Here is a 263,796-nt window from a genome sequence, read left to right as displayed (position 1 = left end):
GTATAAGCATGCATATGTACTCAGTACTTGGTTTGGGCCCCTTTTGCAGCAATTACTGCCTCAATGCGGCGTGGCATGGAAGCTATCAGCCTGTGGCACTGCTGAGGTGTTATGGAAGACCAGGATGCTTCAATAGCGGCCTTTAGCTCTTCTGAATTGTTCAGTCTCATGTCTCTCATCTTTCTCTTGGCAATGCCCCATAGATTCCCTATGGGGTTCAGGTCAGGCGAGTTTGCTGGCCAATCAAGTACAGTAATCCCACGGTCATTGAACCAGGTTTTGGTGCTTTTGGCAGTGTGGGCAGGTGCCAAGTCCTGCTGGAAAATGAAGTCAGCATCCCCATAAAGCTTGTCTGCGGAAGGAAGCATGAAGTGCTCCAAAATCTCCTGGTAGATAGCTGCGTTGGCCCTGGACTTAATGAAGCACAGTGGGCCAACACCAGCAGATGACATGGCTCCACAAATCAACACAGACTGTGGAAACTTCACACTGGACTTCAAGCATCTTACAGTGTGTGACTCTCCATTCTTCCTCCATACTCTGGGTCCTTGGTTTCCAAATGAGATGCAAAAGTTGCTCTCATCAGAAAAGAGGACTTTGGACCACTGAGCAACAGACAAGGTCTGTTTTTCTTTAGCCCATGTAAGTCGCTTCTGACGTTGTTTGTTGTTCAGGAGCGGCTTGACAAGAGGAATATGACATTTGAAGCCCATGTTCAGGATCCATCTGTGTGTGGTGGCTCTTGATGCACTGACTCCAGCCTCAGTCCACTCCTTGTGAAAGTCCCCAACACTTTTGAAAGGCTTTTTCCTGACAATCCTCTCCAGGCTGCGGTCATCCCTGCTGCTAGTGCACCTTTTTCTTCCACACATTTCCCTTCCACATAATTTTCTATTAATGTGCTTAGATACAGCACTTTGGGAACATCCAACTTCTTTTGCAATTACCTTTTGAGGCTTTCCCTCCTTATGGAGGGTGTCAATGATGGTTTTCTGCACAACTGTCAGGTCAGCAGTCTTTCCCATGATTGTGATTCCTACTGAACCAGACTGAGAGACCATTTAAAGGCTCAGGATCCCTTTGCAGGTGTTATAGCTTAATTAGCTGATTAGAGTGGGACACTTTGAGCCTAGAATATTGCACCTTTTCACAATATTCTAATTTTCTGAGATTGTGGATTTGGGGTTTTCATGAGCTGTAAGCCATAATCATCACAATTATGACAAATCATGGCTTGAACTATCTTGCTTTGCATGTAATGAGTCTATCTCATATATTAGTTTCACCTTTTAAGTTGCATTACTGAAATAAATGCACTTTTGCACGATATTCTAATTTTTTGAGTTTCACCTGTAGATCAGACCAAAATTAGGGACAAATGAGAAGGGACTCTGACCCCAAATTAGGGACAGTCCCTCGAATCTGGGACAGTTGGGAGCTATGGATTTTGGGATCATTGGATAGGCTGGGTAACTATCATCTCATGTCTGTTGGAAACTTCTCATCACTTTATGTTTCAATGACAGTGTTTACCAGAATGAATAAAGAGCATACATCTCCACAGTAGGGACACAGCAATAAAAAAAAAGCCTATCAAAGTTTAAACCGTTCTCTGCACTATCCAAAAACTAAAAAAATATATTTTGTTAAAGTAGATGTAAAGCCTAACTAAATTATATTTTGTATGCTAAAGCACCGTGTATCATATGCAGTTGCATATTTTTAAATTAAAATAGTGTTATGTTTTACCTTCCTTTACTGCATTTCAGCATTGCCTCTTGCAAACATTTTGTAGCCACTTCCTGTCTACATGCATGCAATCTTGTGATGGTTGCATGGTAGCTCTCAGGGTAGGTATCCTGATGGTAACAACCCTACAGTTAAAAACCCACTTGTAGTATCTATCAGAAGCAAGCAAAATTGGGAGAAAGGAACAAAGCATGGGGCAGTAACTGAACAAGGACCTTCATGGCAAGATCACCAGCCATTATTTTAACCTCTTGCCGACCAGCATGTTACACCCCCATGCAAGCCATTTTTCAGTTAGATCTTTCTTTTTGTGAAATTTTTTACTATATAAAAGGAAAAAAAACCCCTAAAATTTGTAGAAAAAACCTCCAAAAAACAAATAGACTTTCCCTTATCTGCGAATATAATACAAACAATTAAAAATGCCAGGACAGTGCAAAACCCTCCGAAATTACAACTTTTTCAGAAAATAGATGCCTCACAGTGACATATATTGTAGAGGGATAAATTACACTATTTCATGTACTAAATGCACTGGTATTAAAATATACTAGTACCGGTTGTGATCCGGAAGCTTTCTTTCCTCTCACACACCAATGAATGTGTGACAATTAAGTGAAAGCTGGCAGCAACCATTGTTTACTTTGTATGATGCTGTGATTAGTCACAGTGATTGAATGGTGCAGAGCCAATTTTTGGGGCTTTGTAGCTTCTGGGTTAGTGCTACACAGTATACTCCACTGGCCACATTAGGGAGCACGCAAAAGCATTTTTAAACAATAATTTTAAAATGTTGTCCCACCCTCAGGAGTGCACTTTCTGTCCATTTACTTCTAACGGTGGAGTAGTTAAAAAAGGCTGCAAAGTTTAAATTATTGAAAATTAATTTTGAAGTTACATTACCATGGTAAAGTGGACCTAGACATAGTGTTCTGTATATTGTATATCATCGTTGTGTTGAGTAGGGAGTCATCTATTGGGCATTCACTGCAATTGCATTCTATTTTCTGAAACAGGAAATGGGAAGGTTTACTCACACATCAGCCCAGTTCCAGGTTAGCTTCCAGAAGAACACACAAGTGAAGTATTTTCTCCTCTCTTGGTACACATATGCCTGTAAGTTCTTCCACTGTGTTTGTCAAAGTCACATACATAGCTAGATCACATTTAAATGTATTCAATGTGATTTGCGAGTAGCTGTTTGCAAGAAATGTATTTTTTGTACGCATTTGTGAGAGTCGTGTACAGACATATTGTAATTTCAGTTTTTGTGATTGTATTGCAGTTTTACAGAACTATTCGCATAAGTAAATACAGTTGTGGAATGAAACACAACGCTGCTTCTGTCAGTTTTGTTAGCTAGCTGTGTGCTAACTGTTAATAGGAATGCAAAGTAAAAAGGCATCTCTGTACCGACAAAGATAGAGAAGCTTCACAGTAAAAAAGTATACAGGCGAAGATAAGAAGCTTCAGTAAAAGAATCCACATGAAAACTGTACTTGGGACTGTACTGCACTTTAATTCCTACATGCATCCAGATATGAGTATGGACATTCCACATCAAACTTCAGAAACCAAGTCTCACATGTTTGGCTCCAGATATTTAGTGTATTCCAGCAGATCATCAGCCAGTTCTGCAGGCCTCAGAGCAAGAGCAAAGGTAGCTGACTTGAAGAGGCAGAAAGCAAAGTAAGAAGCCAAGTCCTTGAGGCAGAAAATCGAGTTAGAAGCCACCTCCTTGAGGCAGAAAATGGAATTAGAAGCCACCTTCTTGAGGCAGAAAGCAGAGGTTGTAGCTAGTATGCGTGGGCTGCCGTCTCAAAGGGCAGCAGCATCGGCAGAAGCTGTGGTACACAAACTACGAGTGGTTTGGAAGGAGATCTACTCCAAGATCTTGAGGAAATAGCAATTCACAATTCTGTGCAAAGGACTCAGGAATATGTACAAAACTATGCTTCAGACCAAGTTACAACAGAGTATGCTGTTTTCAAGCCTATCTCCAACACATTCCCGCAGTTTCCTGACTTGATATATCAACAGCCCTCTCCAGATATGCCTTTACTGTATCCAGCTTTCCACATTAACTCTGAAACTGTCCCAGCACAAAGGGTACACGTTCAAGAGAGCAAAGACGATGTTTACCCTCAGCATCCATCACGCAACGTGGGTTATCATATTTCCTCCTTTGGAAACTTTAGGATCCTCAGGGACAACTGATCTAGCAAAGCGCCTAATTCGGTGAGAAATAATGAGCACAAGGCTATTAACATTCGATGATCACCCTAAGCATTATTGGGCATGGGAGATATCTTTCCAAGGCGCATGGAAGACATCTTTCCAAGGCATCATCAGAGATCTCAGTCTTATGGCTAGAGAGGTGCTAGGTCTGCTAACAAAGTGGCTTGGACCAGAGTAATCTCGAAAGGCCAAGAAAATCAGGCCTGTACACATTCATGATTAAAATGCTATGACAGAGATTAGAGGATTGTTATAGCAGCCCTGAAGCTATTGAGAACTCTTTGTTGAAGAAACAAAGACTGCCCTAAAATCTCTAACGAAGACTGTAGCAAGCATACACACAGAGATGGACGGGGTTCAACCATTTTGCTCCAGCCCTCCATTTTGTTAAGCATTCCCCATGTTGTCCCATCATCCCCTCTCCCTCTCTGTTCATTTACAGTGACATGTGGCCTGAGTGATGAGAAGTGTCACAGGAGGCCAGAGCACAGCAGGGAGCTCCGAGCTATAAAACCCCCAAGGGAGCTGGGGCCTCCCTGTCTAAGAACCTGTGCAATCTGGCACCTCGTAAAAGGATAACCCAAGCCTTCCCCTGAGTTCAAAGACATTCCAGAGGAGTAAGAAACTAGATAACACTTTTAAATCCATGTTTCCCCTATGTCTCATATTTTGAAATATGAGAGACTTATATAAAAACCAGGCACATCTCCAGATTGGCCACGAGAAGACAAACAGTTTTATATATCACTCTCCTTGGCTGGAATATATAGGAAAGCAGAAAATTACATCTCTTGAACCATTCAAGTCTGCATTTTATATTTCATATCTAACCGTTCCGCAGATGCATCTGCATATTAATATACCCGCGGGTGGAATGTTACTTTTGCCTAGAAAAAGTTTATAAGCCAAAATATAAGCTAAAAAGGATTTTGGTTCTAGCTTGGGTCTCTGCCCAGACAACCCCTCCCCAAATGAGGCATTGGTCCTTGGCTTCAGAGACACCCCCTGCTGGGGGACTCAAAATACGCTGTCAGGCCTAAGAGTGCAAGTTGAAGAATTCTCCCTTTTAACATCAGAACCAACTTGGGAGACGGTACCCTTTTGGCTCACGAGACTTGAAGCTGCTTAACCCAAGGCTTTTTGGCAAGTACTTATCTACCTAAACTTGTTTCTGTTTATCTTTTTGCTGTGTTATTGCTCTGTGTGTGTATATATATATATATATATATATATTTATATATTGGTTACATCTTTTTTCTGTAAATATTTTTATTGCACCCTTTTGATCTTTTAGTAATAAATCTTTTCATGCTGAAAGTGTTGAACTGTTTCTAAAGCTCCTTAATGCAACTTACGAATTCCTGCCGCTGAAGAGCGCTACTATCTGTGTTTAACCCTCTGTATAACCTGTCTGCGGTGACAGTGGTATACAGACAATTATCTAATCATCCTAGTGTTATTGCTGATATTGCCGAGTTTCCTCTTTCTCTGTACAAAAAGGAGGTGGTGGCAGTGTGAAGGGTTAATTGCGTAATTAACCTGACCCAGTAACAATTGCGCTCAGGCTGCCGGTACATCGATTTGAGGTCCAGTGAGCTGGAAAATCGTTGTGCAGGGTGCAGCTAGGTGTGGCATTGTTACGCACGTGACATCGCGGTTTTAGATTGGCTAGTTCTTCGGTCACAAGTTTGGTGAGAAGGTTGGGGGTCTGACGCCGTGATCGTCACAAAGACAACCTAAAATTCAGAGAACCGAAGGCCACTTACCAGGACTGGGATACCTATACACAGCATGCGCGTTTAAACCAGTAATTGAAAAGCTCCCACACAATTTGCAAGATAAGTGGATTTCTCAAGGCCCTAATTACAAGAAAGATCATTATGTTTCCTTCCCACCATTCAATTTCTTCACCAAGTTTATCATCAACCAAGCAAATATTAGAAATTACCCAATCTTCATATTCTCGACATACAGTAACCGTATGTCAGCAAACACAGAGAAGATAGGAGCAAAGCATGGCAACAGACCATCAGCATCAGTCAGAAAGACAGAGTTGTCAGCCACTGATGCAACTTTACACCTTAACAAATCTGAAAAGAAGTCCATGGACCCCGACAGTTCATGCCCAATCCATAAAAAACCACACCCACTGTCGAAGTGTTGTGGATTCAGAAGCAAGCACATTGATGAACGTAAAGCTTACTTGTAGGAAAACGCTATCTGCTTCAGATGTTGTGCATCCACCAAACACATTGCGAAAGACTGCAAGTTCAATATAAGATGCAGAGAGTGCAGTAGTGACCAGCATACCCCAGTACTGCATCCAGGTCCAGCCCCCTGGGCAACAGAGACCCCGTTAACCAACAAAGAGCAAGGCGGGGAGGAGAATGAATCTACTCTGTCAACTGTTGTATCCAAGTGTACAGAGGTATGTGCAGAAGGGACGAGGCCCAGATCATGTTCCAAGATTTGTTTATTGACTGTATACCCATCTAAGAAACCTGATTGTTCTATGAAAATGTATGCAGTGTTAGATGATCAAAGTAATCGCTCATTAGCCAAGTCAGAGTTCTTTAATCTGCTTAACATTAGTAGTGAAACATTTTCTTGCACACTAAAAAAATGCTCAGGTACTATGATAAAAACATGGCATAGGGCATCTAACTTCACTGTTCAGTCTAATAATGAAAAAACACATAAAACTTCCCACTCTCATTGAATGCAACATGCCGGATGACAGGTCAGAAATACCTTCCCGAGATTACACAGCATTTCCCTCATTTGAATTCCTTTACAGATAAGATTCTTGACCCTAATGCCCAAATGCTCCTCTTGCTAGGGAGAGATATTCCCAGGGTGTATGGACCCCAAAATGCTCCTTATACCCAACATTTAGATTTAGGTTGGGTCATAGCTGGAGAAGTATGCTTAGGTGGGACTCACACACCAGCAGATGTGAACTAATTTAAGACAAGCATGCTACCTAACGGGCACCATTCTCTATTCAGCCCATGCACCAGCTACTGTATATGCTAGTAAAAAAGACCTTTAATGCTTGTGAACTACAGCCATGCACTCCTTCATTATGCCATTAAAGGACCACAGCTTGTAGTGTGGACTGTTTAGGTGACAACATGTTAAGTAGAATTTCAAATAATGGAAGAACTGCTATGTCCATCAAAGATCACATGCTCCTTGTTATAGTTGTAAAGGAGATGTACTGTATGTGGATAAAACAAACCATTGGCACCCATACCATTTGGCTTACCATGCCCTAGATTACCAAACAACAGGGAGCAAGCACAGAAGAGACTCCTTGTTCTACAGAGCTCCTTTGCAAGAAGACTTGAAATGAAAGAACATTTTGTTAACTATATGCAAAAGATCTTTGACCATGACCAAGCAGACCACCACCACTGAAACTGGGTGAAGAGGGTTAGTACTACTAATCTTTGGCATCTATCACCCTCAAAAACCATGGCAGATAAGAGTAGTTTTTGATTCTATCGCTCAGTATGCCGGCATCTCCTTGATTGATGTACTTCTTAGAGGCCCTGATGTGAATGATACACTACTAGGTGTCCTTATATGTTTCCGCAAAGAGCAAGTTGCAGTTACTACTGATGTGCAGCAAATGTTTTACTGTTTTGTGGTTAGAGTAAATCATCGCAACTACCTGAGGTTCCTTTTGGTTTCCAGATGACCTCAACAAAGAAATTACAGAGTTCAGGATGAAAGTACATGTCTTTGGAAATAATTCTTTGCTTTCCTCAGCCATTTATAGTCCAAGACAAATAGCTAAGCAGGAAGTGAGTGAGTATGGAGAAGATGCAAAACAGTTCATCTTATTATTATTATTATTATTATACAGTATTTATAAAGCGCCAATAGTTCGCTCAGCGCTGTACATTACAAAGGGAGACAGAACATGTGACAGAACAATACCAATACAATGCAAAACATGAGGGGATCAAGGGCCCTGCTCTTTCGAGCTTACAATCTAGGAGGGAGGGGGTGGTGGCACAGGAGGAGATAGCTGTGGGGGATGGAGTGGTAGGAAGAGTGGAGGAGGGAGGCAAGTTAGCAGGGGGTGGGGTAGGCTTCCCTGAAGAGATGGGTTTTCAGGGTGCGCCTAAAGGAGAGGAGAGTAGGTGATAATCTGATGGGTTGGGGCAGGGAGTTCCAGAGGATGGGTGACACCCTGGAGAAGTCCTGGAGGCGGGCATGGGAGGAGGAGACCAGGGAACTAGAGAGAAGGAGGTCTTGTGAGGAGCGGAGTGTGCGTGCTGGGCGGTACTTGGATATTAGGTCAGTGATGTAGTTCGGGGCAGTATGGTGGACAGCTTTGTACGTCAGCGTTAGGATTTTGAATTTGATCCGTTGCGCAATCGGAAGCCATCTTAAGAAATTTCTACATAGATAACGGACTTACATCTGTGCCTACTAAAGCCAAAGCAGTCAGTCTCCTGCAGAAAGCTAGGTAGATGCTTTCAGGATCTAAGCTTAAGCTACATAAGGTGGCATCCAATAGAAGCTCAGTAACAGAAGCATTTTCTGCAGATGACAGAGCTAAAGACCTTGTTCTAGGTGTCAATCCTCTGCCCCTTCAACGGAGTTTAGGAGTAAGTTGGAATCTCCAGACCGACAGTTTTGCCTTTCAAGTGTCCACAGAGGTGAAGCCATACACACGAAGAGGTATCCTAGCCACAGTAAACCGTCTTTACAACCCACTTGGGTTTGAAGCCCCAACCACTATGCAAGGCAAAGCCTTAGTTAGAGAGCTCTCAATAGATCAATGTGACTGGTACTCCCCACTCTCGTCAGAAAGAGAAAATCAGTGGAGAACATGGATAAAAGACTTGATTCATCTTGAAGATCTCAGTATTCCGAGAGCCTATGTGCCAGTGTCACTTACATCAACAGTGCAAACAGAAGTATGTGTCTTTTCTGATGCTTCTACTGTGGCAGTAGCAGCTGTAGCGTATCTCAAAGTCATAAATGGTAATGTTCCATGTCATGTAGGTTTTATTATGGGCAAATCTAAACTAATCCACTAATCCAGATCAGTGGCATTATATCTCCAGTAGTCAGAACCCAGCAGATCACGGTAACAGACTAATTCAAACAGCTCACCTGAAACATAGCAAATGGTTCTCAGTCCCAGATTTCTTACGCCATGCAGATATGAGCAAGGCACTGAAAGCCAAAGTATATGACCCAAATTCTGACAGTGACCTGAAATTCTTACACCAGCAATGCTCTTCTCTCAGAAGGCTTCTGCAGTATTGGCATTACCTGGTGAGTTCACTTTAAATTATTTTACAAGTGCCCATGGAAGCAGGTTCAGAACCTTGCTGATACCTTTTGGAAATGCTTGAAGCAAGATTATTTGTCATCCCTCCAAACAAGAAGAAAGTTGAAAGAGGAGAAACCAAATGTTCAAGTAAGAGACCTTGGTTTGTTGAAAGACCCTCAAGCAAAGCGCAGTATATGGGAAATGGGTCTCATTATGAAAACCATTCCCAGTGGTGATGGTAAAATTTGCAAATTATAGGTTAAAATCATCAATCAGGTGACTGCTAAAGCATACTTTCAACCTGTCTCAGATATAGTAGTCCTTCTCTAGGATAAAGAGTTACCTAGTTAAATGTTACAGTAAATCAAAAACATATATAGTAGTGGTATATATTTATACCAGGCGGGCAGTGTTCTGTATATTGCATATCATCATTATGTTGAGTAGGGAGAGATCTATTGGGCATTCACTGCAATTTCAGTCCATTTTCTGAAACAGGAAGGAAGTTTCACTCACACATCAGTCCATTTCCAGCTTAGCTTCCAGAAAAGCACACCAGTGAAGGCTTCCCTCCACCCTTGATACACATATGCCTGTAAGTTCTTCCATTGTGTTTGTCAAAGTCACATAACTAGATGACATTTAAATGTATTAAATGTGATTTGTAGTTTGCAGTTTTACAGAACTATTCGCAGAAGTAAATTCAGTTGTGGAATAAAACACAATGCTGCTTCTGTCAGTTTTGTTAGCTAGCTGTTGCCTAATTGTTAGTAGGACAGCATACATAGACAACTGTGTTGTTTAAATAGCGTGAGACAAGTCAGTTGTGAGTGACATAGTACTCTGCATTTTGCCAGTGTCTACTTTTGTCATCTACTGTATACTGCAGTGTCTGTGTGGAACAGCTCTTCCTTTTTATAGTCTTCATCCCCTGATGACACCTTCCATGTATTCTAGTAATCAGAAGTAGGAGTGAGTGAAATATGCTTATCAAACTCCTGAGAGGCAAATGCAACTTATCGCCTAGGCTCAGTCACAAGGGTGGAAATGCTCTGCTTCTTTTAAATAGATAAAATATTCTAAAAGAATGTTTTTATATAGATTTGCTTTGTCACTTTAACTATGCAAATGCATGCCTTTTAGAAAGGAAAACATTAGTAACTTAGATTTTGGTGATTTTTTTTTAACTGTAGTTTTGTGAACCAACACTTACACGAGTGAAAAGAGGTTTAGGCACCACTAGTCAGTAGCATGTTTAACTAATTTTCTAAATGTACAGTTAACACAGCCCTTGCATTGATTAAACTGAAAAAAGAACTGCAGTCAAATTATAAAATCACATATGTGATATGTGATGTAGGCTGCCCCAGGGGCGGACTGACCATTCGGAATCTTGGGCACTGCCCAAGGGCCCGGGGTCAGTAAGGGGCCCCATGAGATGCCCCTGGTACCTTTCATAGACTTTTTTGGATGTGGTTTGAGTGTGGGTGAGAATACAGGGGCCCCATGATTCCCTTTTGCCCGGGGGCCCCATGAGTTGTCAGTCCGCCCCTGGGCTGCCCATACCAGTACTAATGGGTGCTCAGTTTTTGTTGATCATACCATCATTAGATAGGTACTTTGTTTGAGAGGGTGTCAACTTTATTCCTTCTATGGTGAAATCACAGCAGCATTGTTACCTCTGCTGCACTAGTACCGTTATAGCCCACTGCCTTCTCTGCAGGAGGATAAAGGATAAGTTCACTTAGAAAAAAAAAAAAAATTATATATATATATATATATATATATATATACACACACACACACACACACACGTGAAACTCGAAAAATTAGAATATCGTGCAAAAGTTAATTTATTTCAGTAATGCAACTTAAAAGGTGAAACTAATATATGAGATAGACTCATTACATGCAAAGCAAGATAGTTCAAGCCGTGATTTGTCATAATTGTGATGATTATGGCTTACAGCTCATGAACACCCCAAATCCACAATCTCAGAAAATTAGAATATTACATGCAATCAATAAAGCAAGGATTGTACATAGAACAATATCGGACCTCTGAAAAGTATAAGCATGCATATGTACTCAGTACTTGGTTTGGGTCCCTTTTGCAGCAATTACTGCCTCAAGGCGGCGTGGCATGGAAGTTATCAGCCTGTGGCACTGCTGAGGTGTTATGGAAGACCAGGATGCTTCAATAGTGGCCTTCAGCTCTTCTGCATTGTTCGGTCTCATGTCTCTCATCTTTCTCTTGACAATGCCCCATAGATTCTCTGTGGGGCTCAGGTCAGGCGAGTTTGCTGGCCAATCAAGCACAGTAATCCCACAGTCATTGAACCAGGTTTTGGTGCTTTTGGCAGTGTGGGCAGGTGCCACGTCCTGCTGGAAAATGAAGTCAGCATCCCCATAAGAATGGAGTGCTCCAAAATCTCCTGCTAGATGGCTGCATTGACCCTGGACTTAATGAAGCACAGTGGACCAACACCAGCAGATGACATGGCACCCCAAATCAACACAGATTGTGGAAACTTCACACTAGACTTCAAGCACCTTGCAGTGTGTGCCTCTCCATTCTTTCTCCATACTCTGGGTCCTTGGTTTCCAAATGAGATGCAAAGGTTGCTCTCATCAGAAAAGAGGACTTTGGACAACTGAGCAACAGACCAGGTCTGTTTTTCTTTAGCGCAAGTAAGGCGCTTCTGACGTTGTTTGTTTTTCAGGAGCGGCTTGACAAGAGGAATTCGACATTTGAAGCCCATGTCCAGGATCCGTCTGTGTGTGGTGGCTCTTGATGCACTGACTCCAGCCTCAGTCCACTCCTTGTGAAAGTCCCCAACACTTTTGAATGGCCTTTTCCTTACAATCCTCTCCAGGCTGCGGTCATCCCTGCTGCTTGTGCACCTTTTTCTTCCACACTTTTCCCTTCCATGTAACTTTCTATTAATGTGCTTTGATACAATACTTTGGGAACATCCAACTTCTTTTGCAATTACCTTTTGAGGCTTTCCCTCCTTATGGAGGGTGTCAATGATGGTTTTTTGCACAACTATCAGGTCAGCAGTCTTTCCAATGATTGTGATTCCTACTGAACCAGACTGAGAGACCATTTAAAGGCTCAGGAACCCTTTGCAGGTGTTATGGCTTAATTAGCTGATTAGAGTGGGACACTTTGAACCTAGAATATTGCACCTTTTCACAATATTCTAATTTTCTGAGATTGTGGATTTGGGGTTTTCATGAGCTGCAAGCCATAATCATCACAATTATGACAAATCACGGCTTGAACTATCTTGCTTTGCATGTAATGAGTCTATCTCATATAGTTTCACCTTTTAAGTTGCATTACTGAAATAAATTAACTTTTGCACGATATTCTAATTTTTTGAGTTTCACCTGTGTATATATATTTATATATATATATATATATATATATTTATAAAAGCACATTTTTGCAGGTAGAAGAATGTGCATTTATTATTTTTTTTTCTTGGCAGCCTGCAAATCATTGCACCTGGGATCTGTAGATCGCAATGTCAGGCTCTTGCAGACTGTTAGTACACTCCGATACAGGCATGCAGTTACTGCAGTCCAGGAAGCTCAAAGGACTATGAGAGTACTCACCAGCACCCTCGCAATACATTGAGAACTACAAGCTGCCAGCTGCAAACACTGATGGTTCCTGTATTCATTAATTCACAGAACACTGAATAAATGAAATGGCCGTGAGGGCAGAGCTGCCTATGGGACAGGAAGTGAAGGTAAATCTCCCCAATGGCAAAATAAACATTACTGGGGATATAACCCTCCCTTACTCTATCCAAAATAAAAAGAAAAGACTTACCTTTTCCAATAGGCTCCCAGCCTTCCCAGCTGGTTCGCCTGCCTTCTGCTACACTTCTGGGTACTCAAGTGCCCAGATGACCTTGACAAAACTGATGCTTCTCCTCTTGGGTCCTCATTGGCAACAGGCACCTGTAATTCAAGCAGAGTGTGTGAGTCTTGATTTAAACTTACTAACACTTGTTATGTCTTTGCCTTTGCCATCTTTCAACTGACCCACTGCCTGTTTATCAACCATGTTTCTGCTTGCCGTCTGGATTGACTCTTACCTCTCTAGATTTCCTTCTGGATATACTCCTGCCAAGGTACTGTCTCTGCCATCCTCTGCAGACATTTAGAACTCCCTGTACCACAGAGACTCTTTGTCTGACCTTTGCTCTACCACCAGTGCGACCTGGCCAATGAACACAGCAGCATGTAATATGTCCTGGGGCAACCAAGTACCAGTAGGTCTGCTTCCTTAAGGGAATAGGGGTTTCTATAGGTGAAGCAACATTTGTCATGTATATTTCCTGACTACTTGAACCAGAGCAAGCATTACAAAAACTACAATCATTATATAAATTTTAACCATGACCATTTTATGCACATTCTATACTACAATGACTATTATTTTGCTGAATATAACAGAGAAGGGAAACAAAAACAAAATGTGGCATCTGCAAAAGTTTCCATACCCTCTCATTCTCTCCTATAGAAATTCCAGCTTCCAAATAATTCTTGTAACCTGCTAACAATCTTCAGTTCTTGCTTTAGCAATTTTTCTCACTCTTTCTTGCAGAACACTTGTAGAGAAAAAAAATATTCTTAGGTCACCTTGCACTGCATGTTTAAAACCTATAAACAGATTTTCATTAACATTCAGGTCTGGGGACTTGAATCAAATATGTATAAATAAATAAATATGATGGGCTATGCTTCTGTTACATTACAAAAGCAGTGCCAATTGGACTTAGTAGATACTATTGTATATCAATGGATTCTGCTAGACCCCACAGTAGTGGTCAAATCTGCAAACTGTGAAAAATACATCTAACAATACAGTGATTTAGAGAAATTTAATAGCAGAGTTGAACGGCAAGGGGCTAGAAAATAACACTAAAATGACACATTAGTAACATTTTATAAACAGGACATGGTTCTGAGAAAACCCATCAGAAAAAAAGACGGGAAAGGCATGTGGTTTTTTTACGTATAAATCACATCCTGCTTATAGTGATTGTAAAAGTTATTTTTTAAAATAACAAACATGTTATATGTTATACTTACCTGCTCTGTACATTGGTTTTGCAAAGAGCAGCCCCAATCTTCCTCTTCCAGGGTCCTCCGCTGGCAATCCTGTCTCCTCCTGCCTTCCAAGTACCCCCATAGGAAGTTACTTGCTATGGGGCACTTGTTCAGACTCGATCCTGAACTGGGCTGTGTGCATTTATTGACAGTGCAACTCGGCTCTGCCCTCTCAAACTCCCTCATCACTGGATTTCATTGACAGCAGGAGAGAGAGTAAGAGAGCAATGACACTGCTCTCGGGCAAAGTGCTGGATCAAGATGCATTAAGGTAAAAAAAAAACGTAAGCCTTTACAACCACTTTATATGACATACATATATACCCATACTCAAAATTTAGAGAGAATTTCTAAGAACAGTGCTGTTGAGCTGTAACCAATGTTGTTTTGCATACTACTCTTTTGGAATCTTGTTGAACTATGCAGAGAGTTGCTGCTGGTTAATTAAAACTGCACATGTGCTTAGACTATAGATTATTTACACATTCCTAAAGCTGACCTAACTGTATCTGAGCACCAAAAACTGCAAACACTAATATTCAACGCAATCTCACCCTTAAATCCATGTCTCCATTCTTTATTTTGTTGAGAAATCATCCCCCCACCAGCATTCCTAACTACAGCGATCTTGAGTAAGAGCAGATAATTCATGTAACAATTACTTCCTGAAATTCATTTGCCCTTAGCTCAGGCATGGAGACAGGAGGGTGTCCTTAGCTGAGAAAGCTGCTTCTTCCCTTCTCCAGATGAGAAAAAAATGCCCTTGAAGACTCCTGAAATGTATGACATCATTTGGCCTAGACCAGAAACCAGGAAGCAACTGAAGTAAAAAAAAAAAAGTTTAAAGACAAGTAAACATAAAGGTTAAAGTAGGGAAAAAAATAGGCAACTTTTTTTTTTAAATTTAGAATAGAATAAGGGAGAGTTATAAACCCGTCGCTTTATTATTTGCCTTCTGTGTTCCATGGAGGAGATTTAGCTTCACTTCCTGTCCCATAGCCGAAACAGGAAGTGAGAAGATCTCTGCAAATTAAGGGAATTCCTTGGGGATCCCCAGGTCACCAGAACTAGTGTCCCCATTGGAAGATTTCCCCTCTATTCTGGAGACAACTCAAAATTTGGGTTTTCTTTTACTTTCACTTTCAATGATAATGGTAAACAGGACAAATAGAGGGGGGGATCTCCCTAACAGGGGCACAGATAGCAATAAAAACTGACAGAGGTGCTAATCCCTTCCCACTCTATCCAAAACAAAAAAAGTTTTGCCTTTACGTATACTTTAAAGTTGATTGAGAGAGTAAAGTTCCTCTTTAAGAGCTTTAAAACAAGCCACCACTGACCTCTCTTGGTGATAATAATTTGAAGTACTTCATTTTCAAAGAACCTTGAAGATCCGAACAAAGACTCTAGAGTCTGGATTCAATCAATCAATGGTTTCTACAAGCTTACACCCTGTGCACAACTGAGCAATTTGAAGCGTGATTTGCAGCTTCAAACACTTCAACACTCAGCACTCATATTTCCCTTATATATAGTGGTGCCTGTTCACAAATGAGCGTAGTGTCACTCAAAAAAGTATGTAAAGAGGAGTCACTTGTTTTTAATGAGACCACAACAAAAAAAAATAAAAAATGTAATACTCATTTTCTTGCCTAGTAAGTAGCTTGCCTATGGCAAAAAAAAAAAGAATTCAAGCCTGAAACACATGTAAAAACGCCTGTACAATCGCTAAATAAAAACCTGAAAAGCAACTAAAGACCCTCAACTCAAGTGTGAATGGGGCCAAATCACCTGCTGTATCTTTACATTAGAGGGCTGGCAGCCTGCCAAGATAAGGATAGTAATAGTAAAGTAATAGGGAAAGATCTATGATTTTATTATTTAAAGCCTCACTCTACATAAAATGCAGGGTCTTGCTGGCAGAAAGATGCTGCTCTGTAAAGTGGATTTAAACGCTGTAGTTTTTTTCATCTTCATGCATTCTATGCCTGAAGGTAAAAAAAATCAATTTTGCAGCTCCCCCTCAGCTCCCCCCTCCCAATACTCACCTGAGCCCGATCCAGCGCTGTGCATGAGAGTAGAAGCTCTCCTGGGTCTCTCTCTCCTCATTAGCTGAGACCCAGCAGCAGGAGCCATAAGCTCCCATTGCTTTCAATCACAGCTAGCGAGGGGGGGGGGGGGGGCACGCTCCTTGTGTATCATAAACACACAGAGGCGAGCACACACGACTGCCCCCAAAGCAAGCAGCTTGCTCTGGGGGCGCTCAGCGGAGGGGGGGATCGACAAGAAGAGGACGATTAGGGCTGCTCTGTGCAAAATCATTGCACAGAGCAAGTAAGTATGACATGTTCGTTATTAAAAAAAATTGGAACCTTAACTATCACTTTAACTGTCTTTACGCATGTAACTATGTATGCATAATGTTTATATGCATCCAGCAGTACAGCCTACAGCCGCTGGCCAACACTGTCAACAATATGTAGTTACTAATTCTACAATATTGATAGGCCCCATCGCCTAGCATCATTGGTTGCTAGGAAACAGGCATCCAATAGGTTGCATTATACACTGTATGCATGTAAATGTTGCACAGATCTTTAAAGCTGAACTAAACCCATCGATGGAAGGCCGGCCATACATGGGTCGAAAATCGACCGATTTTTCATCTGAAAATCGGAGCTAAGAATAATCGACCGATTTTCGCTCTGTTAGTGGGTCAATGGCACCGGCCGATTTTCGTGGTTCTTCCCCTTTTCGGTGAACGGGCATGTTGGAAAATTTGTGAAAATTTACTGATTTTCAACAATCGTTTTTCCGAAAAGGATATACGCATGAGCCGTGACATGGAAGGAACAGAAGTTCTGCATGTTATATGGGGTGAACTTTTTGACTTGGTCGGCCGATTTTCAAAATCAATTATGGCACCATCGGATTACTGAGCGAACAACGTTTCCGATTTTTGGATGAAAAATCGTTCGGAATTCGAACCATGTATGGCATCCGAAAATCGGAGCTAAGAATAATCGATCAATTTTCGCTCTGTTAGTGGGTCAATGGCACTGGACGATTTTCGTAGTCCCTCCCCTTTACGGTGACCGGGCATGTTGGAAAATTTGTGAAAAAGTACCGATTTTCGACTCAATGATGGTCACATCATTCGAACCATGTTTGGCCTGCATTACAGTTTAAAAAACAGTTCCATTCCTGGCATGCCTGGAACGCCAACTGTCACCTTTGCTTGTGCTCTCAACCAAACTGTCAAAACATCAAATGGCTGGTGTCATAATGGATCACATGTGTAGCACCATGTCAGTTGCAGATCAAACAAAAGCTAAGATGGCAGCTTCCTTGGCTGAAAAGAATAGGAGGGTTTAGTTCCACTTTAACTATAATGTGTCCTATTTTGTTTACGTAGCTAAACACATTGCCACATCATGGCCCTGGACAGAACCTTAAACTGCTCTTTTTGCCTAAGGGATGATGAATAAGCCAATAACTGACCTTTTTCCTGGCTCCCTCCTCTTCACTCAACCAGGTCCCCCCCCCCAAAGGCTGCCCCTTTTGCTGTCTGACAGCTGCCAGTTCTCTGATCGCATTCTGTACAATCCGGGACCAGCAGTCCTGCATTGTACGGGAGGACAATCAAGGCCTGTCCACAGCCCAGTGCATTGGATAGCAGAGGAGCGAGGAATACAGTAAGTATATCACCTTATTTATCACCCCCTGGGAAAACCTTTGCTCTGGGGATTGGACAAGGCTAAATGGTTTTCAGCCCTGGAGTTCAGGTTTCAAAAACAGACATAATGAATCTATTTATGGTTTTGTGTTGTGAATTTAGTGCACGTTAGCTTCATAAAAGCAGGGTTGTTTTGCAGACAGTGCCGATGTGATTTACTAGCATGGCTCTGATACCGAGGCATGTATCCACTTTCCCCTCCAACACATGTAGTAACTCTTTTTTAGAGCATTTTATTTTCCTTTTCACTACAGAGATTGCTTTGTTCTTCTGGCTGTTAAATGATGCATAGTACAGAGCGGTTAGCTTGTGCAGGTGTCTGTTGTTGTTTCTGCTGCTGTGGCTGGGAGGAAAAAGTGTTGTGTAACATTCTCAGACTGCCTAGAAAATGACATGTTATCTGCTACTTTTTTTTTGGAAAGGACAGCTAGAAGTTGCAAACAATGAAGTAGTGCTTTAAGGAACAAAGACCAAATCAGTTCAAAAGCAGAGCGTAAACCTTGGCTGTAATCTGATACGGGTGCCATCCCTTTAGCTGGTATCTTCATTCTTCACCTCTGTGTAACCTCCATATGTAGGAGGTGGGATGTACTTCAACACCATTGTGTAATATTCTGGAGCTTCAATCTCCTCCATCCAAAGTAAAATATTTAACTTGAGGAATATAAATTTTACCAGCTACAAGGAAGGTAACCTTCCAAACAAAAAAAAAAAGAAAGATCTACCCCCCCCCCGTGCACGCTGCAAACGCTCATCACTTCTAGATTGTACAGTAAGGCTGCTAGATTTTATTTGTAAATTATATTTAGGCCCCTTTCACACGGGTGTTCCGTATGTCTGTTTTTCATCTGTTCCTTTATGGATGAAAAACGGACACCCATGTATTTCTATGGACTATCGGATGTAAACGGATGATCATCTGTTTAAATCCATTAAGCTCTTAGATTGTAAGCTCCAAGGAGCAGGGCCCTCCTAACCCTCTTGTATTGAACTGTATTGTTGCTGTATTGTCTCCCGTTATATTGTAAAGTGCTGAGCAAACTGTTGGCGCTATATAAATCCTGTATAATAATAATAATTAATGTCCGCATCCACTAACATCCATTTTTTTGAAGGGAAGAAACCCCTATTTTTCTTCCATTAAAGTAACGGACGAAAAACGGATGTAAATGGACACAAAATGGATGTAAACAGATGAAAAACGGGTGTAAATGGACAAAAACAGATGTAAACGGATGAAAACCAGATGTAAAACGGATAAAGCTGTATGTAAACGGACAAAAACGGATGAAAAACAGATGTAAACCTATGCAAACTGAAGAAAAACTGATGTGAACTGTTTTTTCTTGGAAGAAATGTGACGGAAATGATAAAAAAAACAGATTGCCCGTGTGAAAACATTTAAAAACTTCGGCATGGTTTTACAGAATATGCAAAAAAACTGTGTTTCAATCTGCATAAACCTTACAAAGTATTGCATTTCAGAGCACTGTCCTGTAAAGAAGTTTCTTAATTGTACATCACGGGACACAGAGCAGGCTATTCATGACTATGTGGGATATAGGCCTCCTATAGGTGTATAGACACTTGCTGACCAATCAGAGAGGAGGTCCTCTCCTATACAGGAAAAAACATTTTTTTGCCAGAGTCTGTAAGGTGGATGGTCAGTCCAGAGCGATTCAATTAGAGAATCAGGGACTTTAATTGGATCCATTCCCAAGGCTATGAGCTAAAATGGATAAGGAGAAGAATCCTTGAGGTTTTGCCTGTAATGCAGCCTTACAGCGCTGGACCCCACGCAGATGGAACCCTGTGCAGTTGTAAATCTGACCATGGCACTTCCAGCGGGGTGCTATACGGGTCCAAGGCAGTAGACCGTCAGCATGGGGACTGAGTCCTTGAAGGTCTGTATGACAATGCCCACCATGATGGGTGAAGGTTGGTGCCTGAAGGAAGTCAGGGATCTGCAGAGGGACTAGTACAGATCTCTCTGTAAGGAGAAACAAACAAAAGCTCTAATTTGGAGGGAAAAGGAGAGGTGTTGTGACTGTGAGCTTCCACCAAGGGGAGTGCTCATTGATGTTTCTGAGATGTGCTTGCTTTGTTTTCAGCCACTAGAGTGCGGCCGGAAACGGAAGTCGGACATGTTTTGTTCATATGGACACCTGGCTGTGTCCTGACACACGTGGGCAGCTGAGGAATCTCCTGTGGCTAGGACACAGAGCGGGCTATTTTAGTAGGGGCACGTGAGTACTCCCCTGAGGGTGGAGAGTGAACCAGTCAGTCAGGAGCCGCCCTAGGTGGCTCATAAGACAGCATTTACATTGAGTGTTTTTTCAGCACACTACTTGTGTTCCTAATGGAGGTGCACAGGTTTGCGCTATCTGAAGTAATGTCTTCTAGAAAGCAGATTGGGGGAGGTGCAACAAGAAAAAGCACTAATGTACCACACCGGATCCTGAGGAACCTAGCCGAAGGTCCGCTGTAATATCCTCTCCTGACAGGCCAGAAGCAACTGGGCAGTCTGAGCCGCTGCGCCTATCTGGCATTGTGGCTGCTACTGGGGCTTCTGCCTCAGCATATGTAACCAAGGATTAACTTGCTTCAGCCTTAGTGGGTTTAGAAGATAAGATAGCTGAGAAGATTGCATCGGTTTCTCAGGGGACTAAGAAGTGGGATAGATCCCCATCACTAGAACCATCAATCCTGGAGCAGGAGTGCCTGGAGCTTGAGAATGAGGAAGAGCTGAAGGAAGGTCAGGCAGTAGAATTTCTGTCTGGGGAGTTGCAGCCTGAGGAGAAGAAGGTGCTCTCTGCTTCCCAGTCTCAGAGATTTTTAGTCCAAGACCTCACTGATATGGTATGGTCTGGATTCAGGCTACCTCCGATAGAAATCTCTGAGGTTACATATTCTTCCCTGGGCTCTTTGAAGCCTTCACAGAGTACTCAGGCCTTTCAGGTGCATCCTCTTCTGGAGCAAATTATGTATTCTGACTGGGATCACCCAGACAAGGTTTTTGTTCCACCAAAAAGATTTTCTGTTTTGTACACCATGGAACAAAAGGTTGTTAAGAAATGGGGGTTGCCTATAGTGGATGCAACTGTTTTATTCCTAAATAATCTTTAACATGTCCTGTGGAGAATGTACAGGTACAGAGGCTGGAGTCTCTCTTTAAGGCCTCCTTCTCCCTGGCAGGTTCTGCCGCACAGCCGGCTGTGACAGCTATTGGCATTGTCAGAGTCTTTCTGACCATGTCATACAGCGGATAGGAAGACCATCAGGGCAGGGGGAATGCTCGGCCAAGGATATGGAGGATGTTCCGCGTACTTTGTGTTTCTCGGTTGATGCTCTTATGGATTCAATTGCTTGCTCCTCTTATCAGTTAACCTCTTAACAGGGTTTTGTGGCTGAAGAGTTGGTCAGGAGAACTGCGATCCAAAAAATTGTCGGCAGGTTTTCCTTTTCATGGGGAACGACTGTTTGGGGCAGATTTGGACAAATATATCCAAAAGATTTCAGGGAGTAAAATACTCTTCTACCCTCTAATAGGAAATCCAAATGCCCCTCTTTTAAGGTGTCAGGGGCTTCGGTTGCTGGGCCCTCATCTACCATCCAGTCATTTCACCATACACAGGTCCCAGCCTCCAGGGGTAGATCTCAGAATCAAAACCCAAGGAGGCCCTGGGCGCAAAAGTCATCTAAGACAGATCCAAAGTCTCCTTATGAAGGGGTGCCCCCACTTGTTCGAGTGGGGGGAAGGCTTTTGAATTATGTGGCCACATGGTGGCTCTAATCCAAGACAAATGGGTCATTTCCACTATACAGACTAGAATTTTAGGTATTTCCCTCTTCCCGGTTTCTAAGATCAAATGTACCAACGAATCCAGAGAAAAGAAGAGCTTTATTTCAGGCACTCGATTGCCTATTGGCACAATAAATAATCACGGAGGTTCCAGTGGGCGAAAGGTTGAAGGGGTTTTACTCAAACCTGTTTACAGTCCCAAAACCAAATGGGAATGTAAGAACTATTTTGGACCTTAAGGAGCTAAATCAGTTTCTAAATGTCCGATCCTCTTATATGGAATCGGTTTGATCAGTAGTGGCCTCCCTACAGGAGGGAGATATTTTTAGCGTCCATAGACACCAGGGATGCATACCTACATGTACCAATATTCATTCCTCTCCAAATATTTCCGCGGTTTGCAGTAGGGTCTCAGCATTTCCAGTTTATACCACTACCGTTTGGACTGGCCACGGCTCCCAGAGTTTTCACAAAAATTCTTTCTCCAGTGTTGGGGCTTTTCAGAACCTGGGGAGCATCGGTCACTGGTTATCTAGACAATCTCTTGCTCAGAAATCGGTCAGTGTCAGATCTGAAGCAGGATGTGTTCCTTACAATGCAGATCCTGGAAAAGCTGGGATGGGTGCGCAACCTCAAGACGTCACCCTGGAACCAGTGCAGAGCCTGGAGTATTTAGGGATGGTCCTAGACACAGTTCAGGCAAAGCTATTTCTTCCTCCAGGGAAACATTGCACCCTGAGGAACGAGGTGTGCAGTTTGAAGGCTAAGAGGTATCCTTCAATTTGCCTCTGTATGAGCTTGCTGAGGAAGATGGTGTTCTCGTTTGAAGCTATTCCCTATGCTCAATTCCACTCCAGACCGCTGTAAAGGTACATTCTGACCTAGGCAGAGAGATATGTTCCAAGTCTGTCAGCAGTGTACATTCCAAGTACGGAAAATTGGCAGGCGGATTATCTCAATCACTGGCAGTTGATTCCAGGGGAATGGGCTTTGCATCCCACTGTTTTCAAGGAAATCTGCCAGCGATGGGTTTCCCCAGATGTAGGTTTATTGGCATTCAGGTTCAATAACAAGGTCAGTCTTTTTGTGTCCAGGGTAAGGGATCCTCGTGCAGCAGGGGTAGACAGCTTGGTGATTCCTTGGAACCAGTTCTCATAGATTTATGCCTTTCCTGCGATCCAGCTACTGCCGCACCTTTTACGCAGGTTTTAGGAGGAGTCTATTCCAGTGGTACTGATTGCTACGGCCTGGCCCAGGAGGGCCTGGTACACGGACATAGTGAAGATGGCAGTAGACAGGCCATGGGCCCTGCCGTATCGGCATGACCTGTTGTCCCAAGGTCATATATTACACCCAGCTTTATGGTCGCTAAATATGACGGCATGGCTATTGAAACCCAGGTCCTGAAGGATAGGGGAGTGTCAGATTCTGTCATCTCCATCATGTTGGGTGTTAGGAAGTTTCTAGGAACATTTATTACAGAACCTGGAAGGCTTACATTACCTGGTATGAGGTTCACAAATGGCACCCACGAAAGTGCTATTTTTTTTTATTTTTAGCTATTTTTTTCCAGAGGCCCATTGTGTCTCACTCTTTGGTCCGCACTTTTTTTTTTTACAAGGAGTGATGCGTATGGCTCCTTCTGTCAGGTTGCCTTTGGGTTCTTGGGACCTGAACTTGGTTTTGGAGGTTTTGCAAAAGCCATCGTTTGAGCCTATTTAAGAGATTCCACTGGTCTTGTTGACTCGTAAGATGTTGTTTCTAGTGGTAATCAGTTCTGTGAGAAGGGTGTCGGAGCTGGCAGCTCTATCTGGCAGAGAACCATTTCTGGCTTTGCATCATGATAAGGTGGTGTTGTGTCCTCATCCATGCTTTTTTACCAAAGGTGGTGTGACGGAGGTGTAGGCGGAACAGGACACATGCGGAGAGCAGTGGGCACACAAGGTTTTTATTGAGGGATTTGGGACACTTGATCGGGGCAACAAGGGTTAAGTCCAGGGCACACAATAGAGGGACAGTTCAGGCAGGTAATGGGTAATCTGGGCACACAGCAGAGGGGCAGTTGAGGCAAAGTGAGTCCGGGCACAGCAGAGAGCAGTTCAGACAGGCAAGGGGTAATCCGGGCACACAGCAGAGAGGCAGTTGAGGCATAGAGAGACCGGGCACACAGCAGAGGGGAAGTTGAGGAAAAGATAATCCGGGCACAGCAGAGGGCAGTTCAGGCAGGCAAGGGGTAATCTGGGCACAGCAGAGGGGCAGGCTGGCAGGCAGAGATAATCCGAGTACAGCAGAGGGGCAGTTCAGGCGGGCAATGGGTAATCCGGGCACACAGCAGAAGGGCAGTTCAGCAGAGGGCAGGCTTGCAGGGGCACTCAGCAGCAGGCAGGCTGGTAGGGTCACTCAGCAACAGGCAGGGTCTTGGCTGTAGGGTCTGGCCACAACTCAGACCTCTCACAGCACTCTGTCACATGGGCAGGGAACGATCAGGGCACACAGCAGAAGGCAGCTCTGGCAGGCAGGAGGTCCGGGCAATCTGCAGAGGGCAGTTCACAGGGTAGCGATCCAGGGACTCACCAGCCAGCAGTGGCCTCAGCAGAGGAAGTCTAGGCACATAGGCACCAACTCCTCATGGGTTTTCAGAGGGCTGTGTGTCTTGGCTGCAGCTTCAAGACTACACTGGCAATATAGGACCACAAGTCCAAGCAGTGCACAAAGCAAAGCACAGTTCAATGCATCTCCTAGTTAGGTTTCAGCCATGAACGGCTCTGACCATCCTGGCTCAAGCTCTCCCATTCTAAGAGTCTTTCTTCCCACATTGGACAGTATATGGCCCTCTCAACTGACCAAGCCCCAAGCTCCTGGTGCCGACTCATCTGGCCTTTCATAGCCATCATACACCATGCTGTCTGCGCTCCCTACTGGGATAACTCTCACCTCCCACCCCCTGCGGGGCATAGGAACTGCAAATTCTAAACTAAGCAGACAAGCTGACTGTTGGCCATGTTAAAAAAACAACACAAAAATAAAAGAATATTTCTGCTGTCCATCACAGGTGGTTTCTGGTTTTCATCTCAATCAGGATACAGTTCTGCCTTCATTCTTTCCTAGGCCTCACTCAGTAAGAGAGAGATCTCTGTATACCTTGGATGTGGTTCGTGCTGTAAGGGTCTTCTTGAAGGCGGGCGACAGCACAGGTCAGGAGGTCAGATGCTCTATTTGTGCTGCCAGAGGGGCCTAGGAAGGGGTAGGCAGCATCCAAGGTGACTATTTCTCATTGGATCCGCCAATTAATCATTCAAGCCTATGGTTTTAAAGTCCAACCCATTCGGGTGAAGGCACATACCACAAGGAGTGTGGGGGCATCTTGGACAATCTGCCATCAGGCGTCAGTGGCTCAGGTTTGCAAGGCCACTACATGGTCTTCAGATCACACATTCACAAGGTTCTACCAGGTGGAGATCAAAGCTGCAGGGGATTCTGCCTTTGGCCGCATTGTTTTGACAGCTGAGTAAGTCCTGAGTGATTACTGATGGTGGCCATCATGGTGTCACCCTCCCCTCAAAATTCTTATTGCTTTGGGACATCCCACATAATCATGAATAGCCTGCTCTGTGTCCCGTGATGTACGATAAAGTAAATGGGAGTTTTTCTACATACTATACTATACATTCTACATACTATAACTATGGTACCATTCCTCTGTTCATATTAACTTATTATATATTAGACCTTATTATGTATCTTGTACTTTCCACTGACGTGTAAACATTTATTCTTATCTTTCCGATTACTCCAGTATTGACTCCCCATTTTCTTTTCTACTGTTGTTACAATGCAGTACTGTTCACATTAAAGTGGTAGTAAACTTGAAACTAAAAAAAAAAAAAAAACTTTTCCCTAGCAATGTTATAATGTGCTAGTATGTATAACATACTAGCACATTATGTGAAACTTATCTTAAAAGGAAGCCCTCCAGCAGCATATTTTCACTGATAACAGAACTTCCATCTTTACCTGGCCTTCCTTTCGGGTTCACAGGCTCCAGTCCTTTGAATGGCCAAGCCACGATGTTTAGTCTAGTCACTGTTAATGGCACAGGGCTCTGAAAGGAACGGCATGGGTATGACATCACTGCCACCTGCACAAGTAAATATCTTCTAAACGGTGCATATTTAGGAGACATTTATTGTACCTACAGTCAAGCCTTATTATAGGCTTACCTCTAGTTAAAACTTAAATATATGGCTTTACTACCACTTTAAAGGCACATCGGGGTTGATTTACCCAAGGCAAATAGACTTTGCACTTTGCAAAGTGCAGTTGCACGCTGCAAGAGCAATTGCTCCAGAGTTTAGTGAATTAGCTGAAGCAATGCTGAGTTCCATCATCCAATCATGTGCAAGCAAAACGCTGTTTTTTTATTTTCATTGCACGTGATTGATTATTCTTTGCAAAGTGCAGCTTTACCTAATTTACGAAGCTCTTGAGCAACTGCATTTCCAGAGCCTTTAGTAAACCAACCCCATGGCATGCTAAATTCTAAGAGGAGCTTTTGCTCCATAAAACCTTGTTATTTTCTCTGGATCCTTCTGTATATATTTCTATATGTTTGGATATGCATCTTTGAACTGGACCTGCTTTTTTTTCTGGTATATTTGTTGAAAATGTCAGTAAAAATACAGTCATAAAAATAAAAAAGAAATGTGTTCGCTTGAGAAAAAATGTTTGTCCTGCTCCTTTGAACTATCTCATCACTGCAGTTGAAAACAAACGTTGATCTGACCCCAATAGTGGTTCGAAAAATGAATGAACAGTCTTAAAATGAAAAATTTCAACACAATTCTTCTAATATAATACTCAGAAAATACAGTGCACACAGCAAGATTCAATTCATGCATAACCCCCTCACTACATGTAAATAAAATATACACCAAATCAATAAACTAATACATACATATCATAGTGATAACACCACAAGTTAATTCAAATTAAGTTTATTGGCCACTGAGGTAACTTGTGGATTTATCACTATGATATAAGTATTGTTTTATTGATTTGTTATGTATTTTATTTTATTTACATGCAATGAGGGGGTTATGCATTAATTGAATCTGTGTTATATGTTTTAGTCCAAATAGGATGCTTACACAACTGCTTGTTTGAGGAGGGGATTGTTGATTAGGAAACACCAAACTTTGGAGTGTGTTTGAAATTCTGCTAGTGTATGGCCAGCTTGATAGGCATTATTGCTTAACTTACACAGCCACTCCTGCACTTTCCTATCATCTCTGAAGCACCGATCTATGGCTGGTCCCTCAGGGTCATCATGTAGAATGCAGGGCTGCTAACCCTGTGGTGTACATTGATGAGGCAAGAGTGCAACCGCAGCCATGAGTATATTATGGAGGAAGCTGCAAAGGATTGCTTACTCCAGCGGGGGCCTGCTGGAGTGTGGAGTAAGGTAAGTATATCTTCCTATTCTGACACCCCTAGACATAATGAGTATTTAAAGCTGAGTACCAGGTGTGCATTTTTTTTCATAGTTGATCAAGCTTTGACAAATGTATGTATATATGCATATGTATATAGATATGTCATATCTGTGGGACCACTGTAGAAGTAGAGAATCACTGTAGAAGTCACTACCACCACAGTAATCATCACTGTCTTCTGTGTCCTGTGCTGCAGAGTGATCACAGGGGGTCATGCATTCAGCATTGGGTACCATTCACAGAACTCCTTTAATTTTACTCAATGAATAGAAAGCATTCTTTGATTGGATGAAATGGAAATCATGGTCTCTCTGCCTCTCCATCTTGTCCAATCAGAGAATGCCTTGCATTCACTGAGAAAAATGCAAGGTGATGCATCCATGCCAAGTGAGCAACTCCCTGTGATGAGAAACAAGTGATACTTTAATGACACCTAAACTGTAAAGAGCCTTCTGACTTCTCTCAACATCATCTGCACTCCTTCCCTCAATAGTTATCCTGCTGATTTTTTATTTATTTATTTTTATAATCAATCTTTATTGACATTTTCAGATTATACAAAAGTGTCATCAAATATGTTCACATTGGCCAGGCAAACAGACAAACAAAATAAGGCATCAGATATAAACCAGAACTTTTGACTGTAGACCGTACATAAGCTGGGTACCAATGTTACCCAGGAACTCCATTCCTCCAAAAAAAAAAAAAAGAGAAAAGAAAAGGTAGGGGATAGGGGGAATAAGGCAAAGTAAAACAAAGCCCCTGCACAAAAAACAATAAACAACACCCAAGTGGGTATAAACAACAACGTAGGGGTATACTATGTATCGAATTTACAGAAAACTATTCAGTCATCTGATATCTCAGAGGAATAGGACATCCATCCCTGCCATACAGCTTTAAATTTCTCCCCTTGATTCCTAACCATGTGTAGCTATTGCTCAGCTTCCATAATTGCATCTACTTCCCTCTTCCAGTCAGAAAGTGTTGGGCAAGCAGATTGTTTCCAAAACCTAGGAATTAAGGATTTAGCTGCGTTCAGTAGATGGGGAGTGATGCTTTTTTTTATACAACTTCATAGAAGATGAGGTCACGTGAAAGAGGAGGCAGAGGGGAGATCTCTCTATATCAGGGGTGGGCAAACGTTTTGACTTGAGGGCCGCAATGGGTTCATATATTGGACCCGGGGGCCGGACTAGCTGCTGGCCGGCCCAGCCACTAGCATGCCATCCATAGTAAGTATAGTAATAATCCCCCATAGTAAGCATAGTAATTAATCCCCCATATAGTAATTCATCCCCCATAGTAATTCATCCCCCATAGTAATTCATCCCCCATATAGTAATTCATCCCCCATAGTAATTCATCCCCCATATAGTAATTCATCCCCCATAGTAATTCATCCCCCATATATAGTAATTCATCCCCCATAGTAATTCATCCCCCATATAGTAATTCATCCCCCCTATAGTAATTCATCCCCCATATAGTAATTCATCCCCCATAGTAATTCATCCCCCATATAGTAATTCATCCCCCATAGTAATTCATCCCCCATAGTAATTCATCCCCCATTTAGTAATTCATCCCCCATAGTAATTCATCCCCCATAGTAATTCATCCCCCATATAGTAATTCATCCCCCCTATAGTAATTAATCCCCCATATAGTAATTCATCCCCCATAGTAATTCATTCCCCATATAGTAATTCATCCCCCCTATAGTAATTCATCCCCCATATAGTAATTCATCCCCCATAGTAATTCATCCCCCATAGTAATTCATTCCCCATATAGTAATTCATCCCCCATAGTAATTAATCCCCCATATAGTAATTCATCCCCCATATAGTAATTCATCCCCCATATAGTAATTCATCCCCCCTATAGTAATTCATCCCCCCTATAGTAATTCATTCCCCATATTGTGTCAATTCACTTACCTTTGCTCTGCGCGTTCCTCTCGCTGTGTTCCCGCACCGTTCCGGTCTTCAGGGCGGACTGTGAGAGGAGAGGAGTTCGTCACGCTGCCCCGCCTACATCCTGACAGCCAATGTTTGCCCCGCTCCGCGGGCCGGATTAAAAGGTCCGCTGGGCCGTAGTTTGCCCATTGCTGCTCTATATGGTTTAATGTCAGTTTCTGGATCCAAGGAGTGATTGCTTCCCAACAGGCTGCAATTTGGGACAGGTCCACCAAAGGTGAAGAAATGTACCACGTTGATCACAGCCTCTCCAGCAACGAGTATTGGCAGTAGGGATTATCTGAGCTAAATGGGACGGGGTTTTATACCATCGAGTGAGAAATTTATAAGAAGATTCCTGGATACGGGAACTGATGGAGGATGTATGCGTCAATGTAATAATCCTATGTATCTGAGGAGGGGTAAGTTCCAAGTCCAGTTCCTTCTCTGATTCTCTTATGTATTATGTAACCGATGTTGAATGCATGCTAAACACTAGTTTATCTAGTTTATACATTTGGGATAATAAATATCTAGAGTTTGGGAGTCTAGTGCACATAAATTTGGATGGTGTAAGGGCATATCAGGCTTAGGGTTCAACCCGGTTAAGAAATTTGTTGACGGTGCCTCCAATCCGCAAGTGGGAAAGTCCCATACGTAGATTGTAAGACATGGATAGGCAGGGGGGTACCCTGAGGGGCAAATTTGGTACAGAAAAAATCTCCATCCACTCCCCAGCAGCGAAAGAATCCAAAGGGTAACCCCCCAGTGGAGCTAATGGGGATGTCCCAGGAGCATATAATCCGGACCCATTCAGTCTATCCCAAACTGCCAATGTGGTACGAGTCAGGGGTGAAGCCCATTCAGAAAGTCCTCTGTAAGCAATCGGGATCCAAGGGGCATCCGCTAGATTCCTTTCCGCCATTGTTTTCTCTAATGAAACCCACAGTTTAGTCTGGACATCAATATCCCACCGTCCTTTATCAGACCTCCAGCTGTTTTGGATTACTACATGCGCATTAAGATTGCGCTTCTGGTTAGTGGACAATCTTATCACTTTCTCACTGGATACCGCACTGGAATTTATTACAGAACTGTCACATCAGCACTCCTTACTATTATTATCATTGAGGGGCCCGTCAACTCATGACTACATTCAACACATGAATTTCTATCATATTGGTTTTTATTTGCATTTTATTGCAGCACTATATTGCTTTTATTTTGATAGCATGAGTGTCCTTCACCCGTCCAGTCTGTGTTGTCAAGCAATAAACATGACGTAAGGCCTGCTGTTTTTTTAATTGTCTAGCCAGGAAGCGACCACATTTGTTCCCATGTTCATAGGAGTGGTGGGCATAGAACCTAAGTTTGTCCCTGGCTCTATGGTCCAAGCACTGAGAGAGTGTGGTGCGTAAGGTTCCTAGTGACTGAGCATCCGAAGGGTCAAAGCGTGTTTTATGTTTAATTTCTATGGCATGAATTTTATCCAACAATCCCACAATCTCCCTCTGGTTTTCCTTTTTAATCTGAGAACCATGGGCTATCAGTTCACCCCTGATCACAGTTTTATGACCTTCCCAAATCACCTGTGTGGACACATCTTTAGAGGAATCCTGCTGAATTTAACCACAAATACCCAACATTACTCTATTTGACACAGCAGTTGATCTCACCAGGGTAGTTGACGGCACTGTAATGAGCACTACTGTTAATGGGTGACAATGGAAAGAGAAGATTCCCCCACCCCATTTGTAGGGCTACGGTGGCTGTCTTTGTCTTTACCCCCAGAGTTCTAGGCTCACCCAGTAATTGGCAGAACTATTCAGATGGCACCAAAGACTCTTCCATCAACTGAGAGTTTGTCCTGAGTCTGATTAACCAAAACCTTTCTCGACTACATACAGAAGGCAAATTCTGGCTCCTTGACTTTTTAAATTGGGCTATATGGCTCAACCAACTAGAATTCAGCTTCATGCTTAACCCTCCATTAGAGCTTTGAAGACCTTTGTTAACACTTAACCCCCTACAAGGCTCCATGCAGGTCTAATGCCCCCTACCAGCACACTCTTTCAAGGATCTATTATATCCTAACCACCCCAGATACGAAGTAGAACTTCCACTCCAACCCACCCCCAATTCCAGAGGCCTGCTGGCGTTGTAAAGCTGCATTTAGTTCAATGTCACATATCTTTTGATACTCTTTTAAATTGGAACCATTCTGGAATACGGTAACAGATATAGCCAAGTAGATGACCAGGGTAGATCTGACTCAGAACCCAGCTACTTGTCTACTTCATTTGACCAAACATACTTCCTACTAATTATAAGTCCTTAAGTCTTTAACATTCCATCCATTGCCTGCAGCAAGAGCTTGCATCCTTCTTTTGTGAAAGCAGAATTTCCCACTCACCTAAAAAATGCGGTATTCAAAAGTCAATAACATCCTCCAAATGGAAGAATTAACCTCTACATTACACAATGCAGATGAAGAATTCAGAATAATAGAGACTCTTGGAATGTTCCACAGACCCCAATCTGCAGACAATAGCACAAACTCCCTCCTCCTCCTGAGGGCACAGCTTGAGGACTGAATTGTAATAGTTTGCACCATATCATGGAGCCTGGTGCTTCTGGAGATGGTGTCCCCTTTGTCAGGCTTCCCTCCAGGAAGCAGTACCCTCTCGGCCCCTCCTCACCAGCCCCCATTCCCCAAAATACTTAAATGCACTATTTTTTTTTTTCCTTTCAGTACATTTTTATTGAATAGTTTAGAATTTTAGAATATGCAAATGCAACCACTATTTTGTGTACAAGCAAAGGTTTTACAATTGAGAGTAACATTCAAAAGCAGTTGTGCACAAACAAAAACATACCTGTAAATGGTGACACTGGAAATGACATGTCAAAAAGAAGAGAACAGAAATATCAACCATATCGAGTCGATGAATCAGCGTGGGGAATGGATGAAGGACTATACACTCATTGCCCAACATCCGATAGTATCGAAAAAGATAATAACATTTGAGATACATAAAGTACATAGTTGAACCAAGAAATACATGGAACATTTAAAAAAAATCAATGTGGAAGAGGCAATGGAATAAAATAAAAAAGAGATAAAGGGAGGGGGATGGGGGGGAGACAAGAAAGGATCAGAAGGAGAATGTCAAAAGTGCCAGAGCTTGGGTTATGGGACCTCCACAATTATAGCGAAATGAGACTATCTATTGGTTTAGCAGGATGGGCATGTTGGATCCATGGAGTCAATGCTTTAAGGAATCTCGTGGGTATCGGAAAGAATGCTGGAGTTTTTCCATTTACCAAGAAGAAATCTAGGTGGCGATAAACTTCCATAAAGGATGTGAACTGTTGTTTCCAGGCTTTTGCTATGTAAGTAATATGTACAGTATGTAGCCAACTTGAATTGGTATTTTGAGAAGCCCGGGGGTTTCACATGGAGAAGGACATACCATGGATCTCTTGGGATAGGGCAACTTAATAATGAATGCAGGCATTTAAGGACCTTTGACCAGAACCGAGATAGCATAGGGCATGTCCACCAATAGTGTAGGAAGTCCCCCGTGGTAGTGCAGTCTTGAAAACAGGTACCAGGAGCAGAAGGATGAAGGTGCGCTAGATGGGACGTGACCAAATACCACCTTGTAACAGTTTTGTAGGCCAATTCCATTGTAAGAATATTGATAGAGCATGAGGTCAGGGGTTTTTTCATATCTGTGACCAACTGCCCATATATTTGGTGCTATTAAGGTCTCTTTCCCACCTGGAAATGTAAGTGTGGTTGTGGGGATGCTGAAAATTAGTCAACTGTAAGTAAATAATAGAGATAAGTTTGGGGGAGAGGGGCGTCTGATGGCCAATATGTTCAAATAGGGACAATTGAGTTGTAGGGTCTTTGTCAGTGAGGACAGAAGTCACTCAATGTTTGATTTTTAAAAATCAAAAAAGTTTGGTATGAGGGGCCTGATATTCATCCCTTATTTCTGCCCAGGTGTAAACAGAACAGCCAGTGAGGAACGAGTGGACGTACTGAAATATGTGGGAGACACACCAATGGAATGTACTGGGGGACTCGAGGCCAGGAGGAAATAAAGGGTTGAACAAACACAAAACACATAAAAAATGCACTACATGTTTTTCTGCAGCATCTCCATTGAAGTCTATAGAACCTAAAGCGCAACATTTTGTGTTTTAAAAAAATCCCTGACCCTTTCCAAAAAATGCATCAGGTGAAAACGCGGAGATGTGAACCTGTCCCATAAGAAATTATGTTAAACGAACTGTATTGCGTTCTGCAAAATGCAGCGGAAAACGCATAGGTGTGAACCTAGACTAAGGTCTGGTTCACATCTATGTTTTTTAGTGCATTTTGCAGAAACGCACTATGGTCCATTTAGCAATGTTTCCTATGGGACACGCTTACATCTATGTGTTTTTCAGCCACTGCATTTTTGGAAAGGGTCATGGACTTTTTTAAATGCAAAACAGTGCTTTTTTGGTTAAATAGCCAGTAACAGAACTACATGTAGGTTGTTTTCTATGCGTTTTGTGATTTTTTTTTTGCAAATGAGAAAGTATTGACTTTGATGCCATTTTGATGTGACTTTGGATAGGTGCAACCTTGATGCAACATTTTTTTGTTTGCGAATAGGAAAGTATGATAGTTCTGTTCTTGTAGTGCAACTTTGATGCAACTTTACACTCTCTGGCACTCAAATAGCATCCAAGTCACATCCATGTTGCACCCATCCAAAGTAGCATCCAAGTCATGCCCATCCAAGTCATATCAAAGTCGCACCCATCAAAAGTTACACCAAAGTTGCACCCATCCAAAGTCTCATCAAAGTCAATACTTTTCTATTGGCAAAAATAAAATAAAAAACACTTAAAAAACGCATGTTCAAAAATGCAAAACAAACCGCAAACTGCGCTGAAAAAACGCATCAATTGCAACACGTAGAAGTGTGAACCTAGCCTTAGGCCGGCCATACATGGGTCAAAATTCGACCGATTTTTTGTCCAAAAATCGGACCTAAGAATAATCTGCCGATTTTCGCTCTGTTAGTGGGTCAATAGCACCGGCCGATTTTCATGGTCCTTCCCCTTTTCGGTGATCGAGCATGTTGGAAAATTTGTGAAAAACGACCAATTTTCGACTCTAGGAACTGATTTCCTAAAACTGGAGAGTGCAAAATCTGGTGCAGCTCTGCAAAGAAACCAAAGGCTAAGGCCTGGTTCACAGCAATGCTTTTTTATTGCTTTTTACATAAACATACTACAGTCAATTTAACATGGTTTCCTATGGGACGTGTTCACATCTATGCATTCAGGGACTTTTTTAAACCAAAAAGCAACATTTTTGCTACAATAGAGTTCAGTGGAGACATTGCGTTTCAGCATGTAGTGCATTTTTCGTTTGGGTTTTGATTCTGCCCAGCAACAAAAACATTTCCCCTTTAACAAAAAAATGCTGAAAAAAGTGCAAAATGCAGTAAAAATGTGTCAAAAATGCGTGTGTAAAAAACGCAAAGCACAATGCAAAAAGCATTGGAAAAACAGATCAAAAGCAAACTGTATCAATGTGAACCAGGCCTCCCTGAACAAGCTGAAGTTAGAAGCTGATTGGCTCCCGTGCACAGCTGCATCAGATTTTGCACTCTCCAGTTTTAGGAAATCTCCCCCAGTGTGTCATTTAGGGGCCCATTTACTTGCATTTTTAACGCATATTCTGACATTTGCACATTCCCCAAAAACGGTAGTGTCTTCCCATCTCAGTGCTGAGCAAACACTGATGTGATCTATAACATTGCTTACCATATAACCTACTTTCGAAACGCATGTAGTGTGAACTGGCCCTTATTGTGTACTATGTGCTGTTTTACTAAGCAGTCCTGCTGCTTTCTATCTCTATGCTGTGCAGTGATAAAAAGTAGCACGTTCATGCTGACAGGAGAGAGATCCGTGTTGTTTACATACAGATTTCTCCTCTCTCAACTTCACTGGCGATCACCGAGTCGCGGCCAGGATCTGGTGATTGACATCCTCAGGAGCCAATAGCAGTGTGGGTAGGGTGTTGTGTGCCCCCTACCCGGAAATGCAAAATCACATACAGGGGCGGACTGACAACTCATGGGGCCCCTGTGTCCTTGCCCACACTCAAAAAAGCCTATAAAAAGGTACCAGGGGCATTTCATGGGGCCCCCTACTGACCCCGGGCCCTCGGGCTGTGCCCGAGTTCTCGAATGGTCAGCCTGCCCCTGATCACATATATTTAGGTGATTTTGCCCAGCAAAGCAGCCCTGTAGCAGTACATCTGCTATGGGGCAGCGGGCAAGTGGTTAAAAAGAGCAAACCTGAAAAATGTATGATGGCTTATGTTTTTACTAGACTCAACTAGTATGAGCACCAAGTAGGAATATTTTTGATAGCCCCGCAAGTGAATGCATTCAAAAGTATTGTTTCAACTAATTGCTAATGCATCCAGTTTAAATAGATGCATTGATTTTGCGGTGTTTCTACCAAGGAAAAATTTGAATGTTAAAGCTTTTACAAAAACAATGAAAGGCAATACTAAAATGGTTCTGCAGCTAATGTCCACCTAGTTACAATAAAAATGTTTAATCAGATAATGGCACGCTTTAGATTTATGTTGATATGGCAAATTCAATTTTCATCTCTCTCATCTCTTTCCTACAGTTCCAGCAGTTCTGCCAGGCTTCACAATGCCCCTGCATTTCATTCTATGGTGTATTTGATAACAACAATTGTTTGTAACAGAATAGTCTTCTCCTACCTTGCTAGAGAATGCAACTTCTTACTGATTAACAGATGGAGCCTGCTTCCTGGTGGTTTCCCTTGCGGCGGTCTTTCTTCTTGACAATGTCTTCCCTCTGCTGGGTAAGTCAGTAAATAGCAATGTGCACCTATCAGCAAGAAAAAAAAAAACTCCATATACATACAGTATATTCCTAGCTTTGTACGTTTTGTGTGTGGGCTCGTGTACACTGCAGCTGATAAACTCAAGTTCAAGAGCTATTCTGCGTTTTTTTCAGCAGCCCCTGAACTCTCTCTAATGTTTTCCTGTGTGTCCATGTACACATAGTCGTTTACAGGCAGTTGAGTTTACAGTTGCTTTTTGAATGCACCAAACTTGCATTCAGGAGTAGAGTTTATCAGCGTTTCAAATGCTTGTAAACGCTTGTAAATGCGGCTAACCGTGTTTATAAGCGCTTGCATTTATAAGCGTTTATAAGCGTTTTTTAACTGTTCCATATCCAGATGCTGTCCATCTTTTTTATCATCAGAAATGCATGCAAAGCATTTTCCATGTATTCAAATGGACCCGGTACACCAGCGCAGTCATTTCCAGGTTTTGCGTGAAGGAAAAAATGGTAGAACGTGCTGCATTATGCTCAGGATGGGATCCATAGTGAATACAACCAGAAAAGACAGGTCATCTCAACACATACTCTCTGTGTCTGCTCTCTCTATTCCTCTCAAAATGTCTGAAATAGTTAATTTTTTACTGTTTTTCAGTGCATTCTGAGGTTATCATAAAAAAAAGTTTCTAAACGCAAACGCACATAAACGCAGTATGCAAACGCAGCTAAACTGACGGTTTTTTAACCTACATTTTCCAGCAGTCAGTTTCCATCATTCAGAAGAGTTTTCCAAACACCCCGTGTACATGAAACCTAAGTCTATCAGCCTTTAAAATTGTAGTTACATCATTTATTCATATGCAAATTTAAATTTAAAATGGTACTGCACTGCATCTGAGCACCACAAATCAAAAATGCTATTGTGTTAATATTCAAAACAAACTCACTCATCCATCCATGTCTCAGTGTTTTATTTTGCAGAGAAATCATTTTGAAAAACACCCCTTGGCATTTCTGGTCATGGCCATCTTGAGAAAGGGCAGATGATCCATTTACCATTTAGTTCCTGGAATCCATCTACCCTTAGCTCAGGCATTGGCTGAGCTGAGAACCCTTCCTCCCCTACTGAAGACTGCTGGGATATATGACATCATTTGCCTAGCAATGGAAACCAGGAAATAACTGTAGAAATGTAAAAAAGAAAAAAAAAAATGAAAACAAATAAATATGATATACTTTTTTATCTACTTACTAATGCTAGCAGCATAAGGATTAAAAATGTACCATGTTGATTGAAAGAGTGAAGTTCCACTTTAACCACTTGCCCTCCAGAGGATTTACCCCCCTTCCTGACCAGGCCATTTTTTGCGATACGGCACTGCGTTACTTTAACTGATAATTGCTCAGTCATGCAACGCTGCATCCAAATGGAATTTACGTCCTTTTTTCCCACAAATAGAGCTTTCTTTCGGTGGTATTTGATCACCTGTACATTTTTTATTTTTTTGCGCTATAAGCAAAAATTAAAAAAAACAAACTATATTTTTGACTTTTTGCTATTAAACATGTCCTAGTAATAAAATTTTAAAAATCAAATTTCATCATAAATTTAGGCCAAAATGTATTCTGCTGCATGTTTTTGCTAAAATAAAAATCCAAATACGTGTAAATGAATTGGTTTACGTTAAAGTTATAGCATTTACAAATGGCGGTATATATACTGGAATATTTTGCCAATTTTTTTTTTACTAGTAATGGCGATGATCAGTGACTTATAGTGGGACTGCGGCGGGCATTCTGACACTGGGGGGGAAATGACTGTCACTGACATCCCCAGTGACACCAATACAGTGATCAGTGCTAATAAAAAGCACTGACACTGTACTAATGACACTGGGCAGGAAGGGGTTAACATCTGTGGGCAATCAAAAGGGTTAACTGTGTGCTGTGTATGTGTTTTACACTGTAAGCACACTGCTTTGTATGGCTCTGCAATGCAGATAAGAGTGTGGTGTGCACAGGCTCCAGGAGATATGGGGCCCACTGCGCCCTCAAACATTGCAAAACAAATGTTGGGCCCTGGCATCCCCGATGTAGCTCTGCAGATACTGTGATGTACATTCCCTATGCAATACTGTCTCATTCTATACAATACAAGTCATTTCCAACCCTGTTTAACCACACATAGTATTCAGTGCAATGAGAAAGATGCCCAATTTTGCTGTGGAGCGCATCATCATTCAATGCCCAGAGGGCCCAATTTATATATTAACTGTCTTCATAAAATGCCCCTGGTCCCAACCCCTGTTTGTTTCTTATCCCTGCACTGTGTGCATTATGTACTTCTTGCCCCTGCTCTTTGTTACAAACCTCTGCCCCTGCACGCTGCACACGCCTGACTCCAACGATTTGTGTGCTACTCCTGACCCTTACACTCTGTATTTCACATACTTCTTACCTCTGCACTCTGTGCGTTACATACTCCTGACCCCTGTACTATATACATTACACACTCCTGACTATAGTGATTATAGTATCAAAAGTTGCCGGGTGCTAATTTTTTTAAATGAAGTTCTTCTTTAAGCTAAGCTCACACAAAAAGTCAGTTCTGTCTATTTTCCATGTGCCTAAAAGCTTATCTAATAGTTTACATGAAAATGGTCAAAATGGTACTTTATGATTAGATTTAAGAACAGAATATCTGCAGAACTCTTACTTGTGGCACAATAATTGATGGATATTTTGTTGGTACAATTACTGTGGCGCATATGTGATTACATTGCATATATGTGGCATTCAGTGAGTAGGCTTATGTTTTATTTAACCATTCCCTTTGTTAGCACAATTTGGCATCACCAGCTACACACCCCACATCATTGCTCTTCTCAGCTTGCATCAGGTCCTTCACAATCCTAACAACACCCCTGATAATGGGAATATTTAACATTTTAAAATCTGTAAACCTGCATCTAAATTTTTTTTCCACACAACTGACTCTTCAAAGTTAACTTGTGAAAAAGTCTTGGCAAGAAAATCAGAGTATTTGTACAAACACACAACATGTCCGTAACATTTCCTAGACAAACTGACAACATCTCCATGGTAGGCCTCACTACCCATTTTTAGATTTCTGGAATAATTACCAAGAGTACACCACCCCACATACTAGCAGCATTACACGCAAGTTTTAGGATATTTGTCTAGTGTTTTGACAAAGTGCCATAAAAGTGTTCAGAACAGGTGCATGAAGCAATCACAAAACTTTTCAACAATGCCTCTTTTAGCTTTATTTCCTGCTTCAAAGTGGTTCCAACAGACAGCATGATCTCTTAACACCTATGACCTGGGTACTTCCTCTCCCCTTTACTGTCACCCTGAATAATTAAACTTGCAAAATATATTAAAGTGTTACTAAACCCACAACAGTAAAATCAGCCTGTATAGGCAGTAAAGAATGCTTGTGAATGCTCCACTCCCTGTGGAACCTAAGGGGTTTGATCCATTCTTCTTTGTTCCTCCCCTTTTTCAAGGGACCACCTCTTATCTCCTGATAAGACATACTGAACCATAGGCATTTGCACATTGCTCAGTTTGGTCTGTATTGCTAGAGAGTTTATTTTTCTTGGGAGAGTGCATGTGATCAGCACAGGGCCAATCAGCACTGTCAAGACAGAGGGTCAGGGGTTTTGTATCCTCATAGAGCAGAAATAAATCTCCTCGTACATGCTTTAGCTAGTGCTCTGCTGGACACTGATAGAAACCACAAAAATGTATTTAGCCGTTTATATTTACTAAATTAATTGTATTTCCATATTCTGTGTGTTGTGGGAAACCAGATATAGTGAATGCCGGGTCCTGGGTTTATTAACACTTTAAACAACAGAAAGGGGAGCAAAAACAATTAATGAGAGAACAGAGAAAATCCCCTCAAAAAGACAAAGTGATTATAAAGCCTAAACATTTGAGAGCGCTTGCGTGGGAGGCCGGAGCGGATGCTTCCTTGAACACTCTGCACATTCCTGGCACTTTTGGGCATTCTTCAGCGGCTTCCAACCACACCTCTCTCTGCCGCTTACCTGGGCCCACTACTGAGAGGGTGGAAGATCTCCTCATGCCCACCCAACCGGCCAGAAAATCCGCAGGACGATCCCGTGCTGCTGCAAAAGGAACGGGAGGGGAAGAGAAGATGGCGTCCGGCACTGGCTCCCGGGTCTTCTCAGCTGCAAAGGGAGCACAACCACAGCCACAGAAGGCCAAGCCCTCCTCCTCCAGTCCTGGGACTCAAAGTGATGGCTCCTCCAGCTCCCTGGCTCACATGAGTGACCACCCTGCACCTTCTGGATCTCTCTCTAGCTCTGCCAGGTCTCATTCACAGGCCACGACCCTGTCACTAGGCCATGACTCACAGGCTTCTTTCCTGCTGGATAGGGAAATGGCTGATATATTTATTAGCCAAGCCAGCAGCCATGATCCAGCACATGATTGTCCAGTGGACTCTCCTGCTTTCCCACCTGTGCCCCCGCACTAATATGGGGATTCCATACTTATCCCTTGTTTTTCTGATTTACTACAGAGGGAACTAGATAAAGCTACCACTAAGTTGGCCTCTGACCTGAAACAGGATTTCAGGGAGCTGGGAATTCGCCTAGAGAATATTGAATCTAAAGTTAATAATACAGTTCACAGAGTGTCTCAAAATTCTGACCTGCAAGATCGCCTAGAGGAAGCTTACAATAAAATAGATGACCTTGAGAATCACACTCGGCGGTACATATTAGAGGTCTTCCTGAAACGTTAAAAGATATCACCTCCATCACCCACTCTGTTATGCAATCTGCTGTTCCGGCTACTGACGAAATCCATATGGAAATAGATCGTATCCACAGGGCTTTAGTCCCTTTAAAGCCGAATGGACCTACTTGGGATGTAATTGTGAAGCCCCACTTCTTCAGGTTTAAGGAGACGGTGATGCGATATGCTTGAGAACATCTGGATTTGGAAGTTGATGGTTACAAGATCCAAATCTTTGCAGACATTTCTCAAGCAACTGTTCAAAAAAGGAGGGCTTTCAAACCTCTGCTCTTGCCCCTAGTCCAGAGGAATATCCGCTATAGATGGAACTATCCGTTTCATCTACACTTTACCTATAATGGCAAATCCTACTCCTTTTCCACATCCCTCGAAGGAGAGAAAATTTTGCTGAACTTGGGCTTTATTTCCCTTAGCCCCTCCTCATGGAACCAGTCCAAAGATAATGAACCGCCTCCTCCACTCTCGCCTCTTTGGTCCTCCTCCTCTAGGAAGAAACCTGCAACCTCACACCGGGTTCCCTGAGGACCCTGTTTACTGCTAGTTGATGTTTCATTTAGCAGAGGCCTCTCAGTGGTACCAACACAGGGCATTGGCTTCTGCCCATGTTTTTGAAATGTTGTTTTGTTTTTGTTTTTTTTAAATACCTTGTTCCCTAGCAGGGCAGTCCTTTAACTCTCTAATGTTTTAGACTGTTTATATTTTTGTACAATAATTTTGTGGCTTCGGGAACCTCTTATATATGTTTCATGTGGACCCCATGGTCCCGGGAAGAGTCTATGCGCTCTCCCTAATCGAAAAACTCTCCCCATTGCTTGGCTCTGTTGGAGACTCTTCCCTTCCTTGACCTTGCATCCAGGATATTTGTTTATTTTATTGCCTTACATTGTATATTACCATTTTGCCATTTAGTTGGATGCTGGCCATTCCTGGGCCTTGGCATCTCTTGTTTCTTTTTTTCTGTTTCCTTTATTTTCTTAACCTTTTTTTACTATCTCTATTTGAGGGTCATCCTGGGACTCCAAAGAAGATCTTGGATACTTGATATCCTGCATCGGTGGGTGAATTTATTTATTTATAACTATATCACTTACTTTCCATGTCTACCTTAAGACACAATAGTGATACTGTCTGATTGCTTTCCCATAATGTTCAAGGGCTGGGCTTCCCTTCTAAGCACCTCCAGGTTTTTTCCCACTATAAGTCCCTGGGAGCTGATATTGTTGCTCTACAGGAAACCAATTATGCTCCTTCTTTTACACTTAGGTATATCCATAGGGTTTTTCCTGTCTGTTTTTTTGCTAATGCCTCTGAAAAAAAGTGAGGGGCAGCGTTTTGTCTTTCCAGGTGGCTTTAGTTCACCGAAACTAAAGTGATAAGAGACAAGGAAGAGCGATTCCTTTTAGTTACGGGCCATTTAGGAGGCAATCTAGTAACTTTTCTTATTTTCTATGCCCCTAATATGAATCAGGTGGCCTTTCTTCAATCCCTATTTAAACTTTTATCTGCTGAACTGGAAGGCGATGTTATTTTGGTGGGGGATTCAAATTTAGCCTTAGATCATACGCTTGATAAATCTCATGCAGTCAGACTTAAATCCCCTTCCAAACAAAGTCGTGACTTTGCACAACTGTTGTATCACTAGAACTTAATCGATGCTTGGAGAGAAGCCAATCCCACCTCTAAAGATTATTCCCATTTTTCTAGAGCATATTATCATTACTCTTGTATAGACCACATTTGTCTCCCTTCGGAAATGCTATCTAAATTACACTCAGCCAAAGTTGTATCGACGCCCTGGTCGGACCACAACCCTGTGATGCTGACACTTTCTAAATTGACAATCAACACTGGCCAAGCCACAATGGTGATTAAACGAGTCCCAACTTCATAACGAATCCTATTGTTTGGAAGTAGTGGAACACTTGAAGTCTTACTTTACAATTAATAAAGAAGATGCGACCCCTGCTATTAATTGGGCAGCTCACAAAGCCTCAGTTAGATGCCTCTATATCCAACTGTCCTCCAGAATTAAAAGATCTTGCAAAGAGTTGATCTCTGCCAAATTATTATTATTATTATACAGGATTTATATGGCGCTGACAGTTTGCTCAGCGCTTTACAATATAACGGGAGACAATACAGCAACAATACAGTTCAATACAAGAGGGTTAGGAGGGCCCTGCTCCTTGGAGCTTACAATCTAAGAGGGAGGGGCTAGTGGTACAAAAGGTAGTAACTGTGGTGGATGGACTGGTAGGAGTAGAATATTCCATTATTAGCTGAGGGCAGGATAGGCTTCCCTGAAGAGATAGGTTTTCAGAGATCGCCTAAAAGTGAGCAGAGTAGGCGATAGTCTGATAAATTGGGGTAGAGAGTTTCAGAGGATGGGGGAAGCTCTGGAGAAGTCCTGGAGATGAGTATGGGAGGAGGAGACAAGGGAGCTAGAGAGCAGGAGGTCGTGCAAGGAGCGGAAAGTATGGTTTGGGTGATATTTGGAGACAAGATTGGTGATGTTATTTGGGGCAGAGTTATAAATGGCTTTATATGTTATTGGAAATGTTTTGAATTTTATCCGTTGGGCAATGGGAAATCAGTGGAGGGATTGGCAGAGAGGGGTGGCAGATATGGAAAAGTTAGTAAGGTGGATGAGTCTGGCAGCAGCATTCATGATAGACTTAAGAGGGGATAGCCTGCGATGAGGTAGGCCAATGAGGAGGAAGTTACAATAGTCAAGACGAGAGATAACAAGGGAGTGAATAAGTTGCTTAGTAGTTTCCAAGGTTAAGAATGGGCGTATCTTGGAGATGTTGCGGAGGTGAAGTCTACAAGGTTTGGACAATAATTGGATTTGGGGTTGAAAGGATAGATGGGGGTCTAGGATTACACCTAGCAGCCTGGCATGAGGGGAGGGACTGATGGTTGTGTTATTGATCTTGATGTAGTCAGGGGAGGGGGCACGGGCTGGAGGGAATACTAAGAGCTCAGTTTTGGAAAGATTGAGTTTGAGGTAGTGGAGTGTCATCCATGCCGATATGTCACTTAGTAGGTTAGTAATGCGAGAGGAGACTGAAGGGGTGAGGTGAGGAGTAGAAAGATAGATTTGTGTGTTATCAGCATAGAGTTGGTACTTCAAGCCATGGGAGTTTATCAAGTGACCAAGGGAGGAGGTGTAGATGGAGAAGAATAGGGGTCCAAGGACAGAACCTTGAGGGACCCCTACATAAAGAGTGAAGAGGAGAAGCCAGAGTTATAGATAATGCTGAAGGAGTGCTGTGGTAGGTAGGAGGAGAACCAGGAGAGAGCAGAGTCTCGGAGGCCAAGAGAGTGGAGTTGTTTGAGGAGGAGGGGATGGTCAACAGTATCAGAAGCCAAAGAGAGGTCAAGTAGTAAGAGTACGGAGTAGTGGCCATTGGTTTTAGCAGTTAGTAGATCATTAGTGAGTTTTAGTAGGGCAGTTTCAGTGGAGTGGAGTGAGCGAAAGCGTCAAGAAAAGGTCAAGAAAGTTGTTGTCAGTGAGGTAGGAGCTCAGGCGATTATAGACTAAGCGTTCTAAGAGTTTAGAGGTAAACGGGAGCAGGGAGATGGGTTTTAAGTTGTGCAGGTTGGTGGGGTCCAGCGAGGGCTTTTTAAGTATTGGAGTGATGTGTGCATGCTTTAGAGGGGTGGGGAAGGGAGTATAGGATAGAAGAAGAGGGTGACCGTAGTAGTTGTGAGGGGACAGGATCCAGGGGGCAGGTAGTTAGACGGGCTTCTGAGAAAACCTTAGTGACCTCTTCAGTAGTAGCAAGGTCAAAAGAGGAAAGTGTTGAGGGAGGTTTAGTATATGTATGCTAATTGGGATGGATGTCTATGCAGTGGAGATGCCCCTACGAATTGCATCAATCTTGTTTTTGAAATGATTTGCAATCTCGTAAGGAGTGAGGTACTGGGTGAAGGTGGAGAAAGTAGAGTGTTAAAAGTAGAGCAGAGCAGACAAGGACTGGATGACAAGCTATTGATGAAAGTGACAAAGTAGGCTTGTTTGGCAGCATGGAGGGAGGAATTGTATGTTAAGAAAGCAGATTTATATAGGGTGAAAGCTTGGTATGATTTGGTTTTACGCCACATTCCCTCCAGCGCATGACTATGTCGCTTAAGATTTCTGGTGTCGTCAGTCTGCCAAGGTAGTAATGGTTTGGGCCTGATGCTTCGTGCGGTTAGAGGAGCAAGTGAGTCTAATGTGGATGAAAGTGAACTGTTGTAGACAGCAGTGGCCAGGTCAGGGCGCGACAGGGGAGCAATTCTGTCATAGAGGCGGTCAGTTGCAGAGTAGAAAAGAGAAGGGTTAAAGTTGTGAAGGTTTCTGCGGGTAATTGTTTGCTGCTTGGAGGGATAGGTGTTTGAAGACAAGGACACTGTGAAGGTGATGAGATTGTGATCAGAGAGAGGAAAGGGGTTGTTTGTGAGGTTGTAGGGAGTGTAACAATGGGAGAAAACAAGGTCTAATGTATTCCCATCAGAGTGAGTGGAGGGCTGTGTCCATTGTGTTAAATCTAAAGAATATGAGGCCTTAGTTGCCCAGCATAAAACTGCCCCAAATTCTGACCTGCTACTTAAGTTAGAGGAAGCTCGTTTAGAACTTAACCTCTGTCTCACAACAAAAGCAAAAAAGCAACTGCATTGGATGAACCATATATTTTTCACATGGCAGGACAATCCAGGTTCCCTTTTAGCAGATAAACTTACCCATAAACATACTCACTCTGTGCTTCCCAAAAACGTATGATTTCAGGGGGTCATATCTCACAAGATCCTCAGAAGATCCTTCGGGAATTTCATGACTTTTATTCTACCCTATATAGGCAACCCCAGCCTGCTGAGTCTTTTTCAATTCAAAACTTTCTGGGGACTTTGCCTCTTCCATCCCACACCGAAAGCTCGGAGAACAGCCTATTACTAGTGCATAGCTTAGCAAAGTCATTAAAATGCTATTTTTGCATAAATACCCAGGCCCTAACGGTCTCCCAAATAATTATTATAAAACCTTTTCCAAATACCTTCTCCCCCATATGACTCTTTATTTCAATTCTTTAAGAGATGAGGGTGTGGTTCCTTTAGATGAGAACAAAGCATATATCAGTGTCATTCCCAAACCTCACAAAGACTCCACTGACGTTCTCAATTATCACCCCATTTCGTTAATTAATTATGACCTGAAAATTCTAACGAAACTCTTGGCTTTGCATCTTAATTCCTTTTTGGCACAGCATGTTTATAAGGCCCAGTTGGGCTTCATATCTGGTCACCAAACATTGGATCAGATTCATCGATCTATCACTCTGATATTAGCTGTCCGCTCTATATGGGATGCTCCCTTCTCAAGGGAACTTTTGCTTCTCTCTTTGGACCTTCATAAGGCTTTTGATAGCTTAATTTGGGAATATTTGCTTACTACTTTACAGGCCTTCAGATTTGGTCTTACGTTTCTTGCTTTATTGCATTTGCTATACAATACTTCCTCGGCTCAAGTTTCCACTAGAGGTTATAGATCCTCTGTGTTCCCAATTTGAAGTAGCACTAGACAGGGTTGTCCACTTTCCCGATTACTTTTCACATTGGCGATCGAACCCTTAGCTATGGCGATCTGTTCCCATCCCAAAATCCATGGTGTCCGTTGTGGACAACAGGAAAATAAATGTGCCCTATGCGTCTCCTTTGATCATCTTACCTAATGTACTTTCTTTTTTACACCAGTTTTTTGACCCTTCTGGGCTTTCCTTAACCACTTCCCCTCCAGAGGATTTACCCTCCTTCCTGACCAGGCCATTTTTTTGCGTTACGGCACTGCATTTCTTTAACGGACAATTGCACGGTCATGCAACGTTGCACCCAAATGAAATTTACGTCCTTTTTTCCCACAAGTTGAGCTTTCTTTCGGTGGTATTTGATCGCCTGTGCGATTTTTTTTGCGCTATAAAAAAAAAATACCGACAATTTTGAGGAAAAAAAACAATATTTTTTACTTTTTGCTATTAAACATGTCCAGTAAAGAAATTTAGAAAATCAAATTTCATCATAAATTTAGGCCAAAATGTATTGAGCTACATGTCTTTGCTAAAAAAATCCCAATACGTGTAAATTAATTGGTTTACGTGAAAGTTATAGTGTCTACGAATGGCAGTATATGTACTGGGATTTTTCTTTTAATTTTTCTTATTTTTACTAGTATTGGTGGTGATCAGCGACTTATAGTGGGACAGCCCTTAACATTTCATTACCCTCTTCTGTAGAATAGCAGCCCAGAACTACTTAGAACTTTCAATGGGCAAGAAACTCTTTGTCCTATTTAGGAAACTGCTTCAGTCGAGACCCTCTATCAAGCTAACTACCCCCCCCCCCCTTTAAAAAGCATGATCTTCACCGTTGGGCTGACTACTCCCTGTCCTGGTTTGGTAGAATCAACTTGATTAAAATGATGTTTTTTCCCCAATTGCTACATTATTTTAGAACCTTACCGATACCAATTCCGAGATGGGAGTTGTAGCATTTACAAGTCGAGGTTCTCTGCTGTGTTTGGAATAACAGAAGACCTCGGATGAACCATAAGACATTATATGCCTCCAAACCGAGAGGTGGGATTGGCCTTCCTAATCTTCAAGCATATTTCCAAGCCCCTCAAATTGCCCAACTAGACTACAACACTGCTAAGGGACCTACCCCCCTCTGGGTTTCTATTGACTCTTTCTCCTGCCACCCCTTAGCAGTCGGCTTCTTACTTTGGCTTCCTAACCGATCGCGACCTCCTATACTATGCCCCACTCTGTCATATTCTTTGACATTCTGGGACAGAGTGAGACATCGCAAATCATCAGCATCTCCACACACGCCCTTGGCTCCTGTTTTTTGTAACCTGGTTTAGTACCTGCCCCATTTCAATGGTGGATCAATAAAGGACTGTTGCAGATAGGAGACTACCTTAAGGGTGATTGAATGCACTCGTTGCAACATTTTAAAGATAAGTTGCAAATGCCCTCTATCGAAATCTTTAGATAGAATCAGATTGTCTCCTTTATCTGCTCGAAGCTTACTTTATTGATTAAACCACCTATACTTACCAATTTTAAACTTTCCTCTCAGAATAGGGAGTTCCCCAGAGGCCATGTCTCCACAGTGTATGCTCTCCTCACTAATCCAAATTGTAAACTTTCCTATATGGATCAATAGGAACGGGACCTGAATGTCAATTATGACCTGATTGGCAAGATATTGCCCTTGCATTATCTAAAGTTTCCATCAACACTAATCTAATTGAAGCAAACTATAAAATGTTATTAAGATGGTACTTGGTCCCTACTCAGACTGCAAGGATGCATCCATCTGCTTCACTAATGTGCTTTCGGCATTGTGGCCAGGTGGGTTCTATGTATCACATCTGGTGGCAATGTCCGATAGCAACCAGATTTTGGATCTGCATGTTTAATTTCATCTATTCGGGGTGAATATTTGCAGATCCCCAGAGGCGGCCCTCTTTCATAAGTTCCCGGATAATGTTCCCAAAAAGTCCCCTAAATTGATTGCCTATATGCGGTTGGCAGCTAGAATCACTACAGCTAGACATTGGAAGCAATCAGTCATTTGGCTTGACTATGTTAAGAATAAACTGAATTTGATGATTAATGACAGACTCACCTGTATTCTACACAACAATACTAGAAAATTTGACGAAACATGGGACTCGTGGATTGACTATATTTCCGTGCCTTAATGTCCCCCAACTTGACCCTCTTTCTTTTTCTATTTCCTTTTCTTTATCATTCTCTTTTTCTGTTTTCTGGGGTGGGTTAGGCCTAATCCCTATATGTTCTACAACTTTTGTGATGCCTCAAAACGACACTTACTCGATGTGTAATCTCAGGCCAGAGCAGTGGCTCTTCCCCTTCCCCTCCCACTATGTCCCCTAACTCTCCCCCTTCCAGCTCCCTTCCTGATTTCCCTCCTTCTTCCCTTCCTCCACCACTGTGTCTGTACCCTATATATGGCTAGATAAATGATGTGAACCTTTGTTTGGATTATCCAATAGCTACTCTGCAGAGTCCGTGATCTCTTGTTGCATGTCTTATGTCCGATAAACCATGTTCTTTGCATTGTGTTGAAATTTACTCATTGTGACATGACTATTGTTCATTTGTTCTGTTATTTGAAAACTGTTCAACAAAAACTATTGTAATATAAAGCCTAAACATTTTTGTACCTTAATACATTCCTTTGCATTAAGGTAAAAAATGTTTAGGCATCAGTATTTCCCCTCACCCCTCCTTATACTTACCTGAGCCCTCATTTGATCCAGCGCTGGGTGCGTCTGCAGCTCTTCTTTCCCCTCACTTCCTGTCTCACTGGCTTTGCAGAGACAGTCAATCAAAGCCATTGACAAGGGAGCTGAAAGCAGGGCCGAGAGGAGCAAGCCTGCACAATTGTCTCCATAGAACATTACTCTCTATGAGGGAACTTGGTGGAGGAGAGGAGCCAGGAGTGCCGGCGGGGGACCTGAGAAGAGGAGTTTCGATACCGCTCTGTGCAATTCCATTGCACAGAGCAGGCAAGTATAAACCTGTTTGTTATTAAAAAAACAAACAAAAATAAAAAAAACTAAGCATTTAAAATCACTTTAAGAACACAAGTAGAAACAGCAGGTACAGCCCTAAATCTAAGTCACACCACAAAGGCTGAAAAATATCTTAGGTGATTGATATTACACATTCAGTGATGAGCCCAGTACTTTACTTGCAAAGAAATTGGCACAGATGAAGCAGACTATGGCTCTCTCAAACTTACACCTTAGTATTGGCTCAATCACTCCAAATCCACAGCTAATTTTACATGAATTTTTCCCTAAATAAAGAGAAGATCAATTCTTTTATGATCTCCCACTACCTCATCTTACAAGAGAACATAAAGACTTATTAGAAGGCGACTTTACGAAGGGGGGAGTTAAAGCAGGCAAATTTAGAATTTTATACCAAAATTAGAGATTTATACCATGCTGAATACTACAATGACAAAATTATTGTATATAAATGGTAACACGATAAGGATGAAGAAACTGATATAAATTACTGGCATACACTGGCTCAGTCTACATCTACGTAAGTTGTCAATACTTTGGTTATTGAAGCAAACTGTAAAGTGATGCTTCATCGGTATATGGTTCCATTGAGGCTGGCTTGCTTCAGGGGGTGTGGAAGGAGGGTACAGCTTACCATGTTTGGTGGATGTGCCCGAAAGTCAAAATGTTCTGGATTTGCATATATAATTGGATATACTCCTTGACCCAGATTAACCTAAAAAAAATCCTCCCTGCAGGCATTACTGAACTAATCAATAGAGGAGACAACGAGAAAGCTGATCTCATTTTAGTTATAGCAGCAAGAATTACATTAGTCAGATCTTGGACATTGCCAAACATACTATTCGGCCTGATGAAAGCCAAAATGACGTGTGTAACAACCTCCTAGGTAGGTTGCTAGCATGTACATTGTCTAGTTTAGTATAGTGTGGTCTCCTGCTTAACAGGACACCGATAGGCAAAACAGCAGCTTTTCTGCTTAACAGAAAGCTACCATTGTTTAGTGAGGATAACCTGTGTGGCTCACAGTGCTGCTGCTGTTATAGGCTCCTCTATATCCAGGTGACTTTGGAAGGTTCTGGGTGAACAGGAGTGACCCATGCAGATCAGCAGCATGAATATAGATGCAGTTCCAGCCAATTACAGGTAGTGGTGCCCCTGAGAATGCTGGGTACTGGCATGCTGAGTACTGGTATTTATTGTATATTCAGTGAGCACATGGGAACTTCTTCCTTTTCCTTGGAGATGGGAGTTCCAGCCAGGGAGGCGGCTGCCTCCCCTGGCTCATGCTGCCAGGAGGCCTCCGGAGGGCGACCTGAGGGCAAGAAAGCTGAAACCCAGGGTGCTTCTGAGAGCTGACTGAGGGGGGTGTCTACAGATCCTGTCTGGTATTATGGATTAAGGTGACCTGCAGTAAGGGCCTTGTGAGTACAGACTGTTCTACATGGATGCCAAGCTGTAACGAGTAGGGCCCTTGGTTTCCTCTTGTAAAGCACTGCGCAAACTGTTGGCGCTATATAAATTCTGTATAATAATAATGCTGGGACTTGTGCTGTTTAGTCCTTTGGGACCTACATAGTCAGCTACTGGGTGTAAGCTAGAGGGGACACTGGCTGTTGTCCAGAAGAGCAACTGTCCACTAAGTTCTGCATTTCTACAGTGGGACTTTGCTCTGTTTTTTTGTGCAGTTTGCTACACATATCTACTTACAGAAAGCTTTCTTCAATTGTGCATAATTCAGTTCGGAGTATCCCACTATTTCCCTTCCCTATCCCAGTTCTAAAACAAAATAAAAACAACAAAAACTAAAACCCCTAGACTGATCACTGGAGTAATGAGGGGAAGTTGTGTGCACCTAGTTATAGTAAATGCTGTGTGCTTGGCTGCAGGAGAAGATCTAGGGGAAAGCCTGTGCAAGAAACAAGCGGCTCCTACGGGGGTAGCGCTACACATGAATAATGACAAATGAAAACTTTCTGCTATTCTGAATGATAAAGTTAAGTTGTTTAAGAAAACCTTGGCTTACTTACATACTTTATCTGGAGAAAAACAAAGTTATCTGTTTTGACCCAAGGGACAGACTGGTTGATATTTTTCTCAGTAGGTTTCTTTCCTCATCTCACTCCTTTTTCTTTCTTTTCTCACCTTTCTCTTTACTTTCATTTACAATATTCACAATTGTATAATGAGCATTTGTATATTTTTATTAAAGGGGTGCTCATGATCACACAATGTGTTCCCACAGGACAACTGCTATAGTATACTTCAGCTTATCTCTTCTGTTTTTCTCCCATGGGGAGGCCCTTCTCACACCATGGTGATCCACCATACTTACTGAATAATATAAGACAGATAAGATGGATATGGTTAGGATATATCAGTTAACTTTACCTACTTGAAGCCTCGGCTTCTTAGAACTCCATATAAATCTTGTGAAGGCAGATTGTAAGGTCTTAAAGAAAGTCCAGGGGACGGCTATTGCCAGAGTTTGAAATAGGTAAAGGAAACACGGTGTAATATCCATTTTCAGGATATTAATCCTGTTGAACCAAGAATATGGGGAGAGATCATATGTCTTTAAGTCCTGCACGTTATGCTGAAAGAGGGGGGTAAAGTTTTCTGAATATAGTGAGGACAGGTCAGAAGGAATCTTGATATCTAAATACTTAAGAGAGCCAGTACAAAACTTAAAAGAGAAGTAGTAGTGCTTTGAAATTACTGAATTTGCTGTACTGCTGAAATTCCCGCAGGATAGATGGTGAGGACATGTGTGGATTTGTTACATGGAGCAACAAGTCATCAGTGAATAACGCCAATTTCACTTCCTCAGAGCCTGTGGGGACTCCTGTGAAGCTGGAGTTCTTACGGAGGGTGACGGCTAAATGTTCCATAATCAGAACATAGAAAAGTAGGGATAATGGAACCCTGCATGGTCACATTGGCAATATAGAAACTAGGCATCAGGGAGCCATTAAGTCTTAATCCTGGTGCTCGGCCTCAGGGGCGGACTGACAACTCATGGGGCCCCTGGGCAATAGAGGATCATGGGGCCACTGTGTCCTTGCCCAAACTCAAAAAAGCCTATGAAAAAGGTACCAGGGGCATCTCATGGGGCCCCCTACTGACCCTGGGCCCTCGGGCAGTGCCCGAGTTTCCAAATGGTCAGTCTGCCCCTGCTCAGCCTAGTATATGCCAGAATTTTTTGCTGCAGGGTGGGGCCTAATTCTATCTGTGACAACGTCTGGGCCAAAAACAACCACCCAATCCTGTCAAATGCCTTCTTGGTGCCAACATAAAATGTGCCCATCAGCATGCCCCTTATTTAAAGTTAGGGGGCACTCTGATGAGCACATTTTATGTTAAGGGGCACTCTAATGGGCACATTTATATTAAGGGGCACTCTGATGGATACATTTTATGTTAAGGGGCATTCTGATGAGAACATTTTATATTAAGGGGGCACAAATGAGCACATACAGTGGAAAGGGGCACTCTGATGGGGAATATGATGTAAAGGGGCACTCTGATGGGGAAATATGATAGAAAGAGGTACTTTGGGTGTAAGGGGGCACTCTGACGAGAATACCTAATGTAAAGGGGCACTCTGATGGGGACAACTGATGTAAAGTTGCACTCTGATGGCGACACCTAATGTAAGGGGGCACACCCTATTCAGACCTCAGCCAGAAGAAAATTTTAGTGACCAGACCTCCTTGAATTTTAATTCAATACCCCTGCTTAGAGTATGATGCCAGAGGCTGGTCTATAGAACAACTTTTTTTTCATTAATATTGAAATGAAACAAATAATGAGCAGAAAAGAAATGAAAGCTTTGGAAATTGAAGTGTTCCTACGCATTGGTTGTCAGAAAAGTTATCATTTACATTGGTGGTCAGGATGAATCCTCCCTTACAATTTGTGGTTGGGGGGAAGAATGCTGCCTCTCCTACAGATATAGCAGCTAAAAAGATAATTGGTGTCAGTGGTTACTTATCTGAGAGTTAGAAAGTGCTCACTGCTCAAGGAATCCTTAAAAAGTTCTGGACAAACCTTAGGGTTTTATGGAACCCTGGTTAAGCAAGGCTGCTGTAGGTTTTCAAATTCTCAGAAAGCTTAAGTAGAGTGTAGGCACCTGGATGTCTCTGCTGTGCACTCACACAGATATATAGATATAACAGATACACTTTAATGCTGATCCAAATCATATATACCATATAGTCCTTAATTTGAAAACAAGTCACAGGCATTTTAGAGGGCTACCATGATTTCATTATGTGGCATTTACCGCCACCTCGTGGTCAAATATAAAACTACATCTGGCTTTTCATAGCCAGAACAACAATTAGCCCATTTATGAAATCTTTACAATAATTAACCTATTCATAAGAATATTATAATTTGTTATTCTAATTCATTGTATAAGTTTCATCATATTAATCTCAGTCCTACAATAGGGAAAAACAATCTAATTAGGACCTTGAGTCTAAGATAAGGAGCACTGAGATCACTACCCATGTAAAGTCACAGCTTGTGGAAAAGTTTGAACATTTTAATCAGAACCCTAGGATATTGAAAAAAAAACCTAATTAGGAGTCTTGAGACTGAGCTAAGGAGTGCTGATGTCACCTTGAGGTCAGGAAAACAGACACATGAATGGAGCTTTGAATATCTGAGACTGTAGAAGAATTACATATTCATTTATATGTAGACTATTCCCTATGTTTAGGTTATAAATACACAAATAAAAAGAAGATGCAGGTAGCCTGAGCTGGAGAGTAAAATGCATTTTGTAAATTGGCACAGTAGACCTTTATCTATATTATTGTTATAAAAGTTATTTACTTTTGGGTGGCTACTGTTTTTTTTTTTTTGCTTGTACTGACAACCGCATCCATTTATGGGCAGGAAGTAACATTCTACCAAAAACTGATGACATTTAGTTTTCTGTGCCCCACTAATTGAGATTTGTCAGATGCAGCAGGCTTTGTATTTGCATTACATGATACATTAAATGAGTCCTAGCATAGCTATACCTAAATACAAACACACATTAGCTGGATATTAGAGATGTACATGGAAAAATGTGTTTCTGATTCGTTCGTTAATAATTTAATTTCAGTTCTATTATTCGTTCTATTATACTCTGTTTTATTCTAATCTATTATTTTTTATTCTATTCTTTTATATTATTTTCTATTCTGTTTTATTTAATTTTTTCTATTTTATTTTATTCTTTTTCTATTCTATTTTCTTCTCTTGTATTCTTTTCTATCGTATTATGTTCTATTCTATTCTTTTTATTTTCTATTCTATTTCACTTTTATACCTCACTGTATTTATTGCAATATGTTTCCATTTTGAGTTCTAATTCATTTTCGCATTCGAATTTGAATGCATTTTCAAATTACAATTCAAATAATTTGTTATTTTGTTTTGTTATAATTTCAGATTTGTTGAAATTTGTTACCATTGTAAAATTCGGACCAAATTTTGTCCGAATTTTGATTTGGAATGATACAAATCACACATGTCTACTAGATATGCCCAAGTATATTTTATAAAGTATGGCATCAATGGTTGGATACATCTAGATTACTTTATAAAATATTTTGCCAAAACCCTTCCATATGTAAACCAATGTTTCTCAACTGGGATGCGGTTTGTGATCCCCAGGGGTGGTGCAAGCACAGGACCCAGTATGCCCTGGATTACCATCTTGAGTTGGCAAGATGCAGACAGGCTGGCTGCCAGCACCATAACAACCAATTACAGTATGGGCAGGTTGCGCAGCATCATTCATTTCTATGGTGTTAGCAGCTAACCCATCTGCACCATAGCCACAACAGGAAGTAAGAGGAAATCCTACCAAAGTGAGTAAATCCTGGGTTGGAGAAGAACCCCTATTAGATATTTGCTGTTGAGAAAACTTTTCCTCCCTTCTTTTTGGGTCACCATGACATGCAGCGATTTGTTCCTAATAAGCACAAGACACGATAAAGCAACAACAAAACAGATTGTTTTCAAAAGTTTTCTACTCTTAGAATGGGTTTGAGAAGGCCTCATGTGTCACAAGTTATGCAATTGTCTTTCCTTCCACCACAAGTCATGGATTTCCAGGGACCTCCTTAGCACCCCTAGTAACAGGACATTAACATCGGTAGCCATTGTTACTAAAGAACTGTTCAGACCTGTGTGAGCAAGTTTGTTTGTGCATCCCCCTGGTAGGTCAGCCAACCTTTTTAATGGGCTGCCCTACCCACTAGAAATGCAGGAAAAGTAGTTGTGACCCTTTTTTTAAAAAAAATTGCCCAGCAGTGAATCGCATGGTGCTGCAGCACTGCATAATTTAAATCACGCCGTGGTTGCCAATGCTTGTGGGTGCCATTAAGAATTATTGGCACCCATGCTAAAGTGCAGCGTGTTATCCACCCACAGAGGTGTGAGCTTAAGCCCAGTAAACACTGCAGGTTTTCTTTTCATCCAATCCATTGGATTGAACTAAAAAAAAAAAAAAACAACTGACAGATTTCCATACCAACAGAAGTGATATTGGTGTGGTGATCTTTTCTGCTGTGCTATTGTTGTCTGACAAGGGGACCCTCCTCCCCCGCTGCTCCCCCAGAATACACTGATCAGTTCTGGCAGCCATTGGCTTTGAGCACTGATCGAATGCTGGATTTTTAGCATGTCCCTTTGACAAAAGTTGGTCATGAGACCAGCTTCTGCCGGACAGACTGCTGTACACACTGACCAAAAGTCGGACAAATCCTGCTGAACTAGCCAATTTTTGGACAGTGTGTACCCAGCATTAGCCTAAAACTTATGACAATTACATCACTGAGCCACCAAGAAATGTATACAGCAAATGTGTCAAGCACAAGGCCCATGGCCTTAATTTGACCCATCAGGCAATTTCACGTGCCCCTCACACCACTCCTGTAGCTGTGGTATCCCCCTAGTCTCTGCCCCCACCTTGTCTCAGCAGTCTGCAGCAGAGAGAACAAAACTCCTCCTACAGATCCTACGTCTGTGAAGCCGCAGCTCCCCTGATCTCTCTTGTCTCTGCCTCCACTGATCTCAGCATTCAGCAGACTCCGGAAGCTGACTCAAGCCTTCCTCTGGTCCTCCTCCAGACCCTACACTTTCTGCTTCCCAGCTCTGCCCCCTGCTACTTCCTGGCAATAGTACAAGGTCAGGAGGGGTGCACTGTGATGTAAGGAAGGGTGGGAGGGGGACTCCTGAGTTCTGATGGTGTGTGTGTGTGTGTGTGTGTGGGGAGGTGCAGTTTTGACATCTGAGATGGGGGTTGGGGTGCTCTGGACATCTGCTTAGAATTGTTATGAGTATAATACACTTTTATGACAGTTGAAAGAAAGGGTCGCACAGCTCTGGTATCATCCACAAGAAACGTTATTGGAGACTGCCCATACAGAGTACCATGGCAGAATCATTTTCTGTCTGAGCCGTCTCCAATCAAGTTTCTTGTGGATGATATCAGCGGTGTGCGGCCCTCCTTTTCAGACTTGCATCATTTGCTACAGAAGTGTGAATAGGCTCCATGCCGGTCTGCATCTGCCCTTCACAGTTTAAGTCCTAAGTTATTACTAAAACCAGTAAAAATCAAATTCAGAGGCAATTATTTAATATGAAGATTAGATACATTGCTATAGTATTACAGGGCAGCCATAATGCTGATGAGGGCCACAATGAAATTGAGTTTGACACCACTGGTATACAGGATGGAATTAAGCTAGCCTCATTCCATGACAGTGGCTAAGTGGGTAGCACTTCTGCCTGGCAGTACTAGGGTTGTTGGTTCAAATCCCAACCATGGCACCACCTGCCTGGAGTTTGCATGTTCTCCATGTGCCTGCGTGGGTTTACTCCATGTATTCCATTTTCCTCCCATATTTCAAAGACATGCTGGAGGTTAATTGGCTTCTGTCTAAATTGGCCCTAGTATGTGAATGTAAGTCAGAGACCTTAAATTGTATGCTCCTTGAGAGTTAGGGACTGATGTGAATGTACAATATACTGCATCTGTAAAGCGCTGTGTAATTTGACGGTACTATATAAGTACCTGTAAACAACAACAAAAAAAGTATGCAATGCCTTTTAATGCTGGGCTGGAGTGATTGGAGGGATAGCAAAAGTGGATAACTACTGAATAGAGAAAGGGCAAGTTTTGCTTTTTACAAAGCTTTTGTAGACCAGATGTACTGCTCTGAGACTTTTTTTTTTAACTTCGGGGGGGCATTTAAAAAAAAAAAAAATTAGATGAATGTGACCAACATTTACCAATCCTTGACCAAATTTCGACCATATTTTGGTTAATACAGTGTTTTCCTAGCATTGTCAGCTCCATCTAGTGGCCATATTGTGACTTTTTTTTAAAAAAATAAGGTACTGTATATCAGAAACAAATTCTCATTATGGCCACTAGATGGCTCTGACGATCATAGGAAATCACTGTATTAAGGGCAGAACAGTCAAAATTATTCAAGGATGGAATGCTCATCACAATCACCCAACATATATTTTCTAAATAGACCCATCTATGTCTATGCTCTGTATGTTTATAGATTTTTTATTACAGATGTGTTTATCATATCACATATGCAGTATTTTGCTTTTAGCTTAGTTTTTTTTAATGCTGTATGTACAGTACTCATACTTTTAACCTTCAAGTGAGCTAACATTGTATATTGTTTGAAGACAATGATTAGATTTACAGCAGGTTTCCAAAAGTGGTCATACCGTCCATTAGTTCTAAGGCCAAAGGGTCAAATGTAGACCATAAGCCCTGGTTCACACTGGATCCACTTGAAGTTGAACGATTTTAAAGTGGCATATCAGTGTGACTTCAGGTGCGACTTGTCAGACATCTGTGCGACTTCATGCACAGATGTCTATGCAAGTCGCACCTGAAATCGCAAAAAATAGTGTAGGAACTTCTTTCAAAATGGAGTCGGAGTTGCACCGATTTGAACGGTTCCATTGTCAACAATAGGGTGCGACTTTTCCATCCAGAGAAGGGGTATAGGGAGTATTCCACAAAGAAGGAAAGAGTTGGTGGGTGGCTGTTATAGGGATTTAGGGTGATAGGGAGTAGAATCCCTATAACATCTGCAGGATCTTAATCTCTTCAATAATGCAGAGATCTTCAGCATGGACAACAGTGTGCATTCAAAGCCATTAAAGACTGACTCTTACAATATTCATCCTTTTAGCTACAGTGCTCCAAGTCCTTAGGAAGAAAGTTAAAAGGAGAAGTATGGGGTTTGTAAAAAAATAAACATCCATGCTCACCTCTATGCTGCAGCATCAGTGGGAAGCTGCAGCTGTCCCATGTTAGTTCTAAGCCCAAGAACTGAGCGATCCACATTACCGGGACTCCTCAGTTCTCTGTCTGCTCAGGGTGGAGAGCAGTGACTGTCAGTCACCGTTCTCCACGGTGGGATGAGTTGCATCCCAAGAACGCCATCCCTACTGTGAAGCATGGGGGTGGTAACATCATGCTTTGGGGGTGCTTTTCTGCGAAGGGGACAGGACGACTGCACTGTATTAAGGAGAGGATGAATGGGGCCATTTATTGTGAGATTTTGAGCAACAACCTCCTTCCCTCAGTCAGAGCACTGAAGATGGGTCGTAGCTGGGTCTTCCAACATGACAACGACCCGAAGCACACAGCCAGGATAACCAAGGAGTGGCTCCGTAAGAAGCATATCAAGGTTCTGGAATGGCCTAGCCAGTCTCCAGACCTAAATCCAATAGAATATCTTTGGAGGGAGCTGAAACTCTGTGTTGCTCAGCGACAGCCCCGAAACCTGACAGATCTAGAGGAGATCTGTGTGGAGGAGTGGGCCAAAATCTCTGTTGCAGTGTATGCAAACCTGGTCAAGAACTACAGGAAACGTTCAACCTCTGTAATTGCAAACAAAGGCTTCTGTACCAAATATTAACACTGATTTTCTCAGGTGTTCAAATACTTATGTTCAGCAGTGCAAGACAAATAAATTCTTTAAAAATCATACAATGTGGTTTCCTGAATTTTTTTTAAATTCTGTCTCTCAGAGTGGGAATGCACCTACAATGTGAATTTCAGACCCCTCCATGATTTCTAAGTGGGAGAACTTTCAAAATCGCAGGGTGTTCAAATACTTCTGTTCCTCACTGTAAGACAGATCCAGAAAACAGAACAGAAGGTTAACAGATTTCCCTGCTGGAATGTATGGGATAGCCAGTAGGTAATTCAACCTATTGGCATTTATACAATGCCTGATTGTCGTCGACCAATCCATTAATTTAGGTTCTGACTAATGAAATCATTGACAGCCACCCTGTCAAGCTATGTCATTCGTCATGGCCTGTCTATAAATTAATGGCTTTATACTATTATTTCTCTGCTAGAATAAATGCAGTTAATTTCCCTCAAATTACAATGACTAATGAATGCCCTGTCTCCCTTTGTTAATTAAATTGGAAACATTGTTACTAACAATTCAGCTTGCTAATGAAATAAAAAAGGTATTTAAGCTGATAAATAGAAACTATTAGCACATGCAGATGACCCACTAATAACTTTATCTAATCCCCTAAAATCTCTCAAGCAGCAATGAACATTATTGGTAAATCTAGACACTACTTAAAATTAAAAAAAAAACTGGACATTTTAACAATTAAAATGAATAGCATTCATCGGTTTACGTCAGTCTTTCATAATTTCATATCAGTTTTTCATCAGTTCACATCAGATTACATCCATTTTTCATCCATTTTTGTCCAAAAAATAGGGTTTTCTTCCATTAAAAAAAAAGGATGTTAACAGATGCAGACATTAACGGATGTAAACAGATGATCATCTGTCTACATCCGCTAGTCCACAGAAATACACGGGTGTCCGTTTTTCATCCGTAAACGGACAGATAAAAAACGGACATACGGAATGCCTGTGTGAAAGAGGCCTCAGACACAAAATGTGTTATTTAAATTTTAACCTGTGCTCTACTCTCTCCAGGATTTGTGCTGGAACAAATGGTACAGGTGATAGATGCTGGTTAGTTGAAGCAATCTACCTTTTTCTTGCTTATTTTACTATTTTTTACATGGGGAGACGATTGGTCCAACAGCAAGCAATAGATTTAATTTACTAAAAAAACAAATATACTAAACTAGGCTGACCCTTTTGCATGGGATATTTTCCTTAGCTTAGTAAATGTGGTGCAAATTCACTTTTAATATTTTACTTGCAAATCCTTGGATGATGGATGTCAGCAGAGCTTCACCTCATGCACTAAGTGAAAATTCCCTTGCAAAGTGAAAAGCCTATTTGGCTTTAGTAAATCAACCTCTATATGTTAACATTGTAGGAACTAGTATAGATCCTACATAAACATCTAGTGGGTGCGATCCCCCCCCCACACAAAAAAAGTAATGTTTTGGCCCCTTTCACAAGAGTGGTCCGATACAGTCCCCCTGTCAGTTTTTCGGCGGATCAGACCGGACTTTCCATTCTCCTCTATGGGCTGTTGGATGTAAACGGACTTGTGTGTTTACACAGGCTACCTCCGATCCAGAAAAAACAAAACCAAAGGGGACGCATTTCCCTCCCTCTGGCCGGGTCAGAGGGCAGTTGGGTGCTATCCAGCTGCTCCCCTTAGCTCAGCAGGGTAACAGCGGACAGATCCCCTGCTGAGAAAAATTAATCCAACCATGTCAATGCCTCAGGATGCCTCTAAATGTATGTATTACCTTTTCAATATTTGTTATCCATTGTGTAAAATAAAATAAAAAAAACCCAAACCCCTGAGTAAGCAAGCAGTAAATCAGTAAATAGGGAACCAATGAAAAGATTTAAAAAAAAAAATTATATATGAAATACTTTATTATAAACAAAGGTAATGCATTTAACAAATCATGTTTACTGGCATTGTAAAGTATACAAAGAAACCATACATTTTATATATCACATTTTAAAAATAATCTTCAATTTTATTTTTGCGTAGAAATAGGACACAGAACATAAAAACAGAACCAGGGTTCAAATACATTCATTGTAAATGGCACCCCATTTCCTGATAATAACATATGCAATAAATAAAACACACTAGGCTGGAGTAAAAACCAAACTAACTGACCGAATACGTTTTTGAAATAAAATTCTAGGAAGAATAATTCTTTTTGTAAGTAACCAAAATAGGAGGTTGAGTGACATTTTAAAAACACTGTGGTAAGGGTAATGAGATCTCTAAGAGCAGACCTGTCATTCAGTGAGTGTCTATTTAAAATAATGTACAGCCATGCAAAATCTAAATCCCTGTACTCAAGCATGCTCAATTACATTTCAGGCAAGCTTGTATTAAGCACTGAAATTCAATATACATATAAAGTGATCTCATAAACCATACCCATAATATTAATGTAATTTTATTTTTTCTGATGGATGAATTCTTTTGTTGTTTTCCCTTCTCTACGCAGGACAAAGGCTTGATACATGAATATGGAGTATGTTAGTCGTTCATTGCCTTTAAAGCTGAACTCCCTTGCACACTGGTAAATACAAACTATTGTTTTCCTTAACAAAACATTTAGAATTCTGTTCAGTCACTTTTGTGATCCAGGTACTGCTGTCAGACAGTATACCCAAGTTGTAGACATAGTCCTCCAGTGCAATGGTGGCACAGCTTAGTCCAAAATTAAACCAGCCTGCTGATTCGCCAGTGAATGTGCAAAATGAACACTGACTGGGCTACAGCTCTGCTCTCTACTAAGCATGTCCCTGTCTGGCCATCCCTATACCAGTCTGAGACTCTCTTGGCAGAGGATTACAAGATTATTTATTTCAGGTACTTATATAGCGCCATCAATTTATGCAGCACTTTACATATATATTGTATATTCACATCAGTCCTTAACCCTCAAGGGGCGTACAATCCAAGATACTAACTTACATTCATACATACACATACTAGGGCCAATTTAGACAGGATCTAATTAACCTACCAGCGTGTTGGAGAAAACTGGAGTACCTGGAGGAAACCAACGCAGGCACAGGGAGAACATGCAAACTCCAGGCAGGTATTGCCATGGTTTGGATTCAAATCAATGACCCTAGTACTGCCAGGCAGAAGTGCTAATCATTTAGCCACTGTGCTGCCCACATACAAGATGCAAATTGAGGTACTTTTACATGTTGCATTTAACTTATATTTAATTTTTTTCCACTAAACGCATAGGTCCATCTATACGTCTGACGTTCTACTCTGAGGTCAGATATAAGAACTAGTTCTGTATTAAAATTCCAGGAATACTCAACATAGAGAAAGTAGTTTAAAAATCTATATAGAGCTACAGTATATTGGCTCATATTGCCCCTGTGTATTTGTCTATGCATTAGGCAGGCACCACAGAAGACAGCATTGCTAGTCACACATATGGTGGGGAACACTGGACCATATGTGTGTGCAGTTTTATTAATGTAGATGCAAAATAAAATCAATGTTTTCAATCACCCTAAATCACACGATTGCATTCAGTTCCAGTGCTTTAAAAAAAAAAAAAAAAAAAAAGTACAGCAGCATGCATTGCACCAAAATGCATGTAAATGAACCAGAACACATATAAACATGAAGAGGATCCTTACCATTTTGATTTTTCAATTGTAGAAAAAATGCACTGAAATGCATTACAAATGCGTTAAAAACCATATATAAATGCACACCGAACACAAGGATTGTGGTGTGAACCAGCCTTCAAAATGACGTCTGGATAATTACAAAACAGGCTTTGGGTGAATTGAAAATCATATTTTCCAATCCTGGCTGAAAAAAGATGGCGCCTAAGCAAGAAGGCTTGCAGAGTGAGACAAAGCGGTTGATTTACTAAAACGAATGAGTGCAGAATCTGGTGCAGCTGTGTGTGGCAGCCATCTTCTAACTTCAGCTTGTTCATTTAAGCTCTGACAAAAAAACCTGGAAGCCGATTGGTTTCTATGCAGAGCTGCACCAGATTTTGCACTCCCCAGTTTTAGTAAATAACCCCAAAGTGTGCAAGTTGCAGGGTTAGATATGCTGCACAGGGGGGCCCCTGTAATTTATATCTACCAATTTTAGAAGAAACTACAGTTTATACTTAAAACTCAACCAAGCAAAGTGGAAAAAATTAATGCAGTTAAAATTTTGATTAAAATTAAACCTTGGGAAAAGTAAAAGTCCTTCCTTGCAGTGGGTCTGCTCCAACACGGCAATGAATAAATGCTTTTGTCTGTCTAAGGGTACCAGGTATAGCAGTTTTACTGATCTGATTCTTTATGCTGCTGGACCAGTTTCGGGATCCTCCTCTCCCCTATGTTCTCATGGTCTAAGACATTCTGATATCACCAAGACCAATGCAGGGCCCAGTAGACGTGAGGACTCCGAGGGACAGTCCACTTCCGGAGCATAGGGGAACACCACATGTCAGAGGATCGGGTAAGTAAAAGTGCTTTTCCTATGCCCTAGAAACAAGCAGTTAACAAAGGACTTTACATATTTCTGGAGTTGGGCTTTAAAATAATGTTTTAAATGCAACTACCATAACTGTAGGAAATTGACTTGGCGTCTTTTTGAAATCCTCTATACAAAAGAACTCAGGCCGAGAGGAGGGGCAAAGGCATGAACCTTTTAGTCTCTTGTAGATCATTTACTGACTAAACACAGGCTGGGACAAGGAGGTGATGGAGCTGCATTCCATCAGTGCAGAAGAAAAAACTCACATCACCAACCTAGCTTTGTTGTCTGACTGACTGGGCAGTGTAAATCATAGGTCTGGATAGACAGAAATACAAAGCTCTTTGCAGGTAAAATAGCTCCTATGTATGTATTTAGCGGTTTTCTCCTAAATATTAGACATATTAAATGTCTCCTAAATATTAGACATTATTAAATGAACGCAGCATTTTCCCATTCCCCTAACAAGTATGTTTTCCTGTGTACTATATTACCATACTAAATAATAAAATCAAGAGATCATTCTTTGGACCAAAGAGCTGTTTTCTGAAGTTCTGACAACACAGAGTTGCTAGGATGATAGTTTGCTACACATCACCATCTGATTCCTTTGTACTTCTGTTGATCTACATTTAATCACAAACAAGCAACGATTACAACATAAGCCCTCATGCACACTTGACGTTTTTACAGCTGTTGTTTTTGGCGTTTGACGTTTCTTTTTCTACAGTCAATAAATTCCCCATCATGTTATCCTATGTGTCCATGCACACATAGGCTGTAATCAACGTTTTTTGGCTGGGACTTTTTTTTGACAGAAAAAAAAACCTCCCAAACTAGTGGGTTTCTAAAGGAGTTTTTTAGCTGTAAAAACACTAACGCTGAAAAAAGCGGCAAAACGCCAAAAACACAAAAAAAAAGCTGAAAAACGCACGTTTTTAACGTGACTTTACACAGCTGACGTTACCAGCATTATCAAAACGTCCCGTGTGTGTGAGGACTAAGTGTATTACAAATTCAGATGTGACTCATAGCAGGTATAGACGTACAGCCACAACAGCCTTATGAAACCCAAAAGGTGGAGAGTATCTGATACAGGGACCCCTAAGCTGCTTTTGGTTTACTTACTGTCTGAATGACTAATAAAACAAGCAGAGTCTGGGCCAAAGGCTCAAATTCTGGTCCATATACTTGTTCTGAGCTGGATTTAAAAAAAAAAGTATGAAAGATATTGGATCAAATATGACAGCCAAGGACGGAAGTAGTAAGGAAGATTAGTAATGGCAGTCTTGGTATTTTCTGAGTACTTCGATTCCTTTAGTTTAGCTTAAAGCTGAAGTTTAGGCAGGAATATTTTTGCATAGTTACAATAATCCATGAGCCTGTATCTTGTCAATCAGTACCTGGCCACACCTAGTCCTGCCCACCGCTTCTGCACTGACAGTACTGCAGTGTCTGGGAGGGGGAACGCGTGAGACAAAAATGGAGGATGTGGTTCAGTCAGGGATGGTAGGAAGGAAGTTTTTTGTATATGTTTATTAGTCTTGTGCATCACAAAGTAATTGGATCTGGGATTGCTTAGATTCCATACATGAGCCTTTAGTTGTATAGTTGTTTAGCGCACTAGTCAAGGATTCTAGCACACTTTATTGCACTGTTCTTCTTGATGCGCTTTCTGTTTAGACTTATACAAGACTTCCAACAACTCTCCGTTTCCTGCAGTCACTTCCCAATTTCTGAGTGTTCAGTTTGATGGCTAGCCTACATTAGTCACATGATGAGTCCTAGAACCATAATGACAGAAAAACTGGCAGGATAAAGCGAATATGAACAGAAAGTGTACAGCACACACCTTCCCCCCCCCCCCCCCAAGTCATATTTTAATTTATTTGGCACTTTACAAAACAATAGCTAGCTGCAGAATGAAATAGAAAGGTCATTTTAATTTAGACCCATTCAGACCTTTCTGGTCTGGTGTGTTAAGTTGCATGTTAACATGCTTTAAAACAGACCATTAATTTGAGATGGTTGAAAATGCGCCACATCGGACCAGAAAATGCACCTGCAGCACACCACAATGCATGGTAGTGCATTTCTGTGAATTGCATGGTGTGTTAATTGCAGATTAATTTATTTTTGAATGGCACATCAACACATTCATGGCTAGCCTGCATTAGAAAAAGCCTCAATTACAAAAAGTAAAATTATATGGTAATATGGTAATATTTGTTACCCTTAAAGTGGAACTTTACCCATAACAACTTGATTAAAAAATAATGTTCTTTAGCAAGGAGCATACATTCCACATTAATAATTATGCAACCAAAAGGAGTGTTTGGTTTAGAAAATTGTCTCTAGCATTGTTCTAGTTTCTTCTTGCCGGGTGCTGCCATTTTTATGAAGCCCTTGGGCAGCAGTAAATCTTTAGGCGGTCAGCAGATATTCGGCACAGTAACAAAAAATAGAGAGCAACTGAGCATGTGCAGAGCAGGGTGAGAGTGTATTACTGGATTTTAAACAGTATAGGCACTTATTTTTGTTTTGCATAACTATATATTTCATGCTTTGCTGGGTTTGTTTGCCTTCCTCTGGATCAACTGTGGGTATAGGATTATAACTTTTTTTTTTTTTTTAATGGTTGAACTGGATAGACATTTGTCTTTTTTTCAGCCAAACTAACTACAGTATGTAACTATACCTGCAAACTGGCAACACCATGGCAACAGTTTTATAGGTTTAAAGGCACACTATTATAATATTGCCTACTCCTTTTTAACGGAAGATTAGACACTGAGCATTTTTCATATGGCAACTGATAAAGCTGCTAAACCAGATGCAAAATCTTTGTGTCACACATTGCAAACTGTATATGAACAATTTTCTTTAAAACATACATCTAAGTGATTAATTCATAAATATTCACAATTAAAAAAAATCTATGAAAACAAAATTAGTGCAATCTTTTATTTCTAGATGGCAGTGACCCTTGGGTGGCTGTCCTTTTCTCATTTGATTCAATATTGGGTCAACATCTTAAAATGTCACAAAACCTATAGCAAACAAACAACGTATGAAGTACACTGTAATGTTATGTACAAAATATGCAGCTATGAGTCAGCAGTGGCAATAGGCACATATTTGAGGAAAAATAGTAAATGAGAATATTTACCAAATATATCAAATATTTGAGAATCCTGGTTAGAAGCACAAAGGGAGGTTTATACTCACCAGACACTATTAGGTACACCTGTTAAATTGCTTGTAAACAAAAATTGCTAATCAGCCAATCACATGGCAGCAACTCAATGCATTTAGGCATCTAGACGTGGTGAAGAGGACTTGCTGAAGTTCAAACCGAGCATCAGAATGGGGAAGAAAGTGACTTTGAATGTGGCATGGTTGTTGGTGCCAGACGGGCTGGTCTGAATATTTCAAAAACTGCTGATCTACTGGAATTTTCACGCACAATCATCTCAAGGGTTTACAGAGAATGGTCCAAAAAAGAGAAAATATGCAGTGAGCGGCAGTTGTGTGGACGAAAATGCCTGGTTGAGGACAGAGGAAAAAAATGGGCAGACTGGTTCGAGATGATAGAAAGGAAACAGTAACTCATGTCAATATGGACCAAAATCTCTGAGGAATGTTTCCAACACCTTGTTGAATCTATGCCATGAAGAATTAAGGCAGTTCTGAAGGCAAAAGGGGATCTAACCCAGGACTAAAAAGGTGTACCTAATAAAGTGGCCGGTGAGTGTATAATCTTATGGGAAGATGGCTTTCTCTTTAAGATTACAGACTCCAAAATGGATGCAACAACCCCACCAAATTATCGTCACCAATCAGTTTTTTAAATTCATGTTTACAACTCCATAAAAATAAAGATCCCTTTGAATACTGACTTTAGTTTCTGATTCTTCCTGAGCAGTAACGATAGTTTGAATGTGGCATGATTGTTGGTGCCAGATGAACTGGTCTGAGTAGATAAACTGCTGATCTACTGGGATTTTCACGCACAACCATCTCTAGTACAGAGAGTGGTCCAAAAAAGAGAAAATATCCAGCGAGCGGCAGTTGTGTGGACGAAAATGCATTGTTGATGTCAGAGGAGATTGGGCAGACTGGATCGAGATGATAGAAAGGCAACAGTAACTCAAATAACCACTCCTTACAACCAAGGTATGCAGAATACCATCTCTGATCGCACAACACGCACAACCTTGAAGTAGATGGGCTACAGCAGCAGAAAACCACACAGGGTGCCACTCCTGTCAGCTAAGAACAGGAAATGGAGGCTACAATTTGCACAGGCCCACCAAAATTGGACAACAGAAGATTGGAAAAAACATTGCCTGGTCTGATGAGTCTCGATTTCCCTAGAGATGGTTGTGTGGTAAAATCCCAGTAGATCAGCAGTTTTTGAAATACTGATACTGCATCTTAACAGCAACGTATTAAGATTTCTTCCCAGAGTTCTTGTTTAATAAAATGTGTAAAGAGGGAGAGAGAGAAAAAAGGATGATCTCACCTGTGAATCTATGAAGATAATACAATGGAACTTTGGCATCACTGGTCTACTTCTGATGCAGCCTCTAAAACCTTCCCATCATGGACAAATCTCAGGCTATTCTGGCAGACAAAATTTTGCAAGTACTGAGAGTGATAAAGAATGCCCTCACCTTCCTGTCTCCTGTACATTCTTAATGGCCAGTGAGTTCATTTTAGTAATTTGTACAGATGGGCCTTTGTTGCAAACCACTATTCAGAATTTTGCTGGTCAGATTGCCTGAAATTCAGTCATGCCAGGAAGGTCTGGAAGACTGCTGCACATACAGTATGTACAAGCATCTTTAGGGGCCTTTGCATTACACCTGCAGCAGTTTTAACCCCTTTCCCTCTAGTCTCTTTACTTCACACAGTTCGCTTTAGACATTGATCACTGGAATCCAATTACAACTGGACAGATAATTCAGCCCTTAGATTTATTAGCCAATCAAATAACACTTCTTAAAAATCTATACTTTACAATATTACTACAATAAAGATAGATGACAGAAGTGGCTGAAAATAGGAAAAACATTCTGCATGTCCTAAGCACAGCTATGACTGTCATCAGTTTTACCTTCTAGTCATGCAATTCCAAACATTCAAGTCATGAGCACACAATAGACTTTCTGAAAGAATTACTAGCAATATTCATACTTTTGTTTTTGGCTGTAGCTGGAAATTAAAACAGGTTATGCTTGAGACAGCAGTCTTACCAGCCACATTTGGCACTGCTCAAAAGGTTATTCCTTTTGTCAGAAAAATATTCGCTAAAGCCATACCACAGTTCCAGCTGTGTGGCATTAGAGAAGAGTATAAAGGCACTATAGGAAAGGCTTCATAAAGAATTATAAGGCAACATTCTGTTAAAGTGGTTTTTCCCTTTTAGTTTTTCACTCCCTACAATAATCATTACGGATTTATTAAACAAGGGTAACCCATATGGAGATGCCAATCCAATGTCTGATTTAGATTTAACACAGGTTATTGCATACATTACTCAGAAATGTGTACATCATAATTATTAGTGGTAAGGCCATATGAATAATAAACATATACAAGGACGAATAATAAAAAAAAAAAACACACTGTACAGTGGAGATTTCTCTTTTAGGTAGGCCTATAGTAGTTACCTAAAAGCATTATCATACATAGGTGAAACCCCCTGAAAAGTTCTCCTGGGACCTTCAAATGAAATTCAGAAAATGTTAGTACCAGATAATTTGATGGGAATATGCATGAATAGGTATAATGGCTATTATATAGCCCCGGTAAATACATATCAGCACAAATATGTAATATAACCAATTATTTTTGCAAGAACAATATAATTGTTCATAAAAAAAAACGCAATATTTTTGTGTCAGACACAACTTTACCATTATTTGTCTCCTTAAAGGTATGCATATACAGATTAGTTTTCCTTCCCTGTTGTCGTCCTCACAACTTCAGATCATTTAGGCAGCGTGTACGTGAATGTACATACACATACCTATATAAGAACCTTTGTGAGTCTAGTCAGATTTCTTGATACCAATGTTGTCCATTCCTTTAAAAATTTTGTCTGCTAGACCTCCAATTTGTTTTTTCACAAGTTTCAGATGTCTCTCATGTAAAAGCTTTTGTGTAAGGTACTTCTCTCTCTTGATTTTGTCTTTGGTTTCATCAGAAATGTCCGGGATAATGTATGATATTATAAACTTGACGAAGTAGACAATGTGCTGTCAGAAGGCAACAGAATTACAATTAACGATCAGGAGCATCTGCTAAAGAATAGGCAAGATTATGTATTCATGACCATAAAGGGTTCTAAAATAAGATTAGGTTCACACTGTAGCAGGTTCGTGTGGGCGTGATTACATGAATGGGCTGCTGTACCTGCAGGAAACATGGGGAAAAAGTCAGATCCTTTTTAAAAAAACACAGGCATATGGAATGGTATGGTGCTGTGGCACCATGCAGTTTTGCGCACCCAAAAACGCACTGCATTTTCCAATGCATGGGGGTACCATTAGGAATCGATGGCACCCCTAACCTTCTGCAGCGCATTTTCCCTGTGGGTCAGGAAATGCATGCAATTTACACACGTTCTCGGACCTGCTACAGTGTGAACCTAGCCTTAGTGCATTTTTAGACAAAGTGAACTTATTGCTTTTGCTCCTGTGCCCGAACCTAAACCATCCCACGATCACCCACCACAGGTCAGTACTTACCAGAATCTGTCGCTAGCAGCCATCAGGAATTGTTTACATTCCACACATTAATACTGCCTCTGCTGGCCACACCCATGCATTACACTTCTACAGACTTCTATAGAGTCGTCAACTTGGTTGTGAGACTGACTTCAAGCGAAGCCAGGTGAGGGAGACTTGCAGATTGCTATGTAAGCAATCCTTGAATGCTGCAGGTGATGGATCTTGGTAAAGATCTGTTTAGGGTGAGGGTGAGATGGTTTAGGTCAAGCTATGGGGCAAAATAATAAGTGTACTATGTCTGATAATTATTCCTTAATTGTAAAGAAAATACAAAAATAATAAAAACAAAAGACAGCTACACAATGCAAAAAGTGAAAATTTCTGATTGAAATATATTCCATTGTTGTGTCTCCTCTAAAATAAATTAAAGATAAAATCTCATTGGTAGTAATAAATTGCTGCACATCACTGCTCATGGTAACCTGATTAAATGGCTCCTATTGTACAAAAAGCAATAAAGTGCAGAAACCCATATCAATTACATATTTGCTTTATAACAGATCTGTTGCAAAACATAAAGCCCAACTCCACCCAAAAATAATTTATGTTTATGGTTTTGAAATGTGCGGAGAAAGGTTAAAGTGGTTGTAAACATTAAAGGGTTTTTTTTAATGCATTCTCTGCATTAAGGTAAATAACTTTCTGTCTGTTCCCCCCTCATCCTTCCCTGACTCCTGTATCAATCCAGTACTGTGCCCGGATGCAAGTCTTCTCCCCTGGCCTCTCTTCCTGGTCTTATGAGCTTTGTTGACAGCATTGGGAGCCAATGGGTCCTACTTCTATCCGTCAAATCCAGTGATGAAGGAGTTGGTGGGGTTCAGCCACACTGTGTGTCTGTCTATGGACACACAGAGCTTGGCCCATAAGCTGACTTGCACGTCTGTCCCCATAGAAAGCAGCTAGCTATGGTGGTGGACTGAAAAGAGGAGGAGCCAAGAGTGCCAGCGGGGGACCCCAGAAGAGGAGGTTTGGGCTACTCTGTGCAATGCCACTGCACAGAGCAGGTATGTATAAACCGGTTTATTATTTTAATTTAAAAAAACAAAAACTTTACAATCACTTTAAAACCTTGGTGAAGTTTTAAATGCTGTGCCCAGGAGATTTCCTCTCCCTTCCTATTACATAAATCTCTCGATTTGAGAGTCAAGAAGGGTTAGAACCTCTGACAAGTTTAATTGCTTTCTGTGTCACCAACAAGTGAAAAACAGTTGCAATGCAGAATTAGCACAGTGCCCATGTAAACACAACCACTTCTAGGGATGTCGCTTTCAAAGCAAACCTGCCAGGATAGCTGCTATCTTTAACAGCCAAATATTGCTTGGAAGATACTACTGAAAAAGTGCATAGGATTCCCAAAACACTTTGGGGACATTTATTTAAGCAATTGTGTATCATTTAATGTGAAATGTATGTGTAAAACGGTTTTTATCTTTGGGGCTGTTTTGCAAACAAGACAGTTTCAGTATTGCACTATAGTTCGGCCATATACCCAGGGCCGGTGCTAAACTAGTTTGTGCACTAGGCAAGACAGCTACTTGCGCCCCCCCCCCAAAAAAAAATAAAAAAATAAAAAAAATTTAAAAAACAGTAGAAAACATTAAATCAACAAAACATGAAACTGGTAAATTTATTTTAATTTGCAAAAATAAGTGCCATAAGGTGCCATTAGCACCAATATTAAAGACAAAATCCATGACACCTGGGGGGGGGGGGGGGGAGATAAAACACTGACAGCAGGCAGCACAGCCCACACACAGAGAACACCTGAACTGAGCGATCCCACACAGTGACAGATGCGATGCAACACACCACCACCAACACTGACACAGATCAGCATGCCCAGCAGGCACTAGAAGAGCAGGTTGTGAGATTGTGATGGTGTCATCACTCACTGACACATTGCACATGTGATGGATGTGCCAGCTGGGTCACACTCACACAAACACGAGACATCAGAGTCAGACAATACCTCCCTGCGCAGGCGCAGCTCCACCTCCGCTGATGAATGGGAAGAGAAGGGCTGGAACTCCACAGTGATCAGCAGCTGCTAGCCAGTTTGCAGTAAGGGACTGAGTCTGAGAGGAACACTGGAAGGAGCAGCAGCTCAGCTGCTACATTGGCCCCAGACACCTGGCATCTTCCTCTCTCCTTTCTTCCTCCCCTCTGCTGCACCTCCCCTCAGCTGAAGGATCATATTTGACATGGCGGCGGCGGCCCACAAAGAGATAGTCCAGCCCAGGGGCTGACTGACCATTTGGAAACTCGGGCACTGCCCAAGGGCCCAGGGTCAGTAGGGTGCTCCATGAGATGCCCCTGGTACCTTTTTCATAGGCTTTTTTGAGTTTGGGCAAGGACACAGGGGCCCCATGATCCCCTATTGCCCGGGGGCCCTATGATTTGTCAGTCCACCCCTGGTCCAGCCCATGCTGTGCCCAGGCACCCGTAGGTGGCAGTGCACCCTAGGCAGCTGCCTAGTTTGCCTAGTGGAAGCAGCGGCCCTGCATATACCATGTCTTTTAAAGACAAACGGATATGTTCATTTCTATAGCAGCTAATTTATTATGCAAATTGCATACAGAAAATAAATCCGTTCTGAACTTTAATTATAAATAAAAGGCATTAGTCTAGCAACTGCAAACATTAACAGTTTTGATAAATAACACCAAAAGTGTTCTCAAACTCCTTAATAAGACGATGTTTCTCTTATCTCTTGAGTTATCATGTTGAACCTATCTAAACAAATCATATTTTCTCCAAATAAAACACACAATCAACATTCAGATGGGTCAAATGTTTACCTCCATGACAATGAGAAAAGCAAGCTTGGCTGCAATGACATGCCAGTATAATATGCTATGCTCATACTGATGTTCCTGGCCAGGTGGATAACGGAAATCACGGTATCTGCAAAAGTGATTAAAGAATAATTTTAAAAAATGCAGTAAGATGTAATAACCACAATTCACCAACAGGTGGAGCATATCAATTACGATACGTTCAGAGCTGCAAAACTCTGGGTGGAATTTCCCTTTTCATTACAATGTTTTCCATTACAGTGTTTTTCATGCAGCTGTCATAACATCCAGTAACATATGTAAGTCATTTGTAAGTCATTGTGCACAAAACTGGAAAAGTAATTTTTTCTGCTCCTACAGAATCTACTGCACAAAGGCAGGCAGCATTTATGTATTATTATGAATAACTTGTCTGTCTGAAAATTGTATTAAAATGATGGCCCATCCAAAACAAATCAATATCATTTAAGAAATGCTGGAGAATTCATATGTAACTTGTGCCAAGTATAAATTGAATGTATTGAATGAACTCTTGCTGCTTATACTTACTTTCCAGTTACTCACTCCTCTGCTGCCCTGTTCACCTGCTAGAGAGAAGTGAAGAACCTGGTAGCTCTGGGTATGAGAGATCAGGAGATCAGCGACGACAGTGTCACGTTATTAACCACTTCAAGTCCGGACACTTTTACCCCCTTCCTGTCCAAGCCAATTTTCAGCTTTCAGTGTGGTCACACTTTGAATGACAATTGCGCGGTCATGCAACACTGTACCCATACGAATTTAGCATTTTTTTGAGACAGGTAAAACTTTATTTTGGTGGTATTTATTCAGCACTGGTTTTTTTTTTTTTTTTGCTATATAAATGAAAGTCAAAACATTTTGAAAAAAAAAACAAAAACAGTTTTTCTTATAAAATTTTGCAAATAATCAATCTTTCTTCATACATCTTGGCCAAAATGTATTCAGTTATCTTTTTAGTAAAAAAAAAAAAAAATAATAACCCTAATTAGTTTAGAACCAAAAAGTATAATTTTTGTTTAAAATTTTTTTTTTCATTTTTATTAATATTATTATTTTTTTTTTTTTTACATACTGTCACCCTAGCAGTACAAAGTCACCATAGTGACACTGTACTACTTGTGGGGGGTGATGAAGATTTTTTTTTTTTTTTTACAAGGATTGCTTGTACACCCATAAAGGCTGTAAAAGCAATCATTTCTCCTCTCTGGCTGATTTCTTGCAGCCATTGAGAAACACTGTGTGAGCTGTGATTGGTCACAGCTTGTCACATGGTACACGGCTGTTGTGAATAGCCTTGTACCATGTGATCTCTGTGATCATTCACAGATTTCACACGTAGTAAGCAATGATGTCAGAAGTGACATTTTGCTTACACCTATTCATGTAATCACTGATTGGCCAATCAGTGATCACATGATCGGGACCTCACACATGTCCCGTACATCGATCGGTACTCCGGACACAGCAGGCACTGGATTGTGGTGCCACAGTCCAAAATGGCGGGCACCGGTTATGAACGGCAACTCGCCCCTGCACTGCCTGTTGTATATAAATGGCCGGACGGGAAGTGGTTAAATGAGCAGTTTTTGCCACATTTTTGGAGCAGCACCATTCATTTGAAAAAACATGCCAAAGTAGCTTCTGTTGGAAAAGGAAGAAGTTCTGAAAGTCGCACATCTCTGCAAAACACCGTAAGAAGGTGTATGACAGTCTTGGCCTGGGCTTCAGCCAGGCCATACTCCCAACACATTTCACTCTGCCCATGGAACTTAGTCATGACTAAGCTTCCGTGACTAAGCTTCGTGGGTGGAGTGAAATGCATTGGGAGTGTGGGCTGGTTGGAGCCCGGGCTGAGGCTGTCATACACCTTCTTACAGGGTTCTGCAGAGATGTGCAACTTCCAGGACTTCACCATTAGATGTGAAGAGCTGGGACGAGCTTTGTCCTTATCTGCACTCCAAGCGGTTGCTACATAAGGGGATCCAGTGGAGCCTTGAGCTGGATCATAGAAAGTAGCTTCTGTACCTTTTGTTGGAGGCAACTTTGGCATGTTTTTGGAAAGTGTGCTTTTGAACATTCTGTAGCACCTGTTTTTTTTGCGTGTTTGGGGGTTACATTAAATTATAACTAAAAAGGCAAAACTTTTTTTTTTTTTTGGATAGAGCAAGGGAGGGTTATAACCATTGTCAGATTTTTTTTTCCGCCATCTGTGTCCCATTGCGGAGATTTCCCTTCACTTCCTGTCCCATAGCCAAACAAGAAGTGAGAGATCCCTGAAAGTTAAGGGAATTCCTTGGGGACCACCAAGTCACCATAACTAGTGTCCCTACTGGAAGATTTCCCCTATATAACATTTTTGGGGACAATCCAGAAACTTTCAATAATAATAAACAAAAAGAGAGGGAGAATCTCCTTAAAGCAGAGCTCCACCCAGAGGGGAAGTTCTGCTTTAAATACTCCTCCCCTGCCACATTTGACATGCAATTTTTTTTGGGGGGGAGCGGATATCTAGGTTTGACAGATACCCGCTCTCACTTCCGCTCAGATCATCTAGATGAAGTTCTCCTCTCCCTGCAGTCTTCTGGAACATGTCACAGGTCCCAGAAGGCTGCCGGACTATTCAGGAGGTGCGGTGCAAGTGGGCACTCGACTGTGAAGCCACAAGCTGTCACAGCCGGGTGCCCACAGTTGAGATGCTGGCGCCAGGGAGAGAAGGGAAGGTTTGGTCGAGCACGGAATCCTGGGACAGGTGAGTGTGTGTTTATTAAAAGTCAGAAGTTCGTTTTTGTAGCTGCTAACTTTTAACAAACACAAAAACGTCTGGAGCTCTTTAACGGGGCACAGGCAAACTAACAAGCATTTTAATCCATCTCCACTCTGTCCAAACTAGGAAAAAAAAAAAAAAAAGAAGGGTTTTACCTTTGATTATGCTTTATACGCCAATAGTGGCACAAAATGCGAGTTGCGTGTTTTGCAGCGACTTTACCTCATTCCAGACTCGCAGGCAATTCTAGAGCAACCAGATGTGAATGCGGCCTCAATATTGGATATACACCAAAAAATTAGTTTTGCTGTTGCAGCACCCTTGTAGTGGAGCCCTCCTGCATTGCAATGGTTGATTATAGATATAATCTAGGAGCAGAGGATTAAGAAGTACATCATTACCTTGCTCCAGTAGGCACCCTCCAACACTGCAACTGGTCCTCAGCAGTTGCTGTATAAGCTGCGACTGGTTCTGGCCATACTCCAGCCTCCTCAGCATACCATGCATATGTTTATGTATGGTATGTGATGATTCTGAGGCTCTATGCACAGATTGGAGCTCAGGCAGAGAAAGGAGGAATCAGATAAGTGATAGAGCCTCTTTATCTCTCCTCTAGACATAACAAGTAATTAATGTGGGTGGACTAAAGGGTGGATATTTTTCCTGGAGTTGGGCATGCTAGTCATAGCAGAATTTCTGCCTTGGCTTCCTGACAGGTACAGTAGAAGAGAGTGACTAACTGATTTGGAATAATGCACTGGCCACCACCTTGAGTCCTCTGGTTGCTGCTAGTTTCAGGGCAGGCACATTGCTATGCATAAAGCTGCACAGAAGTCCACTCCTGCAGAGCTAGTCCCTACCCAACCGCAGGAATCTAATGGAAATCTTTTGCACAAATTCGAAGCTTCGCCAAACACAGAAGGGAAGTGGAAAGTTGCATTTAAAATTACACTCTTGCAGGGCTCGCTCCACTCCAGGTTCTTACTAGACCTGATATTGAGATTGCAGATCAGGAGGGCTGTATATTTTCTTGTTCACATTACTGTAGCACCAGACCAATGTAAGATGGGTGATTAATCTCATCATAATGTAATACAATTATATTTCAGAAATGAAATATAATACAATATAATTCAGAAATGAAGAAAAACACTTCAGTTTTCCAAAGAATAGAACAGGTATAAATAGGTAAAGTAGACCAGTTACTACTTGCCTGCATGTAGTTTGATTCTGAAACCATACTGGAGGGACTGGTCTGCTTTCATTCTTGAAATCCGATATGCTGAATACTGAAAGAGTATTGTTAATGTATCCCTCCATGGTGTTAGATGAATAGGTGCCATAAGGAGGTACAGAAAAAGACCAGTAATAGACCAAACGTGGTATCATGTCAGATGTAAAGGCAATGATCATAGCCTGTAATTAAAATAAAATAAAAAAAAAATTCAGTTTGCACACAGATACACATCTGATCCTCACATAAATATACCTCACACATTCTATGTACCCAATAGCATTATCACCACCTTATGTTCTACAAAACAAAGTAGCTCCAGTGTATTAGAACACTTGATAGCAGAGAAAAGAGGTCTATAGAGGTGGTTGATCAAATATTTTCGGATGGACTTTTGGAGTTTTGCATTTCCGCTTAGACACATTTTTTATGCGTGCTGATGCAATTGTGCTGCGTTTCCCCCTTCTTTGATCTGCCAATAGAAGATGAAGCTTGACTTTCTCTGGGGCAGGAAATTCCAGGAAATTAACTAAGCTGAACAGATATTATTATTATACAGGATTTATATTTTGTTCAGCGCTTTACAATATAAAGGGAAACAATACAGCAACGATACAGTGCAATACAAGAGGGTTAGGAGGACCCTGGTCCTTGAAGCTTACAATCTAAGAGGTAGACCTTTTTCACGTTTATTTGTGCCATCTGTGCCAGATTAGGTGTGCCCCTAATTAACAAAGGGAATATGGCAGTTTTCCATATAGAACACTGCCAGGTATGACCTGTCATATGGGAGCACACATCCCATACATGGTCAGAGTCTTCAGAGTTAACGTCCTGCCCTGAACCAAGCTCCAATCAAAACGCCCTATGTGCTGCCTGTCACAGACATTTTAAATACAGTTTAATCAACATTGACTATTTGTAATTCTTATGCTTCTAGCAAAAGTAAATAGATAGGAAAGTATCATATTTACTTATTTTAAGCTTTTTCTTTTTACATTTCTTCAGTTACTTCCTGGTTTCCAGGCCTAGGAAATGATGTTGTACACCCCAGGAGTCTTCAGGAGGGGTTTTCTCAGCTAAGCACACCCTCCTGCCTAAAGGCCTGAGATAATGGCAATTGGATTCCAGGAAGTAAATGCTACATGAATCATCTGCCCTTACTCAAGGTGATCATGACTAGAAATGCAAGGGAATGTTTTGCAATAGTATTTTTCAGCAAAATAAAGCATGGAGACATTGATGAATGCACGAGTTTGCTTTGAATATTGAAAATGAACGAAATAGCCCAGATGAACCTTAGGTAAAGTCCTTAGCAGGCTCTCCTCTGTAAACCAGTGGAGGGGGCGCCGAAACCTGCGCGTCAGTTATTCGCACTGATTTTTATGGCAGCCAGAATCTCTATTGCGTGGTCTTGGAAGTCCCCCGTTATTCCGTTCCACCTTCTGAAGACCAAGCTGACATGGATTATGATGAATGAACGCCTGACGGCGATTTTTCAAGATAAGATGGCTCTTTTTGAAAGAGTATGGGACCCATGGCTTAGATACATGTCAAGTTCTTGGTGATTTGGGACCGTCCATTTGCCTGGGCGGTGAGGGGGGCGCGCCTATACGTTCACTTTCTCCCCCCCCCTTTTTTTCTCCCTCTCTTTTCCTTCTCTCGTCTTATTCCCACTTTTTGTATTTTCTTTCTCTCATTCTATATTTTCTTTAATTATGGTTGTTGTTGAGTTCATTGTTGACATATCATTCTGTGAAGGGCCTTTCTGTACTGTCAGAATGTTATTGCTGTGCCTTTTCTTATGTTGGTCACAGTGGAATGTGCCTATATGTCCTCATTGACGGAAATATCGCAATTTTTTTTTGTTGTTTTCCTCTTTTCCTCCCGTGTATCCTGGGAGGTGTTTGTATTTTATTAATATGAAAATAAAAATATATTGAAAGAGAAAATAAACAAAATAGCAATTTTTGTTTGTGGCGCACAGATGCAGTGTAGTTCCACTTTAATTATAAAATATTTATTGTGTACAGATATAGGAACCCTACTCAAGACTGAGTGCCCTTAAAATCTTAATACAATTGGTACATTAAAGACAATTAAGAAAAACTTGACCTGCACCCTTTATAAGGAAAATCTATATAAAACTAATTTTCCATTGGTATCAAACTCTGGAACGGCTCCACATTGTTTACCTAGTGGCCAGTAATACATGTTGGCAATGCAAAAATTAAATGGGATCTGTCCACTCATCAAATGTGTTAAAAGATTGCTATCACACATACAGTACATATAGATGCCTGCTAGCCCTCAATACAAAAAAAGTGGAGCCACCAACCCTCACAAAACTTCACACCAGAATTAGAGATGTTAAACTAATGGAGAATCTTACTGCATGTTTCCATGAAACCCATGAACAGTTCAGGAAGGTTTGGGAGCTGTGGCTGGAGGACATAAAGTGACTGAAGCCTTTTTTGTTATTGACTCAATAAATAGAGGCTTGCGCTGTGTGCCCAGAACAACAACACGATAGAACGGAACTCCACTTTTGTTCATTCTGACTTTATTCCTATTTCTGCTCTTTGTATTCGCTTCCTATACATTTCCCTTCTCACCAAGTGATATTCTCACAGTAAGGCTACGTTCACACTAGCTCTGTCAGCAGGCATTTTGGAAGCGGTTTTACCGCTTCTCAAACGCCTCTGAATATTCTGCACATGGCAGCACACAGTGCTGTTCACATGGAAGAGTTAACATCGTGTTGCGGCAAAACTGACACCTCTGGTCGAGTCAGGAGGAGTTGAAGCCTCCCATTCAAGTCTATGGTCCTGCTCCACAAATGCCTGGCCGGCGTTTGCGAAGCGTCTGCGGAGCATTAATACCATTTAAACTTCATTATAGGATTTTTTGGTGCGGTTTTAACGCTTGGCAAATGCCTATCAACCGCTTCAAAACCGCGCATAGGGTGTCTAATGCTTGTCAAATGCTATAGGGCCGTTTGGTAAGAGTTAGAAATAAAGTCAAGTGTGAACGGTCACTAAATATCCAGTACAGATTCCCGATTAATAATTCTGGCTTGAGATCCATGCACCTGTAGTCATTGCTGTCCTAGATGCCCCCAAGTGGATTAATACAGAAGATTGTACACTGTTATGGGATAAAAACTGTAGAAAATGTTACTAGAACTCACTATATCCTTGTACAAGCCAATGCCATTTCCAGAATTATTCAGTTTATAACTAGATCACACCATGTAATTAAGCGAAAGTCTTCACTTTATGTCCTGTAAATGTATGCTACTTCTCTCTTCTTTAGAAGCACCATTCTAAACTATACTGTATATTGCTATATTTTTCATACACTGTGAAATGTCGCTCACCTCCCACTTTATTGTACTCTGCTAAAATACAATAAAATCAGTTGTAGGAGGAAAAAAAAAAAAAGGAAGATAATTAGGAAAAGTTTTTACAAATCATGACTAACACTGGCTTTGTTCTGTAGATGATGTACCAGAAGTGCAATATAAAAATGTCCCTTTTAGCAATAATTCTGAATAATAATGTAGTGCAGAATATCAAAAAGCAGAATGCAGTAATGCAGCTTGGTAATCATTAATACATCATTCATTTTTTTTCAATAGAATCAGTTTAAGTATGACATTAGCCTCTTATAGTCCCTGTATAGCAGAGCTGGAGTATGGAGGAATAAGCAGTATAAGGAGCCAATCAGTTCATGTGCTGACAAGAAGTATGCTGATAAGAAAGCAAAGTGAGAGAGATGAGCAGATCATTGTGCTGCTTCTCTTTTCACTGTCAAGGTCACAGGTTGATTCAGGTCCTCTAAGCGCTGGGCTTAGAGGAAATCGATTGAAGGATGCTGGACTTCAGACTGAGGACAATAATGACAGAAAAAAAAAGTACTGTGGGGGATATCTCTGGTTTGAGGATGAATATTGTAGCAAAAGCTTGTTTTGATATTTCATATCTTTAAATAGATTATTCATTTTTGTCTCATTATTTTTAACTGGAATTCTGCTTTAGGGCTAATGCCCACTTTAGCTTAAAAAAAAAAAAAAAAAAAAAAGCTGTTTTTACAGGCGTTTGAGCTTTTTTTCTCTGTCTCTAATATGTCTGTTCTTACAGGGTGGATATGATAAAAAAAAATGCTCCATTTATTAGTGCACATCAGTCAAACATAAAACACCTGTGTTTAGACTCTGGAAGCAGCGTACTGCGTTTCTTAACTGCCCCATTTAGAGCTAATTAGGGCACATCCTAGCGGAATCACTGCAGTGCCGTTGTGCACATTGAATTGTTCACTTTTTTTAAAACAAACTTTATTGAAATGTTACACAATGACATTCAATAAGTTCAATTGGCTGCCGCGCGTTGTGATTGCCTCATGCTGCAGTGCAAAATAGCCACTGGAATAGCCACCCAGCGCAGTCCCTCCACGTCTAGTGTGAATGGACCCCCGTCACTAAATCCCCATAGCAGACCAAGGTCTTCACTAGTTCATGCACAGATCTGCATTCATCAAAAATTATCTCAAGAAAAGAAAACACCTTTTGTTATGAATTATAAAAATAATGCATGCGGTAAGCCAAGAGACCTCCAAGTGACCATTTCCGTATCCACTATATTGCCAAAAGTATTAGGACGCCTGCCTTTACACGCACATGAACTTTAATGGCATCCCAGTCTTAGTCCTTAGGGTTCAATATTGAGTTGGCTCACCTTTTGCAGTTATAACAACTTCATCTCTTCTGGGAAAGCTGCCCACAAGGTTCAGGAGTGTGTCTATGGGAATGTTTGACCATTCTTCCAGAAGCACATTTGTGAGGTTAGGCACTGATATTGGACGAGAAGGTCTGGTTCGCAGTCTCCTTTCTAAATCATCCCAAAGGTGTTTTATCTGGTTGAGGTCAGGACTCTGTGCAGGCCAGTCAAGTTCCTCCACCCCAAACTTGCTCATTTATGTCTTTATGGGCCTTGCTTTGTGCATTGGTGCGCAGTCATGTTGGAACAGGAGGGGCCATCCCCAGCATTGGGAGCATGCTGATGCCTTAAGAGTTCCCTTCACTGGAACTAAGGGGCCAAGCCCAACCCCTGAAAAACAACCCCACACCATAATCCCCCCCTCCACCAAACTTTACACTTGGCACAATGCAGTCAGGTAAGTACTGTTCTCATGGCAACTGCCAAACCCAGACATGACAATCGGATTGCCAGACAGAGAAGCGTGACTGGTCAATCCAGAGAACAAATCTCGACTGCTCTAGAGTCCAGTGGTGGCGTGCTTTACACCACTGCATCTGATACTTTTGCATTGCACTTGGTAATGTATGGCTTGGATGCAGCTTCTCGGCCATGGAAATCCATTCCATGAAGCTCTCTACGCACTGTTGTGCTAATCTGAAGACCACACGAAGTTTGGAGGTCTTTAGCTACAGACAGTTGGCGACTTCTGCGCACTGTGAACTTCAGCATGCAATGACCCTGCTTTTTCATTTTACGTGGCCTAACACTTTGTGGCTGAGTTGCTGCTGTTCCCAGTTGCTACCACTTTGTTATAATACTACTAACAGTTGACCGTGGAATATTTAGTAACAAGGAAATTTCACGGATGGACTTATTGCACAGGTGACAACCTATCACGGTACCACGATTGAATTCACTGAGCTCCTGAGAGTGACCCATTCTTTCACAAATGTTTGTATAAGCAGTCTGCATGCCTAGGTGCTTGATTTTATACAACTGTGGCCATGGAGGTGATTGGAACACCTAAATGCAATTATTGGGGAGGGTTGGGGCAATACAGTTTATGTGGTAATGAGGAGTCTATAAAGTGATTTGTTGGTTGGGTACTAATTAAAAAAAAAAAAAAAGCACACAGCACTATTCAATAGGCCCTGTCCTGGTGGATGTTTATGTCCATTTACAGTATCAGTGTGAAGAAACTTACTCTTTTAAAGCTGCATAAAAAAACATTGGACCAAATGCTAAACATGGATTGCAGTATTGCTGTGGAGAATGGCAACATAAGCTAATTTTTTTAAATAAAAAATGAAGTCATTTTATATTTATCATACATTGGTCACCACTGCGAGTATGGCTACTCCTTGCATGATTGGCTGCCAGGCTCCAATGTGCTGTGCTTTCTCTGGTACCATGCGTCTGGACTGGGTGGTGAGCTTCCAGGCATCAACCCGAATTTCCAATAAATTATTCACAAGTGCCAACAGAGGTGCAAGTGGAAATGATGCCACAAACAAGGTGACAAATCCGAACTGGATTACTGTTACGAGAGAAGGAATAAAGACAAATATTTAAACAACTGTATAGTAATAGAAAGGCATAATCTAAAGTGCCAATCACAACAGTTTCCATGAGAAACAGCCATCCATATGTATATTTGTACACATTCTATGATGAGGTGTGGGAACAAGCACATGAGAAAGAGAAAAAGTTGGGGGAAGAATGATAGGTGGAGGGAGGTAACAGGGAAAAAGAGGGGGAGAGACAAAGGTAGAGGAAAAAAATAATAAGAGAAATGGAGGGAGAGACACAGAAAGAGAATAACAAGAAAGCCAGGAGAAAAGTAAGGGGGCAAAGGGAATTAAAAGATGTGGGTATACAAAAACATACTACCATGTATAAACTTATTAATTAGAAGCTGGTAATTCAACACTTATTTTCCTAAAGAACCAGTATGAACAAAAGAAAAATAATACACAATTTACCCATCTCAAGATATTCATAGAACAATCCCAATTTTCCAATAGGTTGTAAATGGTAATCCTGTTCCCATCTTGGCTTAATTGTTTCTATTCCGGAAGAACGAAATCGTGCAATAAGGTTTTTTAACCAGCTAGTAAATAAGAATAAAATACAATGACAATATATTCTTTAAGACTATATTTTCTATATTATGTTTTTAATAAAAACACATTTGCTGCCCTCTACTGTCTGTGATTGTACATAACTTTTGCTTGTAATTACTGTAGAGTTAGTTGGTTGCAGACAGGTACTTCCTGTCCCGACTAGCTGGGTCATGACAAATGTCTTATTGGAAGACGCAGGAAGGAGATGCAGAGAACTGAGTCTTAAAATAATGAAAGTCACCCAGACCAGAAGCAGAGACTATTAGGCAAGTATTCCTGTGATCTAATAGTTTAACTGCAGTTGCCCATAGCTTCTTAAAGGGGGGGTTTTGAATCCTTGTGACCAGGGGCGGACTGACCATTCGAGCACTGCCCAAGGGGCCTGGGGTCAGTAGGGGGCCCCATAAAATGCCCCTGGTATCTGTTATAGGCTTTTTTGGGTGTGTTTTGAGTGTGGGAAAGGACACAGGAGCACCATGATCCCCTACTGCCCAGGGGCCCCATGAGTTGTCAGTCCATCCCTGCTTGTGACAGATGTATCGCTGTCCTGTTGTTATTATCCCACATACACAGTGCTAGATAGTTTAGTGTGTTACTTTAGGTGTGTAGTGGTCACCTTTCAGTGAATTAGTATGTAGACCTGTTTATTGCAATAGAGTTTATATACAGCTCATGTTATTTCAGTTAACCCTGTCCTTTCTAGTCTGAGATTCTATAGCTAGTTTTAGCTTAGGGCTCAATAACCAGCAGAGGCAGGCAGGTTAGGCATCCGATGACCAATTGTAGTCGTTAGAAGTCCAGCTGCATGACAGATTAGAAACTACTAGGGACTAAGATGCAGAGTAGATCGGCTGGCTCTGTATTCCAGTGCCACACCATGGTTTCTGCAGGGGAGAATTTGCAGGCTGGTTGGACAACCATTGGAGGATCTCCCCATCACGGCTGATCTTGTCTTTGTGTCTCCAACACAGAAACAGCATTGTAAACATTCTCGGGGCCCCTGCAACTGAACTTTCCTGAAACATTCACCTGGAGGTATCTTTATTAATAACTACTGTATAGATACCCAGGTATATGTGCAAAATTCCACCGGACCATTTACGGATAACGGTTTTTACATTGGCTGTATGTACTATTAACAATCTTATATGACGCTTATTTCCATACTGGTGTGCATCTATATACTAAAAGTGTTACTAAACCCAGGACCCTGCATTCACTATATCTGGTCTCCCACACTACATGGAAATCCAATTATTTTAGTAAATATAAACTGCTAATGCCTTTTCTCATCAGCAGTTAGAGTAGTCTTGTGACTTCTATCAGTGTCCAGCTGAGCACATTTTAAAATTTGTAGGAGGAGTTTTTCTGCTCTAGGAGGATGCAAAATCCCTGACCCTCTATCTGGACAGTGCTGATTTGCCCTGTGCGGATCACATGCACTCTCCCAAGAAAACCCCCCAAAAAACTCTCTAGCAATACACACTAAACTGAGCATGTGCAGTGTCTCCACACCGTATGTCTTATTAGGAGATAAGAGGGAGACACCAGAAGAAGGGGAGCATCAGAGAAGTTAGGATCAAACAGAATTTTTAATCAAAGCAGAGGATTAACCCCTTAGGTTCCAGAGTGAGCATAACAAGCATGCTTTACTGCATATACAGACTGATTTTACGGTTGTCGGTTTAGTAACACTTTAAGGTTAATGTTATATGCTGGTTACAGTAGCTCCTCTGCTCCCAATCACTAAGGAATAATGAGGTAATCTCTGATATGGCCTACATCCTTGAAACAAGCCTTGAATCAATTGGCAAAAAATACCTCTATTGTTGTTAAACCGTCTGACAAGGGAGGCAATATTGTCAATATGTAACAGCCAACATGTCAATATGTACAATAAAATTCTGTCAAATAAAATCTGGTATCGAAATATTCCCCCAATATAATCAATAAATTCAATGGCCAGATTTATGAATTGGTTGATGCTGCTTTTCTGAATGGCATCATTACCAAAACTACATGGGAATTTGTTTGTCAGAACCAGCTTTCCAAGAATTCCAACCTTTTACTCTCTTCCAAAAATTCATAAGAATGAAGAAAACCTTCAGATAGACCTATTATTTCAGGTAATGGAGCTATAACCGAAAATCTGAGTCGGTTGGTTGATGAGCATCTTAGACCTCATGTATTGAATTTTTCATCATATGTAAAGGACTCCATACACTTAATGAAAATCATTCCTCCTTCATTTGTGTCTCACATGTTCCTCCTCCCAAACAGTGCAGATGCACTTCTAATTATGTGCTGCAGCACATATCTTTATTGGAAGCCATATTTATAGTTTGAAGAGGTAGTCAATGTTTTTCTTGGAAGAACAGGAATGCATTGAGCAGCAGAGCACAGCTAGAGTGTGTAAAGGAAAAATCAGAAAAATCAGAACATGATTTGTAAACTGCCATCACTCTTTCATTTTCAAGCCCACCTACACATATCTTATATCAAAACGTTCAGCTAACCCTGCTGTCACTAAAAATGTTCACGGCTAGGACATACTCCTGATAGTTTTCAGAATATGACCATTTGTTTGGACCTCATCCCTCCCATTGACTTTCATTGAAACTCCACTTTAGACACAAGAAATTTTAAGGGACGTTTTTAAACTGCGACTGTGCCTTCATTTGTTATCTTTCAGAGACATACTATACATCAAACTGTAGGTCTTTCCTTGTGATTGTCACAATATAAACCTTTTCACGGTAGCATTTATACTTTTAAAACTACAAGCTGGCAATCGCCAGTGAACTTGGCAAGTTTAAAAAGCCTGTTTAGAACAGGCATGCTGACATTCCTCTCAGAGTGAGTTGTCATAGCAACCCAGCTGTCTCAGCACAGTGAGCCTACTCCGCCCACTCCAGGTGCAGCAACCAAAGGTCACTCAAGAGGCAGATGACTCACCAGGCTGGACTGTGAGCTTCAAAATACAAGCTGAAATGCATTTCTCACTATCAGGCTTGCAATGTGCACTGCTTACATTTCATCAATCATTTGGTAAAGGTTGCGGTAAGAACACTTTACACAATTTCCCCAGAAATTGTAGATTTTCTAGTTCTTCTTCTTATTATTATAGCAAATTTGCCACGCTAACTCCTCCCACAGTTTTTACACTACAAAGACAAGTAATATATCAAAACGTGCGGATTGTTCCCGATCAGATTGCTATTACTTTGTGGAACGTTTCGCCGAATCGTTCAAGAAATATCGCGGTTTTTGTGGTGAAATTTTTCCATAGGAATGCATTGAGCAGCAGAGCACAGCTAGAGTGTGCAAAGGAAAAATCAGAAAAATCACAACATGATTTGTAAACTGCCATCACTCTTTCATTTTCAAGCCCACCTACACATATCTTATATCAAAACGTTCAGCTAACCCTGCTGTCACTAAAAATGTTCACGGCTAGGACATACTCCTGATAGTTTTCACAATATGACCATTTGTTTGGACCTCACCCCTCCCATTGACTTTCATTGAAACTCCACTCTACACACAAGAAATTTTAAGGGACGTTTTTAAACTGCGACTGTGCCTTCATTTTTTATCTTTCAGAGACATACTATACATCAAAATTTAGGTCTGTTTCTTGTGATTTTCACGGTAGCATTTATACTTTAAAAACTACAAGCGTTTGAAGATGGCAATCGCCAGTGAACTTGACAAGTTTAAAAAGCGTTTTTAGAGCAGAGCTGCTCACATTCCTGACAGAGTGAGTTGCTATAGCAACCAAACATGACTCACACGCAGCTGAGTCACACAGGCTGGACTGTGAGATGCAAAATACAAGCAGAAATCCATTTCTGCCTCTGTCAGGCTTGCAATGTGCACTGCTTACATGTCATCATTACTTGGTAAAGGTTGCGGCAAGAACAGTTTACACAATTTCCCCAGAAATTGTAGATTTTCTTGTTTATTATTAAGTGTTCTTGGAAGACCACTTCCTGTTATCTCACAAATATATTCTTATTATTATAGCAAAATTTACCACCCTAACTCCTCCCACAGTTTTTACACTACAAAGACCGTAATATACGGAAACGTGCGGATTGTTCCCGATCGGATTGCTATTACTTTGTGGAATGTTTCGCTGAATGGTTCATGAAATATCGCGGTTTTTGTGGTGAAATTGGTCCCATAGGAATGAATGGCGGAATGTTCCAAACTAGAGTGGGAGCTAACAAAAGCTAGAGTGTGAGCTGAAAAATCAGGACATGATTTGTAAACTGCCATCACTCCCTCATTTTCAAGCCCACCTACACAAATCTTATATCAAAATGTTCAGCTATCCCTGCTGCCACTAAAAATGTCCACGGCTAAGCCATACTCCTGATAGTTTTTACAATATGACCATTTGTTTGCAACTCACGCCGCCCATTGACATTCATTGAAACTCCACTCTAGCCACCTCAAATTTGAAGGGCAATTTCTAAAGTGCGACTGTGCCTTCATTTTTAATATTTCAGAGACATACTATGCATCAAAATGTAGGTCTGGGTCTTGTGATTCTCACAATATAAAGCTCTTCATTGTAGGATTTATAATTTTTAAACTACAACCGTTTGAAGATGGCAACCGCCAGTGAAGTGAGCAAGTTGGAGCAGTTTGTTTTTAACCACTCTTCTCTGCCCTTGCTGTAGAGTGAGTTGCCATAGGAACCCAGGTGTGTGAGCAGGAAGCAGAGTGACCAAAGCTAGAGTGTGAGCTGAAAAATAAAAGTTGAAATGCATTTCTCACTCTATCAAGCTTGCCATGGGCACTTTTTAAATTTGATCAATCAATTGGTTAGTGTCATGTTTACTATCTTTACTCACTGCGCCCACTCCACACAGTTACTCCACCCACTCCAACCTTTTCACAGTTACTCCACCCACTCCAACCACACAACAGTTACTCCGCCCACTCCAACCATACAACAGTTACTCCGCCCACTCCAACCACACAACAGTTACTCCGCCCACTCCAACCACACAACAACAGTTACTCTGCCTACTCCAACCACACAACAGTTACTCCGCCCACTCCAACCACACAACAGTTACTCCGCCCACTCCAACCACACAACAGTTACTCCGCCCACTCCAACCACACAACAGTTACTCCGCCCACTTTCCCCCCAAATGTCAGGACGGTACAGATATCCCCCAAATGTCAGGACGGTACAGATATCCCCCAAATGTCAGGACAGGACAGATACCCCCCAAATGTCAGAACAGGACAGATATCCCCAAAATGTCAGAACAGGACAGATACCCCCCAAATGACAGGACAGATACCCCCCAAATGACAGGACAGATATCCCCCAAATGGCAGGACAGATATCCCCCAAATGGCAGGACAGATATCCCCCAAATGTCAGGACGGTACAGATATCCCCCAAATGTCAGGACAGTACAGATATCCCCCAAATGTCAGGACGGTACAGATATCCCCCAAATGTCAGGACGGTACAGATATCCCCCAAATGTCAGGACGGTACAGATATCCCCCCAAATGTCAGGACGGTACAGATATCCCCCCAAATGTCAGGACGGTACAGATATCCCCCCAAATGTCAGGACGGTACAGATATCCCCCCAAATGTCAGGACGGTACAGGTATCCCTCCAAATGTCAGGACGGTACAGGTATCCCCCCAAATGTCAGGACGGTACAGATATCCCTTAAATGTCAGGACGGTACAGATATCCCCCAAATGTCAGGACGGTACAGATATCCCCCAAATGTCAGGACGGTACAGATATCCCCCAAATGTCAGGACGGTACAGATATCCCCCAAATGTCAGTACGGTACAGATATCCCCCAAATGTCAGGACGGTACAGATATCCCCCAAATGACCCCTTTTTGCAGAGTAGACAGTCCGACGTACTTCATAAGAGGAATGGCGAGTTTTTTGAAGTTGTATTTTTTTTGTCATTTTTTGGAAAATAAAAAATTTAAAAAATTAGTTTCACTATTTTTTTATTATTTTTTTTTTACATATTGTCACCAGTGCAGTACAGCGTCATCATATAACTGGCATGGCGGAGATCAGGGACAATGAGTGGTGACAGTAAATTATATATATATTTTTTTATTTTTTATTATTTTTTTTAATTTTTTAATTTTTTTTTAATTTTTTTTAAGATTTGTTTTTCATATTTCACTATGACCAAAGTAGTACAATGTTACCATAGTAACATTGTACTACTTTGGGGAAGTGATCAGTATTTTTTTTTTTTTTCCGCAATTTGCTTATAGCAAAGAATTACTTTGCTATAAGCAAGCATTCACCTGAATGACATCGATTCATTCAGGTTTTTTTTTTTTTTGGTGCTTAGCTGTGATTTGGCCACAGCTAATCACATGACATGTGCATGTGACCTGCTGTGACCATTCACAGCTAGGCAGTAGTATACAATGGATGGTATGAATGAAGCCATCCATTGTATACAACTGTCATGTGACCTGCTGTGATTGGTCACAGCAGGTCACATGGTACCGGCAACGGGGGGCGGTACTCAGATCTGTCATTGGCTGTGTCCGAGGTACACGGCCGGTGACAGATCGCGCCGCTCTGCAGGAGCGCAATCTGCGCATGTGCGGGAGGACGCTGTGTGGTGTCCACCTGGAACGCTGATGACATTTCCCGCCCGCCATTCGGCCATAGGGCGGGTGGCAAATGGTTAAAGCAGAATCCCCCCTCCCCCTCCCAACCTTTGTAGTTAAGAAAGCTGTCATTTTACAGGCGGTTGCCGTGGTCCTGCTCCTGTGTCCAGCTATGGCATGAAAAGTCAGTTGAGAGCTCTCATAGGCACACTGGTGACAGTTATCAGCACAGGTATGATTTGAATGTTACTGGCTGAACCTGCTCATTTGCATATCTTTGCAAAGGATTCTGGGAAATGGGTTTTGCCACCTCAGGATTGATCAAATCTGAATTATTTGTGTTTTTAGATGGTTTATAGAGCCAGAAATATTTGGAAGTGAACATACAAGCCAAAAGAAAGATTTTAATGTTAAATTCAAATTTGACTCTCCATAGGTTGATATTTTGGTAGTTCGGACGGTTTAAAAAGACTCGAAGCTTACTGAGCAGATGGAGAGGTTGGGAAAGCTCAATGGACACCAGGTGAAGGATCTCTCTGGGGCCGAATCAGTGACACTGATGTGAAGATTCCTCTGAGGGGAAGTTCATTGATACTGATGTGAGGATCTCTCTGAAAGAAGTTCAGTGATTACTGACAGGAGTGATACATAAGGATCTCTCAGGGGGAGTTCAGTGATACGGACAATGAGGATCTCTCTGGGGAAGTTCAATGATACTGACAAAGAGGATGTCACAGAGAAGTTCAGTGACACTGAGGGCAATACAGACTTCTCTGAGCCCCATTCCAGAACACTTGGAAGTTGAGCGTTGTTCCCTGCCTCTCTTTTTTAGGTGTTCCTGCATTGCAGACCCCTCCCTGTTATCTCACATATAGATTCTTATTATTATAGCCACCCTAACTCCTCCCACAGTTCTTACACTACATAGACAGTAATATACCAAAACGTGCGGATTGTTCCCGATTGGTGGGCTACTTTGTGGAACGTTTCGCCGAATGGTTCACGAAATATCGCGGTTTTTGTGGTGAAATTGGTCCCATAGGAATGAATGGCGCAACTAGAGTGGGAGCTGACAAAAGCTAGAGTGTGAGCTGAAAAATCAGAACATGATTTGTAAACGGTTATCACTCCCTCATTTTCAAGCCCACCTACACATATCTTATATCAAAACGTTCAGCTATCCCTGCTGTCACTAACAATATAAAGCTCTTCGCTGTAGGATTTATAGTTTCAAAACGACAACCGTTTGAATATGGCAACCGCCAGTGAAGTGAGCAAGTTGGAGCAGTTTGTTTATAACCATGCCTCTCCTGTAGAGTGAGTTGCCATAGGAACCCAGGTGTGTGAGCAGGCAGCAGAGTGACAAAAGCTACTCCGCCCAGTTACTCCGCCCACTCCAGTTGTAGACTACTGGTGGAGGCAAGAACACTTCACACAATTTCCCCAGAAATTGTAGATTTTCTAGTTAATATTATTATTACAGGATTTAAATAGCGCCAATAGTTTGCTCAGCGCTGTACATTATAATGGGAGACAGTACACAAGACAGTATAGTAACAATACAATTCAATACACGAGGGGTTCGAGGGCCCTGCTCCTTGGAGCTTACAATCTAGGAGGGAGTGGATAGTGGTAACAGGAGGAAATAGCTGTGGGGGATGGAGTGGTAGGAGGAGTGGAGATCGGCAATTAGCTGAGGGCGGGGTAGGCTTCCCTGAAGAGATGGGTTTTCAGGGTGCGCCTAAAGGTGAGGAGAGTAGGTGATAGCCTGATGGATTGGGATTTGGAGTTCCAGAGGATGGGGGAAGCCCTGGAGAAGTCCTGGAGACTGGCATGGGAGGAGGAGACCAGGGAACTAGAAAGTAGGAGGTCTTGTGAGGAGCGGAGAGTACGTTTAGGGTGGTATTTGGATATCAGATCGGTGATGTAGTTTGGGGCAGTGTTGTGAACAGCTTTGTACATCAATGTTAGCAATCTGAATTTTATCCGTTGGGCAATTGGAAGCCAGTGGAGGGATTGGCAGAGGGGGGTGGCGGATACGGAGCGGATGGTAAGGTGGAGGAGTCTGGTCGCATTATTCAGGATAAATTGAAGCGGGGATAGCCTGCGGTGAGGTAAGCCGGTGAGAAGGGAGTTACAGTAATCAAGTTGTGATATAATAAGGGAGTGAATGAGTTGTTTAGTAGTTTCCGGGGTTAGGAACGGTCGTATTTTGGAGATGAGGTGGAGTCTACATGAGTTTGTCAGCGATTGGACCTGGGGCTGGAAAGACAGATTGGAGTCTAGGAGGACACCTAGTACTCTGGTTTGCGGGGTGGGACTGATGGTGGAGTTGTTGGTCGTGATGGAGAAGTCGGGGGGGGGGGGGCACGGGCTGAGGGGGAAACTAGGAAACTAGGAGCTTGGTTTTGGAAAGATTTAGTTTGAGGAAGTGGAGTGACATCCACTCCGATATGTTGTTTAGTAGGCTTGTGATACGGGCGGGGACTGAAGGGGTGAGACAAGGGGTAGAGAGATAGATTTGCGTGTCATCGGCATAGAGATGGTAGTTGAATTCGTGGGAGTGTATCAGTTGTCCAAGGGAGGAGGTGTAGATGGAGAAGAGAAGGGGCCTGAGGACAGAACCTTGGGGGACCCCTACAGAGAGGGAGAGTGAAGGGGAGGTGGCAGCGTTATAGGTAACACTGAAGGAGCGCTGTGATAGATAGGAAGAGAGCGGAGTTGCCAATGAATCCATATTCACAAACACTACAGCATGAGTGGAAAGGTGCACATTATAGAATCATATGACAAGGACTGTAGATCAGTCAAAAAACATGTTGGGGGATTGTAGACTGTGGCTTTGTATGTGTTATAAAAACATACTTGTAGCTAAATTAAGTGGACTTGCTCTATTTTGATCCAAAAGAACAAAACGAAACCAGCGCTCAAATATTCATGCAGACTAAGGAGATTCTGAATGCCAAACGTTGAGGTGCAGCCCTTTAGAGATCGGGAAATCTAGGTGATGGTGCACAAAAACAAACAAGGGCGCACTCCCATCGTGTATTAACGTGGTACACCACGTATTTATTGAAAAATTATAAATACTCACAAACCAAAAGGGATAAAAACAGAGCAGGTGATCCGTAAGGACAGTCCAATGGATTCAAACACCTTGTAGGGGATAGGCTAACGCGTTTCGGGAGACAAACCCCCTTCCTCAGAGCTCTGAGGAAGGGGGTTCGTCTCCTGAAACGCGTTAGCCTATCCCCTACAAGGTGTTTGAATCCATTGGACTGTCCTTACGGATCACCTGTTCTGTTTTTATCCCTTTTGGTTTGTGAGTAATTATAATTTTTCAATAAATACGTGGTGTACCACGTTAATGCACGATGGGAGTGCGCCCTTGTTTGTTTTTGTTCACCATACTCTATTTTGATACCTTCCTTTGTGCTTTTTTTATTTAATAGTAAAGGGCTTACGGTAGAAGAATTTCTTGAATATTATTCCATATAGCTTTGCCTCCCATTATAATTGTCAGTTGTGTTGTAAGCTCAAGAAGACATCCACCGGGATCACACTGTAAACAAGAAAGTCAAGAAACATAATTTTTTAAAAAAAATTATTGGTAGTTTTTCTGATTTTGAACAGTTACTGAGACAAAAAAATTAACTGATGCATTAAAAAACTCTGTAAAATCATTGAAGGGAGTTAGCTTACCTCTTCATTACGGTATCTTCCAAACCAATACACTGGATCTCCAGGGTAGCCTACAATTTTCCCCTTAAAGAACGCAATGTAGAAACAAGAAGAGTAGTAGTTGACAAACTGGAATAGAAACATCTTGGTGGTAAGGCTGTTTTCATATTCTGTCTTTGTCCTTGGAAGTTCTTAAAAAGGAAATAGCAGATCAGAAGATCACTGGAGTCAAGCATGAACAATCTGTTATTATGCGAACTTAACTACCCCTGCCTGATAAATGGCTCAGATTTTTAACCTGTCACTTCTTGCCTGCTCAGCTATCTAAAACCCCTTAAATGCCCTTATTAGCAATTAAATAGCTCTGATTCTAAGCTTAAAAAAATGCAGACCAGAGAGTTCACGGTTTTACGCACTATACTCTCTTTGAGCCTCTTTTGCAACCACTGGGGCATGAGATTAAGGGCTGCATAGCACAAAATTATGAGAAGCAAACACTCTGAGAAACTTGCTAAATCTTCCTACATTGTATAGTATGAAACTTAAACTGAAAAAAATGGCAATAGAAAAGGAATTGCTCACTTTTTTATGTATAGCATTAACAATTCAGTGATGTATGTTATCTGCTCCCAGGAGCTAAATAACTACCTCTCACGTTGTATACCTAAAATTTAATACAGGTGGCACAATTTTCAATATTGCATTAAACAGTCAGTTTGCTCAAAAGTGAAATTTAAGTCATATTTAGGGTTAATTGAGGTGGGTTAGCCACTGGATGCTTATAAATCTTGAGTATTCAAACGTGTGTTTTGAATAGTCCTGATGGAGGTAAATCCTGCATAATTAAATGGCACATTTCTTATTAAAATCAACAGATAGTTAATAGACTGGTTGTATAGACTCAGGGAACATAGCCCTGAAATGAAACAGTTAGAAGGGTAACTCCTCATCCCAAGCTAAACCTTGACCAACAGAGCCAAATTGAAACTTATTGTTTGTATTATTTGTTTCAATACATAATTGGTATAAAAGAAGAAGTTCATCCTCTATTGGCTTTTTATTCATACCAAAAAGGGGTTGTGATTCTCACCAAAATCTGTGATCATTATTGCCACCTTCTCGTAGAGTATATTCAGCAACATGATAATGATGAAGCTGATGATTGATGCTGTGATAGTGGTGGCTGCCTGTGGAGTCAGGTATTTCTGGATAGCTTCTTTTCCACTGATTTGTCTTGGTAAGGTTGCAGAAAATACCAGGAAAACAGAAAGTCGATACACAATAATTCCAACTACTGATGCAACGATCAACATAATCTGTGAAAATGCATACAAAGCATTATAGTAATAGTAGTTAATTTAGTATTTTAAATTACAGAGAATTAGACAATACTTCAAATTCTGGAAGGGCTCATGTTGATGGGCTTTTTGTTGGCTTTAAATGGGTTTTGCATTCCCACATGTGTCTATGGGAAAGCAAAACCTGCTTGAAGCAGGTTCCATGCATTGCAGGAGGAGGTAAACCGCAGACCTAACGCAACTGTCAGAAAATTCTGCATAATCTCAGAAGTGTCCCAAACCCATGCCAATGACACAGCCCCAAAGCCGATCAACAACAAGCCCAGTGAATTGAAAACTCACCAGAAATGATGGCTGCCACTACAACAGCATGCTTAAATATATGGGCGTTCATGCTGTTGTAGTGGCAGCCATAATTTCTGGTGAGTTTTCAATTCACTGGGAGATGGTGATGGCATATATACAGTGGAGTTGCTTTACTACAAGCAAGAGTACTTTTATGGTGGTGGATGGACATTACTTCAACATTGTTTTATATAATTCTATTTTGGTTTGCACCATTTGTTCTCATGGACATTCATTTGTTATTTTGTACTATATAATTTTTTTTATATGTTTTTAATCATTTCACTATATGTTAAGCGCTGCAGTTTACATTTTCAGTTATTATATAGGTTCTTATACTACCTATTTGAGTCAGCTGCTTTGTATTACCAGTCAGAGATGATATTGTTCATTTTATCTTGTAAAATACATAAGACAAAGTCAACCTCAAAAAGCTGTGTAAGAAGATTATTACCCAGAAAAACACGGCACTTGTACAGAAGGCCATCCTCAGACACTTTCCACAGGTTGTGTAAGGCACATGTTCTTCTTGCTAAATATAGGTGAAGAATAAAAAATAAAAATTATAAATAAAAACATCTTTTCAGGAAGCAGAATTACAGCAGTAAATATACAACACAATTTACCTGATTAATTGGATTCACAACTACGTGAGTACATTTTGCTTCATATTCAGGACGAGGCTGTTCTTCTTGTTCTAAAAACTCAACTGTGTCCCATTCATACTCAAGCTCAGCTTGTCTGCGCTTCCAAAACTCAAGGAATAAGGTAACTGTAAACACCAGAACACACAATGATGACATGATACTTCTCTTAAATCCAATTTTCCAGGTTACCATTCACCTTGAAACATATGAGCATTTTTTAATCATGCTAGGTCTTTACTATATACAGTCATGGTCAAAAATATTGGCACCTCTGAATTTCTGTCAGATAATGCACCACTTTGCCCATACAATGGTTGCAATTACAGATGTTTAGGCATTCTCATGTTTATTTCTTTTGTTTGTATTGGTATGATACAAAAAATGGAGAAACAAAAAGCCAAATCTGACACATTCCACGCAAAACTCCAAAAATGGACTGGACAAAATTACTGGCACCGTCTCAAAAATGTAAGAAATAATTGCATTTCAAGTTGTGATGCTCCTGTAATTTGTAATCAAACTCACCTGTATCAATTAAAAGGTGCTGACAATATAGGAATCACACCAGCAACCAGTTAAACTAGTAAAAAATTGACTCAACCTTTCTGTTGTGTGTCTCTGTGTGTCACATGGAGCACGCAGAAGAGAAAGAGCGGCAATGAAGTGTCTTAAGGATTTGAGAACAAAAATTGTTGAAAAGCATGGACAATCTCAAGGTTACAAGTCCATCTCCAGAGAGCTTAATGTTCCTGTGTCCACTGTGCGCAACATTGTCAAGAAGTTTACAGTCCATGGCACTGTAGCAAATCACCCTGGAAGAGAAAAATCAAAGATTGCAACAAAGGGATTGTCTGAATGGTGGCTAAAGAACCTTGATTAACTTCCAGGCAAATTAAAACTGACCTTCAGGCACAGGGTAGAACGGTGTCAGCTTGCACTATACGTCACCATCTGAATGAAAAGGGACGCTATGGTAGGAGACTCAGGAGGACCCCACTTGCTGACACAGAAGCATAAAAAAGCCAGATTGGAGTTTGCCAAAGCTTACCTGAGGAAGCCAAAATCCTTTTGGGAGAATGTGCTGTGGACAGACGAAACAAAATTACAGCTTTTTGGTAAAGCCCATCATTCTAATGGTTTCAGAAAAAGAAATGAGGCCTTTAAATTAAACAATACAGTCCCTACAGTCAAACATGGTGGAGGTTCACTAATGTTTTAGGGTTGCTTTACTGCTCCAGGCACTGGATGTCTTGACCGTGTGAATGGCATTATGAAATCTGAGGACTACCAAAAGAATTCTGGGGTGCAATGTAGGGCCCATTGTCAGAAAGTTAGGTCTCCATCAGAAGTCATGGGTCTTACAGCAGGACCCAAAGCACGCATGAAAAAAGCACCCAGAAATGGTTTCAGGCAAAGCGCTGGAGAGTACTATACTGGCCAGCAGTGAGTCCAGATCTCAATCCCATAGAGCACCTGTGGAGAGATCTCAAAACAGCACTTGGGAAAAGGAACCCTTTCAAACATAAGAGACCTGGAGCAGTTGGCGAAAGAAGAGTGGTCCAAAATTCCAGTAGAGAGGTATAAGAAACTCAATGATGGTTACAGGAAGCGATTTATTTCAGTTATTTTATCCAAGGTGTTTTTAACCAAATATTAAATTGAGGGTGCCAATAATTTTGTCCAGTACATTTTTGGGGTTTTGCATGGAATGTGTCCGATTTGGCTTTTTGTTTCTCCACTTTCTTGTGTCATACCAATACAAACAAAAGAAATAAACATGAGAATGAGTAGACATTTGTAATTGCAACAATTTCGTGGACAAAGTGGTGCATTATCTGACAGAAATGCAGGGGTGCCAATATTTTGGCCATGGCTGTACAATCAAATGGAGCAAGTTTTTACATTCAATCTTAAAGAGATGTCATGAAAGGTCCCACAAGTTCAAAGCCTAGCCTGATTATTTTAAACCATCTGCAAACATACAAGAAGCTCTGTGTTCAGAGAGAATAAAGTTGTATCATAGCTGATAGAGTCATATCATCCCACAATCCCATACTTCGACAGGTAGCTTATAAGTAGCTTCCAGAGATAAAATTTGGAGGAGCTCATCTAATGTGATGCTGGAAAGAATTTTCCCGGTCTTTGTCTGTGAATCTGTTCTATTTTGCAGCAAACAGAAAATGGTCAGGCATATAAATTATTGAACATTCCAAGATATTAACTTTAAATGTAAAGGTGGCATTGAAGACTGCAGTGGTAAGGATTTATAACCCCAGTCGAAGGTCCAGAGGAAGGGGTTAGTCTGTCAGTAAGAGTATGGAGGAACCAAGAGAAGAGAATCGCATTTAGGGTTAAGCAGTAAGATGAAGTAATAGGACATGTCAAAGGTGCTGATAAAGAGTTTGAAATTCAGATGTTGGCCTATTGACTTAAATTTTCTATTGAGCATGTATTTCATATTTTTTCTCCTAATTTTTCCTTGTGTAATTTACATTTTTTGTATGGACGGCATTATTAGTTAGAATGGGAGGGAAGCAAAAGTACACGTTGGGAAAAAGGTGGGAATTCACTCATGAGTACAGGGGTGTCGGAGCATATTTATTTTTGTTACAAAGGTTTTGCTTATCCTTCAAGTCTGTCCAAAGTTTAAAATGTCATTTTTGGTGAATGCTGGTAACCTGGCATTTCATATATTTCTGGGAATTAAGCAGACAGGTTTTCCTGGTCCTAGCTCTTTTATGTCTCACCTAGTTTTAGGGTACAAATGGTTGCTATGAGGGCTTTCTTTTCCTCACAGAATAGGTGCAGGCATTCCCCCCTTCTGAGTCACCCATTGTTTCTGCCCCCCACCCACCTCCAAGCACCATCCCTTGGTTCCACCCCCTACCCACCTCCCACTACCATTTATTTTAGAGAAAACAGAGCCAAGTATCATTTTGTATGGAATTTGTTAATGATAACAAGAAAAGCAGTAAAATAAATCCCCTGCAGCCAGCAACAATGACCCCACTCCCAGCAACAATGGACCCCCATAATAAATTACCAGCCCAGCAGCAACATCAGATCTCCAATCAGCAAACAATAGACCCCTCCATTAACAGCAGATCCCTTCCAGCAACATTTGACCTCCCAGAAACAATAGATCCCTCTCCAGCAACGATAGACCCCCCCAGCAGCCCTTGCCATAACCAATTCAGTGTTAGAGGTGCTGGAACTGCATTCCCCCGCATTCCCGCCTAAAAAATGCCCTGGTTGCTATAATCCCCTAATAATTTCTTCACCAGACAGTCCAGTTGAAGGAGTGTTTCTGAAGTGGGTCATTTGGTCTATTGGGAATGTAAAAAGCATGCTAACTAACTGAAACTGCACTATACATGCAGGGGAAAGAAACGTGTTCACTGTGAGACCCCATTATACTTACTGTAATATCATTCCTCTGCTGCTATAATCAGCCAATGGGAGCATAGAAAAATGCTCTGTACTTCCAGGTATAGGTAGCTATATTACTCACTTAGAACTTCCTCTCTGCTTCCAGAAACTGAGCAGAGTGTTCGGGGAGTGAGGGAAACATTGGATAAACATTTGATGGAGTTGCCTTCAAACTTATTGCTTTGTCCTGCAAGGTATTTAATGTGTGCCAAAAAATACAGTGATCACAGGTAGGATATTTGCCTACAATTTTACCAATGAATATAACAAACCATATCTCAAGGGTAACAGAAAAAACAAGCATGCAAAATCATGTCTTCCCATAAAATGGCTACAACACAGGTACATCTCTTGGGTTTTGTGCATCAATAATCAAACCATTTTTCCAATGAACACACAATATACAGTTCCAGTAGGGAAAATATTATGAAGCCATCTTACCCCATATTCCCATAAAGACTGCAAATATGAGTGTGCCAAAACTGTCAAATATACAAAGCGTCTGTAAAAGATAACACAAAACAAAGGTCAACATAGTTTGTGTTCACAAATTGCAATTTCAAGTGTTTTAAACACTATAACATTTAAAAAGCAAGAAAACAATAACAGGAAAAGATGGCAAGATTAGCAGGATTTAAACCCAGAACAAAAGTTTACCACTTCCACACCTACAAACCGTTCCTACCTAAAAAAGAACTCCAAACAATTTACTTGTTTTAGGATTAGAATCTTGGAAGGTGGCTTAGCTGTCTTGGAAGGTTTATCACCACTCTTTGTTCCAATGACAAAGAGTAAAGAAATTTCCCCATTGGAGATGAAACAAAAACCAGATAGAGGATCTAACCCATAACCACTCTACCAATACAAAATGATGTTTCCCAATTAGTGAAAATCTCATCACATTCTCCCCGCGGTAACAGGAAATATCCCCAATAAGGCAGTGATTTGAGCCTTAAATTATTTCTAACTATTCTTTACGCTTTCAAAAAAAAAAAAAAAAACTTGACTGGAATTATTATTACAAAAAACACTAACACCGAGAGAAGGTTCCCTCTGGGCCTTACCAGTTCACTGCTTCTGTGATCTTTCTAACTGCCCTGGCAGAGCAATCAAACTGGTGTTCCTGCCTCACACAGATACTGCTCATGGCCTGTGGGAGTCTGTTGTCATTAGCGGCTAAGTATTTAAAGTTCAGTGTGTTATTTCCTTTGGATGCTTTACAGCAACTTCAGATCCTCCAAGACTGAAGAGGCCACAAGTCGCATCTAATTCTCACCAGGTCCTCAAAAGCTTAAGTACTGCAGCTTGCCTTCATGTGCTTGAAGCCCCTTTCACATGGGCGCCCCCAATTTCATCTCAGTAGACTGCTACCCTGCTGTGTTGATCTGATTTTATCTCCAACTGTGATGGAGGAAAAAAAAGACCTCTAATTCCTATGGATGGCCAGATCTAAGCAAATGTGCTTCTGTCTATATCAGTCTATATCTGCCTACATCAAATCGGGTTAGTAAGAGTGAACCTAGACGCAAACTTGTTGCATTTGGTTCTGAATGGACCCAGATGTGGGTGAATGTACAGGGGAGTGTCCAGGATGGCCCATGTGACCTTTGGTTTAACCAATAGTGAGCATATAAAAGAGGGAGCAGACATTTGGTCAGTTGGCTCTGAGGAAGAGGCAAGTCCTCGAAACGCGTCAGCCTTTTGGATGTCTAAACTCCCTATTGCGGACTGTTACTCAGCGCGGTGTTGACCCAGCTGTTCTTTTATGATGTGCCTTGACTATATTGTCGTTTGTGAGTACAACACCTACTTTATTTTTTATTAAACATTTTTTATGGTAATGCACTAGGCCTGTGCGCCCTCTCTTTGTTCTTTCCCCATTGCACATCTGCTTATACCTGGCCACCCATAGGGATACAGTGCATCAGTTTTAGATCCATATAATTGCAAATCAAAAAAACTACGCTCATGTAAAAGGGGCCTTAGAAAATTTCTCAGTATGATCCATCATTAAAATTGGATGAGATCCTAAGCATGGACATACTGTAGATGGCTCAAATTGCGACCAATTCCTGCTGAATTGAGGTACATTTCTAGCAAACAGCGAAGTAGTTAATATTAACATTCTAAAACCTGCTAGATGAAAGGACAATTTTAATAAACTCTTAGTTTTAACAATACTAGTGACTGATAGGAACCCTACATATATCTACACTAAAGACTAAACATCATCATAAAAGATATACAAAAAGCGCACTCTGCTTTTTTTAACTTTTGCAATATTACCTTTGATGAACTACAGGTGATATTAAGGTACCAATATGTACACTCTTTGTCACACTGCGGACACATAATGATGTTTCCTCCAATGTTTGGGTCACACACTTCTTTGCTGAAAGAGAATTTCTGTTTTAGAGGATTAAAAGACACAAAGGACCAGTGTGTTTATGAAATGTAGGCCCTTCGTACGTAATAAAAAGATTAGAAACTAAAGCTCAGTACACATGACCAGAAAACCCAGACAAAAAAAAAATACAGTTTTCGAAGCGATCGTTTGTTAGTACACAGCTTTCATCCGAAATTATTTGAGGGACAAATTTCCTTGTACGATACCGATTCGTACAATTTTCATTTAATCAGTACAGTATTCGTCCGGAAAAAAAATTTAAAAAAAAATCGGAAGAGCAAGACCACGCATGCTCAGAAACGAAAGAATACATCACAATACAACACATTACATCACTGCCAAAGTTGCATTCTGTACGGGAATTTTTGTAACTATAGTAACACTTCATTTTCGATAGGAGAATAGCATGCAAAAAAACAAAAAACAAAACAAAAACAAAAAAAAAACAGGATGACCATTTGTCTAATATTCTCATCTTGTGTACCAGGCTTAAAGCAGACAACCATGCAGCTGTCCATAATAACCAAATTCAAATCAATATTATGAGTACAAATGAAAGAATGTTAAAAAAATCATTGCTGGGTGCAATGGCAGCATCCCAATTTCTTTTTCTTGGATTTTCATTTTAGTCTCAAACTTTTATTACCAAATAGCCAATTAACCAATAGGTAAATTGACATATAGTTTATAATGTGTGCTTTCACCTTGCATACCATGCAGATGCATTCCAAGAGGTATGGGAAATAAGCACTATCAGCATTTACACCAATACAAGTTAGAAGCAACTGAAAGCTGGAACAGCTAAAACAGTTGAATATTCTAAAAGGGAAATTTTGGTTTACCAACTGTTAGTACACATTTCACAAAAGCAAGCTTCCTGTGCTTGTTCTCCATTTTGGTTATTATATTTTATATATGGATGATTAAAATCTCACTCTAGTGGTCATTGGTATATCAGAGAATGTGAACGCTATTCTCTGCTTAGCGACTGTTTAGATAGGCCTTGCTCATTACAGACAATATCATTTTTTTAGCTAGTTAAGACCAAGCCCATACACTTTCACTGAGAGAGAAACAGTAAAACACAGTCTCAGGCAGAGCCTGCATATGTAATAGGTAGATATGGATGCCCACATGTGGCCATAGCGATCCTCCCCCTGGCTCAGGCTCTCAGCTGGCTGAGAAGTTGAGCCAGGTGCTGGTTCAGGCTCCTGGGTGGATCCTGACCATATGGCAGACTTTAACCTGCTGTTAGGTGAAATCGAGTCACAAGAGTGCAGAACGAACTGCACTCCTGTGATCCACAGAAGTACAGCCAAACGAGCTTTGGCTGTACTTCTCCGTTAAAGTAAACTTATATAAATGTAAAATTTATATAATATTTTCCACAGTGTATTTCCATCATACACTTATTAATCCTGTGGTTTTGAAAACATAATTTTTCCCGCACAACTACTTTCTACAATGCAGTGATCCTATGAGTAGGCACTGCTGTGTCACACATTTCACAGAGTCTGCCTTATGAACTACAGCAATGCTGAGAGGGGGATTTTCAGGTGGCGGAGTCAGTACAGGAATCACTGATTGAAGGCAGCAAGGTACCATGGGATATGTAGTCCTTAGGAATCAGTAAAGTAAATCAAAGGAATTAGCAGAGAAGCTGCAAAGTATGCAGGGAATCCAGGAAGTTTTGGAAAGAGATGGCCAGCAGACAGGCAGCAATAATAACATGAAAGGAGGTTTTCCAGATAAGCTTATATTGGATTGTTAAAAATAACTATTGCTTGTATCTCCATTATGACGTTGATATTATAAAATTAAGCGTACACCATGACTTTAGATCTCGTTTAAGGGTATGTGTCCTGCTTACCTCCATGTACAGGATTCCTGAGATTTATAGCCATACAAGAAACATGCAAGTCCAACTACTGCTGCCAGCAGCAACATGCGGGTGTAGAAACCCAGCCAGGCAAAATAGATTCCAATTTTTTCACCATAGTATTTTCTGTAGAATGAAAAAAAATGGATACATAACTTTTCACTATGTACCATGCTGTACTCATATTCAAGAAGACAATGATCCTGAGCTCATAAAAAATAAATAATTTGCTAGCAAGCAGAGCCTTTTTTGCTAGCTGATGTTTAGGTGTGATAATGCTGGACTAACAGGGGTGAGGTATTGATATTACTCCTCAAGAGGGAGATGTGTGGTGAACGTGCCATGTAGGTGGATCTCACTCTGGTTTTGGGCTGCTGTCTCTCAGATGGATCCCAAAACTCTAGGGTGGGTATTGAGGTATTAAGTGCTCAGTACAAATGTTCATGACAAAAAAGATCAAATCAAAGTATTTATTGAACAGAGGTATGAAAGGAAGCCAACACATTTCGTAGGAAATGCCTCCCCTTCCTCAGGGCTGAAACTGTGGGTATGAATGGACAATGAGGTACAATTATGACATTTGTAATCTATGCCATCAGCTTGCAGTATATCCAGGATTAACACTTTGGATTAAGCCCTTACACAAGTTTACTAAATGTACCTCATCATAAATCCATTTATACCCAAGGTTCCAGCACAGAGGAAGAAGGGGGCATTTGCTTTGAAACGAATTGGCTTTGTTTGATACCTCTCTTTAATAAGTACTTCGATTTGTTCTTTTTGTGTCATAAACCTTTATAATGTGTGCCCCTCAATACCCACCCTGGAGTTTTTTTTTTTTTTTGCAGGAAATTCATTATATTTTTTACTGTCAAAAAACCAACAAAAATTAAATTTTCCTTTTTCCTAGCAATTTTCTTTGCTTTATTTATTTATTCTTTGTGTCTGCTGCACCTGTAAGATACAGAAGAGAGGAGCCCAGCACTGGGATGGCTGCATCATCACTGACCTCCCGTTGGCCAAATAAGACACTGACTGTGGAAATAGCTAGAACACCACAAACAGAGGTAAATTTGCCATAATCTGCTAGTATGGTGTACATGCACATCATCACAAGTGCTCCAACTAGAATTCAGTTCCCCTTTAAGTACCTCAATGAACACAGAAGAGCCCAATCCAGCATTATACTGGGCAAAATACTAGGTTCAATATATTGTATACTCCTTAATTACTTTATTCTTTCGCTGCCCAGTCTTACTTGGCACTTCCAGATATGTCCTCCGATTTACCCCGATCTCCCCTCCCCCATCACAATATAGTGTTTATTATCTGAATTAGCAGTCTCAATTGTTAGCACAAAAAGGGAGCGCATGCAAAGTCCCTATGTAAGTATAAACTTTGGTTAAAAAGTCACAGCTTATAATGGATTCTCAGGTGGGCTGGCAGCAAGTAGGGTGCAGAGCACAGGTGGAAAATAGTTACATGTCCGTACATTCATCTCTGAAAGTACAGGGCTCTAAAAGTGGGTACCACTCAGTGTTCTACTCCATCCAGCAACAGCCTGAAATACACTTTGACAGGCTGCAGGGCCGGATGCTGCACCTGTACCTTTCCGATATATCACCAGGAAGGACACACTGCACCTAGACAGCCCTGTGTGCAAGGAGCCTTACCTGGCAAAAAAGACAACTGCAAGCAATTTATTACTTTGTAAGTTCTAACTCAAGAACAATATACATTTTTGTGTAAATTGCATAACAGCCACACTTCTACCAGAGTGTTTAAAGAGTCACATCTCTAATCACTGTGGAATGTTTCATCAGAAGGCTTCAAGAGTGGTTTAGAGAAGGAACACAAAGTTATTAGAAGTAACACCACAATTTTCATTTTAATATTTTTTTTTAAATCAGCGATTACATTTTGCATTTATAATGTACCAAAGTGACTTATAATTTAGTTTTTTTATTTTTGTTAATTTTAAGATAAATTTGTTGTAACTGATAATTTTAAAGAAAATCTGTCAAGGAAGAAATAAAGAAATATGGGAGGTGTGTTTGAAGGTGCAAACGTAGTAAAACCTAAAATGTTCAGCAGGAACCAGCCAAATTTTGATCCATCTATGGGCAGGCTTGTAGTACCGAAGTTGATCTATTGTTCGACTTCAGTACATCCAGCTGTCTTTTTTTTTTTTTGAATGATCACTGCCACTGGCTAAAGCCAGTAGCAATGATCATTGTTTTCTGGTGGTGGGGAAACAGCGCAGCGGGAGGGATTCCCCCACCAACACAACCAATAAATTTTCTTTCCTTCAACCCGTGGTTGAAGAAAAGAAATCTGCATAATGTATGGCTGCTTTAAGGAGTTCAGGAACAAGCAGTATTACTTACTCTAACCCTTATGCAGGTCATAGACGGGTCCTTTATCGGCCGAAATTTCGTCCGCATGAAAAATCGGCCGATATTCACGCCGTTAGTGGGGCCAGCCCGTTGGCCGTTTTTTACGAATCTTCTCATTTATTTGTATCGGTCATGCTGGAAAATCCATGAAAAACGGCCGTTTTTCGTGGACATTGGTGGCAGCATCGGCAACGGGGCCGACCGATTTTTCATTTATCAGCCGACAATTAGAGAGGAGCTTAGAGAGGAGGCTGTATGGGTCCCTTTGCACTGCTGAAGCACAGAAATAGATAAGTATTTCTCCTTATTCCGGCACCCCTAGACATAATGAACATTTCCCCTGCAGGGCAGAAGGTGGGGGCACTGCTGTAAAAATAGATTTTTCTTAGAATTACCAGAGGTGGGCTTTAAGTGACATAAATATGGTTTGTTTGCACTGGCAAATGAACCCTTTGATATGAGCGCAGTAAAAAGAGGGCAAGTTGTAGCTTAACAATAGAAAATAAAATACATTTTAGTGATAAAAATATGAAACATATGCCCAAGATCTAACATTTGCCTGTTTTCCATACCTTACAAGATCTAAAGGCTGCAGCTTGTAAAAGCTAAGCGGGTGGGCCCATTCTCTATACAGCAGGTATCTTTCATTAGGAGATCTTGCATCCTCTGACTTGACATTAAATCTACACTGCAGAATACACACAAAATGTTATAAGCAAACAAAAAACAGGACAGGTAAAAAAGGGACAATTTGGGAGACAGGTAAATGAAAGTGCAAAAGGTGAAGCCAATATTAAGTTGAGAGTCAAATAGTCAAACAGCTAAATACACGGGTAAAATACATAGTATGTAAAGTGTCTTACCTGTTTAAGTATTAGTGATTTTGTTTAGGCACTCTTATGATCAAGCACCTCTGCAACACATCCTAACTAATGTAGGCTGGCGATTTCCACTGAATTTAAGCAATACTACACAGTGACTTTGTGGTTAGCGCTCCTGCTTTGCAGCACTGCAATCCTTGGTTCAAAACTCTGATAAAAGTTTTTCCTGTGCTTGCAGGGGGTTTCCTTCCACACTCCAATAACTTGGATGCTGTCTAAATTGGCCCTAGTATGTGTATGCATGCGAGATAGGGACCTTAGATTGTAAGCTCTTTGAGAGCAAGAACTCTTTTGAATGTACAGCATGTAAAGCATTGTGTGAATTATCGCCACTTAATAAATGTATATGTTCTCAGCCTGACTGGACAATGCATAAGCCACAGCAAATTGATGAGGTCATTTGTGTGCTCTCCCCTCTTGTACGCATATCCAGGAAGAGAGATTGACCGAATCGTTCAAAGCAACAGGATCTGATTGGTTCTTTGTGTAGCCGGGCAGTCAATCCTTTCGCCTCCCCCCCCCTCATCTGCCTGCCCTTTCCACTAGATTACTGTGTCAGCTGGCTGTACTATAACAAGGGAAAAGTACTGTGTGTGAACCAATCAGCAGTAAGGAGGAGAGAACCAGATGTTTCCAGAAAAATGGATTCTCCTAAGCATTTGACAGGAGAGTGATGTGACAGGCGTGTGACAGGATCATGTCAAGGACTCTCCATCTAAGAGAGCCTTAGGTGGTCAGTGGAGCCTACAGTCATTTGAGGGACAGCCAGAGGGTACAGAACGTAACCAGAGCACTGAAGAAGCTACCTACCAGAGTCGTCACGGGCAACCCAGAGTGAGCAGATACCAGACTGGAGAGACCACTACTGCTGTGTCACTGGGTCTGGTGAGAGGGCCTTGTAGCCACTACTTGTTACCACTGTTGGAAACGGAACCATTAGGAACTACCTACCAGCACCCCACATCCCTTACATGGACTGCAGGCTTAATTGATGGCCTTTACACGTGCCAACAGACCCTGATGTTTAACCGAAGAGTCAGGACTAAAGACTGCCCATAACAGTTGCTGGCCCTGAGGTCTTTTTTTTTCTATAAAAGAGGTACCTCCTAAGAGACACTGTATCCCAGCCAATCCCTTAGAGCGCACTCTCACTTAGCATAGTGTTATCATCTATACTGCATTTTACGTTTACGAACATTGTTTATTGCTGATTTACTAACTTACCCTTCTGATCCTAGTAAGGGGTATACAATCTAATCTACATTGAACCATATAAATAGATATGCATTTACATTACAGATAATGCATTTACCTCTAAATGGGTGTGTGTATTTACTGATAGTAGTATTTTAAACTTGTGTATTTATTCATGCTTGCAGTGATTTTTAGTCAACCAGGTGTGTCAGAATGGCAGAGTTTGGAGTCGAGGCACAGAACAGAGAAATCAAAGTTACCAAGTGGCTCCTTCAGGGGTGGCGCTAAATAATCGGATAATGCTCCACCTTCCTGCATAATTTCTGCTCAACCTCCAGCATCATTTCTGCCTAAAAGGTCTGGTTCACACCAGATGCAGTCAAACGCATTTTTAATCTGCATCAAAAATGCATGCACAGTGTTTTCTATGCATTCCAATGGCCCTAGTTCACCCAAGTGCAATGAGTTCCAGTGCAGTCAACAAAAGTAGAACATAATGCATTATGGAACGTATCTGGAATACAGGAAATTGCATTGAAAATGTACTAGAACACACATATCCTAAATTGAGATGAAGGAAAAAAGGGAGAAAAATGCATGAAAAAGCACCATGCATGCAGAAACACATCTAGAATGCATACATTTTGTGAACCAGCCCTAAATGAAATTACAGGAGGCCGATTATAGATTCTGGCACATATACAATCTCAGTGTAAAACACATTTCATGATTTTAAGGCATACATACCGGGATAAAAGATATCTGCCTAGACTTTGGCAATAAAGTTGCATTATATTAAAACAGTAAACGACTCTTACTAAACAGATCACTAAAATAAGCATAAGAAAAAACACACAAGCTGTGGAAGAATTTCAAGAAAACCAAAGCATACAAAAGTCCTTACATCATGGAGAGGAAACGCTGCCTTATAAATGCCAGAATCCAAGAGCTTATTAATGCCAAATTTTTTCACATTATCCTTCACAGCATATTCAACCCGAGACAGTATAAAATGGACCTACAAGAAACATACACAAGGCTGAAAATATTTAATATAATGACATTTAAGAACAAAAGTTTTTCTTGAATGTGATATAGGTGCAAAAATTAGTTTTTACTATGAAGATTACGGACTAATATTTGTCAGTCCATTACTGCCAGAGACCTAAAGGTAGCCAATTTCTGACAGGACTAACATCAACCAATGCACTTGAAAAAAAGCTGAATTTAGTTGAGATCCTCTCGTGGTTTGGATGCTTTAAAGCCAAACTCTAAACAACACTTGTGTGGTTGGAGGGGAAGTGAGACAAAAGCAACCTAAAAGGGTCATGGACAGCAAAAAGCCCTACAGAAGAATTTACTCACAAGACTGTCCATTTAAGGCAAAGCAACAAAGTCTATGAAAACAGGTCTCCCGACCCACTGATAGTCAACCTGCCAGCCCTCCACCAATCCTTCCTCCACTGCAACTGGCAACAATACTTGCTGCTTCTGGGTAATAGGGAGCATGTGACATCTTGCCATGTGACAGCATTGGGTTCTAGCAGCCAATCCCTAGGCCAGTCAATAAGTGACATCACAATTCACCCTAGTGTCCGACACCAGGTGACACTGGCATTTTTAGTGCAGGCTATGTGTAGCTGGGGAAGCACTAGCAAGGTGAATACCAGTGGGTCAGTGGGGCCTTTTGCAAACAATGGGTAAAGCCACCCATACATGGATCGAAATTGGCCTACCTAAGGAACAAACTTCGATCAGAAGATCTTTATAAGGAGTAGAAGGCTGATTTTTTTTTTGTATTATTATTATAACAATAATAATAATAATAATACTATAACAAACAATACATTAAACTGTAAAAAAAAAACCAAACAAACAAAAAAACGGCTAATGATCTTCAGTATCATTGTTTACGTAAAACAGATTTTTTTTATTTTTATCATCATTAGGTCACTGATCGTAAACTGCCCTTGTTCATATATCTGCACTAGATTGCCTGTATCTGTATCTTTATAATCCATGTTTCCTGAAACAATTAAACATTCCTTAAATAACAGAGAAGTTAAAATGTTTTGCAAGAATATACATATTCTAGGATTAAATCCTGAATAAATGTGTATAAAGTATGTAGCATCTTTCCAACAGTTCAGCATAGGAGGTATGTCTTAATCACTGGCAGTGGACCTATATAGATTTATAATCATGTTCTGTCATAAGAAGAATGGAAGCCTATGTCTAAAGCAGGACATAGACCATGAGATTTAATTTTCTGCAAGCACTGTAGCTGTTCCTGCCAGGAGAACACAGTGATTAATGATAGCTTTTATAGCTGCTTGCTATAACCGCAATAAAAATCCAACATGCTGGTTGTACCAGAGTCATACAACAAACAAATTGAGTACAATCAGTCTGCCCATAGATGGTTTGAATCTTGGCCTGTCCCTCCTATTCTGGCTGAGAATCGAACCATCTATGGCCAGCTTTAGATTCAGAAGCCTATGGCCAGTGGGATAGGGTTAGGATTTGGTTTCTTACAATGCGACTTCTTGTTGCTGGAGTGAAAAAGGCTTCCTTGTCCTTGATATAAAAATCCTCCATACGATCCTTTTCAAATGGTGCTGTGAAGAATTCCTGTTCTGGTCTTATCACATCTTCGTTCACAGTAAAGATTTTTGTGAACCAGTTAAAAGCTGAACGTTGTTGCCTCAGATCATTAGGTTGTATAGGTAGATTGATGTGCATCACTTCTGCATAGGTACACATGACTTCCCATGGTGCATGGACCTTAACAAACACCAGTCCCTCTCCGGCCACCTATAGTAACAGATAACACACAAACATTACCATGTAGTTTTTTAGTACGTTTAGCAAATCAGAGTACATTCATCAGGGCTTTCTCCTAAAAGTGCAGGATCTAACGTAAAGCTTATATAATAGATGGAAAATGAAACCTGACATTTCCATAACAGCGGTCCGACACAAGCTCCTTAAGCTGACCATACACGGAGTGAATTTCATCCAGTTTCTGATGATCTGGCCAAAACTAGCCCTGTAGATAGCATGGTTAACACCTTCCCTCACGACATCCTTCGATTAAAAAAAAAAAAAAATCAAAAGAAGCTGAGCAGAAAATAGTGCACTGCTTAGGTATTTCGGTCAAAATACAATAGCCACAGCAGGGATGGATGTTAAGCATGGATGGAGGATTTTTTTGTTCAGCCCAGCGTTGGCCAGCATTAAAGATTGTGGCCCTAGATATGAACATTTAAGTCTGTATTACCAATAACCATATGAAAAAGGGACATTTATCTGTCAACAGCTGTATTTTCTCAAAAATCCTTTTTTAATCACCATCTTAAATGGCTCCTTTTCCTGCATCCAACTATTGAAACCCACAGGTAATCAACAACCCAGCCTTTCTCAACTTTCTCAAAACAGAGGAACCCATGAAATAACTTTCCAGTCTCAGGGAACCCCTGATAGAAATGACTATATCTACAACTCATGGTACTTTAATGTAATGGTCAGTGGGAAGAATGCTCCTTACACTTGTTGTCATTGGGAGGAATTACCCCGTTACAAATAGCTACATAGATCAATGGTATCTGCGGGAACTTATCTGAAAGAATTTGCTTATTGCTCAAGGAACCCCTAGCAACCTCTAAAGGAACCCTAAGGATCCATGGAACTCTGGTTAAGAAACCCTGCAATAACCTGAAGCTAGTGTTATTTTAAGGGGCGATAATCTGATAATCATGAATTTTCTTTTGTTATGATTTTATTTAAAACCTTTTACGAGAATCTTTATAGTATTAGAATAATTCTACAATTAATAAAACACCACTACCTAGGCCCCATTAATAGGGCTGTCCTAAGGCATGGGTACCGGCAGGTGCATGTGGGCACCATGGTAATCTTGCATGAATATGAAAATCACAGGGCAGCTTTAGTAATCTTTACTATTAGGGTTATGCGCTATCCACAGGTGAATACACACTGGTAAAAAAAGACAGGAATTCCCTGTATTTCTGGGAAGGTCTGAAGGTGATGATTTACTGTACTGTTGTATAGCTCTCTGCACAAATTTCAAGATTATCAATGGTTCCGGCAAAGAGTCTGTTTCTATCTGTATCCATTCTTACGACTATAATCAATCAGAAGAATGGTTCCCAGACTTCACACAGGATGAAGAATTGATGCAATGAGGGGATGGCCTCTAATGTACCCCCCCTCCCCGATCCCCTCTGTACTATCCCCTCCTGTCCCACCTGTTCTGAACCCCCCCCGCTGTTTGCTATCCTGCTCCCACCCCTGTCTTGTGCACTCCTTCCATCCCATAGTGTGCCCATCTGCCACTCTGTACTTGGTCCTTATACCCCCCGTCCTGTGCCATTCTGCCCTCCACTGTACTGTTTCCTCCTTTTCCCCACCATTATACTGTGCCTTCCTTACCCCCCTTGTACTGTGGCATTCTGGCTCCTTTACTGTGTCCTCTTACCACCTCATACTAAGCCCTTCTGACCCCCCCGTACTGTATCCTCCTGACCCCTGTACTCTGTCCCCTTACCCAAGTACTGTACCCTTTTGCCCCCTGTACTGTGCACTCCTGTCCCCCTGTACTGTGCCCTCTAAACTCTGCCCATACATTGCCCTTCTGCCCCCTGTACTGTGCACTTCTTACCCCATGTACTGTGCCCTCCTGTCCCTCTACTGTGCACTCTTACCTCAGCCCATACTGTGCCTTCCTGCCCCCTATACACTGCCCCCCTGCACTGTGCACTCCTGTCCCCCTGTACTGTGACCTTCTTCCCCCCTGTACTGTGCCCTTCAGCCCCCTTTGTGCCCTCCCGCACCCCTGCACTGTGCTCTCCTACCCCCCACACATACTGTGCCTTCCTGCTCCCCCCCCCGTACTTTTTTCTCCTGACCACAGTATTGTGCCCTCCTGTACTATACTCTCCTGGCCACAGTATTTTGCCATGTTGCTCTCCTGTACTGTGCCTTCCGGATCCCAGTTATGTGGCTTCCTGATCCCCCCTGTACTGTAACTTCTTGACCTCTCCTGTACTGTGCCCTCCTGCCTCCCCCTCTGTACTGTGCCCTCCTTCCCACATACCTCTACTTTGCCCTGCTGACCCCTGTACTCTACCCTTCTGATGCCCAGTCCTCTGCTCCACTGATTTTTCGATAAATGTGTTGGTTAATCTTTAATCTATGGCATGTTTTTGTATGGTGTACATTCAATTTTACTGAAAGTACTAATAAATATATTTATTCTTTCATTCTTGAGAGTAGGTAGGCAAATTGGGGCAGGCTAGTAGGGGACGGTGCTTTGCCCAGGGGCCCATGATGCTACATTAAGATGGTCCTGCCCATGCATACACATTGTTCAAGTTGTATCCCTATGCCTGACTATGCTCAAACTGTGTTATATTAAATCCTTTAACTTGGGTGGCACCTATTTTAAGATGCCAAATATATAATAAAATAATGCACTGAAACATTACTACAAACTTCAACTTTGTTTTCAAATATACTCAACATGCAGAATCCCACTATTTTTAATTGTCTCTGTTTAATTGTCTGTTTTAATTGCCTCTTTTATTTGTTTGCTAAGCCGCCCTATACTCAAAAAAGTACACAAGCTTTTTCTGAGCTTATGGGTGTGCTTGTAAACATGCAATACACACGTATTATTTATTTTTATTTTTTTTACGTTTTATATTTGCCAGACAATAAGTGAACACGTACCTAACATATACTGTTACAATGCCAAAACCATAAAAGCCAGGATTACAAAAAAAAGGCATGACTCATGTATGCATTTCAGTCTAGCAAAACATTTTTGAAATTTTAACCCTCTACTAAACAAGATTTTAAAATAACAGAAGAGAAACAAGAAGTTGTATAGAAACTATACAGAAGGTCCTCTGAGTGTGTTTTCCCATTTAACTGATGTTCAACAATTACCCTTTCACTCCCTCCTTCCCTCACCAGCATGACTCAGTCAGTTGTTTCCCCATGCTGAGTTGCTAAACAGTATTTCCAACGTAACCAAACCTTATTAATTTTTTTGGACAGCCATGGGCTTCATAAGACATCCTATAAAGTGGAAGGGCAGAGTTAAGCAACCACTCCCACATTACCAAGGTTATAGACTCATCATAAATCCACCACCTGGCAATGAACTTACAGACGTAGAAGAAGAGTCTAAGACACAATTTTGTTGTACTACTCATCTCTTCGTCTTCAGTAACTCCCAGGAGGCATAAAAAGGGTTTCATAGGTTAGGGAGGCCTGCTATAATCTTTTATGCATTATCTGCTATAAACTCTGTCACCTGAGACCATAAAGCCTCACCTTAGGGCATTCCAAAACCATATGCAAAAAACTGCAAACTACTTACATTTATGACATAATACAGAGTCCCACTTATACGTGCAGGGGTAGAATACGTCTGATGTAAATAATGTAGCTGTATCATTCTGTCTGTAGAGGCTATAACTGCCGGTAGATACAGTGAGGAACAGAAGTATTTGAACACCCTGCGATTTTGCATGTTCTCCCACTTAGGAATCATGGACGGATCTGAAATTCACATTGTAGGTGCATTCCCACTCAGAGACAGAATTTAAAAAAAAATTCAGGAAATCACATTGTATGATTTTTAAAGAATTAATTTGTCTTGCACTGCTGACCATAAGTATTTGAACACCTGAGAAAATCAGTGTTAATATTTGGTACAGGAGCCTGTGTTTGCAATTACAGAGGTCAAATGTTTCCTGTAGTTCTTGACCAGGTTTGCACACACTGCAACAAGGATTTTGGCCCACTCCTCCACACAGATCTCCTCTAGATCTGTCAGGTTTCGGGGCTGTCGCTGAGCAACACGAAGTTTCAGCTCCCTCCAAAGATGTTCTATTGGATTTAGGTCTGGAGACTGGCTAGGCCACTCCAGAACCTTGATATGCTTCTTACGGAGCCACTTCTTGGTTATCCTGGCTGTGTGCTTTGGGTCGTTGTCATGTTGGAAGACTTAGCCACGACCCATCTTCAATGCTCTGACTGAGGGAAGGAGGTTGTTGCTCAAAATCTCACAATAAGTGGCCCCATTCATCCTCTCCTTAAGACAGTGCAGTCGTCCTGTCCCCTTCGCAGAAAAGAACCCCCAAAGCCTGTTACCACCCCCATGCTTCACAGTAGGGATGGTGTTCTTGGGATGCAACTCATCCTTTTTCCTCCAAACACGACGAGTGAAGTTTAGACCAAAAAGTTCTACTTTGGTCTCATCTGACCACATGACTTTCTCCCAAGCCTCCTCTGGATCATCCAGATGGTCATTGGCAAACTTCAGACGGGCCTGGACATGTGATGACTTGAGCAGGGGAACCTTTCGTGCAAAGCATGATTTGAAACCATGACGGCGTAGTGTTCTACCGACAGGGACCTTTGAAACTGTGGTCCCAGCTCTCTTCATGTCATTGACCAGCTCCTCCCTTGTAGTTCTGGGCTGATTCCTCACCTTTCTTATCATCAGTGATACCAAACGAGGTGAGATCTTGCATGGAGCCCCAGTCCGAGGGAGACTGACAGTCGTCTTTAGCCTCTTCCATTTTCTAACAATTGCTCCAACAGTTGATTTATTTTCACCAAGCTGCTTGGCAATTGCCCCGTAGCCCTTTCCAGCTTTGTGGAGGTCCACAATTTTGTCTCTGGTGTCTTTTGACAGCTCTTTGGTCTTGCCCGTGGTAGTAGTTGTCTGACTGACTGTGGGGTGGACAGGTGTCTTTAAAGAGCTCAGACAGGTGCTACTAAGTTAGATTAATGAGTGCAGTAGAGGTGGACTTTTTAAAAAGGTACAGTAACAGGTCTTTGAGAGCCAGAATTCTTGCTATTTCTTAGGTGTTCAAATACTTATGTTCAGCAGTGCAAGACAAATTCTTTAAAAATCATACAATGTGATTTCCTGAATTTTTTTTAAAATTCTGTCTCTGAGTGGGAATGCACCTACAATGTGAATTTCAGACCCCTTGACATGATTTCTAAGTGGTAGAACGTGCAAAAATGCAGGGTGTTCAAATACTTCTGTTCCTCACTGTAGGTACGAAGCACCTCACCCCATTGCTCCTCTGACAACTCCAGTATAAGGGCAGAGCAGCGGTCACTAGCTCTCCCAACTAACTGTGAAGTACAAGGAGTCACTGCTGCGATACACACGTATTTGAATATGTTTATATGCCTAAAATCTGCCCCCCTCTAGAATTGCTCTTCTCCCCTTGCCAAAACTAGTAAAATCGCGAAAGAAAAAAAAAATCACTGAATACCATCTACTCAGGGGTGAATGCAAGCTTACAGAGCAGGCTAAAAAGTATGTTATACACCTCTGTAATTTAAGGCTTTAGAGATCTGAGCTATATAAGGCAGCGTTTTTCAACCACTGTGCCGCGGCACACTAGTGTGCCGTGAGATATTGTCTGGTGTGCCGTGGGAAAAATTGCAATTTCATCCGTAACATGTGGCCTCGGCTCACAAATAGACCAATCATTAGAACAGCAATGGGCAAAATACGACCCGGCGGACCTTTTAATCCGGCCCGCGGAGCGTGATACTGTCAGGATGATCTGTCCCCCTCGACGTATCTGCGCATGTGCCGGAGATTGCTGATCGGCTGCCAATGCCTGAAACTGGCACATGCGCAGATACGTCGAGGGGGACAGATCCTCATAGGAGACAGATTTTCATGCTACACCGGAACGGCGAGAGGAACGCGCGGAGCAAAGGTAAGTGAATTGACGCAGGGGGGGCTTGGGGACTTAATATGGGGGATGAATTAATATGGGGGATGAATTACTATGGGGGATGAATTACTATATGGGGGATGAATTACTATATGGGGGATGACTTACTATATGGGGGATGAATTACTATATGGGGGATGAATTACTATATGGGGGATGAATTACTATGGGGGATGAATTACTATGGGGGATGAATTACTATATGGGGGATGAATTACTATATGGGGGATGAATTACTATATGGGGGATGAATTACTATATGGGGGATTAATTACTATGCTTACTATGTGGGAATATTACTATACTTACTATGGATGACACATACACATCATTCATCTACTCTTGGTCCGGCCCCCGGGTCCAATTATAAAATACTTTATTATTTCATAATAAAGTAATTATAAAATAATTTCTTTGTGTTTGATTCCTATTCAAGAGAATTACTTTATATATAGTCAATATAGGCACAGAGGTACATTTTTTTAACATTTTCTAATGGTGGTGTGCCTCGTGATTTTTTTCATGAAAAAAGTGTGCCTTTGCACAAAAAAGGTTGAAAAACACTGATATAAGGTGTGATATAAAAAAAAATAACTCCCCGACAAGAGAATAAACTCCTTTGTGAATTGAGATGCCAATCAGGTACTTGCAGACTTCTTAAGGTGCCAATCCTTCAGAGCCACACTTAAGCCCCATGTACAAGGGACGAATATCGGTCTGTATAGAAACCGCCTGACATTCGGGCCATGTGTACCCAGCATTAGGCCACATCAGTGTTATTTTGAGTCACCATTCAAAGATTTATTCACATTTTTTAAAGCAAAAATATCAAAAGGAAAACAAAATGGTTATAAGTAGTTGTCAGACATACAGCAAATATTATATATATTGTGACAGTGTGGCAATCTGTCACGATATAAAAAGGATATTTCACCTGGGATTCTCAACAAGGCAGGTTGAGGGGCTTCAGGGTATTTATTTAATACAGAGGAAACTGGTTTTTCACTTTCCTCATTTGTTTGTAAAGTCCATTTTGGGACCTGGAGCCTGGATATTGCAAAGTGATTTTGGAGGGATGAAATCTCCAATCCTTGGACCAGGTTTTGGGAATGGCCAGGAGACTGATTGATTGATCAGGTGTGTGTGGCTATCTTCTAGAGACAGGACCAGGGTTCTGGGCTCTACCCTCCCGAGGAGTCCATGTGGGTGCAAGGGAGCAGCCACAGGTGTACAGAGAAGTCTGAGAGCAGACAGGGCCAAAAACTGTGGGCTGGAGAAGCAGGAGTGCTGAGAAAGGGTAATAACCCAGTGGGTTGTATGTGCAGGGTCAAGAGGACAGAGGCATGAAGCCTGAGCAGCGGTGCTGCTAAAGAGAGCCAGGAGGCTCTCTACAATATTTTCATTTGTATTGATGGTGGATACCCCAGCGTGGGAAACAAGTTATATGGAACTTTCTTTTAAATAAAATTGGGCAAAAACAGCCCTTAAAAAGAAGAAAGCGAGTGGCTGTGTGTTGTTAAAGCTCTACCCTTGATGATAGATAGATAGATAGATAGATAGATAGATAGATAGATAGATAGATAGACAGACACTATATTGCCAAAATTATTGGGATGCGCATCTTCATGCACATGAACTTTAATGGCATCCCAGTCTTAGTACGTATGGTTCAATATTGAGTTGGCCCACCATCTGCAGCTATAACAGCTTCAACTCTTCTGGGAAGGCTGTCCACAAGGTTTAGAAGTGTGTCTATGGGAATATTTGACCATTCTTCCAGAAGCGCATTGGTGAGGTCAGGCACTGATGTTTGACTAGAAGGCCTGGCTCGCAGTCTCTGCTCTAATTCATCACAAAAAGTGTTCTATCGGGTTGAGGTCAGGACTCTGTGCAGGCCAGTCATGTTCCTCCACCCCAAACTTGCTCATCCATGTCTTTATGGACCTTGCTTTGTGTACTGGTACACAGTCATGTAGAAACAGGAAGGGACTATCCCCAAACTGTTCCCACAAAGTTGGGAGAATGAAATTGTCCAAAATGTCTTCGTATGCTGACACCTTAAGAGTTCCCTTCACTGGAACTTAGGGGCAAAGCCCAACCCCTGAAAAGCAACCACACACTATAATCCCCCCTCCATCAAACTTTACACTTGGCACATGGCGGTCAGGCAAGTACCGTTCTCCTGGCAACTGCCAAACCCAGACACATCCATCGGATTGCCAGAGAGAGAAGCATGATTCATCATTCCAGCGAACACGTCTCCACTGCTCTAGAATCCAGTGGCGGTGTGCTTTACACCACTGCATCTGGCGCTTTGCATTGCACTTGAAGATGTAGGGCATGGATGCAGCTACTCAGCCATGGAAACCCATTCCATGAAGCTCTCTACACACGGTTGTTGTGTTAATCTGAAGGCCACACGAAGTTTGGAGGTCTTTAGCTAATGACTCTGCAGACAGTTGGCAACTCCTGTGCACTGTGCGCTTCCGCATGCGCTGACCCCGCTCTTTCATTTTACGTGGCCTGCCATTTTGTGGCTGAGTTGCGGTTGTTCCCAGTTACTTCCACTTTGCTATAATACCACTAATAGTTGACCGTAGAAAGGACATTTCATGGATGGTCTTATTACACAGGTGGCAACCTATCACGGTACCATGCTTGAGTTCACTGAGCTCCCGAGAGTGACCCATTCTTTCACAAATGTTTGTAGAAGCAGTATGCATGCCTAGGCGCTTTATTTTATACACCTGTAGCCATGGAGATGATTGGAACACCTGAATCCAACGATTTGGAGGGGTGTCCCAATACTTTTAACAAGTGTGTGTGTGTGTGTGTGTGTGTGCGTGCGTGCGTGCGTGTGTGTGTCATGGTAGCAACCCATGCATTCAAGGACACCAAAACAAATAAGTTCAGAAATTAATATTTATATTTGTTTCTTGAATGTATGGATTGCTAGAATCTTTAGAAATATAGTTAAAGAGAGAAATGGTGATGTGTTCAACATTTATTTAACACAACTAAGTTTTTGTGTGTAGAAGAGTTGGTAATTTAATCACCTCTCTATAAAATTTAGGCCAGCTTATGGGGGAGGTCACAGATGGGTGAGGGGGGTACTGTCCTGCGTGAGTGCATTTTCTGCTGGAGTGCAAAACAGCAGTTGAACACAGCAGGATAACTAAAGCAGGATAACTCAAGCAGCATAAAGATACAACAAAACTCTACTGCATGCTTAATGGACTGCAAGCAAACACCCTGGGAAACATCTCCTACAAGTCTGATTCCCACTCTATGTACCTTTTAATATGCCCCCTCTACTCCTCCTTTTCATATTGCTATCCTCTGTTCTCAAAATCTAATTTCTTTACCCCTCTGCTCCACCCCAAAGCTTATACATATCACCCTCACTGCTACCATCTCCCTACAACTGCTCTCATCACCTGCTAATACGCTACTCACCTGCTAACCCAAACACCAGGACAGGAAGGTATGTGCACTCATATACATCCCACTACCATCTTACTTTCCTCACTCTCCTTCTCCTAAGATCTGGGGATATCTTCCCAAACCCTGGTCCTCCAGCATCTCACCCCCACATCAGGCACCCTCCTTCCTCTGGGAATAGCAGCAATCCACTCAATGTAATCTCAATCCCTTTGCTCCTAAAAATCACCCTCCCTTTTTCATGTGCACTCTAGAATGCCCACTCTGGTCATGGACAGAGGTGAGCTTATTACAGACATTTTTGTTTCCCACTCCCTTAACCTACTAGCAATTACAGAAACCTGGCTTTAAGCATCAGATTCTGCTTCTCCCGCAGCACTTTCCTATGGAGGCCTTCTGTGGACTCACTTACCCAGAACCAGTGGTCGGAAAGGAGGTGCAGTTGGTTTGCTTCTCTCCAAGGATTGCAGTGATCTACCGGCCTCTTGGACAGGTGTCGCGCTTTCTGGATGACTTCTCTGCTTGGCTACCATACTTTGTCTCCTCTGAAATACCCACTATCATTCTTGGAGATTTTAACATCCCCATGAATGCGAGCAACCCAGCTACATCTCAGCTCTTCAACCTAACCTCACCTTTTGCCTTAACACAATGTATACAATCCTCCACTCACTCTGATGGGAATACATTTTACCTTGTTTTCTCCAATCCTTGCACTCCCTACAACCTCACAAACACCCCCTTTCCTCTCTCTGATCACAATCTCATCACCTTCACAGTGTCCTCGTCTTCAAACACTCTTCCCTCCAAGCAGCAAACAATTATCCGCAGAAACCTTCACGACGTTAACCCTTCTCTTTTCCACTCTGCAACTGACCGCCTCTATGACAGAATCTCTCCCTTGACCTGGCCCCTGCTGTCTACAACAGTTCACTTTCATCCACACTAGCCTCACTTGCTCCTCTAACTACACAAAACATTAGGCCCCGACCATTACAACCGTGGCAGACTGACGACACCAGAAATCTTAAGAGACATAGTCGTGCACTGGAGCGATGGCGGCATAAAACCAAATCCCAGCAAGCATTCACCCTATATAAATCGGCTTTCTTAACATACAATTCCTCCCTCCATGCTGTCAAACAAGCCTACCTTGTCACTCTTATTAATACCTTGTCATCCAGTTCTCGTCATCTCTTCTCTACTTTTAACTCTCTACTTTCTCCACCTCCACCCAGTAGCTCACTCACTGCTTACGAGATTGCAAATAATTTCAAAAACAACATTATTATAATACAGGATTTATATAGCGCCAACAGTTTGCTCAGCGCTTTACAATATAACGGGAGACAATACATTGATGCAATTCGTAGGGGCATCTCTGCTACACAGACCTATTCCACTTAGCATACCTTGTACTAAACCTCCCTCAACACTTTCCTCTTTTGACCTTGCTACGACTGAAGAGGTCACTAAAGTTTTCTCAGAAGCCTGTCTCACCACCTGCCTCCTGGATCCTGTCCCCTCACAACTACTACGGTCATCATTTTCTTCTGTCCTGTGCTCCCTCACTCACATCTTCAATCTCTCCCTCTCTAATGGTGTGTTCCACACCCCTCTAAAGCATGCACAGATCACTCCCACACATATAAAGCCCTCGCTGGACCCCACTAACTTCAACAACTTAAGACCCATCTCCCTGCTCCCGTTTACCTCTAAACTCTTAGAACGCTTAGTCTACACTTGCCTGAGCTCCTACCTCACTGACAACAACCTTCTTGACCCTTTCCAGTCTGACTTTCGCTCACTCCACTCCACTGATACTGCCCTACTAAAACTCACTAATGATTTACTAAATGCTAAAACTAATGGCCACTACTCCGTACTCTTACTACTTGACCTTTCTGCAGCTTTTGATACTGTTGACCATCCCCTCTTCCTCAGAAAACTCCATTCTCTTTGCCTCCAAGACTCTGCTCTCTCCTGGTTCTCCTACTACCTATCGCAGTGCCCCTTCAGAGTTACCTATAACTCTGTCTCCTCCTCTCCACTTCCTCTTTCTGTAGGGGTTCCTCAAGGTTCTGTCCTTGGACCCCTTCTCTTCTCCATCTACACCTCCTCCCTTGGTCACTTGATAAACTCCCATGGCTTTAAGTACCATCTCTATGCTGATGACACACAAATTTAATCTTTCTACTCCTCACCTCACCTTTTCAGTCTCCTGTCATATTACTAACCTACTAAGTGACATATCGGAATAGATGTCACTCCACTTCCTCAAACTAAATCTTTCCAAAACAGAGCTCATACTATTCCCTCCAGCCTGTGCACTCTCCCTTGACCTCTCCATCAAGATCAATAATACAACAATCAGTCCCTCCCCTCATGCCAGAGTGCTAGGTGTAATCCTAGACTCCCATCTGTCCTTTCAGCCCCAAATCCAATCACTGTCCAAAGCATGTAGACTTCACCTCCGCAACATCTCCAAGATACGCCCGTTTTTAAATTATGAAACCACTAAGAAACTTATTCACTCCCTAGTTATCTCTCGCCTTGACTATTGTAACTCCCTCCTCATTGGTCTACCTAATCGCAGGCTATCCCCTCTTCAGTCTACCATGAATGCTGCTGCCAGAATCATTCACTTTACTAACCGTTCCATATCTGCCATCCCTACCAATTCCTTCACTGGCTTCCCATTGCCCAACGAATAAAGTTCAAAACATTAACAATAACATATAAAGCCATTTATAACTCTGCCCCAAATTACATCACCAATCTTGTCTCCAAATATCCCTCAAACCGTCCTCTCCGCTCCTCACACAACCTCCTGCTCTCTAGCTCCCTTGTCTCATCCTCCCATGCTCATCTCCAGGACTTCTCCAGAGCCTCCCCCATCCTCTGGAACTTTCTACCCCAATCTATCAGACTATCGCCTACTCTGACAACTTTTAGGTGATCTCTTCAGGGAAGCCTATCTAATGATGGAATCTTCTATTCCTTCTACCAGTCCATCCCCCACAGTTATTACCTTTTGTACCACCAGCCCCTCCCTCTTAGATTGTAAGCTCCAAGGAGCAGGGCCCTCCTAACCCTCTTGTATTGAACTGCATCATTGCTGTATTGTCTTTCTTTATATTGTAAAGCGCTGAGCAAACTGTTGGCGCTATATAAACCCTGTATAATATATACATATATAGAGTTTTATTTTTTTACACAAATCACAGATTAATGGAATGCACTTTCAGGCTAAGTGGACACTGTTACATGTGGTTGTGGGTGCAGGACTGTGTGCAAATTGCACCTATTCCTGCACCCACAACCAACTGCAGCCAAAACGTGCTGCTCTTTTGCAGACGCGCAGGGCTGTCATTTGTTCTTAATGGAACACACACAAATCAGAAAAACCAGATCATTTTCACCTGTAGAACAATTTTGCACCTTGCAATTTCCCTGCGGCTGCAGTTTTAAAAAGGTGCAGGGACCCTTTTCCTGCATTTAACATGGGTAAAGCAGCTCATTCAAATGAATGGGCTGCTGTATCCGTGCAAATGGGAGCCACGCATGGATGCGAACCTAGCGTCATAGACTGAAATACTTACTGATCTGGTGGCTTCCAGCTGTAAACCATTTCTCATAAGATTGGACTCATAGGCTTGTCGTTTTTTCTAGAATAAAAAGAAAATGTCATTGAATAACAGGAAAAGTGAAGAGTTATTGTATGTGTACAGACATTTGCCATTTTTTTCAGTAGAAGGCAATACAAAACAGGAGCAACAAGACACATTCTGCGATTATGAATTCTCCCCTCAGGCCCCTTACAGCAGCATTTCCCTTCAACTTCATAGAGCAAACAAAAACCAAACAGATCATCCTGGCTATAAAGCAGTCAATTTAGGCCAGGGTTAATTTTGATGTCAAATTTCGATTTGGTTTTAGTCATAGTTTTGAATTAAATGCCATTTTAGTCTGAGTTGACGAAAATCTACAGTTTCATAAACAAATAAAAATATTGCTTTTTGACAAATAGAAGTGCAACTTTAAGTCCGGGTTCATAATTTGCGGTGTGGGACACTGCATGTAATTCATACAGAAATCGCATCACATTCCAGTATGAATTACATGCGAATGTCTGTACGGTGCAATTTGAGCCATACATTTTGCATCACACAAGGTACAGGACCCTTTTTTAAATCTGCACCTGAATCGCATCACATGCAGGTTCTTACCCATGCGATGCGATTTCTGGCAATCGCATTGTGTTTTGCGATCTGTTTCAGGGGTGTCATTAATTTACCAATGACAACCACACCAGACTGCATGAACGTCATGCACTTGCAATATTGTTGCGGGAAAACGCACAGGAATCACAGCATTCCCCGCACCGCATTGGTGTGAACCTGGGCTAAAATGTAAAAACTAAAAAAAATCCCAAAAAACTGTAAACCCTATTGGCTATAATGCCATTGCATGTAATACCCGAACATAAAAGATTTAACGGTTCTCCATTAATAATGAATTCAAGCATCAAGTAACATCTTTATCATTATAAATAAAGTTTCGTAAACAAACAAGAATATGGCTTTTTGGCCACTGTTACGTTTGACATCAAATTTCTATTTATTTTTAGTCATAGTCTTTTGACTAAAATACCATTTTAGTTTTAGTCATATTTTAGTCATCTGAATTGAAACTGAATTTTATTTTCGTTTAGTTTTCGTCACTGAAAACATGCAGCTGACGAAAACCATGACGAAAATATTTTTGTCGACAAAATTAACATTGATTTGGGCTATACTGGCTTTTAGCCGAACAGAATGCAATGGTGATCACACTCTGCTTCTGGAGCAACTGTAACTCCAGGTGTTGGCCTGGTCAGTGCAGACAAACACACATCCCTTGTGTGCCCACACACCTGCCGCTCCCTGCCATCACATCATGCTCCGTAGGTTGGAGCCCTGAACCATGGACCGCCATTATACTAGAAGGGTTATACACCCCTGCACAATCAGGATGCTGTTTGCCAGTAAAATACAGAATCAGGGTTGGAAGTATCTTTCTACCCAAGACTCTACAAAGCCCCTTGGCTCCAGAACCAATACCAGGATTTACCAATCCTACAGAAAACTGTCTTGCCAGTTCGCTCCCAATGGGACACATACCCCGGTGCCCCTCAAGCTGCATGAAGTAAGAACCCTGGGTGATTCCAAATACTTATAACACCCCTGATGACGTCACTCTCGCAGCACAGCACTCTGAAGGGTGAAAGGCTCTGAGCTTGGTGCACGTTTAGGAGACATTCATTTTACTGACAGGTAAGCTTAAAATATACTTTTTTGGCATTTACCTTGTTCTGTGTAATTAGATGAAAAGCACATTACATGAAAAAACCTCAAAAAAATACTCCTTCCCCAAAGACCATTATGGTACCGTAGACACAGGATCATATGTGCTAGCTAGGTTAAATGTTCACATGATTTTCTGGTTCAATCATTTTTATTAGAACATACAGCATATCAATACAACTGGTCGCCCACACAGGGGTATAAGGCAAAAAACAGATGACAAGCTGGGCGATGGCTACAACAACATTGTTTACAAGAGATATATTGACAGTGCAGTCTTGTGACTTCAAGCCATAGGCCTGCTTAAATTACCCAGGATCTAATACCTGGGGGCTCAATATAATAAGTGTGGAAAACCACAAAAATCAATGTTTCATTTTTGTTTAATAAAATAAAACAGAATAGGGAAATACAGAGATAGAAGAGGGCAGAAGGAAGTGGACAGGAGGAAAAAGGGCAGGGGAAGGGGATGGTGATAGTTTCTGTAGTCCTGGGTAGAAGTCAAGACTTCAGAAATACCCAAACCTAATAGGGATAAGGTAGGAAAGGCGTAGGTCCATCAAGGGCTCCATATTTTCAAGAATTTGGCATGAGAATCATGTAAAATACTGGACATTTTTTCATGTAACATTAGGGTTCTCAGATTGATTTTCACCATTTGAAAGGACACTGATGGTTTCTCCCATGCCTTGGCGATGACATATTAGCGGCTATGAACAGATAGGTTGGTGAGATAATTTCTGTTGGTAAGAGAATAAGCTCTGGATCAGACAATGTAACAGGGCCAGTTTAGCTTCCTTGGGGACAGGGATGTGTGGAGTATAGGACCCTGGACCAGAACCCTCCATCATCATTCTCAGAGTTCGAACTTGCAATGCGGGCAGGGATCCAGTACCACCTTGAGAACTTTATATGCAGCTTCCATTGTGGTCGTGTTAAAGGAACAATGAGAGATAGAAGACCAGGCTTTATTCCAATTCTCCAGTTCAATGGGAGATCCCAGGTCTCTCTCCCAGCTAGACTTGTAAGAAATGGATGAGAGAGAATCTACAGTATTCAGAGGAGTAAATGAGAGTAATAGTGCCTGAGGCTCCTGGGGAGTGCCGACAGATGTGTTTGAAGGCCGTGGTCTGATAATGGAACATGGAGTTGCGTCTCAGAGAAAATACCCAATGGCGGAATTGGACATAACGAAAAAACTGTGTTGGTGGTGCGCCATAAGCCTAGCAAATAGAGAGCCAAGAGAGGAAGGTATGTGAGGTGAGGAAGTGTCGAACCTGGGTGAAGCCATGGGTTGAGCACCAACTATACGTTATCAGCTGCTCAAGACCTGGAGGAAAGAGGATTGTGGAGCAGCAGTAAAAGGGGTAGAAAAAGGGGCATGAGGTTAGCAGAATGGCAGACTGAATCCAAGACCTTCAGGCTATATAGCATTAAAGGGCTAAGTGAAGGGGGGGTGAAGCCTATGAAGAAGCCATAGCAGAGCCATCACAGAGAGAGGTACGCAGTTGGGGATTTCCAGAAGTACCAACAAGGGGACATCCGTGGTAGCATGAAGCAGGGTAAGTTGAGCAATTTGTACAGCTCTATAATACTTTGCCATATTAGGGACCCCCAGGGCTCCTCTGAGCCCGTGTGTGTACAGTGTGAAGCGAGGAGAGGATGGGGAGTTTATAAGCCCAATTATTCACATGATTTTCAACATGTACTTAACTACACTCATTCGTTTACCCTAGACCATGCAAACAGATGCACAGTACTGTAGACTGCCAAACATTATCCAATATTAGGTGGCCACTACTGCCAATCTGCTGAAAATGCTAGCTGTCTGGCTTTGGTACTTTCTTTTCACCGATACAGAAAAAGTAGACCGATCAGGAAAGTCAGGAATCCTGATCTCTACAGATAGTCTTGGATACTATTGGAGAAGGCCATGACAGTCAGGGCATAATAGCCAGACAATTAGCATTTCCAGAAAGAAAAGTTGGCAATAGCAGCCTCAGTGTTCTTCTCAGGAATGGTTTCCTTCAAGGCGTACAAATACCATCTTTTCAGTTTGCTTTGGGTAGAGAAAGAAAATACCACAGCATTTCAGCAGCCAGAAGTTGTTCAGTAAATATTAGAATACGTAAGCAAACCAGTCTGTCCTGATCTTCCATACAGGTGTTTTGTGTTGCAAATGACAGAATGCCGACACTGCTTCACACATCGCAGCCAGCAAACAATGCTATGATACAGGTATAGAAAGGATGACTGTTGGTTTATAATGTCACCGCAATACAGTTACTAAACATTCTAGTTTCCAAGGTCTTAAGGGTATGGCAGGGAGAAAAAAAATATATATATGCAATTTTCCATAGTGTATCCGTTTAACCCTATTACTGCCAGCCCCTCCTTTTGCACACGTTAAAATGCACGCTTTAGGCCTTAAGATTACTTAAAACTTCCAAAACATTATATACTGTATTTCTGAACCAGGTCATTTTTTGATATTCGGCACTGTGCTATATTAACTGACAATTGTGCAGTCATGCAACACCGTCCCCAAATTAAATTTATAAAAAAATTTTCACACAAATAAAGCCAAAAAAAAAAAATTTTAAAAAGGAAAAAACTTTTCTTTTTTTAATTTCTGCTATAAAACATATTCAATAAAAAAAATAAAACATCAAATTTCATCACAAATTTAGGCCAATATGTATTCTGCTACATATTTTTGGTAAAAAAAAAAAAAAACCTCTCAGTAAGCGTATAAATTGGTTTGTGTGAAAGTTATAGTGTCTACCAACTATGGTATACATACTGGAATTTTTTTTTTTATACTAGTAATGGCGGTGATCAACGACTTATAACAATTATTTCAAATTGTGTCCTATTAGAATAATACGCACATGCACCCCTGATTAATGCTACAAGTAGGGGTGCCAACATGGGTGGTGCAGATATGGTCAATCTTGGTCACTATCAGGAAGCTGGTCCAGAACAATGATGTGCAGCTAACGCTAGATTGCATGTATGTAGCAAGGATGTGGCTGAAAAAGGCTGGAGAAGCGCAGCACTGAAATGCCAAATAGCATGAAAAAAGTGAATTGTATGAAGAGAAACAAACATGACAGTTGATGATACACCATGCTTTAGTAAATTGAACTTCAGTATATTAGATCCAATTTAATGACCACTCAAAAGAGCACTGCTAGGGCAGGCCAACCATAGTGATGTAATATGAAAAAAAAAAAAAAAAACACAACATAAAGAAAATGTTGCTAAGAGGCTGCAACAACACACAGCCTGACAACAGCAAAAAACCAATACAATCAATTCACACAAAAAGCATAAATGAAGAAGAGAGGTCTGGAGTGAATACACAGTGGCTACATGGTTAGCACTTCTGCCTGGCAGTACTAGGGTCGTCGGTTTGTATCCCAACCACGGCACCACCAGGCTGGAGTTTGCATGTTCTCCCTGTGCCTGCGTGGGTTTCCTCCGGGTACTCCAGTTTCCTCCCACACTCCAAAGACATGCTGGTAGGTGAATTGGATCCTGTCTAAATTGGCCCTAGTATGTGTATGTATGAATGTGAGTTAGGGACGTTAGACTGTATGCCCCTTGAGGGTTAGGGACTGATGTGAATGTACAATATATATGTAAAGCGCTGCGTAAATTGACTGCGCTATATAAGTACCTGAAATAAATAAAATACGGATATATAATGTGCATTACCAGTTTGTACAATAACATTAAACTTGTGCAATTTTTTTACATTGTAGTAGTGTCAGTAGGTAACCTGTAGTGTCAGTAGGTAACCTTCAGTGTGTTCATACATGCGCTGTAAACAAGTCAAAAGTTATTCTATGCCTCTAGGCATCCAGCAACTGAAAAGACAGGTAATGTACAGAAACCTAAAGCTGTGCCAAGGAACTTTAACATCTCTAGGAATAACAAACGTTCTAAACCGGATTTGATTTTGTCATCATATGATGTGACAGTTAACGGGTTAGTGTATCTTTACTAAAAATGTCCTAATCAGATAAGGGAGGCTTGCAGATACAAACAAGCTGTGCAGCTCTGACAAAAGTTGAATAATGCACTTGCTGTAAGTGTAGGCCATTCACACACCTCTCAAACCCTAGCAGAAAAAATCCTCGAGATGGTGTCCCCCATCCTGCTTTGTTGCTAGGAGGTTGCTAAAATGCTCCTGCCCAATACTGCTTGCCCCCACCATCACAGAAGCAAGCCTAGTAACAAGGCAAGATGAGGGGGCACCATTTCTAGGAGTTTTTCCTGCTAGTGTCAGAGAGGTACCTAAATTGCCAACACAGATAGCAAGGGCATTATGCAACTTTAATCAAAGCTGCACAGTTTGTTTTTATCTACAGGTGCCCCTTACCTGTGTAGGCAGTTTTTGGTAAAGGTGAACTAACTCTAAAGCTTTCTTGATTTTCTTCTTCAGTTATTAAAATGCCACTACCATTAGGATCAGCACATGACCTTTTGATGGTAGGAAAATTTATCCAGCTAGGCTTCAGAAGGTACAAAAATGGCCTACACCTATAGCAAGTGCAGCATTCAACTTTAGTCAAAATCGCACAGTTGTTTATCTACACACACCCCCTACCTGGTAAAGGCAAACTAACCCTTTAACCACTTGCCTACTGGGCACCTATACCCCCTTCCTGCCCAGGCCACTTTTCAGCTTTCAGCGCTGTCGCACTTTGAATGACAATTGCGCGGTCATGCAACATTGTACTCATGACATTTTTTTTCACACAAATAGAGCTTTTTTTGGTGGTATTTAATTGCCGCTGGGTGTTTTATTTTTTGCGCTATAAACAAAAAAAAGAGCAAGAAATTTGAAAAAAAAAAAAAGTTTTTTTTGTATCTATTATAAAAGTTTGCAAACAGGTAATTTTTCTCCTTCACTGATGTGCATTGATGAGGCTGCGCTAATAGGCAGCACTGATGGGCACAGATAGGCAGCACTGATGGGCACTGATGAGGTGGCACAGATAGGCAGTACTGATGGGCACTGATAGGAGGCCCTGATAGGTGGAACTGATGGGCACAGGTGGGTGGCACTGCAGGGCACAGGTGGGTAGCACAGGTGGGCAGCACTGCTGGGCACTGATTATCAGTGCCCAGATGATCAGTGCCAATCCCTTTGCTGACAACTGCTGGTTCTCAGCAGTACTTTCCTCATGCTGTGACAGCATGAGGAAAGTACAGCCGAGAAGCGGCAACTGTATTTACTCAGTGATCGGTGTCATTGGATACAGCTGATCACGTGGTAAAAGACCACCGTGATTGGCCGTTTACCGTACCCCGTGATCAGCTGTGTCCGTAAGACACAGCGATCATCGATGGCACTGGGGGCGCACAGGGGGGCGGGTTCTGGATTGACATCCATGGACGTCATCCCAGGATTCCACAACCATGCTGTAGCCGTCCTTCGGCTATAGTGCGGTTGGGAACTGGTTAAAGCAGGGGTCTCCAAACTTTCTAAGCAAAGGGCCAGTCTACTGTCCTTCAGACTTTAGGGGAGCTGGACTGTGGCCAGTGGGAGTACAAAATGCCCCAATATTAGTGGGCATAAGCAACACACCATCACTGGTTTGAATGGAAGGAATAATACCCCATTGTTGGTATCAATGGGAAGGATAGTGCCCCATCGATGCGGTTAGTGGAAGGAATAGTGCACAATAGATGGGGTCAGTGGGATGGGAGGAATAGTGCCCCAAGGACCAGGTAAAAGCAAGCCAAGTGCCACATCTGGCCCCCAGGCCGTAGTTTGGAGATCACTTCTTTAAAGATTTCTTGATCAATTATGAAAATGTAGCTACCATTAGCATCAGCACATAACCTTTATATTAGGGGATTTCTAAAAATCATAGCATATTGACCCTGCCGTAATTTGGCTGCATTTTCCAAGCTATCACCTGAGTTTTTTTAGGCCTTTAGAATACATTGGCATAATTAGGAAATGCAAAATATAAAGAATTTACAAAAATTTCTCCATTGAATTACGGACACTGTGGTGGAGATTTAATAAAACCGGTGAACACAGAATCTGGTGCAGCTGTGCATAGTAACCAATCTGTTTCTAGGTTTCATTGTCAAAGCTTAAACCAGAACTTCACCCCTAAAGGGAAGTTCCGCTTTTTTGTCTATTCCCCCCTCCTGTAACATTTGAGCACTTTTTTGGGGGGGAAGCAGATACCTTGTTTTGATAGGTACCCGCTCCCCACTTCCACCCAGATTGCCTAGGCGATCTGAAAGGAAGTTCACCCCCCACTCTCTGCTCGCAGCTTCTTGGGACATATTACAAGTCCCTATGCACAGTGTGCCACAAGGGGTCACAGCCGGCTTCCCACAGGTAGCATGGTGGTGCCGGGAACCCAAAGACTGGTGAAGAATCGGCCCTGGTGAGGAGAGCACTGGATCCCTGGACTGCTGACCTTTAATATTTTGGCAAGGGAAGTGAAGATCCTCTTTAACTGAGCAAGCTGAAATCTAGAACATAATGCTGACTAGTGACTACCTCTCTCACACTGCTCTACGCATTGCCAGGTATCTAATTAAAACACATTATCACATTATGGATGCAGCCAGCCAGAATAGCTCTAACTCCTAGGTTGTTCCTTGGTGTACAAACGCCCATTCAGTTAATAGCACTCTGCCATCTTCACACTCCAGAAGTTGGCAGAGAACCAAGCACATCCATAAAGCACATTACCATGTTTTAGAAATGTGCAGTTTGTGTGTTTCTTTTTTAATTTTTTAAAGTTGCAGTTTTAACTGCAGTACAGCCACAACGCTGCTTTTTTTAATCAGCCCCCAGATGCTCAGTTGGTATTTTGAGGATAAAAACTGTGCAAAATATTTTTTCAAATCACATTAAGACAAAAGAGAAATGGCAAAGTTCAAATGGAAGTTGTGCGTTTTTTCGTAAACACAACATATTAAAACCCCAATGCAAAGGAGCAATGGCATTTACACAAGTACGTAAAGCCATGCACATCTATGGACGGCTGTATGTGCCCCCTGCTGCTCCCGAGGCATGGAAAAACACCAGGAGTTGTATGCTAGAGCTCCCTTGTGCCTGAAACACCCATGTGCTACGGATATGAAAACTACATTTAAAGTCTTCATTAATAGGTCTCTTAGAGGTCTATTTTAAAATCAGCGATATAACCCTCCTAGAAGTGTCCTGGAAGTTATGAGTTATGAAAACTTTGCCAGAGGCTTTAGCATTTGAAAGCGTAAAGTTTGGCGTTATCTGCTGGAGGAGTATGAAACTTCTTTTGCAGGAAGCAATCTTTTTTGTTGTTTGTGGGAAAGCATCAGAACGGCTTTAAAGTGTTACTAAACACAGGACCCTGCATTCACTATATCTGGTCTCTCACAGTACACACAACATGGAAATGCAATTATTTTAGTAATATAAAACTGCTAAATACCTTTTCTCATCAGCAGTTAGAGCAGCCTTGTGACTTCTATCAGTGTCCAGCAGAGCACTGGTTAAAGCTTCTAGGAGGAGTTTTCATTCTCCCCTTATCGTCCGATGAGGCTGCATGACCCCTGACCCTCTGTCTGGCTAGTACTGATTGGCCCTGTGCTGATCACATGCACCCTCTTAAAGAAAAAAATCTCTAGCAATATACAACAAACTGAGCATGTGCTGCTTGCCCCCAAGGCTGTTCTATCAGCGGATGGACTAGAGACAGTAGAAGAAGGGGAGGTTCAGAGAAGACAGGATCAAACAGCTTTTTTTACACAATTTGGATGTACTAGGGACAGTAGAAGAAGGGGGATCAGAGAAGACAGGATCAAACAGCCTTTTTACAAAATGCGGATGGACTAGAGACAGTAGAAGAAGGGGAGGATCAGGGAAGACAGGATCAAACAGCCTTTTTACACAATGCGGATGGACTAAGGACAGTAGAAGAAGGGGAGGATCAGAGAAGACAGGATCAAAAAGTTTTTTCATACACAATGCGGATGGACTAGGGACAGTAGAAGAAGGGGAGGATCAGAGAAGACAGGATCAAACAGCCTTTTTACACAATGCGGATGGACTAAGGACAGTAGAAGAAGGGGAGGATCAGAGAAGACAGGATCAAACAGCTTTTTTACACAATGTGGATGGACTAGGGACAGTAGAAGAAGGGGGGATCAGAGAAGACAGGATCAAACAGCCTTTTTACACAATGCGGATGGACTAGGGACAGTAGAAGAAGGGGAGGATCAGAGAAGACAGGATCAAACAGCCATTTTAGTACAATGCGGATGGACTAGGGACAGTAGAAGAAGGGGAGGATCCGAGAAGACAGGATCACACAGCCTTTTTACACAATGTGGAGGGACTAGGGAAAGTAGAAGGGGAGGATCAGAGAAGACAGGATCAAACAGTTTTTTATACACAATGCGGATGGACTAGGGACAGTAGAAGAAGGGGGATCAGAGAAGACAGGATCAAACAGCCTTTTTATACAATGCGGACGGACTAGGGACAGAAGAAGAAGGGGAGGATCAGAGAAGACAGGATCAAACAGCCTTTTTACAAAATGCGGATGGACTAAGGACAGTAGAAGAAGGGGAGGATCAGAGAAGACAGGATCAAACAGCCTTTTTACACAATGTGGAGGGACTAGGGACAGTAGAAGAAGGGGAGGATCAGAGAAGACAGGATCAAACCGTTTTTTATACACAATGCGGATGGACTAGGGACAGTAGAAGAAGGGGGATCAGAGAAGACAGGATCAAACAGCCTTTTTATACAATGCGGACGGACTAGGGACAGAAGAAGAAGGGGAGGATCAGAGAAGACAGGATCAAACAGCCTTTTTACATAATGCGGATGGACTAAGGACAGTAGAAGAAGGGGAGGATCAGAGAAGACAGGATCAAACAGCTTTTTTACACAATGTGGATGGACTAGGGACAGTAGAAGAAGGGGGGATCAGAGAAGACAGGATCACACAGCCTTTTTACACAATGCGGATGGACTAGGAACAGTAGAAGAAGGGGGGATCAGAGAAGACAGGATCAAACAGCCTTTTTACACAATGCGGATGGACTAGGAACAGTAGAAGAAGGGGGGGATCAGAGAAGACAGGATCAAACAGCCATTTTAGTACAATGCGAATGGACTAGGGACAGTAGAAGAAGGGGCGGATCAGAGAAGACGGGATCAAACAGCCTTTTTACACAATGCAGAGGATTAACCCCTTAGGTTCCACAGTGAGTACAACAAGCATGCTTTACTGCATATTCAGACTGATTTTATGGTTGTGGGTTTAGTAACACTTTAAATGCTTGGACATTTCTAATAAACACGTCATATGCTAACTGTTGCCATTGTTTTGGAGGACACCCAAAATGATCACAACTCCGTCGGAATCCAACGCTACAAGTGGCATGTCATAGTCAGCCTGAAAACAGGCCACTTCTCAGCTGTTGCCAAGTGTACAGTGACATTGACTCATGATCTGAAACTGTGCGGCACCCATAGCCTGGAGAACCCAGCCTGGGTCATGCAGAACATAAAAATGAAGGGGTTATAGTGTAAACCACATTGCTTTGTATTTTTAATTAATCATTTGGAAATGCTACTGTTGTGGTTACAGAAGATTGATAGGAATGATATATTTGGGATGTCCATATAACAATAAATAGCGGCCTGCAAAATGTGGGATACAGTGAATCAAAGCTCCAGAGACAGCGGCAGCTGGTGGCGACATCGTTTTCGCTTCATTTGGTAGTAAAGACACAACCCTGTGGCAGGCATAATTATACTCCTGAGACATGAAGCAACAGCAACAAAACTCCCAGCAGCATTCCACTCTACACCACAAAACAGCACAACCGTATCATTACAGAGCTAAACATACTCATGCTGAGCCACCACATCTTTCGGTGAGAACGTTTTCTCAGGTTATGAGAAAGCAGATTCTGGACAGAATTCATCTTCCACTAGAAGAAAATTAAAGACTATGAATTGTTACATGGTTCAAACAAAAACTTACAAAAGGCCTCCAAAAATCCTTTTAGTATGTATATTTTTTAGGAGTAGACCCTTTAAAGTAAGCCTTTAATCAGAGAACTGCAGGAGGTGCCTTTTCTGTCCTTTTGAAAAGGCTAGTTGCCTGCCTTGTATGCCGACTCACTGGCTTGGAACCAGTATGCAGATTCAGAAGAATGTAGCAGTGTCAAAAGTCCTTAATGCCTTACTTATTCTGCATTACTGACTCAAAATATTGAAGCAAGAAGGTCAGCACAACAGCCAAACAAATAACATTTTTTGAGGGACAGGTTTACATTCTTCATAGCAATGTCTTTTTGAGTTCTCCAGTATGGCTTTGACAAGTCTAATAGAACAAAGGAATATAACACAGGACTCATGTATGGGTACTTCTCTTCCTTAGCATTTTACAGCACACTATGTCTGAAAAAAAGTATCTTGCTTTGTGTGGTTGTGCTGGGTGTCATCAACTTGTAATCGTAAGGGTGTAACAAGCAATTGGGTCCTGGACTGAATATTAGTAGTAATTGTAGTCCTCCTGTGGTAAGGAATTCAGGTGAAAGCATATATTAATTATATTAAGTGCCAAGACTACACCAGATATTTTTCATAACCAAAAGAAAATCACAATATAGTTCTACCCTATAGGTCAAAGTGTAACAATTTTTGTTAAAGAGGCCCTGTTGTCACCAGCTAAGAAAAGTTGCAGATACAAAACACAGAAAAGTAGATCATTGTAAAATGGAGCATTTTTTCCTAAACCAAGGGTCTCCAAACCTTCTAAACAAAGGGCCAGTTAACTGTTTAATTGTCCTTCAGACCTTGGGGGGGGGGGGGGGAGATACAGATTGTGGCTAGTAGGATAAGAAAATGCCCTGGTGTCAATGGGTGTAAATATTGCCCCATCATTGGTGTCCGTGGGAGGAATTGTTCCCCATCATTGTTGTCAGTGGGAGAAATGGTGCCCCATCACTGGAGTCAGTGGGAGAATTGGTGCCCCATCACTGATGTCAGTGGGAGAAATGGTGCCCCATCATTGATGTCAGTGGGGGGAATGGTGCCTCATAATTGTTGACAGTGGGAGAAATGGTGCCCCATCATTGTTGTCAATAGGAGAAATGGTGTCCCATCACTGGAGTCAGTGGGAGAAATGGTGCCCCATCACTGGAGTCAGTGGGAGAAATGGTGCCCCATCATTGATGTCAGTGGGGGAATGGTGCCTCATCACTGATGTCAGTGGGGGGGAATGGTGCCTCATCATTGTTGTCAGTGAGAGGAACAGTGCCTCAGGGGCCGGATAAAGACAATCAAATGGCCATATATACATATAAAGTGCAGTGCTTAACAGAAACAATTGGTGAGACAAAATTATAATAATAAACAAAGGAAATGTCAATCTAGAGTTGTCAAAAATAATGGAAAGTCCCCAAAAGACGTGATAAGCAGGAAAATCCAAGGATAGCTGATGTGTCACCAACCAATCACATAAAAGGCTTACCAAAGAGATATGACCCCCTGTATGATAACCCAGAAAACTGGAAAGCCGGACACTCCTCTGGATCCCCAAGGGAGAAGCGCCAAAGATCCTCCAAGCAATGATCCTAAATAGGGAAGCTAAACCACTCCAGATGGGACCCAAATAGGTATTAGGAGACATGCAAGAGAAGAATGCTCCACATATTGTAAAACCAATAGAACAACGCTTATTTGCAAAATGGTTACACACTCACATCAAAGAGTATAACCATTTTTCAAATAAACGTTGTTGCTGGTTTCAAATAATCATTGCTTGGAGGATCTTTGGCGTTTCTTCCTTGGGGATCCAGGTGTGTCCGGCTTCCAGTTTTCTGGGTTATCATACAGCAAAGCGTGACTGACCACTCTTAACAGGGGGTCATATCTCTCTGGTAAGCCTTTTATGTGAGTGGTTGGTGATACATCAGTTATCCTTGGATTTTCCTGTTCATCGTGTCCTTTGGGGACTTTCCTTTATTTTTGACAGTTCTAGATGGACATTTCCTTTTATTATTATTTATTATTTATAATTTAGTCTCACCAATTGTTTTCTGATAAACGCTGAACTTTATATGTATACTGTTATATTGCCTGGTACCGGAGTGTAGTGTTCAGTTGCTATATATTTGCATTTTCATCTTACTTTTAGATTTATATATATTTTGAATCAAATATTGCAAAGCGCTGAGCAAACTGTTGGCGCTATATAAATCCTGTATAATAATAATAATAATAATAAAATGGCCATATCTGGCCTGAGGGCTGCAGTTTGGAGACGTTTCTTCTAAACCAGATTTTTATTCGGTTGCAATATGCCTTTGAACTTGCTAGCAAATTAGAACTCTTCTGGAAGAGTCAATTACTTAGCACAGCCACAGTTCTCCCTCCCTACTTCCTTGTCGTAGTACTATGTTGTTCTGGGAGAGTCCAATTACTGTCTGTGCTAACTCAGCTCCTCCACCTTTTACTTTCCTACATATCCTTTTATGTAACTGCCAGGGAAGAAGCAATGGGGAATACTAAAGATTGTCAATTGAGTGCTGACATCACATCCAAAATGGTGTCACCCAGCAGCAGTTCTAGGTCTTTTGGATGTCTACACAACGGAGGCTTTACAGGAAAATACAATGCATAAAATACACACCAGCCACTTTATTAGGTACACCTGTTAAATTGCTTGCTAACACAAATTGCTAATCAGCCATACACGTAACAGCAACTCAATGCATACAGTATACACATGAACGCAGCATGGTTGTTGGTGCCAGACAGGCTGGTCTGAATATTTCAAAAACTGCTGGTCTACTGGAATTTTCACGCACAATCATCTCTAGAGTTTACGGAGAATGGTCAGAAAAAGAGAAAATATCAAGTGAGCGGCAGTTGTGTGGATGAAAATGCCTGGTTGATGTCAGAGGTCAGAGAAGAATGGGCAGACTGGTTCGGGATGATAGATAGGCAACAGTAACTCATGTCAATATAGACCAAAATCTCTGAGGAATGTTTTCAGCACCTTGTTGAATCTATGCCACATCGAAGTAAGGTAGTTCTGAAGGCAAAAGGGGGTCCAACCTGGTACTAGCAAGGTGTACCTATTAAAGTGGCTGGTGAGTGTATAATCTTATAGGAAGATTATTAAGATTGCAGACTCCAAAATGGATGCCCCAACCCCACCAACCCATTGTCACCAGTTTTTTAAATTCATGCTGATAACTCCATGGAATAATGATCCCTTTGCATACTGACTTTACTTTCTGATTTTCCTGAGAAGTAACGATAATTATACCAATTCTTTTCATGTGCTTTCATTTTAAAAACATTTAAAGTGGTTGTAAAGGCTAAAGGTTTTTTACCTTCACGCATTCTATGCATGAAGGTAAACAACTTCTCTGTGCAGCATCTCACCCAACCCCCCTAATACTCACCTAAGCCCTCTCGATCCAGTGATGTGCAACCGAGTCTTGGCTAACCTAGGACTCCCTCTTCTCATTGGCTGAGACAGAAGCAGGAGCCATTGGCTCCCATTGCTGTCAATCACAGTTAGTGAGCCCATGAGAAGAGACAGGAGGCAGGGCTGAGCCGCTGCTCCGTGTGTGAATGGACACATGGAGCAGTGGTTGCCCCCATAGCAAGCTGCTTGCTGTGGGGGCACCCGACAGGAGGGAGGAGCCAGGAGAGCCTGCGGGAGACCCAAGAAGAGGAGGATCCGGGCTGCTCTGTGCAAAGCCACTGCACACAGCAGGTAAGTATAGACATGTTTGTTAGTTTTTCTTTAAAAAAATATGCCTTGAGAATCACTTTAATAATTTATCACCTATAACCATTTAGCATAGTTGCACTTAGGCACATATCTGTCTGGACCAATCATCATCCATAACTCACTATTGCTGTAGCATATACCAGAAATGTTGTTAAAAAGTTTTTATAGAATGCCTAAATAATGTATCCTTGGCAGGTAACTAATCTCCACCACTCAAATCCATGAGCTGCATATATTTTACAGGTTACTGGTTTGTGGGCCAAATCCCATTAAAGATTACATCATGCACAAAACAGCCAAGCAAAGCTTTTACATTTACAAAATAGGATACAGTATAATGGTGTGGAAGATTCAAACAGTATATACATTTCTTTGGATGCCATAATGTACACCAATACATTTATATAATTCTATGATTATACCAAATCACAGCAAACGTTTGATGCGCACTCAGTTTTGTTTTTTAAATTTTTAGATAGAATATGGGGAGTGCTAGAACCTCTGCCTGGGGTCATTTACCCTCTCTATTTTTCTGGTAACCACTGTCACAAAAACCACAAGTGAGGGAAAATCTTAAACTCTGGGTTGTCACTTTAACAAGAATGAAGAGAAAATCTTCAAAATGGGACACTTGTCCTAATAACTACTGTGTTCACACCAGGATTCACATGCTGTTCTGTGTGGTGCGATTTCAACCCCCTCATTTTGAATGGGCTGATTCACACCACACAGCATCAAAAGTAGTGCATGCAGTACTTTTGGAAACTCACTATAACTGCAGTTCTTCTGTACCATGGAATCCAGTACAGGCAAAAGCACTGTTTGTGACTTCCGTTTGGGGTGTCACTAGCTTAATATTGGCACCTGTTGCAGATCACAACTGCAGTGCGTTTTAAACACTGGGCGGGAAACGCACGCGATACAAGGGTTTCCTGCATCACATCCTGGTGTCAACCGGCCCTAAAAGAGATTTCCATTACCACAGAAAGATTTTTCACTTCTTGCGTCTCAAGATGGAAGTAAAAGGAAAAAGTGTCCCCTGTGGATACAGACAGTATAATGCTTTTCACGGGGGTTTTAAACATTTCAGCCACTATCCTAAACAAAATAATAATAATTTTAGATATACACACTACTAAAACCCGCAGTATCTAAAGTTTTCCTCTACACAGTGCAAGATTTTTTTTCTATAAAATGGAAATTTTTTTTTCTGGAAACCTATGTGGAAAAAAACACCCTCCTAACGTTAGTCACTGGTGGGATTGTTAAAACTGAAAGAATCCCATAAATATGACTCACAGCATATGAAAAATAAAAACTGGAATAGTCTGAGCCTATGTTACACATGTTATCTGAGGAGTATCATGCAGAACACTTAAAGTAAGTTTTTATGCCATTTCCAGATGTAGGAATTCCCTGATCACTGATGGGATTTTTGGTTTGCTAATCACAGATGTCGGCATGACATGAATCAGGAATAAAAAGTGTCATATTTGTTAAAGGCCAACTAGAGTGTACCAAGGAGGGAGGTGTAAAAAAAGCCTTTGGTAACACTTTTTTTTTTTTTTTAGGGAAAAGACAGTGATCCATTGAGTCTGCCTTTTTTTCCTACATGTTTTGTTTCAGTATGGATCTACAGTGCATCCAGAAAGTATTCACAGCGCTTAACTTTTGCCATATTTTGTTTTGTTACAGCTTTATTCAGGCCCAGACTGTGCCTGCCAGCACTAGGGGTTGGCATATACGGACAGATCTCCCACAGAGCTGAAGGAGATGAGGGGGGGGGCGCTGGAGATGAGGGAGGGGGCAGCTGGAGGAGATAAGGGAGGGGGCAGCTGGAGGAGATGAGGGAGGGGGCAGCTGGAGGAGATGAGGGAGGGGGCCGCTGGAGGAGATGGGGGGGGGGGGGAAGACGCTGGAGATGAGGTGGGTGCCGCTGGAGGAGATGAGGTGGGTGCCGCTGGAGGAGATGAGGGGGGGGTGGCGCTGGAGGAGATGAGGGGGGAGGGCTGCTGGAGGAGATGGGGGAGGGTCTGCTGGAGGAGATGAGGGAGGGGGCTGCTGGAAGAGATGAGGGAGGGGGCTGCTGGAAGAGATGAGGGAGGGGGCTGCTGGAAGAGATGAGGGAGGGGGCTGCTGGAAGAGATGAGGGAGGGGGCTGCTGGAAGAGATGAGGGAGGGGGCTGCTGGAGGAGATGAGGGAGGGGGCTGCTGGAAGAGATGAGGGAGGGGGCTGCTGGAAGAGATGAGGGAGGGGGCTGTTGGAAGAGATTAGGGAGGGGGCTGCTGGAAGAGATGAGGGAGGGGGCTGTTGGAAGAGATGAGGGAGGGGGCTGTTGGAAGAGATTAGGGAGGGGGCTGCTGGAATAGATGAGGGAGGGGGCTGCTGGAAGAGATGAGTGAGAGGGGGGGCGGTAGCGGGAGGAGCATACAGGAGTCGACCGCTTGCAGGACATTGATAGGAGAGGTGGCTGGGTGGCACATAGAGGAACTGAGAAATGCACCGGTCCTCTATGTGCTGCCCAGACGCCTCTCCTATCCAGGTGGCCCTGGCTCACCGAGCAAATGCCCGGTGTGCCCTGTGGCCAGTCCGGGCCTGGCCTTACTCCAAAATATATTAAATTAATTTTTTCCTCCTGGTGGTTCCAAACTTCTTCCATTTATGGATGATGGAGGCCACTGTGCTCATTAGGACCTTCGATGCTGAAGAAATTTTTCTGTACCCTTCCCCAGATCTGTGCCTAGATTCAATCCTCTCTTGAAGGTCTACGGACAATTCCTTGGTCTTCATGGCTTGGTTTGTGCTCTGATATGCACTGCTAACTGTGAGGCCTAAAATAGACAGGTTTATGCTTTTTCTAATCATATCTAATCAATTGAATTTCCCACAGGTGGACTCCAATCAAGTTGTGGAAACATCTTAAGGATGATCAGTGGGAACAGGATGCACCAGAGCTCAATTTTGAGTGCCATGGCAAAGGCTGTGAATACTTATGTACATGTGTTTTTTAATTTTTTTTATTTTTAATAAATTGCAAAGATTTCAAAACAAACTTCTTTCACGTTGGCATCATGGGATATTGTTTGTTGAATGTTGAGGAAAAACATGACTTTAATCCATTTTGGAATGAGGCTTTAACATAACAAAATGTGGCAAAAGTTAAGCGCTGTGAATACTTTCTGGATGCACTGTATGTTTATCCCAAGCATGTCTGAAACAACTTACAGATGATTTACTGCCTTTGCTGGAAGTCTATTCCAAGCATCCACTACCCTTATAGTAAAATAATACTTTCTAAAGATCAGTTAGTTTAAGGTCATGTCCCTGTGTTCTCGATCTTGGTTTCATATTGAAAATCCTGCACTCTTGAACCTTATTCACCCCTTTGATGTATTTAAAGGTTTCAGTCATGTCATGTCATTTCAATATTAAGTTCCTGAGGTCTCTCTTGATATCTTTTATCTCTAAGACCTTTTACCATTTTTGTTACCCATCTCTAAACTAGTTCTATCTTCTCAATAAATTTTTCTAAGGGAGGTCTCCAGAACTGGACACAGTGGGGATTATTTACTAAAGATGGAGTGTATTAGGTGCACTTCTGCATAGAAACCAATCAGCTTCCAGGTTTTATTGCCAAAGTTTAAGTGAATAAGCTGAACTTAGAAGCTGATTGGCTACCATGCACAGCTGCATCAGATTTTGAGTGAACCAGTTTTAGTAAATCTACTCCAGTAATCTCAAATATCTCTAAAGATCTATATAAGAGAATCAGGACCTCCTTCCTCCTCCTGGTGACCCTCTAGTGATGCATCCTAGAATTCTATTCACTTTCCCCACTACCTGGTCACACGGTTTGCTCATTTTGCAATCACCTGAAATAAGTACCCCCAAATATTTTCCCCCAAGACAAGCTAAGCTTTTACTGAATCATCAGTATACATCATGCAAGTCACCCATTGCCAGACCATGCTCCTCCTCCAATGACACATTCTTCCAGAGACCCTAGGACCCTTTAACTTGGTGTACTTAAATATGCAATACTGAGCTCACATTGTACCTCGCTTTCTCCTAATTCACCTTTAGTGAATGTAAGCTTCCAACATATTTACTGGCTATTAGTAAGTGTGGGAGAGGCTGAACCAAAGCTTGACTCTCTGGGTGTTGGCTGATATGTGATCCGTGTTACGTCACGCAAGATTCTGACATTTTTATTTTTTTATTTTTTACGTACCCCAAATAGTCAAGAGTTCTGATACACAGTTCTCTATGAATCCAACAAAATGAATCTTAAAACATACCCGCTGTTTCAGATACATATTTTTCTTTGCGGTCTTGGTTTGCTCCTTCAGACTCTCATCTTCGTATACTAGAACATAATCAATACGTCTTTGATCATCGTTGAAATATAATGATTCAAAGTTCTGATTAAATTCAACCTAGAATTATGAAAACAAAAACATTTCATCAGAAAAGTTGCAGTAAACGCTCTATAAAATATACAGAAAAATACAATAGATTTATACACACACATGCAAAAGTATTTGTTTAGATTGGTAGCTTTTAGCACTTTATAGATTAGGTCCTAGAGAATATGCAGGCCGACATCTAGCATAGATGCCATACTTCAAGAGTGAGACGAACGCATGTACACATTGTACATTACTAACATTGTACATAGACCTATACATGCACATTTGTAAGTCGGCCAACATTTTGGAGTATATACAGGCAGACATATGCAGATGTGACTGCCATTCTTTTTTCAGCTATGAAATTATACAGATGTTTAAGTACATCCTTGTACGTGAGATGCTTATTTATATATCCATATCTGTGGCAAACATCCGCATATGATACACCAAGCCACCAAGCCTATTTTTCATATATGTTGTGGTGCATTAACCACAAACATAAGTGACAGCAAGATTTTTCATTTCCAATTATTGTTTATTACAAATTGTGATTGGAAGTTTTATCATATCAAAGCACAAAGAGAGGAACATCCATTTCTTGATCTCTTCCGTGACTAATAAAGCTGGAAGTGATGATGATTTTGTCACTTTTTTGTGATTTTTGTTTCAGAGCTGGCTGCAGCCAGAGAAGCAGCTAATGAAGCACAATCCATGCTTGATTAGCTGCACTGCAGGGCAGGGGAGACCATGGGTATCTGATAGACCTTTCACCTGCCGAAAGTAATCACACAGGGGGCTTTAAACCCCCTTGTGATCGCAATAACGAAAGTTAAAAAAATAAAAACATAAAAAAGTGTAAAAAAAAAAAAAGTTAAGAAAAATAATAAAAAAAATGAAAAGCACCTCCACCTTCCCCGACACATACATGCACATGCAAGCGTGCATGTAGATCTTGCAAGTGTATCACACATGTGAGGTATCGCAGCGAGTGAGAGCAATAATTCTAGGGCCCTCCTTCATGATTAACTCTACACTGATAACCTGCAAAGGCTTTTAAAGCATCACCTATGCAACATTTTAGGTATCATAGCTTGTCGCCCTTTCACGGGGGCATGTCATTTTGAATCTTGACAAGTTTGGTATCTATGTATTCACCGCAACATCATATTTTACCAAAAACTGGACACTATATCGGGTTTGTGTGCAAGAAAAAAAAAATTTATAATATTTGAGAGTTCTAGGTATATTTCTAAAAAAAAAAATACTGATTTTAACTGTGTGAAAAATTTGAAAATTGCCAGAGACAGCAGGTGGTTAAAGTGGTTCAAAAGGCTTAAAGTTTTTCAAATTCATGCATTCTATGCCTGAAGGTAAAAAACCTTCTGTGTGTAGCATCCCTCCCAGCCTCCCCTAATACTCACCTAAGCCCCCTCTCGATCGAGTGATGTGCACGGGAGTTTCGGCTATTCCGGGACTCCCTCTTCTCATTGGCTGAGACAGAAGCAGGAGCCATTGGCTCCCACTGCTGTCAAACACAGCTATTGAGCCAATGAGAAGAGAGTGGGATGGGGCCGAGCCACAGCTCCATGTGTGAATGGACACTTGGAGAAGTGGGTGCCCCCATAGCAAGCTGCTTGTTGTGAGGGCACCCGACAGGAAAAAGGGGCCAGGAAAGCCTGCGGGGCACCCGAGAAGAGGTGGATCTGGGCTGCTCTGTGTATATCACTCTGTAAGCACAACAGTATCACTAGCAGCCATCCAGTTCCTGCCCATTATCTGAACTGAAGTAGTCAGCTCTCACAGTGGGGTTTTCACAGTCCTGTACTTCAGAAAGTATAGAGCAGTGGAAAGTGTAATAAATCATTACACAGCCTTTCTGAGTCCTATTCAAAAATATTGGCTGGAGTATCTTCTGAGAAGAAACCTGTCAGGATACAAATATTGGAGCTGCCATTGCTGGCCGCCTTCTGAAGGTTCATACTTATCCTTGCTTTACATCTTAGTCATCCAATAAACCAAGTAGTGAAGCAAGGATGAAGATGACAGCTCTGTCGCTTGTACCTTTAAGATATGGTGTTTTCTGACAGGTTCCTCTTTTTAATGACGTTCTAGATACAGTCACTATGTTCTACCACTTGTTCTATAATTTGTGTAAAGCAGTGTACCAATGATAAAAAAAAAAAAAACAGGAAGTCTGCAAAGGGTTGGGAAAGTGTTCCCTTCCTGACCTATACCAAGTAAAAATAACTCTGGACTAGTCAATTTCAGGAACAGGAAAGCTGTAAAATGCTAGCAACTTTGCTGAGCTTAAGGAAGAGCTCAGTGTAAAATAGGACTGTCAAGTATTGAAAAACCCCTTACATTTTACTTGTTTGCTTATATAGGATATTTGTTATATTTTGAAGAAATAATTAGAGGGTGTTTGTGTTTTATCAACATTTTAATTAAATGATACTCTAAAAATGTATGAATTTCTTAAAATGTAGGTAAAACGTTAAGTCCCGGTTTACATGCTATGACTTATGCAAACTTGCAACTCTTAGAACCACATGACAAGTCATTCATTTCAATAGGTGCCATCTTAATCAATGTGACAGCATCTAAAAAGGTTCCTACACTACATTTCTGCGACTTTGGTGTGACTTAAGTGCCATAGACTGCCATGTCAAATCACAAAAGTTGCAAACAAGTTACACCACTTTGTGGCTGCAGCAGTGTGAACCAAGTATAAAGCAACTCTGCATAATCTATGGCCTGCTTTAGGGTTTAATGACAACTTTCATTCCTTTTATCACGGATGAAAGAAAAGAATATAGCTCAATTTCTCCATCAACACAGTCAGTGTTGATGGGGGAATGCCTACCATGGAGCCATTGTGTTCTGATGGCACAGCCTTCCCTGCCGGCAGAATACAGTGATTAGTGTTACCGACTATAGCTGGTGGCACTAATCGTTCTGGAAAAACCCAAAAGGATGGCTGCACAAGCTGATCGATAGATTGACTTGTGTACAAGAATCAAAATTCTGATGGTCCTTGCTAAATCTGAGGAATTTTGATTTATATACAGGTGAAACTCAAAAAATTAGAATATCATGCAAAAGTTAATTTATTTCAGTAATGCTACTTAAAAGGTGAAACTAATATATGAGATAGACTCCTTACATGCAAAGCAAGATAGTTCAAGCCGTGATTTGTCATAATTGTGATGATTATGGCTTACAGCTCATGAAAACCCCAAATCCACAATCTCAGAAAATTAGAATATTGTGAAAAGGTGCCATATTCTAGGCTCAAAGTATCCCACTCTAATCAGCTAATTAAGCCATAACACCTGCAAAGGGTTCCTGAGCCTTTAAATGGTCTCTCAGTCTGGTTCATTAGGCATCACAATCATGGGAAAGACTGCTGACCTGACAGTTGTGCAGAAAACCATCATTGACACCCTCTATAAGGAGGGAAAGCCTCAAAAGGTAATTGCAAAAGAAGTTGGATGTTCCCAAAGTGCTGTATCAAAGCACATTAATAGAAAGTTATGTGGAAGGGAAAAGTGTGGAAGAAAAAGGTGCACAAGCAGCAGGGATGACTGCAGCCTGGAGAGGATTGTCAGGAAAAGGCCATTCAAAAGTGTTGGGGACTTTCACAAGGAGTGGACTGAGGCTGGAGTCAGTGCATCAAGAGCCACCACACACAGACGGATCCTGGATATGGGCTTCAAATGTCGTATTCCTCTTGTCAAGCCGCTCCTGAAGAACAAACACCAGAAGCGTCTTACCTGGGCTAAAGAAAAACAGACCTGGTCTGTTGCTCAGTGGTCCAAAGATCTCTTTTCTGATGAGAGCAACTTTTGCATTTCATTTGGAAACCAAGGACCCAGAGTATGGAGGAAGAATGGAGAGGCACACACTGCAAGATACTTGAAGTCCAGTGTGAAGTTTCCACAGTCTGTGTTGATTTGGGGAGCCATGTCATCTGCTGGTGTTGGTCCACTGTGCTTCATTAAGTCCAGGGTCAACGCAGCCGTCTACCAGGAGATTTTGGAGCACTTCATGCTTCCTTCCACAGACGAGCTTTATGGGGATGCTGACTTCATTTTCCAGCAGGACTTGGCACCTGCCCACACTGCCAAAAGCACCAAAATCTGGTTCAATGACCATGGGATTACTGTACTTGATTGGCCAGCAAACTTGCCTGACCTGAACCCCATAGAGAATCTATGGGGAATTGCCAAGAGAAAGATGAGAGACATGAGACCAAACAATGCAGAAGAGCTGAAGGCCGCTATTGAAGCATCCTGGTCTTCCATAATACCTCAGCAGTGCCACAGGCTGATGGCTTCCATGCCACGCCGCATTGAGGTAGTAATTGCTGCAAATGGGGCCCAAACCAAGTACTGAGCACATATGCATGCTTATACTTTTCAGAGGTCCGATATTGTTCTATGTACAATCCTTGTTTTATTGATTGCATGTAATAGTCTAATTTTCTGAGATTGTGGATTGGGGGTTTTCATGAGCTGTAAGCCGTGATCGGCACAATTATGACAAACCACGGCTTGAACTATCTTGCTTTGCATGTAATGAGTCTCATTGTGGGAGGAGCTGCACACTGAAGATTTTTCACATGCACGCATAGAATTCATGAATATATAAAAAAAAAACAAAACCTTCAGCTTTCACATTCACTCTAAGTTTGAATAAAAGATGTCCTTACAAAGATGATAAATTCTCCCCTCTCCCTTTGCTCTCACCACCAAACAATGCCAGTCTTCTATGTAGCATATCTCTTTACACATTAAAGCTGAACTGCAGGAATTATTTGTACTACATACTTTCATTAGTCCAGCTTGGCACAATGTATGTATTCATATTGCATACCTGATGGACTGCTGGGGAACCTGGAAATCAGTGTAATAGTTGGCATTACTATAGTGACAGCTGCAACCTTCCAAGTCCTGCTTGAGTTCTGTGTGAGCAGCTTTCCCTCTGCACACTGACCACTTGAGGTTGCCTGATCATCACCATTCATCAAATGTTGTTTATTTTCTTTAAGCCAATTCATTCAATGCCTTTAAAGTCACTGAAAATAAATAAATAAACAACTTTTTTTTTTATGAATGGTGATAAGCAAGTGACCTCAAGTGTTTTATGAATGGCAGTGGCACCAAGTGAGCAAACCCCTATGAGCAGTGAACAGAGGGGATGCCACTCACACAGAACCCAAGCAGCACCAATGACAGACTACTATAGTGACTTTCAGCTTTCCCAGCGCCCCATCAGCTATGACATATGCATACTTACATATAAATATTTAGACAGAATAAAAGGTGAATAAAGCACCTGGACCGGATGGCATACACCCACAGGTCCTTAAAGAATTGAGCTCTGTCGTTTCAAAGCCATTGATTCTCATTTTTAGGGACTCTTTAATGACTGGCATAGTACCACTGGATTGGCGTAAGGCCAATATTTAAAAAGTGGTCAAAGTCTTTACCAAGTAATTACAGACCTGTTAGTTTAACTTCTATAGTTGGGAAGATACTGGAGAGTTTAATAAAAGACCACATTATTATTATACAGGATTTATATAGCACCAACAGTTTGCTCAGAGCTTTACAATATAACGGGAGACAATACAGCAACAATACAGTTCAATACAAGAGGGAAAGGAGGGCCCTGCTCCTTGGAGCTAACAATCTAGGAGGGAGGGCATAGATGAGTTCTTGCTGGAAAAAAATATTTTAAACAACAGACAGCATGGATTCATGAAAGACAGAAGATGTCAAACAAATTTGATTTCTTTTTATGAGGAGGTGAGCAAAACCTTGGACAAAGGGGTGGCGGTGGACATGATAAACTTGGATTTTGCAAAAGCATTTGCCACAGTTCCCCACACACAGCTAATGTGTAAAGTCTACAGGCTTAGAAAAATCTGTATGTAAATGGATAGAAAACTGGCTAAAAGATCGTATTCAGAGAGTAGTGGTTAATGATTCATACTCTGAATGGTCTAGGGTTGTCAGTGGTGTACCCCAAGGTTCAGTGTTGGGACCCTTACTTTTTAATATATTTATCAACGATATAGGGTCTGGGATTAAAAATCCCATTTCAGTCTTTGCAGATGACACCAAGCTGTGCAGTGGAATAACGTCCTTACAGGATGTCTCCAACTTACAAGCCGACCTCAATGCACTGTTTAATTGGTCAACTATGTGGCAGATGAGGTTTAATGTTGATAAATGTAAGGTTATGCACTTGGGGGCTAAGAATATGCATGCATCATACATACTGGGGGGGGGGTACAACTGGGGGAATCAATGTTGGAGAAGGATCTGGGGGTTCTGGTAGATCACAACCTTAATAATGGCACGCAATGCCAAGCTGCGGTTTCTAAAGCGAGCAAAATCCTCTCTTGTATTAAAAGAGGTATAGACTCCAGAGAGAGAGATATCATTTTACCCCTGTACAAATCATTAGTAAGACCTCATCTGGAATATGCAGTTCAGTTTTGGGCACCAATTCACAAAAACAACATTGGGGAACTGGAGAAAGTACAGAGAAGGGCAACCAAACTGATAAGAGGCATGGAGGAGCTCAGCTATGAGGAAAGATTAGAGCAGTGGTGGGCAACCTTTTTTTTCAACTGAGCCAAATCTCGCCAAAACCACGATTGAAATTTATTTTGAGAGCCACATTTTTAAAACTGAAAATACATCCCCCATAGTAATTCACCCCCATAGTAATTCATCCCCCATATAGTAATTCATCCCCCATAGTAATTCATCCCCCATAGTGTAATTCATCCCCCATAGTGTAATTCATCCCCCATAGTGTAATTCATCCCCCATAGTGTAATTCATCCCCCATAGTAATTCATCCCCCATATAGTAATTCATCCCCCATAGTAATTCATCCCCCATATAGTAATTCATCCCCCATAGTGTAATTCATCCCCCATAGTGTAATTCATCCCCCATAGTGTAATTCATCCCCCATATAGTAATTCATCCCCCATATAGTAATTCATCCCCCATAGTAATTCATCCCCCATATAGTAATTCATCCCCCATATAGTAATTCACCCCCCTTATAGTAATTCATTTCCCATATTGTGTCAATTCACTTACCTTTGCTCCACGCGTTCCTCTCGCCGTGTTCCCGCGCCGTTCCGGTCTTCAGGGCGGACTGTGAGAGGAGAGGAGTTCGTCACGCTGCCCCGCCTACATCCTGACAGCCAATGGTTGCCACACTCCGCGGGCCGTAGTTTGCCCATTGCTGGGCTAGCTGCAGAGTCCTGACTTTTGGGGCGGCCGCCCAAGAGGAGGGAGGGGAGCGGGCGCCCGGCACACAGAAGAGCCGCATTAAAGTGTGTAAAGAGCCGCATGTGGCTCACGAGCTGCGGCTTGCCGACCACTGGATTAGAGGAACTGAATTTGTTCTCTCTTGAGAAGAGGAGATTAAGGGGGGATATGATCAACATGTATAAATACATCAGTGGTTCATATAGTGAACTCGGTGTAGAGTTATTCACCCTGAGGTCATCACAGAGGACAAGGGGGCACTCTACATTTGTAGGAAAAGAAATTTGATCTCCACAACACAGAAAGGTTTGTTCACAGTGAGAGCTGTGAAAATGTGGAATAGACTCCCTAAAGAGTTGGTTCTGGTCAGCTCAGTGGATTGCTTTAAAAAGAGGTCTGGATTGTTTCTTAGATACACAGAATATAACTGGTTACTAACATTTATAGGTAAAGTTGATCCAGGGAATATCCGATTGTCTCTCAGGGGATCAGGAAGGAATTTTTTCCCCTGCAGGAGCAAATTGGATCATGCTTTGCTGGGTTTTTTGCCTTCCTCTGGATCAACTGTGGGTATAGGATTATAACTTTTCTTTTTTTATGGTTGAACTGGATGGACTTTGTCTTTTTTCAGCCAAACTAACTATGTAATTATATATTATGTCACATCAGACTAATGTAAGTATGCAAAACAAATTATTCTGGGAGTTCAGCTTTAAATAAAAGTAGATATGAATAACAACCAGAACAATTAAGTGTAGCATGGGAAAGGCTCATCACCCTTGTAATATTTTTGCTCATAACCAGAACACTCCTAAGCTGGCCATACACTTTTGGATTTGTAATCAATATACAAGCAATCACAAACTAATTTATCCTCGTTTCAAATAACGAAAGATGCAACACATAGCATCAACTGAAAATATGATTCATCAGTAAATATTATCATTTAATTGATCTGTATGACAAATCGATTGTTTGACCCACCAAAGCTGAATCACTTGCCAGCATTGAATTTGATTGGAAGTTTATTAAATCAATTAAAATAGAAGGGATTTTGTGGTTTACAATTCTTATTAAAGTTTGATCACTCTTGATGCATTGATGAGAGATTTCTTTTAAATATCCTTTTCATACTAACAGTATTTTATCAGACAAGTGAGAGGAACTCTCCAAAAGCAACACAGACAGAAACAAAAACATCTTTTCATATTAAAAGGCAATTAAAAACAAGAAAAACACACAACAACAAACATGTCATACTTACCTCCTCTATGCAGTGGTTTTGCACAGAACAGCCCCAATTCTCCTCTTTTTTGGATCCCCTGCAGGCACTCCTGTCCCCTCCTTCCTGTCAAATGCCCCCAGAGTAAACAGCTTGCTCTAGGGGTCCCGTCCCCACTTTCCTTTTTTGGCTCACTGGCTGTGATTGACAGCAGCGGGAGCCAAGGACTTCCGCTGCTGTCTCAGCCAATGGGGAAGGAGAGTCCCTGGAGAGCCAAGGCTTTTGTGTACATCACTGGTTCGCGATGGGGCTCAGGTAAGTAACGGGGGGGGGGGGGGGGCTGCTGCACACAGAAGGTTTTTTACCTTCATGTATAGAATGCATGAAGATAAAAAACCTTGAGCCTTTACAACCACTTTAAGTAGAGTAGAAAAAGCGAGGAATGCTCGTCATTTTCTTTTTGCCGTCTGTGTTACTGTTGCAGATTTTCTCTTTCGCATCCCAGCTGGGACAGAGAATAGGGGAAAATCTTTCTAACAGGGCCTTGAATAGCAATAAAAACAGAGAGGGGTTTTAATCCTTTCCAACTCTTACTAAAAAAAAAATCTCTCCAAGACAGACAGCAAAAAGTAATCTTATGGGGTCCTTTAAATCTCTCCCTACTCTACATAAAACAAAGCATGTTTTGGTTAAAACATGAGGAAATTTGTCTTTAGCTCCTGGAGACAGTGCATGTAAAGGGAAAACGCCCTATCGGGGACGCAGACAGCAATTAAAAAAAAAAAAAATTAAAAATGCTTTTATCCAAAGTCCACATTATGTAACACCTAAATATAAAAAAAAGTTTTGATTTTAAATTTGTAAGATTTATCCATCCATAACCAACTTTTGTAGTTTTGGCTGTGGTGTTTATTTACACTTAGGCTACGTTCACACTAGCGTTGTGAGCAGGCGGCAGAGAGGCGTTTGGGAAGCGTTTTTACCGCTTCCCAAATACCTCAGACAATTCTGCACATTGCAGCACATGGTGCTGTTCTAACGGGAGCGTTAGCGTCGCGGCAAAACGGACGCCTCTGGTCGAGTCAGGAGGCGTTGAAGCCTCCTATTCTATGGTGCCGCTCCGCAAACGTTTGCGACGCGGGTGCGGGGCGTTTGCGGAGCAGTAACACCATTTAAACTTCACTATAGGTGTTTGTGGGGTGTTTTTAAAGCTCGGCAAATGCCTAGCAACCGCCGCTAACCCGCACATGCGGTGTTTGCGGACCATTAAAAAACCGCTCCGCAAACGCCAGACCAACGCTTGCCAAACGCTATAGGGGCGTTTGGCAAGTGTTGGTAAAACAGTCAAGTGTGAACGAGCCCTTAAAGAATTATCATCCAGGTAAATTTCCACCAGAAAACATGCTTGTATACAAACCCCCAAGAATCCACCACCCTTCTGTTTTCCCCCAATAACCCATGTACGTACCATCTCTGCTGTGTGAAAGCTGGGAACATTTTCTTGTGCTGTGCCATACAACACTGTCTGCTCCATTTCTTCAGAAACTAAAAAAGAAAGAAAAAAATTAACAGCTTATTGTTCTGACATGTCACGTTGGACCTGGTGAGTATCCTTTCACAGAATATAGTAAATGGTTTTCCACATTTTTTAATATATACTGTATGTATTCAAACCGTCAAGGGTATAATCCACTAATCTCTGATTTGGTAGAGTGAAATTAAAGTGGTTGTAAAGGCTAAAGATTTTTTACCTTAACTGATTCACATATATGCAGACTGGATGCTGAACCACATCCAATCCGCATGACATGTGACATAACATTGCTTCCTATGGTGCTTGTTCACATATGTCTGTTGCACTGGTACTGCAGATTCAGTCTGGGTTCACACCAAATAAAACTTTGAAATCGTGCGACTTCAAAACTGGCATGTCAGTGCGACTTTTGAGACATCTGTGCAACTTCATACACAGATGTCAATGCAAGTCTCACCAGAAATCGGCAAAAGTAGAGCAGGAGCTACTTTTCAAAATCAGTCACACCAATTAGAATGGTTCCATTGCAGATCATAGGGTGCAACTTGTCACGTGATTTGACACTGTCAAATCGCATGACAAGTCGCACTGCTGTGATTCAGGGCTCAGAAAGAGTCCTGTCTGATTTCTGAACAGTGCGGTCCGGTTCAGGTGTGGATTACAGGCTCATTGACGTCTATGGGAACCGCTTCAGAATTGCACATGTCAAGAGTTTCACACTGACATGAGTTTTATGTGTATCAGATGCAATCCGAAAAGCATAGATTTGCATGTAGTCTACAAAAGCATTATTTCCAATACAGGTTGTTCACATATAGGCGGTGCGAATTTGATCCGGTCAAAAAAAGGGTCTTGTGCGAGTTTAGTGCAGGTGTGGTGCGAATTTCATCTCCTGCTATGCCCAGCTCCCTCAGAAATCGCATTCAATTTGCACCTGTCACAGCAGAAATCGCACTGTGATACTGCACTGTGAAATTGCATCAGATTCGCACAGCATCAGTGTGAACCAGCACTCAATTAGCTGTGAAAACTGAGCTTCAATTCGCACTGCACATGTGTGAATCCACACTAATACATTCTCTGCATGAAGGTAAAAAAAACCTGTGTGCAGCTACCCAACCCCCCCCCCCCCCCCCAATTACTTACCCAAGCCCAATCAAGTGCTGTGCCCAAAGCCAATGGCGCTGCTCTCTCTCCCTCCTAACTGGATTCAGTGAGAGCAGCGGGAGCCAATGGCTCCTGCTGCTGTCAATCACATCCTGTAAAGAGGGAGTAGGGGAGGGGCTGAGCTGCACTTTGTGTGTCAATAGATGCACAGTGTGGCTTGGTATTGAGCTCGCACATGTACCACCATAGGAAGCAGCTTGCTATGGTGGTACTCAGATGGCAGGAGGAGCCAGGAGCGCTAGCGGGGGGGACCATAGAGCAGGAGGATTGGGACTGTTTTGTGCAAAACCATTGCATAGAGCAGGTAAGTATAACATGTTTGTTACTAAAAAAAGAAGAAAGAAAACTGAGGCAGTGACATCGCTCGACACCTCGTCCAATTAGAGAGCGCTTTGCATTCATTCAGAAAGCAGCCAACCTCCTGTATTCACAATGTATCAGGCTGGCTGCTCAGCAGGGAACCCAGAAGCAAGTGAAGATCACTGAAGTAGATGAGTCTTCATCAGTGATCTCCAGCTGATAGTGGCAGTGGCCAGGTATGGTATATACATAGTTACATTGGCCCAAGCAGGAACAATGTAACTATGTTTAACATGCCAATGCCTGGAATTCGTCTTTAAGCGTGAATTGCAAAAATGTACACAGATATCTCCTCAAGCTATTAAAAAATAAACCTTCCAGAATCAAACTGCGTGAAGGGAATTGCTCATCTGTGCCTAAACCATTCATATTTAAAAAATGTCTTTTATGAACCCATCATACATTATTTGAAATGTAAGATTTTTCAGCTGTATCTTAGATCTGTAATAACATTGATTTCACCCTTCAAAGAGCCACAGAAAAGAGTTTTCACAATATCTTTTTATAACAAGCTAACAATATTCTGACACCAGTGTCTCTAAGGGCTAATTAACATAAAAGCTAATTATCACTAATTAAAAGTGATCTGAAGTGTGAAGGTTTTCTAATGAACTAAAATATGCCAAATGAATATGAGTAACTCATCCACACAACTCCATTCTACTCTGCACGAATAACAAATATGTCAGAATGAGTCTTTTGTACAATCTTTCCATCTGACAGTATGGCAGATTGTCTCTCTGGGTAAATGCAGAGTGACAAGATAAACATCTGATTTATTCATGTGTCACTGTAACTAAACTGAATGGAATACAACTGACTGCCCCTAGGGGACTGCTGCTGCGGAAGATTTGGATCCTCCAACTACGTTTACCAGCATGTCCAATCATTTTCCTACTTTAAAAGGATCATTATAAGCTATGACAGTTATGGCATCAGGCCATAATACTGTGCCATAAATTTTGCATAGGTAGAACCGTTAAAAAATAAAAAAATAAAAAACACACACACGAAAAACTGGCGATTCCAGTTTAGAATTCATTTGTAGAGGTTTGTAATACTGCTGACATTTCACTCTTTGATGAACAAAGGTCAGATTTGACATAGAAATTTCTACATTCAGGGCTAGTTCACACCACAATCCCCGTATTCTATGTGCATTTGTACATGCACTTTTATGTGTATTTTTAATGCATTCTGCTGCATTCTTTTCTTTTTTTTACATTTTAAATATCTTTATTTTTAAATATTTTGAAAGCAGTATGCTAGAATTGTCTTTGAGGTCACTTTGCTTCTTCCTCAGACTTCTCCATTGTTTGGGGTGTGTATCAGTGTAGAGAATCTACAGAGTGCTGAGGATATCTGCTAGTACAAGCATAATCATGGTCTTGGTCATGGCAATCCTTTAAAGGATAAGTTAACCTTTTATAAAAAATAAAATAATAATAAATGTATATCTTCTTGCAGGTAAGTAAATGTGCATTTATCTTTTTTTTTTTTTACATTGCAGCCTATAAAGCACTGCACCTTCAATCAGCAGATTGCAGGTGCAATGTCAGGATTGTGCAGATTCCCAGTCAGTCTGCTTGTACCTCATGTACGGGCAGACAGCTACTGAATTGCAGGAAGAATCAATGAACTATGAGAGCACTCACCAGCATCCTCACAGTTCATTGACAACTACAAGGCGGTGGCCGACAGTACTCTTAATTCATTAATTCATAGAACTCTGTGAATGAATGAAGCAGCCATGTAGATGGGGCACCTGTGCGGTTTTCAAATAGTGACAGCGGGTGTGGGGAGAACATCCCCCACCCGCTGTCACATTGGGGATAAAGGGAGTGCAGGCAGTGCTGTATTTTAACAGGTTACATTTTACACCCAAAATACAGGTGCAATATGCAGAGGGGAAGCCACTCACACAGAACCCAAGCAGCACGAATGACCAATGACACCAATGGTCTATAGACCATTGAAAGTCACTATAGTAGTCTGTCGATGGTTTCTCAGGTAAGACTGAACTACCAAGCGGCGGCCGGTGGGCAACAACGGGTGGGCGGCTTTGAGGGGCGGGGTTTTTTCAGCACCTGTACTAGTGCTTTTTTTCCCCATTTCGTCCGATAGCCAAAAGGGGTGTTTTCGGCTAAAACGTTTCAGTCATCGGAATGTCGGTGCATCCCTAATAACAGCTTCAACTCTTCTGGGAAGGCTGTCCACAAAGATTTGGGAGTGGGTCTATGGGAATGTTTGACCCTTCTTCCAGAAGAGCATTTGTGAGGTTAGGCACTGATGTCAGACAAGAAGTCCTGGCTCGCAGTCTCCGCTTTAATTCATCCCAAAGGTGTTCTAATCGGGTAGAGGTGAGGATTCTGTGCAGGCCAGTCAAGTTCCTCCACCCCAAACTCGCTCATCCATGTATTTATGGACCTTGCTTTGTGCACTGGTGTGCAGTCATATTGGAACAGAAAGGGGCCATCCCCAAACTGTTCCCAAAAGTTGGGGGCATGAAATTGTCCAAAAATGTCTTGGTATGCTGACACCTTAAGAGTTCCCTCTACTGGAACTAAGGGACCAAGCCCAACCCATGAAAAACAACTCTACACTATAATTCCCCCTACACCAAATGTTACACTTGGCACAATGCAGTCAGGCAAGTACCGTTCTCTTGGCAACCGCCAAATCCAGACATGTCCATTGGATTGCCAGAGAAGCGTGATTTGTCATTCCAGAAAACACCTCTCCACTGCTCTCCAGTCCAGTGGCGGCGTGTTTTACACCACTGCATCCAATGCTTTCCATTACAATTGGTAATCTAAGGCTTGGATGCAGCTGCTCGCCCATGGAAACCCATTCCATGAAGCGCTCTACACACTGTTGTTGTGCTAATCTGAAGGCCACACGAAGTTTGGAGGTCTTTAGCTACTGACTCTGCTTCAGCATGTGCTGACCCCGCTCTTTCATTTTACGTGTCCTGCCATTTTGTGGCTGGGTTGCGGTTGTTCCCAGTTGCTTCCACTTTGTTATAATGCCACTAACAGTTGACCGTGGAATATTTGGCAGCAAGGAAATTTCACGGATGGACTTATTGCACAGGTGGCAACCTATCACGGTACCACGCTTGAATTCACGGAGATCCTGAGAGCGACCCATTCTTTCACAAATGTTTGTAGAAGCAGTCTGCATGCCTAGGTGCTTGATTTTATACACCTGTGGCCATAGAGGTGATTGGAACACCTTAATCCAATGATTTGTAGGGGTGTTCCAGTACTTTTCGCAATATAGTGTACTTTTTTTTCCGCTCGCCCTCGCGTTTAGGAGTGTTACTTTTACATGCAAGCCAGTACAAAAACATGCATACTACTGTACTTTTCTGAAAGCACTGGGACTGAATGCAGTAGCATGAACTGGGGCAATTGGAAAACATGGATTTTATTCTGCAAGTTTTCAAGATGCGTCTGAAAGCACCATCTACTGTGAAAAAGCCCTAAAAGAGTATGTTACCCCAACATTTCATATGCCTTATATGTGTCTGTTGTAGCATGTAATTGTTTGAAAAAGTATCCTGTTCTCTGCGTATTGCTTCCTTTGTGTGAAATACCCGATGGCCCTGCCTGTCCCCCTGCTTTTGTATTTCGAACTGACCACATTAGGCACAGAGGCTTAATAAGAAGCCAAATTACTTTGAAACGCATCCCTTGTCTACAGCTCATGTGTCTACAATGATGTCAAGGATTCCAGTCCTGGGTTGAACACCAGTTGACGTGAGAGCAGTTTCCTCCATCTTCAGCATGCTTCATCCCCAGCCGATGGCCAAGGTCAGTGGTTCTCTGGCTGTCCCTTGGACATTTCTGATTCCCAAGTCACCTTTATGCCATGCCCTACACATGACAATTTATTGAAAATTAAAAATGCACTCACAAAAATATGCATTTTTAATGCTACACTATGGGGTTGCACTGTTCCCTTTGTTTTCTTCCAGTGGTTGGAAAGTGAGTGTCCTCCCTGGTCTTCTAGCTACAGCTCCTAGTTTTAGCTATGTTTTGTACTCTGGGCTATCCTATACAAACTTTTTAAATACTGTTGGTACATATCATTTGTTTTGTCGTTCACCAATCATTTTCTACAATTTTCATTCCTCATTTGGTAGTTAGTTTTTTTTACCCGTTTTGTATAATCCATCCATTTGGTAGATTGATTTCAATTGCCATTCACGTTATGTCTGATTTATCAGACCATTCCTGAGCATAGCAGTTTGTATGGGCTTGACAAGCTCATTCATTCACATCTTTATAGGACCACATCCTTCCCAGTGTGGTAGGTTTTTTGGCTGTGCTGGGAACATAGCCTGCCTGTCCTCCAATAGCCAAGACCTGTCCTGACATGCCCCCCTGGCAAAGCTCTTCACCAAGAGGAGCAGTGTATTGCTCTTTTGCCCTCTACTGACACACCCCTGCAGTCTCCACCCTCAGTTCTCTAAGCCCCTTAGGCAGCTAAGAACAGAAATCATGTGACCACCTATTTAAAAAAAAAAAAAAAAAGGTTTTGCCTTGCATTTGCATTTTAATCTAAATGGATTGTTTTGCAAGGTAAGGGTTTACATATATTTAAATTTCTATTCAAATACAGTACAGTGAAAGCTACCCAAGTAGAGTGGAGGAAATTCTTAATACATCAAGTAGATTAATGCACTGCAACAGAAGGTGCAGGCCAATGTTGTATGTCCATACACGTTTCACCAAGTACCAGGATATACCTGTGCAGCTATTGATTTCTATAGGCAGCTGTATGCAGCATGCAAACACAAAAATATGTGCTGGATATCCCCGCTGCCAGATGATTCACATAATTCCTGTGAATACAATGTAACTTTATAACTCATGAGGCTGGTGCTGTAAGAATCCTCATAACCAAATACCTTAATTAAAAGGGAAACAAAACAAAAACAAAACGCAAACTAATTCAGAATCAAAAGGTTGACCATAAAAAGAGAAAACAGAAAATAAAAAGTAATAGCACTGGCAGTCCCCCAAAGGGCCAAACCCCTGATAGATAAATGTTATCAGTATAGAAACAGCCATTTAGTAATTATCTTGTTTGGATTATGTCCAGCATATCACTAGAAAGTCTGTTGGTTTGTTATCCAACATGCTACGCATTAGGCATCAGTCCATTGTATAACACATCGGGAACTTCTCTGCAAAGTTCAGTGCTCAGCAATACACTCAAGTCCACTGCATAGCACACTGGGACCATCACAGCAAGGTACAGTACATACCCCTCTCAATGTTCGTGGCTGTGAGAAGCAGACACCACTCTTTCTCAAGCCTGTCTGACATGTTGGGATGACAGTCTAAGCCTAGTTACAGTAGTTAGTTGTGTTGGAACTCTGTTACTTTTCTTGCAGCTTCTCGAAGGTTGTTTCAAAGGTGTATAGTCCTTCTTCCTTTTTACAAACCCCTCCTCATTTAATCACATTACCCATTAACCTTTTCAGACTCCATTTTTGTATTCATGGTGCAGGCATTTATCAGCGTATGCAGCACCTCTGGCCCCTGAGTAGGAAAATATGCCCCAATTCTTTACTATACAGCTTCGGGCACACACATGCATGAGGCAGATCTGAAGTATCCAAGACATAAATAGAGACAGTCACTAACTTACAGTGTATTTCCACTTTTGCAGCAATAATGGGATGACACCTACATTATATTTGTTCTATGTTCCCATTCACATATCTTCATAGGGCTCCCTGTGGACAGCAGGGGTGGTAAGTCTGGATCCGATTATGGTAAAGTTCTTACAGGCATAAATGTAGAAGTAGCTGCCTTGCGTGCATCTTACTACACTACACAACTGCTGAAGCATCCCATATGGAAGAAAAATAAATCTGAAATATATAAAAAATATTCTTCCCAAATACAGTGACATATATTTGAAATACTAAAATTTTGGCCAATATATTCAATATATTAGAAAAAAAAAAAGGAAAAGATTTTATTATATATATATATATATATATATATATATATATATATATATATATATATATATATATATATGTGTTAGTTAGGTTGAATGTATGCATTTTTATTACAAAATATATGAAAATTAATTTTTAAAAATACATTTCAAACATACTGTATGTGTTTATATCTACAAGTCTACATTTTTGGAATACATTTACAAACATATGTAAAAATATATGTTAAAATTACTTTTATATATATATATATATATATATATATATATATATATATATATATATGTTAAAAAAAATCTGAAGAATGTATTTTTTAAAAATATTTTTCATATATTTTGTAATAAATGCATCTCAACATACAGTGTATATAATATATATACACACACACACACACACACACACACATATATATATATATATACACACACACACACACACACACACACACACACACGCTCAAAAGTTTACATACCCTGGCAGAAATTGTGAATTTTTGGCATTGATATTGAAAATATGACTGATCATGCCACAAAATGCTCTTTTATTGAAGGATGATGATCATATGAAGCTATTTCTTATAAAATAGTTGTTTGGCTCCTTTTTAAAATCATAACGATAACAGAAATCATCCAAATGGCCCTGATCAAAAGTTTACATACCCTGGAATGTTTGGCCTTGGTACAGACACACAAGGTGACACACAAGGGTTAAAATGCCAATTAGAGGTTAATGTCCCACATCTGTGGCTTTTTAAATTGCAATTAGTGTCAGTGTATAAATAGTCAATGAGTTTGTTAGCTCTTAAGTTGAAGCACTGACTAGGCTAGAAACGGAGCCATGGGGATCAGAAAAAAAAAAAACTGTCAAAAGTCCTGCGTAACAAGGTAATGGAGCTTTATAAAGATGGAAAAGGCCATAGAAAGATGTCCAAACCCTTGAATATGCCAGTCTGTACTGTTAAAATCACCTATTAAGAAGTGGAAAGTTCGGGGATCTCTTGATACCAAGCCAAGGTCAGGTAGACCAAGAAAGGTTGCAGCCACAAATGTTTGGGATACAAAGGGAAACCCATAGGTAACCACAAGAAAAATACAGACTGCTCTGGAAAAAGACAGTGTGGTTGTTTTGAAGGAGCACAATATGATGACACTACAACAAAAATGAGCTGCATGGTCGAGGTGCCAGAAAAAAGCCTTTACTGCATCAATGACAAAAAAAGGCCTGCTTAGGCATGTCAAGGTGTTGTCAGGCATATTGTAACTGGGATTTTTTATGGCATTGGTGCAGTAAAAGCTTATTTCTGGCACCTCAACCAACAGCTCATTTTTTTATTTTTTTTAAATATGGCCAAAATTGTAGTATTTTAAATATGTCAATATATTTGGGAAGAATATTTTTAAAATATATTTCAAATATATTTTCTTCCATGTGGGATACACCAGAGGAACTGTCAGATATTCCCACCGTGCAAGCAGTGCTTGGAGCTGCTGTGGCCATCATCAGGTGCCACTTACTGTATGTATACACATCTGATTTTCTCTCCATCACCTGTCCTATACATATGTAACTTTTAAAGCTTATATCAGGATATTCTCTTATCTCCTATAGGCAGATCCAGGAATCGCCCATGTAATAACTTTTTTTTTGGTATTTGCAAAAAATAGTCTTTAGATGAGCACAAGCAGTACATTTTTATATAAGTCACTGTGTAATATAAACAAAAAGGTATACAGTAAGTATACGGAAGGTGGGAGGTCCCTATATGCTACTGTAATGCAAAGGTCAGAATTAGCTGTGACATATTGATTTGTACTGGAATAATTGATGCAAATTCTATACAATTGTTTTACAACACACACACACACACGCACACTTCCTACCATAGGTAGATAGTCAGACACAAGGAGTCAGAATGTACAAAGGATTCTCCCAACTTACATATTAGACGCTTCCAGTCCTTGAATGACCACATCATGTAAGTTTCTAGATCTAAAGATCAGCAATAAACAAACTTGACATGCAGGGCTGCTTTGCCTTTGTCAAGAAAAAAACTAAACGGTATGCTTGGTTCTTGAAGAAGCAATCCAAATATTTGTGTTTCCATATGAAACGCAACCAACGAGCAACGTGAAAAGCATAGCAGCCAGTAAGAAATCATTAAATAACATATCAGGAACATTCATGTCAGCCTTAGATAAAAATCAAACAATTGGCAAAATGATTCTTGTCTTAAGGTTTACTGCGCTAATTACATGCAAACATAGTCAAGGATTAGCTTAAATGTACATACAACCTTTCCCCTGGCAGTTCCAGAAAGACTGGATTTTTTTCCCTATATACTTGACCAAATCAGAAGGAAGAATCTTACAATATAAAAGATTTGCCGACTTACAGCTGATTGCATCTACAAACCTCTAAGTTCTCTTTAGTCATTACATCAATACTAAACAGTAAAAGAAAGTTTAAAAAGTTAAAAAAAAAAAAAAAAAAGCTAGAAGGCAATTCAATATTTAAATTAATATTCAAGATCCACATGGCATACAGAGACACACCAGTGCATAGAGTGAGAGATGTGAAAGCTTCCCACTCAAGGCTCAATGATGCATCCCTGGTCCCATTCAGCTGCAAGCCAGGCGATTTGCCATCTGACAGCTAAGAGTAACCAAAGGGCTGAGGATTCTTGCTGATGTCATTACCCAAATATGGCAGTAGCTATATCTGGTAATGATGGGAATCTCCTAGCCAGCAGCTGAATGGGGCTGGGGATGCAATATTGGTTGCTGTGCAGCTGACAGCATCCGATCAACCAAATGATGCTATACAGTCGACAGCATCCTAGCAACCAAGGACACCATGCAGCAGAAGGGCTGAACATGCACTGAGGATGAAGTGCCCAGTATAGTAGCTCAGGAGAGGATTCCAAGTTAGGACACGTAGGGACATATGTTTCCAGGTCTCTTGGCCTAAATAGACAGACCCTGTTCCAGTTCCATGTGGAAACTAAAAGGGGTGAGAAACTTGTTGTCAAAGCCAGGAGGATAAATGTGATTGTTACTTTATGAAGCAAATCTTCCAGAAAGGAAAAGTTGAGTAAATTTGATATACTTAAACATACTAATAATATAATACAGTAAGCGCTCTTAATATGTAAGCAGCTGAACATTCAAGGAAACCAAATAAAACCTTGTGAAAATAGCATGAATATATAAAATGCAGCACTAATGGTAAATGAGAAGTACCAAAATATGTAAAAATAAACAATGATAAAAAATGATAGAGAAAGGGGGTATCCTCATGATAATCACACAACGCGTATTTTAAATACGCATCTGGTTAGTGCGCGTTTATACCATATGCACTGGGAACACAGGGAGCATCATTACAGGACTCGTTTTTTCTGGCAGTTCACAATCGGATATTTTATTCACCATTATAATTAATTTATCATTTTTATCATTGTTTAATATTACATATTTTGGCATTTCAAATTTTATATACGGTTTGAAAAATACACACTCTGGTGTGTGAACTGGCTCATTACAAAATCTCAATTTCCACCTAAATCTCACAATAGGGAAGTGTCTCCCAATACACATACAATCAATGTGTCCCCTACAAGGAGTTAGAAAAAAATATGGCATGTGTGCAATAATGACCTCTCCCCCTCATACACATTACACCCCCTGGTGAAACTATACAGCCAGATATTCACCCAGTTTCACATTAATGCTAGATCCAGGCACCATTGGCAAAAATCCATGTTAAGTTGTTCTCAAGAAAACATCAGGTTTCTCATCTTCTAAATGATTCTTCAGCAGTGTCTGCTTCATACAAGGCTTCTAATTGACATTTATGAGCTTAACAATACTTCCAGACCCTCATTTAGTTATAATCAAGGATCTTAAATACAGTAACGGTCTATTTCTGTTGGAAAGCATTAGAACTGGATGTTTAGAAAACTAGCAAGAGGAATGCAAGATAAGATACCGACACGGATTCCTGACTACTGATTTAACCAGATGCTTCAGGTTGAAATCCCATTTGTAGGAAATACTTCTTTCATCTGGCTATTTTAAAAAAGGCATACTTCAAAGAAAAGTTGTCAGTCTTTCAAGATACACGTAATAGCAACTACTAACTACATAGACAACCAATGGCTACTTTACAATATACTCTACACCAGTGTTTCTCAACCTTTTTTCAGTCAAGGAACCCTTTAAATTATGGACAGCCTTAAGGAACCCCATTCTAAAATGTAGAAAACGATTCTAATAGTTTTACATAATGCATCAACATCCACACACTTGGACAGTGCACAGTAAGACTGTGGCCATGGGCAGCACTTGGCAAATCAGGCTCATGCTGGCACTGAACATACTAATATAAGCAGAGCAATGAACATATAGATAGAAAGAGAGAGTGTATTTAGAGGGATGATCATGCCCTCCCTGTCTGCATAAACCAAGTGACAATTTTAGGGCAAATTAGAAAAGAGAAGCAATTAGACTGGTTAGAACATTTTTGATAGGAGTGTTTTTATATATATATATACTGTATGTATATATATATATATATATATATATATATATATATATATATATATATATATATAACAAATTAACAGACAACTTGTACTTTACACATACTGGAGTGCACAGAAAGTTAATATATATTCTTAAAGACCATCCTCCAAAGTAAACCTGTATGAGCAAAGTACAATTTTATAATCATTTAAAGCTCAATGCTGAACTGTAGAGAAAAAAAAAAAAAAGATGATTACGGTTTTCAAAAGGTAAAAGAACAACAAAAAATAATAATGATGATTGTAATTGAAGGCTATTAAAGTTGTGCGGGCAGCATAAAAATTAGATTGGAACAAGAGTGACCACAGTGTTAAATTGCAATGGCCACATTACTTAAAGTGAACCGTGCTTTTCCCTTGCAGGGCAATCAAAAGAATAGAGAGTATAAACAGAATGGAGGAAAAAAAAAAAATAAAAGTAGGCAAGTAATTATGACTATAGCATAGGTTCACTTAAAAACCTCCAGGGTCGCCTAAAACTGCGCTTTTTATATATTAAAATAAAATATTTAAGCAGTGCAGGACCATAGTTAAAATGGGAGGCATAAAGCAAAATGATAGGATTTAATTTGATCACATGTAAGCTGTAATACCATTCAGAAAAATGAAAACACCTGTACAGAAATTAGATATGTTACATTTTATGCAGTTTGTCAGTGTTGCCTGTTTTATGTATTAAAAAAAAACAAAAAACCCACAAAGTACAGTATACTGCACGTGCAACTACACCTAATGCCTTAACTAACCAAGAACAAGCCAGCACTAAAAAAAAAAAAAAAAAAAAAAAAAAAAAAAGAGAAAAGAAAAATCATACCCAAAAGCAAAACTTAAACAAAAAAGAGCAGCTCTGCAGTTTTTTCTTTACATTTTGTTTCATACATTATCATTCATACAGAATATTTGGTTTGTTAGTGAGAGTTATCAGCATACTATGCGATTGCGGGACAGATAGTTATGCTTCAACCTGTACCTTTCACATGCTGCATGTAAAGTAGACAAGGTATTTTTTTTTATATTCTCAAGTACCTCTTTGAAGTGTCCTACATAAAAAAGGAACATATACTTACATTAAGTGATTGAGCAACATGCCATTCCGCTTCATAGGTAGCAATATGAAATATTACAAAATAAATGCCATTATCCCTAGTACACAATTCATATAATACCATATATAACATTACACAAATAAGGCATCACATAGTCTAAATGATGATTGGTTGATTCCATTCTCAGTGGATGTATGCAAAGACAACGACACACGCAAACTTGTTATTGTAATACTATCTTCTCTATACAGCTTGTTGTCTCTATACAGTGCCAATTTCCCTATGGTAATAAGCATGTCACCAGTGCATTATGCCATATACACAGAAATTATTAAAAGCCAAGTAAAGTTAGTTTTAGGGAGTGCGTAGGGATGAGCAAATTTACTCGGGGTGTCAATGTCAATACAGAATGCACAAAAATACTTCAAAAACCACATGCCCACATTCCCGCCAAACCCATCTACCTCTGCAATTTTTCTGAAATTATTTAGAACACATGTGGTTTAAAAATAGCTAGTGGAGGAAAATGCTCAAATACTTGAATAGTCAACAAATAAAATAAGAAAAGGGTATTGTCTTGCAATAAAAATTAAGAGTGTGTTATCTGGGAGACAACAGCCACAAATTTTGTTTAGTGGTTTAATGTTATATAAGCAGCTGGGTAAAGTTTCAATGCAAGAAGAGGCAGTTTTTATATTGAAATAAACAGAGAGTGTATTATATTAGAGACAATTCTCAGAAATATTGTACTGTGGCTGGACAGTATGCAAGCAGCTTGGTTAGGCCATAATATAAGAAGGAGAGAAAAGGTAGTCTTTATCTTGCAATGAACAGAGTGTATTATCTAAGTGAAAACAAATAGTTTTTAGTGTCGGAGTACCAGAATATGTTGCAAACATTGAGATGCAACAGAGGATTTACCCTGTAACAAACTTTTGCAAACAACATCAGAATGTTGACAGCTGAGATCACAGCTGCAGACATTTGTGGGACACATTTACAGTGAAGCACCAAAATAGGCCAAGGAGAGTTGGCAGGAGCTGAAGAAGGTGGCAAGAATTTATATTGTGGGGGTCTGGATGGTAATTAAAGGTTTAATCTGTAGCATCAGCAGGGGATTTGGAGTCATTGATAATCCAAGATTGGTTCACACTGTAAAGGCCCTCTCAGAAAGCACACCGGCTGAAGGGCAAGCCAAAAGATCCTGTGCATACTGGGCATACGCCTGTGCATGCAGTGATTGTATAGAATGGCCACCCTGAGTTAGATATGACCTGTTTAGCGCTTGAGCGTTCATTCGTTCCAATGGCCAGAATCTGGCCAGTGGAGTGATTGAACACCCAAGCGGCTGATGCACCTAAATGCCTTTACATTAAGCAGCATTACGATGGTGGCAGTATCACCTCCTGAATGCCTGCAAACCTTTCACTGCGGATCACTTTTCAGGGGGTGATATACACTGCTGCTGGTGTGAAAGGATGAGATGAGAAGAGCACATGAAAAATTCTGTATTCTGACTGTAGGTCCTATTAGACACATGCTTGCTTTATTCAGAGTAAGTTATCCGGAAGAACATGTATGATCTAAATGTAGCATACAGTGTAAATATATTAAGCATTTACTTAGTGTCCCTGATTCAAGCAAACACGATCATCCCTTTGTTTGACTACTAGGAGGTAATAGTTGCATTTGTATTCCTCAGGCAAACCTACATTGTAACGGTGCAAACAAAAAACAAAACCAATTGTACAGGAGACAGGTGGGGTTTAACTGAGGCCACAGAAACTGTAGAAATGATTGTGTATGTACTACTATCAGGGGTGGACTGACAACTCATGGGGCCCCCGGGCAATAGGGGATCATGGGGCCCCTGTATCCTTGTCCAAACTCAAAAAAGCCTATGAAAAAGGTACCAGGGGCATCTCATGGGGCCCCCTACTGACCCCGGGCCCTCAGGCAGTGCCTGAGTTTCCAAATGGTCAGTCCGCCCCTGACTACTATGTTACATCATTAATAAACAATTATCCTACAACTGTGCTATAGCACCCACATCAGGCACAAGTGCCAAATAAGAACAGATAACCCTGCACTATAGGGAAACTTGATTGTGTGGCTGGCAATAAAATCAAGTTTCTAAAATCATGTTTTCATTAATCCAATTGTTTATGGATCTGAATGCAGTTCTATTATTTTCTATGGGTCCATGCAGATGGTGTGTAAAGATCTGTAGAACTGTTCTGCGTTCAGATCCTGAAAAATATGAAGTCAGTATTTACACATACTGTATACACATATCAAAGCACAATGGGCACAATTTAAATAGCAAAAGCATGCTAAAAAAATAATTTTGCAATATAGAAATGCATGATCATGTTTACACGCCTGCACGTGTGTAGCTGTATGCGCTTTACAGGCCATACTTGTGTTTTATTATGCAGGATCCTTCTGCTAGCAAGATCCTGCATTTATGATCAGTATGTTTACTACGACCATATTACGACCATGTGCATGAAGCCTAAGTACACAGACTAAAATCACCATGGTCAGTAAACTAATAAAAGTCACCTGTCCTTGATCTGCAACTGCTTTTGCAGAGCAAATAAACTCAATGTACGCAAGAACACCTACCCATCTCCTCATTTCAATGACACATGGGATAACGATTTGTAGTTCACAGAAGAGAACAGGGAAGGTTGATAACATTGCTTGAGAAACCAATTAAGTATCTGAGAAGTAATAAGAACACTGGCTTTCTGGCAGAATCAATCTGTATTTTCTTTACTTACTGAAAAAGTTCTAAGCTGAAAAAAATAAAATGAATGCAGCCATCACGTAAAAATAATGGTAACCTGCATTATTGTACATTTATGTTTTTGGGTTTAGATACACTTTAAGGGCCCATTCACACCAGCAGCTGTGTTAGAATGGAGCCGTGAGTGAACATGCAGCGCAGATGTGCTGGAAACAGTGCAAGGCACAGCAACCTATTTTTTTATGATCTTGAATGCAATATCACATTGTGGTGTGATGCGCTACAAAAATGACTGCATCACAGTGTTGAACGGAGCTGACTGCAAACAAGGCAAATTGCCTTGCGTTGGTCTGACCTGGATAGCTCTGCTGCCCAACTGGTGTGAACAGGCCCAGAGATCGCTATTAAGGTCATGAGTTGGAGAAATTTGCTTTCCACAGAAACTGGTTCTAGCAGATTTTGTTGATTGTTACAAAAGATGGGAAGGACATAACTGTCTACAAAAATGTTAGGTATTGCATAGTAAAGTTTTTATTAATTTATCAGGTTGGGTCAAGAAGACATTTTTTTCCTTACGTAAAAGAGAAGTATGGGGGTTTAGAAAAACTTGATACGCAGCTAGGTGGATGCAGCATTGATCCCATACTTCATCTGTCCCCTGCCAGCTCTGCACAGAGATCGATCAAACACCATTTTAGCCCGATGTTGGCTGAAAACAGGTCACAGGAGTGCAGAACCAACTGCCCTCCTCTGATCCATAGGAGAAGTATAGCCAAGAGAGCTCTGGCTAGACTTCTCCTTTAAGTTTTATAGTAGTTTTTGCCTTCCTCTGGCTATGTGTTGTGAGAATGCAGGGTATTTTATGTTGTACTTATTCATTTTTCCTTTTAGTTTGACTTAAAGTGGAAGTCCAGGATAGAACTAACTAAGCTTCAAACTGCTTCCCCCACCCTTTCGAACACCTATACTAACTACCCTGTAGAAGGAAGATCCTTATACTTACCTATTCTCAGGGTGCTCTGGTCTGGTTACATGATCAGCTCCTAGTGGTGGCTTCAGGGGAGAAGAGGGACAGCCGACAGCAAATGCCTCATAGTAAGCCTGTGGGTGACGTTTTCGCCCATGCATTCTAGCCGTTGCCGGCAATCTCTCCTCTCCCCTGAAGCCAGTCGCTGGGGAGATAACGACTGGACCAGAGTGCCATGACAATAAGCAAGTATAAGCATCTTCCTTTTACAGGGTAGTTAGTATACCAGTTAGAAGGTGGGTGGGAGCGGTTTAAAGCATTGAATTCAATTTTAATAGATGGGTTTCCTAGTGTGTCTGCTAGTACTAAAAGAGTCTGGATCAGAATTCATACATCCATGTTCATTAGAACACAGTCATAAAATACAGATTCAAAATTCCTGTTTCTATGAATCCAAGAATGCCCTCTTTATGTAGCCTATATACCCCATTCTATACTGTCTAAAGTTGGCCATGTACAAAATCAGTTTTTTTTTTGATCAGCCAGCAGGTGCAGGAGTCCAGCTGTCAGAATGCAATCACACAGCAAGGAGGATTCCTCCATCCCAAAAAAAGGAACCTGATTTGTATATAGACAGTTTTAGACAGTTTAGAATGGGGGTATATAGGCTACATAAAGTGGATAGAGGAATCCTTCTTGCCGTGTAATTACATTCTGACAGCTGGACTCCGCCACCATCTGCATACACTGATCAGAGTTGACCAAGTAAAATTGAGGGCAGTTAGCCCTAACTTAACTGCTCTTGAACAGGGAATGGCAGTAGATGGATCAAACATTTGGCCAGTTCCTAACTAGCCTTATTTCGATTTATGGCCAGCTTTAACTTTTAAAGGTCAGATGCTGAAGATTGTAGTGGCAGCTTGAGCTCTGTGAAACAGTTAAGACTAAAGGCAACCGAGATGCTAATAGACACTCTGTTATGAGACTAAAGAGCATATAACAGTTAGTGTGGGGAAAGGATTGTTTTCAACTGTAGACAAAGGAAAATCCAACGGAGCAGGAAGAAAAATGTTTCTTGAAAGACCAAAATTCTAACTGTGTATGTGGTTTTAATACATCTGAGATTCCATTCCAGTAGTAGGTCTGGATAAAATGTTAAGGGCTTTCAAAAAAAAATTGTTAACTTAAAAGAGAAGTATGGGATTTAGAAAAAAAAACAAAAACACACACACATTACTCACCAAGGTGGATGCAGTATCCAACCAATGCTGCATCTGTCCCTTGCCGCCTCTGCACTGAGAACTGAGTGCACAAAGACCGCAATCGCTCGGTTCTCCCTTCCACTTTGAGCAGAGAGCAGTGATTCTCGATCACCAGCTCTCTGCTCTGCCCCTTCAGGGCTCACTGGAGTGCCGGGCTGGGGAGGGGCAGGAGGGCCTTGCTCAGTCTCCCAGTGGTACAGCTGACAGCCTGCTGCCTCTGCACTGAGAACTGAATGCATAAAGACCACAATCGCTCCGTTCTTCCCTCCACTCTGAGCAGACAGCAGTGACTGTCAGTCACCAGCTCTCTTCTCTGCCCCTTCAGGGCTCACTGGAGTGCCAGGCTGGGGAGGGGCAGGAGGTCCTGGCTCAGTCTCCCAGTGGTGCAGCTGAGAGCCTAAGCCAGTTGCTGGTCCAAGCTTCTGGGTGGATCCCAACCATATGGTAGGCATCTTTTCGGAGCCTGGACTGGTTCTGTGACATCATCCGTCAGCGGGTCACAGGGCTGCAGAATGAAGTGCAGTCCTATGATCCATAGAAAAGTATACCCAAACCAGCTTAAGCTAGAATTTGCCCTTAATGATGGAAAATTTGGATGCTCTAATGAACAATTTTTTAGAATTTCAGTACAGACTTTGAATAAAGTTCTTCCCAGGCTTGAGACCAGGTCAGTAAAATAATTGATGCAGAATGGATTTTGTGTTTATTCCATTTAGAGAGGCATACCTCCAATACTAATTTTTCTGGGAAAATTATAAAGCAATCAGCCAAGACTTTCAAACACAGCATCTGCTAGTGTCCATAGATTGTCTTTCGTTTCAGCAGTTTTTAATGGAATGGAGGAATGCTAGAGAAAGCCTGTAGGCACATTTAGAGAAGTTATTTTAAATGCAGAGACAATGAATGCGGTTTTAGTAGGAGGAGGAGATGGTAAACTACCATTTGTGTAGCAACACATTTTGTTTAAAAGGATTAGGTCACACTATGTTGTCCCATATGGGTATGGCAGCCAGCATGGGCTCTCTTTCAGTTCAAGGAATGTCGGCCAATACCGCATTAAAAAGAAGCCTTCTTAAAATGTTCTACAGCCTCTCCTGAGTTACTGTATGTATGGAGCAGCCATTGCTACCAGCATCCAGTTGCACCATTGGAAGGATTGTACTCCTGTTCTTTCGGGCTATACATCTGCAGTGTGCACTCTCTCCAGTCACCTACAAAAGGAGCTCAGCAACTACAACAAGAGAGCGTATACACTGTACAAGTGCAGCCTGAAAGAATGGGACACTCACTCCTTCTCATTGGTCCTAACATCTGCTCTATCGATAAAATAACTCAGGAAAGAGTCATCACAGACTGTAGGTTTTAAAAGACAAGTTTACCTTTGGAACATATTACACGTTTCACCATTATTTAGGGTGGAACATGTAACATGTTCCAGATTCTGCCCCCTCTCCCCTAATCCCCCCCCTCCTTGTGACAGTGGGCAGGGGTTCCTCTCCCTGCACTCGCTGTCACTTTTCAAAAACAGCATGGCTGGGTGGAGCACCATCCACACAGCCACATCATTCATTCCTGTGAAAGCATAACAGAAGTACCATATGTGGCCACAGCAGATGGACTTCAATCAGCTGTAGGGGCAATGATAAGCACTCTCATACTCCACTGACAGGTAGTCTGGGTTTCAATTAGAACGTCCGTACAGAGGTATGGGCTAAAAGCTGGAGAACACCTCTGCAGGAGCTCACATTGCACCCATGATCTGCTTTCCAGGCTCTTGCAGGAAAAAAAATAAATGCACTTTTTGTCTGCAGAAATATGTGCAGTTATTATTTTTTCTGTAAAAGTGAACTTTATCCTTTTGGAAGATTTTAAGAATGCGGTTTTGGACTACGTTCTTTGATCCAAAAAAGAGCCCTGGCTGAAAGGTAGGTTTAGCACACTATGATGTGATGGCCCATATGGGACAGCATACTGTACTTTTTGGTAAAGGTGAACTAACCCTTTAGGCCCCTTTCACAAGGGGCAAAATCTGCAGTTGATCTGTCCGCTAGTCCCCTGCTGAGCAGAGCATAGCAGGTGGATGACAAGGTCATGTCCGCTCAGTTTATGCAGAGCACACACGGACACGGCCCGCTCTGCTGTATGGCCAGCTGGGTGTACCCGGACATCGCTGTCTGTTTACACCTGACTGCCCTCTGATCCAATTCACCTAGCCGAAAGGGGACAGATCCCCTTCCATTGTTTTAGTGGAGCCGATTGGATTGGAAGTAGATGGGTGTAAATGGACACAAGTCCGTTTACACCCGATGGTCCATAGGGCTGAATGGAGGATGTGATCAGGTTAGGATTGCCACCTCATCCCTTTAAAACTAAACAAATTAATTACACAGGTTCTGAGACTGAGTAAGGTGCTAACTCAAGTCGTGCATTATCTGCATTAAATTAGCCTCATAACCTGTGTCAATTTCTTGACTGGTTTCCCCTTCTCCAGTTGCCGATGCTGCCCACTGGCAAAGCTTTCTTGCACACTACCGCTGCCTGAGAACAGTGAGTGTGCTTACTAAAAAAGCATTGCCGATGGGCGGCATCAGCAACTGGGGAAGGGGAAACCAGTCAAGAAATGTAGGATACATGTTCTGGATGCTGACCCTAGCAATGCCCCTGCCCTGGATTTCAGTGGTGGGATGTAGTTAGATCTCTGCAAGAATTGTCGTTCCTAGACCATGATATCTAGTGGACAGGAGTAAGGAGATTTATAAAGTCTATGAAGTTTAGATGGTGATACCACAATTGGAGATTTTACAAGCGATACATGCCGACCATGAGAGTGGACGGCGTGTGGGTCTGGTGAGTGTATACCCAAAAGGAAAGGCTGTTTCATGAGCACATGGTGAACTTGGTTTGTGAATATTGAGCAAATAAGAAGGTCACAGCACTGAAAGTGACATCTATATGTTATGATGGACTTTATTTTCACATTAGTTGATTGATATCACTTTCTTTTTTTTTTCCATTTTATTCCATTGTAGTTTTGTCACTGGAAAATGTGTTTCATTCACTAGTTGGTCACAGCGCCACTGGATTTTTTATGTTCACTTATATATAGGTATTTTATTTAGGGTGGCAGCAGTGGTCATTATTTGTTTATTATCACTTTAATGAGTTTATTTGTATATTATTATATTTGAGCACGCATTCAGCGCAAGGGTTTTTGGTTGTGTTTTATAGTTATCCAAGATATCTCTTACATTTCTATACTAAGTAAATGTGAAATAAAAAGGAAAAAAAAGTATGACACAAGAACCAAAATCACCTTTGATACATCAGGTCCCTTATCTTGAGGAACTGGTGTTGACAATGATAGCTTACATATAGTGAATTCTTATGTCAGAACTGATTTTTTATATATATATATATATATATATATATATACACACACATACATACATACACATACACATATATATATATATATACACACATATACATACACACACACACACACACACACACACACACACAGTTCACCGGCCAAACTGCTGCAATGATAATTGCAAGTATAACAGGCCACAACAAGACATTGTCTCTCAGAATGTGAACTTTTCTGTACTATAATGCAAACCCGCTGCGTCACTGATTTTATCAAATTACAGGAAATGTGTGCTGCTCAAAGATCTGAGCAAGTTTCATGCTTCTTTACACATCACACACGTCTGGAAATATGTAGAACATCAGAAGACAACTGGCATTTTATCACAGAATTATTCTCTAACAACACTGCCCAGTCCTGATTTCAGTTAAATGGGATCCTTGTTCTCCAATTACTAAAGGAGGAGTTCAGCTGCTTGGAATTCCACTGAATTAGAGACATCCAATGACCGCAGAGGAACAGGATTAAATTCAATTAATTGGTAATCGGCTAATAAAACACACCTTCATTATCCATTAATAGGGAATTACTGTTTCGTAGAATGCGTTCCAACACATATTTTGGATCAATGCAAATTTTGAAGAGTTTTGCAAAACGTACACACATAGGGGGTTATGCAGGCCATAAATTGGTCAAATTTTGAACAAATTTTCTTTAGAAAATCAGAAATTTCAAGCGTTTTGTAATCCGATGGTGCCACCATTGATTTCGAAATTCAACCAACCAAGCCTTCAATTTCTCCTCATGTTGCTACAGAAAAGAAATTTTCCTGCCCAAGAATTTTCTTTTCAGGTCACAGCTTTATATTTCTTGCACGATTCTTCCATCATTGATTTGAAATTTGTTCGTTTTACAAAACATTTCCAGCATGCCTGATTACTCAAATTTGATGGTCACAGGAAAATCGGCCATTTCTGTGACCCACTAATGGTGCAAAATTTGAACGAAAATGCTTAGAAAAGACTTTCAAAAGAAAATTCTTTCAGAATTCGACCCATGTATGGCTGGCTGTATGTACTAAAACTGGAGAATGCAAAATGTGGTGCAGCTCTGCATAGAAACCAATCAACTTCCAGGTTTTATTGTCAAAGCTTATTAGAACAAGTTGAAGTTAGAAGCTGGTTGGCTACCATGCTCAGTTGCACTAGATTCTGAGGGCTGAAGTTCTAGTAAATCTCCCCCATAGTGTCCAGTACATACAGTATTCCATGATAATATTACACATAAGGCCTGGTTCACACTTTTGCATTTTTAGGTGCATTTTGAAATGCACAAAAATTCCCACCTATGCGCAGTGCTGGGTAAAAATGAGGCATGTTCAATTTTCTGTACACTTTTATGCCAATATGACAATGAAAACACGCTACAACACATGTCAAAAATAGACAAATGACACAGATAAATGTCAACTTGGCCCAAAGGGTACATTGAGAGAACAAAAATAGAATGCAAATACAGAAACTAGGGCTTACTCGCATTCACACCTGCAATTAGGGCTGGACAGAGGATTACTGCAGCAGGAATCACGGGTGTATGTGCGGTTAACCGGCCGGCAATGACATCAATGACAGGCTGACAGGAGGTGCAGTTGTTTGCCTGTATCTGCACATCTAGTGGTTATTTGTGGTTAGAGACAGACGACTGGTCCTCGGCACAAACAAATTGCGTCCATGGCCAATCCTCTGTCCCTAATTGCAAGTACATGAGAACAGTCATGGCTCCTTTCATTGCTTTATACAGACTTAGGCTGGCCTTACACTATCCAATTTTCTGTCCAATTTCCTTTAGATTTACCTTCAACTATGTAGTGCAAGGGCCTGCCTAAGTGGATACAATTGAAAGTGTTGTTTAGGTTTGACCTCATATTATATGGTTTTTGGTAAATCAAAAGCAAAATTCTGAAGAAAATTGTATAATGTATGGCCAGCCTTAATGTCTGCAGCTGTTTACATACAACTGTGTTTCTAGCCTCAGGAATCCTCAGATTGCTGCCAAAGAAATCCGTTGCCTGACCCCAATCATAGCCAGAGGACTCATTCACATGGGCAGCTGGGGGAGGGTGTAAAAGCAGCTGCATTTTTCCACCCCCCTGACTCCCCATCTAAATTCAGAAATGCAGATTCTCAGGACTATACTCATGCCACAGCCATGATGCTTTGTGGCCATGGAAAAACCACCAAAAACACGACCCATTCAACAAATAGAGAGCAGCACAACCCTCAGAGGGGAGGTATCAGAGCCACATATGTAAATGAGCCCTTAAAGAGGAAATGGAATCGGGAAACTGTGTGCCCCCCTCCCCCCATAAAAAGAGCAAGAGCAGGCAGCAAGTCTCTCTCTGCCGGTGATCTTGCCTTCATTACTGATTTACCATGCCTTGAATTGTATGGTGTCTCTGTGTGGAGGTGGCCATTTATTTTGGTAGAGGCAGGCCTTTACTTCCTCATATCAGGTCTGCAGCAAAGAAAACAGTGAGCAGCATAGTAGGGATATTACCAAATCTCACTCAGAAATCTCCTGGAGGTCAGAAAGAGCAGAGCATTAGGTCTCACACACGCAGATTTACAGCTATAAAAGGCCCCTTTCACAAGAGTGGGCTCTGTTTAGATGACAGGTTTGTGTCCGCTCAGTTTATGCAGAGCAGACATGGACAGAGCCAACTCTGCACTATGGGCAGTAGGGTGTAAATAGGCTCCGATGTCCGTTTATACCCAACTGCCCTCTGATCCGCCTAGATGGATCACTTTTTTTTTTTTTTTAAGCGGACCATATCCAAATGAAGGTAGGACACAAGTACATTTAAACCCTCCGGTCCACAGGGGTGAATGGAGGATCCGATATCAGGCCCACCTGAAAAACTTACAGGAGGACCTGATTTGACCCTTCATCTTTAGGCACACTCATATTTCAAGAGGAATTAAAGACAAAAAGGTAGAATTTTCAGGGTGCATTTGTAGATATGCACTATAACACAACAATCTTCACTTTTGGGTCCAAGTCCACTTTAAGGGCTGGTTAACTCTGAAACGTGCACACTCATGCGCAGTCCAGTTTTGGAAGCCCATTCGTTTAAATGGACTACAAAATGCATTGGAACGCAGAAAAAGTAGTGCAAGCAGTACTTTTTCAGAACGCACTGCACAAAAGCACATGATACTGTGGTACTATGCGATTTTTGGCCGCAAACGCATTTGCAAGATACATTTGGGGTGCCATTAAAGCAGTACTAATGTAGGCTTTTTACTGCAGAAGAGACATGCAATGTCTCTTCTGCAATAAAACTACACCTACCTTCCTGATCACAGTGACCCAGCATTGTAAGCTGAGCTACGCATATGAGCAGTTTCCAGTGCGGATAGAAGGAGAAACCACTGTATGTATCTTCATTGTGTGCAGTGGCTGGGTGGTAGTGAGAACACAAAGTATCAGAGTCAGAAACTGGTTTAATTTCCTGGCACACAGAAAACTTTATCGGGGCCTTGGGTCTCATGTATCAAACTGCCTGAGGAAAGAGGATATGGGTTACTCTACAGTTTTTAAAACTTTAGAACTAGATGAGATACAATTCCAATATGTCAGAATTCTTGTTTCTTTTTAAAAGGTCTGTCTGGAAACATCAAAGTTGGTCTATCTGGTTCTGGGGTCACTAGCCATCTTTAGTGTCTTGGTGCACAGTCCTGTGTCTCTCATTTACCAAGGATTACACTTCCTAACAGTGTTCACAGGCCAAGGCCCCTTACCTTTCCATTGGTTCACTGATATGATGGCTGGCCCTAAAGTAGTTGTGAATATACTATGTTATAGACACTTTCTAATACAGATGTAACAATGCACCATAGCCGATTTTGTTTAGTTTAAGAAAAAAAATAAAAATAAATATGATCGCTTTCCTTTTTACAAGGTTAAATAGTTCTGTCATGTGACAATGCATCTCTTCTTCCTGATAGTGAGGGACAGTGTTACAGGACACTGTGCAGTCACCCAGTGTGCCTGTATTCCATAGTCTGTTCAGTCTGAGGCAAGGTCTAGGCTATGCTTTAGCAGAGGGTGTGTTCAAGAGGCAGGCTGTGATTGGGAGGTGGCCGTGGTGGGTGAACATCTTGGTATTTTGGAATGGCCAGCCAAAAGGAGGAAACCTGACCACACAAGTACAGAACAGTTTCTGTGCTTTGTGTGGTCAGTTTAGAAGAAAGAAAGGTGACTGGCAGGGTCAACCAGTACTTCAGATGGAAGAAGTACATGAAAAGGATAGAGACAATGGATTTATAAAATACACATATGTGAACACACACATGGAAAAAAATATTTAGGGTAACATTCACTGTACTGGCCACTAGGAAATTACAGGGAGGATAGGCAAACTCTTGACTCAACCAGCAAATGTCAAACATCACTCTGACAGGGGTGTCGTAAATGGCTTTGGAAGATACTGGGACTGTATTAGATTGTTGTAGGTATTTTACAAATTTATAGGCATGACAGGTATAGCTAAAGCGATGTTAGTTAAGTTCAGTTGTACTATAAAATCTCATCATTCAAGCCAGGTGAGTACTTTAAAACCGAACTCCAGGTATGATTTTTATTGCATACCTAAATTGGTCCAGCTTAGCACAATGTAAGTATGCATACGTCATACCGGAGTGACCACCACAAAAGTGGACAATCACTGTAACAGTCAGTGCTACCACTGACGTCACCACGCACACCGGAGCTCCAGAATCGCGGCTAATAGTCCCAGATGGAGGGAGCCCCGTTTTATGTGGTTATGCTGTTTGTACTTGTGGCAGTGGAGACACACTACCATGTGAGTGCTTTGGTTTTATAAATAAAATAAGCACGTTTTAAAGATTTTTATTCTATGCAAATTTTTCCTCTCTTCCCAGGAAACATATTGGCGATTGTGAGAGTGCTTAGAAGAATTTGCTGGGTCTGCAGGATATTACTCCCAGAATGTGCTATCAGCTGGTTTATATTACCAGCATCTACCTCTGGTGAGATCATCTAGTATTTTCTGGTGGTGCATTGCACTGTTTGGTGGTTTTGCTGGAAGAAAGAAGAATTTATAAAATAGAAAAAGGAACTTTGCAAGTTCATGAATATAGAAATAATCCCAATGTGATAGCTTGATTTCAAAGACTTGCTGTGTTTTTTATTTATTTAAGTGTTCTTGCATAGCAAGGAACACTTATTGTTATCTCACATATATATTCTTATTCTTCTTATAGCCATATTTGCCACGCTAACTCCTCCCACAGTTTTTACACTACAAATACAAGTAATATATCAAAACGTGCGGATTGTTCCCGATCGGATTGCTATTACTTTGTGGAACGTTTCGCCGAATCGTTCAAGAAATATCGCGGTTTTTGTGGTGAAATTTTCCCATAGGAATGCATTGAGCAGCAGTGCACAGCTAGAGTGTGCAAAGGAAAAATCAGAAAAATCACAACATGGTTTGTAAACTGCCATCACTCTGCCATTTTCAAGCCCACCTACACATATCTTATATCAAAACGTTCAGCTAACCCTGCTGTCACTACAAATGTTCACGGCTAGGACATACTCCTGATAGTTTTCACAATATGACCATTTGTTTGGACCTCACCCCTCCCATTGACTTTCATTGAAACTCCACTCTACACACAAGAAATTTTAAGGGACGTTTTTAAACTGCGACTGTGCCTTCATTTTTTATCTTTCAGAGACATACTATACATCAAAATTTAGGTCTGTTTCTTGTGATTGTCAATATAAACCTTTTCACGGTAGCATTTATACTTTGAAAACTACAAGCGTTTGAAGATGGCAATCGCCAGTGAACTTGACAAGTTTAAAAAGCGTTTTTAGAGCAGAGCTGCTCACATTCCTGACAGAGTGAGTTGCTATAGCAACCAAACATGACTCACACGCAGCTGAGTCACACAGGCTGGACTGTGAGATGCAAAATACAAGCAGAAATCCATTTCTGCCTCTGTCAGGCTTGCAATGTGCACTGCTTACATGTCATCATTACTTGGTAAAGGATGCGGCAAGAACACTTTACACAATTTCCCCAGAAATTGTAGATTTTCTTGTTTATTATTAAGTGTTCTTGGAAGACCACTTCCTGTTATCTCACAAATATATTCTTATTATTATAGCAAAATTTACCACCCTAACTCCTCCCACAGTTTTTACACTACAAAGACCGTAATATACGGAAACGTGCGGATTGTTCCCGATCGGATTGCTATTACTTTGTGGAATGTTTCGCCGAATGGTTCATGAAATATCGCGGTTTTTGTGGTGAAATTGGTCCCATAGGAATGAATGGCGGAATGTTCCAAACTAGAGTGGGAGCTAACAAAAGCTAGAGTGTGAGCTGAAAAATCAGGACATGATTTCTAAACTGCCATCACTCCCTCATTTTCAAGCCCACCTACACAAATCTTATATCAAAATGTTCAGCTATCCCTGCTGCCACTAAAAATGTCCACGGCTAAGCCATACTCCTGATAGTTTTTACAATATGACCATTTGTTTGCAACTCACGCCGCCCATTGACATTCATTGAAACTCCACTCTAGCCACCTCAAATTTGAAGGGCAATTTCTAAAGTGCGACTGTGCCTTCATTTTTAATATTTCAGAGACATACTATGCATCAAAATGTAGGTGTGGGTCTTGTGATTCTCACAATATAAAGCTCTTCATTGTAGGATTTATAATTTTTAAACTACAACCGTTTGAAGATGGCAACCGCCAGTGAAGTGAGCAAGTTGGAGCAGTTTGTTTTTAACCACTCTTCTCTGCCCTTGCTGTAGAGTGAGTTGCCATAGGAACCCAGGTGTGTGAGCAGGAAGCAGAGTGACCAAAGCTAGAGTGTGAGCTGAAAAATAAAAGTTGAAATGCATTTCTCACTCTATCAAGCTTGCCATGGGCACTTTTTAAATTTGATCAATCAATTGGTTAGTGTCATGTTTACTATCTTTACTCACTGCGCCCACTCCACACAGTTACTCCGCCCACTCCAACCTTTTCACAGTTACTCCACCCACTCCAACCACACAACAGTTACTCCGCCCACTCCAACCACACAACAGTTACTCCGCCCACTCCAACCACACAACAGTTACTCCGCCCACTCCAACCACACAACAGTTACTCTGCCTACTCCAACCACACAACAGTTACTCCGCCCACTCCAACCACACAACAGTTACTCCGCCCACTCCAACCACACAACAGTTACTCCGCCCACTCCAACCACACAACAGTTACTCCGCCCACTTTCCCCCCAAATGTCAGGACGGTACAGATATCCCCCAAATGTCAGGACGGTACAGATATCCCCCAAATGTCAGGACAGGACAGATATCCCCCAAATGTCAGGACAGGACAGATACCCCCAAAATGTCAGAACAGGACAGATAACCCCCAAATGACAGGACAGATAACCCCCAAATGGCAGGACAGATATCCCCCAAATGGCAGGACAGATATCCCCCAAATGGCAGGACAGATATCCCCCAAATGGCAGGACAGATATCCCCCAAATGTCAGGACGGTACAGATATCCCCCAAATGTCAGGACGGTACAGATATCCCCCAAATGTCAGGACGGTACAGATATCCCCCAAATGTCAGGACGGTACAGATATCCCCCCAAATGTCAGGACGGTACAGATATCCCCCCAAATGTCAGGACGGTACAGATATCCCTCCAAATGTCAGGACGGTACAGATATCCCTCCAAATGTCAGGACGGTACAGATATCCCTCCAAATGTCAGGACGGTACAGATATCCCTCCAAATGTCAGGACAGTACAGATATCCCTCCAAATGTCAGGACGGTACAGGTATCCCCCCAAATGTCAGGACGGTACAGGTATCCCCCCAAATGTCAGGACGGTACAGATATCCCCCAAATGTCAGGACGGTACAGATATCCCCCAAATGTCAGGACGGTACAGATATCCCCCAAATGTCAGGACGGTACAGATATCCCCCAAATGTCAGGACGGTACAGATATCCCCCAAATGTCAGGACGGTACAGATATCCCCCAAATGACCCCTTTTTGCAGAGTAGACAGTCCGACGTACTTCATAAGAGGAATGGCGAGTTTTTTGAAGTTGTATTTTTTTTGTCATTTTTTGGAAAATAAAAAATTTAAAAAATTAGTTTCACTATTTTTTTTTTTTTTTTTTACATATTGTCACCAGTGCAGTACGGCGTCATCATATAACTGGCATGGCGGAGATCAGGGACAATGAGTGGTGACAGTAAATTATATATTTTTTTATTTTTTATTATTTTTTTTAATTTTTTTATTTTTTATTTTTTTTTAATTTTTTTTAAGATTTGTTTTTCATATTTCACTATGACCAAAGTAGTACAATGTTACCATAGTAACATTGTACTACTTTGGGGAAGTGATCAGTATTTTTTTTTTTTTTTTTCGCAATTTGCTTATAGCAAAGAATTACTTTGCTATAAGCAAGCATTTACCTGAATGACATCGATTCATTCAGGTTTTTTTTTTTTTTGGTGCTTAGCTGTGATTTGGCCACAGCTAATCACATGACATGTGCCCTGCTGTGACCATTCACAGCTAGGCAGTAGTATACAATGGATGGTATGAATGAAGCCATCCATTGTATACAACTGTCATGTAACCTGCTGTGATTGGTCACAGCAGGTCACATGGTACCGGCAACGGGGGGCGGTACTCAGATCTGTCATTGGCTGTGTCCGAGGTACACGGCCGGTGACAGATCGCGCCACTCTGCAGGAGCGCAATCTGCGCATGTGCGGGAGGACGCTGTGTGGTGTCCACCTGGAACGCTGATGACATTTCCCGCCCGCCATTCGGCCATAGGGCGGGTGGCAAATGGTTAAAGCAGAATCCCCCCTCCCCCTCCCAACCTTTGTAGTTAAGAAAGCTGTCATTTTACAGGCGGTTGCCGTGGTCCTGCTCCTGTGTCCAGCTATGGCATGAAAAGTCAGTTGAGAGCTCTCATAGGCACACTGGTGACAGTTATCAGCACAGGTATGATTTGAATGTTACTGGCTGAACCTGCTCATTTGCATATCTTTGCAAAGGATTCTGGGAAATGGGTTTTGCCACCTCAGGATTGATCAAATCTGAATTATTTGTGTTTTTAGATGGTTTATAGAGCCAGAAATATTTGGAAGTGAACATACAAGCCAAAAGAAAGATTTTAATGTTAAATTCAAATTTGACTCTCCATAGGTTGATATTTTGGTAGTTCGGACGGTTTAAAAAGACTCGAAGCTTACTGAGCAGATGGAGAGGTTGGGAAAGCTCAATGGACACCAGGTGAAGGATCTCTCTGGGGCCGAATCAGTGACACTGATGTGAAGATTCCTCTGAGGGGAAGTTCATTGATACTGATGTGAGGATCTCTCTGAAAGAAGTTCAGTGATTACTGACAGGAGTGATACATAAGGATCTCTCAGGGGGAGTTCAGTGATACGGACAATGAGGATCTCTCTGGGGAAGTTCAATGATACTGACAAAGAGGATGTCACAGAGAAGTTCAGTGACACTGAGGGCAATATAGACTTCTCTGAGCCCCATTCCAGAACACTTGGAAGTTGAGCGTTGTTCCCTGCCTCTCTTTTTTAGGTGTTCCTGCATTGCAGACCCCTCCCTGTTATCTCACATATAGATTCTTATTATTATAGCCACCCTAACTCCTCCCACAGTTCTTACACTACATAGACAGTAATATACCGAAACGTGCGGATTGTTCCCGATTGGTGGGCTATCACTTTGTGGAACGTTTCGCCGAATGGTTCACAAAATATCGCGGTTTTTGTGGTGAAATTGGTCCCATAGGAATGAATGGCGCAACTAGAGTGGGAGCTGACAAAAGCTAGAGTGTGAGCTGAAAAATCAGAACATGATTTGTAAACTGCCATCACTCCCTCATTTTCAAGCCCACCTACACATATCTTATATCAAAACGTTCAGCTATCCCTGCTGTCACTAACAATGTCCACGGCTAAGCCATAGTCCTGATAGTTTTCACAATATGACCATTTGTTTGCAACTCACGCCGCCCATTGACATTCATTGAAACTCCACTCTAGACACCTGAAATTTGAAGGGAAATTTTTAAACTGCGACTGTGCCTTCATTTTTCATATTTCAGAGACATACCATGCATCAAAATGTAGGTCTGGTTCTTGTGATTCTCACAATATAAAGCTCTTCGCTGTAGGATTTATAGTTTCAAAACAACAACCGTTTGAATATGGCAACCGCCAGTGAAGTGAGCAAGTTGGAGCAGTTTGTTTATAACCATGCCTCTCCTGTAGAGTGAGTTGCCATAGGAACCCAGGTGTGTGAGCAGGCAGCAGAGTGACAAAAGCTACTCCGCCCACTCCAGTTGTAGACTACTGGTGGAGGCAAGAACACTTCACACAATTTCCCCAGAAATTGTAGATTTTCTAGTTAATTAAGCTGTCATATTAGGATTGTTCCAACCAGGGGTGGACTGACCATTTGAGCACTCGGGCACTGCCCGAGGGCCCAGGGTCAGTAGGGGGCCCCATGAAACATGAAATGCCCCTGGTACCTTTTTTTTATAGGCCTTTTTGAGTGTGGGCAAGGACACAGGGGCCCCATGATCCCCTATTGCCTGGGGGCCCCATGAGTTGTCAGTCCGCCCCTGGTTCCAACATTTACGAACTTGCACAGAATTTTATTACTTAGTATTCAATCATTCTATACATTGCTCAGGTCATGCTCATTGTGCCATATTGCTGCTAGGTGGTTTATGGTGTATAGGTTCTATTTCACAGATTACGCTCATCCCACCATATTGTTGCTAGGTGGTTTATATACAGTATGTTATATTTATTTAAGTTGTGTGGTATGCACAAATAGCACTTTAATAGATAGAGTATTGATATATGACAAAGGGGAGCGCCGTGCTATTCTTGTTTATATATATATATATATATATATTCTTAAGTACTACTACTGTGAAAAGTGTGATCCTCTGTGCCCTGTGCTGAGCAGGCTGTGCTATCCTCTGAATGAGACGGGAGAATACGTTTTGCTGCACTGCACTTGAAACATGTGTACGTGTGTGTTTGTGTGTGGGGAGATGTAAAAATGTAGCTCAACCACATGCTTTTACTACCACCCAACATCAAGTGTAAACCGCACAAGAGTCACCAACAGCTGCACAAATAATCCACTTTATATTTAACCAGGTAGGTCCTCACTGCATTCGAAACTCCAAAAACGTTTCTGCAGAGATTATGCCATGTGTAACCAGAAGTGTTGAGTGCCGGTACACAAACTGTAAAATAGTTTCCTCTGCTGTGGGTTCCTGTAGTGGTTAGCAGCTCCATTGAAACTGATGGCTGCTAAAAGAAACAGGTTTATTGTTATCCCCTGTGCTTTCAGATAACAGTACCATGAGACACTCTATGCAACAGTGAATGGCCTGACGCAGTCACATGGGAACAGGGAAAGTCTTCAGACTGCAGCAATTTAGAGCTTACACAATGCTGCATTTCTTTGCTCCTGATGACTGAATGGAGTAACAGGAGTGAAGGGAATGGGAGTATGTGCAGCTGGTTCTAGCAGCGGTGGAGGGGGTTAAAGTGAGCCTGTTTTTCCTTACATAGGCAAAGCAAGGGTTATTTTGTATACTTGTTATCCTGTATACTGTAGCTGCTGACTTTTAATATTAGGGCACTTAAATGTCCAGTGATCCAGCGGTGTCCTCACCCCGAGCTGATTCTTCAATCGGCTGTTGGGAGCTGGTGCCGCCATCTTGACTATGGGAAACCTCAAGTCAAGCCTTGCATAATCTGTTTCCTACTGTGCATGCGCAAAGCCCTGGTTCACCCTGGATCCGACTTTGAAATCATGCAACTTCAAGTGAAGGCAGTGCAACTTCAGGTGCGACTTGGCAGACATCTGTGCGACTTTATGCACAGATGTCTATGCAAGTCGCATATGAAATCGCAAAACAGTGCAAGAACCTTTTTTTCAAATCGGTGCAGCACCGCAAAGCCTGAGTCGCACCAAATTGAATGGTTATATTGCCAACAATAGAGTGCGACTTGTCATGCGATCTGAAACTGTCAAATCACATGACAAGTTCCAATGCTCTCAAATCCGACTCTTCAAACACCAACACATTGGTTTTAGTTCAGTGCCAACGTACAAACTGGAGAACTGCTGCAAGTATGTAATCACAAAAAAGAATTCTACCAAAAATTGCTTCATGTAGCATTTTCTGTATCCCCTCCTCTCTTCTTCTGGAATTCTTCTTCAACTGAAACTGCAGACCACCAGCTTATAGTATGGTTACCATTTGTCCCTGTGTGCCAGGGACGGTTTCCATCTTGAGGGGTCTTTCCCTGGCACACAAATGTTGCCCTAATTGGCATCACTGAGAGCACTGCATGACCAGTTACAAATCCAGGGCAGTTACAAAACCTCCATGTAGGAAGGCAACATTTTTTTCATTTGATCAAATTCCAGCAGGAGAAGGTAGGCCATATCATCTGACAATGATGGAGCAATTTAATTTTCCTTATTATGGCTCACTAATAGGCAAGAATGCATCCCAAGCTTGGTATAGGGATAGTTTTACCTTGACCGACCTAATGCTACAGGAATGTCATTACGATGAACGACCAACTGAAGGAAAGTGTGCCATCTTCCTTAAAAGCAGAAGACTCTCTTAATCAACACTGACTATATTTAATCCCTATGCTGCTAGCATTAACCACTTTCCCTCCAGAGGATTTACCCCCCTTCCTGACTAGGCCATTTTTTGCAATACGGCGCTGCGTTACTTTAACTGACAATTGCGCGATCATGCAATGCTGTACATAAAAGAAATGTATGTCTTTTTTTCCCATAAATAGAGCTTTCCTTCATTGGGTATTTGATCATCTCTAGGTTTTTAATTTTTTGCACTATAAACAAAAAAAGGCCGTCAATTTTGAAAATAAACCCAAAACAATACTTGACTTTTTGCTATAAAACATATCGAATAAAAAAATAAAATAAAATTTCTTCATAAAATTTAGGCCAAAATGTATTCGGCTACATCTCTTTGCTAAAAAAAAAACAAAAAAAAAACCCAATACATGTAAATTAATTGGTTTACGTGAACGTTATAGCATCTACAAATGGCGGTATATACAGTATACTGGATTTTTTTTTATACTAGTAATGCCGGTGATCAGCGACTTATAGTGGGACTGCAGCAGGCATCCTGACACTAAGGGGAACTGACTAATGGCCACTGACATCCCAAGTGACACTAATACAGTGATCAGTGCTAATAAAAGTACTCGCATTGTACTAATGACACTGGGCAGGAAAGGGTTAACATCTGGGGTGATCAAAGGGTTAACTGTGTGTTGTGTGTGCTTACACTGTGTGCTGTTTTACTAGGAAGACATGCTACTTTCTGTTTCTCCACTGTGTAGAGAGAGAGAAAGCAGCATGTCCATGGTGACAGGAGAGAAATCTGTGTTTACACACAGCTCTCTCCCCTCTGAGCTTTAGCGGAGATTAGAGTGCTGTCGAAGAATTGGCATCTGGGACCCAGTGATTGACATCCGCTGATACCAATGGCAGCGCGGGTAGGGCGGCGCACGCACCCCTACCTGGAACTGCAAAATCACGTATATATACACATGTGATTTTGCGCAGAGCCGCCACCCTGTAGTAGTATATCTGCTATAGGGCGGTAACAAGTGATATATATAGATAATTAGATAGGAAAATATATCATATTTGCTTGATTTAAACATTTCTTCAGTTACTTCCTGGTTTCCATGCCTAGACAAGTGATGTAATTCATCCCATGAATCCTCAGGATAGGAAGAGGAGCTTTCCCAGCTAAGCACACCCTCTTACCTGCATGCCTGAACTAAGGGCAAATGAATTGCAGGAAGTAAATGTTGCATGAATCATCTGCCCTTACTCAAGATGGCCACAGCCAGAAATGCAGAATTAAATAGGGTTTTTGATTTATAGTGCTCAGATGCAGTGAAGTTCCACTTTAAAAGGCAATGCTACTTCATGGGTTACGACTGATCAATAATACCAATTACTCCTGTATGTACCACAGCCAAGACTTGGAATACATTAGTCTCTCATCAGAGCTCCTTCATACACACGTCTGGTTGGATCATCTGCCAAGCAGGAAATGGGCGCGACCCCTTCACAATAGGCATCTATAGCCAAGTTTCTTGTTCTATTTTTCCAATACTATTACATTTGTTATCTACATTTGTCATTAACCATTGTAGCTTTACTGCTACAGGGCGGCCGCTCTGCAGAATCACGTATATACAGTGGGGATCGAAAGTTTATAATATGTCAACAAAAGTTAGATTTTATTTCCATCATTTACACTTTCAAAATAACAGAAAACAAAAAAATGGCATCTGCAAAAGTTTGGGCACCCTGCAGAATTTATAGCATGCACTGCCCCCTTTGCAAAGCTGAGACCTGCCAGTGTCATGGATTGTTCTCAATCATCGTCTGGGAAGACCAGGTGATGTCAATCTCAAAGGTTTTAAATGCCCAGACTCATATGACCTTGCCCCAACAATCAGCATCATGGGTTCTTCTAAGCAGTTGTCTAGAAAACTGAAACTGAAAATAGTTGACGCTCACAAAGCTGGAGAAGGCTATAAGAAGATAGCAAAGTGTTTTCATATGTCAATATCCTCTGTTCGGAATGTAATTAAGAAATGGCAGTCATCAGGAACAGTGGAAGTTAAAGCAAGATCTGGAAGACCAAGAAAAATATCAGACAGAACCGCTCGCAGGATTGTGAGAAAAACAATTCAAAACCCACGTTTGACTGCACGATCCCTCCACAAAGATCTGGCAGACACTGGAGTTGTGGTACACTATTCCACTATAAAGAGATACTTGTACAAATATGGTCTTCATGGAAGAGTCATCAGAAGAAAACCTCTTCTACGTCCTCACCACAAAAATCATCGTTTGAACTTTGCAAATGAACATATAGACAAGCCTGATGCATTTTGGAAACAAGTTCTGTGGACCGATGAGGTTAAAATTGAACTTTTTGGCCGAAATGAGCAAAGGTACATTTGAGGAAGAAGGGGCACAGAATTGAATGAAAAGAACCTCTGTCCAACTGTTAAGCATGGGGTTGGATCAATCATGCTTTAGGGTTGTGTTGCAGCCAGTGGCACAGGGAACATCTCACGAGTAGAAGGAAAAATGGATTCAATAAAATTTCAGCAAATTTTAGATGGTAACTTGATGCCATCTGTGAAAAAGCTGAAGTTAAAGAGAGGATGGCTTCTACAAATGGATAATGATCCTAAACACACCTCGAAATCCACGGGGGATTACATCAAGAGGCGTAAACTGAAGGTTTTGCCATGGCCTTCACAATCTCATGACCTCAACATAATTGAAAATCTATGGATAGACCTTAAAAGAGCAGTGCGTGACAGACAGCCCAGAAATCTCAAAGAACTGGAAGACTTTTGTAAGGAAGAATGGGCAAAGATACCTCAAACAAGAATTGAAAGACTCCTGGCTGGCTAAAAAAAGCGCTTACAAGCTGTGATACTTGCCAAAGGGGGCAGTACAAGATATTAACTCTGCAGGGTGCCCAAACTTTTGCAGACGGCATTTTTTTGTTTTCTGTTATTTTGAAAGTGTAAATGATGGAAATAAAATCTAACTTTTGTTGACATATTATAAGATGTCTAATCTGTAATTTGATGCCTTTTGGAGATTTTTCCATCTTTCCTTGGCTTCTTTATGTACATTAATACAAATTTTTAGCTGGGGTGCCCAAACTTTCGATCCCCACTGTATATGCAATTCTGCTTTTCCAGCACTGTCACTGGCTCACTTACATATCACGCATCGGGTCCCTGCCAGCAATTCATGGCCGGGACCCAGCGATTGGCTGAACGAGTGAGCGGAGAGAGATCTGTATTTGTAATCAACACAGATCTCTCTCCTGTCAGTGGGATATGCCGGTTTTTATCTCCCTGTGAAGCAGTAGAGATGACATTTTGCAGTAGATATAGCTTCCGCAATAAAAAGCTACCCGCTAAAATGTTTTGCATTGAAGGCCAAGTTCCACTATATTATTATTATTATTATACAGTATTTATATAGCAGTAAAAGGTTTGCTCAGCGCTGTACAATATAGTGGGGGACAGAACATGAGACAATACAGTAACAAAACAAAACACGAGGGGGTCAAGGGCCCTGCTCACCTCCAGTTTCGTAATCTCTGAATTGGGGCCAGTTCTTTTTGAATGTGATGATTTAAGAACTTCCTGAATCTGCTGTACGTTTTGGCAAAGCTATGGAAACTTGCAGCAGTGATTCAGAATCCTGCACAGTGCTTTACTGAATTCTCATTGTCTGGACACTGTACCAAACAAACAATGAAGGTCTTATATGATCTGTTATTTTCCATTGAAAGCTTTTTGTTATATCTAAAGCAACTGTTAAAAGTATACCAAAAGTATACGACTGTAAATTGATTTTTTTTTTTTAAAACAGACATGTTATACTTACCTGCTCTGTGTAATGGTTTTGCACAGAACAGCCCCGATCCTCTTCTTCTCAAGTTTTCCGCTGGCACTCATGCCTCTGCCTATTCCAAGTGACCCCATAATAAGCTGCTTGCTATGGGGGCACTCATGCAAGCTCACTCCCGAGCCACGCTCTGTGTGTTGACACACACAGTGTAGCTCAGCCCCACCCCCTGCTAATGGTTCCCACTGCTACCTCTGAGCCAGTGAGAGAGAGAGCAGAGATGCTGCACTCAGGCGCATTGCTGAATCGACATCGGGCTCAGATGAGTATAAGGGGGCGCAGCACACAAGGTTTTTACCTTAATGCATTGGCAAAAAAAAAAAAAAAAAAAAAAACACCTTTTGCCTTTACAACCACCTTCTACCATAGACTGATCGAAATTTGGCCAGTTTAGATGAATTTTAGTCCATCTATGGGCAAGCTGGTTGCACTGAAGTCGATCTATGACATCGATTTCATTACCAGCAGCCTGTTTTTGTTTTGTTTTTTTGTTCGATCACTGCTTCTGGCTATAGCCATTGGAAGTGATCATTGTTTTCTGACGGCAAGGAAACATCCAGCTGTCAGAATACAATAGTGCAGTGGGAGGGATCAGTCAGTGTTGATGGGGGGGAAATCAAACCCATGGTTGAAGGAAAGAAAGTTGCATAAATGTAAAAACCCATTTATCATCTTGCTTCCACTTCACAATTATGTGCCACTTTGTGTTGGTCTATCACAGTGGTGGGCAACCTTTTTTTTCAACTGAGCCAAATCTCGCCAAAACCACGATTGAAATGTATTTTGAGAGCCACATTTTTAAAAATGAAAATACATCTCCCATAGAGTAATTCATCCCCCATAGAGTAATTCATCCCCCATAGAGTAATTCATCCCCCATATAGCAATTCATCCCCCATATAGCAATTCATCCCCCATATAGCAATTCATCCCCCATAGTAAGTCATCCCCCATAGTAAGTCATCCCCCATAGTAATTCATCCCCCATAGTAATTCATCCCCCATATAGTAATTCATCCCCCATAGTAATTCATCCCCCCATAGTAATTCATCCCCCATATAGTAATTCATCCCCCATAGTAATTCATCCCCCCATAGTAATTCATCCCCCCATAGTAATTCATCCCCCATAGTAATTCATCCCCCATATAGTAATTCATCCCCCCCATAGTAATTCATCCCCCCCATAGTAATTCATCCCCCATAGTAATTCATCCCCCATATAGTAATTCATCCCCCATATAGTAATTCATCCCCCATATAGCAATTCATCCCCCATATAGCAATTCATCCCCCATATAGTAATTCATCCCCCATAGTAATTCATCCCCCATAGTAATTCATCCCCCCCATAGTAATTCATCTCCCATATAGTAATTCATCTCCCATATAGTAATTCATCCCCCATATAGTAAGTCCCCCATATAGTAAGTCCCCCATATAGTAAGTCCCCCATATAGTAAGTCCCCCCCCATATAGTAAGTCCCCCATATAGTAATTCATCCCCCATATAGTAAGTCCCCCCCCCATATAGTAAGTCCCCCCCATATAGTAAGTCCCCCATATAGTAATTCATCCCCCATATAGTAAGTCCCCCCTGTGTCAATTCACTTACCTTTGCTCCGCGCGTTCCTCTCGCCGTGCTTCCCGCGCCGTTCTGGTCTTCAGGGCGGACTGTGAGAGGAGTTCGTCACGCTGCCCCGCCTAGATCCTGGCTGCCCCGCCTACATCCTGACAGCTGCAGAGTCCTGACTTTTGGGGCGGCCGCCCGAGAGGAGGGAGGGGAGCGGGCGGCCGTCCAAGAGGAGGGAGGGGAGGGGAGGTGAGGGGGCGGCCGCCCGGCACACGCCCGTCCGAGGGGAGGGAGGGGAGGCAGAGGAGGGAGGGGAGCGGGCGCCCGGCACACAGAAGAGCCGCATTTAAGCTTGTAAAGAGCCGCATGTGGCTCGCGAGCCGCGGCTTGCCGACCACTGGTCTATCACATAAAATCCCAATAAAACACATTTTCGTTTTTGGTTGTAACATGGCAAAATATGGAAAATTTCAAAGGGGTATGAATAGTTTTTCAAGGAATTGTATTTGACCTATTTTCAGTTATCACTGAAAGTGAAACAAAATCCCAAATTTTGCATTGTCACAAGAGCAAAAAATAGAGTTCTGGTGACAACCAGGTAATTCCTCACCTTGTTGGGATAACCTTTTACTTTCTGTTTTGGCTATAAAACAGGAAGTGAAGGGAAATCTCCCCAATATGGACACAGAAGGCAAAAAAAACCAAAAAAAAAAAACAAAAACAGAAAAAAACCTGACAGGAGTTAAAATCGCCCCCCCCCCTTTCTTACTCTATCCAAAATAAAAAAAAATAAAAAAAGTTGTGTCTTTAGGTCTACCTAAGGCCCCCCACTTGTGAATGGGGCAGTTTATAATTAGCTGCAGGAGACCCAGAAGGATTTCCCTTGATTAGATGTGGGTGGGAAACCCCTTTGAAAGCAACGGGAAGCTGATTTTTGCAGATGATTGCATGTAATTGCCCATGCAATGATTACCTGTGGATGATCGGCCCTGGACAAAGACAGCTTTCACTGGGGTTTTCTGACTACAGCTAATCACAGTGAACATCCCTGGGTCTCCCACATGTAAATGGGGCCTTAATCCTGCCAGAAATCTTGTGACCTTCCAATACTCTCTGCCTGTGCTGCCTGTTATTGTTTACAATGGTTCCTAAGGACTACAGAAAAAGCACACCCCTCTGTGTTATGTTGTGGTGTCTCTAGCCAGTTCCGCACCGCCCTACAGCAGAAATACTGCTACAGGGCGGTACGGATGCGCAAAATCATGTATATATACACATGTGACTTTGCAGTTCCGGGTAGGGGGCGCCTGCCCTACCCACACCACCATTCGCAGCCTTGGCTGTCAATCACCGGGTCCCGGCCGGTGATTACTCGCCGGCAGAGTCATACAAAGCAGTGTGCTTACAGTGAAGTACACACAGCACACAGTTAACCCTTTGATCACCCTAGATGTTAACCCCTTCCTGCCCAGTGTCATTAGTACAGTGTCAGTGCTTTTTACTAGCACTGATCACTGTATTGGTGTCACTGGGGATGTCAGTGACACCAAGTCAGTTCCCCCCAGTGTCAGAATGCCCGCCGCAGTCCCACTATAAAGACGCTGATCGCCGTCATAACTAGTACAAAAAAAAAAAGTACCGTAATTTGGCGCCATTCCATTGGTATACGCAATTTTAAAGCGTGGCATGTTAGATATCTATTTACTTAGTATAATATCATACCAAACAATTGGGTATTATATTGTGTTTGTGTTCACCAAAATTCATTAAAGTGTATTTTTTCCAACACATTTGCATTCGAAAAACCGCTGTGCAAATAATGTTTGGCATTTAGGGGCGTTTATATGTGTTTTCTGCCAAAACGCCGATGCTCCTGGACACACTGACCCTGGGTTTTAGTTCCTGCTGTTAAACGCTACTGCTACTAAAAGTTAATGTGTGCATGGACTCATAGGATAACATGGAGGGCCGTTTGGAAGCAGTAAAAAAAAGAAAAAAGAAAAAACGCCCAACACCCCTAAAAGTGGCTGCAAAAAACGCCCTGTGTGCATGAGGCCTAAACTGCGTTTTGATGTTCCTGCTTTAGCCACGTTTACATGTGTTTAGCATGTAATTGGATCATGGATGCACAGAATTCTATTTTCTCTAGATGCAGCTAAACTGCCGGCACCTAACACAGGCAAACGCTTAGGCCTCATACACACAATGAGAATAGCAGATGATTGATCGTCTGTTTTTTTTTTTCCATGCTAGTCTCATATGGAAAATAAGGGAGGTTACTAAAGTTACAAAAACTCATAAAACAGAATACAAAATTTGGAAGTGATGTAATGTATTGTAACGTATTCTTTAATTTCTGAGCATGCACAGTCTTGGATTTTTTCCGTATAAACACAATACTAATTACAGGAAAATTGTTTGTTTTATTCCCTTACATGAAATGGTTTTGTGCTTTTTCCCTTTGGATATTTTCACATGAACTGTCATGATCGGCTCTTGAAAGCTGTCTACTAACAATTAGATTACTGGACGATCGCTCTGAAAAGGTTTTTATTTTCCCTATCCAATGCTCTCGTGTGTACCAGGCTTTAGTGTGAATGGCACCACTGAAAAAGCATTATATACATCTATATGCATTTAGTAAAAAGTTACTAAACCCACAACAGTAAAAAATCAGTCTGTATATGCAGCAAAGCATACTTGTTACACTCTGGAACCTAAGGGGTTAATCCTCTGCATTGTGTAAAAAGGCTGTTTGATCCTGACTTCTCTGATCCTCCCCTTCTTCTACTGTCCCCAACCCATCTGTTGATAGCACAGAGCTCTAGGAGTCACTCTGCACATGCTCAGTTTAGTGTGTATTGCTAGAGGTTTTTTTTTTTTTTTTACTTTGGCAGGGTGCATGTCATCAGCACAGGGCCAACGTTCCACTGCCCACCAGCACAAGGGGGCAACGATCCACTGCCCACCAGCACAAGGGGGCCACGTTCCACTGACCACCCGCACAAGGGGGCCACGTTCCACTGACCACCCGCACAAGGGGGCCACGTTCCACTGACCACCCGCACAAGGGGGCCACGTTCCACTGACCACCCGCACAAGGGGGCCACGTTCCACTGACCACCCGCACAAGGGGGCCACGTTCCACTGACCACCCGCACAAGGGGGCCACGTTCCACTGACCACCCGCACAAGGGGGCCACGTTCCACTGACCACCCGCACAAGGGGGCCACGTTCCACTGACCACCCGCACAAGGGGGCCACGTTCCACTGACCACCCGCACAAGGGGGCCACGTTCCACTGACCACCCGCACAAGGGGGCCACGTTCCACTGACCACCCGCACACGCTAAAATCTTGTTTTAATAAAAACAAATGTATTAAAACTCACAGCCAGTCCAATATATATATCTTTGGCAGCGCACTGACTGTTTGTGCGAAAGCTCAGACGAGTCGCAGCTAATGAGTAGCGGCTCACTACTCCTTTCCGAGCATGCACATGGCCCCTATGTGCTCTGTTATCTGATGCTCGGCTGCTGGGACGACTTGGCTCACCTGTCGACAGAGAAAGCGCTGCGGCACACGTGCCATAGGTTTGCCACCACTGAGATAGAGTGAATGCAGGATCCTGGGTTTGTAACACTTTAAATACAGATTCAACAATTCCAATGTGAATGATACAGATCTGAAATTCTAACAGTATGTGTGGGTCTGCCAGCTCAGGAAGAGTCAATAACTCAACTTTACTGAATTTATTCTCTCTTGAGAAGAGGAGATTAAGGGGGGATACGATCAACATGTATAAATACATCAGTGGGTCATATAGTGAACTCGGTGTAGAGCTATTCACCCTGAGGTCATCACAGAGGACAAGGGGGCACTCTTTATGTCTGGAGGAAAAGAAATTTAATCCCCAAACACGGAAAGGTTTCTTCACAGTAAGAGCTGTGAAAATGTGGAATAGACTCCCTCAATAGTTCTGGCCAGCACAGTGGATTGCTTTAAAAAAGCCTGGATTCTTTCTTAGATACACAGAATATAACTGGATATAACATTTATAGGTAAAGTTTATCCAGGGAATATCCGATTGCCTCTCGGGGGATCAGGAAGGAATTTTTTTCCCTGCAGGAGCAAATCATGCTTTGCTGGGCTGTTTTGCCTTCCTCTGGATCAACTGTGGGTATAGGATTATAACTTTTTTTTTTTTTTTAAATGGTTGAACTGGATGGACTTTTGTGTTTTTTCAGCCAGACTATGTAACTTTTGTTGATGAAGTGGGCTGCAAACGGTCTCTTGAACAATGCCTGCAGCCAATCAGCAGCAGCCACTGTATGAGTATTCTGACAGCTGTCAGAGCACCATGGCCTGGATGGGTGGATTCCTCTCTGCAATCTGTTCCAATCACATTTCTTTTGTTCAGCCTGAAATCTGTAGGTGTATGGCCAGCTTTAGTTGTACTTTAAGTGATGAGGGAGGCAGGAAATGATGTGAAGAGTTCTTGTACAAGCAGGGTGTAAGGCCCCTAGCTCTAATCAGATCCTTGTGTAAGAAGGCCAACACAAGGGGAAGAACAACCTCCCTCCATCCTGGATTACTCTGCCAGCCCTGGGGATCTGGAACACACTTGGCTCAGATCTCAAAACTAACTGCTAAAAACAAAAACTCAGCAAAAATAAAAGGACTTCTGAACGATCCCCTGATCTTTATCAGCTCTGTGCCCCTCCCTCCAGATCATCCTGAGCTGAAAGTTTGTGAACACCCCACAGGGGGTACAGCTAAGAGCCTGTCACATGGTGAGCGCTCACCTATCATCTCCCCATCCTCTGACACTTCGTCCAGCTCCAGGGCCGTCTGATCGTTGACGAAAGCCATGCTGCTGCTGCAGGGAAGTAACGATCTCTAGTAGAGCGGGCAGGATGTGAACGGTCCGCTGCAATCTGCGATGACAAGTGGCAGGCTGGGTGTTGTCTCCTCTGTCATCTGTATGGGAGGGCTCCGTCCGGACCGTGTACGATCCGCGATCACTGGCTGGGAGGACGATCGGGGCTACTCCACACCTTATCTGTGTCCGCACATTGTATGAGGATCGGTGTACACAGGACTGGAGGAGGAGTTCACATTCTTCATAGACCACAACATGATCAGTCCTGTACAAGAAGCCTGCGAGGAGCTGGAGGGGGAGCTCAGCACAGGAAGTACACCAAGGGCTGCAAACTCTTCTACTGCTCACATTGGGGATAGACATCCCACCAAAGTCCCACTTCACTTCCACATGGAGTCAGCTGCTGGATGGTTGTCATAGTATACCAATCTGATCGTGTTCACATGGGAGATCTGCCTGTTGCATCCCCTGTCATTAAAAACATATCACTGCAGCTGGAAGAGTGAGACTCCCTCCTAACAACCACAGCAGGTGTGTGGGAAGAAAAGTGCGTAGATCTCACCAGCACAAAGGTGGAATAAGCAACACCCCGGTCACATCAAAGTCGATTTTCAAATTGTGCGACGTATAGTGAAGTCGCGTGATTTCAAAATAGAGTGACCTGCCGTTTTCCTTGCGATTTGCAAGACCTCTGCACTGCATGCACTACTTTAAAGTGTTACTAAACCCAGGACCCTGCATTCCCTATATCTGGTCTCCCACAGGACACAGAACGTGGAAATGCAATTATACGAATAAATACTGTATAACACCCCGGTCACATCAAAGACGATTTTCAAATCACTTCACTAAGTCGCACGATTTCAAAGTCAGGTGACTTAGCAATTTGAGGTGCGATTTGCAAGACATCTGACGCAGATGTCTATGCAAACCGCATGAAAAGTAGTGCATGCACTACGCTAGAAATCGGTGCGGCTCCGACCAAGTCAGAACCGCACCGATATGACCACTCTAATAGCGGACAATAGGGTGCAACTTGGCATACGATTTGTAAGTCGTCTGGCATGCAAATCACATGCCAAATCACATGCCAAGTGGCTTAAGTGCCACTTCACACTACATGCGTTTCAGTTGCTTTTTCTCTGCATCCAAAGTGCACAGAAAGTAGGTTATATGGTTTTGTCAATGTCGTAGCTCACATCAGGACTTGCAGTTCCTGTGTGTTCCAGTTGCAGAAAAAAAAAAGTAGAACATGCTGCATTTTTGTTCTGCGCAGAACTGTACTGAAATGTGGTAAAACGCACTGGAATGCACATGTCACTATTTGAATTGAAGAAAAAGGGGAAAAAATTAACTGGAATGCATAAATGGGCAGCACAGTGCCTAAATGGTTAGCAATTCTGCCTGGCAGTACTGGGGTCGTTGGGTTGAATCCCAACCTTGGCACCACCTGCCTGGAGTTTGCATGTTCTCCCTGTGCCTGCATGAGTTTCTTCTGGGTACTCTGGTGTCCATCCACACTCCAAAGACATGCTGCTGGTTATTTGGATCCTGTCTAAATTGTCCCTAGTATGTGTATGTATGAATGTGAGTTAGATTGTCCGTTGTAAAGCGTTGCATAAAACTGACAGTTCTATATAAGTACCTGTAATAAATAAATAAAAACCGCACTGGAACACGTAAAAAATGCATCAAAAACACACCTTATTAATACTTAAGGGCTGTGTGAACCAGCCCTTAATTATTAATAAACCCACAACAGTAAAATCAGTCTGTGTATGCAGTAAAGTATGCTTGTTATACTCACTGTGGAACCTAAACGGTTAATCCTCTGCATTGTGTAAAAACACTGTTTGATCCTGTCTTCTCTAAACCTGCTCTTCTTCCAGTACCCCCCTCTTATCTCCTGATAAGAAATATCATGTGAAGACACTGCACATGCTCAGTTTAGTGTGCATTGCTAGAGGTTTTTGTTTTTCTTTTTCTTCGGAGAGTACATTTGATCAGCACAGGGCCAATCAGCACTGTCCACAGAGAGGTCAGGGGTTCTACATCCTCCTAGAGCAGAAAGAAAACTCCTATTAACTTTAACCAGTGCTTTGCTGTACACTGATAGAAGTCACAAGACTGCTCTAACTTATGATGAGAAAATGTATTTAGCAGTTTATATTTACTAAAATAATTGCACTTCCATGTTCTGTGTACTGTGGGAGACCAGATATAGTGAATGCAGGGTCCTGGGTTTAGGATAAGTTCACCTTTTTTTACCTGAGGTTCATGGAAATCATGCAGATTTCAGTGTGATTTCCAGTTTGCAAAAGCATACTACAATCCATTTAAAGTGGAGTCCCCCTTCCAAAAATGAAATGTCAGCAGCTACAAATACTGTACCTGCTGACTTTTAATATTAGGGCACTTACCTGTCCAGGGATCTAGCGGTGTCCTCACCCCGAGCTGATTCTTCAATCTTGACTATGTCTAGGTTCACACATATGCAGGTTACGTTTGATGCGTTTCTGCGTTGCTTTTTGCACTTGCAATTTTGTCGCGTTTTTCTTTTTTTTTAATGTTTCATGTTGCTAGGCAGAATTTAACGCAAAACGTATAAAAAAATGCAACAAAAATGCAATACATGCTTTTCTGCCATTTTCCCATTGAGGTCGATAGATCCAAAAATGCAACGTTTTGTGTTAAAAAAAACTCCCTTATCCTTTCCAAAAAATGCATCGGGTGAAAACGCAGAGATGTGAACCTGTCCCATAGGAAATTATGCTAAATGGACTATACTACATTTCTGCAAAATGCTGCAGAAAGCGCTTAGGTGTGAACCTAGGGTAAGGGAAAGCGGCAGTGACAGCTGGTCTCCTACTGCGCATGCACAACACATGCTGTGCTTTGTGAATGGGTCGCAGTCTTCTGGGACTGGGGGCGGCGAACTTTCAGCTCAGTTCACCACAGCAAACAGCCAGAAGTGGGAGCAGGTAACTGTCAAAACCAGGTACTAACCCCCCCCCCAAGGTGCCAAATGTGACGGAGGGGGGGGGAGAGGCAGATAAGCAGAGCTTCCACTTGGTGGAACTCCGCTTTAATGTGATTTCCTATGGATCCAGTTCACATCTGTGCGTCTTGAGCCATTGCGGATGTTTGCAAGGGTCTTCTCTCTGCCGAACTTCCTCCTGTGTGACATCACGTCTGCCCGGCTTGCGGTTCACGCTGGTCACAGACACTTCCGGATCTGGTTTTGGTGGCGGTGCCCTGGGACTCCTTACCATCCACAGCGCTCTGGGACCTGCTTCGCCACCTACGGCGGCCATCAACCCAATCAGACGGATCCCTGCAGGACGCAGATGAGGGCTTCAGACATTACCTTACTGGTGGACTTTTTACCTACTTCATCATTGTGAGTTTTTATTATTTGTGTCTTATTAAAACTATAAAATACTGCACTTAGAAGGCGCTTCTCTTCTTTTTTCTCTCTACATTCTGCTTATAGAGTTGGCTTACTCTGGGATGGCTGCCACCTAAGCGGTTAGCTACGGACGTTTTGTATATTTTCACTGGATACGAGCCATTAGCGCTTTGAGTTTTTCATATTATTGTGACTATTTTGCCAGATTTGTTTTGTGTGTAATAGACTTCAATAGACCTGCATTTTTTGGCATGTTTCCTGCATGACAACAGACACCTCTCCCTAGCAACATTAAACACATCCCCAAAAACACAAAATGCTTAAACGCATTACAAATGTGAAAAAAAAAAGCAAAATGCACCAAAATGCATCAACCACAACATGTTTAAGTGTGAACCTAGCCTTAAATAAAATAATAAATGCACAGGTTTTTGCAGGTTTTTGCACCGATGGACCGAGGAACAGATAGGACCGCTGGAGGTCTGCAGGTTCTGTTGCACAAAGCGAGCGGCCAGCCCGGTATTCTAACACAGCGGCGGCAACGGGGAGAATACTGGACTGGCTGCTCCATATTTGCTCCATAAAATGTACAGACATTTTCTCCATTTTTTTGGGGAAAAAAAGTGCGTCTTATGGAGCGGTAAATACGGTAATTAATAATCATAACAAGTAGCCAACAGTTCAGGGAAAAAAAGAAAGAGAGAAAAAAGAAGGGGGCCAAAAGGAATCTCCCCAAATTTCGAGGGGCAACCCATGGGGGGCAAATATATCAAAGGGTTGGACTTTAGAAAGCAGTGCTTAGGTGTATAAAGCGAGGGTCATAAGCCCTTCTCGGGATGTTCCTAATGATGATTAGAAAGATAATAATGTGCGCTCCTGTGAAACACAGGAAAGCATAAACTGTATCAGTTGTGCCCGTCTTCATTATACATGTTTATGCCTTTCCTCATCCACAGCATCCTCACCTAATGTCAATGGCCAAACCCAGCTTCCACCATACAGCTGAGTATACCGTGCTTGCCACTTGCTAGCTAATCACAAAAGGACCGGCCACCAGGCTTCAACACTGACCTGAAACAATAAACAGACAAGAGAGGAAGAAGGAGACAAAAGGAGGCTGGCTACGCTCATGCTAAAATACATGAGTTTTATGCACATGGGTACATGAATTCCATACCCATCTTCTGTTTTATAGATACAATTTCTTATTCATACTTCTGTAATCTTTGTTTGGTCTCTGCAACAACTAAGAAAAAGCAAATGCAAAAATGGATGCATAGACTGAACTGAACTGAAGACAGATGTGTAAACTGAACCCATATTTTTTCTTGAATGGAATGGAGCCTAAGGCATGTGTGTGTTTTATGTATATTGTGTTAATAAAAAAAAGTCCTGCATATGCTTTCATCAAAACACACATTCTAAAGCATTCAATGATAACACATCTGAAACCAGGGCTGGGACAAGGGGTGGGTACTATGAGGTGGGGGGGACCACAAAGAGATTGGAGGGAGGGGAATTGTGTTGGAAGGGGGATTTTGGGGAATGGCAGGGGGTAAGAATTGTCCTAGGAGAGGAAATTGGGGGGGTTTGTACTTGAAAAGATAATATGATGGGGGGGGGGGGTGCTAAGAGTGGTGATTAGGGGGTATTTGTGATAGGAGGGGAGTTTTTTTTGGGGAAGGGGATTTGTGCTAGGATAGGGGATTGGGGGAAGGGAATTTGTGCTGGGAGGGGCGATTTGGAGTGGGGGGAAGAGGATTTGTGCCAGGAGGGGAAATTTGAAGGACATAGGATTTGTGTTAGGAAGGGGAAATTTTTTCTAGGGGGGGGGGGGGTTGTGATGGGGGCATATGGGGAGAGAGAGGATTGAGATGGGGGGGCAAAGATTTGTGCTGGGAGGGGGGATTTCAGCAGGGGGGCAGATTTGTACTGGAAGGAGGGGAGATTTATGCTTAGTATGCAGATTAGCGCTTGATTTGTTTTGGGGGAGGGGATTTTTTGCTGACACATAACGCTCAAACATCTTGGGGGGGGGGGGGGCACAATTTGGCACATTTGCCCTGGGCACTAAATGACCTTGTCTCGGCACTGTCTAAAACACATGTAAAATGCGCCTTAAATTCAGCGCACGGCACAGATGTGAACTGGCCTTAAATACATTAAAGTGTTACTAAACCCAGGACCCTGCATTTACTATATCTGGTCTCCCACAGTACACAGAACATGGAAATTCAATTATTTTAGTAAATATAAACTGCTAAATACCTTTTCTCATCAGCAGTTAGAGCAGTCTTGTGACTTCTAACAGTGTTCGGCAGAGCACTGGTTAAAGCTTATAGGAGGTGTTTTCTTTCTGCTCTAGGAGGATGCAGAACCCCTGACCTCTGTGTGGACAGTGCTGATTGGCCCTGTGCTGACCACATACACTCTCCCAGGAAAAAAAAAACCTCTCTAGCAATACACACCAAACTGAGCATGAGCAGCGTGTCTCCACATGATAGGTCTTATGAAGAGATAAAAGGGAGGCACTGGAAGAAGGGGAAGATCAGAGAAGACAGGATCAAACAGCATTTTTACACAATGCAGAAGATTATTCCCTTAGGTTCCACAGTGAGTATAACAAGCATGCTTTACTGTATACCTTGACTGATTTTACTGTTGTGGGTTTAGTAACACTCTAAAGTCTCATTCACACTTGCAAATGGGACTATTTGCAAGTAGCTGCAGGCAAGACAGTTCTCACAGCTTTTCAAGATCACATGTAATCGCTCATGTAGCAATTGCCTGTGGATGATTGGTCCCTGATGCAGATGGCCAGTCGAATGTAATTACTGATGCAGCAATTTCCTGCACATGATCATCACTGGACAAAGATGATCTATTGTATGTAGGTGCATGAGTAATTACAGGTGATCACCCACAAATAGCTGCAGGAGCTGTCAGCTTCCTATTACTTTCAAAGGGGTTTCCTGCCAACAGCTTATCACAGGGAACCCCCACTGGGTCTCCTGCAGCTACATGAAAACAGACCTTGCAGGACTTTTTAAAACACACCAGATCCGCAGCGCAGTGGTGTGAAGAGTGTCATAAGATTTAAAGGGATTGCATTTTATTTGTGTTTTTAGCACAGTAAAAATGCATCAGTGTGAAAGCAGCCTGAAGGCTAAGTTCACTTGGCTAAATGGCTTAAGTTTAGGAGAATATAATAAATACACAGAAAAAGGAGTCTGCAAAGCATTGCACATGTGATCAGTGGGTGCAATGTCAGGCTCCAGCAGGCAAGTCCTACAGCTGTTTGCCAGTACCTCTGTATGGACTGTCAGCTTGCTTGGAACACTCTGTGCAACCCAAAGATATTTGTGCCATGAAAGGGCTTTTTGGTTTGTTTCATTTTGCCCACCAATCAATGAAGAACCATGGCACACTTTGCTTGGTCCACTTTCTTCAATCAAGAGAAATCTGTCTCTACCATAAAAAGGCTTGATTAGTTGATTTGCCTTTTCCAATCTTCCGACCTTGGTATTGATGCTAATTAGCAAAGATTGGCTGCCTTAGGCCTCATGTACACATGAACTCTCCTAGACCTTTTACTCTCCTGGCAGCAGAAAAATGCTAAACGCAGCAAAAATGCGTGTAAAACTGCATTAAGCTGTGTTCAGCACTTGGATGTTTATTCATTTGATTGGCCAGAGTATTTTCCATTGACATGAATAAACGCACAAGCGCTAAACACTGCTAGTGTTTAGAGGAATTTACACGCGTTTCTGCCATGTTTAGCGGTTTTTGGCCAAAACGTTCCTCTCCTGAACGCAATTCTTCTGCATTCTGGAGAGGAAGGTTTAACTGCCCCTAAACTCTGCTGCTCCTAAACTCTGGTACATGGATACATAGGCTTTTATTGAGCTGAGTTCAGGGGCTTTGGCAAAAAAAACGCCAAGATCTCCTAAACTCATGTTAAGGAGCAGCAGTGTACATGAGGCCTAAGTGGCCATTCACATTTATTTATTATTTATTACAGGTACTTATATAGCGCCATCAATTTACGCAGCACTTTACATATATATTGTACATTCCCATCAGTCCCTGCCCTCAAGGAGTGTACAATCTAAGGTCCCTAACTCACATTCATACATACATATACTAGGGACAATTTAGACAGGATCCAATTAACCTACCAGCATGTCTTTGGAGTGTGGGAGGAAACCAGAGTATTAGGAGGAAACCCACGCAGGCACAGAGGGAACATGCAAACTCCAGTCAAGTGGTGCCATGGTTGGGATACATGTGCAGCAGTCCTTGTTGCTCTTCTGAAAGGTGATCCACAATTAATTGCTTTTAAGAAGGTGTTTGACAGGCAGTGAACAGGCGATATGTCTCCTCACTGGCGGATATAACCCTGTAAATGTCGAACAACTGTGCAGCAATCGTGTGCATCATATTGTGGGGTGACACCATAGGCTTGCATGGGTCATGTTCATCTCCCATTCGATGTGATATGCTTTGTAATTTTTGCTGTGGCATGCATACAGCCCTATATGGCTGCATGCCATCATTCGGATAGCTAGTTAGAGGGGTGGTGGTTATGGTAAAACCGCAACTCAACCGCTTTGTTTTACTGCCCCCTACCTGCACTCCTGAATGGACCCGAGCACAATCCCCATCAAATAGTTAACATTCTGGTCTTACATACTGAGGTTCTTGTGTGGAGGCCTTACGTTTTGCCTTGATTGACTGGCTGCTGGCAAGAAAGTCAGAGTTAGGCCAGCCATACATGGGTCGATTTTCGAACGATTTTTCGTTCGAAAATCAGACCTAAGAATATAATCGGCCGATTTTCATTGTGTTAGTGGGGCAATGGCACTAGCCGATTTTCGCTTTGTTAGGGGGGCAATGGCACCGGCCGATTTTCATAGTTCCTCCCCATTTCGTTTATCGGGCATGCTGGAAAATTCGTGAAAAACGACCGATTTTCAAAATCATTGGTGGCACCATCGGATTACAGAACAAACTATGTTTTCGATTTTCATCGAAAAATCATTCGGAATTCGACACATGTATGGCCTGCTTTATTCACTATCTGTAAGGATTTATCTGAAATGACTAGCCCAAAGGACTGTTATCTGTGACTGATTCACTCATCCTTGCCTTTCACTCTGGTGAAATAAAGCAACGACAATTTGGGCTAATCTGGAGTCCATGCCTATCAGTATGCCCTATAAAAATACAACTAAAACAACGTGTATGATGTTAGGTCTGGGTCACTCCAGAAGAACTCCAGTGCATTTTGTATTCTGTATCAAAAACCATGGACAGTGTTTAACATGGATTCCAATGGCTCTAGTTCACACAAGTGCAGTGCGGTCCTGTGCAGTCAACAAAAATAGAGCAAGTTGCATTTTTTCTGTATTGAACACATCTGGAATGCAGCAAAACACATCAGAAACACACCGGAACACACATGTCCTTAACCACTTCAAATCTGGACACTTTTACCCCCTTCCTGTCCAGGCCAAGTTTCAGCTTTCAGTGCTATCACACTTTGAATGACAATTGCGTGGTCATGCAACACTGTACCCATATGAATTTTTTAGCATTTTTTTGAGACAGATAAAACTTTATTTTGGTGGTATTTATTCACCACTGGGATTTTTATTTTTTTGCTATATAAATGAAAAAGTCCAAAAATGTTGAAAAAAAAGTGTTTTTCTTATAAAATTTTGCGAATAAATAATCTTTCATAAATCGTGGCCAAAATGTACTCAGCTATCTTTTTAGTAAAAAAAAAAAAACCCAAATTAGTTTATACCCAAAAATTATAATCTTTCAAAATTGCTTTTTACATTTTTATTTAATTTTTTTATATTATTATTTATGGGGGGGAGGGTTAACATACTGTCACCCTAGCAGTACGGTGTCACTCTACTACTTGTGGGGGGTGATGAAGATTTTTTTTTTCTTTTTTTTACACTGATTGCTTTTACACCCATAAAGGCTATAAAAGCAACCATTTCTATCTCTCTCTAGCTGCATTTTTACAGCCATTGAGAAATACTGTGTGAGCTATGATTGGTCACAGCTTGTCACATGGTACAAGGCTGTTGTGAATGGCCTTGTACCATGTGACCTCTGTGATCATTCACAGATTTCACACATAGTAAGCAATGATGTCAAGAAGTGACATCTTGTTTACTACTGCTCATGTGATCACTGATAGGCCAATCAGTGTTCACATAATTCGGGACCTCACACAGAGGTCCTGTACAGCGATCTGTGTCCTCCGGACACAGCGGGCACCGGATCGCGGTGCCGCATGCTCCCAGGGAGCGCGCACGGGCAGTGAATGCGAGTGATGTTTAGAAATGTCAACCCGCTTTGGCAGTGCTCCTGTCCGGCCGTTTATAAACAAGGGCCAGGTGAGACATGGTTAATTGAGATGAAGAAAAAAAAGAGGGGAAAAACGCACCCGAACGCACCAAAAATGCACCAGAACACATTATAAACACGCATGCAGGAGCAAATCCGTAATGCAGAAATTGTGGTGTGAACCAGCCCTTACTCTCTAGTAATACAGAATGATATATTTAAAGTTCTACAGCGTTTCTTGGTACATAAGATATGTCTTCTATATGACATTTAATTCAATATGTTAGAGGAAGTGTAGTGATTCACAGCAGTCTAAGTCACAACAAACCACAACAGTTCCAAAATATACAGAGAATTGCAGACCAGTTCTGCAGTTTACAAAGTAACGTGTAGACGATGAACTAATATACAGGGGAAAGTTCACACTCCCAGCTTGGGGTCTCAGGATGAATACATCAGCCTGGGAAGAAGTGCCTTGGCAAAATCCCAAGCTTCAGTTAACAGTGGGTGGGTCGTAATAAAGACGTGGTTTGAAAAAAAATGACTAGTTTTTTTTAGAAGTAGAGAAATAGGACATTCATTTGATTTAAAAGAATACGAGGTTGAATATCCTGTCTTGTATAATATAAAGACAAAAGGAACTTCCTGCTTCCTGGTAGGGGTATACATTCAGCTCATCATCCTGGCATCTCCTACATAGCACTTCACTACAATATTCCCAGCAGGCCTTCTCAATGTTAGGCCTCAGCTCTTCTGAACGCCTTTCTCCTGGCATGAGAAAAGCAGCAACAAAAATGCACCGATAGCTGCGTTTAGGCGCCATGACAGGATGAGGCTCTGTCACTGTGAGAATATAAGGAATTTGCATTTAAGGTGAATGTGACATCCCAGACTAGTGTTCTGGGCAGAGAAAGCTCTGTATTTGGCTTTCTCCAGATTCTGTAGTTCTGTTTCAGAACATTCAATCCCGTGTCTGGGTTTTGCTAGACACCTGCAACTTGGTTGAGTACACAGGTGTGAGGTGTCATTATGGACTCAGATCTGAGGATAGCTCAGGGCTCCCAGTTTGGAGACCACTCTCAGTGTGGGAGACAGAAGGTCTCCTCGAGGGGTCAGAGGACCCAGCCAGAAGCCAAGAGGCAGAGGTCTCAGTTCTAGGGGTCAGGTCAGCTCCGATCTGGGTGTCAGGAGAACCCCAATCCATAGGCCAGAGGTGGGCTGTGCATCAGGTGCTGCGACTAAAGGCTAGAGAGCCAGGAGTCAGGTCAGCTCTGATAGGGGCTGACCTGACTCCTGGAACTGAGACCCCTTGTCTCTTGCCTTCTGGCTGGGTCCTCTAACCCCTTGATGAGACCTTCTGTCTTCCAAACTGGGAGCCCTGAGCTACCCTCAGACCTGCGTATATAACAACACCGCACACCTGTGTACTCAGCCAGGTTGCTGGTGTCTAGCAAAACCCAGACACAGGATTGAATGTTCCAAAACAGAACTACATACTCTGGAGAAAGCCAAATACACAGCTTTCTCTGCCCAGAAACACTAGTCTGTGACGTCGCATTTACCTTAAAGTGTTACTAAACCCAGGGCCTGGCATTCACAATATTTGGTCTCCCACAGTGCACACAACATTGAAATGCAATTATTTTAGTAAATATAAACGGCTAAGTACCTTTTCTCATCAGCAGAACATCAGTGTTCAGCAGAGCACTGGTTATACCTTGTAGGAGGAGTTTTCTTTCTGCTCTAGGAGGATGCAGAACCCCTGACCTCTGTATGGACAGTGCTGATTGGCCCTGTGCTGATCACATGCACTCTCCCAAGAAAAAAAAAACTTCTCTAGCAATAAACACCAAACTGAGCATGTGCAGAGTGTCTCCACACAATATGTCTTATCAGGAGATAACAGGAGGACACTGGAAGAAGGGGAGGATCAGACTCAGGATTAATCCTCTGCATTTTTACACAGTGCAAAGGATTAACCCCTTAGGTTTCACAGTGAATATATCAAGCATGCTTTACTGTATATAGAGACTGTTTTTTAATGCTGTGGATTTAGTAACACTTTACATGCAAATCCTGTGTCTCATTTCCCTATATTCTCACAGTGACAATGCTTCATCCTTTCACAGCACGCTTAGATGTATTCTGGCATGTCAGGTGTTTGGGCGTTCATTCATTATACTGGACAGATACGTCATTTATTCTGCTCATTGAAATGAATGAATGCTCAAGTGCTAAACACATTTAGTGTCTAGGTGCATTGGGTGTTCTTTCTGCAAAATGCTCCTCCCCTATACATGATTTTAGTGCCTTCAGATTTCTGCTCCTAAACACCCCTGCCTCCAAACAGCTGAAAACCCCTATGTCTGCATGGATACCTATGCTAACATAGAGGGTCATTTAGAGACAGGAAAGAAAAAGTCAAATGCCTGTAAAACGGGTGTTTTTTAGCTGCACTGTGCATGAGGCCTTAAAGGCAGCTAGATTATGCTGGATGTCCTCCAGCGAGGAATTAAAGTGGGCCCTATCTGACTTGCTGCAGCTTCTACTGCACACTGTGAGAAGCTCACAGTGTGCAGTGAAATTAGAGTAAGCAATTGGTATTCTATTTTTTTCTCTTTGTTTTGCCATCTCTGTCTCCTTCGAAAGATTTCCCTTCATTTCATGCCCTTTAGACTTAGCAGGAAATGAAAGAATATCTCTCCAATATGAGAAAGCTCCCCCCTAACAGTCATAAGGGAACAAGGGTTCCCGTTGGAGAATTTCTCATCCTGTTCTGGTGGCAACTCAAAATTTTGGAGTTACCCTCCCTTTCATGGTCAATGATACTGCTGATTAGATTAAGACAATTAGAGACTTTGGGGGAGATTTACTAAAGCTGGCGCACTCAGAATATGGTGCAGCTCTGCATGGTAGCCAATCAGCTCCTAATTTCAGCTTGTTTAATTAAGCTTTGGCAATAAAACCTGGAAGCTGATTGGTTTCTGTGCAGAGTTGCACCAGCTTTAGTAAATAACCCCCCTTGTGTGCACCCACATACCTTCACTGGCTTCCCATTGCCCAGTGGATAAAATTCAAAACATTAACAATAACATATAAGGCCATTTATAACTCCAATTTACATCACCAATCTTGTCTCCAAATATCACCTAAACCGTACTCTGCGCTCCTCACACGACCTCCTGCTCTCTAGCTCCCTTGTCTCCTCTTCCTATGCTTGTCTCCAGGACTTCTCCAGAGCTTCCCCCATCCTCTGGAACTCTCTACCTCAATTTATCAGACTATCGCCTACTCTGCTCATTTTTAGGCGATCTCTGAAAGCTATCTCTTCAGGGAAGCCTATCCTGCCCTCAGCTAATAATGGAATCTTCTATTCCTCCTACCAGTCCATCCCCCACAGTTATTACCTTTTGTACCACCAGCCCCTCCCTCTTAGATTGTAAGCTCCAAGGAGCAGGGCCCTCCTAACCCTCTTGTATTGAACTGTATTGTTGCTGTATTGTCTCCCTTTATATTGTAAAGCGCTGAGCAAACTGTTGGCGCTATATACATCCTGTATAATAATAATAATAAAAATACCTGCAGCCATACATGACTCAACAGCATTGATGGAGGAATCTCCACTATGTCGTGGCCTTAATACATTGACACTGCTGAACAATACCTGTTTTTGATAGAATGCAGTCACTGTTTAGCCAATAAGGTGTAGCTTCAAGGCCACCCACGGCACATTTTGGCTAATTTAGCAAAAATCTGACAAAATTTGGGTTGTCTATGGGAGCCTTAAAGAGAATCTTCGGTCCCCCCAAAAAGTTAAAAGTCAGCAGCTACAAGTATTGTAGCTGCTGAGCTTTGATAACAGGACGCTCACCTGTCCAGGGATCCAGTGCTGTCCTCACCCGGGCCAGTTCTTTGCTGGTCTTCGGGTCTGCAGTGCTGGCATTTTTACTAAGGGAAGCTCTTCCCATTGTGCATGGGCAAGCTACTCTGTGATTTGTGAATGGGTGGGGAAGGGGAGACCTGTAAAAATCACTACCCGCTGCCCCAAAAAAAGAAGTGTGTCCAAAAATGGTAGAGATCGGGGAAGGAGGCTCCTCTATGAGCTTCAGCGAGTGTCGTAGCTTTGCCTGTTGGAACAGCCTGACATTCAGCAGGCTCTTGAAATGGAATTACTGTGGGTTTAAAAAAAAAAGTGCACATTAGCAGACTTTTTTATGTCTCTTCAATCATAGATGCTTCTACCTGCCTTTCAGCACCTTTCTCTGTAAGTCTATCCTGATCAGGGGCGGACTGACCATTTGGAAACTCGGGCACTGCCCGAGGGCCCGGGGTCAGTAGGGGGCCCCATGAGATGCCCCTGGAACCTTTTTCATAGGCTTTTTTGATTTTGGGCAAGGACACAGGGGCCCCATGATCCCCTATTGCCCGGGGGCCCCATGAGTTGTCAGTCCGCCCCTGGTCCTGATAGTATGTACAGCTGTGTTCCGTCTTGGCACAATTCATTGCTGGGATGAACTACCATCCACATGTGCAGGAGTTATGTCATCCTGGCCTGGCCATCAATAATGGTAGAAAAGTCTGCACCTGGATGAAGACCAGGAAAGCCCTGGAAATGGAGCGGAGCATAAACATTGTAGTCCTGGAGGGGGTCACTTTGGTAGGTAAGTCTGTTATAATAAAACAACAAAAAAACAAGAAGGTTGCAGCCGCTTGGTGCATTACCCAGGATGCAGTTTATTAAAATTGAATACACATGTGGTTATACTCACAAACCAAAAAAATCAAAATCTCTTCAAATTGCTTGGAAACCAGCCTTGTTGCAGAACACAGAGTCACAATAGGAGGACCTGGGTGACACTCCACAGTAGATGCAAGGACTTAGGGGTTTCGAGGGATATATTCTCTTCCTCAGAGCCCTGCATGCATTTGCCTTGCATGCATGGACTAGAGTTGTGCCTCACTACACCAGGGGTCCTCAAACTTTTTAAACGGGGCAGTTCACAGACCTTCACACTGTTGGGGGGCCGGACTATAGTTTGAAAAAAATATGAACAAATTCCTATGCACACCGCACATATCTTATTTGTAGTGCAAAAAACAGGAAAAAAACAATACAATATTAAAAATGCACTGTACACTGTAACGCACTGGACATCGCAATGCACTATACTCTGTAAAGCACTGGACACTGCAATGCACTGTACTCTGTAACGCACTGGACACCGCTATGCACTGTACTCTGTAACACACTGGACACCGCAATGCACTGTACACTGTAATGCACTGGACACCGCAATGCACCGTACTCTGTAACGCACTGGACACCGCAATGCACTGTACTCTGTAATGCACTGGACACCGCAATGCACCGTACTCTGTAACGCACTGGACACCGCTATGCACTGTACTCTGTAACACAGTGGACACTGCAATGCACTGTACACTGTAATGTACTGGACACTGCAATGCACTGTACACTGTAATGTACTGGACACTGCAATGCACTGTACACTGTAATGTACTGGACACTGCAATGCACTGTACACTGTAACGGACTGTACACCACAATGCACTGTACACTGTAATGCACTGGACACTGCAATGCACTGTACTCTGTAACGGACTGGACACCGCAATGCACTGTACACTGTAACGCACTGGACACCGCAATGCACTGTACACTGTAACAGACTGGACATCGCAATGCACTGTAACGCACTGGACACTGCAATGCATTGTACTCTGTAATGCACTGTACACTGTAACCCACTGGACACTGCAATGCACTGTAGATTGTAACACAATAGGCACTGCAATGCACTGTACTCTGTAACACACTGTACACTGATACAATTGGACACAGCAATGCACTGGACACTGATACACTGGACACCGCAATGCACTGCGCCTGGTGTGCTCTCTTCCTTTCCTGTCCTGTTGCTCCTCTGGCTGCAGCAAGTGAAATCTGGGGCTTGCAGGCTGCCGCTTGCTGGGTCCTCGCAGCTGAGGTCTCAGCGAGCAGCATAGCTATTTGCCGACAGGTGCCATTTTTTAAGTTTTTTTCTGGTGGACCAGATAAATGTCTTCGGAGACTAGAGACTGCACTGTCCCCCGTTAACTCTTTTCTCTGAAGACAAGTTCAGGAAAACAGCACTGACAAAGCAGGAGTCAGCAGCATTGAAAGTTGTAAACTGCAGGTGCTCGGGTGATAAATGTAAAAATAGTTTACTGGGAAATGCTTATTTTATTGTGCACAATGTATTAAATTAAAAAATGCTGAGAGTTTAATATTACTTTAAGGGTGGATGATTACATATCAAGGTGGTTGAGGAAGCTAGAGTACCTTGTTATTTTCTAGATTTTCTGTTGTTTTCTGTTCTATTGTTATAATTCCCCCCTTGACTTGTAATAATCTATGCAAATGTTTTTACATAGGATTTATGCCTTTCAAACACCACTAATTATTTGTGATGAATCATATTAAAGTGGTAGTAAACTCTCATTTTTATTTTTACCTACAGGTAAGCCTATAATAAAGCTTACCTGTAGGTAAAATTAATATCTCCTAAATGTGCCCCGTTTAGGAGATATTTGCTCCTTTTGTCCGCTGGCACATGCGCTCTGAAGGAACCGCATGCCCATGTTGTTCCTTCAGAGCTGTGCCATGGCTGGAACTCCTACGTGAATTCGCAGGAGTGATATCGTCGGCGGCTCAGCCATTCAAGCAGCTGCAGCCAGGAACCCGGAAAGAATGGGTGAAGATGGAAGCCTTGTCAGCAGGAGGACTTTGTTTTAAGTTTCACATAATGTGCTATTATACAATGCATACTAGGACAATATGATATTACTTTGCAGGGGGAAACTTTTTCTTACCGCTTTAACCAGCTTATATATTTGTATTTGGCTGCTTGCTTGGAGGTATATTCAACTGCATCTACTGTAGCTATTATTGTGAAAAATACTGTATTAGTGTCAGTGAAATAAACTGGCCTGTACACATACTGTATTTATGAAACTAATTAGTCTAATTTCCAATTATAGGGATGTGGTAAACTCACAGCATATGCCCTTCTCAGCACCTATTCAGTGAAACTTCATAGAACCTACTCTGAAGGACGCAGTGGGGTTGATTTACTAAAGGCAAATAGGCTGTGCACTGCAAGTGCAGTTGCTTTAGATCCAGTGAAAAGCTCTGAAATGAGGCAAAGCTCTGCTGATTTCTTTCATCCAATCATTTGTAAGCAAAAACATGTTTTTTTTTTTTTCCTTACATTTTCCCCTCAGATTTAGAGAAACTGCACTTTCAGTGCACTTTTCAGGTGCACAGCCTATTTGCCTTTAGTAAATCAACCCCAATGCGCGGAAACTATTCTGGATCTCTTCAGGAAAAATATAAACCGCACAAAGTAGATATGGCATTGGCTATACTAGCAAATGTGGAACATACCTAACAACCGGTGAATGTAAAACACTAAACAGCTAAAAAAAAACCAAAATACAACTAAACTGACTAGTAAACCAAAAATACATTTACTTTTTGTGAACCCGTTATTTGCTAAGGAAAAGCAACAGGTGTATGTAAATGCTGGCTCCACCAAACTGCACAAACTCTTTCCTTTGCTCTGCTGTTCTAGTTGTCAGCCTACACATGGCCAAGGATTCTATTTTGTCTGCCATCTGACAGTCATGGGTCTAACATGCATTGAGTCGCTTATTATCTTTGCTCCCAAGGCTAAAAGCATCTATAAGGGAGTGAAGGAAACCTTGACAATGCGTTTAGGGCAATATAACAAACCTGCATGGACAAAACACAAGTTTTCTTTAAAAGAGAAGTATGGGATTTAAAAAATAACAAACACACATACTCACCTAGGGGGAGGCAGCATGGATCGGAGCTGCAGCTGTCCACTGCCTGAGAACTCCGCAATCAAAGACCACAGATCGCTCAGTTCTCAGGTCCGCTCTGAACACAGAACAGTGACTGTAAATCACTGGCTCTGTGCTCTGCCCCTCCAATGCTCACTGGAGCACTGGGCTGTGGAAGGGGTGGGAGCGGATGGCTCAGGGAATCTTTACTAGCTGTTGATCAGGAATCTTGCCAGATCCGGACATTATTGTCTGGATCCCTGCAGTGCCTGGAGCGGCTCTGCGATGTCAGCCAACAATGGACTTTAGCCCACTGTCAGCTGAATCTGGGTCACAGGAGTGCAGAACTAAAACAGGCCATACATGGCTCAAATTCCGAACAAATTTTCAATCGAAAACATCGTTCTGTAATCCGATGGCTCCACCAATGATTTCGAAAATCGTTCATTTTTCACAAATTTTCCAACATGCCCGATAAACAGAAGGGGGAGGAAACACGAAAATCGTCCGGTACCATTGCCCCACTAACAGAGCGAAAATCGATCTATTATTCTTAGGTCTGATTTTCGAAAACGAAAAATTGTTCGGAAATCAACCCTTGTATGGCCGGCCTTAGTACACTACTGTGACTCACAGGGTAAGTATAGCCAAAAGAACTTTGGCCATACATCTCCATTAAGGAGTAGAGCTAGTAATATAATTAACAACTGATCCCCTGTAGCTGCAGTCCAAAACAGATGTTGACTTGACACCACTAATAATTAGAAAATCAAATGAATGTTCTTAAATTAAAAATTTCAAACAAAATCCTACTAGTATATGGTCAGCCTAAGTACTCACAGTATACTCAAATATTAAACAGTAGCAGTACAGAAATATATACCATATATCTGAAAATGGGAGACTTTTATATTTGTCCGAAGAATTACGGTTTGATCGAGAATTACTGGAAATGAAATCTGCTGTGTGTAACAGAACGTAATTCCCATAAACCGCCATGACTTTCAAATATATATCATACACTGTCCATTCTATTACATCTAATATTTTATTTTTACATGATTATGTCCCTTCACGTTTGCCCAGTATACACCAATAAAACTGGAAAAGTAACAAAGCTTTATATGCGGTATTCACAGGTAGCTCTTTATGTATATTTTTAAGGTGAATAATGGACTTTTGTAATGCTGTATAACAACTGTATAATATTTCCGTAATATCTCATGCTCAGTGCTAGCTGATTAAATAAGGCAGGTAAATAAACAGTGGACTGGAATAATCTGTTGATCTGAATTTATATGGCTCTCATAATGCACATTGCTAAGGAAATTGAGAAACACAAACCAAATGCCATCCCCAATTCCATTTTACTGCAATCACACTGCTAATAATATTTTGATGCCTATAATAGCCCTATTATGGACTAAGGCCAAATCCTGGACTCTGCGCAGTGTATCATGTTTAGCAAATGGCTTAATTTAGTTATGCTTGTTTGGATACAATGAAGTGAAATATCTGTATATATAAACTTTGTAACGTGCAAAGAGATTTTTAATAAAATGCAATTGTTGCAGGTGGATAATAATAATTTTGGTAATAATAATTGTTTTAATTTTCATTATTATTACGTGATTCTGCAATTATTTAGGCCTGAGTCTGTTTGTATTTAATGTGATAAGTAGAAATGTTAGTTCTGTACTGCAAAATACATTATCATTCCTCAGCAATAACATCAAGGCTTGAAATATAATGGGCTATTTTGCCCTCTGGTGGGCAAATGAGGTACATGCAACTAAACATGTGGTCTGATAAGTACCCATATATTCTTTAGCTACAGAACATGAAGACATTCATTATATTGTCCAAAGTATTGGGACACCTGCGTTTACACGCACATGAACCTTAATGGCATCCCAGTCTTAGTCCATAGGGTTCAATATTGAGTTGGCTCACCCCACCCTTTTGCAGCTATAACAGCTTCAATTCTTTTGGGAAGGTTGTCCACAAGGTTTAGGAGTGTGTCTATGGGAATGTTTGACCATTCTTCCAGAAGCGTATTGGTGAGGTCAGGGACTGATGGTGGACGAGAAGGCCTGGCTCGCAGTCTCTGCTCTAATTCATCCCAAAGGTGTTCTATCAGGTTGAGGTCAGGACTCTGTGCAGACCAGTCACGTTTCTCCACCCCAAACTCGCTCATCCATGTCTTTATGGACCTTGGTTTGTGTACTGGTGCGCAGTCATGTTGGAACAGGAAGGGGCCATCCACAAACTGTTCCCACAAAGTTGTGAGCATGAAATTGTCCAAAATGTCTTGGTATGCTGAAGCCCTAAGAGTTCCCTTCACTGGAACTAAGAAGCCAAGCCCAACCCCTGAAAAACAACCCCACACCATAATCCCATCTCAATCAAACTTTACATTTGGCACAATGCAGTCAGGCAAGTACCCTTCTTGTGGCAACTGCCAAACCCAGACACGTCCGTCGGATTGGCAGACAGAAAAGTGTGATTTGCCACTCCAGAGAACACGTCTCCTTTGCTCTAGAGTCCAGTGGAGGCGTGCTTTACACCACTGCATCCGATGTTTTGCATTGCACTTGGTGATGCAAGGCTTGGATGCAGCTGCTCGGCCCTGGAAACCCATTCCATGAAGCTCTCTATGCACTGTTTTTGTACTAATATGAAGGCCACACGAAGTTTGGAGTTTTTTAGCTATTGACTCTGCAGACAGTTGTTAACGTCTGCGCACTGTGTGCTTCAGCGTGCGCTGACTCCGCTCTGTCATTTTACATGACCTACCACTTCATGGCTGAGTTGTTGTTGTTCCCAGTTGCTTCCACGTTGTTATTATACCACTAAACGTTGACCGTAGAATATTTAGTAGCAAGGAAATTTCACAGATGGACTTATTGCACAGGTGACAACCTATCACGGTACCACGCTTGAATTCACTGAGCTCCTGAGAGCGACCCATTCTTTCACAAATGTTTGTAGAAGTAGTCTCCTTGCCTAGGTGCTTGATTTTATACATCTGTGGCCATAGAGGTGATTGGAACACCTGAATCCAATGATTTGGAGGAGTGCCCCAATACTTTTGGCAATATAGTGTATGTTGGTAAACGGGCCAAAGAACATTCCTGTTCTTTAACAAAATTCACCTAAATATTAACCACAAAGATTCCTCCTAGAAGAAAAATATCTGCTACTGTACTATCAAGATGCATCCTGGTAAGATTTGGACTAGCAAGATTAGCCAAACAAATGTTATATAATACATAGGATAAATCCTGGGAGAAAATGCTGGCTGAATCCTGTTGAATCCTACTTCAGCGAATTTAACTCAAATTTAAACAAATGTTACCAGCAAATCATTGATTAATATACCCCATAAAGCTACAAATTACTTACCTTCAACATATACACAAGACGAACCCTACTTGTTAAAGCAAAGATCAAATTGCAGTAACTTGATCAATGTTTCCCAGCAGGGATGCCTTTTAGGTTACCCCAGGGTGGCACGAACACGGGATGCAGTTTACTCAGGATCAGTATCATGTGTTGCCATGGTGCTGGTAGATTGGCCACCAGCATATAACAACCAATGAAGCTCCAGGGCCAGGATGCAGGGCATCCCATCTGCACCATAATGCATAATGTTGGTCCAGGGCAGTTGGCATGGAGAATTGCCCAGAGAATTCAGCACTTCCATCCAAACCCGATCCATTTCCCATCATCTGCCATGTTGCTGCAGCTGAAAGATAAGGTTCTGATGGAAATAGGGGACTCTGATGTGATGAGAGGACTCTGTGAAAGAGGAACCCTGAGGGGACTGTGTAAAGAAAGGATTCTGATGTAATGGGAGGATTTAATGTGATGGGGGGAACTCTGTAATGGAGGTACTCTGTGATGAGGGGACTGTGACAGGCGATTCTGATAAGAGGATTCTGATTTGATGAAGGGACTCTGTGAAGGAAGAGTTTTGATGTGATGGGAGGACTCTGTGAAGGAGGGATTCTGATGTGATGAGGAGGCTCTCTGATGTTATGGGGGGCTCTGTAAAGGGGAGGCTCTAATGTTATGGAGGGCTCTGATGTGATTAGGGGACCTCTGATGTGATGGGAAGCTCTGATGGTAAGGGTGGGGCTTCACATTTAATGAATTCTGTGATGGGGGACCTCTGATGTGATGACTCTGATTGGAAAGGAAACTTCTGATGTGAATGGAAGGAAATTGATGGGAAGGGAGGTCTCTGATGTGATGGGGGACTCTAATGAGAAATTGTGGGCTTTTGATGTAGGGGGACAGTAATGGAAAGAGGGGGAGGGGTCTCTGATGTGAAGGAGGAACTTGATGTGATGGAGGGACTCTGTGAAGGAGGGATTCTGATGTGATGAGACTTTGTAATGGGAAAACTCTGTTAAAAGGGGGCTGTGATGGGGGATTCGGATATGATGGAAGGACTCTGTGATGGGGAGACTTTGTGAAAGGGGGCTCTGTGATGGAGGTTTTGTAAAGGGGAGCTCTGATGTGATTAGGGACTTTGATGTCATGGGGCGACGTCTGATGCTATAACTGATTGGAAGGGGGATTCTGTAAATGGAGGACTCCGATGTGAAGGCTCTGATATGATGAGGGGACTCTATGCAGGGGGGACTCTGATAAGAAGAGGGGGACTATGATGTAATTGCTGGGAATACAACAGCATGTATTATATAGTATTGTGTGTTAATATCACTTGACCAGTAGCTGGCACTGTACACTAAGGTTACTAGTTGTGCATATGTGTAAAACTTGTTGGTTCTCTCTCTTCCTTCCTCTCGTCCTCTTTTCAAAAACCAAGATGTCTGCTGAAGTGTGTTCTGTATGTTTGCAACTTAAGCCACACAAGTAAAACAGAGTTCTGCCTCATCACAAGCTACCAGTGTCTTCTCTAACACATAACCAACAGTAATTGGGGAACACTGATGTGATTGGGGGCTCTGATGTGATGGGGGGCCTCTGATGTGATGGGGGGCCTCTGATGTGATGGGGGGTCTCTGATGTGATGGGGGGTCTCTGATGTGATAGGGGGACTCTGATGTGATAGGGGGACATTGACTTGAAGGGAGAACATGGATGTGAAGAGGGAACCACTAATATGAAGTGGTTGATGTGGTTGACTAATATGATGTGAAGTTAATTTAATCAAGGTGGTTGTGTTCATCGTCCCAGACTCAGGTTTATCATAGATGACTAGTAACATTGATATTTTGTATGTTTTAGACTGGGCTGCCTTGAGATTTTGCAAAAAAAGAAAAGAGGTTGAGAAACACCAACCTAGATCAACCAATCAGCAATCATCTGTCAGTTACCTGACTTCAGAACATAATTATTAAAGCAAAATAAACCCTCCTATCCTTTTCAACCAAGGAAGCTGCCATTTTAGCCTCTGTTTGATCTGCAACTGCCATGATGCTGCACGTGTGATCAGTTATGACCTCAGCCATTTGAAGGTTTGACAGTTTGGTCGAGTACACAAGCAAATGTGAGAGTTAGCATTCCCAGGAATGTAAATGTTTTTTGAAACTGTTAAATTAATGGGTTTAGTTCTGCTTTAAATGTGGTAGTTTGCCATGTGGACAGGAGCCACGGTCATGTGAAATCAACATTAAGGCAGGACTCCAGATTTTAGAAGTGAGCGACAATTTGCTATGTGTAATCCGTGGCTAAACGCCTTACACTGTTGACACTAAGCACTTCCGATACACTTCTGTTAGAGCACACCACTCCCAGGTGTGCAGCATATCTGAGATGGTACCATGGAACATGTACCGGTCTCCACCAACTCAACAGCCCCATCACCTCACTCCCAGTGAGAATGCCCTGAATGTTACAGCTGGACACAGGAAACGCACTTCTCCACAACTCCATGCTTGTTCTCCTTCCAGGGCCCCATTACATCTCTCTTCGTGACTCTAGGCAAGGTCCTTATGTACTCTGTGCCATGAGTTGGTCCCAGTATGTGGGGAACTGGTTGCTAGGAAAGGGACTGTCAGGAATCTAGGAATGACCAGAAAGGTGTGGACTGACACAGGGAAACGCAGGTTTCAGGTATAGTATAATAATACAGTTTATTATTAGCCACCCAGATATATATATATAAACGCACAGTGCACAAACCAACCTTCCACTAATCTTAGTAGGTGCAGGAACACAGGCATAGTCAGGGCTGGAGAGGTGAAACGGTCAGGCCGGCCGTAGGGTTCTGTAATGACCGTTTGGTGGTACCTCTAGTGGTCCCCAGGACAGGATTCCCCAGGGCGCGGAGTCTAAGTCCCAGTCTGCTTATTCACCAGGGCCCCTGATGGTGGGGATGGACTTGGAGCAGACAGGAACCAGGTCGCGGCCCCTGAGTACACATGCTAGTGGTAGAGGGATCCGCCAGAGGTATGTGCAGGTACAGCTGGATCCGTGCAGGATGGATGGATGGCAGAGTAGTTAGCGTGGTCAGACGGGCCAAGTCAGCAACGTGCGGGCAGCAAGGTACCAAAGGAGCAGGCAGAGAATGGTCAAGGTCACAAGCCGGGTTCAGTAACTCACGGGCAGCACGGTACAGGGGATCAGGCAGAAGGATGGTCAGGCAAGCCAGGGGTTCAACAGGAGCAGGTCAGCAGAGGTCAGGATCAAGCCGGGTCAGCAACGAAGCAGGAACACAAGATACCAGGTACAGAGGCTCATGGGAAAACATACACCAAGGCCCAGATCACAGGTCTGGTCATGCCTTAAATACACCTTCTGCAATCAGCCCCAGGTTTGGCTGATTGCACGTGTGAGCTTCTGGCTGCTGAGAGCACCCGCTGGTCAGCTCTGGTACTGCAGCCCACACGGCAGATGAGTCCCACCACCAGTGCTGAGTCCATTCCTGACAGGGACACAGCATAACACCCCTTCACTACCAGAGCATCCGTCACCTCTGCCATGTCACCCATTTCCTGGCTGGTTGGCTGTTTAGCATGTGACACAATTATGGTAGTCATTAGAAATGGCAATCTAACTTCCTCTGGATAGCATTCTGCTTGTTAGACCTCTGTACTTTATCTTCTCTAACCTTTTCAGTCCCCTGTTGGAAGCCCTGTTATTTGATATGCCATGCATGCACCCCTTTCAGTATTTCAGACCAGGCAGTGGAACTGGACAACAAAGTTCTTTACTAAAGTAGCTGGAGGCACCATTAGACATGTGCAGAATGAAAAAAAATGTGTTTTGTTCCGTTGCGGATCGATTAGTTAAACTAATAATTTTTTTTTGATGCACATTTGTAGCAAAATTTGTTTTGTTTCGTTTCATTTATTTGTTTTCAACTGGATTTAAATATTTCCAATGGATAAGAAGTATTTAAATTGAATTTGACTCAAAAATATAGAACTGATCCAAATTCATTGTGAAGAATAGCTGGTTCTATTCTATTCGAAATTCGAATTTTGGAAGATGACTATATTCCTTCTATTTTGTTCTATTCTATTTTATGTTCTGTTCTGTTAGTTTCTATTCTATTCCTTTATATTCTATTCTATATTTTTATTTTCTATTCTATTCTGTTTTACACTATTTTCTATTCTATTCTATTCTATTATTTTCTAAATTCAAATTTCAAAAAATGGCTATATTAATTCTGTTTTATTCTATTCTATTTGAAATTCAGATTTCAGAAAACAGCTATATTCTTTCTATTTTTTTCTATTCTATTCTAATACAGTTTTGAAAGAAATCAGCAATAGTCAGCAATATGTTTACATTTCAGATTTGTTTTCAAATTTGTTTCGAATTTGGATAGTTCATTATTTCTGATTCATTTAAATTCATTCCTATTGTAATTTGGAAATTTAGGTCCATCCGAATCTCTGAATAATGAGAATTGTGTCTGAATTTCTATTTGAAATTAAATGAAAAGCACATGTATAGGTAACATAGAAACAGTTCTCCAAGACATCTTCAGTATACAATCCTGTACAAAACTCTCTAAGTGCTCCATAAGGTGATCATACCTGAGTTTAGCAGCAGAGTTCAAATAAATAATCTATATCAAGGCAAGAGTTTCAAAAGCAGGAAATCCACAAGTGTCCAGCAATAAGTCCATATAGATCTAGACTTCTTGGAACTCTGACTGGACTCCCACAAAGAGGAAAACCTGCAGAGTAACAGCTACTTCTTGACAGTAAATCTGGAAACCCTCAGTGGGGCATTACTGATCCACCTATTTATATGGTATGACCTATAGGGGGCGGTAACCTTCTGAAAAAGTGCAGGAAAACTTGGGCAGCAGCATTAACCCTTCCTTCTCAAATCTACCAACCTAGCAAGACACATGTTGCAAATAGTTACAATTTAACATTTGGGCTGTATACATAACATATCTGAATTGAGAACCCCCCCAGGAATGAACACAGCAAAAGAAAAACTGTTAACACTTTAGAACCCTTTTGAAAGCACATACTCACAACCAATGTACTAGGTGCATATGTTTCACCATTCCAGCAGAGGGCAAAAAAGCACAGTGAAGCACAAGGCTTGCACACTATTTTGCATTTTCATTGGCTCATTCTGTGGAATTCAAAAAGAGATCATAAAGAACTGGCTTTATCTTACAGATTGTTAACAATGACATCTCTGTGCAAGGTGGGTGTCCTTGTCCTATGCTCCTCTTGCAGTTAATAGAGCTCACTACACATTAAAAAAATGCCACTTATCTTTATTACTGCATATAATGACAGATGAATCTGCGGTCAGAACTTAATGAATAAGTATGTCCAGGCATATTCACAAGTTACTTTAAGAATTATTGGTGAGTCCTTTTTCAATGCTATTATTTTCAACCTAATCCTCTGACTTGGGTTTATAACTTTTATGCAAATTTGGAGGGTTAAAATAGCGTATTAAAGAAGTATCTAATCTTTATGTATGTACTGTGTGGTGTTTGAGCTACAAGAGTAAATTTATCTCCCAAGGTTACATTTTGACCCAAGGTCGGTCAATTTGCAGCTGGCAGAGATTTCTGCATAAACCTTATCTGCCACCAAGCAGCTGGTATGTAAAGAAAAAAAAACTGTACTAAGCAAACACATGTTGGTCTCCTTTGCTTTGCAAAGTAAATGAAAATCTTCACTTTAAATACCCAATTGCGTTCATGAAAAATGATAAAAACATGATTTTTGCTGGCACATATTTGGTTGATTGAATTGAACACAAGCTTCATCCTATTTACTAAGTTTGATATGCTTTTATTTTCAAAGTGAGCATTCACTCTGCAAAGTGAACAGTCTCTATTCTTTTAGAAAGTAACCCTTATAGATTTAGGTAGCAAAAAAAGCTATCACTCATTTAAGATAAAATAATGTAATATGTATTACATTACATATATATAACATTTCCTAAGTTTAGCCATAGTGACATTGATATAGAACAACTAGAGTGTATCATTGTAAACTACTTAGCAATAACAAAAGCTTCATTCATTGGTTCCCTAAACTTTGCTTTGTGTGACATTCTTGCTAGTGTGTCAATACCGGGTCTATTAAGCAAGACCTCATGGTCCATTACCCTTTCTTTAGGCTTGACCCAGTGAAGTCTAGGGGTCCTGGGCATAGTGTGAAGAAGCAAAAGGTTTTATTCTCTCCCATGGAGCTCATTAAGACTTTATAGAAATACAATAAATACTCACACATTACTAACATTTGCACTGAGGAATATTCACCAGACAAACAGCCTGGTGCAAGCCAATGGTCATTGTCTTCTTTTCTTCAGGCTCACATAACAATTAATAGTCTGTCTAAAGTGAGGGATCATTTGTAAAAGGATTCCTTTTCCTTTTTGTTCCTTTTTTCCTGCAAGCTATCCCATTGCAAGCTCTGCAGGGCTACGAAGTTGAAACAGATTGTTTCGATTGTACAGTCCAAGACACTATAGGCTCATTTCACTAAGCTGTAAATCATGTATTATTTGTCACACTGTTCGTTATTCTCAGCCATGTGACTGTTATTTGCAGCTCTCATTGGCTTTCACTGCATAAAATAAAAGTTGGTATGGTAATGATCACTGAAGTGTATGTATAGCTAAATCTTTTCTTTTTAGTTGAGATGGAGTAGGAAAGGTTTAAAGCCCTTACCAATGCATTTTTTGCTTATTGTGTCCTTTTGGGGAGGTTTCTATTCAATTTTTGTCCAACGGATGCAACCGTATATGAGAACACTTTTTTTTAACGTGAGGACATTCTCTGCTTAAGCTGGTAATACATAAATTGAAATTTGAACAGTTGTTTACAAAAGATTTTTAAGAACATTATTTAAAAAACATGTCTGCTGACATCATAAACACCAAATCTTGTTGCCTCATAATGCATTCTTATTGTCCCACAAACTCGATAACAAAGTTATAGTATTCCAATCAACATCCAAAAATAGGGTGTGGGATATTGCCCATGCATTTCAAATTCTTCAGGGCAAAGCAACTGTTTCTACACTCCTCAAAAAAATTAAAGGAACACTTTGAAAACACATCAGATCTCAATGGGGAAAAATATCATGATGGATATCTATACTGATTTGGACTGGGTAATGTGTTCGGAACGTAAGGATGCCCCATTGTTTGATGCAAATGAAAATTATCAACCTACAGAGGACTGAATTCAAAGACACCCCGAAAATCAAAGTGAAAAAATGATGCATCAGGCTAGTCCATTTTGCTTAAATTTCATTGCAGCAACTCAAAATGGTACTCAGTTGTTTGTATGGCCCGCACGTGCTTGTATGCATGCCTGACAATGTTGGGCCATGCTCCTAATAAGACGACGGATGGTGTCCTGGGGCATTTCCTCCCAGATCTGGACCAGGGCATCACTGAGCTCCTGGACAGTCTGAGGTGCAACCTAGCGTCACCAGATGGACCGAAACATAATATCCCAGAGGTGTTCTATTTGATTTAGGTCAGGCGAGTGTGGGGGCCATTCAGTGGTATCAATTCCTTTATCCTCCAGGAACTGCCTGCATACTCTCAACACATGAGGCCGAGCATTGTCATGCACCAGGAGGAACCCAGGACTCCCTGCACCAGCATAGGGTCTGACAATGGGTCCAAGGATTTCATCCCGATCTCTAATAGCAGTCAGGGTGCCATTGTCTAGCCTATAGAGGTCTGTGTGTTCCTCCATGGATATGCCTCCCCAGACCATCACTGACCTACCACCAAAACAGTCATGATGAATGATGTTACAGGCAGCATAATGTTTTCCACAGCTTCTCCAGACCCTTTCACGTCTGTCACATGTTCTCAGGGTGAACCTGTTCTCATCTGTGAAGAGCACAGGGTGCCAGTGACGGACCTGCCAATTCTGGTGTCCAATGGCAAATGCCAATCGAGCTCTATGGTGCCGGGCAGTGAGCACAGGGCCCACTAGAGGACATCGGGCCCTCGTGCCACCCTCATGAAGTCTGTTTCTGATTGTTTGGTCAGAGACATTCACACCAGTGGCCTGCTGGAGGTCATTTTGTAGGGCTCTGGCAGTGCTCATCCTGTTTCTCCTTACACAAAGGAGCAGATACCGGTCCTGCTGATGGGTTAAGGACCTTCTACGGCTCTGTCCAGCTCTCCTAGAATAACTACCTGTCTCCTGGAATCTCCTCCATGCTCTTGAGACCTGTGTTGGGAGACACAGCAAACCTTCTGGCAATGGCACGTATTGATGTGCCATCCTGTAGCAGTTGGACTGCTTGTGCAACCTCTGTAGGGTCCAGGTATCGCCTCAAGCTACTAGTAGTGACACTGACCCTAGCCAAATGAAAAACTAGTGAAAAACAGAAGAGTAGGGAAAAAAATGTCAGTGGCCTCCACCTGTAAAACCATTTCTGTTTTGGGGGTCATCTCATTATTGACCATCTAGTGCACCTGTTGTTAATTTCATTAACACCAAAGCAGCTGAAACTGATTAACAACCCCCTCTGCTACTTAACTGGCCAGATCAATATCCCAGGATTTTAACTGACTTGATGCTATACTCCAATCAAAAAATGTTTCTTTAATTTTTTTGAGCAGTGTATATGTCAGAAGCAACATATCATTGTGTTAGCCATATAAAAACATACTTCGCTCTGAAGATTTTGGTGAAACCCCCTCAGTGAACATCCAGGCCAAATGTTCTACAGAAACTGTTATTATGCAATGTTAGCCACCTACGTGTATTGGTGTAGGTAAGGAAAAATGTTTCAGCACTAGTGACTATGTCACTAAGGGGTTTATTTACTAAAGCTAGTTCACTCAGAATCTCATGCACCTGTGCATGGTAGCTAATCAGCTTCTAACCTCAGCTTGTTCAGTTAAGCTTTAGCAATTAATGCTGATTGGTTTCTATGCAGAAGTACATGAGATTCTGAGTGAACTAGCTTTAGTAAATAAACCTCTATATGTCCAGGTGCAGCCAAGACCAAACACCAAAGGTCAATCACCAAACAAGGATTCAATGAGTCTTAATAAGTGGATTCCTACATTTGCTTGTATGTTTATGTAGCATTACTCCCTCAGGAGTTGCTGGTGTTTTGGGTCCCCCTAAGCTATGCATGGCCAGGCAACAGGCATTTTCTGCAACGTTTGTACACAGGTGTCATTAAACAGTCCTTCAGCCTGGTTTTATGATTTTATTAAGGGATTTAAAACTTGGATGGGGTCTGGGGATAAAGGCGTGCCAGAGGAACTGCAGAACATTGAGGGCTAACTCTGTACAAAAATGTGGATTTAGCAACAGCCTATCCTTTGAGAGCACAAAAGGGTCTCTGGTGTACCTCCTCAGACCCCAGATGAATCCCCCCGGCTGCCTAAGGGTATCCCTGAGCAAGGGGGATCAAGAACTGTAGATTTAGAACAGTCTCGGATAATAAGCTAGTTGGGTCTTGCACCTTACTGCCCTCTCACTTATTCGGCCTAGGGGGTGTAGGAGTACTGATAATGTCCTCTCTTGTAAGCTTAGTGGGTTGGTGGCTGCCTTCAGGCCTTTTGCTGGACTGGCTCTTTTCCTGCTGTACAGGCTTTCCTCCTATGGAGACGCAGAGGCAGTGGAGATACTCAAGTCCAGCACCAGCCTGTAGGTTGGCTCCCTTCATCCCAGGCTCCCTCCCAGGCTTCACACTCCAGTCCTCCTTAGTCCATTTTCTCTGGGCACTGTACACTTCCCCCCAGGCTCTGCAACATTTGAGGGTTGCCCTGGTCACCATGTCCAGCCTCTTGTGAGGGGTTGGTCAAGGTCCCTCAAGCATGTAGATCTGGACTTCCTCCCCTCCTCCACCCCTGTTCCAGAAAGCTCTCAGGCTTCTGGAATGGTGAGAGGGCTCCAGAAGCCCTGACCAATTAGATCCTCCTGCCTGTACTGAGGTAACATCACTACCTCACTCCACAGGCTGACTCATCCCCAGGCCTAAAAAAAACCAACAAACAGCCTATCTGGCTAATCTAGATGGCGTTACATCTACTTTCATAATGTCAGAAGTAATGATGAAAGTCTCTATGCTGCTGACATATTTACAATCAAAGATATGCGTTGCACTGGAGCTGAATGAAGCATTGCTTGTCAGAAATCAGTATACTGGGTTGACAAAAAAATTGAGGTCAAGCCTTGTTGCATTAGGTTCCAGTGAGGGACTAAACGGCGCACAGTGCAGGTGCCCACTCAGAAATTGCCCTGTGCAATCGGCAATTCAGATTTCATAACGGCACTGCTGTTACTGTCTGAGCATGTTCGGCAAACCTCAACAGATGGCTGCAGCTGCACTATTTTGGAAGCTGGGTTGTCAACTGTGCAGGTGATTGCTGATTCAATACTTGCGCTGTGCACTATTTTCTGTGGGCTACTGGAATGCGGGGAACTGTTGAGCTAGCACCTGTGTAGTGGTGGCAGCCATGGAGATTAAACTACTATGTTGCAGCTGCACTTATTAACCTGCATTACTTGCTCTTGACCTCGGCATAACACACTCTTGACCTGTGCATTTTCTGCATTACTTACTTTAGCAATCTATGTGTTACACCTTCCTGACCTATGCAATCTGCGTTTCATCCTCCTAACCTCTGCACTCAGTGTGTTACACCCTGCTGACCCCTACACTCTGAACGTTACACCCCCCTGATCTCTGCACTCTGTGTGTTACACCCTACTGACTTTTTTACTCTCTATATTACACACTACTGACTTCTGCAATCTGTGTGTTACACCTTCCTGACCTCTGCACTCTGTATGTTACACACTGCTGTTGTCTGCAATCAGTGCATTACACCTTCCTGACCTCTGCAATCCATGTGTTACACCCTCCTGACCTCTGGCATCTGTCATTACCCACTCCTTATCTCTACAATTTGTGCATTTCACCTTCCTGACCGATGCAATCTGTGCGTTACACATGCCTGACCACTGCAATCTGTATTTTCACACATCTGACTTCTGCACTCTGTATGTTACACAATCCTGACTTCTGCAACCTGTGTGTTACACCCTCCTGACCCCTTCCCCTCTGCACATTACTCACTCCTGACCTCTGCACTCTGTATGTTACTTTGACGGAGGGTAGGCAGGACAGAACACACAAGGCGGATAGCAAACAGACAAAGCTTTATTGAGGCAAAATGACAGCCACTCAATAGGAGGAATTGCAAGGAGGGTGCCATCGCCTCTAGGGGAGCAGCAAGAAGGGGCTAAAACACTTGTACTCTAGCCCCAGGGGCCAATTTAAAGTCTCTGCAGCAGTTGTAATCCCACAGGGAGGTAGAGGAGCAATTCGGGGACAGTTCAGGCAAAACAGGGGAAGTAGGTACTCACGGATCCAACAGGGTGCCCAGTCTCCCAAGGGACAAGATAGTGTGACACAGGTACCTACTGGAATCTGGAGTATGCGTGGGGTCTTTCCCTTGAACTGGGGTCTCAGGCAGGACTGACGTGCGGTCTCCCCTTTTTGGGCTGGAGGTCTTAGGCTGGCGTGTGCAATCTCCCCTCTTTGGCTGGGGGTCTCAGGCTGGCGTGTGCGATCTCCCCCCTTTGGCTGGAGATCTCAGGCTGGCGTCTGCGATCTCCCCCCTTTGGGCTGGGGGTCTCAAGCTGGCGTGTGCGATCTCCCCCTTTGGCTGGGGGTCTCAGGCTGGTGTGTGCGATCTCCCCCTTTGGGCTGGGGGTCTCAGGCTGGCATGTGCGATCTCCCCCTTAGGCTGGGGGTCTCAGGCTGGCGTATACGATCTCCCCCTCTGGCTGGGGGTCTTTGGCAGAGTCTGGTCATGAGGGTCCCGCGGCATCTGGGCTCCCTCCGTGACTGCACAGTGGAATGGACAATCGGGGAGCCCGGCATCAGACTTCTTAAGCTGATGCAGGACGCTCTCCGGTCGTCCTGCAACTGTGGGCGGGCCGGGGCATGGTTTTCGTAAGCGCGACATTTGTTCAGGGACATCTGCAAGCGCGGGAACTCTCCGTGCCCGCGCTGCGGATGACAGGACCGGTGGTGTCAGTCTGATGCCCTGGCCCGGAACATCCCCGCAGGAGGTTCGCACTTCTCCATGGAGAGGTGTGAATCTCGCTATCTCTGGGGGCAGGGGCGACAATGGTGTAGACACTAAACTGCATTTTGGAGACATAAAGCAGGATGCCAGGAAAGGAGATACATTAATTAAATTTGGGCTACAAAGCAGGATGACAGTGGGGGGAACACATTTAATTGAATTTGGGCTGCAAAGCTGGATGACGGTGGGGGGAACACATTTCATTAAATTTGGGAACATTTGGCAGGATGAGGGTGGAGGGGATGCATTGATTAAAGCAGGGAGCATTAGGCACAAGAGAGTGGGACATTAATTGAGGATGTGCTTCCTCTGGGCACAAGGGATTATTGAGGGAATTAATAATTGCACCTATATTGTGACAGTTACACACTCCTGACTTCTGCAATCTGTGTGTTACACCCTCCTGGCCCCTTCCCCTCTGCACATTACTCACTCCTGACCTCTGCACTCTGTATGTTACACACTCCTGACTTCTGCAATCTGTGTGTTACACCTTCCTGACCCCTGCTCCCTGTACATTACTTACTCCTGACCTCTGCACTCTGTATGTTACACACTTCCGATTCCTTCAATCATTGCAATCATAGCAGACTGGGATAAGGTTTTTTTTCATCCTACTTTTTTAAGCCCCTACCACTGTCACAGCAATCTGGCCACATCCACAATTTGTACGCTGCATTATTTCTGTTTATGGTGTGCAATCTTTTCTGGGTGCGTTAAAAATATGGTTTAAAAGTGAACATGGTCAGTAGGTGTCCCTGGATTTATTTCTGTAAATTGGAAATCTGGTAACTCTAGTTTAGTCTAGAGTTAAAAAAAAACCTCTGTTGTCACATGCTGAAGTCTGTCTGTGTTCTGCAGCTGGCACCCTGTGGGTGATTTTCTGTCCAAATATATTAGTTAATTTGATTACAGTGAATTCTCGTTGAAAAAACTGAGCTTGGCGTGCCCCAATAGAGCCAGGAGGTTAATAGACATCTGCTTGACAGGTTCCTAGAAGGGTGTAAACAGACAGATTGAGTGAGATTGTGGTAACATTGGTTCCTGACACAACTACTAGTCCTAAAATGCAACACAAATGCAGTCATTTGGTGACCACATATACCGACTCACACTGTTTACATCTAGCTAAAACTGTAATTATCTATACCAGAAGTCATTTTCAATTGCATTCGATGATTAGCAACTTGTCCTACCTTCCTTAGTATATTCTGATGATCATTTGCCACCAGCATATCTTCATAATATTAAACGTACTGTGTACAGTAGACATTCAAATGAGGTTCTAAGCCCTGGAACCACCGCACCGTGTTCCATAATATTGTCTCTTCTTATCTGAATGTTGACCTCTGCATATTCCTGTGCATGGGGGAGCCACATATTTTATAGCGTGTGTCAGTCTAAACCAATTGGTGATCCTGCCAGGAAATCTGAGTTTTGATACTTCCTGGTACTAATAGCTTGCCCACTCCCTCCTGCCTCACACACATTCCTATTGATCAGTGAAGCAGCCCCTCAAGTCAAAGGGAATGTACACTGGCTTGAGAGAGTTTGAAAGCACAATTACTAGTTAGATGTTTTGAACTTCAGAATGAGGGACATTTCAGGGAGTAAGTGATCTGCGGCGTGACCTGCACCGTAGCAAAAAAGGGTGTTGCTAAATGCTTAACAGTGGGAGGGGCATAGGGAACATGGGTAAACAAAAAGCTACTTCCTTGTACCTAGAAAATATACTGTGATATCTGTGCCACAAGCAAGAGTCTCACAGATACAAACCCCAGCACAATCATTTAAAAAAAAGAAGAAAAATCTTCCGTTACAAATGGTTTTGCACAAACTGTGGAAGAGTGTGTTACACAAAGTGTGGAAGGATTCAGGGATGCGATACGCACAGAGTGCAAGGTTCAGGAGTGTGTTTCATACAGAATGCAGAATTCAGGGATGTGTTTCATACAGAGTGCAGAATTCAGGGATGTGTTACATACAGAGTGCAGGATTCAGGGATGCGTTACGTACAGAGTTCAAGGTTTAGAAGTGCGTTTCATACAGAGTTCAGGATTCAGGGATGCATTATGTGTTTCATGTACAGAAATGGAGACAACACAAGCTGCTGGTGTGAGGAATCATTTGAACAACAGAACTACATCCAGGTCAGGCATAGAACAGGAAACAGGAGGTATAAGGCAATGCAATATTACCATATGCAAGTAGAGTCACAGGATTTGCATAATAATTTTATAACATCTCCATTTTTTACATTCAATTCAATCCTTGTAAACAATTAAACTAAAATAGATCCTGAACAGTCTTGAACATGGCATACTGTGTTACTGGTAGATACACTACAGATTGAGTCTATCTGGTGGTCTTGAAACTCGACCACTACACAAGGCCACAGGGATTTTGCCTGGGGAAATCCGTTCAGCTCCAGAAGGTGTTGATAAGGAGCTACCCTCTTTCCTGGCTGGTGTGTTTGGCGGAGAAGAACTTGACGGGATATGTGGCTGCATTATGTCATCCTCATTGTATTCCGATATGACAGCAGAGTTCTCTCTGCTTTGAGTATATGGTCCAGTAGGACTCGGGGCATTGAGCACCTCAGGAGGATCATGTGCAGGATGCTCATAGGCTTGTGCGGTGAATTGTTCTGCCCTTCGCAGATCTACTCGATTGCGGCAGTAAAGACTGCCTTCTACATCCACAAGATATGATCGAGGAGCAACCCTCTGAACACAGGAACCCAGTCTCCAGTGACCGGTCCTGTCACCTGGAAGTGGCTTCATACGGATTGGCTCTCCAATGCTTAGTTCAGGTAAGTATTTGGCAGACACATCGTATGACAGTTTGGCAATCTGTTTCCTCCGCTGCAGTTTCGCCAGGACACCTGTAATCACACAAGGATCAAGTAATTTGTTGGCCACAGGCAATGAAGTCTTCAGTCTCCTAGACATCAAGCTGTGCAGGACTACTGTCCGTGCCTTCAGATGGGGTGTTCCTCTAATGTAGAATGGCCTTCCACGGATCAGTACCATCAAACTTGGCCTTCTTACAAAGATTCTTCACTATCTTGACAGCCGATTCCGCTTTGCCATTGGCTTGCGGGTGCCTCGGGGATGAGGTAACATGCTCAAATCCCCAATCTCTAGAGAACCGTCTGAATTGCTCACATGCAAATTGAGGTCCATTATCCGAGATTACTCTATCCGGCTGGCCATAATGTGCAAACTGTGCTTGATGGTAGTATCAGCAGACAGGTCAGGAAGTAGCTCAATCTCCCAAAAGTCGGAATTGTGATCAACAATTAGTAGAAAATCCTGCCCAGCATAATTCAGTAAGTCCATGCTTACAATTTGCCAAGGCCGGGTGGGCAGCACATGCGACATCATAGGTTCTTTCTGTTGTGCCTGCACATATTCATTGCATGCCGAGCAACAGCTAACAAAGTCTCTACTCTCGTTCTGCATGTTGGGCCAGTATAGGGTATCACGTGCTTGCCTATAGCATGCTTCTCCGCCAATGTGACTGGCATGAATATGAGTCAGCATCTCTGATCTTAAAGATTTAGGAATGATGACCCTTGACCCTTGTACAGTATACCATCTTGAATGCCAATTTCATCTTTGAAAGTCCAATATTTTCTCACAAGTAATGGCACTTCAACTTGGCCAACTATTCAGGCCAACCATTCAGAACAAGATATTTAAGAGCCTGCAAACTCTCATCGGTTTCAGTGTGCTGTTTTATCTGAAGCAATCATTGGTCTGTGATGTTTAAATAGTCTGAATGATTAATCTGTGACAGAACATCCAGGTCCCGTTGAATATTGCAAACTGTGTGTTGTGCATACTCAGGTGTACCACCTGCTGCTGTAGCTCTGCTAAGGGTGTCACTAATGTACATTTCAGTACCAGGTTTATAGACAACATTTAGGCAATAGTTTTGTAACGTGAGCAACATGCTCTGTAAACGTTTGGGTGCACACAAAAGTGGTTTCTTGAAAATAGAAATCAGAGGTTTACGGTCAGTTTCTGCCGTGATCTCGTCACGCCCATAGAGGTAGTGGTGAAAGCACTGGCAGGCAAACACTATACTCAGACATTCCTTTTCTATTTGTGCGTAGTTTTGCTTGGTAAGAGTCAGTGCCCTTGAAGCAAAAGCAATAGGCTGGCCAGCTTGCAATAGGCAACACCCAAGTCCAGTTTTGCTTGCATCACTTTGAATAGTTACAGGTTTTGTAACGTCATAGTACTTCAGGACAGGTGTGTCCGTGACCAAGTGTTTCATGTCCTGCACTGCATTATCATGCTTAGGAAGCCAATGCCAAACCTTGTCCAGAAGTCTTCTCAATGGCTCGCAGACCTCTGTGTCAGAGAATAAGAAGATCACTGCGGCGCACGAATCTGCTCATGCGCAGGATCCCGACAAGGCATACAGGCGTGCGGGCTCGAGGAATAAGGTGTGCACGGCGGCACTTGCGGCTGCGCATGCGCACTTGCGCTCAGAGGTGCGCGCCTGTCACCAATGATGGCGCTGAGCGGGCTATTTAAACGGGCCACTGCAGTATCCAAATTGCCGTATGGTCTTATTCTCCTGCCTGTGATTCCTGATTCTGATTTTTTTCCTGTTGCCGAACCCGGCCTGCTCCTGACTACTGTATCCGTCTCCTGCCCTGACCCCTGGCTTGTCTCTGGATATTCTTCTGCCTGCTCCTGATCATTTGACCTCCTGTTGCTGAACCTGGCCTGTGACCCGACTATCCTTCTGCCTGCTGCTCTTGTCTGCTCTGCCTTCCCGGATACCAAACCCGGCTTGTCTGACTCCGCTACTTGCCTCACGGTGCACCCGCATCCATCCATCCTGCACGGATCCATCCGCATCCTGCTCTGGTCTGCTTTGCCTCATCCATCCATCCTGCATGGATCCATCCGCATCCTGCTCTGTCTGCTCCTCACCAGTCCTACTACTTCACCAGACGGATCCCAGGCCCTCTTACCCCACCGTGCTCCTGTGACTACTGTCTCACTTTCAGCGGTTCCCGAGCCGGAGTTGTGCCTCTTCACGTCAGGCTCACTACTAAGGTATGTGACAGTACCACACGGCCGTGTCCGAGCCTGCGAGAGGACCCTCTCCACTGGATGAGATATGTCATCATCTGGCTGCACTCACCCAGACCGCTAAGACCTTACAGGATGGATATGCACATTTGGAAGTACGCATCCAAACCTTGGCTACACCTACTTCTGTACCAATGGCTCTGGCTACTTCTTCTCCGGCCAGTGATTCCTCAGAATCCTGCACTAGTACAGTGGTCCAGTTACCTTCACCTGAACCCCGTGTGCCTACTCCAGAACGATTTAATGGGGATCAAAGTAAATTTAGAGCATTCCAAAATGCATGTCAGCTGTATTTTGACCTACAGCCACGAACCTTCTCCACAGAGACTGTTAAGGTGGGCTTCATCATCTCCTTGCTACAGGGAGAACCTCAGGGTTGGGCCCATCGCCTGCTTGAAAGTCACCATCCACACCTAAACACCATGACAACATTCTTCAACGCCATGGCCCAGCTGTACGATGATCCACAGCGAACCACCACCGCTGAAACAGCATTACATGCGTTCCAACAGGGTCGCCGAGCAGCAGAGGACTACGTCTCAGACTTCAGACGATGGAGTGGTGACACAAACTGGATCGATGCAGCCCTGCGGCATCAGTTCCGCCTGGGCCTGGCCGAGCCCCTCAAGGATGAGCTAGCCCGGGTAGGCATACTTGATTCCTTGGAGGACCTGATCATGTTGGCCATCCAGATTGACCGTCGGCTACGAGAACGCAGGTTAGAGAGATCCAACCAAGCTCTGAGGCCTACATGGGTGCTACCCAAGTTTCCAATCCAGCCCAATCCTCCTGCTAGAACCCGGGATTCTGAAGCTACGGATACACCAGAACCCATGCAACTCGGACTAATACGTCCTTCTCTGACTACAGAGGAATGCCAAAGACGTCTGGTCAACAACCTCTGTTTATACTGTGGAGAATCAGGCCATTATGTGCGTTCCTGCCCAGCTAAGTTGCGTAAGTGCACCTCTGTTTCTTCAGCTGCTCCTCCATCATGTTCATATAGTTCAACTCAACTGGCTGTTCCCATTTCCTTCCAGCTTCCCGGAAGAACTGTGTCGGTGAGGGCAATTATTGACTCAGGGGCCTACAGCTGCTTCATAGATTTAAACTTTGCCGCCCAATAACATATCCCATTACTACCATAGGAACACGGATAAAACATTTTTCTTGCCGACAGGTCCCGTATTAAATTCGGACTAGTAGACAAAGAGACCCCACCAATCCGTACCACGGTAACCAATCATCATCAGAAATTTTTACATCTGGACGCTATCACCTCTCCTCTTTTTCCTGTCATACTGGGCCTCCCCTGGCTACGGGCGCACGACCCTCAAATTAACTGGAAGTCGGGGTCGATCCAATTTCCCTCTTCTTACTGGCAGAAACACTGTTTACCCAAGATATCCTCAGTTCCACCTACCCTACTGTGCATGGACTCTGATGTGGAACTCTCTCAAACAATTCCCCCAGTCTACCATGACTACCTTGATGTATTTAGTAAGTGGGGAGCAGATACACTTCCTCCTCATCGATCCTATGACTGCCCAATCGATCTGCTTCCCGGGTCTGAAATCTCCTTTGGGCGGATCTTTCCCTTATCTAAACGGGAACTAGGAGTTTTAAAGGAGTATATCGATGAGAATCTCCAAAAGGGTTCATTCTTCCCTCCACTTTACCAGCTGGAGCTGGAATATTCTTTGTAGAAAAGAAGGACAAGTCCTTGCGGCCCTGCGTAGATTATCGGTAATTAAATAAGATCACCGTTAAGAACTGTTATCCCCTTCCCCTGGTTCCTGAACTGTTCCAGAGACTCAAGGCTGCTACTATCTTCACTAAGTTGGATTTGAGAGGGGCATATAACCTGGTCCGCATACGGGAAGGGGACGAATGGAAAACAGCCTTCCGCACCCGTTTCGGCCACTTTGAATACCTGGTCATGCCGTTCGGGTTGTGCAACGCTCCTGCTACTTTCCAACAATTTATTAATGACGTTTTCAGAGATTACCTGGATGTTTTTGTTGTCATATACCTGGATGACATTCTGATTTTTTCCGCATCTCTGGAAGTACACCAAGATCATGTCAGATGCGTATTGGGACGACTTCGCCAGCACGGACTATACGCTAAGGCAGAGAAATGTAACTTTGAGCAGCAGAGCATTCCGTTCCTGGGTCTGATCATCTCTACTGCCGGAATTGTGATGGATCCCCAAAAGATTACAGCACATTTGGAATGGCCGGTACCCTCAGACAAAAAGGGAATTGAGAAATTCATCAGCTTTGCGAATTTCTACTGGAAATTCATTAAGAACTTTTCGGGCCTCATTTCACCCATTACTCAGCTCACTAAGCTAGGAGTCCGCTTCCATTGGACCCCTGAGGCGCAGGCGGCCTTTGAGACACTGAAGAAACTATTCACAGCAGCCCCCATCTTAAGCCATCCGGACTCCTCTCTTCCTTACATCTTGGAAGTGGACGCATCCGAAAACGCAGTAGGGGCAGTGCTTTCACAAAGGAAAGGCCTTAAGGAACTAATGCATCCAGTAGTCTTTATCTCTAGGAAACTTACCCCAGCTGAAAGGAACTACGATGTGGGGGACCGAAAACTCTTGGCAATAAAGACAGCACTAGAGGAATGGAGATACTTGCTGGAAGTGGCCATACATCCAATTCTGCTATACACAGATCACAAGAATCTAGAATATTTAAGGACTGCTAAACGTCTCAAACTACGCCAGGCTAGATGGGCATTGTTTTTTTCCAGATTCGTCTTCCACATCACCTACAGGCCGGGATCCAAAAACACTAAACCAGATGCGCTTTCACGCATGTTCGAGGATCCAAAGGAATCTCCAAAACCGGACACCATTCTATCAGCAGGGAATTTCTTGCTACTACAATCTGAACTTTTGTCTCAATTGCAACAGGCATCAGTAGAAGTATCCAGCCCACCCGGAATCACAGTACAGAGCAGGGAAGCAAATTTAGGTACCCGAAGGGGCACGAACACTTGTTCTGGGTTACTGCCATGATCACCCGTTAGCAGGTCACTTTGGTGTTTCCAAGACATTGGAATTGGCCCAACGCACGTTCTGGTGGCCGAATATGGCTAAGGATTGCAAGATATATGTAAGGACTTGCACTATCTGCAATAGGAACAAGACCACTCGAAACAAAGCCTGGGGTCTACTTAAACCCCTACTAGAACCTGATAGGCCTTAGAAGATGATAACTATGAACTTTATAGTGGAACTTCCGCCTTCCCAAGGACATACCGCTATTTTTGTGGTAGTGGACCGGTTATCAAAAATGGCCCATTTTATGCCACTAAGGAATACACCCTCTGCTTCTGAGACTGCTCAGATTTTCATTAAAGAAATCTTAAGACTCCATGGAGTTCCTGTGAACATTGTCTCTGACCGGGGGGTACAATTTACTTTAAGATTTTGGAGAGCACTATGTGAAACCCTGGAAATCAAGTTATCTTTCTCTTCTGCATACCACCCACAAACAAAGGGACAAACCGAATGAACCAACCAGACTCTGGAACAATACATCAGATGTTACACGTTCTTCCTCCAAGACGATTGGGTGGCACTCTTGCCTCTGGCAGAGTTCGCATATAACAACGCTAGCCATTCTGCCACCAAACAATCACCATTTTTTGATAACTATGGGTTCCACCCTACCTTTTTACCTGACCTGATCCCAGAAACTTCTGTTCCTGCTGCCCAGAATACGCTAAATTTCTTTGTCTCTAACAATAAATTGTTACAGGAGGTGGTCGCAAAAGCCCAGAAAGACAACAAGAAGGTCTTCGACAGAAGGAAAAGGGGAGAACTGATCATGCATCCAGGAGACCAGGTCTGGCTGGCTACAACTAATCTGAAGATGGCATGCCCTTCAAGGAAGTTGGCACCGAGGTTTGTGGGCCCATTTCCGGTAAGACGCAAGATTAACAATGTCTTGTACCAATTGGCACTTCCAGAGTCGCTTAGAGTACACCCAGTCTTCCACATGTCACTGTTGAAGCCTGCAGTACCCAATCCTTTCCTAATCGTAGGTCAAGGCCCCCTGAGCCCATAAACGTGGATGGGGAAGAAGAATTTGAGGTCGAGGCTGTTGTGGACTGTAGGAAAAGAAGGGGTCAGACACAGTACCTTATTAAGTGGAAGGAATATGATCCAGAGGAAAACTCAGGGGAGCCAGCTCAGAATGTTCATGCCACAGACCTAGTTCAGGAATTTTTTCGCAGTCACCCACAAAAGAGAGGCCAATTGGGCATCTGGAGGCTGCTCATGGGGGGGAGCAATGTCAGAGAATACGAAGATCGCGGCGCACGAATCTGCGCATGCGCGGTATCCCACCAAGGCATACAGGCGTGCGGGCTCTAGGACCAAGGCGCGCACAGCGGCACTTGCGGCCGCACTCGCGCTCAAGAGTGCACGCCTGTCACGCTGAGTGGGCTATTTAAACGGGCCACTGCAGTATCCAAATTGCCTTATGGTCTTATTCTCCTGCCTGTGATTCCTGATTCTGATTTGTTTCCTGTTGCCGAACTCAGCCTACTCCTGACTACTGTTGACCATCTCCTGCCCTGACCCCTGGCTTGTCTCTGGATATTCTTCTGCCTGCCCCTGATCATTTGACCTCCTGTTGCTGAACCTGGCCTGTGACCCGACTATCCTTCTGCCTGCTGCTTTGGTCTGCTCTGCCTCCTTGGATACCAAACCCGGCCTGTCTGACTCCGCTACTTGCCTCACGGTGCACCCGCATCCATCCATCCTGCACGGATCCATACGCATCCTGCTCTGTCTGCTCCTCACCAGTCCTACTACTTCACCAGATGAATCCCAGGTCCTCTTACCCCACCGCGCTCCTGTGACTACTGTCTCACTTTCAGCAGTTCCCGAGCCGGGGTTGTACGAGAGGTCTGCCTCTTCACGTCAGGCTTACTACTAAGGTACGTGACACTCTAAGAGGTGTGGTAGGAATTTTGCTAGGTAGGTAACAAATCCAATGAAGCGCTGCAGGGATTTCACATTTGATGGCTGCGGCATATCCAGTATGGCTATGATTTTTTCTGGGTCAGCCTTCAAACCCTCCCAGGTTAGAATGTGTCCATGAAAGCAGACCTCTTTGACCTTGAATTGCAGCTTTTTCATGACAAGTCTCAATTTTACCTGTCTACAACGATTCATCAGTTCCAGCAGTTTGCCATCATGATCTTGCTCTGCTCCCTCATCTGTGTCCCCACAGCCAACCACAAGGATGTTATCAGCTATTGGTTCAATACCACTGAGTCCAGCCAATAGTTCATGTTGTTTACGTTGATACACCTCTGGTGCAACTGATACTCCAAAAGGCAGTTTGAGCCATCTTTTCCTGCCCCACGGAGTCCAGAAGATTGTCATGTAACTACTTGCATCATCCAACTTACACTGTTAAAATGCATCTTGGGCATCAACAAGCGTGAACAGAAGTGCCTTAGGCAGCTTGTACAAAACATCCTCAAGAGTTGGCATGATGTAGTGAGATCGTCTCAGTGCCATATTTAAGAATTTGGGATCTATGGATATTCGTAGCTTATTTGGCTTCCTTACAATCACCATGGTACGTATCCAGTCAGTTGGGTCAGTCACTGGTGCCAAGTGTCCATTGGCCTCATACTGGTCAAGCTGTGCCTTAACTGCCTGTTTTAATGCCACCGGCACATTGCGTGATGCACATTGGACTGGAGGGACACACATCAAGGTCGAAATGAACTTCCCCTGGTACAGATTCTACTGGCCCAGTAAACACATCACTAAATTCCTTTAACAGCAGTTGTTTTGTCAAGGGCCCCTTGGATAGATTGTCCATCACATTAAGCTCTGCAGGGACAGAGAAATGTATCAGCCCTAGACGCGCACAGGTTGAGCCAGACAACAGTGGCTTTTGGCAGGCTTCCATAATTTCAAACTCCAGCTTGTGTGTTAGTCCACGTATGGCACATTCTGTCTTGAAGAGCCCTAGAGATTTCATAATCGAACCTGAGTATAACTTTAATCTGGTGTCAATTGGCAGTAGATGTGCTTCTGGTGCTAACACCATTTTGGCTCTTAAGCACATTACATCACACATTGCTCCTGAATTGAGCTGACAGGATTGGGGCTTATTATTTAAATGCAGATTGCAAGGTTCAAGAGTGTGTTTCATACAGAGTGCAGAATTCAGGGATGAGTTACGTGCAGAGTGCAAGGTTCATTAGTGCGCTTCATACAGAGTTCAGGATTCAGGGATGTATTACGTACTGAGTGCAAGGTTCAGGAGTGTGTTTCATACAGAGTTCAGGATTCAGGAATGCGTTACGTACAGAGTGCAAGGTTCAGGAGTGTGTTTCATACAGAGTGCAGAATTCAGGAATGCGTTACGTACAGAGTGCAAGGTTCAGGAGTGTGTTTCATACAGAGTGCAGAATTCAGGGATGAGTTACATACAGAGTGCAAAGTTCAGTAGTGTGTTTCATAGAGAGTGCAGGATCCAGGAATGCGTTACGTACAGAGTGCAAGGTTCAGGAGTGTGTTTCATACAGAGTGCAAGATTCAGGAATGCATTATGTACAGAGTGCAAGGTTCAGAAGTTAGTTGAACCACAAAGACACTAATTAAGCATATGCTTATGTTCTCAAATCTTGATTAACAGCATACAGGAGCCAAGACAAGAATGCAGGCATCAGGTGGATAACAAATGAGTGCAGCCAAGCAGGACCTGCTGCAGTGTGAACATCTAGCACAACCAGTGATTGGTGAACAAGGTGGCGGGATTACAGCTGCAATGAGAGAGAGTGCATCTGTCAAGTCCAACCTGTGATGTCGGGGATTGGCAGGGCTGATATGCGTTTCTGGGGCTCCACCTCCTTTTAAAAACAACCTGTTCATAGAGAAACAGCTGGAATTTATACAGTGCCAACCGGGAAAAGGTGGCAAGCGACGGGACCAATTAGAACTACTGCATGTGCACCCGCAGTGGTGTATTTATTCAGGTTTATTATACACTGATGCAGGTGCACATGCAGTAGTTCCAATGGTTCCTGCCCCTTGTCATCGTCTTCCCCGGCCGGCAATGTATAAATGCTGGCTGTTTGTCTATGCAGTGCTGCCTTGACAAAGGTGGTGGAGCCCCTGAAATGCATATTGGCCCCACCCATCCCCAACATCTCAGATTGGAGTTGACAGTTGCATGCTCTCTATCATTGCGGCTGCAAGCCTCGCTGGCTTGCCCTCAATCGCTGGCTATGCTAGATGTGCACACTATCCACACTACTGCAGCTCCTGCTTGGCTGGAAGTTAGCATATAAAGAATAGTCATAGTTATGCGGGACAAAGCCCCTGTACACTGGGGACCATGGGACAAAGGTGAAAATGAGGGAAAGTCCCACCCAATCCGGGACTGTTGGGAGGTATGTGTTGAGAAACTTTGCTTGTTCAGAAGAGCCACAAATTCAAGCATAAACGTTATAATGAAAGCTGCCTTAGGTATATGCAGACATCTCTAGGTGCCTGCTCTTCATACCAGTCAAGGCTAGTTTCTACCCTCTATGTTATGTCTGGCAGAAGTTCCTGTAAGGATATAGTGTTGTGTCCTGCAGTCTAGATTAGGAGGCAGACTAGTTAAAGGAGAAGTAGGGCCAAAGGTGATTTGGCCCTACTTCTGTGGGTCACAGGAGTGCACTTCGTTCTGCACTCCTGTGAGCTGTATTCAGCCGACAGTGGGTTAAAGCCTGCAATCAGCTGACGTCATTGAGCCGGTCCAGACTCCCGAAAGATCCCGACTTTAAAGTGGAACTTCACTTTCTCAATCAACATTGACTATTTTTAATCCTTATGCAGCTAACATTGGTATATAGATAGGAAAGTATATCACATTTACTTGTTTAAACTTTTTTTTTTTACATTTCTTCAGTCACTTCCTGGTTTCCAAGCGTAGGCAAATGCGTTTATACATCCCAGGAGCCTTCAGGAGGGAAGGAGGGCTTTTGTCAGCTAAGCACACCCTCCTGGCTGCATACCTGAGCTAAGAGCAGATGGATTCCAGGAAGTAAGATGGCCTTGGCCATAAACGCTAGGGGTGTTTTTCAAAGTAATTCAGCAAAATAAAGGAGACATGGATGGATGGGTGAGTTTACTTTGAACATTAAAAATTAATTAAATAGGATTTTTAGTTTGTCATGCTCAGATGCAGTGTAATTCCACTTTAAAGTTTGGATACTCCCAGGTGCCTGAACCAGCAACTCGGTCAGTCTCTCAGCAGCTTACGTGAGCCAGCTGCTCCCACATCTTCCCCCTACTCACCCCCACAGCACAGCACTCCAATGAGCCTGTCCGTACAGTCCATCACTGTACCTGTCCTTCAGCCCTTCAGCATACCTTTCAGCACAGTCCATCAGTGTGCCTGTTGTGCAGCCTGTCAGCACAGCCCATCAATGTACACCAGTGCAGCCTTTCAGTGTACCTGTTATCAGTGCAGCCTTAGCGTACCCACCACAGAGCCGCCATTATGGCCACCCATCAGCAGTGTACTCATCATAGTTGCCCATTAGCAGTTTACCTGTCATACAGCTGCCATGTCAAAAAAATATACTAGTGAGGAGGCATTTAAAATCCTCAGTGTGGCAGACAAGAGCTCTCACCATCCAATTCAGAATAGGAGCCAGTCCAAAGTAGTGGATCAGTGACTGAATCAGAGGAGGAAGCAGTCCCTTCTGAAATAATAAGACGCTCTGAGGACCAGGCAACCATGAGCAACACCATACACCCCAATGGTCAATCGACAAACGCCAATGGTGCTAGACTCCAGGATGAAAGGCCCAATACCAGCACTGGAATATCACTCCAGATCCCAAGAATCAGGGCCCATTCATGTCTTCCAGATGATCGGTCAAACCCATTATGGCTGCCTTCCAGCTCAGGATCAGCTACAATCCCTTCTTTCACTGCACAGCCAGGTGTTCAGGCCAACACAGAACATTTTTCACTGATTCATTTTTTAAATGTATTTTTCCCTGATAATTTCCTTCAATTTATTGTGGACCAGACTAACCTATTTGTCCAACAGTATATCTCAGACCACCACAATTCATGCTATGCCTGTCTGTTTGAATGGAGACATCTAACAGTGGAGGAGTTTAATTTGTTTATGGGCCTTGCGATCAACATGGGTCCTACAAATGTAGCAATACACCCTTAGGAGTTGCTAAAGATTTGAGTCCCCCTATAGTCCTGCACAGCCAGACAACACACATTTTCCACACAGACTTGCATCCTCGAGACAGTAACAAGTCCTTGAGCTTGTTTTTTTTTGTTTTATTAGGGGAATTTGAGCTTGGATAGGGTACGGGATGTATGGGATGACCAAGGGAATGGAAACTGAGGGCTATCTTCCTGAAACTATGTACAAGTCTCTTTAACATCAAAATTATCTTCTTGGAGAGCTAGCCAACATCTCCTGGTGTACCCCTGCAGACCCCAGATACTCCTTTATCCAGCTGTCTGAAGAAATCCCTGGGGAGGGGATCCAGTGCTTTTCACTCTAAGACAGTCCCAGGTAGCAAGCGAATCCAGTTTGCTACTAGAGTGCTCCTTCCCCTTTCTAGCCCAGAGGGTATAGGTCTGCTTTCTCAGTCCTCTGTCTGGGTCAGTGGCTGCTCTCAGGCATCTGCTGGGCTGCTTCTTCCCTGCTACACAGATGGTCCTTACTCTGGGGGCAGATGAGGTCCTCAGCTTTCCTCCTTTCTAGTTCTTCTGACTGTAGGTGAGCCCCTTCCCATCTGGGCCCCCTCCCAGGCTCCTGCTTTCCGGCCTTTCACTTCATCTTCCACCCAAACTCTCCTGATGATGAGCAGGCTCTCCCACATTTAAGTGCTGTCCTGGCCCCATGCCAAGCCTTCTGCTTGGAGATTGGCTAAAGTCCCCTAAGTGTGCAGGCCAGTCCTCACCCCCCACCACTGCTTCTAGACTCTTCTACAAGATCTCAAGAGCGGGGAGAGGCATCAGGGAACTGACCTGCAGAGCCTCTCAGCCCTGACCTCAATTTAACCCAACTAATTATTACAGCCAAACTGCTACTCAGCCCTTCTCACTTAAAATTGAACTCTAGCTCCCCCTGGAGGGGTGCAACACACACACACACACACACACACACACAAAGAATAACATTCATACTGGTCCACCCACCCCATCCATCACATTCCCTTCTTTTCAGCTGTAATATCTCCTCTTGCTGACTGTACTGACCCATGACTTTTTATAGACCATGTTCCTGCCTGTTGTCTGGGCCAATACTTTGGCTGGGCTAACCATATCTCCTCTTGCTTCCTGTGCTTTCCCAGGAATTTATATGGACCATGTTCCTGCCTGCTGCCTGGACCAATACTTTGGCTGTGCTGACTATATCTCTGCCTTCTGCCTGTAATGACCCTGGACTGTTTATGGAAAATGTTCCTGCTTGTTGTATAGACCAATACTTTAGCTGTGCTGACCATATCTCCTCTTGCTGTCTGTACTGACCCATGACTTTTTATGGACCATGTTCCTGCCTGTTGCCTGGACCAATACTTTGGCTGTGCTGGCCATATCTCCTCTTGCTGCCTGTACTGTCCTAGGAATTTTTATGGACCGTGTTCCTGCCTGCTGCCTGGACCAATACTCTGGCTGTGCTGACTATATATCTGCATGTACTGACTCTGGACTGTTTATGGACCATGTTCCTGCCTGTTGCCTGGACCAATACTTTGACTGTGCTGACCATATCTCCTCTTGCTGCCTGTACTGACCCATAACTTTTTACTGACCATGTTCTTGCCTGTTGACTGGAACAATACTTTGGCTGTGCTGACTATATCTCTGCCTTCTGCCTGTACTGACCCTGGACTATTTATGGACCATGTTCCTGCCTGTTGCCTGGATGTCAGCCTGCTGCCCATAAACCCTGGCCTCTTTATTCACCATATTCCTGCCTGCTGCCTGAACGATTCTTTTGGCTGTTGCTGATCACATCTCTGCCTGCTTCCTGGACCAATGCTGTCCTCTGTGGACAACTATTCTACTAAAACCACTGGTAATATCTTGTTTACCCTTTGTTCAGCTAGGCTGTGAAAAACTCTCACACTTGTGGTATTGCCATATTCTGGAGGAGTAGCAGAATGTATTTTGGGGCATAATTATTGGTATGTACATGCTGTGTGTTAGAAACATCTTAGAAATTGATTACTATGTGTGAAAAAAAGTTTTAATTTTCTTTCCACAGTTTCTAAAAACTTGTGGAAAAATGACATGTTCAAAGGACTCATAGAATATACATTGGAGTGTTTGCTTTCCAAAATGTGGTCCTATTGTTGGTAATTCCATTGTCCTGGTGCTCCAGGGACTATAAAAATGTGGTAGGCTGTCAGGTAATAAGATGTGTAATTTATGCCGCTTTTATGCTCCTAGAACGCCTGAAAGTGCTACTAGGATGTTTGGTCTCTGTATCTGGCCAGGCTGTGGAAAAGTCTCACACATATGTGAAAAAACTATGTTTTAATTTTCTTCCCACACTTTCCAAAAACTTGTGGAAAAAAATGGCATGTTCAAAAAAGACTCATTATGCCTCATAGAATATACGTTTCCCTGGGCGGTGCCTAACATGCCGTCACCACACTTAGCGATTGCTGATCGGAAGGAAAGCATTGCCATTTGTATGTCTGCTGCAGCTTTGGAAATACGATGTCCATTTCCTTTTAACCAAATGTGAGTGCAATATTGTTTTAAATACATTTTTACATATTGATATACTGCACTATGAGTTCTTATGTCTTATATGCTCACGGGCCTGAGAGTGGATTTTGAGTGGAGTCCAGGGTCAGAGCGGTGTTCCATTATCTGCCAAGGATCAGTTTGGGGTTAACCCCTAAAGTGCTGTTGGCTTTTTCATTAATTTGAACTCCAAACAGCTCTGGTAAGCTTTTATTATTACTACCACCAGATCTCTGAGGTATTCTTTCCCTTCAATGGTATTGGACTGGTGGGCACTCCTTTTCTTCTTTTGTAAGCACTATCTACACAATTTTTTTTTACTGCAGCACAAATATGTTGGACTATTTGATTACTTTTTCATTTATTGATTAATATTGATTAGCGCTGCACTTTTTGACTTACATTTTGTGAGGTTGGTTGTGTCTGATGCAGCTTTATTTATTTACTATATGCTTATAGGAGCACAGGAATACACATGTTATTGCCCTCTACCATAGCCAGCAGGAAGGGCGCACCTTCTTCCTCTGTTCCTCATTGTGCCAACACTTGTGTTCCTGACTCACCTGGGAGGTTGCTATGGCCAATGCCAGGAGGAAACTGGCAGTTTGGAGACTGTTGTTGAGTGGGTGGCCTTTTTGCCACCAGGCAATGCCCCTCCACATCACTGTTTGACCTGGTTTGCATGCTTACAGTGCTTTATGAACATGTATATCAAGGCACAGTACAGTCTGGAGTTCCTGTACGTGCCCGAACATGTTAAACCTGGTCAAGATCGACCAGCCATCCATCAAATTGGTTGCAAGCACCCAGTGTCTGGAGAGTGGGTTAGTTTTCCTGACCCTGATTTCTATCTCTGAACATTTTGCTGTGTATAGTTCATGTGGTTTTTCATTTGTATTGTTGAAGGAGAAAGAGTTATTTTTACTGTTGTACTTGGAAATTGTTTTGTTCCAATAAAAGTTTACAGTTTTGTTATGCCAAGTTGTATCTGTGTGTTGCTAGGCTAATCCAAGGATGGGTCGCTTATAAGGGGGGAGGAGTGTAGGCAGGTGCCTTTAAGGATGTACTTTACCTCTTGCTGTTATATTGTACTGTGTATCTACTAGTGAGTTTCTTGCATAGTAGGCTGCCCAGGGGGTTAGGTAGGGGTTAAAGCTGCAAACTCCTTGCTCTGCCCCCTTGTGGTAGCCTATAAATTCAGGGGGAGGCAGCAGAGCTGGGCTTTTTGGGCCTTCTACATGGGAACTGATAGAAAGGGATGCTGCAAGATGTAATTCTGCCAGGAGCACGTGACCTCCCATTAGAGGTACACAGTCGGGGTGCCGGAAGCAGAATACAGACCTTTTTAAAAGGGGCTTTTCTTTCTCAGAGGTATGACATAGGCAGCCTAAGCTAAAGTGAGCTGGAACGCTGTAAGTAAGGAACTGTGAGAGAATATGCCATACTAATCCTGTATCTGCAAGAAATGTAAGTAAAAGTTCTCAAAATTAATAAGTGCCTGGTCTGAAGTTTCTACAAAGGGATGTATGCAAAGCATATAAAAGAACAGGGCTTACATCAGGGGATGAGCACTACCAGGGGTCGCAAGTGGAGAATGCTGCAAGTGGAAAACCTAATTGCCATTACCATAGGTAACCAGTGGAGTGCTTGGTGCTAAAGCTGCTAGCTAGTGAGTGTACAGTGTGACTTGGCAGGGATGAGGGAGTGCCCCGGTAGTGAAGGGGTTTCTAAGTTCAAGTCCCTCCTTAGCGACTGGTGCCTCATAGTTACATAGTTAGTCTGGCTGAAAAAAGACAAAAGTCCATCCAGTTCATCCATTAAAAAAAAGTTATAATCCTACAACCACAGGTTATCCAGAGGAAGGCAAAAAAAAAACAGCAAACCATGATCCAATTTGCTCCTGCAGGGGAAAAAAATTACTTCCTGATCCCCTGAGAGGCAATTGGATATTCCCTGGATCAAATTTACCTATAAATGTTAGTGACAAGTTATATTCTGTGTATCCAAGAAACAATCTAGGTCTTTTTAAAGCAATCCACTGAGCTGGCCAGAACCAACTCTTGAGGGAGCCTATTCCACATTTTCACAGCTCTTACTGTGAAGAAATCTTTCCGTGTTTGGAGATTAAATTTCTTTTCCTCCAAATGTAAAGAGTGCCCCCTTGTCCTCTGTGATGACCTCAGGGTGAATAACCCTGAGGTCACTATATAAACCACTGATGTATTTATATATGTAGATCATATCCCCCCTTAATCTCCTCTGCTCAAGAGAGAATAAATTCAGTTCCTCTAATCCTTCCTCATAGTTGAGCTCCTCCATGCCTCTTATCAGTTTGGTTGCCCTTCTCTGTACTTCCTCCAGTTCCACAATGTTGTTTTCGTGAATTGGTGCCCAAAACTGAACTGCATATTCCAGATGAGGTCTTACTAATGATTTGTACAGGGGTAAAATGATATCTCTCTCTCTGGAGTCTATATCTCTTTTAATACAAGAGAGGATTTTGTTCGCTTTAGAAACCGAAGCTTGGCATTGCATGCGATTATTAAGCTTGTGACCTACCAGAACCCCCAGATCCTTCTCCACCATTGATTCCCCCAGTTGTACTCCCCCTAGTATGTATGATACATGCATAGTCTTAGTCCCCAAGTGCATAACCTTACATTTATCAACATTAAACCTCATTTGCCACATAGTTGCCCAATTAAACAGTCTATTGGGGTCAGCTTATAAGTTGAAGACATCCTGTAAGGACATTATTCCACTGCACAGCATGGTGTCATCTGCAAAGACTGAAATTGTATTTTTAATCCCAGACCCTATATCGTTTATAAATATATTAAAAAGTAAGGGTCCCAGCACTGAACCTTGGGGTACACCACTGACAACCCTAGACCATTCAGAGTATGAATCATTAACCACTACTCTTTGAATACGATCTTTGTAGCCAGTTTTCTATCAATTTACATACAGATTTTTCCAAGCCCGTAGACTTTACCTTACACATTAGCCGTGTGTGGGGAACTGTGTCAAACGCTTTTGCAAAATCCAAGTATACCAGGTCCACCGCCACCCCTCTGCCCAACGTTTTGGTCACCTCCTCATAAAAAGAAATCAGATTTGTTTGACAACTTCTGTCTTTCATGAATCCATGCTGTCTGTTGCTTAAAATGTTTTTTTTTCTAGCAAGAACTCATCCATGTTGTCTTTTCTTGTATCAAACGTTTTATTAAACATAGTGAAAAAAACATACAAACCATAACGACTCATATGATACAAAGCAACACCAGACAACAGAGGACAAGGAAACACCATACAGAGACACAGGAATACATATATAAGGCCCACACAGGGGCCCATATGACACACTATAAGGCAGAGGGCTGCGAAGACCACAATCATGCTATAGAATACATAAGAAACATTCAAGAAAAACAACAAAAACACAGAGAAAGCCTTGCCCTCTTGAGGAAATATTTTCTCTGAGAGTCATAGAACTATCAGATAGCAACAACAAATGACGACTAATTGGTCTTTCTTAAACAAACTATGTAGAAGAAGGGAGAAAGAAAAAAGTAAGAGAAAATCCAGAGAGGGCCGAGGGGTCAGGAACCCTAGACTCCCCAACTCCAGAAGAGACTGAAAGAAAAGAACAGAGGGAGAAAAGAAACAGACCAGCAAAAGAAAAGAAGTTTGCCTGTGAGAGAGCTGGAAGACGTGACCCCCCTATAGGGCGGTTGAAGGGGCAAATCCCAACACATTAGAAGTTAGTGAGCTTCGTGGTAAAGTGGGAAACCGGGTGATAGTCCACCCAAGGTTGCCAGACTGAAAGAAACCTATCATGATTATCCTCCAACACCGCCGTCAATTTTTCATTAATAAAGAAGCCTTGGATCCTAGACCTGACCTCCTCAAATTATAAAGTGGGGGACTTCCAAGAGCCAGCAATAATCTACTTTGTGGCCATAAAAAAAAAGTTAACAAGTGAGCAGGGTTTATGAGGTAGGCCACGAAGTGGCCTAAAAAGCAAAGCTTCAATAGGATTTTTTTTAGATTAATAAATATAACTGAATATATAAGATTATAAATCCTAGTCCATAAGTGGCAGGCTACTGGACAGGTCCACCAAATATGGAGTACGTACCCTCTAAAGAACAGCCACTAAAACAATGAGAATCCTGATCCGGTATAAATTTAGCTAATTGAGATGGGGTAAAATACCATCTCGAGGTCACCTTATAGGAATTCTCTAATGCCGGTATATTACGAGATAATTGAGAAACTGCTTGCCACATAGGCCCCCAGCCCTCAGCAGAAATTTCCGTCTAAAGCTCCTCACTCCATTGTACACAATAGGTAGGTAAAGGTTCAGCCATATGATTCCAGATCGATAAATAGACATGAGAGAGGGCACCTTTAGTGAAAGCCGATGCCTTACAAAGTGATTCAAAACCAGATAGGGTTCTGGGAGAATCCCGTCTGCGAATCAAGGGTTCAACAAAATGATGTATTTGCAAGTAACAAAATATCTCCGAGGGAGAAATAGCATGGCTCTCTCGAAGTTGCAAATATATGCAAACCCCGACCCGCGATCAACAAATGAACAGCCGTAAAACCATGGGTTATCCACCAATGAAAGGCCATCTTATCAGAATCACCTGAAGGAAAAAGCTAACAATTTAATAATTGAAGAAGAGGTAAGTGCAGGGAGAGTAGGCTCACCGAATACTTACACAAATCCTAAATTTTCAAAGAATGAGCCACAGCAGGGTTCAAAGGTTTAGGTCGTGAAGACGGAGGAAGCCAGGACAGAGCAGAAGGTAAAAGAGGATGCGTGTCCAAGGTATCTATCAAAGCCCACAAGGGTGAATCACTATCAGAAAAAAGTTGAATGAGGGGATTGACTTTGGCCGCAATATAATTGTGATGAACATTCGAGAGACTAAGACCACCCCGAATGCGCGGTCGATAAAGCAAATGCCTAGATAAGTGGGGGCATCTCGAAGCCCAAACAAACTGCAGAATTTGACGTTGTAAAATACAGAGTATATGAGGTAGAACCCGAATAGGGAGCACTCGAAAAGGATAAAGTAAATTGGGAAGGTAGGTCATTTTAATCGCATGAGCCCTACCGGACCAAGATAAGATCATGGATTGAAAAGAAGAGATCAACTTGGTTAACTGAGAAAGTAGGGGAGAAATATTTGCCTGGTATAACAAATCATAAGAAGGTGTAAGTTTAACTCCCATATAAGAGCGGAGGTCCATTGAAACGGAAATTGGGATTGAAGATGCGCCACAGTCGATTGAGGAAAGGAAATATTCATAGCCACTGACTTAGTAGGATTTACATGTAAACCCAAGAGATGAGCAAAATGAGTAAGAAGCGACAGGAGATTAGGGAGAGAAACGTGGAGAAGAGAGATACACCAAGATAAAGTGCAATCTTATGGTGTAACCCTGCCAACTGAAGACCAGAAATGTCCAGATGAAGCTGAATACAAATGGCTAGGGGTTCTAAGGCCATGATAAAAAGGAGAGGAGACAAGGGAGAACCCTAACGCGTACCACCCCTGATTTGAAACCGCACTCCCCCAAAAAAAAGATATCAGGAAAAAAGTCTACCACCAAGGCAGAGGGAACCCTAAGAGAAGAGGAAGAACTTCGTACACAAATGGGTATACCACAGAGAAAGAAGTGGAAGCACCCATAGAATACAACAAAGAGCAAAAACAATGCACAGTGTGCATCTATTGGAACCCACAGAGCATGAAAAAACTGTGCCCCACATCAGGGAAAAAAAAAAGGGTGGAATGTAGTACCCTGGAGACACACCCTGCCCTTACCAAACATTATACAGAACCATCAAGGGGAGGAAGACAGCCATATACAAGGGAGCAAATTACATGAGCATACAACAAAAGCACACAACTAAGCATTAACAATAGCAGCATTCTTTCACGGGGGAACATAAAGTTAATGGGGGGGGGGTCAGACAATATTACCCAGTCACAGACACACACAGCAAACAGTGTGTACATGAATGGGTGGGACAGAACCCTATACCTCAGCAATGAGCGGGGGGGGGGGGGGGGTTCGCCCGCCTCCACAAGCCAGTCCCACATAACAAAGGAGACGGAGGACCAAACAGGTTACCGAGCGGAGACCGCGAGCCCTCACCAAGAGCAGAAAACATTCATGAGGCCAAGAGTCGACCGACAGCATACCCAACTGGGCTCAATGTGTACATCAACTCCAGGACCCCCAGAACTGATCCAACATATACAGCAATAAACCAAACCACCCCTGCTGTGGACATGGACCTGAAAATGACAAAAAAAACCACCCCCTGAACCCCTGCACAAAATCAGAGGAAAAGGCCCACCCAACAGGTAAACTTCTGAAAAGAAGCCACTGGGATGGCAAAAGAAAAGAACAAGCCGACTGCAAAAGGTCATTAAGGTCAGCCTGTCCCGACCAGTTGGAAAGTCTGAGAATGAAGCCAGGCCATTGCTTAGGATCTTTTGTCAGCTTTTCGATTAGAGGATTGTCTTGAGCTGCAAAGTAGTCTAGGCAGATGCGTTGAAGAATTAATTGAGGAAGTCTGCAAGGTAGGGTTGGGATCGAGGAGATTAAGCTCTGACAGACAGCATTTAAGGTCAAGCGCATTAAAGGTATCATAATGAAACCCCTTATATATAAAGGACAGTCTACAGGGGAACCCCCAACGATAACAAATGTGATTGTCCTGAAATATTTAAAGATAGGGTTTCATAGATCTCCTCTTCAAGATTGTAGTTTGAGAGAGCTCAGAGTTAATCTGATAGGGTTGACTCTCAAACGAGAGGGCCTTAATTTCTCAAGCCATTCACATCACCCATTTCTTTGTTTTGTAATAATGAAATTTCAATATGATGTCCTGAGGTGGGCCCTCAAGTGATCTGCGGCCCAGGGCCCTATGTATTCTATCTATCTCCAAACGATCCATTAGAACATCAGGGATCAGCTCTTGCAATAGGTACTGTAAAACACAGAGCCATGGAGATCTGTAATAGTCTCAGGTAGGCCCCTGATATGAATATTACTGCGACGAGCTCTATTTTCTGCCTCTTCCAGATGATTTTTGAGAGAATGTAATTCAGCCTGTAGGTTTTCTATATCACCCTCATGTCCATCCAGAACTGTAGTGACATCATCCTAAAATAACAGCCCTCTCACCCACATTTCTGAGTTCCTTAAGTATATCAGCTGATAATTTGTGAGAAATTTCGCCAAGTTCCTCATGAACAATCCCCTGAATCTTACCCAATAGAACTGAGTCCTGAGTCATATGAGGTGGCTGTTAGGCAGAGGGGAACTGCAAGGAGCTGTCAATGGAATCCTCTAGTCCCCTAGTGAATGCCGCGTGGTCTCATCAACAGAGGGAGCTGGCACATCTTGGTTGGGAACCGGAGCTGCAGCTTAGGGTCAGCCTGCTGCTTTGATTTGACCCGATGCGGGGGGGCCTTGGTCACGGATCCCTCCCCCAAACACACCGACACCAGTGAGGACCAGCGGGGACGTGATGGACTCCTTCTAGCCGGGAGGAGAGGAGATAAAGTTCCTGGGGTGAGCGGAGCTGGCTTAGATCATTGGCCATCTTGGGCAGCCCCGCGCATGCGCCCTCATCTATGTGGACTTTTATTAAACTCTCCAGTATATTCCCAACTATAGAAGTTAAACTAACAGGTCTATAATTATTTGGTAAAGATTTTGACCCCTTTTTAAATATTGGCACCACATTGGTCTTACACCAATCCAGTCGTACTATGCCAGTCATTAAAGAGTCCCTAAAAATTAGAAACAATGGCTTTGAAATGACAGAGTTCAATTCTTTAAGGACCCGTGGGTGCATGCCATCCAGTCCAGGTGCTTAATTCATCTTTATTCTGTCTAAGTATATTTAGATCATATCAATTGTGAGTCAATGTGGATCATCTGGAGCTGTGCCAATACAATGCCCATTATGAACAAGAGCTCCCCATGCCCCTTTGATACACAGAGCTGAAGAAGGTATTTAATAAATTTGCCTTCTCTTTGTCCCCAGTCACCCACTCTAGACTGTTTTGTAAAGGGCATACATGCTCGGACCGGACCTTTTTACTATTATTATTATTATACACTATTTATAAAGCGCCAATAGTTCGCTCAGCGCTGTACATTACAAAGGGAGAAGGAACATGCGACAGTACAACAACAAAACAATGTGATACACGAGGGGTTCAAGGGCCCTACTCTTTCAAGCTTACAGTCTAGGAGGGAGGGGATAGTGGTACAGGAGGAGATAACTGTGGGGGATGGAGTGGTTGGAAGAGTGGATGAGATCGGCAATTAGCAGGGGGTGGGGTAGGCTTCCCTGAAGAGGTGGGTTTTCAGGGTGCGCCTAAATGAGAGGAGAGTAGGTGACAGTCTGTTGGATTGGGTAGGGAGTTCCAGAGTATGGGTGATGCCCTGGAGAAATCCTGGAGGCGGGCATGGGAGGAGGAGACTAGGGAACTAGAGAGAAGGAGGTCTTGAGAGGAGCGGAGTGTGCGTGATGGGTGGTTCTTGGCTATTAGGTCGGTGATGTCATTTGGGGCAGTATGATGGACAGCTTTGTACGTCAGTGTTAGGATTTTGAATTTGATCCGTTGTACAGTCGGAAGCCAGTGGAGGGATTGGCAGAGGGGGGTGGCGGAAATGGAGTGGTTGGTAAGGTGGATGAGTCTGGCTGCCGTGTTCAGGATTGACTGAAGTGGGGATAGCCTGTGGCGAGGCAGGCCAGTGAGGAGGGAGTTGCAGTAGTCGAGTCGTGATATGATTAGGGAGTGGATGAGCTGTTTAATGGTTTCTGGGGTAAAAAAATGTCGATTTTGGCGATGTTGCGGAGGTGGAGTCTGCATGAGTTTGTTAATGATTGGACTTGGGGCTGGAAGGATAGGTTGGAGTCTAGAATGACCCCAAGTACTCTGGCCTGCGGGGCGGGCCTGATAGTGGCATTGTTGGACGTGATGGAGAAGTCTGTGGGGGTGGTGTGCAGGCTGGGGGGAAGACTAGGAGCTCAGTTTTGGAGAGGTTCAGTTTAAGGAAGCGGAGAGACATCCAGTCTGATATGTCGTTTAGTAGGTTTGTGACTCGGGCGGAGATTGCGGGGGTGAGGCGAGGGGTTGAGAGATAGATTTGTGTGTCATCAGCATAGGTGGTAGTGGAGGTGGTAGTTGAAGCCGTGAAAGTGTATGAGTTGATCAAGGGAGGAGGAGTAGATGGAGAATAGAAGGGGCCCGAGGATGGAGCTCTGAGGGACCTCAACAGAGAGGGGGAGTGAGGGGGAGGTGGTAGCGTTATAGGTAACGCTGAAGGATCATTGTGATAGGTAGGACAAGAGCCAGGAGAGAGTGGAATCTCTGAGGCCGAGAGAGTGTAGTTTTGTGAGGAGGAGGGGGAGGTCAACTGTGTCGAAGGCCGCGGAGAGGTCAAGGAGTAGGAGCACTGAGTAGTGGCCATTAGCTTTGGCGGTTAAGAGGTCGTTGGAGAGTTTGAGTAAGGCAGTTTCGGTGGAGTGTAGGGGACGGAAGCCGGAGGGGATCGAGGAGGTTGTTGTCGTTGAGGTGAGAGCTTAGGCGATTGAAGACTAAGCGCTCGAGGAGTTTGGATGTGAATTGGAGCAGGGAAATGGGTCTGAGGTTGTTCGGGTCATTGGGGTCCAGGGAGGGCTTTTTAAGTATGGGAGTGATGTGCTCGTGCTTCAGAGCGGAGGGGAATGTGCCGGAAGAGAGGGAGAGATTAAAGATGTGGGTGAGGGAACGTAGGATGGAGGGGGAGGGAGGTCGTAGGAGTTGTGAGGGGATAGGGTCAGGGGGCAGGTGGTGAGGCGGGCATCAGAGAAGATCTTGGTGACCTCCTCGATGGTAGTAAGGTCGAAGGTGTAGAGTGTTGAGGGGGCTGCAGTGGTGAGGAATATTAGGTGGGGTGGAGGTCGGAGCAGTGGTGAGGTCGAGGGAGAGTGGCGATGAGGGGGTAACTGTGTGAGAGGGGACGGGTTTGGAGGGAGTTTGAGCAGCGGTGATGTCCTTGCGAATTGTGTCATTTTTGTTTTTAAAGTGATTGACAATCTCAAGGGCGGTGAGTAAGGTGCTGTTTGGAGGTGGGGGTGGAGAGAGTAGAGAGTTAAAGGTGGAGAAGAGTCGTCCAGGATTGGAGGAGAGGGTCTTGATGAGGGTCAGGAAGTAGGCTTGTTTGGCAGCGTGGAGGGAGAAGATGTAGGTGTGGAAGGCAGATTTATAGCGGGTGAAGGCTTGTTGGGATCTGGTTTTGTGCCATAGTCGCTCCAGGGGATGACTGTGTCGTTTGAGAGTTTTGGTGTGATCAGTCTGCCATGACTGGAGCGGTTGGGGTCTGATGCTTCGTGTGGTTAAAGGCGCTAGTGAGTCAAGGGCGGCTGACAGCGCATTGTTGTAGGTAGTCATAGCCAGGTCAGGGCAGGACAGGGGGAGGATGCTGTCGTGGAGCTGATCAGCTGCAGAGTGGAGGGGGGCAGGGTTCAGGTTGCGTAGGTTTCGGCTGGTAGTAGTATGGCATTTGGAGGGGTATGGGTTAGAGGACGAGGAGACAGATAAGGTAATAAGGTTATGGTCAGAGAGAGGGAAGGGGGTGTTAGTGAGGTTGCGGGGAGCGCAGAGGTGGGAGAAGACAAGGTCCAGGATGTTTCCGTCGGAGTGGGTGGTTGATTGAATGCGCTGTGAGAGTGCGAAGGAGGACATTAGGTGGAGGAGTTGGGATGAGGCCGGGTTGTCGATGTTGACAGGGATGTTGAAATCCCCATGGATGATGGTGGGTAGCTCGGAGGAGAGAAAGAAGGGTAACCAGGAGGAAAAGTCATCAAGGAAGCGGGATACGGGTCCGGGAGGTCGGTAGATTACAGCAATATTTAGGGGCGTTGGGGAGAATAGTCGGATGCAATGGGCCTCGAAGGAGGAGAAGGATAGAGAGGGGAGGTTTGGGAGGACTCGGAAGGTGCTCTGTGGTGATAGGAGCAGACCAACCCCACCACCTTTACGACCGTTAGGTCTGGGTAAGTGGGTCCAGATGAGACCTCCACAGGAGAGTGCAGCAGGGGAGGTAGAGTCGGTGGCCTGGATCCAGGTTTCCGCGATCGCTAGGAGGTTGAGAGAGCGGGAAACAAAGAGGTCGTGGATGGTGGTGAGTTTGTTGCACACCGATGGGGCGTTCAGGAGTGCACACGAAAATGGGGGGGTTGTTTTAGGGAGCAGGGGGACAGATATTAGGTTACAGGGGTTGCGGCAGGACGTGGGAGCGGGAGGGTGCTGTGTGGGTGAGCGAGGTGGTGGAGGGTCAGGGTTCGGGGAGATGTCCCCCGCGGTTAGGAGGAGAATAAGGGTGAGAAAGGTGGCATGGGAGTGGGATGTGTAGGAGCGCGTCAGTCTAGTGGAGGTGTTTGGGTCAGTGGGAGAGTGGAGTATTAGGAGGAGGTGGTGGGTGCCGTAGAGGGGCGAAGAAAGCAGAGAGGACACAATATACAGTTGTTTGGGAGGAGCAGAGGGGTGTAGTGAATAGATTTTGGGAATGGAGGAGAGGAATATGAGAAGGAGGAGTGGAAGATGCATTTTAGGGAGGTGCACTGGGTGGCGGACAAGAGTGGTGGGAGGCTTGGCTGCCGATAGTCCAGTGTGCAGTGGTGTATCTCATCGCTGTGTCTTCCGGTAGCTGGAGTTTAGGGGAGTAGGGAGAGGGGATCGGGTGTGGATGGATAGTTGCAAGGGGCGCTTGATTGGAGACAGTTTGGCGTGCGGTGGGGTTTCTCGTTGTGGTGTCTACATCTAGGGTTCTAGTCTTTAGGTGAAGTTGAGCTGGGTCTCTGGGTGGTCGGGTCTGTAGCGATATGCGGCTGTTTCTTGTCCGTTGGGTCAAGCTGGGTCGGCGTGAGTGGTGTCTGGGTGGTCGGTTCAGGAGCGTTGTGTAACGGTGTCTTGAGGGAGGGTGCGTGTGCTCTTGCGGAGACTTGCTGGCAGGGTACAGGGACCAGGTGGAGGTCCCAGGCGGAAGGATGAGGGTAGATGGATGCAGGGGACGCTGTAAGGAGCCTTGGGGTTTGCTGCTGTCCGGGTGGGGACCTGGGCACCTGAGCCTGAGGTTGAGTGGCCGCGCGGGGCTGCGGGGTAGTGGCCACGGATGGTGTGGGGTCGGGTGGTGGTGATGCCGTGCTGGATCCTGTCAGGGGCTGCGGCAGCGTGGTCTTGCAGGGGTGGCTCTTGGCACCGGCGGAGAGGGCCAGGGAGTCCGCTGGGGTGTCCGTGATGTGTGCGGCCGGCCATGGAGTGGTGTCCCCAGGTGGTGTGGTTGTACCAGGCCGGGAGGTTGGTAGAGGAGTGGTGATGGCGTGTTGGGGGCCTGCCGTGTGCCGTGGCTGCCTGAGTGGTGGTGCTGCCATGCGGGCACAGCTGCTTGGGTGGTGGTGTTGCCGTGTGGGTTGCCCGGTCATACCAGGCAGGGAGGTTGGATGAGTAGTGGTGATGATGTGTGGGGCCCAGCCGGGGGCCACAGCTGCCTGAGTAGTGGTGCTGCCTGAGTGGTGGTGTCGCCGTGTGGGCGCAGCTGCTTGGATGGTGGTGCTGCTGTGCGGGTGCCTTAGGTGGTCCTAGGTGCCTTCCCTTCTCTTCCCTCTGGGTACCGATGGGGGTGGTGGCTGCCACAGTGGGGCTGTGATCTCTGTGGTTCCCTCTTGGTGTCGGGCTTCCCCTTGAGGTGTAGGTAGGACAGGAGGGAGCAGGAACAGGAGGCAGGGGCTCTCCTTACCTGTGCCAGTGGGCTTCCCTTCCCACTGGGTACCGGTTGTGGGTGCCTCAGTGGGGGTGGTGGTTGTCCGCAGGAGCGGTGCGGTGGCGGCATCTCGGTGGTCGCGGCGGCCGGCAGGAAAGACCATGGCTTCGTAGGCCGCAGGTTGTCAGGGCTCCGCCAGGGGGGGCTATATATTTGAAGAATTTTGGGGGTTTGTCCTGCTATCTTTTGCAATCTGTAGTTCTTTTTCAATTTTTGCTGCCTTTATTTCCTTTTTGCATATTCTGTTATATTCTTTGTATTGTTTAAACGATGATAGCATTCCTTCATTTTTATATTTAACAAAAGCTCTTTTCTTATTATCTATAGCTTTTTTAACTTTGGCCGTAAGCCACATAGGTTTGATTTTTAGCCTATTAAACTTGTTGCCCATGGGAATATATTTTGCAGTGTGTTCACATACAGTTTTTTTGAAGAACTCCCATTTCTGTGTTGTGTTCATTGATGCCAATATTCCCTCCCAGTCGAAGTCTTGGAGAGCAGCTCTCAGCCTTGGAAAATTAGCTGTCTTAAAATTTAGCGGTTTTATTTTTCCCGTGTGTGCTTGTTGTTTACAGCTAACAATAAATTAAATCTTGTTATGGTCATTGCTACCCAGATGTTCTTTTATATGGACATTCGTAATAAGCTCTGCATGGTTTGAGATTACCAGGTCCAGCAGAGCATCATTCCAAGTTGGGGCCTCTATGAACTGTACCATACAATTGTCCTGTAGTAGGTTTAAAAATGTTTGCCCTTTAACTGTTCCTGCAGTACCATTACAGTAAAATAGTCTCTGTAAGGAGCATTTGGTCCCCTCTTTATATGAACCTCTTCAGACCCCAGCGAGAAACTGCCCATCCACTTGGCTGTCTTGAAGAGTATCCCAGAGCAAGAGATTCTAGAACAGACTTTTAGCACTGTC

The 263,796-nt window shown here is 42.5% G+C and overlaps 1 protein-coding gene across 1 annotated transcript; it reads right to left on the bottom strand.

Annotated features, from left to right (window-relative positions):
• Positions 1-61,586: 61,586 nt before the first annotated feature.
• Positions 61,587-200,237, bottom strand: ANO6 (anoctamin 6). The gene is made up of 20 exons (XM_089674012.1): positions 199,860-200,237; positions 155,273-155,349; positions 145,171-145,308; positions 125,336-125,401; positions 112,030-112,308; positions 110,399-110,512; positions 107,992-108,107; positions 105,015-105,149; positions 103,024-103,129; positions 101,179-101,239; positions 97,288-97,433; positions 97,116-97,193; positions 96,109-96,334; positions 95,040-95,209; positions 94,802-94,899; positions 84,560-84,687; positions 83,909-84,114; positions 77,797-77,999; positions 73,802-73,907; positions 61,587-70,469 (listed from the first exon to the last, which is right to left on the bottom strand). The coding sequence occupies exons 1-20, from the start codon at positions 199,924-199,926 to the stop codon at positions 70,263-70,265; spliced, it is 2,727 nt and encodes a 908-aa protein (XP_089530138.1). The 5' UTR covers positions 199,927-200,237; the 3' UTR covers positions 61,587-70,262.
• Positions 200,238-263,796: the final 63,559 nt, after the last annotated feature.

This window comes from Staurois parvus, unplaced genomic scaffold (assembly GCF_062004578.1).
Source record: "Staurois parvus isolate SC_StPar_1 unplaced genomic scaffold, SC_StPar_1.0 ptg000147l, whole genome shotgun sequence".
NCBI classification, from domain to species: domain Eukaryota; kingdom Metazoa; phylum Chordata; class Amphibia; order Anura; family Ranidae; genus Staurois; species Staurois parvus.
This window is presented reverse-complemented; position numbering and strand designations above follow the sequence as displayed.

Bases quoted from the DNA above. Each gene is read 5' to 3' on its own strand.
- ANO6 (XM_089674012.1), bottom strand. From the start codon at position 199,926: ATGGCTTTCGTCAACGATCAGACGGCCCTGGAGCTGGACGAAGTGTCA. The intron at 112,309-125,335 runs GTAAGTATTTCA...CTGTTACTATAG, and splicing joins AGCTGGAAGCCACCAGATCA to GTGGCCGGAGAGGGACTGGT. The intron at 78,000-83,908 runs GTATGATAAATA...TTTTAATTACAG, and splicing joins TACTCGCAGTGGTGACCAAT to GCTATGATCATTGCCTTTAC.